Raw genomic sequence first — 288,358 nt, forward strand, 5'->3', positions numbered from 1 at the left:
TGCTTAATGGGGTGTTTTTTTTTTGATTGAAGTAATAAGGTGAGTTGGTATAGTGGAACAGAGTCATGTGATACTAGAAATGGAAGGAACTATGTAGGAAAATCAATTTCATTTTCATGGTAAAACAAAGAACAGTTTGCTGCATGGAGCTGGTAGAAAGCTCTAGAAGTTTTCTGAAAGCTCCAGGCTGTTAACTCAGGCCAACCACATACTGAATGAGAAATTCCTCCTGAATACACTCAACAAATTTCTCTCCATCCAAGCCTCTAATACTATGGCTGTCCCAATCAATGTTGGGAAAGTTAAACTCTCCAACTGTGACCACCCTACTTTTCTTGGAGCTATCTGTAATATTAACATGACCTTCTCGACGTTCTGTGGCATGTTCCGCATCACTCCACTGACGGCATGTGGCACAGCGGTTAGCACTGCTGCCTCACAGCGTCAGGGACCCGGGTTTGATTCCCGGCTTGTGTCACTGTGCAGTGTCTGCACATCCTCCCCGTGTCTGTGTGGATTTCCTCTGGTTGCTCCAGTTTCCTCCCACACTGGAGGAGGAAAGCAAGTGTGTCTGGATTTGCTAACTTGTTTTAAAATGGAGTTCTGGCTGGGAAGTGCTTGAAGTCTTCATTAAGCTGCTGAAACTCATTCTCTCTCTGAAAACTCCAAGACTATTAACAGAGATTAAAGCAAGTATGCCTGTGTGTTTGCTAATGGTGTTCAGAGTCTATAAGAGAAATATTGAATAATTGGAACTGAATAGTAATATGTTAGAAGTTAAGTGTTTCTTTGCATATTTACAGATTGTTCAATGGTTAAGAGTTAAACTGTTTCATTTTGTTAGAGTTACACTTAAACTGTGTTATGAATAAAGCTTATTTTGATAAAAGAACCCTAATTTGTCAGTGGAATCACACATGGAAAGAAGCATTCTATCCTCAAATTTACACCAAAAATGGAAAAATTGTTGGGGTACGGTCTGGCTTCACAATATACTTTGATGTTTCTGATCTGACACCCTTACACCATTGAATGCTTTCAAAATTTCCTTAAATTAGAAAACCATGCTGGCAAAAGTATGGCCAGTGGGGTGCTGGATTATCTAGGCAATGAAATACAGTGGACAGTCATATGAGAATGCAGCTAACATGGCAAGAAGGTATAATGGCATGTAGCAAAAACATCTAGAGAAAATAAATATATTCCATGTGGTGGACATTCACTGAATCTTGTTGGTTCTGCTACAGTTAATTGCTGCCTAGATGCAGTAAATATTTTTGCAATTGTTCGCCAAATATACTCATTTTTCTTTGTCTCTATAAAATACTAGATAGTACTCAGATCATTTTTGGCCCTAATTCTACCATTCCAAAACATCTCTCTGACACTAGGTGTTCAAGCTAATATTCTGACATAGATAGAAGATTGCTAATTAACAAGAAATGGCAATTAACAATAAGGGGATTTTTCTCAGGCTAGAGGACAGTAACCAATGGACTGCCACAGTTGGGACTGCATCTTCATGATATATATCAATGATTTGGAGGACGGAATACTGTGGAAAGAATACTGTGAAAAATATGGGAAGGAAGGCAGGTTGTATGGAGGATATAAATAGTTTTCAGAGAGAAATTGACAAGTTATGTGAGCTTGCAGAGAATTGGCAAATAGAATTCAATGTGGGAAAATGTGAGATTGTTTATTTTGGAAGAAAGAATGAGAAGGCTTCAGAAAGCATAAAGGGACTCAAGGATCTTTATTCATGATTGCTGCATTCTTTATATTCTACCCAATGACTAAAAGGTTAATTTGAGGGAGAAATTAAGTATGCAAGAATATAGGAATATAAAAACAGATATGAGAGTTTTTACAGGTATTAAATAAAGTGAGCAATGGTCCTCCAAAGAGTGAGAATGGGGAATTAATAATGGAAAATCACAAAATGGCAGTTAAATGGAACAGATAATTTGCATCTGGCTTCATTGTAGAGCTTATAAGTAACATTCCAAATAAATTGTGATTAAGGAAGACAATGGGACATTATTGTTTATTGCAAGAGGAACGGAATATAAAGGTAGAGGTGTATTGCAGCAGTTGTACAGAGTGCTGATGAGACCACATTGAGAGCACTTTGTACAGTTTTGATCTCCTTGTTTCAGACTATAAATATGTAAGCAACAGTTTAGAGAAAATTTATTTGATGGATTCCTGGGATAGGGGATTGTGTTGGGTAAGATAAGGTGGACTGTCTCCTTTTTTAAATTAATTCCATGGACCTGGGCATTGCTGGCTGGCCAGCATTTGTAACCCATCCCTAGTTGCCCTTGAGAAGGTGGAGGTGAGCTGCCTTCTTGAATTGCTGTAGTTCATGTATGGTGGGTTGACCCACAGTACCATTAGGGAGGCAGTTCCAGGATTTTGACACAGTGATTGCAAAGGAACTGCAATATATTTCCAAGACGTGGGTATGCCAGCGTTGGACTGGCGTAAACACAGTAAAAAGTCTGACAACACCAGGTTTTAGTCCAACCGATTTATTTGATAATAGACTCACAAGCTTTCGGGGTTAGCCCCTTCGTCAGGTGAATATTCACCTGATGAAGGGGCTAACCCCGAAAGCTTGTGAGTCTATTATCAAATAAATCGGTTGGACTAAAACCTGGTGTTGTCAGACTTTTAATATATTTCCAAGACAGCATAGTGAGTGGCTTGGAGGCGAGCTTGCAGGTGTGGTGTTCTCATGTATCTGCTGCCCTTGTCCTTCTAGATGGAAGTGGTCATGGCTTTGGAAGGTGCTCTCTAAGAATCTTTGGTGAATTGCTGCGGTGAATTTTCTAGATAGTACACATTACTGCTGCTGAGAGTCAGTGGTGGAAGGAATGGATGTTTGTAGATGTGGTGCCAATCAAGCAGGCTGCTTTGCCCTGGATGGTGTTAAGCTTCTTGAGTGTTCAAGCTGCGCCCATCCGGACAAGTGGGGAGTACTCCATCACATTCCTGACTTGTGCCTTGTAGATGGGGAGTCAGGAGTTTGGAAAATTGAGGTGATTTTATTGAAACAAAATCCTGAGCGGGACTTAACACAGTGGGTATTGAAAAGTCGTTTCCTTTTGTGTCAGAGACTAGAATTAAGGGATATAGCTTAAAAATAAAGGGTTGTCTGTTTAAAATGGAGATATGAATTATTTTCTCTCAGAAGATTATGAATCTTTCGAACTCTTCCCTGGGGAGTTGTTATGGCAGTGTTATTGAATGTTTTTAAGGCAGAGGTAAATTGACTCTCCTCTTAATCAAAATGTGTTGAGACCACAATTACGTCAGCTGTGACCTTATTAAATGGCAGAGCAGGCTACAGGGGCCAAATGGCTAAATGCTCCTAATTCTTATGCTCGTAGATCGCAAAATCTGCCCAAAGTGAATAAGCAAAAATATGGCAGATGGAGTATAATGTGTGACAATGGGAAATTATCCACTTTGGTAGGAAGAATGGAAAAACAAAATGGTATTTAAAATGAGAGATTGCAGAATTCTGCAGAACAGAGATCTAGGTGCCCTTGTACATAAAAGAAAGTTAGCACTAAGTAATTAAGAAGGAAAATGGAAGCAGCTTTTATTGCAAGGGGCAGGCGTATAAAAATAGGGAAGTTTGATACATCTGAGACTACACAGTATAGCGTTTGGTTTATTCAAATAGGAATATACTTGCACCCGAAGTGGTTCAGGGAGGGTTTATTTGGTTGATAAAGAAGTTTTCTAATGAGGAAAGGTTTAGCAGGTGGGACTTCTTATTGAAGGTAAGAATGAGAGGTGATCTTATTGAAACATATAAGATTCAAAGAGACTTGACAGGGTAGAAACTGAAGGAAATTTCCCCTCATCATGAAATCCACAACTAGGGCCTGTTTTAGAATAAAGAGTTGCTCATTTAAGACAGAGAGAAGGAAGAATTTCTGCGCTTAGACTTCTTTGGGTTTCTCTACACAACAGAGCTATTGAGGCTGTGTCGCTGACTATATTCAAGGCTGAGATTGATTTTTAACATGAGTCCAGAGTCAAGGGTTATCAGGAACAGCAGGCAGCAAAGAAGAGTTGAGGTCAAGATCAGGTTAGCTGTAATCTAACTGAATGTTGGAGCAGGTTTGAGGGGCACTCTGGTCTACTCCTGCTTCTATTTCTTATGTATGTTATGTGAACATCCGTGAGCTAAGGGAATATTATATGTAATATTATCAGTATTCAGAAAGCTAACTCAACATCATTAATGTGTAAGAGTTCGTGGTTCACCAAATTTAAAGTCAACAAGGGAAACATTTATTTTTATAAAGTACATTGAGCAATTGGAATGGATTGCTGGGTAGGTTGATTAAGTCTGGGAGACTGCTTCTATGATGAAAACATACTCAGGTTGGTATACCAAGAAGATGAGATAAAATGGATGAAAGATGTTCAATTTCCAAACCCATCTGATCATGCCCTTAGATCATATATTTAGATTATGTTGCATAAAACCCTTACGGCATTCAGGCTAGCTGTGAACAAAAATGGATTGAAATGCCGGTCATTGGAACTGCTGACAATCTTGGCATATTTGCTATGAGTCATTGTTAATGAAGTAAGTGAGTATTTGTCCTTGTCTGTAATTTTTGTCTTGGCAGTGCCATGGCACAAATTGTGCCAAGATGGCAATTTAGGTTGCCTTGCATTGAACGTTGGCAGGCTATTGTAAGGTATCGTTACTGGAGCTTCTGAAGTTCTTCAGATGAGAATACAAATTAAACCAAACCTACAATTCCATATTATTTTCCAGATATAAGTAAAAGTACTTACCGGTTGTTGATATTTCCCCATTAAATATAACTGCCAATTCAATCACTGACACATAGGTGGATAATTCAACAAATCTTTGTAATTATCATCACAAAGATTGGTGAAACAGCAAGAAAACAAATCACACTTTGCTCTTATCCAGCTGATTCAAACGTCAGCATTTCAACTTAATTGTAGTACTCATTGACTATAGATCATTGAAATAAGCAACAAAGCAGCATTACTTGGAATCTACTGGAATTGTGTGCAAAAGAATACAAAATACAAATTTGGCCCTTGTTACAACCAGGTGAGAAGGGGTGAACAAATTTATTATCTATTGAACCCAAGTAATAAAAATTCAGCATCAGGCGTTCAACTCTCATGCAGTCATTTGGCCCCCACACAATCCCCCCTTCCCTGCCACAATCCATCCCTACCCCCACACTCATGCACAAGTATAATAAATGAGGGGAGTTAAGAATCCAATAAAAAAGGTAAAGTAATATATGATTAAGTGTCGTTTGATTGTTCTGGAGACATAGGTTGTAAAATGTTGCATCTGACTTAGGCTGGCTTCCTGGATCACTCACCTGACGAAGGAACACCGTTTCCGAAAACTTGTGGGATTACTATCAAATAAACTGGTTGGACTTAAACCTGGTGTTGTGAGACTTCTTCCTGGATGTAGTCAGAACTTTATGATGTTGCAATGATTACAAGGTACTGGTTTGCTGATAAGGGTTTCTGGCTTCTTGAACTGGACGACAAAAGAGAGCGAACTAGTAGCTCGTTTCCTCTGCTGAAGGCTTTCTGGAAACTGCCAGTGTCACTAGCAATCTCTCTTGAGTGGCTGCGCAACCTTAGCTTAAAATCATTCACCCATTGTGCATTTCCAAGAAGTTTTGGGTGGGTCTATCTGTGGCAGCCATTGTTTCAATACCATTTTTAGCAATTTGCATTTTTCAAACTTTGTACTTTAGCATTTCTTCCTTAGACAGTTACCAGTTTTGATGGGTGTTTGAATTATAGGAAATGTTTCACTCTCCAAACTTTAAACTGATTTATTGGTTTCTCATCTTCGCTTGAGAGGTGGCCTTAAATTTTTACGCAGTTTTCTCTGTCTTAGTTCAAATTGCAAAATTTTCAATCCGTTGAAAGTTGAAAAATCATATTTTCAAAAACAAAGGGCATAGCCTCAGAACACCATTTCACTGGGATAATTAAAAAAAAGTCTCAGACATTAACTATATTGGCCCACCAGTCAAAATGCAAAAATATTCTCAGCTCAGACATAGCAGATCTAGTCACTTCAGTACAATCGGATCTCATCCAAAAAGTTAATTGGGATTAGCAAGTCTAAGATTAGCAAATCTTAGCAAGATTTGGTAAACCATAACAGATCGTTCGTGATAATAGTTCACAGTTTACTTCACAAGAGTTTAAGAGTTTGTGGATTATCTCAAAGTAAATGATATTCAGCATATAAAATCTGCACCTTATCATCCATCCAACAAATGGATTAGGTGGAGGATTCATACAGTCCTTGAAACATTACTGAAAAGCTTGAAAAGAGCAAGGTTCATTATCATGTTGTGTGAATAGCTTTTTGGCATCTTATAGAAATATTGCTCTTGTGACTTCCAATGTTTACCTGCATTACTTCTCTAACTTAAGAGAAAGTTGAGAATTACATTTGATTTGCTATTATCTCCAGAAACTTCAGAGATAGTAGAGTATCAACAACAACCTCAAATTTCTAGAGGTCAAAACAATGCTCATTTTAACAAGGGGATAGAATGTAGTTTGGCGATACCATGCTGACCAATTTTTGATATCTTGATATCAGAATCATCTCCAGAAGTACCAACTGCTTTAGTTCCAAGTATTGTGATAATGCTTCTACTTAGTAGGAAGACTTAGTTGGAGCTGAGTTGCCTGATAATTGTGCCTATGCTACTATACCACATGAGAATGATGCAGAATTAGTTCCAAAGGAAGTGTCTTCTGAAATTCTAAATCATACTTCTTGGGTTAAGGACAGCCAAATTCCAGAAGGATGGAGGGATGTCAGAAGTTGCAGCGTGACATAGAAAGGATGCAAGACTGGGAGGAGAAGTGGCAGGTGGACTTCAACATGGATAAATGTGTAGTGGTCCATTTTGGCAGGACCGATGGGATGAAGGAGTACAATATCAAGGGTAGGAGTCTTAGCAATATTGAGGAGCAGAAGGATCTTAGGGTCCGGGTTCATAGGACTCTTAAATCGGCCTCGCAGGTGGAGGATGTGGTCAAGAAGGCGTATGGTGTATTGGCCTTCATTAATCGAGGGATAGAATTTAGCAGTCGGGAGGTAATGCTGCAACTTTATAAGACCCTGGTCAGACCTCACTTGGAGTACTGTGCGCAGTTCTGGTCACCTCACTACAGGAAGGATGTGGAAGCTATTGAGAGGGTGCAGAGGAGATTTACAAGGATGTTGCCTGGATTGGGAAGCATGCCTTATGAAGATAGGTTGAGGGAGCTAGGTCCCTTCTCCTTGGAGAGACAAAGGTTGAGAGGTGACCTGATAGAGGTTTATAAAATGTGAAAGGAATAGATAGGGTGGATTCCCGGAGGCTATTTCCCAGGGCTGAAATAGTCGCTACAAGAGGACACAGGTTTAAGCTGCTGGGAAACAAGTACAGAGGAGATGTTAGGGGTAAGTTTTTCACTCAGAGGGTGGTGAATGAGTGGAATCGGCTGCCGTCGGTGGTGGGAGAGGCGAACTTGCTGGGGTCTTTTAAAAGACTTCTGGATGAGTATATGGGATTTAATGGGATTGGGAGTTACAGATAGTCCTATGGCCTGGCAGGTATGGATGTGATCGGTGCAACTTGTGGGCTGAAGAGCCTGTTTGTGCTGTAGTGTTCTATGTTCTATGTAACATTGTATATAACCAAAAGAATAGACGTCCTCCCGATCGACTTTCTTAATGACTGTGTATGATGATTAATGATGCATAGTACTGTGTCTGGAGTATTATTGATCCCATGTATAACACGATAGTAATATGCTATCTTGACTATAGAAGTAATTGGTGAGGCATGTTATATATTTAAAAGAGTTGCAGGTTGCTTTAAGAGCTGATCACATGATTTGATGGGGGTGTCATTAGGGTCTTTGCGCAGGCTGCTATTTTACTTTCAGTTTGTACTCCACTCAAGCAAGACCTCCAAGAATAAATCTGTTGTTGTTAGTTCAAATCTATGTATGCAAACTACATCTTTTCTTGGTCAAAACACACAACCCCTAACATAGTTAGAATATTACAAAAACCACGACCACTTGCATCACATACAAATTAAAGTGTGCTTTTATGTGCCCAAAATCTACCTTTTTGATAACAATACCAATGGATTGAACGCAGAACTTTCACCAATGTACACTGGCTTTTTGGAACATATCACACAATTGTCTTTTATATCTCAAAGACGCAAGCAATACAACAAAATTAACAATAACAATTACTTCGTGCAAAACAAGGTCATTACCATAATTCAAACATTTCACTATTTCCACATTATATCAAAATAGCAAGGATGCCTCACTGAACTACTGTGGAATCAGAATGAGACAGCTCTGCACTGGCTCTTTCAGCTAGTTCCACCATCATGCTCTTTCCCTGTATCCCTGCAATTCTTTTCTCCTTGAAGTACTTATTCAATTCCTTATTGATGGCAATGACTGAATCTATATCCATCATCTTATCAGGTAATGAAATCCAAATCCCAATCACTTACTGTGTAAAAAACATTCCTCATCTTACTGCTGGTTTGTGCCAATCAACTTCATTCTGTATCGTCAGGCTTTCAAACTGTCACTGGAAACAGTTTCTCTATTTACTCTCATCAAAATCCTTCATAATTTTAAACGCCTCAAACAAATCTTTCAGTTTTCTTTGCTCTAAGGAGAACAACGCCAGCTGCTTCAGAATATCCACATAGTTGTATCTCCTCTTCCCTGGAACCATCCTGATGAATCTCTTCTATACTCCAATTTAGCCCAGTCTCTCTGCTGGCTACAAATGACATACTAACCAAGGAACCAAAGAGGTAGCATTTCAAGATATATGAAAAACAAGACTTGCCTTAAATAACCTCAGAAATTCCAAACAACTTCACAAGCAATGCAGCGTACTCACTACTTAATGTTTTAATGTAGATATCCCAGCAGTCAGTTTGCGAGGTTCCATTAACAACAATGTGATAACGATCAGATTATTTGTTTCGCAACATCGGTTGAATTGATCAGGGCACTAGGAGAATGCACCAACTCTTCTTCAAAATAGTGCCATAGGATATTTTATGTTCACCTGAAGGGGCAGCCAGAACCTCAGCTGAATGGTCTGTAACTTCTGCACAGTGGTAATCTCCTTAGGCATGCCTCTTGACAGGCCAACCCATGCTGGGATTTCAAAGACCAATCACACCCAGCCTTCCTCTCTCAGGCTGGGTAAGACAGGTGCCGTGCAGCATGTCCAGGGCAGCATCAGTGTGGAGTTACTGGAATGCTGAGGGATAAAGTATTGGCTGCCATAAACGGAATGTTTAAAAGAACAATGGAGCAGATAGATTTCAAAGGTAAGTCGTTCATCGGGAAGAGGGGATGGCAGAGTTAGGGGGTGGTTAGGATCAGAGCAAAAGCCGAGGTCAGGTGGCATTGTGTATAGATGTGGGTGCTGTAAGGCTCGGTCTGATTGCTTAAATGGTTACTCTGGAGTTGGAAGAGCTTTTTTAAAAACTCTTTCAGAGTTACTATCAGAGTAAAATTGTCAGAACCATCTGAAGTTAAATTGCTTCTGTAGGTTGTCGAGAGGGCTACAAGTAGAGATTGAATAAACGAGGATTGTTTTCACTGGAAAGGCTGAGGGGAGACCTGATAGAGGTCTACAAAATTATGAGAGGCATAGACAGGGCGGATAGCCAGAAGTTTTTTCCCACCTGGATAAGGGGGCGCAGGTTCAAGGTGAGAAGGGGTAAGTTTAAGGGAGCTGTGTGGGAAGTTTTTCAACCAGAGAGTGGTGGGTGGTTGGAAAGCACTGCCAAAGATGGTGGTGAAAGCAGGCACATTAACAACATTTAAGAGGCATCTGGATGGATACATGAATAGGGGTGGAATAGAGGAATGTGGACCGAGTAAGGCACAGACACAGGCTTCGTGGACTGAAGGGCCTGTTCCTGTGCTGTACTTTTCTTTTTTTCTGGGCAAATGCTGTGTAATCCCTAACATGGGAACTAGAAGGATTGTCCATTAAATGTGAGGCTGGGGAACCCAGACATTACGGGCCAATGTCTCATCTGAAGGATGGCGACTTCAGATAATGCAGCATTTCCTCAATACTGCATTGTAGGGGCTAGATTTTGTTGTCAGATTTTTGGTGTGGGACCTAAGTCCACAATTTTCTGGGCTTGTTGGTGAGGGTGCAATTCACTGATTCACATCTAACAGTAATAAAAAGTTACATTTTCCTTAATTATTCATTTCTGGTCAATTACATATCTCCTTAAAATGTCTGAGTTAGTTGACATTTAATGTTTCATGAATCCAAACAAAGATACTATAATGTCCCATAAACTTCAGGTCACCCAAAACTTTGCTGCCTGTGTCTTAAAGCACATCAAGTCCCATTTAATCATCACTCCATCACTCTCTGACCTACATCAGCTCCTGCTTAAACAATGCCTTGCTTCTTATCGTTGCTTTAATGTCCTGCCAAGGCTTTTCTCCTCCCTATCTCTCATAAATCCTCTAATTGTACAACCCTCTGAAATATCAGCATTCCTCCAATTCTGGCTTCGAGTATCCCCAATTTTAAATTGCGCCACAATTGGTAACCATGCGTTCAACTGCCACTGCCATAAGTTCTGGAACTTCCTTACCACACCTCACTGCTTCACTATCCTTCACTATTTGATAAATCTCAAAAGCCTTTACAAAGGCTCAAGGCATCTCAATACATTGTAACCTTTGTTGTTGTTTACAAAAGGGTTGACAAGCAAACATACGGAGAAAGATTTATAGGCAGGCATGAGTCTGCAGACAAACAGTAACCCAATAACCAATGCCATTTGTTGGCTGTTGAAACAGATGCAATTCTACAAGATTTTACGTAGGGTGGTCTTCAATGCCACTCCACAGCACCATCTTCATGTCTGCAAGGTGGAGCTGTCAATTCTCAGGCCACAATCAGATATACCAACTGTTTTTACAATAGTAGTGGCGGGTACCCTTGTGGCATATGACAGCTTTGTATCTAGCTCTCTGATAACCCAGAAAATGATTACTGTTCATTGCAACACATTTGTTGATTTTTTGCAGGCATGCCATCTTCCATAGAAGGTATGAAATATTGTAACTTGGATGTTTCCAAGTTACATTCAACATGAAGTCAGGCATTCTCATATAATGAAAACAAAAATACCTTGGATGCTGTAAATCAAAATAGAAACAGGAAAAACTGGAAAACCTCAGTGGATTTGGCAGCATCTGTGGAGAGCAAAACCATGTTAACATTTCAAGTCTACATGATGCTGATTTCAGTAACATTTATCAGGTCTAGTGCCCCAGTTTTCTTGGTGAATAGGAGCCCAAACGACTTGTAAATGTGGAAGCTGACCACATCTGTCCAGAAGCTATTATGAAGGTGGATAAACCAATTCTCAGAGCCCAAGCCAGCTGCCATCCTTCAAAAAGGTCCTTCTACAAAAACCAGAATTTTCATTGCTACCACTAATATGACTGGGCCAAAAAAACATATATGCATGACATAAAGGGCTAATAACAACCAAAATGTCAGCACAAGTGAAACAGTGGGCCAGTGGGCTGACGAATGGCAGATGGAGTTTAATTTAGATAAATGCGAAGTGATCCATTTTGGTAGATTGAACCAGGGCAGAGCTTACTCAGTTAAAGGTACAGCATTGAGGAGAGTTACAGAACAAAGATCTAGGGGTACATGTTCATAGCTCCTTGAAAGTGGAGTCACAGGTGGACAGAGTGGTGAAGAAGGCATTCAGTATGCTTGGTTTCATTGGTCAGAACATTAAATACAGAAGTTGGGATGTCTTGTTGAAGTTGTACAAGACATTGGTAAGGCCACACTTGGAATACTGTGTACAGTTCTGGTCACCCTATTATAGAAAGGATATTATTAAATTACAAAGAGTGCAGAAAAGATTTACTAGGATGATAGAGGGACATGAAGGTTTGATTTATAAGGAGAGGCTGGATAGACTGGGACTTTTTTCTCTGGAGCGTAGAAGGCTGAGGGGTGACCTTCAAAGGTCTAAAAAAATGAGGAGGGGTACAGATCAGCTAGATAGTCAATATCTTTTCCCAAAGGTAGGGGAGTCTAAAACTAGAGGGCATAGGTTTAAGGTAGAGGGGAGAGATACAAGAGTGTCCAGAGGGGCAATTTTTTCACACAGAGGATGGTGAGTGTCTAGAACAAGTTGCCAGAGACAATAGTGGAGGCGGGTACAATTTTGCCTTTTAAAAAACATTTAGACAGTTACATGGGAATGATGGGTATAGAGAGATATGAGCCAAATACAGGCAATTGGTATTATCTTAGCAGTTTTAAAAAAGGGCCGAAGGGCTTGTTTCCATGCTGTAAACTTCTCTATGGCTACGACAAAACAATAAGAAATATTTTAAAAATGCAAAAATATTGCAGAAATGTTGAATTTGCTTGCACACTTTAATTCTGCTGCGGGCATTATTCACAGGCTTTGGAAATGGCTTATTGCAAAGGGGGCAGCATTGACAGAGTCATTGTCACTAGACTAGTAATCCAGAAAACCAGGTATGAATCCAATAAATCTCCAAAATTGGAAGTCTAACGATGACCATGATCATAGTCAATTGCTGTAAAATCTATTTCTCTCTTTGAAATATCCTGGCAAGCCAATAAAGAACAAAGAAAATTACAGCACAGGAACAGGCACTTCGCCCCTCCAAGCCTGCATGACCATGCTGCCCAACTGAACTAAAACCCCCTACCCTTTCAAGAACCAGATCTAATACCATCCTATTCATGTATTTGTCCAGATGCCCCTTGAAACTATCTGCTTCCATTTCCTCCCCCAGCAGTGAGTTCCAGGCACCCACTACCCTCTGTGTAAAACATTGCGTCACGCATCTTTAAATCTTGCCGCCCACACCTTAAACCTATGCCCCCTAGTAACTGACTCTTGCACCCTGGGAAAAAGCTTCTGATTATCCACTCTGTCCATGCCCCTCAATCTTGTACACTTTTATCAGGTCGCCCCTCAACCTCCATCGTTCCAGTGAGAACAAACCAAGTTTCTCCAACCTCTGCTCATAGCTAATGCCCTCCATACCCAGCAACATCCTGGTAAATCTTTTCTGTACCCTCTCCAAAGCCTCCTTATCTTTCTGGTGGTCTGGTGACCAGATAATGTCCTATAAAGCTTCAAAGTGACTTGCCAATTTTTAAACTCAATGTCCTGGCCGATGAAGGCAAGTTTGCTTTGACTATCTTCTCCACCTGCATTGCCACTTTCAGTGCCCTGTTTACATGTACACCCAGGTCCCTTTGCCTAGTTCCTATCTGTATTAGACCTTCCAAAATCCATTACCTCATATTTGTTTGGATTAAACTCCATCTGCCATCTCTCTGCCCAAGCCTCCAACCAATTTATATCCTGCTGTATCCTCTGATGGTCCTCATCCCTATCTGCAAATCCACCAACCTGTGCATCATCTGCAAACATACTAATTAATCCTGTTACATCCAAATCATTTATATATATTATAAACAGCAAAAGTCTTTCTTAGATAAGAAATGAAACTGGGTGGATCTGGCATTTACCTTGGCATTGGAAATGACACCAGTAAATTTAATCCTGACAACCCTGCAAGGTCTTCCTTACTAATATCTGTCTCACACACTATTCGAGCTCAACAGTCATACTCATGGGATCAAACCTTACAGCTGTCCACCAGCAGGACAGGCCCGGCATAGCAGACAGGAAGGAATTGCCCTTGCAGCCTGACCCTTAAAATTGACTCCGGACCCCATAAAGTCTCTTAGGGCCAAAGAAATCTTCTGCTGATTACCACAAACCATCCCTCTTTAGCTGATGGTCAGTACTCCTACATGCTGAACACCATTTGGAAGGTGGCAAGGATGCAAAATGCACTCTGGGTTGGATGAGTGTGACTCAGAAGCACCACTGCAGACAGGGCTGGCTGAGCCCTGTAGGGCATTGCGGCTGGACCAGTTCAGTAGCAGGTGGTGAAGGAACTAACAAACGGAGAAAACACACTTGAGCTTATCCGTACTAACCTGCCTGCGGTAGATGCATCTGTCCATGACACTATCTGTAGAAATCTGGTCTTCACATTGAGGATACCCTCCATTGATTTGTGACACTGTCACCATGCTATGTGGGATAGCTTTCAGACAGCTCTAGTAACTGGGAAATCATGAGGCCATCAGCAAAAGCAGAATTGTACTCAGTCATAATCTGTAACCTGGTGGCCTGACATATCTCCCACTTTAGCATTGTCATCAAGCCAGGGGATCAATCCTGGCTCAGTGAAGAGTTCAGGAGGACATGACTGGAGTAGCACCAGACAATTAAAAATTAGATGAAGCTAACAACATAGCACTACATGTCAAAGTAGCAATCAAAAATCAGAATTAAGTGGTTTCACAATCAACTGACCAGATCTAAACTCTGCAATTCTACCACAGTCAGTCATGAAATCATGATGAGGTTCCACAAGTATCCCCAGTAATTTGAGAAGGCTGAAGCACTTGCAACAATCTTCAACCTTAAGGGCATGCGGTTGATCCATCATGCCATCTCCAATGTTCCCAAGCATTATGGATGCCAGTTTTCAGTCAATTTGATTCTCTCCAATGTGGTATAAAGAAATGGCTGAAGGCACTGAATACTGCAAAGTCTATGGGTCCTGACAATATTCCAGCAAAATACTGAAGACTTGTGCTCCAGAACTTGCCATGTTCCTAGCCAATCTGTTTCAGTATAGCTACAGTACTGGCATCTACCCAGCAAATGTGGATGATGAACCAAGTATGTGCTGTACACAAAAAGCAGCGCAAATCCAACCTGGCCAACTATCAGTCCACTCTCAATTATCAATAAAGGTGATGGAAGAGGTCAGCAAGACTGCTCTCAAGTGGCACTTGCTTTGCAAAAAGCTGTTTGGTCCTGGCAGAACCCAAACTGAGCACACTCAGTTCAACAGAAAATCCGTGGATTACCACAAATAGTTGAGACTAAAACATTGTGTGATTTTAAGAAATTAGATATAGTTCTTGGGGCTAAAGAGATCAAGGGATATCCAGGGGAAGGGGGGAGCGCGGATCAAGATATCGAATTTAATGAATGACGGAGCAGGCTTTAAAAGGGCCAAATGGCCCACTCCTGCTTCTATTTTCTATATTTTTAAAAAGAGCTGAACTCAAAAGGGAAGGTGTGAATGCCTGTCCTTTGCATCCAGCATTTGCCTAGGTGTGGCAAAGTGCCATAGCAACATTTAAGTCAATGGGAATAAAGAGAAATGCTCTCTGCTGGTGGTAGTCTTACCTAGCACATACCTAGTTGTGGTCATTGGAGGCCTACCTTCTCAGTTCCAGATGTCACTGCACGAGTTCCTTAAGTCAGTGTCCAGGGCTCAAATCATCTTCAGCTACTACAATCACTTTCCTTCCATAAGGTTAGAAGTAGGACTGTTTGTTGATGACTGCCCAATGTTCAGCAACATTCACAGCTCCTCAAGACATTGAAGCAGTCCATGTCCAAATGCAGCAAAACCAGGACAATATCCAAGCCTGGGCTGACAAGTGGCAATTAATATCTGGGCCACATAAATGCCAGGCAAATGGCTATTGCCAACTAGAAAATATCTAACTATTTCCCCATTGGTACTCCTATTGCTGAATTCCCCTCCCATCAACATCCATTGACCAGAAACTGAACAGGACTAATCATATAAAAGTAGATCAGGAGTTAGGAATCCTGAGTTGAGTCATTCACTTCCTGACTTCCCAAAGTCTGTCCACCAGATGCAATGCACAAAGTATGATGGCGTATTCTCCACTTGCCTGGATGAGTGCAGCTCCAACAGGCAATGAGCTCGACACCATCCAGGATAAAGCATCCCATTGATTGGCACACCATCTACAAACATTTACTCCCTCCACCACTGATGCAGTGGCATCATTGTGTACCATCAACAAAATGCACTGCAAGAATTCACCAAGGCTCCTTAGGCAGCACCTTCCAAACCCACAGCCACTACCATCTAAAATTAGATGGACAGCAGATACTCCAAGCTACTCACCATCCTGACTTGTAAATATATTAAGGATCCATCACTGTTAGTGAGTCAAATTCCTGCAACTCCCTTCCCAACAGCATTGTGGTCGTACCTACACCACACGGACTGTAGCAGTTCAAGAAGGCGGCTCATCACTACCACCCCAAGGGCAATGAGGGATGGGCAATGAATGCTGGTCTAACCAGCAAAGCCCACATTCCATGAATGAATTAAAAAATTGCATCCTTGAATGTTGGGAAATGGTGTACTGAACATCCTTACTTAGAATCATAGAAAAATTTTAGTTTATTTGTTAGTGTTACAAGTAGGCTTATATTACACTGCAATGAAGTTGTGCAAAAATTCCCTATTGCCACACTCCGGTGCTTGCTCGGGTACACTGAGGCAGAACTTAGCATGACTAATCCACCTAACTAGCATGTCTTTCAGATGGTGGGAGGAAACTGGAGCACCCGGAGGAAGTCCACACAGGGAGAACGTACAGACTCCACACAAAGTAGGAATCAAACCTGTGTCCCTGGCGACGTGAGGCAGCAGCACTAACCACTGTTCCATCCGGAATCCTTACAGTGCACAGAGGGGCCATTTGGTCCATCAAGTCTGCACCGATCACAATCCCTCCCAGGCCTTATCCTCATAACCCTATTTATTTACCCTGCAAATTCCCTGATATTAAGGGGCAATTTAGTACAGCCAATCAATCAATCTAACCCACACATCTTTGGACTGTGGGAGAAACCGGAGCACCCAGAGAAAACCCATGCAGACACAAGGAGAATGTGTGGAGATTGCACAGTCACTCAAGCTGGGAATCGAACCTGAGCCTTAATGCTGTGTGGCAGCAGTGCTAACCACTGCCCCACCCCCTTCAAAAAAAAACTCCAAAATAATAGTCAAATTACATTTGCTTTCATTTTCTACCACTGGCTGCTTGGTTGATACAGATACAATAGTGTGCTGTAGTGTTAGGATGATGATGTGGAGATGCCGGCATTGGACTGGGGTAAACACAGTAAGAAGTCTGACAACACCAGGTTTAAGTCCAACCGATTATTTGATAGCTTGCGACTTTACTATCCAATAAATGGGTTGGACTTAAACCTGGTGTTGTCAGACTTCTTACTGTGTTAGGATGATACCAGACTTGATGGGACTTGGATTTCAACTGATTGGAGCTTGTTCGTGTAGGTTACACTACTTGACTATCATCTTGATGGAAAGAAACGTCAGAAAGACTGATGTTTGAAGTTTTGTCTGTGATTAACTTACCTGCTTAACTTAAAGAGTGCAACCATGAGCAACTTTCAAAGCATTTGTATGTTAAAGACAGTATAATGCATTCCAATAAATATATTTATTGTGTCTTATGTTTATGAAATGCATGTGATAAGCCTAATGTTTGAATTTTGATAAGCTAAAGGAATTTAAAAAGCGAGGACTTGGAAGAGTAAAATGATCAGTAGTCAAACACAGTAATGAAATGAGAATCAGATACTTAAATTACATATTTGCATTTTTTGGTCACATAAATCAGGAAAACAATTCTTGAAAATTAGATTTTCCAAGTTTATTTGCCCAATTAAAAAAGTCCAGGTCACATATATATCCTTTTTAACAATGCGATTTTTAGAATGCAAATAAAATTCTTTGAATTATACTCTACCTTCAAATTTTAAGCATTAATAATAAGTACACATTGTATTGATAGGTTTTATTGAACACAGATTTTAATAATATAAAGTGTACCTCAGTTGCTAGATGGTTGGTAGATATTTCCAGAAAAGAAATATGTTTACTGAAGCAGCCTATACATGAAATTCCTAATGAAGATATATTTCAAATGTTTATCTTAATCAACTTCTGATAGTAGTATCTTGGGCCTAAGGTAACATTATTTGGACTTTTGTAACTGATTTAATTTTGACAAAATTCAGATCTGAAATATTGTCCAATAATTAAGATACTTTGTATCCGCAGACAGAATAACTATTTTACAACAGCCACAATATGCTTCTTTTTCTCGGAAATAATTGGTACAGAGCCTGGTTTGCTGTGCTTGCGACGATTCTGTTCTCTGAAAGAAAAAAAGTTTGAGTTACTATTTGGTTAAATACTTATTTAAAACGAATAGATTTTCATAACTACAACTGTGTTCCTTCTCTTCAAAAAGCTAAAAATCATACATACATGTCTCATTAACTGACTTAATTTGTCAGCTCAAACAAAAAAGGCATGGAATTGCCTCTAAATTAATGGAAAAAAACACTACAACAAACATTTAAGAAAAGGCAAATGTGGAGGCGGAGGTAGTGAGGGCTTTTCCACAGACATTTATCCAAAGCTCACAGCAAGGCCTCTTCTTACCTCTCTTTATACAAAGATTTGTCAAGTCTGTTTTCATTCACTTTGATGATTACTGTACTACTGAAATGTCCTTTAATTCAAGTGATTGGGCCTGTGACCACGTATGTTGCATTTTCCTAGCCTTAGCTCTCATGTTCTCTTCCCTCCTTGCACATGCTATTTATACATTCTCTTTTTCTCAAATGATCATCAAATCTGGCTGAACAAATTGGCTGAGATTCCATCACATAACTTACACCCACCAGCTAAACAATTTTCTCTTCTTCCCATCTCTAGTTTTAGTTGTGAAAATGTTAAAGTATTTGCAGAAAATTTAAAAAGCACTTCCTGAGCTCCCTGTTTGATCATCTCACCCCCCAATTCCACCTCTTACACAATTTCTCTTTCGAATAACCTCCTTCTGCGCTGCGGGTTTCAATGTTTCTTTCCCACTCTCCCTTTTTTTCAATGATCAATTTCTGCCATCCAGCGACCACAGAATCTACCCTCATATTGAAAGTTTATTTTAAATTGCATACACATCATCTCCATTTGCTGCCACCTGTAACATTTTTCCTGCCCTTTTAATATCTATTTAATGTTTCATTGAGATGGTCTTTTCATATCACTTCTTTACAGCTTTTTAAAAATCTGTTTGCAAGAGATTAAATCCAGAAAGGAAGAAAGATTATAAAGTACAAATTCTAGCTCCTGATGACACAAGAATCCTTTTTTAATCACAATATTTGACAACTAGTAGACAAAGTGGCAATTTTAAGCTCTCTGGACTATACAGTGTTGTCATCTTTCAGCTGTTGGAACAGAAATTATTACAGGAATAAAGATAAGTTAATGGAAAGGGTCCTGAGAGATAGGATTTATGACCATTTGGAAAGATGCTGTTTAATCTAGGATAGTCAGCACAGTTTCGTTAGGGGTAGGTCCTGCCTCACAAATTTGACTGAATTCTTTGAGGAGGTAATTAAGTACATAGACGAAGGTAGAGCAGCTGATGTTGTATACGTGGATTTTAGTAAGGCGTTTGATAAGGTTCCCCATGGTAGGCTCATGAAGAAAGTAAGGAGATGTGGGATAGAAGGAAATTTAGCCAATTGAATAAGTAACTGACTGTCTCATAGAAGACACAGGGTGGTGGTGGTAGTAGTGGAAGGAAAATTTTCAGACTGGAGGCCAGTTACCTGTGGTGTACCACAGGGGTCAGTGCTGGGTTCTCTGCTATATGTGATTTTTATCAATGACTTGGAAGAAGGGCTGAAGGGTGGGTTAGTAAATTTGCTGATGACACCAAGATTGGTGGAGTAGTGGATGAGTTGGAGGGCTCTTGCAAGCTACAAAAAAGACACTGATAGGATGCAGAGCTGGGCCAAAAAGTGGCAAATGGAGGTGATTCATTTTGGTAGGACAAACTTGAATGCGGATTACAGGGTCAACTGCAGGGTTCTGAGGAATGTGGAGGAACAGAGAGATCTTGGGGTTCATATCCATATATCTCTGAAGGTTGCCACTCAAGTGGATAGAGCCATGAAGGCGGCTTAGTGTGTTACCATTTATTAACAGGGGGTTTGAGTTTAAGAGCTGTGGGGTTATGCTACAACTATACCGGACGATGGTGAGACCACATTTGGAATATTGTGTTCAGTTCTGGTCACCTCACTGTAAGATGTATGTAGAAGCATTGGAGAGAGTGCACAGGAGATTTACCAGGATGCTGCCTGGTTTGGAGGGTAGGTCTTATGAGGAAAGGTTGAGAGAGCTGGGGCTTTTTTCTTTAGAGTGGAGGAGGATGAGAGGCAACTTAGAGGTTTATAAGATGATGAGGATTGATAGAGTGGATGTGCAGAGACTATTTCCTTGGGTGGATGTAGCTGTTAACAGGGGGCATAACTATAATGTTCATGATAGGAGATATAGGAGGGATGTCCGAGGTAGATTCTCACTCAAACGTTGGGGTGTGGAATGGACTGCCTGCTGTGATAGTGGAGTTGGACACTTTAGGAACTTTCAAGTGGTTATTAGATAGGCACATGGAGCACACCAGAACTATAGGGAGTAGGATAGCTTGATCATGGGTTTGGCCATAGCTCAGCACAACATTGAGGCCCGAAGGGCCTGTCCTGTGCTGTATTGTTCTATACACATTCAGGAATTGAGTATTATATTTGCCTTAAAATCTTTAGTTAAAAACTAATAGAGACAATTTTACTGCTCAATGGGAACTTATTCCTAAAAATCAATTCCAGCACGTTGAATATAAGAAGTTTTTTCCCCCCAATGTTGTCTTCTTCCTGCTGTCATACTGAATGGTCTGGAGCTTTAATCTCCAAAGACTTAAGTGACCTGTTAGTGGAGAAATTATGGAAGGATTTGATAGGATGGATATAGTGATGGTACATCTATTTGTGGAGAGTCTAAAACTGGGTGGTAAATATAATCTCTAATAAATTAACAAGGAATAGGGAGCACTACAAGCACAGAACTTGCTATCACAGAGTGGCTGAGGCAATTAGCATACATGCATTTAATCTATATAAACAGAGAGCTGAGAAGTGTGGTGGGGGGGAGGGGGAAGAGGAGAGAGAGAGAGAGAGAGAGAGAGAGAGAGAGAGAGAGAGAGAGAAATTTTGCACACCTTACTTTTCCACTTACTCTTACCAGATTGACCAACTGAGGTGGGAGCTGAAACCGAGGCTAAAGGATATTTTCATTCTAGTTGAAAGTCCATAATATAAAGACTAATATATGATCAGATGAAACATCAAAGAGGCTCTGCTGAATTACTATAGTTGTGGGAGATGAAGGTGGCACAGTTGCAACTGATGTGTTGATTCAAATACATAGGGAACTCAGGGTGAAAAGATACAGGCTAGTTTGTCTATTCAATTTAGTTTACTAACATCTATAATTTTATTTACTGCTGAAATAAATCTCATGATAAATCAGAGGAATCCAACAGCACGCTGTCTTTTGGCTTATGAGATTGCCTAATTAATACTAACATAGATTCTGCAAGCTGGCAAGTAGGGAAGGGAGTTTGACAGCTCCCATTCTTCTACAGCTGGCTTGCTCATCAGTACATTAGAAACTACAACACTCTAGGCTCATATATACGGGTGCGTTTGTGTGCTAGCAGATGGATATAGAAGCCAGTTTGGACTGTGGGGACTATATCAGGTTCCATGTTAAAAATGGTGCATTTTCACAGAAATTAGGCAATTTTAACTGTCATTTTGCAAACTAACTGCAACATAGATGAGGAAGATTGACTAAAACTCAAAATTAATAAGGACCCACAAAACAAAAATTAGTGTAAACTGCAAAGTTTAACAGAAACTAGTCCTGTGATAAATTACATCAAATTATCTAACCAATAGATTTCACATTAAGGAATAAAAATGGCAGACAAATTCTCTTTTTGAATTAGTCTTTTACCTGGTGAAAAACTGCAACTCAATGCCATCATCTCATCCTGATACATAATGCAACCATAGCAGGGCTGGTTATGTGTTTTACATATCAGATCTATTTTGTGATTTGCTGAACCATACATGCCAGACATAATCCATGTACAAAATCCAGTGTGTGCTAAATTATTCAAATTCAGTCAGGGCAACAGCCGAAATGCTACTGTTAGTATCAGAGTTGATTGCTAGCTAATTTCCTCTTCTCTAGTCAATCTCCCCCCGATGTCTGTCCAGAACCGGACCCTAATGAGAACACACAACTTCTGGAAAGAACATGAGGGCAGAAAAATGAGCGAGAAAACAGGCGTTCCAAACTTGTCCCACTCATATGGAAATATAATGGGAAATTCATCAACAACTTGTATTTGTATAGCACCTTTAATAAACACCTCAAGGTGCTTCATAGGAACATTATAAAGCAAAATCAGACACTGAGCCACAAACAAAAAAAACATGAGAACAAATGATCGAACACTTATCCTGACTTGCACAAGTCCTGTTCAAGGCCAGAGTTTTGAATGACATCGAGCTTATGGAGGATAGAATGTGGAGTAGCCAAGATTATGTTAGCATAGTCAGAAGAGATAAGAAAAAAAAACAAGTGAGGGTTTAAGCGGCAGATAAATTGAAGCAGGGCTGAGGTTGGGAGTGGGAATAGATGGTTTTGCAATGGCATGGATGTGGGGTTGGAAGCTCATCACAGGTCAAATTTGACACCAAGGTTGTAAGGTTGACACCAAGATTGGCGGTTGGTGACTAGTGGGGTGCCCCAGGGGTCGGTGCTGGGGCCTCAGCTATTTACCATTTATATAGATGATCTGGAGGAGGGAACCGAGTGTAGGGTGTCGAAATTTGCTGATGACACCAAGATTGGGGGAAAGACAAATTGTGCGGAGGGTGTGGAGAGTCTGCAGGAGGATCTAGATAGGCTGGGCGAATGGGCCAGGAAATGGCAAATGGAATTTAATGTTGGCAAGTGTGAGGTGGTCCACTTTGGTAGGAAGAATGGTAGGAAGGACTATTACTTACGTGGCGAAAAACTGCAGCAGGCGACGGTGCAGAGGGACCTCGGGGTCCTTGTGCATGAGTCGCAAAAACCCAGCCTGCAGGTGCAGCAGGTGGTCAGGAAGGCGAATGGGATGCTGGCCTTCATAGCGAGGGGGATTGAATATAAAAGTAGGGAGTTCTTGCTGCAGCTGTATAGGGCATTGGTGAGGCCGCAGCTGGAGTACTGTGTGCAGTTTTGGGCGCCGCACCTGCGCAAGGATATTTTGGCCTTGGAGGGAGTGCAGAGGAGGTTTACTAGGCTGATACCGGAGTTGAGGGGGTTGAGCTATGAGGAGAGGCTGAATAAACTAGGCTTGTACTCGTTAGAGTTTAGACGAATGAGGGGAGATCTCATTGAGACGTATAAGATGATGAATGGGATGGATAGGATAGAGGTGGAGAGACTCTTCCCGCTCAAAAAAGACAGTAGGACTAGGGGGCACAGCCTCAAGATAAAGGGGGGGCGGTTTAGAACGGAGTTGAGGAGGAACTTCTTCACTCAAAGGGTGGTGAATCTCTGGAATTCTCTGCCCGTTGAAGTGGTGGAGGCTGCCTCGCTAAATATTTTTAAGAAGCGGGTTGATGGGTTTTTGATAAGAGAGGGGATTAAGGGTTATGGGGAGAGGGTGGGAAAGTGGAACTGAGCCACGACAGATCAGCCATGATCTTATTGAATGGCGGGGCAGGCTCGAAGGGCTAGATGGCCTACTCCTGCTCCTATTTCTTATGTTCTTAAACAATCTGGCTTAGTCTCAAACAATTACCAGAGAGGATAAAAATGGAGTTTGAAATGGGGGCCAAAAATAATGACTTCAGTCTTCGCAATATTTAATCCCAATGTCTTATGCTGAATGAAAAGTCTGGTAATTTAGCAGTAATGTAAGAATCAAGAAAGATGGTGGGAAATGTTGTCAGCATACACGTGAAAACTATACTGTGCTTTTGATGGTGTTCGCAAGGGACAGCACATGAACGAGAAATAGGAGAGGGACAAGTTTGGATCCTTGGAGAATATCAGAGGTAACAACAATGTAAGGATAGGAAGAGAAGTCATTACAAGTGACACTCTGGCTATGATTAGGTAGGCAAGAATAAAACCTTTCAAGTGCAATTCCACCCAGTGCAGAGACCTTGGAGGGGGGTGGTGTGATCATCTGCGTCAAAGGCAACAGGCAAGTTGAGAAGGATTGAAGTTTAGTCACAAGTAAGGCTTATATTAACACTGCAATGAAGTTACTCTGAAATTCCTTTAGTCGTCACATTTCAGCGCCTGTTTGGGTCAATGCATCCAACCAGTGTCTCTTTCGGACTGTGGGAGGAAACCCACACAGATATGGGGAGCATGTGCAAACTGCACACAGTGACCCAAGCTGGGAATCGACTGTGGGTCCCTGGCGCAGTGAGGCAGCAGTGCTAACCACTGTGCCACCATGCCGATCATTGTGTGTGTGTGTGTGTGTGTGTGTGTGTGTGTTGGGGGGGGGGGGGGGGGGGGGTGTTCACATTTGTCACAGTCATAAAGGATGTCACTTATAACTTTGGTAAAAGTGGTAAAAGTCATTTTTGGTACTGTGGCTGGGGAGGAAACCTGATTGGCGGGATTATGCATGAAGGATCAAGCATAACCTTTGGTTCAGGTAGAATGTCAAATCACTTCAGTTTGCGTCTTTGATCAGCCGATCCATTCTTGCACAGCCAAAGAGCTGCTTATAGAGTGATGTGAATAGCAATTGAAGCTAGATTCTTTGACTGAGCTATAATTCATTTAAACGTGTGCCACAACAACTCCGACTCCTGGGGGGGTTGTTTGGCCCAGTTGACTGGAGGGCTTGTGTGGTGGAAATTGTGACTGTGGGTCAGACTTACTTCTACGCAGAGAACTTGAGAAATTGAAAAATAACATTTTTTCATATTTAGATCCATATTGCTTCTAATTCATGATCTTAAAGCCTTCAATGCAGAACTCTGAAATATTTGTTTTAGTCACGCCACCAACATTAGCAATGATATTACAAAAACACTTGTTTTATTTTTCTGTTTTTTCTCTCAGTATTACCAATTATTTAAAACTCTTGCTATCCTTCCAAGACCACTATAATTCTCATTCTATTCAGTACATTTCCTTGCTATGACAGTGGGGAAAAGACTGAACAAAATATGGAAGTTTGCCAGTGATACAGAACATTGCAGGAGATGAGCATGAATTCTACATCTCAAACTCAACACAGGGCATGACAAAATTAAAATGTAGATTTGTGCTCAACTGATTATAAAATGCTCAAGTCAATCAATTTATCACTAAGCCAGCCAGTAGGACAGAACTCAGATGTGTCATAAAGCTTGTAGAAAATACAGATTCACTGATGCAAAAATATTCAGTTACATAGATCTAAATAAGTTGTGGTTCATTCCATAATCAGTTCCTCAGTTGTGCTTAGTGTCACTGTTGTGCAGGAATGCCCTGGGGATAACTGTTCTATTCCTGTCAACTTATGGAAGTACTTTACCTCTACTTGCCATCAACCAAGATATTGGAAACACACAGGACTAAATTTTCACGGAATCAGGGGCTCCCAGGACCTGGGACTCAATTCTGGGATTCCTAACCCCATTCCTGGTGCTGCTTACTTTCAGTCTGTGGATAGGGTGCAGGCTTCAAGACAGCACCCTACACTCCTGATCTGGATGAGGAAAGCTTTTGAGAGGCAAGTTCTAAAGGTCTTACCAATGTCATGCCATCCTACGTCCTGCCACTCACCTCCAAAGGCCTGTCATAATCCACGCTCCTCCACCCATATCCCCTCATACCTTCCATGCCAATCTATGGCACCCCACTGCCCATTTATTCAGTACTTACACTGTGCAGAACACATGAACCCTAAAGGAACAACGGTATCCAGTATAAAGCTTCTAAAAAAAAAGTTCATACCTTTCATTTAAACTGATTTTACTTCAATAAAAAAGTGGCAACCAGACCTTCAAAGTATCAGCTACAAGCATTTGACACCTCTATCTTGTGTAAATAAACATCAAGCAATTAATTGAGAAATTAACCCAAAAGAAAAAGCTGTTTGTCACGCAATGTTTCTTTTTGACCACAGCTGCTTTAGTAATGGACGTCTGGGCTCTCAGCAAAGGCTCATTATGCATTCTTGACTGATGCTGCCCCCCTCAAGGATGAAAACCAGCCCACGAATGGGTTATTTTGGATCCAAACTAATTCTCTCTGTACAGCTTGGTGCAGTGAAAATCCACCCAAGATTTTATCTACCAAACAACTTAAATCAACCAAATCAGGCTATATTGTAGCCTAGTTTTGATCTATAGCTTTATGTTTGAAAGCAGTATACTTTCAGTACTTCAATAAAAATCTTGAGTTGAATTTTCATTTAAAATAAGTCTTAATGAAAGAAAATACTATATGTGGCATGCTGTGTTGTGAAATGTGAAACTTACTTTCTGCGCCGTGATTCTTTCATGATGCGGAGCTCCTTTGACTGGTTGTAAATCATTTTAGGCAAATGGCGGTGACGGGCAATACGCTTGACTTGAGGATGGTGCTGGAATTTTTCTCTCAATTTTTCATTGTAGTTCAAGCTAGCCTTTTCTCTTGGTGCGAGCTAAAAGATCAAAATAAATGACATTACAGCCCCTGAATATTTTAAATATACTGTTTAAAAGCACAGAATGCAATTAATTTTCAGTTTTGGATTTTCAAACTTCATGTCTCTTCAGTGTCACCGATAATTCTTGTCCATTTTTTAAATGACTAATATTCATCAGCATCAATATTTCTTGTAACGTCACACAATATTAATTATTTAGAACTTCGGAAACATGGTTCAAATTATAAACATTTCCTTCATGGTAGCAGAGTTTTGGATTAAAAGTAGTAAAAACAAATCTTAACAGAAAAACTGGAATATAAACAAAACCAAAGCAAAGGAACACAATCTGAAGTCTTTTGATTGTAAGAATGTCTAATCAAAGTTAAATATTAATGGCATTTAATTGGGTGAATACAAGGGATCATTTTAAAATAAAATTTATTACATTTGTCTCTTGTCTTTTTGCAGCAACATTTATGTAAAAAAGTTAAATACATGGGTAGGACAATACTTCAAGATTACCCTTTAAGAATGCAAACTACTAAAATGACGTTTAAAAATAAAATCAGTAAACAAGTTAAACAATACTCAATGGACGACAAAAAAAACTTAAGCTCTTATAAATCTTCAGTTTTATAAAGAACAGTTTACAAGAGACTATTTGGAATTTCAGTCAAGTGTGAGAAATCTTAAAAAGTGTATTGACAAAATGAACTACGGCCTAAAAATAGGCAACATAGAAATGGTTGTGTTTACAGTTAAAATTTATCATTTGAACTTAAGACTCTAAAGGAAATATTGAATATGTGAAGTTTAGTAGTTCACTTGTGAAATACTGTTAACATGGGAAGCTTAAGGAAATAGCTGATCATGTAAACATTTTGAATGTTTTCATGAACAAACTCTCTAGACCAGATGAACAACATTTCAGCTCAAAGTGTTCTATTAAGTTTTTTTGAACTAAAATTGCTAAAAGATTTGTAATTCCTAATTCTATAGAAATATTCCAACCATATATTAGTTTATTGAACTTTAGCATGAATTAAATGGCTAAGTAGTATTCAGACTGCTTGAATAACTATAGCCTTCATATCGTGCTCAAGAGGCCCACCCAGTGCCCATCCATCACCACCATCCTCTGCCTAAATGAACATGTTCTTTCTTGTGTAACTTTAAAAAAGTCCTCACTTCCTCCAAATGAAACATGCTGGTATACAAACTCATATCTTCTTGAATGATGTACGGTGCACTCTTTTTCAGTCCTACTCCATGATTCCCATTCCTCTCCATCACCTCTTATCCTTGAGCATCTATCAATGTGTCCTGCTCTTGTCACAAAACAAATTGTTAGCAACTTGACTTCCAATTTATATCTCTCCTTTCGCATGTTTATCTGATTCTTCCCTTATTTCTCTACCTCAGTTTCTGGGATAGGCTGTCTACTGATATCTACAAGCCCACCAACTCCAATACCACTTCCTAGAAGGACTGTATTTCATCACCTCCCTTCTTTGTTGCATCTGTTCTTTCAGCGCCAACCTCTAAACCAGTGTGTCCAATAAATCTTCCTTACTCTTCATCAACAATTCTTCTCTGCTGTGACGGAAATGACTCTTAGCTTGCCCATCCTGATGCCAAATTTCTTCCCTCACCTAGAGTTCCCTCCCAGAGCCTCTATATACATTATCCTCTACCATTTCCAGCACAGTACCACCAAACACATCTGTTTGTTTCTGATTCAGTAATCAGAAGGCAAATCCTCATGACACTTTGCCATTTTCTCAAAGAATGGAGATGCAACACCTACCCTTTCACCTTCTCCCTCCATCCAGAGGCCCAAGCATTACTTACAAATAAAAAGGTGATTTACTTGTACTTCATTCAACTTACATTCCTTGCTGAAAATACTGTCTTGCTATATTGGGGAAATCAAAAGCAGATTAGGTGACTGATCATTTTGCTTATCACCTCCATTCAATCTACAATTGTGACTCTGACATTTCAGTCACTTGAAACTTTGCATTCCATCTGGACCTCCCCAACCTCAACTTCCCACATAGATCAAATGGAGGTCAACCTAGGTTTGAGCAACAGCACCTCATGTGTGATTAGACACCTTGCAGCATTCCAATGAGTTCTACAACTTAATTTCATAAACACTGCCCCATTTTCTTGGGCCACAAATACAGGTGATGATTCTGCAGTAACCATTTGCACCTCCTCTGGACCCATCTTTAGTTCTTTATTGTTCTACTACAATCCCCTTTTGTATATCATCACTTAGCTTACTCCTGTTCTCCACCTTAAATCATCAAACCTATCCTACAAAGGCCCACCTTTACTGTCTCTGTATTTACTCATCAATTGTTAAATCTCAAAAGTTCTGGAAGAGATGGCCAAGCACAGAATGATTTTAAAATGAGTAAAATGAAAACAAAAAAGGCCTGAAAATTTGTGACAAGGAATTATGCAAGTATAGCAGATTTATGATCTGTAATGAAATGCAAATGTTGCTAAGCCACTTCAAATAAGTGGGACTATTAGATTTCAACGCGGCAGAAACATTAGTTTCCCCTTTTATTAACCAATTATCAACAAGAATGTGGACTAATAATATCAAATCACCAAAGTGGCCTTAGCATCTCAGCATTCAATGCATATGACATAAGACAAAGCCCATATATATGGAACATGACCTTGATAATGTACACACGCATGTGTGAAGCAAAGTAAAAGGTTATGGTAGTGCTTCACAATACGATCCCATTTTAATTCACCACTACTGTCTCAAGGACAAATAGGGCAATAAATGCTTTCTTTAACAATGACATCCATGTCCCATGAATGGATATATTAAAAAAAGAAACACTTGAAAATTAACCTGACCCCAGACACCACCATAAACAAAATAGCACTCAAGTAGCATCATAATATTGAGGATATAAAGATTACAGTTGTATCACAATGAAACAATTGCAATTAGAAAATCAGAATAAGGTAGAATTCAATATGGTTTTGTGACAGGAAAATTGTTTATTAGGAGACTTTGAGTAAGTAGTAAGCAAGGTGGATAAAGAGGAACCTGTTGACTTGGTTTACTTAGATTTTGAAAGGGCATTTGATAAGTGCCACATCAAAGGTTACTAACAAAACAGATTTGTTCACTAACAGGAAGCAGAGTACATATACATGGGTCTTTTTTTGATCATTTTTGGCAAGATATATCAAGGGGAGTCCCACAAAGATTAGTGCAGGGACCTCAATTAGTTACTATCCATACCAATAACTTGGAAGAAGAGACAGAACTCAAGGTAGCTAAAGTTGCTCATGACACCAAAATAGACAGAAGAATAAGCCGTAAAGCCAAGGTTTATTTATTAGTGTCACAAATAGGCTTACATTAACACTGCAATGAAGTTACTGTGAAACTCACCAAGTCACCAAACTCTGGCGTCTGTTTGGGAACACTGAGGGAGAATTTAGCATGGCCAATGCACCTAACCAGCATGTCTTTCAGACTGTGGGAAGAAATCAGAGCACCCAGAGGAAACCCACGCAGACACTGCAGACAGTGACCTAAGCCAGGAATTGACCCCCAGATCCCTGGCGCTGAGAGACAGCAGTGCTAACCACTGTACCACCTGTGTCAAGAGGAGGTAAAGGGATATAGATAAGTTAAGTGAGTAGGCAAAAGTTTGACAAGAGTATATAATGTGGGAAATGCGGACTTGCCCACTTTAGCATAAAGAACAGAAAAACAGCATACCTTTAAGTGGAAAGAAATGGCAAAACCTGGTGATAGAGGACTCTGGGTCTCATGGTACAGAAATCGCAAAGTTAGTATGCAGGTACACTAAGTGATTAGGAAAGCAAATGGAATGCAAGTGGAACGGCCTTGTTGAGACCACATATAGAATATTGTGTACAGATATGGGTCCTTATTTGAAAAGCAACAATAGTTCAGAGAAGGTTCATTCAATTCTGCCCTGAGATAAAGTGCTTATCTTAAGAACGTTTTATCAGATTGGACTTATGCCCAAATGAAGTTTAGAGGGTGGGGATCTTATTGAAGCATAAGATCCTGATGGGACTTGATCGGGTGCATACCAGGAGGATGTTTCCTCTCATGGGGGAGACTAAAACTAGGGAACAAAGTTTAAGAATAAGAGGTCTCTATCTTTGAAGGTAGAGACAAGAAATCTTTCTTCTGAGGGCCACTGGTCTGTGGAATTCTCTCTCCCAGAAAGCGGTAGAGGTTGTAATACCAAGTTTATTCAAAGCTGAGTTGGATATATCTTTCACTGACAAGAGTTATTGGGGCATATGGGAAAGTGGAGTCGAGACTATAACCAGATCAGCCATGATCTTATTGAAGGTGGGCAGAGCAGGCTCGAAAGGCCAAACGATCTACTCCTGCATCTGATTCCCATGTTCCTAATTATTAATAAAAACAAAGATTTTCATATTTATATGATCAAAATACTTGTATAAAAAGAGACTCAAAGGTTTCAGACAAGCTCTCCACATTCCAAGATGAAAGACTGAGTGAATCCACTCTCCTACAAACCACGCACACATTGTAATTAGCACTTTACTCCCCAACCTAAAACACAGCTTCCCAACCTACCCATACATCCACTCAGCAGCCCCCTTTCCCAAATCTCTTCCTCTTCACTTAACCCTTCACTCATACTCTCCATCCCCACGGCACCCCATTCATTCCCATTCACTCAATCCTTTCCTCCTTCCATTCCCACCCATCTCACTCATTCAGCCCTTCTGTCCCTCCTCACCCAGACCAACTTACTCATCCCTTCCCTCTAATGCCACTCTCCCCGCACTTGGATTTCTCCACCCAGACCAGACTCAAGTCCTTGTTGCTAACCCAGTCGGTCAGTGGGTGGCCACAGGTCTTCCTGGGCCAGCGCTACTTGGTTCTGCACTGCTGGGCAAGGGCAAGCCACCTCCTCAGGAGAGAGGACTTCGAGCCCTATGGATTCAGAACCCAGCATACTCAGGACTGCAGCCTTTTATAATCACTGACTATTGGCTTGTACCAAACCCCTGGGACTGCTGCAGAAGGTACATTTGGCTAAGATCACATCCAGCTGGAATTTCCCATACTACTACTCCAATCATAGGCTCTCTCTCGCCCTTGTTGCTCTTCTAATGATAGATTGTCTCTGGAGGGTCAAGAGTGGGAGGGAAGAAATTGTGACTGCAAGAGATGGGACAGCGATTATGGGATTGACAATCTGTGATGCGGGGATAGCTCCTTGCTGATTGTAGCAGCAACAAGCATTGGAAAGACAATTATATTTCTGAGTTAGTTCTGGCAGGGTTGTGTTTATTTTTATAAACTCTGTACCTTGCAATATTCCCCAAGGTGGGAACATACTATAAACACTAGAAACAGTTTCTCTTATTAACTTAAACCATTAAGATTTTGAGCACAAGTCCTCTTTAACCTTGTCTGATCTAAGGAGAACTCTAGCTTCTCCAATCTCTCCGCATAACTGACTTCCTTCATTGCCTGGTATGATTTTATTAAATATCTTCTGCACCCTCGCTAAAGCATTTATATCCTTCCTAATGTGTGGTGTATAGAATTGAACACAGTATTGTAACTGAGACCAAACTGGTATGTTATTAGAACAGAATGACAGAATCCCTGCGGTACAGGAGGTGGCCATTCGGCCCATCAAATCTGCACTGACCACAATTCCCCCCATCCCCCCCGCCCCTCATATCCCTACACATTTACCCAGTAATCCCTCTAACTAATGCATCTCAGGACACTAAGGGCAATTTTTAGCACGGCCAATCAACCTAACCCGCACACCTTTGGACTGTGGGAGGAAACCGGAGCACCTGGAGGAAACCCATGCAGACACGAGGAGAATGTCTGTGTGGAGTTTGCACAGTGACCCAAGTTGGGAATCAAACCCAGGTGCCTGGAGCTGTGAAGTAGCAGTGCTAACCACTGTGCTACCGTGGGCAGCATGGTAGCACAGTGATTAGCACTGCTACTTGACAGCTCCAGGGACCTGGGTTTGATTCCCAGCTTGGGTTACTATGTTACTCTGGGCGACACGGTAGCACAGTGGTTAGCACTGATGCTTCACAGCTCCAGGGACCTGGGGTCAATTCCCAGCTTGGGTCACTATGTGGAGTTTGCACATTCTCCTCGTGTCTGCATGGGTTTCCTCAGGATGCTCCGGTTTCCTCCCACAGTCTAAAGATGTGCAGGTTAGGTTGATTGGCCATGCTAAAATTGCCCTTAGTGTCCCGAGATGTGTAGGTTAGAGAGATTAGTGGGCAAATATGTAGGGATGTGGAGGTAGGGCCTGGGCGGGATTGTGGTTGGTGCAGACTCAATGGGCCGAATGGCCTCCTTCTGTGCTGTAGGGTTTCTATGTTATAATAGGTTTTGACTCTCCCTCTGTTAATGTAGCCACATATTTTTCAAACAGTCTTCTCAACTTGTTCTGCCTCCTTCAGGGATTTGTGTACATACACAAGTCTAGGTCACTGAGCTTGCACACAATTTAGTTTATATTGCCTCATTCTTCCAACGGAAATGTCATACCTATTTTGTCATTTCAGCATTAAATTTTGTCTGTTATGGGTCTGCCAATTTCACCAATGTGTGGATGTTCTCCTTTAAGCCTATTACTATCGACCTGTATTTTCATGTTTCACATTAACTGCAAACTGTACGGCCCGTATATCCTAGTGCAGATCATTAATTAATATAGAAGAGCAGTGCTCCCATTACTAACCACTGGGGAACACTACAATATGCTTTCCTCCAGCCATCCATTCACCATTGTTTTATGCCTTTGGTCTCCTGGTTAAGTCTGTATCCATATTATCATGATCCATCTAACTCCGTGGGCTTTAATTTTGCTAACAAATCGATTAAATGGCTTTGCAAAGCACATACAAACACAAACACAGTATTCTCTCTGTTACTTTAAAGATCTCACTGAATTTTAGTCAAACCTGTCTATGATGACTTTCATACTTTCCTAACTGCTAATTAATTTTGTATCAGATTCCAGTCTGATGAAAAGTCACAGTGGGGGCTATATTAAATCCTTCATTAGAGGCAGAGGTTGGAGGTATTAAAAATTGTGAAACATGACTCCAGACTGCAGCATTGGCATGTCTGTATATCATCTTGGAGAGACAGGTCAGTACATTATAATACTTAGATCAGATAGTGATGGCTTAGGAAGTTCCGAACATAGATAGAGGCTGTCAGATCACAAAGTTGTGATTTTTATAACACTACTTGGGAGTCAGGAAGAGCATGATCTTTATTGCAATCGACCACTGCCACCACTACCCCACCACAGTAAACTTGGTATTATGAGCCTAGTGACACATGATATCTCTCTCTCGTCCCTCTTCCAATCTCTAGTCGCCGGACCAACCTACTAATCTTTCTTGATTGCCAGGGAATATCCCAAAGGGCTTCTGCCATTTTGTCTTCCTGCCCATAACAGCCAATCTGTCAACATGGCTGGCTGCCAGATGAGAAAGAATTTAAAAAAAAATGAAGAATTCATTTAATCCCATAGTCCTGGGCTCCCCACCTTGAATCCACACAAATTGGGTTCCATTTCGTTAAAATATCAGGACCATTAACTATTTTTCTCTGTCTACAAATGCTATTTTGATGTGCTGAGTGTCTCCAAAATTTTCTGTTTTTATTTGGAGGTAAAGCAATGTTGGGAAATTTGCAGGCATCAACCAATTGTTCAATTGCAGCATAACAAGATCCAGATAGTGAGGCTGCCTCAATAACAATCTTGGAGTCTGAAACTTAGATATTCCTGACCTACCACTTGGGCTTGCGGGCTTCCAACATTAAACATTTTGTGACTTCTGAACAAAGTATTTAATTTAAAATCAATTTGTGGTGAACTACACAGGCAATCAAACTGAAGGAATCAGCCTGAAACTGCTTAAATATTAGCTGGATTCAAAAAGTCAGCATGAAAAATGACCTTTTCTTACCAGTCTCATATGAAATATTCACCACTCAATTGTACTCAGCTCTTTTGCCCAAGCTCTCTTGCCAATAAAATGTTGATGACTCAAGTACCTATTACAGAATCATTAGAATGGTTACAGCCCACCATGTCTGCACCAACTCTCCATGAGCAATTTGCCTAGTGGCACTTGATCACCTTTTTGCCATTGCCTTTCAGATGCTTTCCCTTCAGATAATGATCTTTTGAAATTAAATTGAATCTGCTTCCACTACACACTCAGGCAGTGTTCTAGGTCCTGACCATTTATAGAATCCATACAGTGCAGGAGGCAGCCATTTGGCCCATTGAGCATGCACTAACAATCTCATCAAGGCCCTATCCCTGTAACCTCACACATTTATCCTGCTAATTCCCTGACACTAATGGCCAATTTAGCATGGTCAATCCACCAAACCTGAACATCTTTGGAGTGTGGGAGGAAACTGGAGCACCCGGAGGAATCCCATGGAGACATGGGGAGAATGTGCAAAGTCCACAGTCACCCGAGGCCGGAATGGAATCTGGGTCCCTGGCACTGTGAGGCAGCAGTGCCAACCACAGTGCGGCCATGTTGCCATTTGCTATGCAAAAATATTTTTTCATGTATCTCTTTTTGACAAGCTAGGATCAGGAATACATTGACCGAGAATGTAGTGGAAGAGGTTTAATTGTGGCTTTCGTTCCCAATCACCCTAAATCCTGATTCTTAATCCTTCCACCAATGGAAAAGATTTCTTCCTACCAACTCTATCCAGAGTCCTCATGATTTAGAGATCTCTATCAGATCCCCTCTCAACCTTCCCTTTTCTAAGAAGAACAATCCCAATTTTTCCAATTTAAGTGAAGTTCCTCAACCCTGGGATGATTCTGGTGATTTTGTTTCTGCATCCTCCAAGGCCTCAATATCCTTCCTGAAGTGTGGTGTCCAAAATTGGATGCAATACACCAGAGAAGACAGAACCAGCATTTTATACAGGTTTAGAATAATTTCCTTGCTTTTGTACTCCAAGCCCCTATTTATAAATCCTGTATGTTTTTTTCCAAAAAAAAACTTCTCTTTCAACCTTCCCTGCCACTTTCAATGACCTGTGCATATACCCACAAGTCTGTCTGCTCCTGCACTCTCGTTACAAATGCACCCTTCATTTTAGCTCTCTCATTCTACCTACCTAAATGAATCACTTCACACTTTAACGATAAATTTCATCTGCCACCTGTCTGCCAATTTATCAGCCTATCCTCTTCATGGTTCATTGTTTCAAGTTTGGTGTCACCTACAAGTTTTGACATTGTCTCCAGTACACTAATGTTGAGGTCATTAATATAAAAAAAAGTAGGTGTCCTAACATGGATTCCGAGAAATCCCACCATAAATCTTCAAGGCTGAAAACCAAATCATTCACCACTACTGTTTCCAGTCACTCATCAATTTCATATCCATGTTGCTGTTGTTCCTTGTATTTCATGACTTCTAACTTTGACGACAAGCCTTTCATGGTTTATCAAATGCCTTTTGGAAATCCATGTACACTAAACCAACTGCATTATCCTCATCTACCCTATGTTACTGCATCACAAACTCCAGCAAGCTAATTAAGATAAATTGCCCATTTCAATTGGACCTGGCTTTCCTTGATTAATCTGCATTTACCCAAGTGACCATTAATTTTTGTCCTGTATTATAGTTCCTAAAAGCTTCCCCGTGACTGAGGTTAAACTAATTGGCCCTATAGTTGCATGGCTTATTCTTGCATCCTATTTTGATGAAGGGTGATTAAGATCCAAGTGCAGAACTTTCCAGCCATGCACACCAAGGCCAGAAATTCCCACCCAAATTCAACACACCTTTAAAATGGTCCATTGAAGTTTCTACCCCAACCAGAAAATCTTACCCTATGACTAGACAGGAAAATGAAAGCAAAATACCACAGATGCTGAAAATCTTAAATTAAAACAAAAAATTCTAATACAGATCTGATAGCATCTGTGGAGAGAGAACAGAATCAACATTGAGTCCAATGACTGCTTCTGAAATTAACTTTGTTCTGAAGAAAAATCATATTGGACTCAAAACGTTAACTGTTTCCTGTCCACAGATCTGCCAAGATTTTTCAGCACTTTTTTTTTATCCTGACAGGCTTGTATTAATTTTCAAATAACATCTTTCAATTATTTCCCCCAATGTGATCCTTAATATACTACTGACTAACAGCAGAAAGATAGCACGGTATTCAGCTTAATGTAATCGAGGTCATTTTTAACCTGCCAAACAAAAAAAACCAAATCATTTTACTCTAATTAAATCACGGCTTTCACTTTTACACCTCAATCAATGAGAAGTTTCAACCTCCATTATCAGTTAAATAATTGTATCAAGCTACATCCAGTCAAGTTCATTTCTCTAAAGACTGCTTAAATAGCTGCTTCAGTCTTAATAAATCCTCTCTCATTCTTTTTACTGAAAACTGTCAGAACAAGCTAAATTGTGAAAGCTTTTATTATAATTAAAAGCAATGATTTTCTTTAATTCAATTTATTTAAGAAGAGGAAATTGCTGCTGATCTAGTACAACTGCAATGCTTCTCTAGACAAAAAAAAAGCATCAATAAAGTAATTTATGAAAGCCTTCAAAATATGGGCAACCAAATGGGAGTTGTTCACTAGATAATAAGATTATCAAGCCAGAAGCTCTGCCAGAAAGTTGAAGAGATGATTATGCAGGTTTTTTTTTACACAACTACTGCATTTAATAATTTGTAAGTCAATCTGCTTTAAGGTTACATTTATTTCATTCAGGAAAATCTGTACTTTGACAGGTGTTTAAAAAAGAAATGCAATAAAAAATCCATTTTATAAATCTGGAACTTAACTATTCAGTTTACCAATTGCTTTATTGGGTATGAGGGGGATTCTAAGCAACTTATAGCCCCTCAGATAATAAAAGATTAGCCTTTTCTCAAATTTATTGAGAGGATTCACATACTGTTAAGGCCAGTATTTATTGTCCAACCATAATGGTCCTCGATGGTGAGCTGCCTTCTTGAATGCACCAGAGTAGCTTGCTACACCATTTTGAAAGGCACTTAACCATTTGGTTGCAAGTTTGCAGTCACATATACTTCAGACCGATTAAGAATGCCAGATTTACTTCCTTAAATGACTATAATGAACCAGTTAAGTTTTATAACAACCTGGTAGTTTCACTGTAATCATTAGTAGCATTATTCAATATTCCAGAAATTACTTCATGAATTGAATTTAAATTTCCCAATTACTGTGGTGGAATTTGATTTCATGTCTCCAGATTATTAGTTGATTATACATCCAATAACAAACACTAACACTGCAGAGTTCCTTAGGGTAGCAGTGAAGGCTTACATGAAAATTACAGAAACTTAACTGGACCAGCCACATCCACTTGCGATAAGAATTCTCCTGTTTGCACTCTGAAGTTTCCCCGCTGGGGTTCGTAGTGCCAGTCAGGTGGGGTTCCCTTTTAGCATTTTAAAATATTCATAACATGAGATATGTTGGCCAGCCTGGCTTTAGTGATGCATCTTGAGTGTTTTGAAAACATTGTAGATAGGCTGCAGAGGTTGTGTAATCAACTAATAATCTGGTCCAACCTGTCAATCATATTTTATATATATATTGCAGTTAGGTTGGATTTTGAGGTTTAACTCTCTTTTTCTAACCACAAATCAAGATGTATTCAAGCGTGAAGGGGAAGAAAAACAAGCAAGGCTCTTTGATACTAGGCAAGTGTGATGACTTCAGCCAGGCTAATGAGGTTGGCTTGCTAGAGTATGAACTACTGAGCTCTCCGCAAAAAGAGGCACCTGATGAGTCCTGCTTGATGGTTAAATTAAGGAGCCTCAAGCTCCCTATTTAAAGCAGGTGTGTCAGTCTCTCAGCCTGCATTCAGCAGGGAGCTGTGTACAGATGTATGGTGTAAATAAAGTAACTTGGTAACAGGGCTTTTGCCTCTGTGGCGTTATTACAGTGGCGATGAGGAAAAAGGAGTGCCCTGATGGAACTTGCTGAATCACTGCACATATTGAGGGTAAGCCATTGTTGAGAAAACATGCCGTTGGTTTTGGGAAGTTGGACGTTTTGGCCCCACAGTGGAAGACTGGGCCCAGTATGTGGAAAGGATGAAGTATTTCTTCAGAGCAAGTGACATAAGCTCAGATGAGAAGCAAAGGGTTATCTTGCTGGCTGTGTGTGGACTAGCAGCTTTTGCAATTATGAGCAGTTTAACTTTCCTGGAGGCAGTGGATACAAAGTCCTTCCAAGAGTTGTCAAACTTAGTTCAAGAATGTTATGATCCTAAGCCACTCCTAATCCTACAGAGATACCATTTTTATTCCACATTTAGAGAAGCAGGGGAGTCAATCACCACTTTCCTAACAAGGCTAAGACATCTGGCAGAGGCTTGCGAATTTGGGGGATACTAAATTAGATGCTCCAAGACTGACTGATGTGCAGAATTAAAGATACGACAAACAAATGCCTGTTGGCGGGGGTCCAGCTGGACTGTAGACAGGCATAACAGCTGGCCTTGTCGTTAGAAAAAAATGGCAAGCAGAGCTCATGAGCTCCAAGGTATCCTGATGGAGGTAAACACCAACACCAGGGAGACTGGATTAGGGACTACCACTATGGGGGCAAGCCATTACATAGTGGCCCTCCGGAAGGATTCAGATACAAGGGAACGCAAGTCTGCCTATAGAACCGCAACTGGACAAGATCAGGTTAAGCCCAGAGTGACAGCAGATCCTGTAGAGCCCTGCCTGACACGACATTATGATGGTTGCCGGTGTCAGGGTGCACAGAGGAAAAGTCTTCTAAACCAACATGGCTGAAAAGAACACAAGCCAAGAGACAGGATAATGCACAACCTGGAAGATCCCCCTACTTCTGAAAAGGAACAGCTACTGTGCATAGCGATGACAAAATCCGAACCCATCAAATCGTCAGTGAGACTGAATGGAAGTTGACACAGGCACAGCCGTATCAGTCATAGGGGAGACAGTAACTAACAAGTTACGCACGGGACTCCAACCCTTAGCCCTGACCAAAACTTTGGCAAGGCTGAGGGGAACCACAAAGTGATAGGTACAATCAAGGAGTCAAGGCAAAATTGCATGTCAACCCAGAGGCTGTCCCAAAGTTTTGCAAAGCCTGACCCATACCTTGTGTGTTAAAAGGAAAAGGTCGATGCAGAAATCAAAAGATTACTGCATGAAGGAATAGTAAACTGGTCCAGTTTGCAGAATGGACAGCATCTGTGGTTCCTACCTTAAAACCGGATGGCTCAGTGCGCCTTTGCAGCAAATTTCAAACAGACTCTCAGCTAGACAAATACCCAATTCCTAGGATTTAGAACTTATACACAAAGTTAGCAGGAGGACTCTATTCACAAAACTGGACATGAGACATGCATACCTGCAACCATGGCTGGATAAGGATTTGCAAAAAATTGTCACAATAAATATGCCGAAAGGCATCTTCCCATATAAAAGACTACCTTTCGCGTTTTGTCAGCTTGTGCCTTATTCCAAAGGACCACGGAGAGCATCCTACAGGGGTAACCACAGGTTGCAATTTATCTAGACAATGTCCTCATTATGCATAAAACAAGGACGAAACATTGCAGAGCCTGAAGGAAGTTCTCAGAAGACTTGCAGCAGAGAGTGCATTTGAAAAAGGGAGAAAATGTCTTTTTAGCACCACAAGTAACCTACCTCGGGTACAAAGTGGATAAGTCAGGCCTACATCCTCTGGAGGATTGGGTGCGAGCAATAAAATACACCCGGGTTCCCACAACCATCCAGGAGCTGTGGTCATTTTTAGTATTGGTAACATACTACGGGAAATTCATACAGAATAGGGCCTCCATTCTGGATCCCCTCCACCTGTTGCTTAAAAAAAAAGAGACAAACTTGGGAATGATTGGCTCACCAGGACAGGGCCTTCAAGAAAATTAGACAGCAACTCTCATCCGAAAATGTATTGGTACATTATGACCCCAAGAAGGAACTGGAGCTCACCTGTGATGTGGCCCCATGGAGTGGGCACAGCCTTGGCACACAGGTGGCAGAACAAACAAGAGCAGCCAATAGCATATACCTCCAGGACCCTGGCAATGGCAGAGCAAAGATATGCCCAGACTGAAAAGGAAGGACCGGCAGTAATCTTTGCATTTCAAAATTTCACCAATATTTGTACGGGCAAAAATTTAAATTGTAACAGATCATAAACCCTTGCTGGGCCTACTGGAGAAAGAAAGCAGTGCCATCGATAGCATCAGCCCAGATCCAGCACTGGGCATTACTGGTGGCATATCAGTATCGAATGGAGCACTGATCAGGGACTAGAGTGGCAAATGCTGATGCCTTAGGCTTGCTACCATTACTGGACATCCCACCATTGGTACTCAGAATGGAGGACAGCATGATGGCATTAAACTTTCTGGATACCCTCCCAGTGGTTGCAATACGCCCAACCGTACATCTGGGCAGTCTCAGGGTGTGTGTAGCACCACGTTTAAAAAAACCACGGCGACCACTCCATCGTCATCGGTAGCAGGGCCTTCTAGAGCCGCCAAGCAGGTGTGGCAGCAGCTAGGGCCCTGCCACCATGGGCCACGTGTAAAAGGAATTAGAAAAAGGGGGAGGAATGGAACCCTGACCCCCACTAACCCAGTCACTCTGGCAGTCGGCTCAGGGAAAATCACCATCTCTGGTCCCCCTCCCAAACCATCAACTAGGCCCGCTGATGCCTCAGCATCCTGTGCTGGGCAAGGTGCTGCAGGTGTTCGGGTTCCCAAGTACGGGTGTGGGGTAGCACACGACCCCGAGCCAGCGAAAACTACTCCTCCTGGGAGGGGAAAGGAAAACCCAAGGGAAGTGACAGGAAGGAGAAGGGCAGAGTGCGAGGGGCATCGCCTGCCAGGAGATTGCCCCTCAAGAAAAGTTGCTACATCTCAGGGGAGGGGGACCCCAACGCTTGTAGGACTCCCCACACCCTCCTCCCTAGCTTAGAGGTAGGGATGCCCACACCTCTCTCCCCGTTCATACCATGCCCTGCCCCACCACCACCACCCGTTTGTGTCTTCTCCCAGAGAAGGGACAAGAAACAAAAACAAATGTGTGCTGCCGCAGTCCTTCAAGCTGGTCTCCCCATGGTTGGGTGAGAGTGGGACCCCCGAGGTCCCATTCCACCCCATGCAGTTTAGCATGGAGGACGGTGGCAACACCCTGCTGTTTAGGTCCTTGGGTGGCGGTGGTAAGGAAGGCCCCTACTCCCTCTCTACTGATCTGGACACCCCCATTCTCGAACCGAAGGGCTCTCTGGACCTGTGGGGTGTCCAGGTGTATGGGCAGAGTGGGGGACTGAGCCACTGCCACTCCTCGGGCCCAGAAGCAAGGGAGGAGCCCGGGGGAAGCCGTCCTCTGTTGATCCTGGGGATGGGATCGGGGGAGGGGTAGTTAGGAGTGGTTGGCAGCTCCATGCCACACACTGTGGCAAGAGACCCTGAGTCAGAAGGCAACTGCCTTGAGGTGAGTTGCTTGGTGGTGGGCACAGGGACGGTTTTTGGGTCCGCCTGCAGCAAGGCAGGGGACTTCCTTGCGTCCCCTGCTGAGTTTTTCCTGACAGACAATTCTAGTTGCCCTGACAACGTCCAACTGGCCCTTGACTGTTGGTTGGATCTGATGTTGCTCATCTGGTTCATGTGAGCCTGCTTACACGTGGAGTTGGACTCGGATGAAAAAGAGCCAATTGCAAAGTTTCTTCTATGGGCTCGTGGAGTGGACTGGCATGTCTTGCACTGCCACTCCTTCAAACATTTAGATAAGTGATGACAGGAGCACTAAGCTTCGGATATGAAGATGGCCACACATTTGATGCTAGTGGGGTGGCTATCTTGTTGGCCCCGCACTTTTAGCTGAAGATCTTCAAGTCAAGGAACCTATGCCAGGCTGATTGCTGCACTTGATGGTCCGTGAGGGAGGCACGGTCATTCACTTCCCAAATGTCTACTCCCCGACTGCTGGACTGCAGAAAGTGACTTTCTAGGAGGAAGATTCCGCTCATCTCAACACCAAAGAGGGCGAATGTATGGTCCTCGGGTGGGGGAGTTCGTTTCAACTGCACTCTCGAGGCTCAGGACCGCACTGGCTCCTGGCTATGCACCCCAGCAGTGCTGAAGTTGCGGGACCTGCCCAGGACCCACGAGTTGGTGGACATCAGGAGATATCCATACTGGTTCCAGAACCTTCACTTGCATGAAACTTGGAGCTGGAGCATCCAGACTCAACCGCGTTTACATTTCAGGAGGTGTACACGTCAGCATCCCATCGGCTTCCGTGTGGCAAGTGCCGTGCTTGGATCACCATCTGGTGTGGGCGGAATTTGTTTTGGGGAGGGGGGGGAAAATGGTGTTTGGAATCCATGTACTAGCACTTTAACAAGTTGCTGCTGGAGGACAAACGCTTCCTGAACACGTTTTGTCGTTTCTGGACTAACTAGAGAAGGCTTCCCCTCCTCGAGGCTATGGTTGGATGTGGACAAGACTCAAATCCATACCTTCTGTCAGGAGTATGCGAAGGGGTCAAAGAGGCAGAAATCCATGGTTCAGGAGTTGGAGCAACATCAAAATTCTAGAGCCAACTTCTGCTGAGCAGAGCATCAAGCAGCATATACAATTACTTAAATTTAATCCTGTATTCTTCAGCTGAAAATTTGAGAGATATAAATGGCTGGAAATGTGAGCCGATAACCATGTGGCGAGGGCAACGGGCAACTTGAGATTGAAGACAGTTGATCCCACTGGTCTATCTGCTCAACCAATAAAGATTAACGACTGAGAAAGAAAGAAAGAACTGACAAAGGCAAAGTGAAGTAGATGAATTGAGAGTTAAGTCAGAGAGAGAAATGAAGTTGGTGGCAGGGTGGGGGAAGTGAGAAGAGATGAAGAAAACAAAAAACTAAAACAGTCCAAGAAGAATTAACCATGTTTAACCCAGGCCAAATAAATCCGTTGGACCTTAACCTGGTGTTGTGAGACTTCTTACTGTGCTAACCTTCTGGGCCAGAGAGGTGGTTGCTAACGATAATCATCGTTAAAATAGTGATTATGCTGTTTATCGTGAGCCCTAACTTTGTGCGGCTAGTTGAATAGGCAATTAATGAAGAAGTTCTTAAGAACTAGCAATGGATGTGTATTATAGATTGTAACCGCAAATCCTTTCCTTCATTTACTGAGAAACAAAAGTCATCATACATAGCATTTCTGAATGCATTAAATCATTTAATGAATAGTACAGTGGTAGGCCATTCAGTCCATCCTGTCCATGCTAGTTAAAAGGATAAAACGTGCAGCATGGGTAATGTTGGATCCTGGTTAGTTACGGGATCAATTTGTTCTGTCTCAGACTTTCACTTAGCTTTAAAATTGGATATGAATTTAAGCAGCCAATTATATTAAATATGCATTAATACTAAATTGGTTAAGTCACATTAAGTTAATTCCCAAAAATACATCCATACATTTTTGGGATTTCTAACAGCTATTTATGAAGGCACAGGCATTGAAATGATTAACTCAAAATACATTCCACTTGCTTCACTTCAAGGCAAAGTATTTAGTCTACAAGTAGCTTGTAAAATATTCAAGTGAGAGGTCTATACAACCAAAAGCCAATAAGCAAACTGATTATAGTAAAAGAACATACAAGCTAGCATGCAGGGCTACATCATTATGGCTTTTAAATCCTTATTAAAATACTTACATGGATGTTAATGTTTTGCAACTCTTGTTATTCACAGGGGTTCTGTCCTTGCAAAATCGCAAAGGGAGAAATCACAGACGGTGAACTTGTAAATGTTCAGACATCATATGCGTAATGTGCACTTTCCACATGGGAAAAGTGAGGGTTTAACCTTCCTTCTGCTAATTCTCTTACACTAAGAGTAAAGTGAGTCATTGGTGCACTTACATTTGTGCATGTAATTGAAGTAAAGTAATTGAACAGGTGATAGTTTGAATAGTCTACTCCCATTCCTCTGTTCATGTGTCTCATTGTCAATCCTTCAGGGTAATTACATCAATGAGACAATTCTCCTCCATAGAATTATACGTTTAAGATGGCTTTAAATGCTTTTGCAATGGAGGGATAATGAAGTTTAAATAATATTAAAACATCAATTTTTTGATTTAAGCATGCTTAAGCCTTCACTACAATAGTGACTATTCTTCAAAAGGTATTTAATTAGCTGCAAAATGTTTTATGTCGACTTATGGTCACGAAACCTGCTATATAAATGCAAATTCTTTTTTTAGGCAGCTTTGAATGAGCAATAAACACCTTCTCACAGAAAGTGTTAGGCCAAATTAATTGTTAGCGAATACAAGTCACTTCACCGGAATTACACCGGTAATGTTATTTTCTCAGACGCTCACAATGTAGTCTCATCATTTAGTATGATGGCAAACATTCCGAAGTTCAACCAGGATAGGCTGGAGGAAATTGCAACCAGTTTGGTGCTCTGGTCATTAATGGTTACAGAGACATATAAATGATATTTAACAGATGCAGTATCTGATCTCCAGTGTCAATTGATTGAGCAAGAAGGAAAGACTGAAAACATTTGGGCTTATAACCATGTACAAAATAGTTGAAGGAATGGAAATAATAAATCTAAAATTGCTCAAAATTAAGATATTCCTATTCTATCCTCAAACTTGAGCCGAGAAGTTCTAAAAAATATACAAAATTAATCATGGCTCTTTAAACATTGAGATGATGCTAACAATCAACTGAACATGCTTTTAAAACAATTACTAAGGCTAATGTGATGTTAAAAAACTGAGTTTTTGACAAAACTAATGCCACATCCTGTTGTCTAGTGTGATCTCATCATGGGCTAGATAGAATGATACTAAAAAGGAAGATTCTAAAATGATCAACTGATTGAATAGTCTATCTGGTTTCCTGACTGATCTGCTGAGTTTTTGTATTAAAGGTGATGGGTTTCTGCTCTCACGAATCTTCAAATCACTGATTACTTTATTGATGTAGGCAAAGGTTTGACAAAGTCATCTGGACTTGAAACGTCAGCTCTTTTCTCTCCTTACAGATGTTGCCAGACCTGCTGAGATTTCCCAGCATTTTCTCTTTTGGTTTCAGATTGCAGCATCCACAGTAATTTGCTTTTATCAGTTTTTTTTTACTCATTGTATAAAATGGGACTGTTGCAATTAAATATGAAATGACATCCTCCGTAAGTACTCATGTACTATTAACTAAAAACTTTGAGCAAATTATTCACGAATTTAAAGAAATGCTCAAATAATGATACAAACAATATGGAAATAAATATAATGTAATAAATAAATATATAAGACTAATACAAAACTAGTGACCAGGTATTAGTAATCATACATGAAAATTATTTTAAATACAACTTACTACACCAAGCTTTTCAGAAGCATTAGCCTTCCACAAACGAATATTCATTTCATCAGAACCACATAGTATGTACTTGTTGTCAGCAGACCACTTTACACACATAACGTGCTGCATACGTTTTGTATGGTACACCTCCCTAGAAAAATAAAACAATTATAGTAACGAAAAGGTAGTTTATAGCCAGCATTACTATTTGAAACATAAATCATGAAAAAATACTTACTTGTGGATCAACCACAAAGAAACAAAACAACAAACATCTCGTACTGCCAGTGCTAAATTCACACCTGTTCTGTTTATTACCATTAATTGTATTTTTCTCAAAGGGTATGTCAATGTTAGAAGTCAAATACCTAAATTAGACAGTCACTTGCTATGCAAATTCCTGCAGTTTCAGACACTTCTATAATACTGCAACAAGTTAACATAGCTATGGAATCTAACGAACATGTAATACAAACGATTTACATTGGTAAGCGTATTCAAGAACAGTTGAGCCGTACAAAGTCTGAATGCGAATATGGATAGAATAAGAGGAAATTGAGTCAGCAACATTTTTCTGGTTGGCAATAAGTGCATACAATGTTTTCACATCAAGTTGCATGCAAAATAGAAGTAAGCCATTCAGCTCCTTGAGCATGCTTCACCATGTAATAAGATAACGGCTTATCAGTTTATATTTCTAATTCCACATTTCAATCCATCTCCAATAACTGCTGATTCCCTTGCCCAACATGAAGCTATCTGCAGAAAATATTTGATAAACTCAGCAGCATCTGTTGAGAGAGAAACACAGGTTAACATTGAGTCCATTGACCTTTCTACAGAACTGAAAAGGATAGAAATGTGATGAATTGTATACTTCGAGGGGGTAGGCACATGGAAAGTCAGTGACAGGTTGGAATTAGAGAGATTGGCTTGTTATGGGTACGAGACAAAGAGGCTATTAATGATGCCGTTAGGGACTGAAGAGTGTTAATTGTGGCAAGGATAGAATAGCAGAATGTTTTGATTAAAAAAAGATCCGTTCTCAGTGGGAGCAAAACTGAACAAGGGATAGTGACCATATGGGGACAGGTGGGTAATGGTGGGATAAGCCAGGGAAACGCAAAGCAGGAAACAAATTGGGGGAGTCAAAATGGAGAGAAAGTTCATAGGCTAAAATTCTTGAGTCCAGAAGGCTGTAGCATGTCTAATTGGAAAATGAGGTGTGTTCTTCCAGTTTGCATTGGCACACCACTGGAGCACTTCAGCAGGCTGAGGTGAGGCATGTGGGCATGAGACCAAGATGCTGAGTTAAAATGGAAAGCAACTGGAAGATTGGGGTCATGCTCGCAGATAGAGTGAAGGTGTTCCATAACTGGTCACCCGGACTGTATTTAGTTTCCCCAATGAGAAGGGGACTGAAAAGTTGCAAAAAGCAGTCTTGTTTCTGAAGATGTCTTGCCTTTCCATAGCAGAGTAGAAGTGAGTTTGATAAGTTATGGGGTATACCTTATTATAACAGCAGCTTAGCCTTGGGTAAAATTACTAGATTTTTATAGCTAAACAGGACTTATTTCTGTGGAGATCAGTTTTTTTTCCTCATTTTCAGAATACAAAAAAAATTCCCCATAAGCCAAGATTTCCTCCAAATTTGATTCCCTCAGCTATTAACATTTGCTGTGGTCATAGCAGTATTTTATGTCATCTGCAAAGTTGGCTACCATGCCTTTGCTCCCCTCATCTAAGTCATTGACATAAATTGTAAAGTGTTGAGGCCCCAGCACAGATCCCTGTGGAATTCATCACATCATGCCTCAGAAAATTTCTGCCAGCCTGCCAACCTTCTATGTTAATGTTATCCCCTACACCTTGAGCTTTTCTTTTCCACAATAACCTTTGACTGGTATGCTGCTGTATCAAATACCTTCCAGAAATCCAACAATATGTTTACATGCCCCCCCTTTACCCACAGCACGTTACTCTTTAAAAGAATGCCAATAAATTGATTAAATATGATTTCCCTTCCATGAAACCATGGTGACTCTTTTGGATGGCGTTGAGTTTCCAGCTGTAACCTCATAGGAACATAGGAATTAGGAGCAGAAGTGGGCAAATTTAGCCCTTCAAGTTTGCTCTGCCATTCATTCAATCAGATGATGGCTGATCTCTCCCTGGTCTCAGATCCACCTCCCCACCTGTTCCCCAAATCCCCTTATCTTTTTCTTAAAATAAATATATCTATCTCCTTCTTGAAACCATTCAACCATTGAAGCCACCTCCTTAATTGATTTGGACAGCCTCCCCAGGACAGATGTCAAGCCCACTGGCCTGCAGTTTCATGTTTTCTGAATCCCTCCCTCCTTGAATAGGAGGATTATATTTCTGGTCTGATTGAACCTTTCCAGAATCTAGCAATTTTTGGAAAATTTACCCCAACACATCTAATACCTGATTGGTCACCATTCTTAATACCCCAAGATGAAGTCCATTAGGATCCAGAGACTTAGTGTACAGCCTCAGTTTGCTTAGTACTGCTTCCCTAGGGACTGTAATCCCACCAAGTTTCTCTCTTCCTTCCAGGTCTTGATTTACAGCTATTACCATAATGTTTTTAGTATCATCTATAGTGAAGATAGATGATTTGTTAATAGGTTATAAAGACATAGATTAAATTAACTCCCATTATTACTCACTAGATAACTAACACTTAGAACCATAGAACATTACAGCACAGAAATAGGCCTTTTGGTCCTTCTTGGCTGTGCTGAACCATTTTTTGGCCTAGTCCCACTGACCTGCACCTGGGCCATATCCCCCCATACCCCTCTCATCCATGTACCTGCCCAAGCTTTTCCTTAAATGTTAAAAGTGAGCCCACTTTCACCACTTCATCTGGCAGCTCATTCCACACTCCCACTGCTCTGTGTGAAGAAGCCTCCCCAAATATTCCCTTTAAACTTCTCCCCGTTCACCCTTAACCCATGTCCTCTAGTTTTTTTTTCTCCCCTAGCCTCAGTGGAAAAAGCCTGCTTGCATTCACTCTATTTATACCCGTCATAATTTTACACGCCTCTATCAAATCTCCCCTCATTCTTCTACGCTCCAGGGAATAAAGTCCTAATCTATTCAACCTTTCTCTAACTCAGTTTCTCAAGTCCCGGCAACATCCTTGTAAACATTCTCTGCACTCTTTCAACCTTATTAATATCCTTCTTGTAATTAGGTGACCAAAACTACACACAACACTCCAAATTCACCCTCACCAATGTCTTATACACCCTCACCATAACATTCCAACTTATACTCAATACTTTAATTTATAAAGGCCAATGTATCAAAAGCACTCTTTATGACCCTATCTACCCATGATGCCACTTTTAGGGAATTATATATCTTTATTCCCAGATCCTTCTATTCTACTGCACTCTTCAGTGTCCTACCATTTACCTTGTATGTTTACCTTGGTTTGTCCTTCCAAAGTGCAATATTTACTTATTTTCCTTTTTAAATACTTGTAGAAACTCTAGCTATCCACTTTTACATTTCTAGCTAGCTTCTACTCATACTCAAAAATTCTCTCTTGATAAACCCTCTCTAATCATTTTTTAAAACTTTCGACTAATCATTGAACATATCACTCATCTTTGCACAATGATTTTCCTGATGTTTTCCTGAACCTTTTTGGGATCACAGCAGCTTTAAACAAGGAAAATAGAATTATCTGATATGAACAAATTAAGGATTTGTTAAAAGGAATCATCAGCAAATAAGATCTTTTAAAAACAAAAATGTAGTGTTTTTTTTGTCAAAAAGTATACTTTTCAAATCCACAGCATCACCTGTGTGAAATCATAAATGCATAACAAATTGGAATTGAAGTAGACCATTTGGCCCTTTGAACCTGCTCCACCATTCAACAAGATCATGCCTGATCTTCTATCAGAACTAGACTTTCTTGCATTATCCCCATATCCCTTAATACTATACTCAAAGTTCTTTCAATCTTTGTACTTAATAACTGAGCACTCGGCTCTCTGGAGTACAGATTTCCAAAGACAGATTTGCAACATTTCACGTGAAGAAATTTCACATCATCTCAGTCCCAATATCTTGACTCCTTACTCTGAGGTGGAGTCCAGATTCCTAACTGTGGGAGACATTCTCAACACTCACCCGTTAAAGTCACTTAAATTTTTTGTTTCAATTAGATCACCTCGCATCCTTCTAAACCCTGGGGAATCTGGGGTAGACTCAGCCCACGTCTCTTGACAAGAGAGCTCCATTACCCTAACAACCAGTCCAGGGAACCAATGTTGCATTCCCTTTTTGTTAATATGTCCTTCCTTAGGCATGGAGACCAAATGGCACATTTCTCCAGTGTGCTCTCACCAATACACGTACAAGGACTTCATTACTTTTACACGCTTAATTCTTTTGTGAAAAAGCTATTTGCTTTCCTAATTGTTTACTGTAGTTTCAAGTTAACATTTGATTCACATACAAGGACATCCAGGTTCTTTTGAATGCAAACATTTCCCAGTTTCAGATTTAAAACATTTTGCTTTTTAAGAAAAATTCCAATCAAGGTGTATAACTGAACACATGGTAATCCACCTGCCATGTCACTGTCCATGCACTCAACTTATACCCTGCTATGGTCTTTTGTCTGCTTCTCAATATTTACAATACAAAATTATGTGGGAAAGTAAGAAAACTAGGGCATATTAGATATAAAAACAGAAGATGCTGGATAAACGCAGCAGATCTGGCAGCATCTGTGGACAGAGTTAATGTGGAGTTTGTATGACTATTCTTCAGAGCTGAAGAGTAGAAATGTGATGGTTTACATAATTGGGGCAGGGGAACACTGGGCCCCAGGATATTGTCACTACCTAATCCTTTTAATTTCTCCAGTTCTATTTATTTACTCTTACTGATTTCTTGGAGTTCCTTATTCCTCTTGGACCTTTGGTTTTTCATTATTTCCAAATGCTTTTTGCATCTTGTGAAGACAGATAGCAAGTATTTGTTCAATGTCTCTGTCATTTCCTTATTCCCCATCATAATTAAATATGTCTCTATGTCTAACGGGCCCACATTTACTTTCATTGATTTTTTTTCTATTTAAGCATCTGTAGAAATATTTACATCCTGTTTTATATCATTTGCTACTCTATTCTCCATGTTCCCTCTTACCAATTTCTTCACTTTTCTTTGCAAATTCTAAAACTTCCAAATCCACAAGCTTGTGATGCTTCTTGGCAACATAATACACAGCCTTTTAACCTTTATTGCTTTTTGTCATTTTTAAGGCTATATTTTCAATGGTTTTTTTGCACCTTAAGTGTGCATAGCTTTTAAAAGTTATACTAAATGATTTAAATGTTAGCCATTGTTTGTCCACTGACATATCTTTCACGTTATTTCACAATCTATTGTAGTAAGCTCACTCCTCGTACCTACAGCTTTCTGTTTGGATTGAAGATCCTTTATTTGGAGTTAACAATCACTTTCAATAAAATTCTATCATATTATGGTCACTCTTCCCTGGAGGCCCAAGATATTAACCCTCATTGCACTAGACTAGATCTAAAATTGCCTTTTCCTTCGTTGGTTCTTCGACATATTGATCTAAAGCGTGTACCATGAACTTGCCCTTCAGACTATTACTGCAAATTTAGTTTATCAAGTCTTTGTGATGACTGAAAGCTGCAATGATTGTTATATTATTATGTGCACCTTTAATTTCCTGCTTTATACTCTGCCCTACATTGCCTTTAGGGGGCCCAGATAAATTTCCCACCAAATTGATTCTACTTTTGAGCAAAATCCTTCTTCTCTATACTGTTTTCGGCCCATCCTATATATTCAGGGCTACCCGTCCTCCTTTCCGTTTTGCCCATCTCTTCTAAAAGTACTATGGAATCTTTAGTTCCCAGCCTCAGGTCAGTTTGCAACAATGGCCAAAATGGCCATCAGACCAAACTTATTCATTTCTATCTACACTATTATTTCATCCTATTTGTTGTGAATTCTTCTTTCACACATTCAGAGTGCCCTTCGCTGCATTTTTTCCTCATATTTTCTAACAGCAACTTGGTCACGAACAGGGTACAGCAGCAGGGACCTTGCTTTGATTCCTGGCTTGGGTCACTGTCTGTGGGGAGAATACACATTCTCCCCATGTCTACATGGATTTCCTCCGGGTGCTCCGGCTTCCCCTCTGTCCGAAAGATGTGGTTAGGCACGTTGACTATGCTAAATTCTCCCTTAACTCAAGCAGGCGCCAGAGAGTGTGGCAATTAGGGGACTTTCACACTAACTTCATTGCAGTGTTAACGTATGCTTACTAATAAATTAGCTTAGACCCTGTTTCCTTTGTTATTCTCAATGTCCTCCCTGGCCCAAGTGACTTACTTTTAGATCTTTGATATTCCCCCATGCTTTCAAATTTAACTTTACACGAATCCTCTCAATTTGCCTCCTTTATTAAAGCTTGTCTTAGTAAAATTGAAGCAAAGTAGCCCATTCAACTTATTTTAAGATTAAACAATTCAAAGATTAAGATTAAAAGCCTCACTTAAGTGATTAAAGTGAATTAAACTATACACAGCAAGATACAGTACTTCGCCTACTGAATCACAAATACCACATTCTGTTGACTGATCCCAGAAAACTGTAATGCCTCATTGTGAGGGAGGTTATTTTTGTCCAGAAAGCACAAATAATTAATAATATTTTACTTTAATGTTGGTGGGAAAATGTGCAGAAGTTTGCTTTTCTTAAACCTTAATCAATAATAGATAAATTAAAATGGCTGAAATCATCACATGCAAACCTCACCGTATTATTTTATGCATTCAGGATTGTGTAAAAAGCTATTATGATCAGGATTTAGAACTACACGATATAATTACACATCATGCTGATAGTGGCCGTTTACCTGGTAATACCAACTCTTTCCCACTCTTTTTTAATCTTTTGTCTCCCACACTGTTCGCATTAAGTTTAACTCAAGCTAGAGGGAAGAGCAGAGTTCTTGTAAAACAAGGTGTCCTGACTCAGCATGGAGTTCAACAATTTGCAATCATGACCTATGTTCCCAATTCTTCAAACAGCTGGTGCTTGTTTGCTACCGGTTTACACAATTTATTGAGCTGAATTTTATGGTCAGAAACAATGGCACTCCCGTTGATCTCAAAGAAAGCTGCCCACAAAGTTCAAGTAATCAATGTCAAGGGGACCCTCAGGCATCCAACAACACTAATGGCAGCAAGCAAGGTAAGCAGTCAATAACTCTGAAGTGTTCCCACTGATAGCAAACTAACAAGTTAAAAGCACCAAATCCACTCTTTTCATTAAAATTTTCAGAAAGTGGAAAAGTTGGTTTAGATGATAAGAATCATTAATAAAAATTTAAACGGATATAGATTTTTAATCATAAATGGAGAAATCTGATATTCCACAATATAAAATAATCCTTTTAGGGCTAGTGAGCATACTTGGCAGCATCTAATGAAATTAGTACATCACATAATTTAACAAGGTGCAACTTTTCCAAGGGCTTTTACAATGAGATTAGGAATAAAAGTGGAAGCTTTTGTCAATCCCTGGATTGTTTAGCAACTTTACTCTGGCCTCAACAGTGCATCCTCCGGAGGAACATGGAATCTCTGACAGCAACTTCTGGGTTTGTGTTATTCTCTGCACATCCAGACTCCTGACGTTTCAGTGAAATAACAACCAGCATTTGGTTCTTTACATGTTGCATTATCCAATCACTACCTTGTTTTATCCTGCACCATCTTTTTTGTCATTTAAGTGTCCTGTTTCAGATCCTATCACAGACCCTACCCTTTTGTTCTCACCATTCTTCCCTCTTCCTTGTACTTACTTAACACTTGTTACACCTGTAATGTTCAGTTCTGACAAAAGGCAACTGACCTGAAACCTTAACGGTTTCCTCTCCATGGTTGCTGCTCAACTTGGAGCATATTTATCTTTTTCTGTTTATATTTCAGTGATGGCAGTGTTAATGCAACTGATGCAAGCGTTCACCTGTATCTTCCAAACAAACTGCTGCCTTGTTTGAAAATTCCCACTCAGTGTTGCTGCGTATTTCTACCGCAATCTTCCAAGCCCAGTTTCCACAGAAATGCACAGCATACCATCAATCAAGGAATTTCATTGGAGAGCCATGTCAGGAAGACACGCCACATTCCTCTTTGCACCACACTAGCTGCTGTACAAGTTTACGCGTTCAGTCTAAAAGTTACTGAACACAGGGTGTGAGAGTTGCTAAACAGGTGAAATGCTAGATGGGTCAGGTCTGGTTGGACAAATGGAGGTCAGCTGTGCAGTTATTCAAGTGTTAGACTAGGTTTTAAGCTGTCTAACATGCCTTGAGTAACTATTCATGCAAGTACCATAGAGCTATCTGAAGTCCCTGACTCAGAGTTAGAGATATTTGCAGAGAGACCCACAGATCAGGGGAATTGCCCATCAGAAATTCCCACAGCCCTGTGCATCAGAACTTCCTTAGAGTCTCCAAGTGCATCATCAGTCATTGGAAACCTAACAATGATCTGGAGATGAGAAGATTTGGTCTGTTACACTTGCATGAACATGCCGGTGAACCTTTGAAATAACAGGTGTCAGGAAGTTGATCTTCGCTAAAATGAATGACCAACTTGTGCAACAGATTTCTGGTACCAGCCACGAATAGGACAGCTGTGGAACCTTTAAGAGACAGTTGGACATTGATATTAAAAAACTGCAGAATCTCTACAGATGGAAAAATTAATATTGGCTAAATGATACTTTGTGAATTACTAATATAATGAACCAAAATGAAAGAAAAAATGCCTGTGGCAGTGTTCTTTGTAATTGTCATTATGCATGAGGTGTACAGATTCACAGTAAACTGGATGTGAACCAAAATCCCAGTTTACTTTTCCTCATCGTAGAAAAAAAATGGCAAAACTTGTTCACTCCAGAGGTTCCATGTAACCTATCTAGCAAGGCAATAATCAACTTTTGCAACATAGCCTCCACTGCCTTAAACTGAAACAGAAACATTTTTATTTAAAAAAAAATGAACACTGGCACTTTTTCCCCTAACAAAAAGTGGTCAGAGTAAGGGAGGTAAGAGGCTGCCACTAGGGTACATCAAATCAATTAGAACGGCTGCGACAAAATAATTGCTGAAAGAGAATCTGACAAATTATTCTTGTGTAATTTCTCAATACAAGACCCTTGTTTACAGCGAACGTTGAAAAGTACATTGTGATCAAACTGAAAATTTTTGCTAAACCATGATCAAAAGCTTTTCAAAACCACAATATGCTCATGAAAAACAGATTTCATCCAAACCCAAGGGTTGCTTGAATCAATATTTGTCCTCAAAAAAAGGGTATCCTTCAAAGTAGTTCCTCACACTTCATAAAATAATAAGCAGCCTGAATCTGCAATTTAAGTTATTTGAACTTATCAAAATGTTAATAGGAATTGTACACTTAAGGAAAGCAATTTGTCCAGACATGGATGTCAAAGAATCATAAATGCAAAGGAGGCAGCCAGCTGGCCTATCATCTATAGACACAATGGGCCAAATGGCCACCTTCTGCACCATAACAATTGAGATTCTGCTCCATGCAAAGCAATCCATCTAGTCCCATTGCCCCACTCTATCCCCATCACCTTGCTTATCTAAGTACCCATCCAGTTTCTTTTTGAATTCAATGGTTCCCTCTGCCTTCATCAACTGAAGCAGCGAATTTCAGGTCATTACCACTTGCTGAGCGAAAAAAAATCTTCCTCACGTCACCCAGTTCCTCTTGCCCAAAACCTTAAATCTGAGTCCCCTCATCCTTGTACAACCATCTACTAAAAAACTTTTCTTTGTCCACCTTATCCAAATCAGTAGAATCACATTTTATACACCTACAACAGATCTCCCCTCTATCTCCTTTGCTCGATGGAAAATAGCCCCTGCGTCTTCAACGTAACGCTGATAACATCCCTCATCCCTGGATCCATTCTGGTAAATCTCCCTTGCATTCTCTCAAGGGCCTTCACATCCTTCCTAAAGGATGGTGACCACAACTGAATGCAATATCCTTAGTTGTAACCTAACCAGAGGTTTATAAAGCTTTAGCATCACTTTCCTTGCTTTATACTCAATTCATGAATCCCAAGTTCCTATAGGTTTGGCCCAACTACTCTCAACATGAGAAAATGCTGGAAAATCTGAGAAGCCTGGCAGCATCTGTAAGGAGAGAAAAGAACTGAGGCTGAGAGCCCAGATGACCCTTTGTCAAAGCTTTGACAAAAGCTTATCTGGACTTGAAGCGTCAGCTCTTTTTTCTCCTTACAGATGCTGCCAGACTTCCTGAAATTTTCCAGCATTTTCTCTTATGATTTCAGATTCCAGCATCCGCAGTAATTTGTTTTTACTCTCTCAACCTGTCTTGCTGCCTTTAAAAATCTATGCATATGAACCCCAGGTCCTTCTGTCACTGTCATAACAACTGTGTATGTTAGGCAAGTTAGATTTTCTTCCCAGCTCCAATTTTTAAAAATCACTTGCATTTAGTGTTAAAACACACACCCCACTGCTGACAAATAATCCTACACACCCATGGAAATACTGCCACCTACTGTATATATGCTGCTCACTTCTGAATATTTTCAGATGCACAAATTTTTCAAACTTGTCACATCCAGTCTATTTCAGTAAAATGTCACTTTCTAAGCTTTTCAATATCCTATGCCAGTTTGAACCCCAACATCTTGTACTATTTCAATAATACTATTTCACATTCCATATGCAGTTGGAGTAGTAGATCATCATATCAGATCAGTTATGATCACACTGATTGGAAGAACAGACTTGATGGGCTGAATTGCTTACATCTGCTCCTACATCTTACAGTTTTCTGTATTTTTCATACAAAGTTCACAGCATCCTTCACCAACTGACAATATAACAAAGAAATTACTGCCTGAGAAAAATTATTATTCTTTTCATGTCAGCATGTTCTGGTTCAAAAATGTTAAGATCTTCAAATCCCATCTCTGCTGAAGCAGTATTCAACAACTGCTCTTCTCCCAAAATAGCTTGCCAGAACCCCTTCCCTTGAGGTAATACTCTTTGTCTGCTCTTACAGAAAGGTTCCTTACCTATCCCTATTTAGGGCTTGTTTCACTTCATTCCCATTCCTTGTACCCTTCTCATCTTTGCCATCATCCCAATTTGACAGAGTCATTGAATCCATCAGTCACTAGGCCATCAAGATCACACCAGCTGTGTCAAGAAAACCAGTCAGTCCTATTCCCCTGCATCCACTGTTGTAGTGCTGAAAAATTATTTTCCTCAAGTGCCCAATTTCCCTTTGAAATCATTGATCATCACTACATCCACCACCCTTGTGAGCAATGAGATCCAAGCCATTACCAGTCACGTAGAGCAGATCTTCCTCAGAGCCCCCTGCATTTCTTGCCCAAACCTGATTAGCCAGAAGGCTAGTTATACCTGATGGATGCTATGGCAAAATAACTCCATTGAATCCCTACAGTGCCCATCAAATTTGCACCGACTCTCTGAAAGAGCATCCTACCCAGGCCCAACTTCCCTACCCTATCCCCATAACCCCATGCATTTACCATGGTTAATCCACCTGACTTACACATCTTTGGACTGTGGGAGGAAACCCACACAGACCTAGGAGAACATGCAAACGCCACACAATCTCCCAAGGCCTGAATCAAGCCTGGTTCCTTGGTGCTGTGAGGCAGCAATGCTAACTAATGTGCCTCTCTGACTCAATATTCCATTAAGTTTTAAGATAAAAACCACATTTATTTTTGGGTTGTGGACAATGCTGGCAAGGTCAGCATTTATTGCTCATCGCTAATTGTTCCAGAGAATTTGTGGTGTTATTTAATGATCAGAACATTTGAGAAATCAGTTTAAAAACTAAAGTTTGATTCCTGGTTCTCAGAACTAAGGTAATGACAAAGCATTCAATTATTTTTAAAATCGACCCCATTGAAAAACTACAGTGAAGTATGCCATTTTAATATTTTCATTATACTGATTCACAATGGAAGTGAACCATCCTAAATTATAATCTAATGCTATATTATAATGTTGTAAACTATTTTTCCTCGAGAGTCACAAATCCAAAGAACGTACTTTGCATTTGTTTTTGGAATGTAGCTCGTACTGACCCACCTACATTTAATGCCCATCTCTACTTGTCCTAAAAATATGGCAAAAGACTTCCTCCTCTAAACACTGTAGTCCATGTGCTGCTGGCACTCCCATTATAGTATCAGGTAGAGAATTCGCAGTTAATGTTCCAGTAATAACAGAAGAATAAGACAGCAAAGACAGGATAGTGTCTGACATGGAGAACAACTTTGAAATTATGGTATCCCCATGACATTGCTATATTTGCCCTTTGTACTGATGAAAGTTGCTGGAAAGAGATCTTATTAAAACAACCATGGTAAGTTTCTACGCTGCACCTTAGTGACTGAAGCTGGATGGATTGGATAAAGAGCCCAGTGGTAACTGATCCATCTGCCTGCCCTGGATGGTATCAAAATTCCAGAATACTGCTGCAGCTACACATCTAAATTAAATGGCATAAATGATTGAGATTTTGATAATCAGTAGCTGAATCATTCGCTGTAGAGTTCCTCCTCTGTCTTGCTCCTTTACCCATTTTGTTAAAATGTTTGGTCAGTTTCTGATCAATGGTAAACCCCCGAAAAGATTAGTGATAGCATACACAGAATGTTGTTGTTGAAAGTTGGGATGGCGTTTCAATTTCATCTTCTTATAGATGGGCAGTGCCTAGCTCGAGTAGAAAATTACTCTTCCACATATCAACCCAAGTGTAGGTGTTTAAGCCTTGCTGTGGGTTGGCTCTCATTTCATTATTAGGAGTCATGAATAGAGCAGAACACTGTAGGATTGTTAATGAAAATTCTAATCCCAACTTGACGGTGGAGGGAAAGTCAATGATGGAGTAGTTGAGAATGCTGTGACGTCTGGCTTAAAACAACAATGGTCAACTTCCTTTGTGTCAGTTATTCTTCAGACATTGGAATATTTTTCATGCTTGGATTAAGAACTGCTATACAGATGCATTGCAGCCTGGCTGCTGCCAAGGCCTATGTGCTTAGTTGTATTCATTAGTCATTTACTGATTCTACATTAATATAGAGAAACATTGGAATCTATAATGGCCAATTCAATTCTGGCTTCTCTTGGAGAAGCCAGAATTGAATTGGCCTAATAGAGCTTGTAGTCAAAGTTATTAGCTTTGTCCACCTTGTCCTTTGTTTGGCTGGTCCAGCATCAATGGCAATCTATCTTCCAATTACAATTCTGTTATAGAGGCACAGGTAAATTAAGTGAATTCCGTTAATAAAAAACACCCACTTTCTGGATCCACTCACCGGTGAGCACAACGCTAAGGCAGGGATCAACACAGGGATGAAAATGGAGCAGAGTGCAATACTAGTGCCTGGGAATGTCTGACTGCAACAGGGGTGACTCATTACCATTTTAGTTCCAGGTTCTGCCTCTCCAACACAGGTAAGAAAAGTCCAGCTCACAGATTCAATAAAGGAGGGCATCTGCAGATTCATGGCAAGGATTTTGAACGAGAAAAATGAGGGAAGTATCTGCAAAGAGCAAAAGCTGCACTCAGGTTCACTATTATTCATGGATGTTCCGCTGGGTGCGAGGAGAATGATCCTCTTATCCATTAATTGGGAGGGGGCAGGGAGTGGAAAGAAGAGAGGTGCTGCCACCACCACTATGAAGGTGATATGGTTGGAGGTAGCCTACAAAATGATCATGCAGGAGAATGGCAATGAGGACTTGAACAAAGTGCAGATAGCATTTGAATGACCCAACCAGATTGTACAAGGTGAGAAAAGTCACAGGCTGGTCAATGTTCTGCAGTACACCAACTCTCACTGTGTAATTAAGGGTACTCCATTCACATTAGCCCTCACATTCCCTTTGCTTTCAGCAGCAGCAATCATTCCCATCCTCACTTGCCTTTTCCACTATCCACCAGTGCTTCTTCACACAATAATACAGTTCGTCATATCCTCACAGCATGTTTCGCAAACACATGACACTCAATGCATCTGCCAGATTGTCACTCACTGAATGCACAGAATTTACTGAATACACGTATGCTTTATAGCCTTTCATGGGTTTTTTGTGATAGCCTTGCAAGGTAGAAAAGCATAATATCTGGGAGAGGACAAGATTCAGAGGTGTTCTCCCACATATTAGGGAGGTTTGGTAGAGAATTGGTAATTAGCAGCAGATCGTCTGATAAAGATCTGTCGATCTCACTCAAATTTCAACTAATTCAGCATCCAATCTTTCAGGAGTAAAAATTTGCAGCTTTAAAGGGACTCCTTATTTTCCAGGACAGCTTCAACTCCATTAAAAGAACAGACCAAATATATCAGTAATACACTGATTAAAAGCAGTTTATTTCTTTCTCAGAATTGTATTCAAGCTACTCCACCACATAGATGGCCATTAGTCATCATCTCCTGGAGATTGAAGATTGTAAGGCTTGAATTTTGCAGCCTCGAGCACCACCACACGTATACACACACACACACACACACCCTCCAACGCACGTGCGCATGCACTCCGTCCCCCAAGCACGTGTGCACAAGCACGCAGCCAGTGGGATCTTCTAGTTTTCATGGAGCCAGAAGATCCTCAAGGGCCCAAAAATCCAGCCTTAAGTCTCCAGATCCAACATTGATCAATTTCCCAAATTCATATCAGAAGGACTATTTTCAACTCAAATTTCTTCTCTCATTGTTTTTTAAAAAATGCTGAGTGTAAAAGAAAATGCATTATATTGAATCTCAAACTATAGAACAGAAACAAGAACTGAATAACATCACATTTCATGTTACCACTATATATGTTACTCTGTTGATTTTCAATCCGTCTGCACAGAAAATCCCAAAATTGGTGACTGACACACAGACAAAACTGATGAATTAACATAAGAAATATGTATATTTCTGAAGACTACCAACCTGCTGTGTCCTTTGTTTGCAGGGAAAATGCGTATACATTTATCAAAGCTGGCAGAGACAAACTCCTTTCCTGTTGGAGAGTAATCAACATCAAGTACTGCTGATACGTGATCCATGTGAACCATTATGGGAATATCAAGGTTGCGCATGTCAAACGTATACAACCTGTACAAAGAAAGTGTGAAGAATTAGACTATCATTACACTACACTCAAGAGATTTTTCCCCCCACACACACTAAAGGACAGATAGCAATTAGGATAGGGTTGGAATACAAAGCAAGGAGAATGAGACATGTCCTTGGTCTAATTTAGGAAGGAGGTATTACTGAATCTGGTGCTGAGGGAACTCCCAGTTATCAATGGGAGATCATTTGGTTAAGAGCGATCATTGTGTTAGATGTTTTAGGTTGGTAGATGTGATAACCTCCATGAAGAAATCACTAATTGATCTCCCTGTGGGGCTTACTGAGTCCAAGTTTCCCTGATAACAGGCAGTGGCCTGCCCAGCTGGGACTCTACCTGATTCTTTTATAAGTCAAACCTAGGACTGAGCCTGCTGAACTGTAGTTCCAGGCAGGGACTGGTGTGCACACCGTATTAGTTTATTAAAGAATGCAAAGTAAAACCATGTTCCTTCATAGCTTGACTTCCTGAGTCATTAAGTATAGAAGCGTCAGGAACAACATGAAGTAGGATTAGCTTCAATGAAGTGAGTGGGGTTTTAAGCAGGGCAAGACAAAGCCAAAAACTAACAGGAAAAACTGTAATGGAGAACTTAAGCATAGGTTTCAGGTACAAAGCCAGGACTCTTTGGAAGACAAAAGGCTCAAGGAAGGGATGTGTCAGAAATGGGCCATGTGAAGGTGATAGTTGCACTGGAGATGTTTTAAATTAAGGAGAGACAGCAAAGATTTGTAAAGGGCAGACTGTCTTTGACCAATTTAAAGTTTCTGATGAAGTAAGAGAAAGTTTTTTTTTTAATCCAGGAAACAATGGATGATATCTACATGTATTTTAAGGACACTTTTGTGGAAATACCACGTAAAAGGCTGGTTATCAAAATTTGGGCTCATTGAAGAGGGGGAGTGAGGGCTTGCATAAAACATTAGTTTCAAAGGCAGAAAACCGCGAGTTGGGGAACATGGTTGTTTTCAGATTGGAGGATGGAGGGCAGTGGTGTTCCCCAAGGATCAGTGGTAGGACCAATCCTTCTTCAGAATATATATGCACAGCTTTGGATAAAGCTAGAGAGTGGAATTTCAACATTTGTCAATGATACCAAATGCGTAGGTGTTGCAAAGTGAATATGCCAATTTACTACAACAGAATTTGGGATTCATTTGCATAGTTCTTGAAAATGTTACAACCCATTCAGATACTAGTTAGCAAAGCATATGGGATCTTGGGCTTAATAGAGGGATATAAAGTACAACAGAAGTTTTGCTGAACCTTTATAAAGCTCTGGTTGGGCAACAACTAGAGTATTGCATCCAATTCTCATTGACATACTTAAGGATACAGGTATCTTTGACAGGGTGCAGAAGAGATTTACCAGAATGGTTGCCGAAATGAGTGAATTTAGCTACATGATTAAGATAATGGTCAACTTAACATTGGTACCAGGATAAATATTTAATTTGTGGCTGTGATTTTATTATACAGCAAAAACTTACAATTCAACTACATTTCTTGAAACAGACAATAAAAAGTGATCAATTTATTCACTTATAAAAACAATAAATTCCCATCAACTACTTTTAAAAAAAATCAATTAACCTTGTCAGATCGTCACTGTGGGCATCTATAAAATTAAATGTAGTGCAGTTTTAGCAAAAATGCACTCAGATTTTGGCTGCAGCTTTGTACAGTAAGCACCATCTCCATGATGAACTACAAACCATAAAATGACACACAAGGGAAGAGGATTGCATTCTTCTGACCTAACGTGGTAAATATTGAAAAAATAGAACTAATTTCACCTTTGAGGGAAATTACAAATAGTAACATTTAGCTGGAGTTAGAAACAAAACTTAGAAATTTAACAATTTAAACTAGTTGCAGGTCCAGAATTCTTTACGCCAGAGTGCAATTTGTGGAAATACTACCTTGTTCTTTTGCAATCACAATGGGCAAAGCATGGTAGAAGTTAATTATTTAATGCAGAAAAGTACTTAATGATATAAGGCTTGATAGATTATAGGTTAGAGGTTTACAGCATATGTAACTGTCTAAATGTTCTTTAAAAAAAGACAAAATTGTACCCACTTCTATTGCTCGTTCCAGACACTCACCACCTCTGAAAAAAAATTGCCTCTGTACTCTTTTGTATCTCTTCCCCTCACTTTAAACCTCAGTCCTCTAGTTTTAGGCTCCCTGACCTTTGAGAACAGATGTTAACTATTTACCTTATCTATGCCCTATTTTGTAAACCTCTAAGCCTCCCATGTGCCAGAGTAAAAAATTCCACTCTATCCAGCCTCTGCCTTATAACTCAAGCCATCAAGTCCTGGTAGCATCCGAGTAAATCTTTTCTGCATACTTTCTAGTTTAATATTTTTTCTAGAACAGGGTGACCAGATTGGTACACTGTTCCAAGTGTGGCCTTACCAATGTCTTTTACAACTTCAAGATGAACCAACTCCTGTATTCAATGTTCTGACTGATGAAACCAAGCATGCTGAATGCCTTCCTCAGCATTCTGTCCATCTGTGACTCCACTTTCAAGGACCTATGAACCTGTACTCCTAGATCTCTTATTCCATAACTCTCCCCAATGCCCTGCCATTAACTGAGTAGGTCCTGCCCTGATTCAATCTACCAAAATGCATCACCTCACACTTACCCAAATTAAACTCCATCTGCCATTCATTAGCCCACTGGCCCAATTCATCCAAGATCTCATTGCATTCCTAGATAAGTCTTCACTGTTCACTATGCCACTATAGTAGTTAATGGAAATAAGGGAACCTGTTGAGATTGTACTTTATCCATTTGTTCCTGTACATGCCTCTAGTTTGAGTCGACTCTGCATTATAATTTCTATACACAAGGGTAAATCTCCACCTTAAATCATTAAGAAGTCTGAAAATATCCCCAGTGGATATTTATTTTAAAAAAAAAATCAGTCTGCAAAGAAAGGAAGAAAAAAAGATGCAAAATACTTATCCTGTTAGTTTTTCTATAGCTTGCATTTGGACAAATATTTAAGATATTTTACTTTCAGGCATTTTCTCAATGTTGTCAATTTATACTTGAAGAGCCATGAATTTGGTGAAGAGGGAATGCCCTACTTGCATTATTGGCATGGATTATCATTAAGCATCACTGCTGTAAGCAATGAATTAGGAAGTTACGATGCTTTTAATTTAAAATGGACCCATCTTCCATATAGTGCACACTACTATGTATCAATCAATAGCAAAACCTGAACCACTGCTGTTATATAAATGGAGTGAATAAATGGCCCAGAGGAAGTATGACCCTAGGATTTTTAGTGCTTCTGGTAAGATTGTGATCTCAGTTCTACCAGTTATGAAATGACATCCAAAGGAATTTGCTGAAATTTATTACCTGCAAATTTTAATCATATTTTCTTTCTAATCCAGAAGAGGGGTAAACTACTCTTCCACAATGTTAGAAGTTGACACATTTCACAGCAAATTTTATCATAGTCTCCAATTTATTTTACAGTAGTTCCATAATCCTTCTGCATGACAGATACCGTGTTCAAGATTCCATACCAGCAATAATCAGGAGTTTTTAGGAAGGAGCACCACAATATCAGATTGTGTGTGTGGAATGCATTCACATGAAAAATCCAATTTGTGTGACATGTATTTTTAGCAATGTGTGCATTTTCAAATAGAGTATCCAAAATGTCGTCAAATTTAGGACAAAACTATGAATTGTCACGAGGTTAGAACAAGTATCTAGCACAAACAGAATAAGCACTCCTTGTACAATTTAGTTGAACGAAATCCAACTAGTTTAGGGTTGTATTCAATTGAGCCTTATTCAGTAACAGTTTGACTTCCTGAAAAATGTTTAACTATTTTTTTCCAGATCAGCAAGCTGGACTGGAGGGACTACTACTTGGAAGTGAGTTAAGATTATAACACATGGGAACAAGATAATTATTGTTGGAAAAAGTCTTGCATTTATATATGGTTTTTCTGCAACCACTGGACACCTCAGCACATAACAGCAATGTACTTTTTGAAATGTAGTGACTATTGTGATGTAGAGCAAATACCCATAAACGGCAACATGATAAAATGTCTAGATGATGTTATTCTGATGTCATTTGCAGAAGAGGTATTGGCCAAAATGTTGACTGTCCGTGTGGTGTTTGCATGTTCTACCATGTCTCAGTTTCCTCTGGAGGCTCAGATTTCCTCCCTCAGTCCAAATATGTGCAAGTTAGGTGGACTGCTCCTTAGTGTCACAAAGGCGTGTATGTCAGGGGGATTAGCCGGGTAAATACATGGGTTTACAGGGATAGGGTTGGGGAGAAGACCATGGTGGAATACTTGTCAGATAAATGATGCAGATTTGATGGGCCAAATGGCCTCCTTCTGCACTGTAGGGATTGTGACTAAAATACTGTGGATAATTTACCCACTCTTCTTCAAAATAGCGCTGAGAAATTTTGTTTTACATCAACCCAAACAGACCGATAGGGTCTTGGCTTAGTGTCTCGTCTGAAGAAAAGGCACCTCAGAGGGCAACATTCCCCTCAGTACATAAGAGCATAAGAACATAAGAAATAGGAGCAGGAGTAGGCCATCTAGCCCCTCAAGCCTGCCCTGCCTTTCAATAAGATCATGGCTGATCTGTCATGGCTCAGCTCCACATTCCCGCCCTCTCCCCATAACCCTTAATCCCCTTGCCTATCAAAAACCTATCAACCCGCGTCTTAAAAATATTGAGCAAGGCAGCCTCCACCACTTCAACAGGCAGAGAATTCCAGAGATTCACCATCCTTTGAGTGAAGAAGTTCCTCCTCAACTCCGTTCTAAACTGCCCACCCTTTATCCTGAGGCTGCGCCCTCTAGTCCTACTGTCCTCTGAGCGGGAAGAGCCTCTCCACCTCTATCCTATCCATCCCATTCAACATCTTATATGTCTCAATGAGATCCCCCCTCATTCTTCTAAACTCTAATGAGTACAAGCCTAGTTTATTCAGCCTCTCCTCATAGCTCAACCCCCTCAACTCCAGAATCAGCCTAGTAAACCTCCTCTGCACTCCCTCCAAGGCCAAAATATCCTTGCGTAAATGCGGCGACCAAAACTGCACAGTACGCCAGCTGCAGCCTCACCAGTGCCCCATACAGCTGCAGCAAGACCTCCCTACTTTTATATTCAATCCCCCTCGCTATGAAGGCCAGCATCCCATTCGCCTTCCTGACCACCTGCTGCACTTGCAGGCTGGGTTTTTGCGACTCATGCACAAGGACCCCGAGGTCCCTTTGCACCGTCGCATGCTGCAGTTTTTTGCCACGTAAGTAATAGTCCTTCCTACCATTATTCCTACCAAAGTGGTACTGTGCTGGGGTGTCAGCTGAGCTGTGACTTTTACCTTCAAGACTTAGAGTGGGGCTTGAACCTGGAATGTTGTGCTTCAGGAGTAAGAGTACTCCGATTGAGTCACAAATGACACTCAAATACAGTCCAAGTTACTTAGATGTATTTTTTTTTAAAGAATGATGTTCTAATAGTGAATTGAGTTTTCAGAAGATGCAATCCTTTAATCTGATCAATGTATGAAGAAATCAACTAAAATAGATTTAAAATTAATTTGCTGAAATTATTGGGACAAAGCCATTTAACACTAGTTCCTCTGATTTGATGAGGCAACATTCAAAATCCAGTATCATGATTCTGGAAGGATTAATTTGGCAACAGAATCTGTAGTCAAGACTATTGCCTGCTACTCCCTTCATCTCATCCTCACTTTTAAGACAACTATATTGAATGTGAGTGTATGAATTCCAGAATTAAAAATTGCAATGAATTTGCTATAATCCCACACAAGAACAGATCCATTCTTGTTCCCTGCTCTGATTTTATACGTAACATTCTAATCTTTTTGCATGATGAATTACCTGTAATCCTCATTTGCTCCAGTAAACATAAAGGCTTCCAAGGGGTTCCAACATATAGCATTAGTCCGTAGATCCATGATAACCTGTTAATATAAAATTATAATGTTAAAAGAAACAAACACAGGTATCTTAGAAATTAATTCTATTCAATTTGATGCAACTAAAAATTTTAAATCTGTACCTTTTTCAAGGGGGTTGCCTGCCTTATATCATACAGGACAATACTTCTATCTGAAGCACAGCTTGCAAGAAGGTTAGTCTAAAATGGAATAAAAATCAATACAACATTGAGCACTGTTACATCATTAAAATCCCCAAATATGTAATTAAACCAAGCTGATTCATGAATCAGGATAGACCTGGAAGCATAGCTAACTTAGACATGCCTACTATTTCACTGTACTTCAATACATACTTTAGGTCTATTTCACCGCCTTAAATACATTAACTATCTTCAATTTACAATGAGTTATATGTGCCATTTTCCCAGGTTAAAGATGAGCATCTACTACAAGACACACCAACTGAAAAACAGCCAGATGAGAGACCCACAACTGGGGTTACTGTTTTATAGTGTTAAATTAATAAGTTTCATTTCCATTATATAAAACTTACGGATTTCCTATTACTGTGTTTCTTTATATTTGTTCCTGGGAAATGAGTATTGCCGAGAAGGCGAGCATTTGTTATTTATCTCCAATTGCCCTTGAGAATGTGGTTGCAAGCCACCATTTGAACTGCTGCACTTCATCTGATGCAAATACACACACAGTGCTTTTAGGGAGGGTTCCGGGATTTTTAACTATGAAGGGACGGCAATATAGTTTCAAGTGAGGATGGTGCGTGACTTAAGAGGGAGGTGGTTTACTGTCCTTGTTTCTTGGTAGAAACCATGGGTTTGGAAGGTGCAAAGAAACCTTGGTAAATTGCTGCAGTGCATCTGGTAGATGGTGTAAACTGCTGCCTTGCACAGGATGGCATCACACTCCTTACTTTTGCCTTGTAAATGGTAGACAGGCTTTGGGGAGTCAGATGGCGAGTTATTCCAAATCCGACTTGTTCTTGTAGCCACTTCAATGTTATTGCATTTTACATAGAAATAGGTGTAGGTTAATCAGCTTTCTAACTCCCCAAAGAAAAAACGCGCAAGAGCCAAGCAAAAATCCAAGAATCTGTCTTGGCAATTTCAACTGACCAATATTCACCACGCTTTGAGACAAAGAGACAGAATAAGCACTCCTTGTACAATTTAGTTGGAAAAAGTCTTGCATTTATATATGGTTTTTCTGCAACCACTGGACATCTCAGCACATAACAGCAATGTACTTTTTGAAATGTAGTGACTATTGTGATGTAGAGCAAATACCCATAAACGGCAACATGATAAAATGTCTAGATGATGTTATTCTGATGTCATTTGCAGAAGAGGTATTGGCCAAAATGTTGACTGTCCATGTGGAGTTTGCATGTTCTACCATGTCTCAGCTCTCACCATCTTAAAAGCACTGGAAATGCAACATCAGTCTGGGTGCCCAAAATTTAAAATAGAATTAAAATATTACGAGTGAGCCAGGGACACAATCGTCCAAGCTCACTTGCCTTAACGGCCTTGCCAGTGAAGATCCTCAGTAGGGTCCCTATCAATGAGGACTCATGATAGCCTTGTCAGTAGGGCTAGAAGCCATTGAGGGCTCCCCGGGAGAGGAAGCGGGGGCGGGGCAGGGTGTCCCTTGGGCAGTGCCAACATACCACACTGGCAGTCTACAGGGTTCGGGGCACACAACCACTGGCAATCAGCTGGTCTGTCCAGTGTGAGGTCGGGGAAGAAAAAAAAATCAGGCAGCCCATGCGGGGAGCAGGTGGTTGCTCCTTGTGAGGATGGGGGAAGGAAAAATCAGGCAGAGTTCAACAATAGCAGAAAGTGGGGAGACAGTGACAGATCTCTCTGTTCTGTGCTGTGAAGAACAGAGAGCTCTGCACATGCACAATGGCGCCCTCTGCTGCAACCTTCAACTTTCAGCAATCATTGTCCCCATTCTCTCCCCCTGCTGGCAAGAAACAGAACTTGCTTCATTTTTTTTCCTCAATATGATAAAACTAAACTTTTAACTCACCCCAAAAAAAAGGTACGATTCTTTCCCCATTTTCATGCTCATTCAGCACTTAGAATATTTTTTATAATGCTGCGCCCCCGACCCTCCCTGCCCCCCCAGAGTGTTTGAAATTTTCATTACTTTGCAAAAAGTTACTTCCTGATTTTATTGCAAACTGGCCTGACTCCAATTTTAATATAATGCTCTAGTCTTCTGCTAAACCCCAGAGAGAACAGTTTCACTGTGTTTACCTTATCAAATCGCTTTATCATTTCAAGACCTTGATTACATTTCCCCTCAGTGTCTTCTTGTAAAAGAATACAAACCAGGTGTACAAATACTGCCCTCACACTTTAACTCTTGGTATCAGTGTGCTGCTTTAACCCCAAAGCCTCTATATCCACCCTGAGGATCTATTGTGTCCAAAGTTTAACATAATACTCCACTTTGGCCAAGGTTCTGTACAACTGAAGCACTGCTTTCTCACCCTTGATTTCCAACCCACTTGAGGTAAGCTTTTAATTGTGTGTATACATGGCCACCTATTTCACTTCGCTCCTCCACAGTTTCTACCCATATAGAAAATATGAAATTTACTTTCCAAAGTGGGTAACCAACACCAATTCTGCTTGTATTAATAGTCAGAGGTTTACAACATGGAAACAGACCCTTTGGCCCAACTTGTCCATGCTACCTTTTTTAAAGCCTCCAAGCTAATCCCAATTGCCTGCATTTGGCCCATATCCCTCCATACCCATCTTACCCATGTAACCATCTAAATGCTTTTAAAAGACAATTGTACCCGCCTCTACTACCACCTCAGACACTCATCACCCTGTGTGAAAAAATTGCCCCTCTGGGCACTTTCGTATCTCTCCCCTCTCACCTTAAACCTATGCCTTCTAGTTTTAGACTCCCCTAGCTTTGGGAAAAGATATTGACTATCTAGTTGATCTGTGCCCCTCATTATTTTATAGACGTCTGTAAGATCACCCCTCAGCATCCTGTGCTCCAGAGAAAAACATCCCAGTCTATCCAGCCTCTTCTTATAACTCATTCCATCAAGTCCTGGTAGCATCCTAGTAAATCTTTTCCGCATTCTTTCTAGTTTAATAATATACTTTCTATAGTAAGATGACCAGAAGTGCAAACAGTATTCCAAGTGTGACCTTATCAAATGTCTTGTACAACTTTAACAAGACATTCAAACTCCTGTTTTCAATGTTCTGACCAATTAAACCAAGCACGCTGAATCCCTTCTTCACCACTCAGTCCACATGCGACTCCACTTTCAAGGAGCTTTGAACATGTACCCTGAATCTCTTTGTTCTGTAACTCGCCCCAACGCATTAACTGAGTAAGACCTGCTCTGGTTCAATCTACCAAAATGCATCAACTCGCATTTGTCTAAATTAAACTCCATCTGCCATTCGTCAGCCCACTGGCTCAATTGATCAAGGTTTCATTGCAATTGGAGATAACTTTCTTCACTGTCCACTATGCCACCAATCTTGGTGTCATCTGAAAACTTACTAACCATGCCTCCTATATTCTCATCCAAATCATTAATATAAATACAAATAACAGTGGCCCAATACTGATTCCTAAGGTACACCACTGGTCACAGGCCTCCAGTTTGAAAAACAACTCTCTACAACCACCCTCTGGCTTCTGTCAAGAAGCCAATTTTGTATCCACTTAGATAGCTCACCCTGGATCCCATGAGATATAACCTTATGCAACAGCCTATCATGTGGTACCTTGTCAAAGTCCATGTAGACAACATCAACTGCACTGCTCTCACCTACCCCTTCTTGCTTACCCCTTCATTTTCTGCTTCTAGCCATGTAATGTACTATTCCTCATGAATTAGTATCTGATGCAAACTTGGATATAGAACTTTCTACTGCTTCCTCTAAATAAGTTGACTACAATTCTCTGGGGAACAGCATCTGTTAATCTAGAACTGAAGTACTCACACTGTTGGTAATATTTTGGGGTGAGAGTTGCCTAGCCTGATAGACAGTGGTAGTGGAATACAAAAATATAAGGAACAGGAACAAGCCACATGGCTCAGTGAGAGTACTTCGTCATCCAGGGCAAGGTCCTTGTCAATCACTGTGTAGGTGAATCCACAGTTGAAGTAAAAAGGTAATGGAAGTATTAGTAACAACATAGGACAATGGAAAGATGAGACAGGGAAACACGGTAAATAAAGTCAAAACATATATATCTATTTCACTACAGCTACACTGCCATGATTAGATTTGAACTCATGTCCCTAATGCATTCACTGGAGTCTCTGGATTACTAATTCAGTGACATTACTACTGTGCCACTGCCTCACCACTCAAAAAGTCATATGGATTTGAAACATTAACTGTTTCTCTCTCCACAGATGCTTTCAGACCTGAGACTTTCCAGCATCTGCCATATTTTGCTTTTATTTGTCATATTCCCATCTGTTTTGCAGTCACAAATTTGCCCATAACAATTCCTACCAATAACCAACATTTGTTGAATCCAATCAATGGCACAAGCAGCAGCATTACGCTCTAATTTGATAGGTCCATCTAAAATTACAGGCTTGTTTGGAAATGTTAAAGATTTCTAGTGGTATATACATTTTATATTAAAATCATGAGAAAGCTTCATGAATTTCTCCTCATCTTATGAGCAAGTCAGTGAGTCCTTGTCAGCTTCAAGCAAAAATAATGCATCAAGTAGTAAAAATGCTAACAGTGCCATAACACTACCCATTTGCCTTAATTGAAGATCAAGTGAATTAAGAAATCAGCTATTTAATTCTGCTACTATCAAACTATTTAAAACCTAACCCTGCAGTCACTAATTGTAAAAAAAACTTACACAGGCAGAAACAACTCGATATGAGCATCTAAGTAATCAACTTTTCCTTGATTCTGTTGTGACTTGCATATCAAGTGCTAATAGTCACTACTATAAAATTACAGTTGATCTTTTTAAAATTCTCTTATTAGTGGTTGCTTAATATATAGGACAAAAACAAATTCAACTAAAATGGTTCCTCACTTATATGCCACACATCAATTCAACCTTGAGTAGACATTACCTAATCGCTGCTGGTTACACAGAGCTTTTCCAAATGCAATATGGGGTAACTCTGTGGTAGAGTTAGCCTGAACTGCATATTGATTACTTGTCAACAAATGCTAACTGCGCACATCAAATATACAAAGACAGCTGGGTTCATATATCCACATTACAAATGTGTTTTTGAAAAGACTTGAGAACAAATATCCCAGAACAAGCCATCAATTATTTTCACTGTCTTTAATTGCACACCCTTGTTGTGCAAGCTTACATCCTATCCTAGCTAAATAAGGCAAAATTCAATTATGTACAGTATTCATAAATATTGCAGTGAAGGTTTTTGACTGTGTTGTCCCAAAGCTGAGAGTCTCCAAAGCACACTGCTCAACTATTAACGTGACTTCCAAAAGAAACCGTTCAGTTATGGACCACAGATGAAAACATATATGGCTATGGTAATGTTCTTGCCCAAGTCAGAAGGCCATGCATTCAAGTTCTAGAAAATAACCTTGGTCCACATTCCAGCACAGTACTGAAGGAATGCAGTCTTTTAGACAACTGAAGCCACTCTGGCCAATGTCTTCAAGCACTCAATCTCGCAACATTGCCCATGACCTAACCAGAGGAAATAGAGTAGAGGAAACTTATCAAAATGCTACAGTTTTGAAGCCTCTGCTAAATGACCTTTTTGGCATTTTCTGCTCAAATGCAAATAGTCCCACTTTTTCACCCAACTAGTCCCACGCATTTTGTTGCTGGACCTACAAGGAACACAAGCCCTAGCTTAAATATGTCTGTAAGGCATGCCTAGAACAATATACATTTCTGTGTCTTGCCCATTAATTTAATGAGAGCAAAAGTAGACTCAGCATTAACCCTAACATTAATTTAACATCGTATTTTAATTGCCGCGTGCAGGCAGTGAGCTAGGCAAAGATCAATCAAAAAGATCATTCTTTTTCAAAAAAATCATTCATTTCTCAAATTATAATTTGAAAATATATGTTACAAACTGAAATAACACAGCCTAAGAATAGCCTAAGTTAGGGGAATTCTCTAAACCTCTTACACTGTTATTCTTACCTTCTACCGAAGTGTGTGGAAAATGTGTTCCAGTTTATAGGCAAGAGATTAGCCAGTTCTAGCCTGATAAATAGGATAACTCAAGACCAATTTTCATTTAAGAATAATTAATTTTTAAACATCATCAAGGCTGTACAATAATGTTTAAAATTATGTTTATCTTACTAATTAAATGCAATATTTGTTTACTTTATGTAAATGACAAGATCTTTCTCAGAAGTAACAGCAATACCTCTACTGGGTTGAATTTAACACTGTTGATACTGTCCACACCCCAGGTAAACGAGCGGATTGGACTGGTCCTCTGCTCATTCCAGATGTCCACCTGCTGTCCACATGTTGCAAACACATCATCCTTCCAATGGTGATCAATTCCTGTGTAAACAGTCTAAGCACAAACACAGCATTTGTTCACTTGGAATACTAGGCAAGCACACTACTAAAACAATGCCAGAATGAAAAGAGTGAAATGCATTGTACTTTTCTTGCCACATGTTAAAATACGAAAATACAAATTTACATTTCCTAACTTTGCTCTTTTACTTGATTCATAAAGATAGGGAAACTATGTTATAGACAGGCAGTGGCGGCAAAGAGAAATGACTGAAGGACATGACTCATACTATTTTCAGTAGAGGTGTTACTGCAGTTACTTTTACTTCTGCAAGAACATTGAGAGAATAAACTCAAATCACATCGGTTTCTTCATCTGACTTTTTTAAAAACTATTTCATTGTGCGTTTGCATCACTGGCAACGCCAACACTTGTCACTCATCCCTAGCTGGTCTTCAGATGGTATCCGATTTCAAGGTACACAAAATCAGCTGGATGAATTAGATCATTTAGCAGCTTTCAAATGCTCAACAAATCCCTATTCCATTAAGTCTCTTCATTCTGCTCCAACATGACAGCTGGAAAAGCAGGATATGACATAAAAAGTAACAGGTTTCTTTGGAAGCACTTTGCTCCATGAAAAGAAACAAAATTTTCCTTAGGTCTCTCACCAGTCTCATGATGTTAACTGTATACCAACTGGGTGTTAATTGTATTTTGGTGGTGGCTATTAATTCACTTGTACTTGTCTATAAAAAAAACTGAAAAAAAGGGGGTTTTGGCTGGAGGTGCACAATATGCCCTGTATGTGTTGGTTTAAAAAAAAGCTTGGAAGTGAATAAAGATTAGGTTCAAGTGTTCCATCCTTCCTCAATTGGCTGATTTTGGAAACAGGGTGCTCTTATCAGAGTAACTTGGCACCACTACAACTTGCACCCTCTCAACCAAGTGAACATTATGATGTACCCATTGAAGTGCAGAACATAGGCACTAACCATGAAACTTTCTTAACTCCATGACCTGTTATGGGGTTTAAGTCAACTGCCTTTCTAACAGCAGAGCAAGATCCCGAGAATGTTTTCCACTTAGCGTGATGTGACCTTGCATTGTTCACAACACATGTTGGTAAGGATGCCCAAAAATGATTCAGTTCCTGAAACTCCCAATTCCTGCCACGCATTTTTCATTCATCAATTAATACACAAAACATGACGTACCTTGCCTAGTATTGTGTGTATTGGTTCTTCTTGCTCCTCAAATGAAGGACTTTCCATTTTCCATTGTTTTATGGTCTTATCATCACCAATCTTAAAAAAGTCACTAATTCAAGTTAATGCAATTAAACAAGTTAATTTTTTTTACCATCACCTTTACCAGTATGGGGCTAGTTTACAGAGTTACAAATTCTTGGAGCAGCTATGGCTCAGATATTACAATGAAAACTACATCAATAGGATTGAAATGTTTTTTAAACAATCGTTTATTAATAAATATAAAAAATTTCCTTCCAAGACCTAAGTCTTTTTACTTATTAGGTCTGATAAATCTTCAACACTGATAAACTTTTGAACATTCTTGGAGAGAAATCTAAGTTTTCACTTCAAAACTCAATTAACAAAACATCATAGAATTTCATTTTTATTTAAAAATAACATACTAAATAATAGATAAAATAGTATAGTGGAACACAACATAATCTTTTGGATTTCTTAAAACATAAATTTTAGATCTTAACCTTTTCTTGCCCCACGAGAATATAAACAAATATCTAAAAACATAACAGAATCTTGCAGACTACAGCTTATAAATTATTTTGTTTGACCAATGGATACTAACCGTTTTAACATAGATCAAAGTAGACCATTTAGCCCTTCAACCCTATTCAATTATACCATGGATGGCTGAAGTGTATGTCAACTGCACTTATTTCCAGAAGACTCTCTCCCAACAAAACTCCATAAATCTCAAAAATTTTCAAGAGACCCAGCATCTTAGCCTTTTTAAGGGAGAGTTCCTGATTTTCACAATAGAGTGCGAACATGTGCTTTCCAATTTCACTCCTAAATGACTGAGATCTAATATTAAGATTATGCTCCTCTAGTTCAGGGTGCATTCCCCACAGGAAACAATTTTTCCGTACCGAGGCTTTCTTGATTTTTAAACATCTTCGTTAAATTACTCTTTAATCTTCTAAAGTTAGGAAATGAATCAAGTTTACATATATCTCCTTATTAATTAATTCTTCAAATCCTTGTATCCTAAATAAACAAGTTGACATTTACTAAAATTTTGCAGAGAATATAGAGGAAATATACTAAATGCATCACAATATTGTTAGTGCAGAAAAAGAAAAGTTAACGTATGGAAATACGCTCAAGATTATTATACTTACTGAGAAGAACGACGTACCACAGAATCTGGAACAAAGCCCTCTGACAAAACCAGTATGTGCTTGTAACGTGCGAACACACCGACGGTTCATCAAGTTCCAAACTTTTAACTGTGCAACAACAACAAAAGCATTTCATGCCTTAGGTATGCAAACACAAACTACCTCTTTCTGAAGAAAGTGTAAATCCTCTATGCGAATGTAATATCAAGAATTTCAAAAGACGGAAATTTCAAAGCGATGCTGAAATTGCAACTCAATTCACATAAAACGCATGAGAGTAAGAACCAGATAATTTTATAGAAGACAAAACCTCCATCTGGATTTGTCATTATATACACTAGTGCTCAAGTTTTATTTTAAGGGTGAAGGAACTGTCTGGAGCAATATCTGCATTGCGCTCATACATGGGTAAATATATAAACTGGTTTGCCTTGGCCCTGGATAATATCATCATGTCTTCAGCATTCATTGAGCTAATGGGGTTGCTTATGGCATTGGCATCTTTTAAACCTACATTCAAAAACGGGGAAAGGAATTTAACTATAGAATTGCAACAAAATCCTACAGACTGGTTGCATGACAGCTGAATAGTTCTGATGAAAGGTCACAACCTGGAATGTTGACTATTTCTCTCTCTACAGATGCTGCCAGATTGGCTGAATATTTTCAGTATCTTCAGTTTTATTTCAGATTTACGACATCTGCAATATTTTGCTTTTGGGTTTCATGGCATATTACTACAACTATATGCAGTATCACAATCGCTGTAGGGGAATTGTAAATCAACAAAAATCAAATTTACTAAATGATTTCAAGTGAAAGAATTAACAAAATTTCACTTTTTGTAACTATTTTAAAGTAAACCAATGCAAATTACAGGTGAAAGAATAGGCAGATGGTACTTTCAATAAAAGATAAATTTCACTTTAAATAATCAATACAATAAAGATACGTCTTATAGCACCACAAGCACTGACATCACTCCCCACAGACATGTCGCACCATATGTTTTTCCAAAGTTCTCTAGGTATATAATCTGAAATTGCAGGAATAGGCCATTCAGCCCTTTGAGCCAATTCTGACTGCAGCCTTAATTACTTAAACCTTAAAATAATCTGTATAATTCAGCTTTGAATACATTCAAAGGCTCACTCTCCACTACTTGGTGGAAGAAAATTTCAAAGATTAACAACCTTCTGAGAAGGCATTCCTCCTTCCTCCTCATCTCCATCCTAAATGGGAGGCACCTTATTTCATACAGTGCAGGAGGTCATTCAGCCCATCAAGCCTCACTGACAACAATCCCACCCAGACCCCATCCGCATAGCCCCACATTTACCCTGCTAGCACTCTCTCTCACACACCGCCCCCCCCCCCCCCGCCCCCCCCCCCCCACCCCGGCACTAAGCGGTAACTTAACATGTCTAATCAACCTAACCCACACATCTTGAGTGTGGAAGGTAACCAGAGCACGCAGGCACGAGGAGAATGTGCAAACTCCAAACAGACAGACACCCAAGATCAGAAGTGAACCTGGGTCCCTGGCATTGAGAGGCAGCAGTGTTAACATTTATCTTTCAATGTTTTAATTGAAGATTTTTCATTTAATCACATGACATGGCAAACCCCCTCTTCCTCCCCCAACACCCCCCCCCCCCAAAATCCAGTACAATACAGAATAATAATCACAGTACATATAAATACAGAAAAGACCAGCAAATATCTTTACAATCGATTCAGATCAATTACAATTTGTTGTAATCAGTGCCTCACTTCGCATGGATAACGAAAGGATATTTTGATATCAGGATAACAGGATAAAGCCATAAGCACATGGCACAGGCTAGCAAGGACTGAGCTACACAAGGGAGCCCTTGTCTGGTCAAAAACAATCAGGGCCTAAAACAGCATCCCAAGACATCCAAACAAAAAAAAAGGCTAACCGGGAGAGAAGAGAACATCAGGATATTACCACAAACCCAAGACATGGTATGACAGTGTACGATTTCACATACTCATCTTCCAGACCGCACAGATAACAGGATAGTTTTCCTTGGTCAGTGAAAACTAAACTTCAGCGAGAGCTGCTTTCCTACGTATCCCACAAAGGGGAACATCTCAGAAGAGGATAGACTACTCCTCTTTCAATATAATCTCCACACCTTCCAAATAATTTCCGAAACAATTCTACTCTTGCCTACACAAGGAATAACAATACAAATTAACGAACCAATAAGCCAAGAAACCTCACTCCACACTTGGATTCATAGGAAACAAGCCACACCAGACGTGTCGCTCAAGCCTCATCAGCCAGAAAATCCAACCCATTTTTCCAGCAAGGAGACCCCATCAACCAAAAAGAATCAAGACACTCACAGACGTAGCATCTTAGGCAGGGCACTATCCTCCTCCTCCCGACAAAGTAAGGGAAACACAAATTAAATACAACACGGAGCCAATATCAGCTCACCATTTACCCAAATAACGAAAGGAATCTCGGGGAGAAAGACAGCACCAGGATACCACACCGACAAGGAATGGTTTGACAGTGTACACTCTTGCTTGCAGGATACCAGGAACAGAGCTGCATAACCAAACAAAACTGAGATAATGCGGAGAATAGGTATCTGGGACACCACCACCGCCACTCAGGAATCTAAACCTCGAGGAGGAGAGTCGTACAGAAGTACCCAAAAGGGAACATCTTGGGAGAGAATAATCTATTCCCTTATCTGTGATATTCTCCACAGAATCCAAGAATAGAACAGATCGTCTAAGTGGTTACTACCCTAACCTAACCTACTTAGTCAAGACAAGCATAGAGTAGGGGTGGTGGATTGGCCAGGAGTACTCTCATTACTGAGTAGCCACTGTCACAACCTGTGCAACCAAGGAAAATATAGAAAACCAACCCAAGAAAGGCTAGATAACAAAGGCTTCCTCAACCACGTACTACTATTTCCTCCAACTCCAGCCATGCCAGAAGCACCGATGACAATAAGACCGAGGGGATGATCTTATCAAAAAAAATTCTAAGTGCTAACAAATTTCAGGCGCTTTTTTTCTAGCAAATTGAAAAAAATCCAATTTTATGACACTTAGTGCGATTCTTGCCAGCAAGAGGAGGGGGCAGAGCCTAATCGTGTCAGCGAAGCCAGCTACTGAGCTCTTGGGGAGCCACTGCACAGACACTGGGAGATCTCCTGTCATGCCCCACCAACAGACCTCTGGCCCTACCACTGATCTCTCGCTGTGCCAGGCTTGCACTCTGCCCCATCCCCTGCCCATCTGGACCATACTGCTATAAATTTCTAGGGTTATAATTAAAAAATTGGATAAGTATCGCACAATCCAGCATGCTCCCCAGTAGGAGGAAGGAGACCCATTATCAGGCCATAAGCCAAGGAACTCCCTGTACCACATGGAAAGACCAAGATCGAATGTTAACGGTAATATATTTTAAACTGAGATCTCCCTCATTCTACTGCCAGAACATACCAGTGGATGAATCCTATTAAAAATAAACGGATAACCCTGAATTTCAAAGAACAACAGGCAATATACACCTCAGTGCTCATATATCAAATATCTTAAATCAGGATCAAAAGGCAACACCACAAATTCAGGATTATAATCAGAAGGGGAGTAGTTCAGGATTAATGATGAACTGCAAGATAATATAGCCATCCATAGAGCTTGAAAAGGCCAAAGCTTTGACAGGATTGTTGAGTGACATCAAGGATCAATTCGTAACTTTACTGAGGCCTCTGCATCTCTGTTTTGTCATTGCCCAGAAGCCCTGGAAGAAACACATCTAGGCCCTGACAGGTGGTCGGGTCTCATTGCATCTAGCCCCCTCCAGCTTTTCTCAAAGATCAACACAACACAAGACCAGCAATAAGGGTATATATACAACCCAGGTCTCAAAGATTTGATACAGTATGCCTCTGAATTCAAGATATCCAACCTTCAAATCCAATTATGAAAGCATGGCACATATTCAGCCAGGAATTTATCAGCAGCCTTTGGGAGATGGAGTGCACAGACATTTCTCCTCCTGCCTCATCTTCCTGAATTAACCAGGATGTCCGACACACCACGCAGCAGGATTTCCAAGGACTAAGGTGAGCTCCCAAGGAAACTGCCCTCTAGACTGACAGGATTCTTTCCTCGACTTCATCCATTATCTTTCGGATGTTTTGCAGTACATCAACGTGAGCAGCATGGTTTGTGCCAGGGAGCCAAGACAGTCATCCACAATGGCAGCCATCATTTTAATACCTACAACACAGCTCACTCACCAGTTAAACCATCATTGTGAACAAGGCCCTATCCCAGCCACCTCCTACTGTCTTGATCAAACGAGAATTTTCTTGGTGAGAGGTCACCCGACACCAGGCTACAGTCCAAAAGGTTTATTTGAAATCACAAGCTTTTGGTGGAGAGAAGCATGTAGGCACAGGGTATATAAGCAGAGAGATGATAGCCCAAAACTCTGAGTGATCAAGAATGTCAAAGTACAAAGAATTTTCTTGACATTGACCTATTTCCCATCAAATCTTAACCAGGATCTTCCAGGAACATACTACAGCATTTACACTCCAGGATTAGATAATTATGGGTACTGCATCAGGATAAAAAGGATTAAATGATGAGCAGCGCCAAAGCTCATGGAAACACAGTCATTCCTGTGCTTACATTACTGGAACCTTATTTTTAACTTTTGCCCTCTGGTTCTAGATACCAGGGGAGCGGAAATATTTTCTCAGCATCTACCCTGTCAAGATCCCTCAGAATCTTATGTTTGAATAAGATTACCTGTCAGTATTCTAAACTTCAATGATCATAGGCCCAACCTTTCCTCAAGACAATCTCTTCACTTCTGTATCCCTGCATTTTCTCCATTTTAACGCTGCATTTCCTCCATTTTAATATGCTGCTTTTCTATTCATCGTGCCAAAGTGGACAACATCGTATTTTCCCACATTACACGCCATCTGCCAAATTTACGTCTGCTCAATCAATCTATATTTGAAAACACTGTCCTCCTTATAACTTATTTTCCTAACTAACTTTCTATCAGCAAATTTGACTACAATACAGCCTATCCCTGTAACCATATCATTAGTAGATTGTAAATAGTTAGGGTCGCAGTACTGACCCCACTCCACTAGTTACAAACTGCCAACCTGGAAATTACCTATTTATCCCAACTTTGAGCTATATGCAAGAAAATTACATTGTTCTTTAAAAAAACATTCCGAGAAGCAATCACAGCTTCCATACAATGTTTAAAGAAATGGCACATTTTCCTTATTGTAATGCTTCAGGGTCAAAGATTGTTACAGTAGCAGTACAGTAAGTAGTCTCACAACACCAGGTTAAAGTCAAACAGGTTTATTTGGTAGCACAAGCTTTTGGAGCGCTACTCCTTAAACACTCATCTGATGAAGAAGCAGTGCTCCAAAAGATCATTCTATCAAATAAACCCATTGGACTTTAACCTGGTGTTGAATCTTCTTACTGTGCCCACCCAGGTCCTATGCCAGCATCACCAAGGCGGTGTGGTAGCAAGTGGTTAGCACTGCTGCTTCACAGCTCCAGGGACCTGGGTTCGATTCCTGGCTTGGGTCACTGTCTGTGTGGAGTTTGCACATTCTCCTCGTGTCTGCGTGGGTTTCCACCGGATGCTCCAGTTTCCTCCCTCAGACCAAAGATGTGAGAGTTAGGTTGATTGATCATGCTAAAATTGCCCTTAGTGTCCTGAGGTACGTAGGTTAGAGGGGTTAGTGGGTAAGTGTGTAGGGACGTGGGGGTGGGGCCTGGGTAGGATTATGATCAGTGCAGACTCGATGGACCGAATGGCCTCTTTCTGTACTGTGGGGTTTCTATGAACTCCGCATCACAGTGAAGGAGTATATTAATAGTATGGAAGGTATGCAGTGAATACTTGAGGAAGTGCATAACTGCGACCAGTGTAATAGAAAGGTGGGTAATATTGGATATGAAGGCAGGAGGTACTGGTGTGTCAGGAGATAACTTTTTTTTGCTCAGATACAAAATCAGCACACCTGAGCTGAAATTAAAATGTTGATAGCTTATAGATCTCAACAAAATGCCTGATTAGTTGATAAGCTTTCAAAATTGAATGTGTGTTTGATTGGAAAAATAATGATGAACTGAATTTTTGAGGTCTAGCAACAATAAGAAGTGACTTAGCAATAGATCTCCAAGATATAATGTTAGAGAAAAGTAGGGAGATAGTCTGCAGAAGGATGAGGAAGAAATGGAAAATACTGTTGATATTTAGCAGTACTGAGAGGGGTAGAGATCATGCATGCATAATTGAATGCCACAAAAAAAAGGGAGTAAGGGCAACTGCATGAAGTGGGGGTAAAGCACCATCAATATGGTAATAAGAAAAGGTTTCATGATGTAAACCATTAGATAAATCAAGTCTTGGAATACGATATCTCTAGTTCTGTTTCGGTGAGGAGTCACATTGGGCTTGAAATGTAAATTCTTTCACCATTTGCAGATGCTGTCTTCCACACTTGAGTTTTTCCAGCACTTTACTTTTATTTCCATTTTATACAATTTTTTTGGGCTCCAGCTTCCTGCAGCAGATACATATACTGCATTGACTCTTACAACACTCTAGATCATTTGACAAATTGTGCCTGTGAAAGAGTTATCCAATTAGCCTCACTTTACTGCTCCTTCTCCATAGCTGTGTCATTTTTAATAAATATTTTCACTTGCTAGGCTGTCCATAAATTCCAGTCAATCTCACTCGAGATATTTATCTCATCACATTACTGGCCATGACAAATCCAGTTATCCATACTCTCAATCTATGCTCTATACTGGCACCAACCCAAGCTGGACTTTATTTATTTTACAAAAAAAATTACAAAATACTATACATGCATCACTCACCTCGCCATTGCAAGCCCCAGAGATTATTGTGGATAAACTCTTAAAATGTTTGGCCAAACAGTGTACACCATCCCTGTGACCATCAAGCGATGCTACAAATGGTTTAGCAAAAATCCGATCCAGTTTGGTTGCATTCAGTGCTCTAATGTATTCCCGAGGTACTTCAAATGGGTGCAGTGCAGGATCATAATTCCTTGGAACTGAATACAGAAATTGGAGATAACAAATTAGGACAAAGCCAATTATTTTGCAAACAAGTTGTCTAATTAATGGAAGTATATATAGCCTGCAATAGTGATAAGCCCATACTGCATACCTGTTGTCCACCAATGTCATGTCATCGCATCTCCTCCCCTTACAAGCAGTATGGTTTGACAAGCAACATGGCTTGAAATTAATCTACAGTCTCAACGTGGATGATATTTCTTCAGTACTATGTATTTAAAAACAAAATCTAGTAAATTCCTCCCTTTTATTTTCAGTTTTCTTTGCACCTCTGGTACTGGTAGGGGATTTTCATAATAACATCACTGTAGTGTTAATGTGAGCCCACTTCTAACACTAATAAATAAGCTTTAAGCTTAATCTTTGCTCTCTACTGTGAAGACTGATACAAAGCAGCTGGAGTATTTAGTTTATCTGCCATTTCCAATTCCTGATGGTCATTAAGGGCTGAACAATATTCTCACCTATCATATTTGTTGTACAAAAATAAAGTCAGAAAATCCTGGAAAAACTGCGGTCTGGCAGCATTTATAGGGAAAAAAGAGACCTAACATTTTTAGTCTGTTTGACTCTTTATCAGAACTAAACGAGGGAAAAAAGTGTTGGACATCAGCAGTTGGGAGAGATTGCAACAAAGATGTAACAAATTTAAGAATAACAAACAGATGGCCCAGTGCAGGAGGGTTTTTGGGAGAGAGATTTTGCATCGAGACGTGTGGGGTTCTGGTCATTACATTATAGGAAACAAGTGATTTGCATTAGAGGGGGTGCAGAGAAGAATTACCAGGATGCTACCTGGCCTAAACAGTCTGAGCAGGAGCAGAGACTGGATAGGGTGAGGCTGTTTTACTCGGAGCCACGAAGGTTGAGAGCGGACCTTGTACAAGGTTATGACAGGCATCAATAGGGTGGAAGAAAGGCATTTTTAATCAGGGTGCATTGATTTAAGGTGATTTAAAGGTAAGAGGTGGAAGAATAAGACAGGAGTGAGGAGAAATCATGGTGCAGCTATATAAAACCTTGGTTAGACTGCATTTGGAGTACTGCGTGCAGTTCTGGTTACCATACTACCAGAAGGACGTGGGAGCTTGAGATTGCAAAGACGGTTTACCAGGATGTCACCTGGTCTTGAGGGCATTGACTCCGAGGAGAGGTTGAATGAACTAGGATTGTTTTCACTGGCAAGATGGAGGCAGAGGAGACCTGATAGAGGTCTTCACTTGACAAAGGAGCAGCACTCCAAAAACTTGCAATTTCAAATAAACTTGGACTATAACTTGTCTCAAGATTATGAAAGGCATGGACAGGACGGAGAGTCAGATGCTTTTTCCTAGGGTGGAAGTGTCAATTACAAGGGAGCACAAGTTCAAGACGAGGGGGGGAGTTTAACAGACGTGTGGGAGAAGATTTTCATGCAGCAGTGGGTGTGTGGAATGTGCTACTAGAGGTGATGGTGGAGGCAGGCACATTAGCAACATAAGAGGCATCTGGATAGGTACATAGAACATTACAGTGCAGTACAGACCCTTCGGCCCTCGATGGTTCCACTGGTCGGCACAACAATCTAATGGCCCTCTAACCTAAACTATTCTCATGTTATCCATATGCCTATCCACTGACCATTTGAACGCCCTTAAAGTTGGCGAGTCCACAACTGCTGCAGGCAGGGCATTCCACACCCTTACTACCCTCTGAGTAAAGAGCCTACCTCTGACATCTGTCCCATAACTACCACCCCCTAATTTAAAGCTATGTCCCCTCATGTTAGCCATCACCATCCAAGGAAAAAGGCTCTCACTGTCCACCCTATCCAATCCTCTGATCATCTTATATGCCTCAATTAGGTCACCTCGTAACCTTCTTGTCTCTAATGAAAATAACCTCAAGTCGCTCAGCCTTTCACCACAAGACCTTCCCACCATACCAGGCAACATCCTGGTAAACCTCCTCTGCACCTTTCCCAATGCCTCCACATCTTTCTTATAATGCAGCAACCAGAACTGTACGCCATACTCCAAGTGCAACCGCACCAGAGTTTTGTACAGTTGTAACATGACCTCATGGTTCCGAAATTCAATCCCTCTACCAATAAAAGCTAACACACCATACACCTTCTTAACAACCTTATCAACCTGGGTGCCAACTTTCAGGGAGCTATGCACATGTACCCCGAGATCTCTCTGCTTGTCAACACTACTAACAGTCCTTTCATTATTCTGTACTCCTGTTACTCTTACCAAAGTGAATCACCTCACACTTTTCCGTATTAAACTCCATTTGCCTCCTCTCGGCCCAGCTCTGCAGCTTATCTATGTCCCTCTGCAAACTGTAACATCCATCCTCACTGTCTACAACAATGAATAGGGAGGGAACAGAGGGATATGGTTTAAGGGCAGAAGTTTTTTTTAGTTTAGTTAGTGCTTTATGATCGGCACAGGTTTGGACGGCTGAAGGCCTGTTCCTGTGTTGAACTTTTTGTTCTTCGTACTCAAACTAGGAAGAAAGTGCAAGACATTGGTGAGAGTTTCCATAGATCTCCAGGTAGCAGCAATAAAGTAGCATAATACTTTTAGATTGATGGGGAAGATTGCATACCCCAAAAACTGTAAATTTCAAGTGTGCTTTCAGAATAATCTTCTGGGACAATACTTCTCAATGAAGGAAGTGACCAAGCCATCTTAGATTCAATAATGGGTAAAAAGCCAGAATTAATCAATAATCTAACAGAAGGGAACATCAAGTTAACAGTGACTATGATATGGTAAACTGTTGGCCTTTATCTCAAAGGGACTGGAATATAAAAGGGTCGGAAAGTATGTTACGGCTGTACAGGCCTCTAGTTGGACTCCACCTCAGGAAGGATACACTGCCTTTGGAGGGTGCAGCACCGGCACCAGAATAATACCAGAGCTTTGGGTGGGTGGGGGGGGTGTTAAATATAGAAGACGATTAAGGGATCATCTAAATGGACTACTTAAAATGATTAAAGGATTTGTCAGGGTATAGCAAGAGCAAGGAGAAGTTGCTTCTTCTGGTGGGACAATCCAGAACATAATTTTATAGTTACAAGTTGACCATTCATGACAAGGTCAGAAAGCACAAAAGGCAATGGGAATCAGGCATTCCCTCCCTAAAATCTGCTGATCCTATAGATCAATTGAAATTTTCAAAATCAAGACCAATAGATTTTCATTAGGCAACAGTATTAAGGACTTCAGGCCTAAAGCCAATAAATGAAGCTAAGATACGGATCAGCCCGTGGATAAACTAAATGACCGAACAGACCCAAGGGACTGAATAGCCTATTCCTATGTTGCTCAGAGGAAGAAAATGCAATGCACTGGAAAAAAACAACAGTCCAAGTTTCATTGAGATCATAATAAAATTATAAATCTATTCTTAATTCAAAATTTGATGTTTGCTGGATTAAAAATCAAATTATGCATATGCACAATGAAGCAAATTTTATAAAAACGCATACCAAAATATTATACGAATTTAGTTCTGCCTTGTATGTATTTCACATAATTATTCATAGGCTCTTACCCTTGCAATTCCCCTAGTGCAACCCCATCTTTGTAACAAAATCACGGAATCTAACACCACAGGAGGATGACATTCAGTCTTTTATGCCTTCATCACATCATTAGCAGAGTTCTCCAATTAGTCCCGCACTTCACCCGTTTCCCCAAAGCCCTGCAATTTCCTTCCCTTTGGGTATTTACTCCATTGCCTTTTGGAAGTTACAACTGATTCTTCTTCGACTACTCTTTCAGGTTGTGCATTGTAACAATGCTGAAAAAATTCTCAGCTCTGGCTCTTTTGCCAATTGCCCTAAATTGGTGGTCTCTGTTTGCCAACTCTTCTGCCACTGGAAAGAGTAGTCATTATATGTTCTATTAATGATTCTGTATGCCTCTATTAAATCACTTCATATCCTTCACTGCTCTAGAGGAGAATAACCCGAACTTCTTGCTTCCAGGTTACAGAAGTCCCTCATTCCTGTTATTCTAGTAACTCAAAAGTATTTGTTGCACATCCCAATTACCTTGGGAGAATGATGATGAGCCATTTTGAACCACTGCAGTCCCTATGGTGTGCAGTAGGGATTCCATGATTCTATGAACATGTTAAGTAGCAGGATGCCTTTGTTGGGACAGTCACTTCCATCACTAGATACATCCCGAATTGGAAATATAATCGCCGTTCCTTCACAGTCGCTGTCAGAATCCTGGAATTCCCTCCCTAACAGCACTGTGGGACAACCCACAGAACACTGACTGCAGCAATTCAAGAAAGCAGCTCACCACTACCTTCTTAAAGGCAAATAGGGATGGTCAATAAATGCTAGCCAGCCAGCGACAACTATGTCCCATGAATGAATAAAAAGAAAATATGGTGGAGAGGTTTGGGAAGTCAGGAGCAAAGTTACTTGTTGCAGAATTCACAGCTTCTGTAGTACTCTTGCAGTCAGTGATTATGCAGCTAGTCAAATTCAGTTTCTGGTCAATGGTAACCCCCCTCCCTCCCCCCAGCATGTTAAAGTGGGGGATTCAGCAATGCTAACACCACTGAATGTCATAAGGGGATGGTTGGATTCTTTGAGATGGTCATTGCGTGGCACTTGTAAAGCGAATATTACTTGCCAATCGTCAGCCCAAATGTTGTGCAGGTCTTGCTGCACATGGATATGGACTGCTTCAGTATCCCAGGAGTCACGAATGGTATTGAACAATCAAACTTCTAACATAACAGGTGAGTTGCCTGAAGATTGGAGGGTGACAAATGTTACACTTTTGTTTCAAAAGGGCTGCAGGGAAAAGCCTAGGGAATTACAGGCCAGTAAGCTTCAGATCTGTTGTGGGTAAACTGTTGGAGAGACAGGATCTACAGGCATTTAGAGATGCAAGGAGTTATTAGGGACAGTCAGCATCACTGAGTGGAAAATCATGTCTCACAAGTTTAATTGAGTTTTCTGAAGAGGTAATCAAGGCAGCAGATAAGAGCAGTGCAGTTGATGTCTTCTACATGGACTTTAGCAAGGCTTTTGACAAGGTACCGCATGGTAGATTGTTGCATGAAGTTAAATCACACAGGATCTAAGCTGAGATAGCTAAATGGATACAAAATTGGCTTGATGACAAAAGCCAGAGGGTGGTTGTAGAGGGTTGTTTTTTCCAACTGAAGACCTATGACCAGCGTGTGCCTCAGGGATTGGTGCTGGGTTCAAAGATGTGCGGGTTAGGTTGATTGGCCATGCTTAAAAAATTGCCCCTTAGTGTCCTGGAATGCATAGGTTAAAGGAATTAGTGGGTATAATATGGAAGCATATGGAGTAGAGCCTGGGTGGGATTGTGTTCGGTGAAGACTCGATGGGCCAAAGGGCCTCTTTCTGCACTGTAGGTTTCTATGATTGTTATTTGTCATTATATTAATGACGTGGATGAGAATAAAGGAAGCATGGTTAGCAAGTTGCAGATGTCACTAAGATTGGTGGCACAGTGGACAGTGAAGAAAGTTATCTCGGATTGCAACAGGGTCTTGATCAACTGGGCCAGTGGGCTGACGGATAGCAGATGGAATTTAATTTGGATAAATGCGAGGTGATGCATTTTGGTAGATTGAACCTGGGCAGGACTTACTCAGTTAATGGTAGGGCATTGGGGAAGAGTTACAGAACAAAGATTTAGGGGTACATTTTCTTAGCTTCTTGAAAGTGGAGTCACAGGTGGATAGAGTGGCGAAGGCAGCATTCAGCATGCTTGGTTTCATCAGTCAGAACACTGAGTACAGGAGTTGGGACGCCTTGTTGAAGTCGTACAAGACATTGCTAAAGCCACACTTGGAATTCTGTCTACAGTTCTGGTGACCCTATTACAGAAAGGACATTATTAAACTACAAAGTGCATAAGAGATTTACTAGGATGATACCGGGACTTGATGGTTTGAGTTACAAGGAGAGGCTAGACAGACTGAGACTTTTATCCTCTGGAGTGTAGAAGGCTGAAGGATGATGTTATAGAGATCTATAAAATAATGAGGGTTATAGATCAGCTTGATAGTCAATATCTTTTCCTGCATGGACCAGCTGTTGGGGATATTCACTGACATCTTCAATCTCTCCTTACACTGATCGGAGGTCCCTACCTGCTTCAAGATGATGACCATCATCCCTGTACCAAAGAAAACCCAAGCTGCATGTTTTAATGACTACTGCCTGGTGGCTCTGACATCCATCATCTCCCCTATGGACTTTACGAATGGTATGTATTGTCTGTATAGCATACAACAAACAATACTTTTCATTGTATACCAATACATGTGACAATAATAATTCAAATCCTGTGAATAGGTTGCCATTTTTGGGATATCTTCTTTCCACTGGCCCCAGAGTAAGGCTGATTTTATTTATTGTCACATGTATTCAGATAGTGAAAAGTAACATTTCTTGCACACTATACAGATAAGGCATTCCATTCATAAAGAAAAGAAGAGGGGGCTGAATGTAGTGTTACAGACATAGCTAAGGTGTAGAGAAAGATTAACTTAATACAAGGTATATTCATTCAAAGGTTTGATGGCAGCAGCTGTTCTTGAGCCTGTTGGTTTGTAACCTTGGACTTTTGTATCTTTTTCCCAATGGAATAAGATAGAAGAGAATATCGAAATCATAGAAATCCTACAGTGCAGAAAGAGGCTATTCAGCCCATCAAGTCTGCACTAACCACAATCCCACCCAGGCCCTATCCCCACATTCCTACATATTTTAACTGCTAATTCCTCTAACCTACACATTTCAGGACACTAAGGGGCAATTTATCATCGGCAATCAACCTACCCACACATTTTTTGGACTGTGGGAGGAAACCAGACCACCTGGAGGAAACCCAAGCAGACACAAGGTGAACGTACAAACTCCACACAGACAATGACCCAAGCCAGGAATCGAACCCAGGTCCCTGGAGCTGTGAAGCAGCAGTGCTAGCCACTGCACTACCATGCCACCATGCCATTTGGGTTTGAGTGGTCCCTGATTACACTAGTAGCTTTTCTAAGGCAGCAGGACATGTACACAGAGTTAGTGGGTGGGAAGCTGGTTTGCGTGATGGACTTGGCTTCCTTCATAAACCTTTGTAGTTTCTTGCAGTCTTGGACAGAACAGGAGACATACCAAACTGTGACACAACCAGAAATAATGTCTTCTATGGCGCATCTGTAAAAGTTAGAGAAAGTCATAGAAGCGAATTGGCTGAATTGCCTTAGCCTCCAGAGAAAGTAAAGACGTTGGTGGGCTTTCTTAACTATTGGATTGATGTGGAAAGACAAGGATAGGTTGATGATGATCTGGACAGTTAGAAACTTGAAGGTTGAATGCTGACCATGCAGCTATTCACTCGTCCAGTTGTGTATTGTAATAACGAATCTTCCCAGGGCCCTCGCCGAGGCCTCCCAGACACAGGGCACATGTGCAGCTAGGCCCAGAGTTACAAACGCTGCAAACTTTCACCACCAGGCCGCAGCTGCCGTGAGGCAGGGAGCGCGGTCTATCCGCCGTCAGCCACTCACCTCTCTGAATGTCATTTTTCGTTTCCCTCACGTAATCGTCCGGGTTGCGGCACAGGACTCTAACCTTCATCGTAAAAACAGGTCTGTTTCTACCGCCGGCGTTTAAATCCCGCTGGCCCGCTCCGTGCCAAACTGGGCTGGGGCAAGAAGCTGCCTCAGGGTCACCTGACCGCCCCGTGCGCGCTGACGTTCACACGTACTGGAGTGCCAACGGGACCGTGCCTTACATCATCACGCACGGGATTGACGTCAGCGCGCTCGCGCTTCGACACGCTCGCGGTAGTCGCTGTCTCCGTGCACCGAGCTGTTCGTCTCTCCGTACCCGGCTCCTTTGAACTGACAAACGGTGCCGCCCTGAGGATGTCCTCAGGAGCCGGGCAGGCCCCCGACCCCGATCTAAGTTGGACGGCGGCGGCGCTGAGACTTTTCCGCCTGGTGAAGTACGAAAATTTGGTGGCCGGCATCAGCGGCGGCGTGGTGTCCACGCTGGTGCTGCACCCGCTCGATCTGGTCAAGATCAGGTTCGCAGGTAAAAAACCCGGCGCCGAGCTTCCGAATCTGTCTCCTCCCTCAGCCAGAGCAACAGTCAGCAGCGGCCATACCGACTCTGTGAAGGCACGGGGTTAGCCAGGAGGTGTACTGGAGGACACCTGTGAGCAGAACGAAAAGATTTGCTTAGGGCAGGCGGCTCAGACATGGGGATGAGAGTGTGGAGGAGGGGATGATGTGTGTGATGGTGCAGCATCAGTCAGCTGCTCCTCCACCCCAGAGTGACATCCAAAGACGTGCAGGGTAGGTATATTGGTCATGCTAAGTTGTCCCTTAGTGTTCCCAGATGTACGGGGTAAAATGTGAGGATAGGGCCTGGGTAAAATGCACTGTCAGAGAATTGGGGCAAACCCAATGGGCCAATTCTATGACCTACCCAGGGTCGTTAGTTTGTGCCATGTGATAATACAGACCGATACTTGATCCACAGATCTTTGGGAATAGGGGACAAAATGCCCCACGACATTGTGGGATCCGGTTGCAGGACTTGCTTCTTTCTCTTCCCTGTTGCCATTCTGCCTTATCATTCAGGTGTAGGGATTCAAAGTGACTTGATGCACAAGTTGTTGCCATTTTGAATGATTGGAAAAAAATTCTTCTCAGTTATTAATCTCAGTGCTGCTGTGCTTCAGAGAGCTCTCAGATTGATTTTGAAATGCTTTCATTGTCCCCACTAGTATGTGGTGGGAGAGATGGCTTTGCCATTCAGACTCTGTGTCGGGCCTATCAAAGTTGATTTTCCAAGTATTTTGCCTGAATGCTTGTGGAGTTGGCTTCAAGAAGGACATTAAAACTTTTAATTCCCTTTGAATCCAGAAGATATGGTAGAGGCATTGCTCATGGGATTTCTCTCGCACTCTTGCAAGTCGCTAATGCACTGTCTAAGTTTCACTGCAGTACAGGACCTGGTGACAACAACTGTTCAGTTCACAGGGATTTTTGTTGATTGGGGTGGACTTTTTTCTCAAATACACATTGCCACATTTTGTAGAAGGGGTTAGATCTCCTCATTGACAATGGACTTTTGATAGAGGTGACTGTCAAGGTGCGGGACATGCTCAACTTTTTCCAAGGTCAATCCTTCTACATATACGGGAGGTGGACTATTTGACTAACCAGGTATGAGTTGATACATGAGTTTTGTTTAGGCATCATTCCAGGAAAAGCCAAGTTTGAAGTGGTTTGAAAGTCTGGTACAGAGTGGGACAAAGACACTGCAGATTGTAGATCATATATATTCATGGTGGTCAGTTTAATTTTAGAGGTTAAAGATTTTTCTATCTGAAGTTTTCACTACTGACACCAAAGACCAGTTGAACTTTGAGGTAAATAGTCCTTGTAATTCTGACGGGAGTGAAAATCAGTTTTATTTTCCTGAGGCTTGTTCTTGAGATTTTCTCAAGGGCTTTCCTTTTGTTCTCGTTACTTTATTAAGTGATGCAGTCACATTGTAGCACTAGCTTCTCTATTTTTTTTAAGATTTACTTCTTTAGGTAGATAAGAGAGCACACATACCAAAGACTAGATATATTAAATACCTGGCATTTAGGGTGGCACGGTAGCACAGTGGTTAGCACTGCTGCTTCACAGCTCCAGGGACCTGGGCTCGATTTCCGGCTTGGATCACTGTGTAGAGTTTGCACATTCTCCTTGTGTCTGCGTGGGTTTCCTTTAGGTGCTCTGGTTTCCTCCCACAGTTCAAAGATGTGGGGTTAGGTTGATTGGCCGTGCTAAAAATTGCCCCTTAGTGTCCTGAGATGTGTACTTTAGAGGGATTAGCGGGCAAATATATAGGGATATGGGGTAGGGCCTGGATGGGATTGTGGTCAGTGCAAACTCAGTGGGCCAAATGGCCTCTTTCTGCACCTTAGAGTTTTTATGATTCTATGAAATCTTTACCTTGGAATCCATATTAAGTAATACAAAAAAAACCTGATACTTAATTTCCAGAATGAAATTTTTTGACCATTTGCAATTGCACAAACTTGTCGATACCTTAAAAAAAGGACAGAGTCCAGTGTTGTCCAACTCTTTGTTTTGGCATTGACCTGGAGGAGATGAACCCATGATTGCTTGATTTTATAACTACAGTAGGAAATGATAAGCAAGATCTTTTTAATAAATATTTTGTTTTACAAATGTGAGCCTTAAATTTGAAAGAGTAATTAAGAAAAGCTAAGCCAAGGTGGATGGGGGAGGGGCATCAAAGGAAGTTCAACTTACCAGGACTTTGCCCCCAGAGATAAAGTCTCCAGTTGACATTTATTAATTTTTTGGAGAATAACTCCCCATCCTGGAAGCCTGAGGGGGGCTTGGTGGATAATGATCAACTTTAAACTAAGATGCAGATAATGTTGCCAATATTTGTTGAAGTATGTATATAAAGTGAAAGAGCATGGTTGAGGGAGGGCCAAAGAAAAAGATACAAGGTGTTTGAACAGTAAACTTGAGCATGGTGGCAGAGTGAGACACAAGACTGCAGTGGAGCTGCTTTCACCTTCCGAGTCACTGACAGCTTGGCAGACCAACCTGCAGCCAGGAGGGATAGCCAGATATGACCCAAAAACCTGACATAACTTGCATGTGTTCCCACATTGTCTAACACTAACCACCGCAATGGGATAATCTGGATCTATCTGATTAGCACTCATGTTTCAGTAGGTTGTTAGTGGCTTTACCTTTGATGCTGATGTGGTTCTTCAGGACCAATTTGAAAAACTGTTGGGCAGCCCAGATAATGCAGAGTGCCACTGCCGCCGCGCTGGTGTTCTGGCTTATGTGTTGCCCACACACTTTCCTGCTACTACTCAAATCACAGGCTGTTTCTCTCTAGGTAGGCTCACTAGTGAGATGAAATACAGCCAACAACAGCAAACATGGAAGAAAGAAACAGTCTGTGATTGCAGCAGCAAAACAGCCTATGTTGGCAGGAGCAGTTCCTCACAGATTCTGTCAGTTCCATGTGTGGGGGCAATGTTTCTCTCATTTATGCTGCGATTAAATGTCCGTGAGTTTTGTGGGATTTTTCAGGGCACATTTGCCTATTTCCCCTGTGTGTTTTGAACCCCGTTGAGATCTGGGATCTTGGGTTCATGTCACACTATTTGTAACCCCCAAGACTTGCCTGGGCTTTCAAAATCTCACTAACTGTCCTGGCTTGAGGCACTCTTCTTTAACATGTACTTAACCTTCTCTCCATTCGCATTGTCTGTACCTGTAAAGATTTGATTACCTGTTAAGACTCACATTCCAACCATTATCTTGTAATTGAGTTTGTGTCTATATATGCCCTTTTTGTGAACCAAATCCTGTGCTCATCTGATGTGCTGCAAAAGCTCATGCTACCAAGTAAGCCTGTTGGATTTTAACCTGGTGTTGTGAGACTTCTTACTGTGCCTACGTCAGTCCAACCCGGGCGTCTCCACATCGTGTTTTGAACACTGGTGAGGTCAATTGTGAATAGTATGAGAGCTATCAAATAGCTTTGTTTAATCCTTATCCAGATATGGAAGATGTCCATTTCAGACCTCCCACTTAAGATAGTTGCAGGCATATCATCATGAAGCAATTGTAGCATTAGGATGAAGTTTCTTGGACAGCCAGATTTTCAAATCCACAGAGCTTCATGATTTACTGGGTTGAATGCTTTGGTCAAGTTTGTGAATGTAACTTGATGTTGTCCTCAACATTTTTCTTAGATTTGTCTCGAAGATCTGCAAAATCTGGGTGGGTGGTAGTTTATCTTCTCTCCTGTGGCAAGTTTGGTGGCAGTGAGCGTTTAATCAGGTGGAATAGTAGTGAATGGATGTTTTTCCACCCTGTTTTTTTTTTATTTGATTTGATTTATTATTGTCACATGTATTAACATACAGTGAAAAGTATTGTTTCTTGTAGTAAATTTGCTGATGACACGAAGTTGGTGGAGTAGTGGATGAAGTAGACAGCTCTTATAGGCTGCAAAGAGACATTGATAGGATACAGAGCTGGGCAGAAAAGTGACAGATGGAGTTGAACCCTGATAAGTGCGAGGTGATTCATTTTGGCAGGACAAACTTGAATGCGGATTACAGGGCCAATGGCAGGGTTCTGAAGAGTGTGGAGGAACAGAGAGATCTTGGGGTTCATATCCACAGATCTCTGAAGGTTGCCATTCAAGTGGATAGGGCCGTGAAAAAGGCTCATAGTGTGTTAGCATTTATTTACAGGGCGTTTTGAGTTTAAGAGCCATGGGGTTATGCTGCAACTATACAGGACCTTGGTGAGACCACATTTGGAATATTGTGTGCAGTTCTGCTCACCTCACTATAAGAAAGATGTTGAAGCATTGGAGAGAGTGCAGAGGAGATTTACCAGGATGTTGCCTGGTTTAGAGGGTAGGTCTTATGAGGAAAAGTTGTGGGAGCTGGGGCTTTTCTCTTTAGAGCGGAGGAACACGAGAGGCAACTTAATAGAGATTTATGAGATGATGAGGGGGATAGATAGAGTGGATGTGCGGAGACTATTTCCTCGGATGGATGTAGCTGTTACTAGGGGGCATAACTTTAAGGTTCATGGTGGGAGATATAGGAGGGATGTCTGAAGTAGATTCTTTACTCAGAAAGCGGTTGGGATGTAGAGTGCAGTGCCCTCTGTGATAGTGGAGTCGGACACTTTTGGAGCTTTCAAGCGATTATTGGATAGGCACATGGAGCACACCAGAATGATAGGGAGTGGGATAGCTTGATCTTGGGTTTGGACGTAGCTCGGCACAACATCTATGTTCTATGTTATGTGCTATATAGACAAAACATAGAATCATAGAAAAGGAAATGAGAGAGTGCAAAATATGGTGATACAGTCATAGCTAGGGTGTAGAGAAAGATCAGCTCAATGCAAAGTAAATCCATTCAAAAGTCTGACAGCAGCAGGAAGCTGTTCTTGAGTCAATTGGTAAGTGACTCAGACTTTTGTATTGTTTTCCCGAAGGAAGAAGGTGGAAGAGAGAATGTCCGGGGTGCCTGGGGTCCTTAATTATGCTGGCTGCTTTGCTGAGGCAGCGGGAAGTGTAGACAGAGTCAATGGATGGGAGGCTGGTTTGCGTGATGGATTGAGCTCATTCACGACCTTTTCTAGTTCCTTGCAGTCTTGGGCAGAGCAGAAACCATACCCAGCTATGATACAACTAGAAAAAATGTTTTCTATGGTGCATCTGTAAAAGTTGGTGAGAGTCATAGCTGACATGCCAACTTTCCTTCTGAGAAAGTAGAGGCATTAGTGGTCTTCTGAGAAAGTTGAAGGAATTAGTGGTCTTTCTTAACTATAATGTCGGCATGGGGGGGGGAAATCAGGAAGGTTGTTGGTGATCTGGACACCTAAAAACTTGAAGCTCTTGCCCCTTTCTACTTCGTCCCCATTGATGTAGACGGGCATATTCTCCTTGATGCTTCCTGAAGTTGATGACAATATCCTTCATTTTGTTGACATTGAGGGAGGGATTATTGTTGCCGCACCAGTTCACCAGATTCTGTATCTCATTCCTGTATTCTGTCTCATCATTGTTTGAGATCTGACCCACTACATGGTGTCATCAGCAAACTTGAAAATCGAATTGGAGCAGAATTTGGCCACACAGTCATAGGTGTATAAGGAGAATGAGAACCCAGCCTTGTGGGGCACCGGGGTTGAGGATGATCATGGAGCAAGTGTTGTTGCCTATCCTTACTGATTGTGGTCTGGGTTAGGAAGTTCAAGATCCAGTTGCAGAGGGAGGTGCCAAGGCCCAGGCCATAGAGTTTGGACATAAGTTTCCTGGAACCAATAGTGTTGAAGGCTGAGTTGTAGTCAATAAATAGGAGCCTGACATAGGTGTCCTTGTTATCGAGGTGTTCCAGGGTTGAGTGGAGGGCCAGGGAAATGGCGTCTGCTGTGGACTTGTTGCGAACTGTAGTGGATCCAGGTAGTCTGGAAGGCCGGAATTGATTCGTGCTATGACCAACTTTTCGAAGCACTTCATGATGATGGATGTCAGAGCCACCAGTCGATAGTCATTAAGGCATGCTACTTGGTTTTTCTTAGGTACCTGGATGATGGTCATCTTCTTGAAGCAGGTAGGGACCTCAGATTGTTGTAAAGAGAGGTTGAAGATGTCTATGAATACCAGTCTGTTGCTAGTCAATTAAGGTGGCTCATTTTGTTCTAGCAGTCACATATTTTAGCCTTGTTTTTGTCAAGCATTCTGCTAGTTGGAATCATACCTGGCATGAAGGAAGATGGTTGTGCTCATTGGAGGTCAATCATCTCATCTCCAGTATATCATTGCAGAGGTTCCTCGGGGCATTCCTAGGGTCAACCACCTTTGGCTGCTTCATCGATGTTCTTTTCATCATAAGGTCAAAAGTAGGATGTTTGCTGATGACTACACAATGCTCAGTATCATTTATGAGTCCTCAGATACTGAAGCAGTCCATGTCCAAATGCAACCACACCTGGACAATATCCAGGCTTGGGCTGACAAGTGGCAAGTAATACTGACACCTCAGAAGTGTCAGGTAATGACCATCTCCAACGAGATTAACCATCACCTCTTGACATTCAGTGGTATTACCATTGCTAAATCCTCCACTATCAACATCCTAAGGGTTACCATTGACCAAAAACTAAACTTGACTAGCCGTATAAATACTGTGGTTACCAGAGCACGTCAAAGGCTATGAATCCTGTGGTGAGTAACTCACCACCTGACTCCCCAAAGCCTGCCCACAAGGCATGAGTCAGGAGTGTAATAGAATACTATCCACTTGCCTGGATAAGTGCAGCTTCCACAACACTCACACTAAGCTTGATGCCATTCAGGCCAAAGACCGCTTGATTGCTACCTCTTCCACAAACATTTAACCTCTCCACAACTGATGAACAGTGGCAGCCTTGTGTACTATCTATGTAAGATGCAATGCAGGAACTCATCAAGGTTCATTAGGTAGCACCTTCTAAACCTGCAACTACCATTATCTGGGAGGACAAGAGCAGCAGATACCTGGAAACACCACCACTTGGAGGTTCTCCTCCAAGTCACTCACCACCCTGATTTGGAAATATATTGTTGTTCTTTCACTGTCACTGGGTCAAAATCCTGGAACCCCCTTCCTGATAGCAGTGTGGATGTATCCACATCTTGGGGACCGCAGCAATTCAAGAAAGCAGCTCGCCACCACCTTCTCAAGGGACACAATGGAAAGGGAATAAATTCTAGTCTAGCCATCATAAATTAATATTTTTAAAGTTCTGATGATGCTAATGCTCAAACCCAATATTTGGGCACAATAGTATAGGCAAAGTAAAGTTGGCTTTATTGGATCCCACCCACTAGTCTGGAATCAAGTTGGATGTTATTTTCCAGAATGGTTGTAAGTGGTACTTGAAATTCTTCTTTTCAGTTGATGCTGTTTTAGGGCTGAGACATTTATCTTCTTCCTCTTGGACTTTGGGCCTTGTGATATCTTCGTGTTAGGTGGATGTCCTTCGCCGATTGAAAAAATCAATGATTTGTCCAACAGCCGTCAGTCCCCCACTCCCGCACATGGATATGTGCGTCATTTAGAACGATGACATAATCCAGGAGGTGCCAGCGCTTTGGTCTCGGATGCCTCGACGTGATTTTGTATTTGTTCTTCTGATGGAAGAGAGCGTTTGTTGTAATGAAACAGTGCTGAGCACACTTTGTCAGCAAGAGGATGTCATTTGCACTGGCTTTTCCCACCCTGCTTTTCCCAATAGCTTTCTCCAGTCATCAGAGTCATGGTCAACCTTGGCATCAGAACCCCCAGAAAGATGATCTTTTCTTCCTTTGGGATGGCAATGAGGACTTCAACAAAGTCGGCATGGAACTTTTACTTGACATCTTTATTGGAGTCAAAGGGCAAGGCATAAACACTGATCATGGTGGCACCTTGGTTACGGCTGACCTGTAGGTGGGATATAATTATTTGTGAGTTCAGGCAGTGTATCTAGTATCCTGTCTGAGATGGCAAAACCAACTCCATTGACATAGGGGCCACTGTCAGCCTCTCCTTTACAGTAGAGGGTGCCTTCTCCTGCTTGGTGCTTCAAGTTGGTGGGTGGGGAAGGGTAGAATGTTGGAGCAGGTGATCAGCAATTTGATAAAAGGCTAACTCAAAATATATAAACCAGAAATCTTAGTTACTTTAACATGAAATTTGTTTTCTTTTGCAGTGAGTGATGGATTGCAGATGAGGCCAAAATACAATGGGATTGTCCATTGTGTCAGAAGCATCTGGAAACAGGATGGAATTCGGGGTCTTTACCAAGGAGTAACCCCAAATGTCTGGGGTGCGGGTTTATCCTGGGGATTATACTTTTTCTTGTGAGTACTGGAACTATTACTATAGGATCTGTTAGCTACAACTCCCTGCTTTGCGTGTAATGATTTGGTGTGTGGGTGACAATTGAGAAAATGCTTTAAAAGTCATTAGTTTTGATAAGTAGGTGTCATCACTTCAAGAGAGAGAGTTTGGAACTCTTAATTTTTCTACCAGACACCAAAAAATGGACAAAATGTTAGATAATTTGGTTGTATGTTCTCCATGTCACTCATGTCGACTTAGGAAGCACGAAGCTGCTCTAAGATGATCATTCCTGCAGTTTCCGTACTCCTTAAAGAAATGCCTAGCTAAGATTCTGCAACTTGCCATTGTGATGCAGCTGGGATCTAAAAACTGTACCATACGGATTTGAGTCATATTTATCACAATTGTGTCTTTAGATTTTGAAATATAGGCAGATGTCCAGCATATTTACTTACACTGAAGCTCAGTGGGTAGCAATTTTGACTGAATCAGAAGGTTCTGAGTTTGCACCTGTTTCACTCCAGGAGTTAAACACAAAAGAATTAAGGCTGACGATCCAGTGCCATCCCTCAATGTGGGTTTACAACAGCTTTCCACTAGCGAGGAGCTGGCAGCCTGACCCCATTGGAATGAAGGGGATCCGTGGAGGCCTCACAAGAGGTGGTGGGGGGGCGGCGGCGGCAAGGGGTTGCCTGCTGGGCATTGCCAAATTGGCAGTGCCTGCCTAGCCCCCAGCACTGCCCAAAGGGCAAACTGGTAATACCCAGAGGGTTCCTTGGCACTACCCACCAGGCAGTGCCAAAGAGGCGGGGCATTGCGGGGCTACTGCACATAAGGTTGATCTCGGCCTCTCCAGTTGGAATAGGCTCCGCCCCCAGATTTTTAACAACATTCATGCTAGGGCATTCTATGATGCATGGTATGTGGAAGATTCATTTTGAAAATCTCGCTGAAAAAACCACCGGGAATTACTCTTGTTTTTACGCAGATTCAGCAATTAGAATTTTTTGGGGAGAATGCCACCAGTCATCTTTCAGATGAAACTTTGAACAGTGGCCTCTTTTGTCCCCTTGAGTATAAAAAAATCTGGCTGGCACTACTTAGAAGACAAACTGTAGTGTGAGTGAGCCCTAGTTTCTTGGACTGTATTGTTCCCTTAATCAACATCACAAAAACAGATTCTCTGGTTATAATCACATTGCTATTGTGGGAGGTTTTGTACACAAATTGTCGGCCTTATTTCCTACATTACAACAATGACTCTGTTTCAGAAGTACTTTATTGACTGTAAAGCTCTTTGTGTTGTCTGGTGGCAGTGAAAAGTACTCTATAAATCTGAGTCTTTTTCTTTTATAAAAAGCAAACAAAATAAATGACCAGTGAATTTGTTTGGTGTTGGTTAGTCACTTAAAAATCTGAATTTTTGTAATTGTCTCCTGTCCATTGTGTATGTCAAACCAATCACCTACATTGTCAAAGTGTCAATCATTTTCTTATTTTTCACTAGTTAAGAGTTTAAGTAGCTTTCCACTGAAAGAAATATTCTGCAATCAGAAAGCAATGTTATTTCCCTATTAATTATCTTGCTTAGTCCATAAAATAAAATAATCACATTTTAATGGAATTTAACCATTCAGGAAAAATAATACTAACTTTATCTGACTTTCACATCATTCCAAAACCGCTCTGTCCTGGATGGCCTGAGTGTGTCAGGATCCTTCCCTGGATACAGCCTTCTCAAATACTTATTTGTTCAGCTCACAATGTTATCATAGAACCTACAGTGCAGGAGGAGGCCATTCGGCCCATCAAATTTGCATCAATCACAATCCCACCCAACCCTATCTCCATAACCCCATGCATTTTACCCTGACATTAAGGGGCAGTTTAGCATGGCCAGTCCACCTAACCCGCACATCTTTGGACTGTGGGAGGAAACTGGAGGAAACCCATGTGGACACATGGAGAATATGCAAACTCCAAACAGACAGTGACTCAGGCTGGAAATCAAACCTGGATTCCTGGTGCTGTGAGGCAGCAGTGGTAATCACTGTGCCGCCCATTAAGTTTGATGTTCTGAGTCAAACAATTTCAGTACAGCTTCAGTTTTCTTTTACTGTATCTTCACACCTGCATTTTTTTCCTTTGAGGATTAGTGGGGAAGTGGTGGAAGGATTTCTGAGCTGATTATTAACCATTGAACTGGGTTATGAATGCACCTTCCATGGCCAACAAATCATGGCAGTGGACTAAACCTAGTCCAAAGGTAGGATCAGTACCACTGTGCCATAAGACCTCCATAACTGCAGTGAACCAGCGCATAGTCTGACCTGCATTTCAGTGTTTGTACAAGAAGTGCAGTTGTGCTATGAAACTCAGTGCTATGGCCAGAGCCATTGTGACTTGATTGTTGTGTGAACGTATCAAACAAATTAGGCAGAAAGGCATCACAGGACTTTCACTTTTGCAATTAAGTTCTTAAGATTTTAATGCTTTAAATTCAGTGCATGTGCATAATTAGTAACAATAGTTAATGTTGAAGAACTTCTTCAATAATATTCTTGATGCAGCAAAGATTTAGTTAAAGAAAAAACAATGATTTTCACAACAATAAAGTTCTTCCAGTAATTCTTTTTATTCTTAAATGGAGTAGGTTAGTAATATGGCACAGAATCATTTTTAAAATCACTAATAATTGTAATATTCTCTGCGTTGGTGATTGACTAAACCTAGATGTATTATTTTCAGTTATAATGCTATCAAGGCCTATAAACAGGATGGCCAACCAGCACAACTTAGCGCGACTCAGCACCTTATCTCAGCGGCTGAAGCTGGTAAGTAGTTGGAAGAATTAAGTTTATTTGGCTAGGTGATAGAAGAATGTCTATGATATTAATAGTTCAACATTACATTAGTGCATGAAAATATAACTGCATTTTTAAAGCTATAAATTAAAATTTTGTCCATTTCCTCTCAGCTCTTAACGCTTCCATGCAATATGTAAGGATTAGTGGACATTCCCATGTAAATTCTTTTTCATTGACTTGGGTAGTTTACTATCATTTTCAACTAATTGTTTTTTGTGGGAAAAGGAGACATGCTTTTTGTCTTACACTCATCAGGAGCATTTCACAAGCATACCAGTGGGCGGCACAGTGGTTAGCACTGCTGCCTCACAGTGCCAAGGACCCGGGTTCGATTCCCAGCTTGGGTCACCGTCTTTGTGAAGTTTGCTTGTTCCCCTCATGTCTGTGTGGGTTTCCTCTCGATGCCCTGGTTTCCTCCCACAGTCCAAAGATGTGCGGGTAGGTGGATTGGCCATGCTAAATTGTCCCTTAGTGTAAGGGGGACCAGCTGGGGTAAATGCATGGGGTTATGGGGATAGGGCGTCGGTGAGATTGTGATCAATGCAGACTCAAAGGGCTGAATGGCTTCCTTCTGCGTTGTAAGATTCTATGATGGGGGAAAACAGCAATTATGCTGACTGGTTGGGAGGTAGATTCTGATTGATAGAGGCATTGGCACAAAGAATGTATACATAGCTTCACAGTTAACTGCTTGGCATTGTTTGAGGCAATACCCCTTCTTCCCTCACAACCACCAAATTCTACCCCATTACCTTGTAAACATACCTTTTTTCTGGCCTATCAAAAACCTTTGAACTTTGCTGGATCTGTAACTTAGTTGGGTTATGGCAGTTAGTGTTGTAGAAAATGGATTTGGTCTCCTTTGGGCTGAGCTGCTCTGGTTACCATACCCGGAATAATGCACTGCCTGAATCTCACCTGGCCTGAGTTGGAAGGTCAGACGAGATAGGATTGGAAAAACTTTCAAGAAAGTAAGAGTGAAGTGGCATTCCGATTCTCATTGCCACTCCCCAGTAGTTTAGGCCCAATGGTATAATATTGAATCAGGTTGTGCTCAGCCGATGCTTTTGCCTTCATCATTTTATTCAACTGTCAGAAGTAGAGCTCATGCTAAAATATTCTATCAATATCTTGCAGTTGTGCAATTTTTCACTGTATTTTGATATGCAATGCTCTAAAAATTGTTTCTACAGATCTGATGAGGAATATAATTCAGCTCCTTTCTGCCCATAATGATTATTTGTGTTTTTATTGACGAAAAGCACTCTTGCTTTATCCCGCTTTTTATTTGCCTGTACTTGCCACTGCAAAAATACATTTCAGAATTGTTTGTGAGAGAGGAAAATACCAGCAGAACAATAAAGGGATTTAACTGAGACTGCCAGGAGTTATATATAATAAACATTATGACTCCTCAGAGAAGGCAGTTAGTCAGAAATATTGGCAGGTTTTGCAATTTTAACTATAGTAAATCTAGAATATTTGGATAACGTTTAAGTGGAGCTAGGAAAATAGCTCCACAATTATTAATAGTTGTTTTCTGTATATTGGTAGTGTTTCAAGTAATGTTTTATGGTATGAGATCTTCGTATTAAATGTGAAATAAATTTTGAGAACTGCAATAAGGATAACAAAAATGAAAAGATTATCTTAATTGTTTTGTAAAGATCAAAGTATTTTTGGTAGATAGCCCAACCCCTGTGTGACTATTTGTGCTGGACTTCAGATGTTTTCATAAAGTGTGGAATAACAACATTCATGTTGTTAGCTGGAGAAATTATCTTCTGAAATACTAATCAAATTCATTCAAAGTAGTACATGTTTGCTTCTTTCAACAAGTGTATCTGTATTTTTTAGGGACAGTAACACTTTGTATTACAAATCCAATTTGGGTGACAAAGACGCGGTTAGTGCTGCAGTATGATGCAGGAGTTGATTCATCAAAGAGACAGTACAAAGGCATGTTGCATGCCCTTTTGAAAATATATCAGAATGAAGGTATTCGTGGACTCTACAAGGTGAGGTAATAGCATCAATAACTGGACCTTGAAGTTGTAAAGTCTTTGGCCCAGATTTTGCAGTGAAAATAATTAGCATTCACCGTTATCAGGGAGTAAATTGGACAGCAACTTCCAGCATCTACACGTGCTCAGCAAAATATGGAGAACAGGAAGTTGTTATCTAAGTTAGCCTGCTGTTCCTGAAGTTGCACTATACCAGTATCTCACAAAAAACTTTGCATTCAAATATACAAAAGGGCTTTAACTTATAGCACTTAAGAAATGTAGTGAAAAGGGTTCAAGCTTGTCCATTTAAGCACAAGTAGATTTTTAAAGGCATAAATCTTCATTATTGCAAATAACCCCTGCTGACACATAAAATTAACTTTTATGAACATGGAATCTCTTTGCTTTAGATTCTAATGCTGGAAATTTTTAAGTTAATTTCATTAAAATATTTTTTAAAACTTTCTGCTTTTATCTTTCTCACTTAATCCCGTTCTTCTTTCTTTCCCTTTATTTTGCTTTCTGTATGTGATTTCATCTTGAATTAAATATTCTGACACCTCTGGTTTAGACTCTGCATGTCTCAGTAAGAATAGAATGATTACAGCACAGAAGTCCATAACAGCTTTCTGCCAGAGCAGATTAGCTAGTCCCACACCCTTGCCCTTTCCCTTTTTGCCCTGCAAATTCTTCTTCTGTTGCTTATCTTATTGAGAGTCACAATGGTATCTGCTTCCACCACGGTCCCAGGCATTGTTTTCCAGATCCTACACGCTTGCTGCATTTAAAGTCTTCCCTCTTTTTGCCTTTCATTCTTTTGCCATTCATTTTAAATGTGTCCCCTGGTTTGTGATCCTTCCACCTGTGGGAACAGTTTTCTCTGTTTACTCTGTCTTGACCCTTCAAGATTTTGAACATTTCCAGCAAATTTCCTTTTTCCTTAGGAGTACAATCCCTGCATTTCCTCGTTGCTGGAAACATTCTTGTAAGTTATTTCTGCCAATCTTCAAAGTTGTCATTCTCATCCTTCCTAAAGTGCAGTGCCCAGAACTGGACATGGTATACCAGTTGAGCCCAAGCCTGTATTGCATTAAGGTTTGTCATAACTTCCTTGCTTTTGGACTCTGCTTCCTTCTATAAAACAAGCACCCCACATATCTGTTTAACCACTTTCTTGACCTTCCCTGCCACCTTCAACTGATTGGGTACATATACACACCCACACACCCACACACCCCCCCCCCCCCCCCCCCCCCCAGGTCTTTTCGAATGTTTGCTTTCACTTAGTATGTAGTTATTTATTAGTGTCATAAGGAAGCTTACATTAACACTGCAATGAAGTTACTGTGAAAATCCTCTAGTCATCACATGCTGGCGCTTATTTGGGTACGCTGAAGGAGAATTTAGCATGGCCAATACACCTAATCAGCACGTCTTTCAGACTGTGGGAGGAAACCGGAGCACCTGGAGGAAATCCATGCAGACATGAGAGAATGTGCAGACTATATACAGACAGTGACCTGAGCGGGGAATTGGAGCTGGGAATTGAACCCAGGTCCCTGGCACTGTGAGGCAGTAGTGCGAACCACTGTGTCACTGTGCTCTTCCTTTGACAGTAGAGAGAAACTTTGCAAAATTTTGAGGCGATTCAAAAGATTAATTTTGATTATTTAATTCAAACATCACTCCGAGCTTTCGTCCCATGTATTACTTACTACTCAATTAAGGGGCCTCTCTGTTTCCTGAACTGCCCACAAGAAGTGCTCAGAAAGTAGCCAGGAGGACCCCAGAATTCAGTTAGCCATTTTTATTGTATTAAAGTGCCTAGATTCAACCCTGGAACCAGGTCACATGAAAAGCGAAAATGAGTTTGAGGCAAGCCTGTAATCCAAACTCTACAAAATTCACCGTAAGTATTCTTAGATTTGATTAGTTAAGGAATTATGCAATGCCTTGCCTTTTATTCATCAATCCCAATTCCGCTGTAGAGAAACTGCTATTTTGCTCTGTAATAGCCTCAATTTTCATTGCAAAAGCCTACTGAAAGTCCAGAGACAATTATGTGTGTAATAATTGGCTGATGTAGTCTATCACTGCTGAATGCAAAATCTGGGCCTTTTACATTTTATATGTGTTAAACATGAGTTCAATTAAACTAGCATAGGTGAGTTCTCATTTTGTGAGTTCTTGTAATAATTTCATGCTGCATTTTACATTGTCTCCTTTTCTCCATGTGGATGCCATGTCCACCTCAAGTATCTTGCCCAGAGGGGCATGTTTTATGTAAAAAAAAACTAGCCAGCCAGTGTCAGAAGGCAGTTGAATTGGATGGGAACTCCATCTTGTCCTTGCCTGATGTCCACAGCTGCTTACTTTCAGCTGTGGTTTTGGCTGGCAAATCAAGGGTAGAGGTAGGTTAATTTTTTCCAAGTTAACTACTTCAGTAATAGTAAACTGAATATGAAAGACTGATTGATTGGATTGCATTCTGATACTGCCTATTACATAAATAATTTTACAAAAGTGAGAAACTTGGTCAAAGCTTGAAGCTCTTTATGACTGAAGTTAAAACTAGCTTTTAAGTTGCGTCTGCCATCCCCCTACTTTTCCTTGCCTACCAGATCAGCTTCCCAAAGACTTCCCTCTTTCCTAAGTCAGATTTGCGTTATTCTCTAGGTGCTCCTAGAATTCCCTTTTCCAAGCTTACCTGATTTATGAAATCTACTCACTGCTCTTAACCCTATTTTCAATACAAATGCTGAACAACCAAGTTATTACAAAAATAATTGCAAAATACATGAGGTACCAAAGAATTACTCATACCCAGTGACATTGAGGTCAATTTTAGCACCTCAATGTCATCAGAGCTGAAACCAACTAATTTTCTGCAGTCTGATAATAGCTGTTGCATTTTACCATAGATCAAGTCCTTTACAAACTCACCTGGTTCATTTGGACAATCTACAGGTCTTGACCCCATTTTCAATAAATTACTAAACATCTAACTTCTCTTCCTGGCCACCATGTTTTTAATGATTCCATCTCCTCTCTTTTCAAATTTGCTAACAACATCCTTCTTATCCAAAACCCACTCTTGACCACTCTGCCCTTGCAAATTATTGCCCATCTACAACCTCCTGTACCTCTCCCAAGTCCTTGGACGTGTTACTACCTCCAAACTCTGTGTCATCATTCCTGCAATTTCATGTTTGAATCTCTTGAATCAGTATTGAAGCAACTTTTATTACAGTCAGAATCAACATTATACGCCCTGTTGTTCCTCCTCTTTCTCAGCCTACCCAAAGCCTTTAACATGGTTGACCACATAATCCTTCTCCAATATCTCACCTCTGTTGTCTAGCAGAACAGGTCTGCATTCAGTTTTAATTCATATCTATCCCGTCAAAGCCAGAAAACTTCCTGCAAGATCTTCACTTGCCATTCCTGCACAGTTACATTTAGGGTCCTCCAAGGACCTCTCCATGGCCCCTTCCTGTTTCTTATTTGCATTTTGCATCTACCCACAAGCATGTTCTATGTAACCTGATGATACCTGACTCTTACTTCACCACCACCTTTCTTGATCCTTCTGCAGTCTCTCCATCAGTGTTTCACTGTGTTGAAATCTCCTCCTTTTCAAAGTTGAGAAGCTATAGTCAATCTCCACTGCAAATATCATGCTTAGCTACCGATTCCAATCCCTTCCAGGATGGAAGTTTGGTTAGCACTGCTGTTTCATAGCGCCGGGGACCCAAGTTCGATTCCCGCTTGGGCCACTGTCTGTGGAGTTTTGACATTCTCCATGTCTATGTGGGTTTCCTCTGGGAGCTCCAGTTTCCTACCACAGTCTAAAGATGTGCAGATTGGATGCATTGGCCATGCTAAATTTTCCCTCAGTGTATCCAAACGGGCAGTGAAATATGGTGATTAGGGGATTTTCACAGTAACTTCATCGCAGTGTGAATGTAAGCTTACTTATGACTAAATAAACTTTACTATTTCCTTGTCCACTAATTCAGTCTTAAATAGATCATTTACAATTTTGGTGTTTTCTTTGCTTCAGATCTGAGCTTCCAAACCCATATCCTCTCCATCGCAATGACCATTTTCTTGTACCTCCCTGATATCATCCATATTTGATCTGCCTCAGCCCATCTGCTGAAATTTTCAACTATTCTAGTGCTCTCGTGGTTGACCTCCTACCTGAAATCATTCCATTATGCTCACCCAAAACTCTTCTGCCCTCACATTAGTCCCATTCACCCATCACCCCTTTGTTCGCTCATCAGTGTAGCTTCTAGTCCTAAACAGCTCAATTTTTAAAATTCTAGTCTTCATGTTACAGTCTCCAGCCCTGCAACTCTCTGAAAACTCTGCTTCTCCAACTCCAACCATTAGTGCATCCCTTACCTCTTTCGCACCACCATTGGCAGCCGTGCCTTCTGCCATCTAGATCCTAACTAAGCATTGGAATTCCCTTCCTAAAGGTTTCCAACTCTTGCTACTCCTCAAAACCATCATTTTTTACCAATCTGATTGACAGCTTTTGGTCAACTGGCCTACTGTTTCCTCCTTTGGTTCTATGTGAAGTTTAACTGATTACAGTATTGTAAAGCTCCTTGGGCCCCTCTGCTATGTTAAAGGTGCTTGGATAGGGGGAGGGGTCATGGGGGATATGGAGAACTCAAGTTATTTATAAAATCCTAATAGGAATACAGATCCATCCATCATTATTAGTTCACTCTTTAAAAATCTCTTTGAGGTTGAAATATAACAAAGTATAAATCATTCATTTTCAATACCATTATTGATAATGCTTACCTTATATAAGTTTCATATTTTTGACTTTTGTTTCTGTACAACTCTCGATCAATTTTCTTTGTTTAAAAAAAAACTGAATATTTTTGGGAAAGGTTATTTTGTCCAATTAATCTTTAAAACCGGTGCTTTTTCACTTTTAAATGTTTACCCAGATCTTGGTTATTTATATATGAATAATTATATATGAATAATGCTAAAAATATTGTAAACTATTGAATGTGTATCTGTTTCTCTACAGGGCTTTGTGCCAGGACTTTTTGGTACATCACATGGTGCTCTCCAATTCATGGCTTATGAGGAACTGAAGAAAGAATACAGTCTATATTACAACATGGCTCCAGATGCAAAATTGGTGAGCTTATTGTCCCCTTCCCCACCACTGATCTTAGGTAGAGTTGCAGCAGACCACCCTGAATCCCCCCCCGCCCCAATCACAGAGTGGCAGTGGACCCCCCCGCCGATCTCAAGCAGAGAACTGTCGGATACTTGGCACTTACCTCCTCACTGTATCGCCTGAATTGGACTTGTGTGGAGTATGTCTGTTTCCTGCCAATTCTGGATGGGCAAATGCAGTGGTAAAGGGGAAAGTGAGGGTAAGGTTGGGCGTGCAGCGTACTAAGTCAGTTTAAATGCATGTAAATGCATTTAAATGGCTGTTGCACCTGTTTTGCGTTCCATCCCGATTACAGCCATTTTCGGGCCTTGGTAAAGGAGGAACGGGTGTGGATTGTGCTACTCACCTTACGCCCGACTTTACCAAGTTTTCAAGCCTGAAAATGGGTGCTGCTTAAATGTAAAATCAGGCGCTCTGTGTATGTTAGAGACTAGAATAGAAAAGGAATCTATACCTGGTGGGACAGGGAGTACGAATGTGCAGGAGCCAGCATGTAGGGAAAGAATAGGACAGTTCTCCTAGAGGTGAGGATGCACAATAGTTCTGCTTCAGAGATTTTGGATCAGAATTTTGATGGGCTAGCCTACAAAAGGTGGCTGATGGGTGTAGATGACTAAATGCATGGTGCACTGGAAAGCATGCCAGAAAACATCAATTTCAAGCTGCATGAAGCAATCCAACACCAACTTGGCACAAGCTTCAAGCCCACCTTTCTAACATTGAGCACGTTGTCACATTTACCCGCACACCTATAGAGCGTGCGGTATATTATGGCCAAATTTACAGCTTCATGGAAGAAGGGGCAGCTATCATTGAAAGCCTGAGTACTACAGTAAAAAATTCAGCATCATGACTTTGGATACCAATGTTCGGAGGACTTTGCTGGACCATACTGCTGTCCATCAATTTGTTCTCCAACAAATCTGTAGAATTGCAGCGGTTCAGCCCTGGGAGAATAATGGTGACACCATAGAACACAAACCTCCTTTCCTCTCAGGATTCATGGTCCAAGCTCTGCTACTCTCCCAGAGCTCTTGCTGTTGCCTGTCAGCCACTGGCTCAGGGAGAGATGGTGCAGCCAGAGTTAGGCCTTTAGAATCAAAGCAGCGTGAAGTCACCTTTCAACGCTATTTGTCATTCCTGTAAAAAGGAGGGCAGTAGCCTTCTATCATTGGTGCTACAAAATATTAGGCAAAGGCAAACGGAACTAAAGGCGTTTACATGGGTGATAATATACTTCTGTATGTATTATAATGATTTAATTTAGAATTTGGATTGGAATTAGAATGGTAACTATTTGTCACTTTTTATTACTGCGTTGGAAAGAAAATAGATGGTCACTGATGGAGGAAAGACGAGGAGCATAGCCTGTTGGTGAATAGGAAGTATGATTGAGATTACTGATTGTTCATTGATTAATTCATCACATTGAGCTCAGTTAGGGAGCGGGGGCTACCTATGTGCTAGATTGCTTCCCACTTCATGTTCCTCCACTTCTAATGCGCATTCTCTTTATTCTGTTCCTCTGTTTCTTGTCTGATATATGGAGGCAAGGGCTGTTCCTTGGCAATGTCCGAGTTCTGCCTAATGAAGCATGTTACCACAAACTTGTACTGCAGGTCTCCTCCAAAGTCGTCCAGGCAGAGAATTGTTCCTTGAAGAACATTGATTCTATAATGATCTCATTTCCCATGTGTGAGTGGGCTCCAGAGTAGAGTCATGAGAGGAGAGCCCATGTTGCCAATAGCCAGCTTTTGGTGTGCCATGATGCTTCAAGGTAGCACAGAGGGATACCACAGAATGAGGTTATTTCCAGAATAATAAGCAGTCATCTTTATCATGGGTTGCCAATGGTTGTGTATTAAATATACTGTACATGGTGGGAATCCCTTTTAGCGTATGTAAATGGAAGACTGCACTGCATATGGCTCATTTGAAATGTGTATGCATTCAATAACACCCTGCACCATGATGAAGCCAACAATCTATGCAAACCTGTTTCAGGCCTCTTGCCAATTCACTGCGCCAATGAGATTTGCACCTGGGGCTAATAGGACGAGAGAATCACCCCTGCAGAGTCTTGTTTGGATTATCTGACTAACTGTAAAGATGTAACGGTAACTATCTGCCTGTTGAGTCAAGTTTTCTTGTGTTGTAGTTAAGTTTTTGTCCGCTTGGCATCAATTCTGGTACAGAGATCAGGATCCATGATATTTTCTCACCAATATTCCTGACACACTTATGATATGCAAAATACAAAAATTAGTAACTTTTTACAGGTGGATCTGAAGAGAGCCTAAAAATCTGAAATACTGTCTATGAAGGAATTATGAGTGCTTGCAAAATATAAAGTTAATTGAAAACATGTAAACATATTACAGCTCAATTGTAGGCCTGTCTGAGTTTTCATAATACTTACAAAATTTTCATTTTATTTTTCGGCTGTGTCTGTCTCAGAATCCTTTACAATATGTAACAATGGCAGCACTGTCCAAAGTTTTTGCTGTAACAGCAACGTACCCCTATCAAGTGGTGCGTGCCCGGCTGCAGGATCAGCATACCCAGTACTCTGGAGTAATGAATGCTATATGGAGAACATGGAGGTAAGGTCATAAAAACTAAATAACACTTGGGTTTACTTATCGTGTTGTGTTTAAGGTTGTGTTGTACTACTTGTCTTGATGGTGATAAATGCATTGGTCTGGAATTTAAAGTTGTTAAGTTGCAAATATTCAGCATTTTTCAGTGGAAAACGTGTTTACTGATGTAATTGGAAGCAAATTGACCACCTAGGTTTAGTTTTTCCTCCTCTCTTTTCATCTGTGTCCTAAAAACTCTGGAACCCTCTACCTAAATAAATTTGGAAGGAAGTTGTAGAATAACGCAAAAATTATAGGGCAATGATAATGGGGTCGTTAATTATCGGAACATATATTAGGGTAGCAATTCTGTGAAGGCTGGTGAGGGGAATTTCTAAAGTATGCTCAGGAGAATTTTCTTGATCATTATGTTTCCAGCTCAATTGAAAAGGAGACATTGCTGCCTCCGATTCTAGGGAATGAGATCAGTCAAGGGAATCAAGGTAAACATTCAGGGAACAGTAATCATAGTATCGTAAAGTTTAGGTTAGCCATGTAGAAGAACAAGGAAAAGTTTAGAGTAAAAGTACTAAATTGGAGGAGGGCGTATTTCATTGGAGTGAGAATGGATTTTTCCCAAGTCAATTGGAATCAAAGTTTAGCAGACAAAACTATAACAGATGAGCTGCTTTTTAAAATAAGAGATGGTTTGTGTATGGGATTTTCATATATTGGGATACAGTGAAAAGTATTCTTTCTTGTGTGCTATACAGACTAAACATACTGTTCACAGAGTGCATAGGCTGCAGAATGTAATGTAACAGTTACAGATAGGGTGAAGAGAAAAATCAGCTTAATATATGATAGATCCATTCAGAAGTCTGATGGTAGCAGGGAAGAAGCTGTTCCTGGGTCTGTAAAACTATGCCAAAAATCAGGTACCTTGCAAGAATCTTTATGTATGTCCAAGATGGTGGGATAGATGAGAACAGCATGATGTGGACCATTGCGGTGTGGAATAGGTGGCCAGTGCAAAGCTTATTAGTGTGAGACATGTTCAAATCCCCTTGTAACCTATGAGATTAATGGCATCTGCAAAGAAGTAAGACCCAAATTGTAGCTATACCAGGGAGTCTAACATCCATTGTTCAATCTTTAGATTTGTGCCTCAGTAAAATAGAGAAAATACCTTCACAAAGAATGGAAACATGTTTGCTGCCCTGCTTGGTGTATTATTTACTTTCATCGTCAATTCGTGGGATTTTATTAATGTATAAACTGCCATCAGTGTGTTCAAAAATGTGTAATATCTATTTAAGTGCATGGAAATGAAGATGATTAGTGATGGAGAGATGGTTCTGAAACTTAGCGCTTAAACTGATGCAAGTGGGATACTCATGATGATACCGAAGTCAAATTGACTTGGAATCCATTTGATGAACTCTGTGGCTGCTAAAAGCAATGGGTAGAATTATCCTGTTTTGATACTCAATGTGGTGGCAGGTGGCTCCAAGAGTACCTGTCCTGCTCACTAGAATAGCAAGACCCTAGGCCAAATTTTGTACTTGGAAGCTCATTAATTATACACAATTATTCCCCTCTTACTCTCCTGGTGAGCCGGCAGATGATAAGTCCACCTACCCTGAGCTGACGGATTTGAAGGTGTCATATTTAAATGTCAGTCCAGCACACAGTATCCAGCCTACTTGTTTTCACCAAACCGTGAAGGATGTCAGCAACCCAGAGGGAAAAGACTAGCAGCCTCAAGAATGTCTGTCCTCAATTAGACAACATCAGCCAAAATAATAGTGAAAGAGGAGGTAGTTGATATACCGGATGGGCTAAAAATTGATGGCGGGCTGGTTGCATTTAAATTTGTTAAACTACCAGGACTAGATAGGATGCCAAGGAAAGGAAGGGTGGAAATTATGGAGGTGCTAGCTTCCAAACCTCCTCAGATACAGAGCTTGTGCCAAAGACATGGGGAATTGCAATTATTGCAGCCTTGTTCACAAAAGCCTGTAAGGATGAATGCAGCAACCACAGACCGGTCAGTTTATTCTTAGTGGAAAAGCTTTTAGAAACAATAACCTGGGACAAAATTAACAGTCACTTGGACAAGCTTAATTAACAAAAGCCAGGATTTATTTGTTAAAGGCAGATGATGTTTAACTATCTTGTTTGAGTTTTTTGAGGTATTGATTGAGATGATTTCAGGAGTTGCAGTTGATGTGGACTTCCAAAAGACTTTGGATCACCCAGTACATATTAGGTTTGCCAGCAAAGTTGAAGCCCTTGGAATAAAAAGAAACAGTTGCAGCGTGGATTTGAAGTTAGCTTAGTGACAGGGAATATTACTGGTGAATGGCTGTTTTTCTGGAGGAAAGTATATAATGGGGCTCCTAGAGGTTGGTATGAGGACCACTATTTTTCTTAATATGTATTAATACCTAGACTTGGGTATATAGGACACTTTCAAAAGTTATATGTGGCACAAAAGTGTTATGCACTGTGAGGATTGTGATAAAAGGGGACATATGCTGGTTGAATTTGTAAAGATATGGCAGATGTAATTATATGCAAAGTAGTGTGAAGTTTAATTTGGTTGCAAAAGCAAGGAGAGACAATATCAAGTAGAATATGGGTAGGATTTTGCAGCCGTTCCGCAGGTGGAATGTTCTGGTCATGATGAAGGTGAACTCCTGCCCACCGTTCTATGGGTTCCCTGGTGGTGGGATGGGCAAGCCGTGCAAACTGTTGTAGATATCAGTGAGACTAAATGATCCTGCCAGCAGCTAATGTAGAGTCAGCTCCGCCATCAGAAAACACGTTGCTTAGTCCTACATATATGTATATATGCACAAATTGTTGAAGGTGGCAAGATTGGTTGAGAAAGCAGTTAAATGGCACACACGATCTTGGGCTTTATGAATCGTGTCATAGAATACAAATGCAAATAATTTACAATGAACCTTTTAAAGAATTTATAATTTAAAACACTTATTGAACTCAAGTTATATGGGTAGATTAGAGAAGCTGGAGTTATTTTCCCTCAAGAAGACAAGGATGAGAGGAGATCTGACAGAATTCAAAATGATGAAGTATCTAAACAGTCAAAAGAGATAAACATCCCTTTGCCAGAGGATGAAGAACTAGAGGGCACAGACTTAAGCTGGTTGCCAAAAGAACCAAGATATAAGAAAAATATTTTTTATGCAGCATGTTGTAAGGATGTGAAATGCACTATGTTGAGAGGGTGGTGGGGGCAGATTCAATTGTGATTTTCAAAAGGAATTGGATTGGCTTCTGAGAAGAGAAAAAATTGTCAGGTGATGGTGAAAGACTAGGAAGGTGGGACCAACTGAGTAACTCTTGCAGAGAACCAGCATGGATACAATGATGTCGATTTTACCATTGCATTGTACCTGTTTTTGGGCGCAATGCCATGGTAAAGTGGGCCGTAGAGCGCGATCAGCATCGATTTTTGCGGCTGGCGACGTTTTATGAGTGGCAGATATCCGGCATGGTCAGCCTCTCAGCAGAAATGGTCGAAAAGCAGGCTAATATATTTAAGTTTATTAAAATGGGCATTTGTATCTGTTTACCGAGCCCGGCACAAAATTGTCTGGGCTCAGCTCCCCTTTATGACCTTGCCGGGAAAGGCTCTTGCCGGGAAGGAATAAACATGCTCCCCATGAACAGGGAGCAGTTAACGTGCCCTCGCCTGTGGAACGGGAAGCTATTGAGGCCCCCCTGGGAGGCAGAGGGCAAGGAAGGGGGTGCCCCTTGGGCAGTGCTAACCCATCACCTGAGGGTGAGGACCCATTGCCACTTTGCATTGATTGCTGAAGGGGAAGGCGAGGGGGCCCGCTGCCACTCTGCAAAGATCAGTGGGAGAGGAAGAAGGAGGGAAGGCCCGCTGCCACTCTGCAGGAATCAGTGGGAGAGAGGGAAGGAGAAGGCCCGCTGCCACTCTGCAGTAATTGGTGGGAAAGATGGGAAGGAAAAGTGGCCCACTGCCACTTTGCAGTGGGAGGAGGGGGGATCTGTGATTGGTCTGGGCGGTGGAGGGGCGGTGATGGGGGTGGTGCCAGCGGGGACTGAATCTTGGCTCATGGTTCCCGCAATTGCAGGGAAGGGAGCCGCTTCAAGCAGCCTACAGGTGCGGGGGCCTGAAAGCTCTCTTGTATGTCAGATCCCTGCTATTGCTAATGCGCATATGCAGCATCAGAGGGCTGCACATGTGCACAACTTCCCTCTGCAGGCTTACTGCAGCCCCGCCCACCAGCTTTTTCAGCGCAAATCTGACACACTCAAAATTTTTCAGAGTGCTAATTGGGGGGCAGTGGTGGGGGGACTAAAAACGGGCCTAAAAGTCGAATCTGAAGCTCTCTCAGTTTCAATTCCACCCAGCGCTTAAGAACAAAAATGGTAAAATCACCCCCAATATGGCGAATTGACTCCTACTATGCTGTAACCATTCAGTAGCTATTGGATAGCTCCACCATTCAAATCCATTTCCTCATCCACGGTCTTCCTCAAAGCCAGCCAATTTAACCAATTTTTTGATCGTCTCTCCTAATATTTCCTTTCTTTGACTTGGTACTTCATTTTTTGATACTTCTGTGAAATGCTTTGAAATGTTCATTTCATAAAACCCCTACAGTGCAGAAGGAGGCCATTTGCCCATTTGTGCACCAACCACAATCCCACCCTATCAGGGGATAGGCCCTATCCCCCGAGCCCCGCATATTTGTCTCTAATCCCTCTGGCCTACGCATCCTGGGACACTAAGGGTCAGTTTAGCATGGCTAATCCATCTAACCCGCACATCTTTGGAGTGTGAGAAGAAACCCGAGCACCCGGAGGAAGCCCATGCAAAGATGCGGTCAATGTGCACACACACACTGACTCAAGCCAGGAATGGAACCTGGGTCCCTGGAGCTGTGAGGTAGCCGTGCTAATCACCTTGTCACTCTTATGTTAATGATACTATATAACTGTTGATGTTGTTTGCTTTGGGCTAACCAAAAGGATCTTTTGGTGCTTATATTGACCTAGATGAGCATATTTGTTTTTCATCATGGTGATGATACAGTGCTATTTTGATATATTTTACGCTCAAGGGGGAACTGCTTTATAATACAATGTTTTTTCTACAGAGAGTCAGTTTGTTTGGAAGGAATGCAGCAGATACTGAGTAAGCAGGATAATTACTTATTTTAGCCATATAAGTGCTTATTTAGCAGAAGGTTAATGGGGATTTTTTTGATTAAAGTAATAAGGTGAGTTAGGTGTACAGGGATTTCTAGTATCACATGATTTCTAGTATCATGTGATACTAGAAATGGGAGGGGCTAAGATTATAGCAGAAAAGCAGTTTCATTTTTATTCTAAGAAAGGTAGTCGCTGCTTGACATGAAATAAAGAGTCTTTGTGTCTCTCTCTGGAAGCTTTCTGCCAGCTCCAGAACTCTTATCCAAATCAGAGTAAGGACATCTGTATTGCCTAACTATTTTGAAAGTGGGGTTTAAGTCTATCTGAGAAATATTGCTCAATTGAAATTGAATAGTAATAAGTTGGGAGTTAAGAGTTTGTTTCTTTTCATGTTTAAAGATTATTCAATGGTAAGAGCTAAATTGTTTCATTTTGTTAGAGGTATATAAGAACATAAGAAATAGGAGCAGAAGTAGGCCATCTAGCCCTTCGAGCCTGCCCCGCCATTCAATAAGATCATGGCTGATCTGTCGCTGCTCCGTTCCACTTTCCCACTTTCTCCCCATAACCCTCAATCCCCTCTCTTATCAAAAACCCATCAACCCGCGTCTTAAAAATATTCAGCGAGGCAGCCTCCACCACTTCAACGGGCAGAGAATTCCAGAGATTCACCACCCTTTGAGTGAAGAAGTTCCTCCTCAACTCCGTTCTAAACCGCCCCCTTTTTATCTTGAGGCTGTGCCCCCTAGTCCTACTGTCTTTTTTGAGCGGGAAGAGTCTCTCCACCTCTATCCTATCCATCCCATTCATCATCTTATACGTCTCAATGAGATCTCCCCTCATTCTTCTAAACTCTAACGAGTACAAGCCCAGTTTATTCAGCCTCTCCTCATAGCTCAACCCCCTCAACTCCGGTATCAGCCTAGTAAACCTCCTCTGCACTCCCTCCAAGGCCAAAATATCTTTGCGCAGGTGCGGCGCCCAAAACCGCACACACTACTCCAGCTGCGGCCTCACCAATGCCCTATACAGCTGCAGCAAGACCTCCCTACTTTTATATTCAATCCCCCTCGCTATGAAGGCCAGCATCCCATTCGCCTTCCTGACCACCTGCTGCACCTGCAAGCTGGGTTTTTGCGACTCATGCACAAGGACCCCGAGGTCCCTCTGCACCGTCACCTGCTGCAGTTTTTCGCCCTGTAAGTAATAGTCCTTCCTACCATTCTTCCTATGAATAAAGTTTATTTTGATAAAACAATCCTGAATTTGTCAGTGAAATCACTCCTGAGGCAAAGCATCCTTTCCTTAAATTCATGTCAAAATAGAAAATTGTTGGAGGCTAATCTGGTTTCATAATACCTTTGGGGTTTCTGATCTGACACCCTAACAATTGTCATATGGCGTCTTAACTCACATGATTTCAATTTGGCTGGATGTATTATGCTTTGTGGCTATGAGCACCATTCCAAGATTGGACTATACAGGTATAATTTCTGCAAGGTTTTCCCAATCTCTCTGCCTAAAAATGGCAGATGAGGCTGACGATAGGTGAAATAAAAAGCTGTTTTCACCAATTAAGGAGAGCTGATGGTACAGTGGCACTGTCACTGGACTAGTGATCCAGCAACCCTAGTTTGCATCCCACGATGGCAGATGGCGAAATTTGAATTCAGTAAAAAAAAATGTGGAATTAAACATTTAGCAATGACCATGAAATCATTGGTGATTGTTATAGAAACCCATCTGTTCATTAATGTCCTTTAGGGAAGGAAATCTGCCATCCTGGCTATATGTAACTCCAGATCTACTGTGATTGACTCCGCTGAAGGGCAATTAGGGATGGTCAATAAATGCTGCCAGCAAAACCCACATCCCATGAAAGAATCAAACAAAAGTTCCAAGCAATGTTACAGCATGAGATTGGTAAAGTTAAGCATTTTGGGGGAATGTCGTATAATCATCTTTGGAATGAGATGTTCAAGTTTTGTTCCAGATGTTTTGATATCTGAATATTTCTTCTTCAACTAACATATACTATTTGCTTTATGTGGGACATAGCTAATTAAATTCCAAACTATTTTTGTCTCCACAGCAGTGATAACAATTCAAAAAGTTTCAAATTGCATGTGAATCTTGAGTATACAGCACCAGGGACCTGGGTTCAATTCCGGCCTGAGGTAGTTGTTTGGAATTTGCACATTCTCCCCTTGTCTGCATGAGTTACCAGTTTCCTCCCATAGTCCAAAGATATGTGGATTAGGTTGATTGACTATGCTAAATTGACCCTAGTGTCAGGAGGATTAGCAGGGTAAATATGTGGGGTTACAGGAATAGGGACTGGGTGGGATTGTGGTTGGTGCAGACCTGATGGGCTGAATGGCCTCCTGCACTGTAGGGATTCTGTGATTCTTATATGTTCATTAATGGCAATAGTTTGGAATACCTGATAGAATCATAGAATTCTACAATGCAGAAGGAGGCCATTTGGCTCATCGGGTCTGCGCTGACTACAATCCCACCTAAGTCCAATCCCTATAACCGCATGCATTTACCCTAGCTAGTCTCCCTGACCCTAATAGGCAATTTAACATGGCCAGTCCACCTAATCTGCACATCTTTGGACTGTGGGAGGAATCCCATGCAGACACGAGAAGAATGTGCAGACTCCACACAGACAGCGACCCAAGCTGGGAATGGAACCCAGGTCCCAGTGCTAACTTGATGTTAGCTTTCAACATTAAAAATATAAAGAGAAGAACTCCCTGGATGTTAAGTTGGGTTTTCTAGTGTTTTTGCGTTGTGACTAAAATAATGACTTGTATATAAATGGGAGGTTATTTTTACTACAGTAATGTGTAATTCCAAAATGGAAAATTGCCATTTGTTTTTCAGAAATGAAGGGGTTCATGGATTTTACAAAGGAGTTGTTCCGAACGTGCTTAAAGTGACTCCTGCATGTTGCATTACATTTCTAGTATATGAAAATGTATCTCAATTTTTACTTGGTTTCCATCAGTCCTGAACTTTAGACTGTTGTCAGAATTTGAATCACAGAGAAGTATTATTTTACCTAAAAACAAAAGTCTACAAGAATGAGAAGAACATCAAGAGCTTACTGACAACTTTTAGCACCCGCAACTGTTAAAATATAACTGACTGTATTTTATGAAACTTTATAAAGTGGATATAGTTTTTTTTTCCATTCATGGGATGTGGGTGTCATCCCTCAAGCTCAAAAGTTAAACTTCTGAAGATCAATTGTTGTCTCTAGGTAAGTTGTTTATTAATATTTAACTCTTTAAAAGTTCAAATTTCCTGACATCATCAGTAAATAATAGAATACAAGAAGCAACTAATGTCAGACTGAGTTGATAAAAACGGTACTCGTTTTATATTCTTGCAACGGTCTTTTGTAATAAACTACATTTGGTACAATAATGCACACTTAATTAATAGTGGTTTATATGTTTTAAAATGTAATTTATTAAGTTAATTATGATTCAGCAAGAAAGGTTTACATATTGTCCTCTGGGAAAATTTACAAGCCAATGTATGAATGTCATAATAATGTTGCTAAAACTAAATATTGCAATGAGCTTTGTTCCAAATTGCAGAATTAAATAAAAATGTTACTTTAAAAGCCTGTCTAAGTGCATCTATGGTACAAAAGAATGAAGTTATAGAGTTTGGGTAAGGTTGATCTTGATGGTCTTTATCAATCATTATTGGTGATGTCAACTCGCAAATTTTAATATTGTCAGTTCATTATATTGAGACTTTTTCTTATGTGGCTACTTTAAAATATCTGTTTAGTTGCTGATTTCAGCTGAGTGGAATCAAAGGCATTAAATGGCTTTGATGGACATTTTTCTACTTCAGCACATTATTTTGAATCATATACAAATATTTCAGATTTAGAACAGGTTCAGGTAGAATAAATCTGATGTTTAACTGTGTTAATTCACCAACACTAATATATCCAGGCTGAATGTGATCACTTCTGTTCTCTTACACTAAATTTGTGCTATTCAAATCTTCCAGATTGCTTTTTTTTAAAGACTATGAATACCCAGTATTCTTGAGTCTTCTACAATAAACAAGCCATGTCAATTTTGCAATTTTCTAACATTAAGGAGTACAGTACTAAAAAGTATTTCAAAAGATACATTGCTTTGGGTGATATCCATTAAGTTGTTTATCACATTTTTATGCAAATGAAAATACATGTTTAATACATAGCTGAATCAATATCAACTGTTTTACAGTCAAGTCAAAATTATTCCTGTATTTAAAGTTTACATTTTTCTTGCATTTCCACACTTGAAAGTTCAGGTACAGAAGTACAACTGCATCCAATTTACTAAAATGAATGTTACATTTATTTTAAATTTCACTTTTTAAAAAATTATCAAAATGTTTAATTAGAAATCTATGTCTGAGACATTTTTATGTCGTTAACTATTTTCCTTCAGTTTGTTCCAATAATTTTCAGCTAAGAAAAACAAAGTTATTTTGGCATCTCCTCGATTATTATCCGTGATACTGAGTTCCAGCCAGTAGAGGCATCACCTTGTGCATAGCCATCTGCGCACAGGCCAACCCAGACTGAAACATCCACTAGTCCCGCATTGATTCCTTCACACAGTCCTTCCACTGAAAAATTCAATAGAAAACTGTTAGGAAATTAGAAAGAACAGAACTAAGATAAAGATTTTTTTTAACAAACAAAGCTGCAGTATAAGCATAGTTTCCTTGTGAAGAGAACATAAGAAATAGGAGCAGGAGTAGGCCATCCAGCCCTCAAGCCTGCCCCGCCATTCAGTAAGATCATGGCTGATCTGTCGTGTCTCAGTTCCACATTCCCGCCCTCTCCCCATAACCCTTAATCACCTCGCTTATCAAAAACCCATCAACCCGCGTCTTAAAAATATTTAGCGAGGCAGCCTCCACCACCTCAACGGGCAGAGAATTCCAGAGATTCACCACCCTTTTGAGTGAAGAAGTTCCTCCTCAACTCCGTTCTAAACCGCCCCCCCTTTATCTTGAGGCTGTGTCCCCTAGTCCTACTGTCCTTTCTGAGCGGGAAGAGCCTCTCCACCTCTACCCTATCCATCCTATTCATCATCTTATACGTCTCAATGAGATCTCCCCTCATTCTTCTAAACTCTAACGAGTACAAGCCTAGTTTATTCAGCCTCTCCTCATAGCTCAACCCCCTCAACTCCGGTATCAGCCTAGTAAACCGCCTCTGCACACCCTCCAAGGCCAAAATATCCTTGCGTAAGTGCGGCGACCAGAACTGCACACAGTACTCCAGCTGCGGCCTCACCAATGCCCTATATAGCTGCAGCAAGACCTCCCTACTTTTATATTCAATCCCCCTCGCTATGAAGGCCAGCATCCCATTCGCCTTCCTGACCACCTGCTGCACCTGCAGGCTGGGTTTTTGCAACTCATGCACAAGGACCCCGAGGTCCCTCTGCACCGTCGCCTGCTGCAGTTTTTCGCCCTGTAAGTAATAGTCCTTCCTACCATTATTCCTACCAAAGTGGACCACCTCGCACTTGCCAACATTAAATTCCATTTGCCATTTCCTGGCCCATTCGCCCAGCCTATGTAGATCCTTCTGCAGACTCTCCACACCCTCCGCGCAATTTGCCGTTCCACCAATCTTGGTGTCATCAGCAAGTTTCGACACCATACACTCGGTTCCCTCCTCCAGATCATCTATATAAATGGTAAATAGCTGAGGCCCCAGCACCGACCCCTGGGGTACTCCACTAGTCACCAACCGCCAATCCGAATAGCACCCATTGACCCCCACTCTCTGTCTCCTATTTGACAACCAATCCTCTATCCACGCTAACACCCTACCCCCAACTCCATGTCCCCTGACCTTCTGCAATAACCTCTTGTGAGGTACCTTGTCAAACGCCTTCTGAAAATCAAGAAAGACCACATCCACCGGCTCTCCTCTATCCACCGCCCTAGACACATCCTCATAGAACTCCAATAAATTTGTCAGACACGACTTCCCCTTAATGAAACCGTGCTGCGTCTGCTCTGTCAAGCAATTCCCCTCAAGATGCCTCGCTATTTCCTCCTTGATGACGGATTCTAACATTTTACCTACAACAGACGTTAAACTAACCGGCCTATAATTCCCTGCCTTTTGCCTGGCACCCTTAAACAACGGCGTAACATTAGCCGCTTTCCAATCTTCCGGCACTTCCCCGGAATCCAGCGACGTCTGGAAAATAACCACCAAGGCATCCACTATCACCTCCGCCGTTTCTTTCAGAACCCTCGGATGCATTCCATCCGGTCCTGGTGACTTGTCCACAATCAGTCCCTCCAGTCTGTCGAGCAGACTAAAGAGAAGCTTTAGATAAGATGCACTAATGTTCACCATTAAATATTGCATGGGTTCTTTAACTCTACCAACTCATGCATGAGACAAATTACTTTTTGATGTTTTTGTATTTGTTTCAATGCTTTTCTCTGATTGATTTTTAACTTAATGTTGAAAAAAATCAAGCTTACAAGAAGACTACCAAAGCTTCATCCCAGTTGCCATTCTTCATGTATCAGTTAAGCCATTTGATATTTATTGTCAAGCCTAATTCTGACTTCCCCATTCTGTCAAGCTGCCATTGGATATTGATGAGGAATGAAGAGGCTGGGCTTAAAAATTCAGGAGTGAATTCAGGAGCTGGAGTCTAGAAAGCTGGCCTTAAAATTGGGAGATAAGAAATTTGAGACTAGAAATTAGCGAATAAGAAATCTTGGCAGCGAGTTGGGGAAATGAACATGGGCTAGAAATTGGAATGATGGGATGGGGCCTAGAATTTGATGAGTAGGAGGACTGTGCAAAATGAACCTCCTTGCGTTATCAGCATAAGCTATATGTGCTGGTCATGAAAAAGATGGAAATCTGACAAAACACTGGAGCAACTGAGGGGTAAGATCAGGAGGGTAGCAAATGGTTATTATGCAGCAGCATATCCTGACTTGAAACATTGGCTCTATTCTGCCTCCATAGATGTTGCTAGACCTGAAATTTTCCAGCATTTTGATTCTGATTTAAATTCAATATTTGGTAACTGAGTTTTACACAAGTTTTTTAATGAAAATATAATTAGTTGCTAAAGCAAAAGTGTATTTTATGACATACCTGAAGATGTGCGATGTATATTAATAGTAGAGTTGAATTCTGGGCTTCCTTGATCTAAATAGACAATGGCTTCAATTGGCAGTGGACCATTGCACTCTGCCCCATTAAATGTAAAGTACCAGCGCTGACAGCAAGCACTTTTGCATTTCAGGCGAAGGGAACCAATGAATAACACCCTGAGAGCACTGTCTGTGCGCATCTTCGTGAATGTACATTCCTGAGGCAAGACACAAATAAGCATAAAGTCAATACTTAAAATATCTTAACATATTCTATGACTGTACATCATATTCTCCTCTATAGAACTGGATGAATTTCTTTCTATCAAAGCACGAAGCTAAAGAGCTGGTGCTTTGGGGAAGAGGGGTTCCTTTGTGTGGGACTAAAAAAGGAAAGAAATATGTTAGTGAGATGGACTCTACCTGAACAGGGTGGGTTCAATGATCTTGTAGCATAAGTAAATAAGTGACAAAGGTTTTAAATTAGTAAAATTGGAGGATTGGGTGTACAGAAAATGAAATCAGCCTGAATATAAATGAAATGAGCGGGCGTAGAAAAGACTGAACTAAGTGATAACTAAAAGGTCAGGGGATAGATGGTATCGAACAGGAGAGTAAAATGATGGTTAAAAATGAATCAATAAATGTACAGTGATACAACGCCTATAATAAAACAGTAAAACTGGAATATTTTGCAAGAAACCAGACACAGACTTAGGACTGATAATATTACAGGATATATAATGTATTTAGGAAAGATACAGAAGGAAAAGGTTAGTGTGGTTGGGTGAAGTATCTGTTCTCATTAGGGAAAACATAATGGCAGTGGAAAAAAATGATGTCTGCTTCCATTTCCCCGTGATGATTACTCAATCAGGCAAATGATTAAAGTGTTCCTTGAGGCTTTGGAAACGTATCCCATCATAAGTCAAATCTAAGGAGAACAAGGAGGAAGAGAAACGTGCCTAAAAACCTATAAAGGGGTTATTTATTCCATGTGTAAAGAAGACTGTCATAAGCTATGGGTTGCGGAATTAATTGGGTATTCTGCAGTTCACTTATGTATCTTTAGCATCTACCATCCTAATATTAATTGCAATGATTTGTTTTAAACCATAAGACATAGGAGCAGAATTAAACCACTCGGCCCATTGAGTCTGCTCTGCCATTCAATGATGGCTGACATTTTTCTCATCCCCATTCTCCTACCTTTTCCCCATAACCCTGATCTCCTTATTAATCAAGAACCTAACTATCTCTGTCTAAAAAGAACTCAATGACCTGGCCTCCACAGCCATAGAATCCCTACAGTGCAGAAAGAGGCCAGCTGGCCCATCGAGTCTGCACTTATCACAATCCCACCCAGGCCCTACCCTCGTATCCCTACACATTTTACCCACTAATCCCTCTAACCTATACATCTCAGGACACTAAGGGGCAATTTTAGCATAGCCAATCAACCTAACCCACACATCTTTGGACTGTGGGAGGAAACCAGAGTACCCGGAGGAAACCCACGCAGACATGAGAAGAATGTGCAAACTCCACACAGACAGTGACCCAAGCTAGGATTTGAACCCATGTTCCTGCAACTGTGAAGCAGCAGTGCTGACCACTGTGCTACCATGCCACCCTTCTGTGGCAGAGTTCCACAGATTCTCCATCCTCTGGCTGAAGAAATTCCTCCTCATCTCTGTTTTGCTATTAGATTAAAAGCAAGCAATGAAATTAAATTAATTCTCTCTCCCTTAGATTTTAGAACTTTTCCAAATTTGGATTACACAGTGATGAGTCAAATGCTTAGCTACAGATGTATCTTAGGTCCAACATATCTTACAAGTTGTAGACATAAATTTGGGGTCAATTTTATTCTAATCTGCCAATTGGGAAAATGATGAGATCAGGTGCGAAGGTGATTTTACATCTTTATGAAGAGTTGTTTTGGGAAGGGTATAAATTGGCATTCCATCCAATATCATGGATTTCCTGCCCAACAAAATAAGTTAAAACTTTTCCAAAGTTATCATTTTAAACTTTAAACCTATAAGTTGTTTTCCCTATACACCATGAGAACAATTTTTTGGTAATAGACATCATGAAGATCATTCCAACTGAAAGAGTCACATAACATCAATGTGGAACTGTTAAGTGTAATATCTGATGAAGAGAAATAGATAATGAAAACATGTGTATGATGAAACCTAGCGTCTTTATTTCAGTATGTATGAGAGGAATATGTGTAGAAAGACCACAGAGAACATTATTGCAGTACAAGTATGAGAGTGAAATGATACTGCTCCTGAATCAATTTAGATGCAATACTGTAATCCAATGCAAAGAAAATTACTTCAACATAAGATATTATAAGTCATTAAAATGAATCAATATACTTTCCTCATGCTTCGTCTGAACCTCAGAGCACATTGTACATAGAGCTGTTGATCAGTATAATTTCAGTATCAAAAGTATGGTCATATAAATTAGCTAAGCTTGACCTCTCCCAGTTTCAACAGGGGTCACTAGTTGAAATTATTTTTTCCTTCCTGGGAACTGAGAAAACGTAGCATCCTCAATGCTTCTCTATCTGAAATCAGCCAACACTGCAGGAAACCAGATACTGAACCAAGGATCTTCTGAGTCAATATAACTTAATCATATTATGCTAAACTATAACTTACTACACAACTTCTCATTCAAACTGACCCTCAAAGTGAAGTGTCCCCTACCAAATGAAGAATTGTAATCAAGTGAGTGTCCAAGAATTTATTAATCTCATTGTGTAGGGAAATAATTTTATGCTTATGTAACTGTAAGCAGTACCCTGTGTTATGGGTTTATTAAGAGACCAATGGGTTAATTTTCACATTCACCGTTTGGGCCAGCAATCCATTCTCAGATTATCGTCCATTGTAGAACCTCTCTGATTTCTTCCTATTGACGATATGGCATTGTAATGGTCAGGTTCTACAACTGCTGTAATTGATCAGGATAGAAATAGGAGCAGAACATTTAGAACAGAAGGTGGCTATTCAGCCCAATGTATTCATGCCAACCAAAAAGAAGCCACACAGCCTAATCCCACTTTCCAGTTCTTGGCCTGTAGTCTTGCAGCTGACGATATTTCAAGTGCATATTCATATATATATATACATAATATATATATTTTATATATGATGAGGATTTCTATCTCTAACACCCTTTCAAGCAGAGTTCTAGACTACCATCACTATCTCTGAAAAGTTTCTCCTCAAGTCACCTCTAATTCTTCTGCCAATTTAAAACTTATGCTCCCTTATTATTGATCTCTCTGCTAAGGGCAAATGGTCCTTTCTATCTAGTCCCACCATAATTTTGTGCGCCTCAGTTCAATCTCCCCTTACCTGTAATTGGTTGTGTCAGATACAGTGACCCTGGGTGAGCTTGTCCCAGGCTTTAAAGTTGATATCAGAACTCCTAACAGAAGTCTTCAGAAAGTCTGTGTCAGGCTTCCTCTGACTGACAAGAGAGTGCACCCAAGCTTAATCTCTCCACGGAAGATTTGCTTTGGCAAGTGTCCTAGATTCTGGCTACATGATTGTAGTGTTAGGATTTGAAACATATGGGGCTGCGTAAATAGCACCTCCTATAATGATGAGTCAGAGGGACAATGTTCATGGCTCTTGCAGTTTAACATCTAGTCATGGTTTTTGGTACATAGTTTGGTTATATATATTAAACTAATTATTATTTGGACAAGCATTCCTCAGCTAGACTAATAGACATACAACAACCAACCCAACTCGGTTGCAGGAAAGTAGTGGCGTAGTGATAAAGTTACTGGACCAGTAATTCAGAGGCCCAGGCTGATGTTCCCAGTATACAGATTCAAATCCCACTACTGCAGCAGGTGGAATTTAAATTCAATTAATAAATCCAGAGCTAAAACCAAGTCTAATGGTGACCATGAAACCACTGTTGATTCTCGTAAAAACCCATCTGATTACTAGGAAAGAAAATTACTGTCATTACATCCGGTCTGGCTTACATGTGATTTCAGACCCACACCGATATTGTTGACACTTAAACGTCCTTGCAAGCCACACAGTTTAAAATGAATGAATCTGGTTGGACTTCATCCTAGGTGCTAGAAAACCAGCAAAACCAGCCCAATGAACACTGTCTAACATCTGGGGGCTTACACCAAATTTGGAGAACTGTCCCACAGACTTAGCAAGCAAAGTCTGACATAATCACACCTAACAGACAACATCTTTGCCACCACCATCACTGGGTATGGTCCTGGAAGGCTCCACAAATATTCCCATCCTCAATGACAGAGGTGCCCAACACATCAATAGAAAGGACAAAGCTGAAACATTTGCAGCCATATTCAGCCAAACGCTCATAGTTGGTGATCCATCTTGGCATCTCCTGGTGTCACCAACATCACAGAGACCAATCTTGAATCAATTTGGTTCACTCCCCATGATATAAAGAAACAGCTGAAGGCAATTGTAATAACTCCACGGAGGCAAAAGTTCCATCACCAAGTTACTTTATTTACACCATACATCTGTACACAGCCGGTTGTTCAGTTGCTCCGTGCTGAATACAGACTGGGAGTCTGACACACCTGCTTTAAATAAGGAGCATAAGGCTCCTAATTTAACCATCAATTAGAACTTATCAGGTACCACATTTTTGTGTACCAACCAAATAAACAAAATCAAATTAACTCAGGGGCAACTCAAAAAGGGCAGCTCCCTAAAAGGAGGGCAACTACCCAAACAAAACAAACTGGAAAGAAAACTTTAAACATCAAATTAAAATGTGATCATCGAGCTCAATAATATACCACAGTCCCTATGGTGCCAGCGGGGCACAGAAGGCATCAACTGTCCCTCCGGACACCACATGCTGCCTTTCCAGGGACACCTGGCCATGAATAGAGCCATGGTAGATGGGCAGACAGTCAGGTTGGACGACTCCCTCGATCACCCACAGCCTGTCCTGTTGATGGAACACCTTGCTAGGCCCAGGAACAAGTTCACGAGGAGGTCCTCCACCTTCCCCGCTCCCACCCCCTCCGCACCAGGCGTCCGTACATCAGGAGTGTGGGACTGAAGTGCAAACAAAACATCAATAAGAGATTTTTAAGAAAACTGTGCAGCCTTTTACATTGAACATAGACTTGGTCCACAGACACCACAAGGTTGCAAAAAGGGCACGCTTGGGAGCCCGTGAAGCGGAAGAACCTATACATGCAGCACTCTCCACCCCACGTCCCCGAGATAGTGGGGGCAGATCCCTCCATAAAGGGACTTCCGCTGCCCAGCGGCAACAAGACGCACCCAGGTGTGTCCAGGCAACGGGCGAGGACACGGTAGTGGAAGGTGTGCAGCAGCAACTTGTATAGGAAACGCCTCCATGTGGTGGCAAAGGGCACAGAGGGCATTTGCATGAGATGACTCAAGCTGTGAGGCACCTGATCTGGGAAGGGGGGGCGAGGGGGTGGGGTCGAGGTTTTGGGCCAATGTGAAACTCTGTCTGAGCAGAGGAACTCTCGGGCAGGATCCCACCACACAATTGTGCCTCCTCGAGACCACGTATGCCCTCGGGTCCGAGTATGACCGTCTTAAGTTCTTGGATGGCTTTGGCTTTGTGTTGGACTGCCATCCTGTGCGCTCAGCCAGCACGTGGGGGTTCATGCAGCCCCCACTCCTCCCCCACCCAGCGTACTCCTGATCCTGGTCACCCTGGCATCCACAACCCTCCTGTCTGCCACCTGAAGTTATACAGTTGGAGGAGCAGATTCCTGAGCAGCGGCTCTCACAAGATAGCCGCCACTCCTGATGGGAGAGCCAGGCGACCATGTTCCAGACTTTCAGAAGATCCTGGTGAAAAACGGACAATGCCTGCAAGGAGACCCGAAGGCTCCACAGATTTATATGCAGGAGCTGCGTGTCATAATTCAGGCCTTGCAACTGGCGGGAGAAATATGTCGCCAGGGCACACCATCATGGAGGAGACTCGATGTAAAGGTATCTCTGCAGGGTCTGGAAACGGAAGTCGCCACCTGAGTGTGAAGGCGCACCAGCCCCTGACCGCCCTCCCTAAGCAGGAGATGCAGAACCTCAGCAGGGACCCAGTGCAGTCTGTTGTCCCCGAAGAACCAGACGTGGGTTTTCTGGATATTGGTGACAAAGCCGGGGGAGGGGTCAAAGTGACCAGCCGGTACCACAGCACGGAGGCGATCAGCTGGTTTATGATGAAAACTCGTGCCCTGTGAGACAGCACTTGGAACAGTCCTGTCCAGCAATTCAGCCAAGTGGGTGACTTTGGTCTCCAACGCCTGCCAGTTCACCGGCCAGGATTCCTTGGCTGGGCAAAGATGGATTCTCAGGAAGTGGAGGCCGGTCCTGTTTCAGGTGAAAGGCCTGAGCTTCTCCGGAAGTGGGTCCATCTGCCGCGGACCAACCAGGAGTCCGGAGCACTTGTCCCAGTTGATCCTGTAAAAAGTCTGACAAGTTGATCCTGGCAGAGGATGTGGTGGAGTACACCGCCTGGCAGTCTCCCATCATCCGCAGGTCAGCCCAGGTCCGTGAACGTGAGGAGCACATCATAAGCTGACAGAACTACCCCAATGCCCGGCCTGCGCAGAATCAAACCCAACAACCTCCTCCGTAAGAGGCGCAGGAATGGCTCCATGCAATTCGAATACAGTTGGCCGGGCAAGGAGCAGCTCTGCCGCCCTCCCCTCCCAAAGCAAAGCAGCGCCGTTAACCTTAATTAGACACTCTCCAGCAGAGTACAGTAATCGGATCCGGGCGACAAAGTGCAGCCCAAACCGGAATGCCTGCAGAGTTCGAGCAGATACTCGTGATCCACCCTGTCAAATGCCTTCTCCTGGTCAAGGGACAAGAAGGTGCTCAACAGACCAGCCCTCTGGGAATGATGGATCAGGTCCTGGACGAGGTGGAGATTGTCGTGAATTGAACGGCCCAGGACTGTGTAGGACTGGTCAGGGTGGGTCATTTGGTCCAGCATGGAGCCAAGGTGTGATGCCATAGCCCTGGTGAAGATTTTGTAGTCCGTGCTGAGGAGGGAGACCCAACAACAACACAACACAACAACACTTCTTTGGCAGCAGAACAGTGAAGGCCCTGTGCCACAAAAGGGGTATCTCCCCAGTTGCAAGACTCTTCACCAGGACTCCGCATAGTCGTTCCCCAGGACATTGCAGAGCTCCCTGAAGAACTCCACTGTCAGCCCATCCAGCCCTGGGGCTTTGCCCCGCTGGAGGCTGTCGAGGTGCCGGTCAGCTCGGCCAGGCTTATAGGAGCCTCAAGCCCCTCTGGGCTAATCCTCCCTCAAAACTCTGCTGGTATTCTCCCTGGACGGATCTGGAGAGAAAAGAGCAGTGTAGTAATCTTGGGCAATGGCCGGATGCCCTCCGGATCCGAGACAGGGGAACCATCGTTGGCCAGCAGCATAAGGAACTGCTGATGGTTAGCCTGCCCTTTTCCCCGTGAATAGAAGAAAGGGGAGCTACAGTCCAGGTCCACTCAGAACTGGAGCGGCAACCTCACATCTGTGCTGCGAGATCCGATGAGTTGCTGGTCCCACAGCACTCCCTTCTTCTCCCTGTACTCTAACTGCAGGGCCGGGTCCACATTGGGCTGACTGAGGCATGACTCCGGGTCAAAAGCTTCCTGCTTCAACTCCTTGACCTCGGATTTCCACCTGTGTCGACCCCTCGCATACTCCTGACGGAAGGTACAGATGTGAGTCTTGACCACATCCCACCATAGCTTCAAGGAGAGGAAGCCTCCCTTCTCCAGACAGCCCAGAAATGATGAAACGAGTCCAGAAACCACCCGTCCACCAACAACAGGTTGTTAAAGTGATGTTCAGGAGATGAATGACCATGCGCCCTCGTCAAGTGCAGCAATTGGCTTGGTTCCTTGACCCCCAGGATCTCCGGCTGAAAATGTGGGGCCAACAAGATAGCCACCCCACTAGAAGCGAGTGTGAGATGGCTCATTAGATACACCCTCCACCCCCCCCGGCCACTCCCCCCCCCCCCCCCCCCCCCCCCACCACCACCCCCCCCCCCCCCCCCCACCCCGCCTCCTCCAAGAGTCATCGCGCTTCATCTCCTGGAATGGTACAGGTTTCTTGCAGGAAACACACTGCATACTTCCAGTCCTGGAGGACCGAGAGCCTGCAGAGTGGCTCACTGCTCCTGTTAAGAACATAGGAAATAGGAGCAGGAGTAGGCCATCTAGCCTTTTGAGCCTGCCCCGCCATTCAATAAGATCATGGCTGATCTGAAGTGAATCAGTTCCACTTTCCCGCTTTCTCCCCATAACCCTTAATCCCCTTGCCTACCAAAAACCTATCTACCCGCGTCTTAAATATATTTAGCGAGGCAGCCTCCACCACTTCAACAGGCAGAGAATTCCAGAGATTCACCACCCTTTGAGTGAAGAAGTTCCTCCTCAACTCCGTTCTAAACTGCTCCCCCCTTATCTTGAGGCTGTCCCCTCTAGTCCTGCTGTCCTTTCTGAGCGGGAAGAACCTCTCCACCTCTACCCTATCCATCCCTTTCATCATCTTGTACGTCTCAATGAGATCTCCCCTCATCCTTCTAAACTCTAACGAGTACAAGCCCAGTCTATTCAGCCTCTCCTCATAGCTCAACCCCCTCAACTCCGGTATCAGCCTAGTGAAATGTTAATGTTGAGGTTGGCTGTGGTCGCCTTCATTTAGTGCTCCCGTTACCATCCACGTATCTAGTTGTCTGAGTGGCGGTGCAAGACGCGCCAGTCCACTCCCCCATGAGCCCGATGAGGAACCCTTGTGCTTGGCACTGCTCTCTTCATCCGAGTCCAGCGCCGCTTGTGAGCAGGCCCACACAGACCGGATGAGCAGCACCAGGTCTGACCAACAATCAAGGGCCAGTTGGACACTTCCAGGGTGACCAGAATGTGTTCTTATAAAGGCCTCGAATTCTCTGGGGGCGGCTCAGTGGGAGACATTAGGGTGTCCCTGCCTCACCCTAGGTGGACTCAGAAACATTCCTGAGCCCACCACCGAGCAGCTCTCCTCCTCAGGCCAGTTGCCCTCTGACTCCGGGTCTCCCACCGGAGTGCGTATGGCAGGTGACACAGAGCCACCAACCTAGCTCCCCCCCACCCCGAGCCCACCCCCCCAGGACTGATGGAGGGGGGGGGTTCCCCATGGGCACCTCCCTTGCTTCTGGGCCCGAGGGTGGCAGAGGTTCAGTCCCCCACCCTGCTCCAGACACCTAGAAAACCCACAAGTCCAGAGAAACCTCCCGTTGGAGAGTGGAGGTGCCCATCATCAAAGGTTGGGCTTTCTTCACCACTGCCACCCAAGGAACTACACAGTGGGGTGCTGCCGCAGTCCTCCCGCGTCCAGAAAATGAACTCCTCCAGGGTGCAAAATTGCACCAGACGGAATGGAAACACGGGGGTACTGCTCGCACCTGGCCCCGGGGTGTCCCGCTCGGGGGACTGCAGCAACGAGTATTTAATTCCTTTTTCTGGCCCCCGCTCTTGGGGCAAAGCACAAAAATGGGTGGGGGCGGGGCAGGGGATAGTGTAAATAGGGAGAGGGGCATGGGCACCACCACCTCTATGCTAGGGGAAGGGGTGCGGGGTGTCCCACTGGTGATGGGGTCCCCCTTCCCTGAAGTGTAGCGCCTTCTCTTAAGGGGCATCCCTCGCACATTGTCTTTCTCCATCATGCCCCGCCCCTTGGGCTTTCCTTTCCCTTTCCCAGGAGATGTCACAGTTTCCGGTTCGGGGTCATGTGTCCCCCCCCCCCCCCCGCCATGCCTGGAGTCAGGAGCCCGCACATCTGTGACTCCAGGCCCAGCACAGGATGCTGAGGCATCAATGGGCCTGGTTGAAGGAGTCAGGTTTTTTCCCCAAGCCAGCTGCTGGCATGACTGGGGTAGTGGGGGGTTCTTCTTGTTCTTCTTCGTGGTCTTCTGGCCATGTGGATGCTCCGCTCCACCCCTCCCCCCCCACCAGCAGCCAAGGTGGCAACAGCTGTCGGCGTGGCCTCCCCTTGCAGGGGACCAGGTGGTACTTCCTAGGGGGGAGGGGGGCTGTGGTGCCAGCTGTAGCTGCTTTGAGGTGGGGGTCAGCTGCCTTGGAGGCAGGGCAATTCTTCCTAACATGCCCCACCTCCTTACATGCAAGGTACCAGAAGACACATATGTTGTCCCTTCGAACGGTATGTTGAAGCCCCCCTCAAATAACTCCAACCGGGCCAGGCGAATGAAGACCTGGTGCCGGAAGGAATACACATGCCAAAGGGCAGAGTCCTGAAGGCCGAGCGGGATCAGCACCACCCCAGATCTGACCTCTCCCAGTAGATGGAGGTGGGGGAGGAGGAGCTCCACGAGGATAAAGGGAAGGACATTCGAAAGGACAACCCTCTGGGAGGTGGCCTCAAGGGGGTCCACCATCAGAAAAGTCCCGCCCCACCATGAGCCCCATTTCCAGGGCAAGGTGGATTGCCCACTCGGTCTTCAGGAAGAATACAGCCTTCCCGTACATCTTAGAGGCTGCTACAATAGCTGAGGGGCCGACAACCAGAACTGTTGCCCCGACGCAGGGCTCTTTGGTCATGTCAGGAAGGGCGTTGCACTTGACGTCGAGTTGCCTTGTTATAAGGCGGAATGGTGGCAGGGCCTTGGCTAATGCCACACCCGCATAGGTGGGCCTGAAAGGCCTGCCACCAACAACGATGGGTGGTCACCATGTTCTCAGTGGATGCTACGCCCACCCTGAGACTGCCCAGATGTTACGGTTTGGTGTATTATTTCTTTTTTTACCCTGTCGGGTTGCAGAGAGGATTGGGTGGGGACCTGTCCGGCCCTTTCAACAGGAACAGCAAGGGGGTAGAGAGGGAACATAGAACATAGAACATTACAGCGCAGAACAGGCCCTTCGGCCCACGATGTTGTGCCGACCAGTTACAAAACAATGACCCACTAACCTAAACCAATCCCTTTTCGTCCATAAACGGAAGGAAGGGTGAGTATGGTTGGGGGGGGGGGGGTTCTCTGCCCATCTGTTGGGGAGAGGGTTTCAGAGAGAGAATGAGGGAGGATGGGTGGGATGTGGGTCTAGGTGCTCTCTCCCTGGTTTCAGAGAGGGAGTGAGGGGGACAGAGAAGCAGGAGGGAGGACAAGAGACAGGGCACTGAGGTAGGCTAGTGTCCTTGGTCAGGAGGAGAGAAGAGGAGGTGCCAGTGTTGGGGGCAGCAGCAGTGGGTGGAGGGACTTTTAGTCTTCAGCACTTCAGGCCTAATAAAGAGTCCAGGGTGTCTTCACCCTCCCTCCCCTCCCTTTCAGGCACAGACCTTTGGTGAATGGGAGCACCAGCCCAACAATTCAGTCCTTTGATGTTACTTTTTCCCCTTTGTTGGCTGTTGTCCTCCCTCCTGCAGATGAAATCTGGGCCCTGAGCCTCCAGGCCCAAGGCCTCTGGTCTTTTTGGGCCTCTCTCTCTCTCTCTTTCCCAACAACAGAGCATTTGGCAGTGGCTGGATGTTCAGGGACTGATGGCTCTTCCTTCCTCTTTCCTTCCAAACAAACAGTCCCTCTACAGAGGCAAAAGTCCTGTCACCAAATTACTTTATTTACACCATACATTTGTACACAGCCAGCTCTCCAATTGCTCCCTGCTAAATGCAGACTGGGAATCTGACGCACCTGCTTTAAATAGGGAGCATGAGGCTCTCTGATTTAACTATCAATTAGGACTCATCAGGTACTTCTTTTTGGTGGATGTGTCTGAAGTCTTGGAGCTTGACTTCCCTATGTCAACCTATAAATGGTCTTGGAGGTTTAGTCTAGCAAGAGACTGTAGCTACATCAAATACCCTAGACCAGCGGAGCAGTCCTCTTCTAGGGAGTCATCTTCTGTGACCGAACGCTGTGCTTCGGGAGGGATGCACATGGAACTGTGAGGGAAGGGGGGCACATGCCTGGCCAGCTAAATCAGCCGATCAACCCTAGCGATGAATTGGGTGACAGATGCTGCAGCCAGATCACCCTCACATCCAGGGGGACTCACCAGGTAGTTCATACTCTAACAAACCAACCTCATTAGCCTGGCTGAAGTCATCACACAATGGAAACTGCAAAGGCTTTCATCCCTGACAACATTCAGATGGCAGCACTGAAGACTTCAACTCCAGAACCTACTGTGCCCCGAGCCAAGCTGTTACAGTACAGCTACAACGCTGACATCTACCTGGCATTAAAGAAAATTGCCCAGGTATGCCCTTTACACAAAAAGCAGGACAAATCCAATCTATCCAAATACAACCCCATCAGTCTACTCTGAATTGTCAACAAAGTGATAGAAGATGTCATCAACAGTGCTATCAAACAGCACTTACTCAGCAATAACCTGCTTGCTGACATGCAGTTTGGGTTCTGTCAGGCCACTCAGCTCCTGACCTCATTACAGCCTTGTGCCCAACATGGACAATACAGCTGAATTCTAAAGGGAGGTGAGAGTCCCTGCCCTTGACATTAAGGCAACATTGGACTGAGTTTGGCATCAGAAACCCTGGCCAAACTGACGTCAATGGGAATTGGGAAAACTTTCCACTGGTTGGAGTCATACTTAGTACAAAGGAAGATAGTTGTGGGTGTTGGACGTCAATTATCTCAGCGGCCGAAATCCTTGCAGGAGTTACTTAGATTTGTGACCGAGACCTGACCATCTCCAGTTGCTTCATCAACGATCTTCATTTTAAAAAAAAGTCAGAACTGCTGATGATTGTGGATGATTATACAATGCTCAGCACCATTTGTGATTCCTCAGATATCGAAGCAGTTGTTTACTCAACTCATTCCTGGGAAGGCAGGCCTATACCCATTGGAGTTTAGAATAATGGGAGGTAATCTTCTTCAAACATGTAAGATCCTGAGGGGACTTGACAGTGTAGCTATTGGGAGGATGTTTCCACTTGTGGGGAAGACAAGAACTAGGGGAACAATTTTAGAATAGGAGCTGTCAACTTTAAGATTGAGATAAGGATTTTTTTTTCTCTCAGATGTTGTTAGTCTGTAGAATTCTCTTCCTTAGAAAGCAGTGGAGGCTGGATCACTGAATTTATTCAAGGCAGAGTTAGACAGATTTTTGACAGACAAGGGAGTCCTGCTCATAAGCCCTATATTCCTACGTTCCTAGTTTGTGTCCATGTGCAGCAAGATCTGGCCATCACCCAAGTTTGGGCTGATAACTGGTAAGTAACATGCACACCACACAAGTGCCAGACAATGTCCATCTCTAAAAAGAGAGAATCTAACCATTGCTTCGTGATAATCAACAGAAATACCAGTAATTGATTGTCCCGCTATCAACATCCTGGGGGTCACCATTGGCGACAAACTGAACTGCACCAGCCATATAAATAATGTGACTACAAGGGCAGGACAGAGGCTGGGGATTCCATACTTTGTAACTGACCTCCTGATGCCTCAAAACTTATCCAGCATCTACAAGGCACAAATAAGAATTGTGATGGAATACTTGCCCCTTTTCTTGATTTGTGCAACTCCCACAACATTTAAGAAGCTTGATGCCATCCAGGACAAATTAGCCCACTTGATTGGCACCCTACACACCACCTTAAAAATTCACTCCCTCCACCACTGATTATAGTAACTCACCAAGGCTCCTTCTACAGCACTTTCTCAATTCACAACCTCTACCGTCTAGAAGGACAAGGGCAACTTGGAAAAAACTGGTAATAAACTGAAACCTTGGGCTCGAGATAAAGCTTTCTGGAGCAGGCTGGTACATTATTTCAGTTTTCTTTGTGCTGATTGTAAGGATGAAGTTGTTGCAAGCATTGGAGAATAAGTCTATGTTAGATGCATGTTCAACTCTGATGCACAGTCATTAACAGGAAACTGCAAATTATGTTCTTGGAGATCTTGATCTTTGCCTGGACTCATCTCAGATTGAGCAGTTACCCAGCCACACTATGTCAGGGATGTAAAGGAGGGGTCGCACATCTCACAGCAGGCTCACTACACTTTTTAGAGTGGCTTATTCTATATTGGTTTGCACCTTCACCCAGCTCTCAGTTTGTTGATAGTATGTGATAGCAACTACAGCCAGTACGCCATTCCAACAGGTGGGCCAAACCAGATGAGAGTAACCATCGGGTCACCTAGCATCAGCAATTTTCTGCCACAGCATGTAAAGACTGACTTTGGTGGACCAGACAGATGAAATCAATCTAAGGTCCAACAGGTCAGCATGATGTTATCAAATTCATCGAGATTGGCAAGAAACTGGTCACTTATTGCATCTGGTTCAACACCAGCACCTATTCACTGGACCACGCTAGGTCTTGACAAAACAGTGAGGCTGACGATGTGTAAGGCGAATGGGATGCTGGCCTTCATAGCGAGGGGGATTGAATATAAAAGTAGGGAGGTCTTGCTGCAGCTGTATAGGGCATTGGTGAGGCCGCAGCTGGAGTACTGTGTGCAGTTTTGGGCGCCGCACCTGCGCAAGGATATTTTGGCCCTGGAGGGAGTGCAGAGGAGGTTTACTAGGCTGATACCGGAGTTGAGGGGATTGAGCTATGAGGAGAGGCTGAATAAACTAGGCTTGTACTCGTTAGAGTTTAGAAGAATGAGGGGAGATCTCATTGAGACGTATAAGATGATGAATGGGATGGATAGGATAGAGGTGGAGAGACTCTTCCCGCTCAAAAAAGACAGTAGGACTAGGGGGCACAGCCTCAAGATAAAGGGGAGGCGGTTTAGAACGGAGTTGAGGAGGAACTTCTTCACTCAAAGGGTGGTGAATCTCTGGAATTCTCTGCCCGTTGAAGTGGTGGAGGCTGCCTCGCTAAATATTTTTAAGAAGCGGGTTGATGGGTTCTTGATAAGAGAGGGGATTAAGGGTTATGGGGAGAGGGCGGGAAAGTGGAACTGAGCCACAACAGATCAGCCATGATCTTATTGAATGGCGGGGCAGGCTCGAAGGGCTAGATGGCCTACTCCTGCTCCTATTTCTTATGTTCTTATGTTCTTAACTCTCCTTCACTATAGTCCAACTCACATGCAAATCACGTTTATCGTCTTTCTATCACCAATTCGCTGATTTATACCAGGAAAGGATGGGACTTAGTAGAAAGTTCCATGGGAACCCCACTGGAAATAGTTTTCTAGATTGGAAAATGATTTTCAGAGACTTCTATAATTTCCCTCTTGCTTTCACTTAGCTGTCTGAGATATATTTCAGGTCTGACACTGTATCCACTTTCAAACATGCTAAACCCCTTAATATTTATTCTCTGACCATTTAATTCTCTTCCTTAACTACAATTTCTGCATTGTCCCCATTTTTGTGCAGATGGATTGCGAAGACTTAACCCTAGGCTGCAGTCAAACTTGCCCTGCTTTTCCCTTAAAATTCTTCCTGATGTTTCCTTGTTCAATTTATGCCATATCTAGTTTTAGTCACAAGGTGGCATTGTGATAGCAACAAAAAGCATTACTCTGCCAATCTGTACATCAATAAATATTCACCTTATTTGTTTTCACCTAATTTTTCTGTGAAAGCCTAGATATAATTTTGAGTGTCTGTATTTTAAAGAATGGCCCTATTGACCCACCAAAGTAATTGAGACATATGGAGAAATAAAACCTTGCCGAAATTCTTCCCTTCATCAGTATCACCAAATAGGTGAGACTGCCATCCCGAGGTAAGATTCCAGCCTTCATCTAGATCTGGCAGATGGGAACATTGCCAATTCTCAGGAAGAGAATGGGACAGCACGGTGGCACAGTGGTTAGCACTGCTGCCTCACAGCTTCAGGGACCTGGGTTCAATTCCTGGTCTCAGGTTACTGTCTGTGTGGAGTCTGCATGTTTATCCCGTATATGTGTGGGTTTCCTCTGGGTGCTCCAGTTTCCTCCCACAGTCCAAAGACGAGCAGACGACAGTGACCCTGGCACTGTGAGGCAGCAGTGCTAACACTGTGCGTTCTCCGGTCTTATATGCCCCACTACCGCAGAGAGATCAGAGAACCCAGGAATCCTAGTCATGGGTGAGGTCGGAGAATTCTGGTCCATTACATTCTCTCAACCTCATTTTATTGAGCGCGGGGAAGCAGCAAAATTGGGCCGAATGGCCTCTTCCTGCACAGTCGAGATTCTATGGGTCGAACTATCAAAGATGTGTGGCTGAGATAGCTTAGCTAAATTGCCCCTTAATGTCAGGGGGACTAGCATTCCGTCATCGCTTCAATCAGTTCCTGTAAGTAAAGACCAATATATTCCTGAAATTTCAAACATGTCCAAGTATTGACACATTCAAATGGATTGATCAGTGTTAGTGTTGAAGAATTAGCTAAAGGAAAATCTAACTGCTTTCTTTGTGGGGGTTAACAATTCAACGGTAAAAGATAGTTTGTTTTTGTTTGTCCAATGGCATGTTGATTAAAGTTTTCTTTTAAAGTTTATTTATGACTGACAAGTAGGCTTACATTAACACTGCGATGAAGTTACTGTGAAAATCCTCCCCCTCCCCCCCCCCACCCCCGTCCTCCCATCGCCACACTCAGGTGTCTGTTAGGGTACACTGAGGGAGAATTTAGCACGGCCAAATCACCTAACCTGCACATCTTTGGACTATGGGAGGAAACTGGAGCACCCGGAAGAAACCCACACAAAGTGCAAACTCCACACAGAACAAATAGGTTTTCATATTCCAACTGTACAAAACTACACAATTTCTTTGATCCCCCTTTAACAAGTCTAAAGACCTTTTCAACGACTAAATGTAACAACCATGGTTTTACAAGAAACAATATTTTGATTAATGGTTATAACAGATGAAAACTTATCAGTTTTACTCATAGAATCCCACCCTGTCCACCAGTTCTGGGCTGGCTGATGGTGACACCCCCTTCCCTCAATGCAGAATTCCCTGTCAGTGGAGGGTCCAAGCTACATAAAATCCTGTAGACGGAGTTTTATCAAAGCCCATCATAATCTATTAAGTCTCCCCTTAGTCTTCTGTGGTTCAAAGGAGAATGATCCCAGCTTCTCCAGATAACAGAAGTCCCTCACCCCGGTATCATTCTAATAAAGCTCCTCTGCATCTTCTCCAAAGTTTTGTCATCCTATTTAACGTGTGGTTTTCAGAATTAGTCACAATACTCCAGTTGAGGCTGAGCCAATGAATCATAATGGTTCATTACAATCTTTTATTGCACTTTTATTCAACGTCTCTTTTCATAAAGCCCATAATCCAACATGTTTTCTCAACTGCCGTTTGAACACGTCTTATTCAAAGATTTGTGTATGTGTTTTAAAATTAATGATAGAAGGAAACATAGCTTTATAAGAAGTTACAAAAAAATCAGGCATACCATCCTATTAAAATGCAAAACAAAGGAGAAAGTTCAAATTAAAAGAATAACACCAGAAAATTAAATGCGAATTAGGCAGACAAATATTTGAATGACATCAGAAAAAAAGCATACAGAAAGAAAAAGTAAAATACATATTAAAGCAGCAATAATAAAGTTTAGACATACAAAATAGAGAACATAAAAGATAACTGAAATAGAAATGTAATGTCAGATAGATATTATAATGAGAGAAGTGAAAAAACCAGAATGAAGGCAAAATAAAAGAGAGGAAGTTAGTCAAATGTTTCTTTTGCTCCTCTTCCTGCTGCTGTACTTGGATTCTTGCCTGCTCTTCGAGGTGCTTATTTCCATATAATGGTAAGGTTATCCATCATGCACCTACCATCACAAATCCTGAGCTGCTTGGTTGAGTACAGGAAGTCTCCTGCAGAGCAGTGCAGGCAGCAGATCAAAGAACAATGAAAATTACAGCACAGGAAAAGGCCCTTCAGTCCTGCAAGCCGGCACCGACTATGCTGTCCAACTGAACTAAAACCCCCTACCTTTGGGGACCATATCCCTCTATTCCCATTGTGGCCAAACGGGCTATCTAAAATTGCATTTTGTAAAGCACTCTGGGACAATTGGGCAAGAAACTAAACCGACAGGCTGCAGTTTAAAGACAGAGACAAACAGGCTGCAACCCTGACGAGTGAATAAACAGGATATGGGTCATCTCCAGGATGAAAGAGACTTTACAGTTACACTGGCTTGTTTCATCTCCAGGGTGAAAGAGATTTTCAGGTCACACAGGGTTGTGTACCAGACATAAAGGCACCGTGAACCCTTATTTAGGGGGGAGGTATGTGACCTATGTGCCTCCAGCACCTAGAGACATGGCCGCTGGGGACACACCCAGAGATCGGTGTGGTAGCACCTCATTGGATTCTTATCGATCGGGGGATCAACTCCTGAACAATTGATTGGCAATGGCCAAAAAGGGGTGTGAAACCAAACAGGGTATAAAGGGTGCTGCACAACCAGGAATCTCTCTCTCTCTCTGACCCCATGAACAAGCTACAACAACGGAGAGCCACCACACCCGAGAAGGAAGGAAGAAAGACCAGAGCCAGGGTGCCACACCAGGCCAAAGGACCAGACTACTCAGACAACTACCAAGACCAGCGCACAGATAAAGGCCAATATCTGCTTGGGTACTTGCCAGTCACGCAAAGTTAAATCAAGGTCTCGTATTGGACTTGAACTATAGTATTTTCCTGTAAGATAACTTATTGTTGGTTGGGTGGGTGATTATTGATTGTGTGGGTTTAAATAAATATTGGTTGTACTTATAAGACGTCTACTCGTAGTTATTTGTCCACCGTATAAGAGTTAAAACAGGCTGTGCAGCAGGCAACACCATTCTATTCATGTGTTTGTCAAAACGCCCCTTAAAAGTCACTATCGTATCCGCTTCCACTACCATCCCTGGCAATAAGTTCCAGGCACCCATCACCATCTGTTTAAAGGATCTGCCTTGTACATCTCCTTTAAACCTTGCCCCTTCGCACCTTAAATATGTGCCCCCTAGTAATTGACTCTTCCATCCTGTGAGAAAGCTTCTGATTATCCACTCTGTCCATGCCCCTCATAATCTTGTAGACTTCTATCAGGCCACCCTTCAACCTCCGTCGTTCCAGTGAGAACAAGCCAAGTTTCTCAAAACTCTCCTCATAGCTAATGCCTCCCATACCTGGCAACATTCTGGTAAATCCTTTCTGTAACCTCTCCAAAGTCTCCACATCCTTCTGGTAGTGTGGTGACTAGAATTGAACACTATATTCCAAGTGCAGCCTAATTAAGGTTCTACAAAGCTGCAACATGACTTGCCAACTTTTAAACTCAATGCCCCGGCCAATGAAGGCAAGCATTCCCTATGCTGTCTTGACCACCTCCTCCACCTGCATTGCCACTTTCAGTGACCTGTGTACCTGTACATCCAGATCCCTCTGCCTATCAATAGTCTTAAGGGTTCTGCCATTTATCATATATTTCCTATCGGTATTAGACCTTCCAAAATGCATTACCTCACATTTGTCTGGATTAAACTCCATCTGCCATCTCTCTGCCTAAGTTTTCAACCGATCTATATCCGGCTGAATCCTTTGATGGTCCTCATCGCTATCCACAAATCTACCACCTTTGGGTCACCAGCAAACTTACTAATCAAACCAGTTACATTTTCCTCCAAATCATTTATATATGTTACAAACAGCACTAACCTCTGAGGAATGCCACCTGCCATAGCCCTCCATTCAGAAACGTACCCTTCCACTGCTACCCTCTGTCTTCTATGACCGAGCCAGTTCTGTATCCACCTTGCCAGCTCGCCTCTGATCCTAAGCGGCTTCACCTTCTGCACCAGTCTGCCATGAGGGACCTTGTCAAAGGCCTTACTGAAGTCCATGTAGACAACATCCACTGCCCTACCCTCATCAATCATTTTTGTTACTTCCTTGAAAAACTCGATCAAGTCAGTGAGGAACGACCACCCCTTCACAAAACCATGTTGCCTCTCGCTAATACGTCCACTTATTTCCAAGTGTAAATCCTGTCTTGAAGAACTCTCCGCAATAATTTCCCTACCACTAACATCAGGCTCACCGGTATGTAATTACCTGGATTATCCTTGCTACCCTTCTTAAACAAAGCAACAACAATATTCTGGGACCTCCCTTGTAGCCAATGAGGATACAAAGATTTCTCTCAATGTCCCAGCAATTTCCTCCCTTGCCTCTCTCAGTATTTTGGGGTATATCCCACCAGGCCCTGGGGACTTGTCTACCTTAATGTTTCTCAAGAACCCCAATATCTCCTCCTTTTTAATCTCAACATGACTCAAATTATCTGCACACCCTTTCCCAGACTCATCATCCACCAAGCCCTCTTTGGTGAATACTGATGCAAAGTATTCATTTAATACCTCATCCATTTCCTCTGGCTTGAACCATAGTTTCCTTCCCCTGTCCTTGAGTGGGCCAACCCTCTCTCTGGTTACCATCTTGCTCTTTTTATATATATATAAACCCTTTGATTTTCCCTAATCCTGCTGACCAATGACTTTTCATGACCCCTTTTAGCCCTCTTCTTGCTTAAGTTTCTTTCTACTTTCCTTGTATTCCATACTTGCTTTGTGTTCCCAGCCTCCTAGCTTTAACAAATGCTTCCTTTTTCTCTTTGACTAGGCTCATAATATCTCTCTTTATCCAAGGCTCCCAAAACTTGCCATATTTATCCTTCATCCTTACAGGAATGTGCCGGTCCTGGATCCCTATCAAGTTACACTTGAAAGCCTCCCACTTGCCAGGTGTGGATTTGCCCTCAAACATTTGCCCCCAATCTACATTCTTCAGTTCCTGCCTAGTATTGTTGTAATTAGCCTTCCCCCAATTTAGCAACTTCACTTGAGGACTACACTTATCTTTATCCATCAGTACCTTAAAGCTTACTGAGTTGTGGTCACTGTTCCTGAACTGCTCCCCTACTAAAATGCAACCACCTGGTCAGACTCATTCCCCAATACCAAGTCCAGTATGGCCCCTTCCCTAGTTGGACTAACTGCACACTGCTTGAAGCAGCCCTCCTGGATTTACCTTACAAACTCTGCCCCGTCCATGCCCCTAGCATTAAGTGAGTGTCAGTCAATACAGGGGAAGTTAAAATTTCTCACCACAACAACCCTGTTATTTTTACATCTTGTATTGCTTTGTGAGCATGGATGGTGTTAGCTATAATATTCCCTGTGGCAGCATGCCTCTCAGTTTATGTCTGCTGTGTAAGTGCACGAGTTCATGAGCCATGAGCGATCTGCTCAGTATCCATGCTATGATTTGCTGTGGTGATTTAAATAGAGGGATGCTGCAGAATGAATGAATGATGACTATTTCCAGGACACTGGGGATTGACCTGAATGATGCCTGTGTCTGTGGTCACACAACAGTTGCAGACTGATAGACTAAAACCTCTTTTGGTTCAGAAAATGGAAACGCATGCAAGGCAATGAGTGCAGTTAGTGGCGCTCTATACCAACAATAAGCTTAAAATCCATGTCAATCCCCTGAGCTCACTCTGCCTACCTGTCTCCGGCAAGAAGGAATAAGATGAAGCTATTTCTCTTTTGCTGGAGTTCAGAGGAATGTGGAGGAATTGTATAAAAACTTAGAAAAATTGAACAGGAGTAGACAGGGTAGATGCAAGAACATTGTTCCCAATGGTCAGGGTGTACAGAACGAGGGGTCATTGTCTAAGGATAAGCGGTTAAAAAAACCTTTAAGGACTGAGATGAGGAGAAATTTCTTCACCCAGAGAGTGATAAGCCAATGGAATTCACTACCACAAAAAGCAATTGAGGCCAAAATGTTGTATGCTTTCAAGAAGGAGTTAGATATAGTCCTTGGGGTGAAAGGGATCAAAGAATATGGGGAAGGCAGGATCAGAGTATTGAGTTAGATGATCGGCCATGCTCATACTGAATGGCAGGCTTAAAGGGTCTAATGGCCCCCTCCTCCTGTTTTCTATATTTCTCTTTGTACAGAAAGCCTCAGTGACCTCCTGAATCAACAGTGTACTATAAACTGACTGATATTGTTTGTATCTGCAGCGGGGAAGAGCAAGATGTATCAAGGTTCACAGCCGCAGTCACCTTGATAGCCACAAGTAATGTAGTCCATAGGCTCCTCTGAAGTTGGAGTTGTGACTTCATGAATAGTCAACTTTCAGTCACAACTTCTTTAGAAGGCAGATGGCTCAAGCATTGGTTATCACTGAACTTCAGGCAAGAGAGTTGCTCCCTTAACACCCACCACCCTCTATGGATATGATCTGCTGCTGACAGCCCTTCCCCTTGCTTTCCATGGCCTTTCTTCAATCTCTCAGTCGTGCTGAATTCCAAGAGGGAGTCCTATCAGACAGCCCATATCTACGTGTAACTACTTTCAGTACAAGCCATTAAGTCATCAAAAACACACTTCAGCATCAGTCAATCTGCAGTCTATTGATATAAGCATCAAAAAGCTCCCAAAGTACATAGTACTGTACCAGCAGCCAGGAACGTAACCCAGTAGTACTAGTTTATGATTCCTGAATAGTGCTTGTGGGACAGGTGGAATCTTTCATGCCGTTTAACCCGACCTTGTTCAACTGGCATGATTAAGAGAAGGTATGGGCTGAATCGTGGAGCTCAAAGAATGCCAGGATCTAAATGAAATCAACATTGCACACTAATGTTTGTTATAACCCATCTGCTCTTTGTGCTGTCATCATTTGCGTCCCACAAATCCTTTTCCCCAGATGGCGTTTTGCAACTTCACACTGGAATTGCGCATGTGTGTCAGGATGAGATTTTCCAACTTGAAGAAGCCTTGTAGTGTAACGGACATTACAGAATCTGATTTCTCCTCCCCATGGGTGGCACGGTAGCACAGTGGTTAGCACTGCTGCTTCACAGTTCCAGGGTCCTGGGTTCGATTCCCAACTCGGGTCACTGTCTGTGTGGAGTTTGCACATTCTCCCTGTGCCTGCGTGCGTTTCCTCCAGGTACTCCAGTTTCCTCCCACAGTCCAAAGATGTGTGGGTTAGGTTGATTAGCCATGCTAAAATTGCCCTTAGTGTCCAGGGATGCTTAGGTTAGAGGGATATTGGGGTAGGGCCTGGGTGGGATAGTGGTTGGTGCAGACTCGATGGGTCAAAGGGCCTCTTTTTGCACTGTAGGGTTCTATGATTACCCCAACAATTTTCAGCATGGTATTCTCAATTGTCAAAGGAGTCCAGATATTTTCTAAAATTAAATTCCATTCATACGGTGCTCCTCTTACTGAGTACATCAGAGCACTTCGAACTTCTGAACCACAGATTTAGAAAAAATTGTAGCAAGTGACAACTGATAATAATAGAACAAGACTGATTATAGAAGCAAGTAGTGTGGTAAGTTAAACTGTGTTAAAAACATCATGCTATAAGGACATGACAGGGTCTATTGACCAAAGAAAAGTTCTCTACATTAATACATGCAGCATAAGAAATATTGCAAGTGAATTAAAACAGAAAATTCAACTTAAAGGGCATGATGTAATAGCCATTACTGACACCTGGCTTGTAGCTTGATATGAATAGGAGATATTTATTTGAGGTTGTGAAGTTTTTGAAAGGACATGAAAATTGGAAAAGCAAGAAGAATTGCAATATGGAACAAGGACGCACTAACACAAGAGCACAAGAAATAGGAGCAGAAGTAGACCGTATGGCCCGCTGAATCCACACTGTCATTCAGTGTGATTACAACTGACTTTGGGCCTCAACTCCATTTTTATGCCACTCTCCATATCCCTTAATTCCCAGAGAAACCAAAATCTGTCCACCCCATCCAGCCATACATGTATTCAATGATGGAATATCCATAGCCCTCTGGTAAGAGAATTCCAAAGATTCCCAACTCGTATAATTAAAGCATCAGGAAGAAGGGAATGGGTAAGAGTGGGCAGACAGTAAAAAGACAATGAATAGAATTGAAGAATAGAAAAAGATGTAAAAATATCAAATTAAAAGAAATTACAAATAAAATTATAAAACTGAAATATGCAGGCAAAAGATATTCTGGATTTTGAAGGAAATACAAAGAACAAGAAAGGGGAACATCGGACAGTGGGAATATGAGAGAAGTCCTACAAGGGATACTAAGAACATAAGAACATAAGAAATAGGAGCAGGAGTAGGCCATCTAGCCCTTCGAGCCTGCCCCGCCATTCAATAAGATCATGGCTGATCTGTCGTGGCTCAGTTCCACATTCCCGCCCTCTCCCCATAACCCTTAATCCCCTCTCTTATCAAAAACCCATCAACCCGCGTCTGGGCAAGACTGTGGTCCCTTAATTACAGACGCAGATAATTGGAAATCAGGAAGTTAAAGATTTACTAAGGAGCTACTTTTTAACTGTATTCACATGTATTCACACAATACAGGTAAAGTATTAGATATGCAAGGAAATAAATTAATGCAGTAGATCTGCCTTAACGTACTTGGGTATATCACGACTTCACAGCATTACTAGAGACCATCAATATATGATAATCAACAAGAAATCCAGTAGGTAACTCAGAAAAAAACTTCTTTACTCAAAGGGTGATATGAAGGTGGAACAGGAAGAGGTTGGACTGAATAGTATAGATGCAATTAAGGGGAAACTAGACAAGCATAGGAGTTAAAAAAGAACAGATAGTTATGATGGTAGATTTAAATGAGAAAAGATGAGAGAGGCTTGAGTGGGATATAAACACCAGCATGGACTGCTTGGGCCAAATGGCCTGCTTCAGTGATGACTTGTTACGATGTTGAATATTCTGTGTAATCTTAAATAATCCTATTTCACATCTCAAATTACTTCTATATGGTATCACAAGACGTCAATTTTTGAAATTATCCAATTTTATTCCTGAATATTTTTAACTTCTGACACGAATAGAACTGTAGCTGACAAGAGTTATATAAATATAATACCAAGTCAGATAAGAAGTAAAAAAAAACACAAGGAACTATTTACTACCTGTTGGAGTGATACTCTTGAAGGTTTATTTTCCCTTCTCGGCTTCAAAGTTGGGCATCATGTCAACACAATAAATCACGTCATTAACAAGGTCCTTAAGACATCAATTCTCGTCCCTAAATGGCTACAGCAAGATTAACTTGCAGAAGTGGTGTAAATCTGACAATGGGAGCTTCATGACAAGGAGATAATTTATTCTGGATTTGAGGAACTTGCAAAGTGACCGAACTCATGGTTCATCTCTTCTTCACCCTCAAAGTGCTGATTTTTTCCAATGAAATTTAATAATACATGTGCTGTTAATGTGTCGTTCTTTTCCTGCAATTTCTGGTCCATGAAACTAATATTCTAGTGCTTCATCTGCTTTATTTCATCTCACTTACTGCGATTTTGCCGAGGTCAATGCCATAGTTGAGTGCTTTCCAAGCACACTGCTTGTAGTTGATTCTCCAGGGTTCCTCAAGGCGCTCTTGCATACACTCGCCTTTCTCTCCCTTGATTCCATCCCTTCCTGGAACCCCTGGTGTTCCTGGGATACCATTCGTACCGGGATTACCCTCCCGGCCAGGAACCCCTGGTGAACCTCGTACACAGATATCATTATACTGCATTAAAAAGAGAGAACAAAGACCATCAGTTTCAATCAAATTTTACTGTTCAAATGGAACTGAAGTGACCCATTCCAATAGATGGAGCACGGAACCATAACCATTTCATTCCTGTTCTAATTCACCACAAGTACTGCTATGAGTTCTTGTTGTGTTTAGGTTCCCTGATGTTGGTAATCATTACACTGGAAAGTTCGGATCTCTTTATCTTTAACCTGCCATGCTGCTTTGTATAGAAGAAGGACTTAAAAATAAAAACAGAAAATGCTGGAAAATCTCAGCAGGTCTGAAAGCATCTGTGGGGACAGAATAGAGCCAACATTTTGAGTCTGGATGACCCCGTGTCAGAGTTAAGAGTGAAGAAAATTTATACTATGAGGAAGGGGGGGAAGTGATGGGACTGTAATTGGACCAAGGAAATGTAAATGATGTGGAAGAAGGCTAAGAAAGCTGCCAAAGTTGTCCACTTAGTGATTAGAATGTGTGAATAGCAAAACAGAGGTACAGATTGTAAAGGGACTGCCTGAAGAATGTGGCAGCTGTCCTGAAAGGGGGTGGGGGGGTGGGGGTGGTGGAGAATGAAGAAGTGCAAAATGGAAGAAAGAAAAATGATAAAATTGGATGAATGAGATGAAGAAATGAAATAAAGTAAATGGGAATGGGGTGAAGGTGGAGGGAGGAGTTCATGCTCTTCCAGTTTGCAATGTCCTAGTGAACCCCAACACAAACTGGAAGAACAGCACCTCATCTTCCAATTGGGCAGTTTTCAGCCTTCTGGACTGAACTTACAGTTTAACAACCTCAGAGCATTAACTCTCCCCTCCATCTCATTCATCCATTCTTATCATCATATCTTACTTCAATTTTTCCACTTTTTCATTATCGTTCTCCATCTTGCTTCCTCACCCCATCCATGTTTCTGGGCAACTGCCACATTCCTCAGGTAGTCCTTTACAATCTGTACCTCCCCTCCCCTGCTCTCAGTGTAAACCTCTTCTGATTGTCTTCGCTCTTAGCTGTGACAAAGGGTCACCTAGACTCGAAATGTCAGATCTATTCTCTCTCCACAGATGCTGTCAGACCTGCTGAGATTTTCCAGCACTTTCTGTTTTTGTTTCAGATTCCAGCATCCGCAGTATTTTACTTTTATCTTAATGACTAGTTTGAATTGGTTCTGTTACTCATCACGTCAGCCTCCACTGTGAAAAGTTGCCCAATGAAATATTTGCACATATAATTAGTTCTTAGCTAATTAGTTGCCAGCTCTTTACAGATATTTACAGAGAATACAACAATGACTTTATTGAATACAAAGGGTGCTGCAAAAAGAAGTGAGATTGGAAGGGTAGGGAGAGATGTGAGTAGTGAGGGAAACACGGAGGTGCAGATCGTCTTGTTTGTGCTCCAGATTCAGGAGTAGAGAGTCCACATAAAATGGCAACTTGAGGAGTGGTCATGAAGAAGTTAAAGGAGGACAAGGTCAGTAAATTCAGAGGAGAAAGGGCAAGATGAAGTGATGACTATGATGAGTAAACCATTCAGTGCAGAACCCAAGGGGGGAAAAGGAGGAAGATATCTGTTAGAAATTTATAAGCAGGCAATAGTTTAGAAGGATTGAAAAGGATAGGCAAGGGGTGGGGTGAAACAAAATGAGGTGCACAAAGGAGAAATTGCCAGTATGAGAGAATTTAAAATAACATGGAAAGAGAGGGCCAATAAGGAGGAGAGAGTGAGAAAATGCTGGGAAATCTCAGCAGGTCTGGCAGCATCTGTAAGGAGAGAAAAGAGCTGCCGTTTCGAGTCCAGGTGACCTTTTGCAAAGGGTCTTTTTTGGTTTCAGATTCCAGCGTCTGCAGTAACTTGCTTTTATTAAGGAGGAGAGAGAATGTACAGGAGCCAACACTGGTTGCTCCAGATGTCAACAGAGGTGAGTAGTGGCCTAATATTTATCCTTATTAAATAAACACTTGAGCACAGAGGGATTACAAATATTGTTTTAAGTTACCTGAATGACCACATGCTCAGACTCTGGCTGGAATTCCCTGGCCATCATGGCTACCAGTAAGAAAGGAGAATTTGGTACTCACACAAATCTTCACTCACTGCAGCAGGACCAGATAATCCCAGCTAGCGGATGAGGTAGGAGAATTCGGCCCATTGTTTCGATACTCATACTTGAGCTACTGATCATGTGAACATGAAAGTGGTTAGTCCTGCTGCCTCACAGCACTATGGACACGGGTTCAATTCTGGCCCTTAGGTGACTGTCTGTGTGGAGTTTGCATGTTCTCCCTGTGTCTGCATGAGTTTTCTCTGCATGCTCCAGTCGAAAGATGTGCTAGTTAGGTTGATTGGCCATGCTAAATTGCACCTTAGTGTCACGGAGATTAGCAGGGTAAATACCTGGAGTTACAGGATTAGGGCCTGGGTGGGATTGTTGTCGTCAGTACAGGCTTGATGGACTGAACAGTCTCCTTCTGCACTGTAGGGATTCTATGATGTGATTTTATGAAACCGGAAAACTGTGCCAACACCAAGACAGGAATAGTATTTTTTATTCTTGCTTCGCAGCACAATTTCCATAGCAATGTTTCAAATAAATAAGGTCCTAAAGTTTTCTCAAAGTGAGCTGCAGTGATCTTGCACCCTCAGAAAAATAATAGCATCTAAAGCAGGGACTCTCAACAGTTTGGCATCTGAGGCCTTCCTCCCATGTTATAAAAATTACACTGACCCCTTGTACACAGTACCTTTTTGTATCAAAACTAATTGTACAACTGAAAATATATTTATTGTTATCATTGCTGTACTCATGTAATGTGGAACTGGTTGCTGGTGCTAAACAATAATCCTGTCATGTCAATAGTAACTGCGGCCAAGAGATTGGGTTCCTTAACATTGCCAGTGCCTCGGAAGCCTTGAAATGAAATAATGGCAGCCAGGGCATTCCAGCCATCACTGGTATACCCCATCCTGACTGATGGGGTGCTAGTGTGGGCATTCCAAGCACTTCCCCAAAACACACTCATAGGGCAGACTGTGATATGAACCTATCTCTACTTGCTGCTTTGGTACAGTATGTAACATCTTGCACTGTGCAGATCCATTCATTCTCATAATCACCCCCTGCTGCATTCAGCTGAATGAGGGACTGTATCCACTGCTCCCTGCCCCTGCCAATCCCCACCCTGCCATCTATGCCAACCCAAATTAGAGCTATTGAAAGGGATTGCCATTCAATTGCAGACGAGATGCTTTTGGTGTAGTGTTTGTATAAATGTATTCCTGGAGGAGCACTGCTCACATTTTGGATCTTCAAGAGAATGTTGTTGGACCCTGACAAGGAGGTCAGAGGAGTTTTCTGCCCTCTCAGAGAAAGCCCACTTCAGTAACGGGGGTGATATCCCACTTGGGCTGCGTCATGATAAAGAAATGGAACATCAGTACCAGAGAGGGGAAGAAATGCTCAGCGGAAGAAGGAGAGCATTCAAGAATAGGCCCTATTTGCAGCACTTCTCCTATCTCCACCTCAGCCAGGAAAAGTGTGTGAGGCACCTGAATTTCACCAAGGGGGCAGCGATTGAACTGTGTCCCCTCTCAACTACAGTTGCACAGCGATGTGAGAATGGTATGGCTAGTGGTTGTGAAGCTCATCAACACCCTCAATTTTTACACCAGAGGATCCTTCTAGATGGGAGTAGATGAGATTTAAAGTTTAAACTTTATTTATTAGTGTCACAAGTAGGCTTACATTTACACTGCAGTGAAATTACTGTGAAGATCCCCTAGTTGACACACTCCGGCGGCTGTTCAGGGACACTGAGGGAGAATTTAGCATGACAAATCCACCTAACCAGCATGTCTTTCAGATTGTGAGAGGAAATCGGAGCATCCAGAAGAAATTCACACAAACAAGGGGAGAATGTGTAGACTCCACACAGACAGTGACCCGAGCTGGGAATTGAACCCGGGTTCCTGGGTTCAGCAACAACTCACGGTTCACTGACCGTCGCTGCATCAGGGAGGTCACAAAGGCCCTGTACAGGAGAGGGGATTTCATCATCTTCTCACTGAGCAGAGAAGCAGGACGAACAAAGGATTTACCATGCTGACTTTCCAATGGTGCAGAGAGCATTGACTTTGAACATATAGTGCTAAATCTTACCAACTTAAAACATTTTCCAATGTCAGGACCAATAGTGGGTTCCACGCCTGCTCACCTCTGCAGTTATCCTCTGGTACAATCTTATGGCAGGTAGCCACTTAAGAGGCTACCTTCATGCTCACCACCCAAATGAGAATGATAAGCAGGTCCCAAGACAAGGCCCTGCAACACTGCAGCTCCATTGGATGGGCACTACAGAGACAGAAAGTTTATGGTTGTGTGGTCTCTTTATTAGGCCAGTGTGAAGGGGCTCCAGATGGTGTCCCAGCTTGCTGCAGGAGGTTGGGGTGGAAAGCAAGAGGTTCATGTTCACACCATCTCCAACATCTTACACTTCATGCCTGAGGCCAGGCTGAGAGATGGGCGTGATTTGAGAAGAGCCATAACGCAGGAACATATCATCACCCTGGATCTGGATGCAATGATCTGAGCTACAACCAGCTCCATGATGGGCAGCAGTAACTCCTCCATTAGCCCAAGTGATCCAGGTATGCCAATCACATTGCTGCTGTTCTTTTCCGAGTGGTTGTTGGCTATTTTATCTTTCAAAAGATAGGTAGGAATTTCAGAATGTGTTGCCATGTGTTTGGGTGATGTGCCTGCCATGGCTGTATTGTTGAAACTATGTGAAGGCACAAGAGGTAGGCATGAGGCTGGCATTATTGGAAGTTATGTAAGGGTGAGGAAGGCTATCTCAATTACTTTAGTACACTCTAAAATAACTGGTTAATCTATTTTGCTGGGGCACTTCCAAGAGGCTCTCCCAGTTCATTTGTTGATAAATACATGACATTACTTCTCCATAATTTTGTACAAAAGTATTAAAAATAATCATTTGTGTTCAGTAGGCAATGTCACATGGCAAAAAGTCAAAGAAGAAGAACATGCAATCTCACTCAGATCTCCAAACTCTTCTGTAAGCATTGAAAACAAAATAATGAGAATCCTGGAAATGTGTGACACCATTTCACACAGAATTATCACTCCTCCAGCAACTTGGGGAAGGTGATACTAACTGCCAATGCTGTCACCTCAAGTGCCATAAAAATGTACCATCGTCAGCCAGGGAGGCAAGGGAACACACTATACATCTCCCCTTTTGTTCCTTGTTCAATTTGGGTACCAGCTTCTCACCTTCATAAAGTGACACTTGTTCAGCTAACCCATCACAGTGTTCTCTCCAACTCAGCATTTTACATGATGGCTACCAGCTCCTTTTACAGTAATCAGTTACATTCACCACTCTAAAATCTCTTCATCCGCTTTGAGCTCTCAAGTTATTTACTTCACCTCTCCCATGTCGCTTGGCATTCACTCCTCAACTACCCTCATTTACTCTACCCTCTTGCAGGAAGATAACTGCCAAAGGCAGCTGGAGACACATCCCCAAGACAACTAGGAATCACAGCTGCAAAGATATTACTGTGCCTCACAACAGCAGCACGTACCAGACCTCCAGTCAAACCTCCATCCCCTTCCCACATTGCGTTATATCAGTGGGAGGCAACATAAGCTACCATAATGCAAAGTGATGTGAAACAAGGACCTTCTCTGTTCCATGAATATGTTTAGAGTATGAGCATTCAGTGCCTTGTGGAATTTGGCCATCATGTGTGAGCTGGCTTTTTGAAACAGTTATCCAATTAATTATGCTCCTTTTTTCAGCAGTCTGCAAATTCTCCTTTTCAAATACACACTCAATTCTCTTTTGGAAGTTACTGTTGAAGCTGCTTCCATCCCCTTTCAAACAATGCACTGCAGACTGTAACAACATGCTGCATTCTCATTTCTCCTCTAGTTCTTTTTACAATAATTTTAAATCTGTGCCCTCTGGTTACTGACTCACCTACTCTTTACTGTGTTTACGCCAGTCCAACGCCGGCATACCCACATCATACTGACTCACCTGCCAGAGGGAACAGATCTTCTGTATTTACTCAATGAAAACCTTTCATACATTGAACACCTCTACAAAAGCTTCCCTAAACCTTCTCTGCTCTAAGCCAAACAATCCAAGAGTCTTTAGTCTCTACATACTTAACGTTCCTCAACCTTGGAAATTGGAACTGTATTCAGTATCGTACATATGGTTTAACCAATGTCCAACAACAGAAGTTATTAAGCACAACTGCTCTGTTTTCCAATTCTATTTTTCTAGCAACAGACCCAAGTGGTTTGTTTGCACTTTACAAATGTTTAACATTTTTAACTTTGATGTTGACTGCTGTTACCCAATGTAGCAATGGTACAATGGTAACAATGCCATTGATCGTCACTTAGACACATTAAAATAAGGCCAGTCACGACTTGGGAGCTTTTCATTGGAAAATTGCTGAAACTAAATCAGGTAACTTTTATGAAACACAGGCTTAGCCTAAACATAAATATTAGACTGAATTCTTCAGTCTCATGCTTAGTGGGATCCATTTCAAATGAGAACGGAGAATTTGGCATTCCAGTCTAAACTCCATTCATTTCCAGCAGCACTGGAAAATGCCAGCTGCAAATGAGCATGGAAGATTTTGGCCATTATGCCCAATTCTGGACATTGTGCTTTAGGAAGCATGCAAAGTTTAGAGAGGTTGCAGCAAAGATTTATGAGAGTTGTATCAGGGATGAGGGATTTTATTTATATGGATAGATTGGAGAATCTGTGGTTATTCTTTTTAAAAAAGGTTCAGAGGAGATTTGATAGAGGTATTCAAAATCATGGAGTGTCTAGACAGAGCAGATAGAGACAAATTGTTCCCATTGGCAGATAGGACGAGAACCAGAGAGCCCCGATTTAATTGGGTGACAAAAGAACCAACAGCAATGTGGGGTGAAAAATTTTAAGCAGCAAATGGCTAAGACTGGAAATTCGCTATCGAGAATATGATGGAGATAGGTTGATCATAGTTTTGAGAAAGGAACCTGAAGAGAAAAGATTTTCAGGATTACAAGAAAACGGCAAAATAATGGAACTAGCTGATGTGTTTTTGCAGACAGCCAGCATTAATCCAACTGGTTGAATGGCCTCCTCCTTCTGTGGTATAACCTTTTTAAGATTCTATAATTTCTTTTCGCCATCTCAAAATATTTGAATTATGTTTATAAGACATAACTTTCCCCTATCAAATCCATGCTGACTGTTCTTGATTAATTTATGCCATAGAAACTTAGAAGATAGGAGCAGGAGGAGGCCATTTGGTTACTCGAGCCTGCTCTGCCATTCATTACGATCATAGCTGATCATCCAATTCAATAGCCTAATCCTGCTTTTTCCCCAAAACCTTTGATCCCATTTGCCCCAAGTGCTTCTTGAATACATTCAATGTTTTGGCATTCTAAATGATGATTTATACAATCCTTTAGAATTGCTCCCAATAATTTCCCCACCATTTAGATTTAATGGCCCTTCTTCCTTTTTAATCAATGGCACACATTAGCAGTCCTCCTACCCCATGCCTGTAGCCAAAGAAGATTGAGAAATGATTGTAATAGTCTCTACAATTCCCTCCCTTGTTCCTCTTAACAGCTTGGGGTACATTTTGTCTGGTCTAGCAAGATATAGCAAGAGGCTATATCTATTGGGGTGCCCCAGGGGTCGGTGCTGGGGCCTCAGCTATTTACCATTTATATAGATGATCTGGAGGAGGGAACCAAGTGCAGGGTGTCGAAATTTGCTGATGACACCAAGATTGGGGGAAAGGCAAATTGTGCGGAGGGTGTGGAGAGTCTGCAGAAGGATCTAGATAGGCTGGGTGAATGGGCCAGGAAATGGCAAATGGAATTTAATGTTGGCAAGTGTGAGGTGGTCCACTTTGGTAGGAAGAATGGTAGGAAGGACTATTACTTACGTGGCGAAAAACTGCAGCAGGCGACGGTGCAGAGGGACCTCGGGGTCCTTGTGCATGAGTCGCAAAAACCCAGCTTGCAGGTGCAGCAGGTGGTCAGGAAGGCGAATGGGATGCTGGCCTTCATAGCGAGGGGGATTGAATATAAAAGTAGGGAGGTCTTGCTGCAGCTGTATAGGGCATTGGTGAGGCCGCAGCTGGAGTACTGTGTGCAGTTTTGGGCGCCGCACCTGCGCAAGGATATTTTGGCCCTGGAGGGAGTGCAGAGGAGGTTTACTAGGCTGATACCGGAGTTGAGGGGATTGAGCTATGAGGAGAGGCTGAATAAACTAGGCTTGTACTCATTAGAGTTTAGAAGAATGAGGGGAGATCTCATTGAGACGTATAAGATGATGAATGGGATGGATAGGATAGAGGTGGAGAGACTCTTCCCGCTCAAAAAAGACAGTAGGACTAGGGGGCACAGCCTCAAGATAAAGGGGAGGCGGTTTAGAACGGAGTTGAGGAGGAACTTCTTCACTCAAAGGGTGGTGAATCTCTGGAATTCTCTGCCCGTTGAAGTGGTGGAGGCTGCCTCGCTAAATATTTTTAAGAAGCGGGTTGATGGGTTCTTGATAAGAGAGGGGATTAAGGGTTATGGGGAGAGGGCGGGAAAGTGGAACTGAGCCACAACAGATCAGCCATGATCTTATTGAATGGCGGGGCAGGCTCGAAGGGCTAGATGGCCTACTCCTGCTCCTATTTCTTATGTTCTTATGTTCTATTAACATTTCCAGCCTCACCATGTTTATATCTCCAGTACTTTAAACTCCTGCTTAAATACATTGTTTGCATTGTTCCCTTCTTTTATGAAAGCTAATTCACAGGATTCAGCGAGAACCATGCTCACATCTTTCATCTGTCTGTAATCAGTACTATGCTTTCCTCTTATTTTTTATGTACCTATTAAACACGTTTGGATTTTCACTGAAATTATTTGCTTATACATGCCAGTATTTTTTTCAACATCTTTTGTTTTCCGAGTTTCCTTTTTAGTTTCATCCTTGCATTTCCTATACTTGTCCGGGCTCTCTGCTGTGTTAAGCTCTTAGTTTCTCATGTAAGTTTCTGCTGTTTTGTCTTCTCCTACTCTGTACACTCTTTGACATCCAAGTGAGGTCTAGAAATGGGGCCCTTTTTCTTTGTGGGAACATTTTTGTTCTGAGCTCTTTCCATCGCCTCCTTGAATAGATCCCACTGCTCTGACTTACTTAACTTCAAGGAACTTTTTCCACCCTACCTTTGCCAAGATAAACTTGAGCTTAGTAAAGTGAGCCTTCCCACACTTTAAAACCATTACTCTTGGCCTTTGTCCTTTTCCATAAATGCATTAATTTTTTTTGATATGCTTATTGAAAATGTTCTTATATTTTACACAGCAAACAAACACAGATACAGATCCATGCCGTGCTCGTGTGTACATTCCAGCGTGACTGGGCACAGACTGTGGCCAGGGGACAAACCCCTAGTACCCCAGCACCCACCCTGATGGTACTGATGGTAATAATTTAAAAACAAAAAGGCAGAGGAATGCTACTGGAGAACCAACTGAACTCCCAAACAGCCCAGGCTATAAATTAGTGAGCAGAGAAAGGAAAGAGAGACAGCGAAGGAGAGCGAAGAAAGAGATCGAGAGGAGAAAGAGAAAAGTTCTCAGCAGGGTGGGTGGATGTACTCAGGTAAAGGGACAGAGCGTGTCCACCAATTGTGGGAGGGTGGTTCTGTAGGAGAACCCTGGAGTCCTGGGGCCATCAGGTATCTACTCACCCAGCTCCAACTGGTGTCCCAACATGCACTGTAAATAGTTACCAGATCTTATAGAACCTAGCAGTGGACCCATGTAGTGTGCACCTCATCTTCTCCAGCTTAATGGTATCTACCACCTCCTTTATCTACTGTGAGTGCGTTGGGGGTACACCTGATTTCCACCTAAACAGGATTAGTCGTCTTGCCAGGAGTGTAGTGAAACTTACAAAATCCGCTTGGAATTTTTGGCAGAGGTGGAATTAAAGGCACGACCCAAAACAGGGCAGTCTGGGGGATGCACTTATGTCCCAATCTTGCATCTCAAATATCGATGTCCAGTAGTTATACAGTGATAGGCAAGCCCAGAACATAAGTAAAAGGGTGACGGGAGCTTGCTGGCACCATTCACAAATGGGGCTTATGCCTGGGTACATTCTAGAGAGTCTAACCCTACTTAGATACGCTGTGTGAAAGAGTTTACATTGTATCACACCCAGCTTGGCATATATTGAGGAGAAATGCATTAAGTCTAACTGAATTATAATCAGAACCTTCAAAATGTTCTGCCACTGATCATCTTTCCACCTGTACAGCTTTCTTTCCTAAAGCTATATCAAAAGCTGCCACTTCTAACCTTCCTTAAGGGATGTTTCAGTCATAGCTGTGATATCATACTTCCAAGTGTCTGTGTCCCTGCTCACCTGCTTTATTAATTTGGCTTCTTTAATTTTAAATATATACCAGTAATCACTGAACAACTGCCGTCCTGTCCATTTTCTAGTCTTTGTTTTGTCAGTTTTCAGCGCTCATAATAATTTTCTTTCATTTCAAGCTTTTCTTCTCTCCCTTCTAAATCTATGCTCAGATTTCCATCCGCCTACCAAACAAATCTAAATGGCACAGTCATGCATTTCTTCTTCATCTGCACATTTGTCAGTAATGGGGTGACCAGCTCCTGGATTTCAGCTTTAATTCATCTCTGTACAAGTGCTGGACCATACATTTATGCAGTTTAAGTTCAGGATGTATGCCTGTGTACCCCTCCCTACCTTTCTGTTTTTACAGTTCCAATCCCCCCCCCACCCCCCTCATATCATCAACATCTCCCTATTTTTTGCTAGGAGTTCCCACATACCACAGGATGTGCATTCCGCAGGACTGAGGTTCCCTTCCATGTCTCTTAATATCATTATACAACTAGCCAAACTTACCAGAAATTATTTGTCCTGGACAAAAAAAGAATACTCACCAACCACTCACCACACGCTCCCTTACTTTCTGGCTCTCAGGTTGAAGACAACTTTGATTAAAGAAAGAAAGTTGCATAGTGTTTGCTCGCCCAATATGCTCATCCTCAAAGCGCCACCTCTAAACAAGATGTGATGGCACAGTGAGCATCCCTTTGGCACAATTCCAAGGCTACCTGGCTCTCCCTGGTGCTTTGCCCTGCCAGCTGATCACCTCTCCTTCCTGCTCCTTTTAAAATTTGGCCTGGGCTCTTTGCGCTGTCTACTTGCCTGTTTGCTTGGCCATTGAGAAAAATGTTCCTCGAAGAAAACCGCTCAGGGCATTTTTTTAATATTCCAAACAGCAGTGGGAGGAATTTCAATGCCATCCCAGCTGAGTTAAATCCAAGTGCTCTGGATGGAGTAACTTGGTCAATCCCTTTTAATCAGAAATTCAGTTTAGTGGTTTTGTAAAGATGTATAAAGATTTTCTTTTTTTTGGAATGATTAATATATTGTATTCGTTACACGTGGCGTGCGTTCCATTTCTCATCCACTCAATGATAAATGTAAGGCTCAGTTTTATAGGAAAGCTATTGCTTATCATTAATATTACTCTGAACGCTAATCATAACACTTGGGTCCTTCAAATCAACAATCCAAAATAAGCATCTTTCTCAATCCTGGCGAGAAACTCCCAGTCACTCCAAAGGAGCATTTCTATCAGAGCTAGCAAGTTCTCCATGAACTTTATCCCACTTTAATAAACTTCTGTAAGGAAGTATATTTGCAGAAACTAGGTAAGCCTAATGAGCGTTAACTTAAAGATTAATAAAAAGAGCCTTATCTGGCTCATTGGAAGACTTCGCCACATGCTAACTTCATTTAACTAAAGACTCAACACACTAACTTCATTTTAACTTAAAACTCAACGTACTAACTTCATATTAACTAAAGATTGAAGTATTTTATAAAATTTTTCACTGCTGACTAAAAGCCTCTCCTTCCCAACTACCTCCCCGCTTGACCCCACACTGTCCAGTCATTGGAATGGAACAGAAACCAAACTTTATGTTGTGGTTTGATGTCTATAAACAGTTACATTGCTAATCATCCCTGATAGACTGCCAGGAATTAAGAAGCAGGATCTAAGATGGGTCGCACAATCGGTAGCATTGCTAACAGGAGGTAAATTTCCTCCCCAGATTTAACCATACCAAACGGAGAGACTCTGAATCATGTCTTTACAGAATGGTCCGCACAAAGAAAAAGAACAAGTTTTACCCTTTCCATAAACTCCTCTTCCCGCAGGCGAGCAGCTCTTTTCTTGCCTAATTCGGCGCTGACTAAAGGTAGAATGAGCCAGGTGAAGAGCAGTATGCGAGCCAGGGAGCCCATGTTGGGGGGATTAAAAAATGAGAGCTATTGAAAAGGAGCTGGGCAGGGAGTTCACTCCGATCTCGCTCAGCCTCTCTCGCTACTTTGCCGCGTCTGCTTCAGATCCTGCACAGCAGCATCTGCAGGGATTTCAGGAATGTCTCAGCCCCCAAATCACTGACTCACTTGCAGACCAAAGGCAAGAGTGGGAATGTTAAAACTTTCAAAACTACAGTTTACATCTTTGTTAGCGAGTTTAGATTTCTTGACGGAATAAAAATAAAGACATGGATAGAAAAGCAAGCCTGTGGCCGGCAGCGGAAATACACTGCATGTTATAACCGCCGCTACTTTGGAAAACAAAGATGGGTTTGTGAGTCCCTTTTGCAGCTGCAGACTGGATGAATGCAGTTTTCAAGCTCACTATTCTAAACGTGGCATGTCAACTGATTTGGACAGATTGGCAAGGCGCAAATGATAGGATGTGCAAATAATAAGCTTCAGGAATATATTTATCAGAGCTTCGAATTACAGTGCATCTTAACACAAGTTTTCATTTGTGCTGCCATAGCATTTTAATCGGTGGATATTCGCCGCCCCTTTCTCTCAATTAGCCAATACAGAAGGTACTTCAATACCCCCCCTAGTTGCGTTTACATAAATACCAGGAGCCAGCACTGATTCGAAATGTACCAGTAAAAAGGGGCGCAGAGATTTGAACTGATTCTGGATTAGATCTTCCCTCCCTCCTCCGGGGGGAGGGAAGCAATTCAGCCCACTCAGCTCCAGCACCCGGCCATACACGGATCCTGAATTCAGGTTGAATTTGCGACGGATCCATTCCGCATCTACTCTATAGTTGTGGTATAATTGTAATTTAAATGCAGTAGCACACACTAAACTTTTATTAGTCAATCAGAACTCTGGAACTAAAAGTGAAAAACAAAAATACAGCGTTAGGGTTCATTCCCTGTGGCTGGGTCCAAATCCCACACCAATGGACTGCAGCGCTTCATCTTCTCAAGGTCCCTATGTGCTGGGTTTGCCAGCAACTCTCTCACCCCATGAGAAAAATAAAATGAAAATCTTGTCCCTGACATTTATGCTTTGCTCTTTCCTTTTCAGCCAAGGTACTGATCAACCAAATTCCCTCCCTGGCAAAGGTGGATCTACAGTTTGTGGGGCCCTGTGCTCATCTTCATTTATTCCCCCCCCCCATCCCCACCGAAGCAAAGGCTGCAGACACAAAGATACACAAGTTGATCACTGCTTGTGGTTTTTTTATTCACACCTGTGTGAATAATTGCTCCATCACAAACACTCCCTCCCTCCAAAACACAACCCAGCCCTCACACTCTCCCTCCCTGTAAATCTGCCACCCTGGTTAACCCTCTCACATTCGCCCCCCCTCCCCCCCCCCAACCCCCTAACAGCCTCCCCTCAAACTCTTCCATTCTCACAATCCCATTCACCTTGTCTGCTGACCTCACCTCATGGTAGCTTTTGGCACCTCACACTTTATTGTTGCTGGCCTGCCTCGGATAGAGTCGTATCTTTGATACTCGCCTTTCACAAAAACAATGAAGCCTCAGCAGCCTCTGCCTCAGCTAATCCCCACCTCTCTTCATTCCTCGTGCACATACCTCAAGTTAATCATTCCTACAGTTCAAACCAGTGTTTTCCCGCTCTTTGAGATACATTCATCAGAATGTGATTTTGCTCTACATTAATGCAGAGTAATCAGGCTCCGATTGGATGCCCAGTGCACCGGCTGGTATGATTCCCACAGTGGTTGAGTCCCTATGCCTCAGCATGGTGTGCTTCATTGTAAATCTGTCTCTCTTTCTTGGCCTTCATGAGTCATTGTTAATGGTTTCTTCTGTTCCGGTATTGTCCCCCTCTGTTTTAAATCTACTGTCATCACCTTCTTCCCCAAAATACTCCACATTTGCAAACTACCTCCCTATCTCCAAATTCACCTTCCTCCGCACAATCTTTGAATTTGATGTCCTCCCCCCCCCCCAACCATGGCACGCATTTCTTTCATATTAAAAACACAATCTCTGCATCTTACTTGGTTTATTTCCTTTAAATCTGTGCCCTCTGGTTATTCAGTTCTGAAGAACAATCATACAGACTCAAAACGTTAATTCTGCTCCTGTGTCCACAGACTAAGCAAATTTGGCATGTCCACCATAATTCTCACCAACTTTTACAGATGCACCATAGAAAGCATTCTTTCTGATTATATCACGGTTTGGTGTGGCTCCTGCTCTAACCAAGACCACAAAAAGTTACAAAGGGTCCTAAACAAAACCCAGTCCATCAGTCAATCCAGCCTCCCATCCATTGACTCTGTCTACATTTCCTGCGCCTTGGAAAAGCAGCCAGCATAATTAAGGAACCCACGCACCCTGGACATTCTCTCTTCCACCTTCTTTCATTGGGAAAAAGATACAAAAGTCTGAGGTCATGTACCAACTGACTAAAGAACAACTTCTTCCCCGCTGCCATCAGATTTTTGAATGCAACTACCTTGCATTAAGTTGATCTTTCCCTACATCCTAGCTATGAGTGTAACACTACATTCTGTTCTCTCTCATTTCCTTCTTTATGATTGATATGTTTTGTCTGTATAGTACACAAGAAACAATACTTTTCACTGTATACCAATACATGTGACAATAATAAATCAAATCAAAATCGGATGTTGCCAGACCTACTGAACTTCTCCGGCATTTTCTGTTTTTATTCCTCTGACCTTCTGCCACTGGAAACTGTTTGTCCTTAGTTATGCTAAGAAAACTCGTCATGATTTTAATTACCTCTATAATTAAGTCTCCCTTTAACCTTCACTGTTCTTAGGACAACAATCCCAATTTCTCAATTTCTCCATATAACTGAAATACTTAATCATTAGTGAATTTCTTTTGCCTCCGCTCTGAGGCATTAACATTTTCCCTAAGGTATGGTTTCCCAGCTGAGGCTTTACCAGTGATTGAGTACCATCAACAAAACTGAAGGTCTACAATGCCGTGGTACTCACTACCCTCCTGTATGCCTGTGAAACGTGGACTGTGTATCGAAGGCATGCAAGACAGCTCAATCATTTCCACATGACTTGTCTTCACAGAATATTACACATCCGATGGCAAGACAAAGTACCAGACACTGAAGTTCTCTCTAGAGCAAGTCTACCATCAGTCCACACACTGCTGATGAGAGCACAGACCCGGTGGGCAGGTCATGTCATCCGTATGTCAGATGAGTGCATACCCAAGCAGCTCCATTTTGGGGAACTCTCTGCTGGAAGATGCTCTCATGGAGGGCAGAAGAAACATTTCAAAGATGCACTAAAGGCCTCCCTGAAGTCACTTGACATTGACACGACCACCTAGGAAATGCTGGCACAAAACCGCCCTACCTGGCGCTGTCTCATCCACAAAGGCTGTCAAGCTCACGAAGCAAGGTGTATTGCTGAAGCACAACTTAAGCACAAGCTGCGCAAGTCCAGAGCCACCAGCGCAACAACTACAGCGTCTACACGAGTCTGTCCAATATGTGTCAGGACATTCCGTGCCCGAATTGGCCTGATCAGTCATCTTCAGACACATTGCAACCAGCCTCAAAAATGACTAATAGTGTCGAGGTCCTCATTGATGACGATGGATGAACAACTACCAGTGATTATAAAGTTTAAACAAAGCTGTATTTTTCTATTAATAATAAAGGATCCCACCAGCATTTTTAAACAGCCTTCTCAATTTGACCGTCCACTTTGAATGGTTGCTCTGTTCCAGCACCTTGCTTAGAATTGTAACATTTAGCTTCCGTTGTCACTCCTCATTCCTGCCCCTAAAATTAAACTTATCATTCTTTCACTGTGAACAGTTTTTGTCCCTTAATATAAAGAAAATTATACTAGCATTGGAGACAGTCCAGAGAAGGTTCACTAGGTTGATCCTGGGTATGGAGGGATTTTTCTTAGAAGGAGAGGTTAAGTAGGTTGGGCCTCTATTCGCTGGAGTTTAGAAGAATGATAGACAACTTATTGAGACAGGTATGATTCTCAGGGGGCTTTGCAGGGCAGCTGCTGAGAGATTGTTTCCCCTTGTGGAAGAGTTTAGGACGATAGGGCACAGAGTAAGGGGTCACCCATTTAAGACAAAGATAAGGAATTTCTTTTCTCAGAAGGGAGTGAATCTGAGGGTTGTAGAGGCTGGGTCATAGATTTGGAGAATCCCTATAGTGCAGAAGGATGCCATTTTGTCCATCAAGTCTGCACTGACTCTTAACATCTTACCCAGGTCCATTCCCCACCCCATTCTCTTAACCCCAAGCATTTACTTTACTAAATTCCCTAACTTATCTTGGGACACTAAGGGGCAATTTAGCATCGCCAATCCACCTACCCTGGACTGTTGGTGCCAGAGTATCTAGAGGAAATCCATGCAGACGGGGAGAATGCACAAATTCCACAGATTGTTAACTATGATCAAGGCTGATAGACTTTTAATCAGTAAGGGAATCAAGGGTTATGGAAATAAGGTGGGAAAGTGGATTTGAGAATTATATCAAATCAGTCATGATTGCATTGAAATTTATCATACAGAAGTATGACTACTCATCTGTCTTGTTTCTGCCCATTTCACCAATCTGCTCATGTCCTCCTCCATGTTTACTATATTAGAGTTTCGTAATTTCAGGAGGAGCTGGGTCATCCACACAGTGGAATTTTGTCTTTTAACAGGTTTCCTGCCCAGAAACTCACCTGACTGAAATATCTTGTTGGCTTGTTGAGTGAGGAAAACTCCTGAGAAGGCTGTATTCCAGTAATGAGTGGGAATAGCATAGATAGTCCTAATTTTGAGGTGTTTGCAGTCCCGATGAAGGTCATCTATCCTTGGGAGCTGAGGAGGAGTGGAAAGATCTATGGAGAGGAGTACAGAAGGCCGCAATGCCAAGAGGCACAGTCAACGTCCTAGGGTGGGCTTACTAATCTGGAGCTGGGAAGATCAGTTATCTTGGGGTGCGAGGTCAACACTTATGGGTTGGGAGGTTTTCAATAGTGGGGGGATTGTTGTTAATGCTGAGAAAGATTGGTGATCCTGGTTATTGGGAAGCGGTGGTCTGGGGGTGCTGGTGGTGGTCTGAGATGATTTAAGTAGGGAACCAGGTTGTATGTTGGGCTATGGGAAACACTTCTGCTCTTCCTGACCCAAAAACATTGCTGGAAAAGCATTTGTTTCTTCCATTCAGCAGTTTTCACCTCCCTTTAGCAACTGGTTGTTCTGCGGCTTCCTGGTTGGTCAGGATTAAACTCATTATAACAGTTAAATGAACAATCCATTTCCTGGAAACTGGTAGGTTGACCTTGCCCTGCACCCACTTTGTTAAAGCTGGGGGTGGACAGAAATAGATAAAGTTTGGACTTGAGATTTTTAAAAATATTTTCACAATCCATAAGACCCAAAAGTCACCTATTAAGGGGTTTACATTTCCCATCATTGCCTTTACAAGTTTCCCATACACTGACTGGGCCTGGCATAGTTTTCAGATTTAGTTCTCTCCCAGTTTTTGGACACCATATAACATTTTCAATCGTGACTGTGATTTCTTCCCCCTTAACCCTCATCTCTAATTTCCCATTATGCTTTGACACTAACAGATAGACACTATATTTTCAGAGTCTGTTTCAGAATTATGACTTATTGACAAATGATTACTTTCCATCAACCCTCTTATTATATATATTCTTTCTAGTCCTACCATACCTACCTCAAATAGTCTATCCAATCCATAAATTATTTTTGTAACATTTGATCTTGAACTCACTAGGCCTATATTTCTCCATCCTTGTAAGAGAGAACACTATAGCTGTAGGTTGCATGCTTTTGCCACATACAGGGACTAAAATTGGACTCAATACTTCAAGTATGGAGGCATCAAAACTTTCCATATCCAAAGCATAGTTTTGTTTAAATTAATTCATGGAATGTGGATATTGCATGCAAGGCCATTATGTGTTGCTCATTGTTAATTGCCAAAAAGATAGTGGTGAGCTGTCTTCTTGAACTGCTGCAGTCCGTGTGGTGTAGGTATACCCACAATAGTGTTGTTAGATAAAGAGTGTCAGCATTTTCACCCAGTGAAGGAACAGAACACATTTCTAAATCAGAATGGTGTATGACTCCTTACAGCAAGGATGTAGTTGGTGTGTGATGGGATGGGACAGAAAACATGGCAGGCTTAGTATTTTGTTGTGTGCTTTGGTGAAACCATGTGCTGCTACAACAGTTTGTGTCCTTGACGTGAAGCCCATTTTTCAATGTCTCAGGCTTTCACATCCCCTTGTTCTCAGTTTCAGACCAATTTATATCTCAGCTAGTCAGGGTCCTTAGTTCTGCTCATTTATTTTATGCTTCTTTCAATCATCTGATGTAAAAATCATCTGTTATCCAGCCAATTCCTGTTTTTCTTTGATGATCAGAAATATTTTTTGTATGTGCTTCCTCCTCTTGCATTTTATTGCAATTCTACTTCAAGATTTGCTTAATTCTCCTTTTCTAGTTTCTAATGAAGGGTTACACCAGAAATGTTGGCCTGCTTGAGCACAGCACAGATGCTGATTGATCTGCTGTTTTTTACTCTAAAAAAAAATTAGCAAAGTTTAGAGGTCAGTAATGCCCACTATGGTTTGAAGATTTCCACATGTTTGCATAATAGTCACACGTTACACAAAACAATTAACTGGTGCACAGACATGTTACTACAACTACATTTATTAGATAACTGAAGAGTTTTCTGTTTTTTTCAACTGACTTGTATAAAATAATTTGACACATTATTACATTATAATCCAAATGCACAACACTAGTAGTCAGATTACAATGGTGAATAGAAATGCAAACTTGTGCAAAAGCAGATGAATCACAGGCCACCACCATCAAGAAAACATAAATGATACATATAATAGCAGCAAAACTCAAATGCACTTGAAGCAAACTATAAGAAATTAGGAACATTCCTCCATCCAGTCACTTTGTATTATTTAGCTACACCTTTCAGAGCCAAATCTGAAAGGAAGAATCTTGTGGTGTTTATTGATCTCCAGTTTATCCATTTAATTAAGCACATTCAGTAATTGTACGCATCACTGTCAATTCCAGTAACTTTCCACTATTTAAGCAGACTTGCATTTATACTCTGCAAATAATTGAACAATTTCACACTGCAATTGTCCCCAAAGATTTTGATAATCTTATACTAATAAATATTAGAGTGAAACACCTTCAGGACATGCATAATGGGCTTATTTACAAATGTAAAGACAAAATTTCATACAAATTACTAAATATGAAATTACAAACACATTCTTTTGAAATAGCTTAACTTGAATAATTGGTTGTTTAGGTCAATCGGCATTTGGGGTGATCTGTGCTTAAAATTGTAGTCAATATTGCTGACCCGCAAACATTCTCCTAAAATTGTAGCCAATGTCTAGTGAATCAATATCCACTCTAGATGACAGATACTGTTGTCTTTCTGTCTTGTTCCCATTCTGTATAAGGAATGCAATCTGATTACAGCCTTACTGTACATTTTGCTTATCTCACACTCCGAACACGTAACACCTTATTGCCTCGGAAGCAATAACTAATAGGAATTGACATTGGTTTAATTTGGTTCAAAGCAGCACAAAACTCTTAAGAAACCTATATTTTTGGTGACTTTAAAATATTTCATTGATACATATGACATGTGGTTTTAAAAAAAATGCAACATGTTCCTGCTTTGGCCACCCCGTGGCAGCAATGAGGACTTGCAGCTCTGGGAATATCACAGGTAGATCTCCAGTAACAAAAGCAGCATACTGTGGATGCTGGAAATCTGAAATAAAAACCGAAAATTCTGGAAATACTCAGCAGATTTAGCAGCATCTACAGAAACACAGTTAACATTTCAAGTCAAGGGAATTTCTTCAGAACAGAAGATAGAAATATAATTGGTTTTGAGCAAATGGAAGGGTCAGGAAGAACAAAAGGAAAGGTCTGAGACAGGTGGAGGGTGGAAGAAATTAAGTGACAAAAAATTCTGCAATACAAAAGGAAAATACAATGGTAATCATTGTAGTGAAGGAACAAAAGATTTGTTCAGAGTGACTGTGTACCAATGTCCAGTAAAACTCACTGGTTCCAATCCCAGAACATCTGGTAATACGGCAGTAGCTTTTGTTACCAACCTGATCTTTTCCTTGGATAAGCATATGGATGATATTGGAATAGTGCAGGTTAGATGGGCTTTAGATTGGTTCATAGGTCGGCACAACATCGAGGGCCAAATGCATATAATGTTCTATGTTCTCATATCTCCACTGCACATGCGTGCACGCACGCACACACACACCTCACCACCATATTTTAGAAATCCAGTGTTTCAAAGGTTCGCAATTGTCAGATATAGTATCAGATTTTGATTTTCTACCACTATAAACTGCAAAAGGGAAAAATAAAATCAGGGCGAACCAAAAAAGCATGGCGACTACCTTTCTGCATCAGTTCTCCTTGCATTTATTGATAAAGTGCTTCTGCAAAACTACTTTCGATCGCATGAAATTAAAAGTAAAAAAAAATAAGGAAACATTCTAAAATCCAAAGAGCGGAAAAAGTTTAAAACAGGAACACACATATAAACAAACCAGATCAAGAAAGCATGAAAATACATTGCGAGGGCCTTCAAGGAGGTCAGAACCCAGAGAAGCCCTCAAAAAGCAGCAAAATGCCGCACTTAAAAACATGCATGGGAAGGGGAAGAGAATTCCACATAGAGCACAAACATCTAATAATGTAAGGGATACATGGGACAAAGGAGCAGAGAAGAAAATGAATCACTCATTCACAGAAGGCAGCAGGTTCATAAAGCCATTCAAAAATACAAAATCACGAGGCTCAGTGGGTACAATTAAAGATCAGAGAAATTCTGTTAAACCTGTGTTGTCTATATCTGATATCCAAATTTTAAAATAGATTTAAAGATAACAGAAAAGGTACAAAAAGGATTTATAAGATCACATGCCAGTCCTCAGCCAATTTGATTCATTCCATGTAGTATCAAGACATGGCACTTGGCACTGGATAGTCCGAAGGCCATGGGCCCGGACAACATTCCAGCACTGGTCCTGAAGACTTGTGCTCCAGAACTAGCTGTGCCCGAGTACTGCTACTCCAGTATTGCTACAACACTGGCATCTACCTGATAATGTGGAAAACTGTTCAAGTATGTCCTGTAAACAAAACACAGGACAAATTCAACCCAGCCAATTACTGCTTAGTTAACTGTCCATCAAGTGCTATCAAGTGACCCTTATTCAGCAATAACCTGTTCACTGAAACTCAGTTTGGGTTTCACCAGGGCCACTCAGCTTGAGACCCCATTACAGCCTTGGTTCAAAAATGGACAAAAGAGCTGAACTCCAAAGGTGAGGTAAACATGACTGCTCTTGCCATCAAGGCAGCATTTGACCGAGTGAGAGATCAAGGAGCCCTAGAAAAATTTGAATTAATGGGAGTCAGAGGGAAAGCTCTTCACTGGCTGGAGAAATACCTTGCACAAATAATGACAATTGTGATTATTGGAGGTCAAACATCTCATTTCCAGGACATACCTGCAGGGGTTCCTCACGGTAATAACATCCTATATCCAACTATCTCCAGCTGCTTCATCAATAACCTTCCTTCCATTGTAATTGGGGATGTTTGCTGTTGTTCAGCAACACTCGCAAATCCTCAGTTACTGAAGCAAGTTCTGCTCAAAGATGTGTATATTAGGTGGATCAGCCATAGTAAATGTGCAGGGTACAGGGATAGTGTGGAGGAGTGGCCAGGAGTTGGTGCAGACCAAATGGGCCAAATCGCCTCCTTGTAGGGCTTCTATGGATTCATTTCAACAAGACCTGGACAATGTTTGGATTTGGGCTAATAAGTGACAAGTGACATATATGCCATTCAACTGTCAGGCAAGTAACCATGTTCAACAAGGGAGAATCTAATGACTCCTCTTGACATTCAACGGCATTACCATCACTGAATCCCTCACTATCAGGATTCTGGGGTTATCACCGCCAGAAACTGAACTGAACCAGCCATATAAATAATGTGGCTACAACAGCAGTGATCAGATGCTGGGAACTCTGTGGCAAGTATCTCATTCTATCTTTTCAAAGCTTATTTGCTGTCCTCAAGGCACAAGTCAGGACATGGACTGCAGTGATTCAAGACGACAGTTCACAACCTTCTTCAGGGCAATTGGAGGTAGGGAGCAAATGCTGGCCTTGCCAGCAATGCTGATAAGAATAAAAAAAAAACAGGCTGGGTGCCCTTTAACAAAGAGATTGAGGGGTTATTCCATAGACATCTTTAAACAATGAAAGGGCTTGATAGGGTAGACTTAGGAGATGATGTTTTCATTTGCCTGTAATTTTGGTTTCACCTACCAGAAATACAAGTTAACCAGTAATAATCCAGAAAGGAATTCATGAGGAATTTCTCATCAGGAAGTGGTGAGAATGTGAAAATTGCAACCACAAGGTACAACTCAGGTAACCAGCACTGGAGGGAAAATCAAATAAACACAAGTGAGAAATACATAGAAAGAAATGCTGATGGGGTTAAGAAGAAGCATGGGAGAAGGCTTGTATTAAATGGTCCAAGCCAGATAGTGAAGCATGAAACAAGACACAGCTACATCCCTTGATAGTAGATTTATTCAAAGGAAGCAGCACTAGAAATCCTTGTCTCCTAGATACTAACCCAGGTGTCCCTGCTATTCCTCTTTACGTGTTTAAGTAGCTAGAGTGGGAACCCACAACCTTGTGACTCAGAAGGCAAGTGTGCTACTGAATGAACCATAGCTTATACATCACTCAGTCCTTAATCAAAGAATGCCCATCACCTGTGTACTGACACAAGTATCGGCTTGTTGGTTTATCTGCAAAATTTATGTAAAAATGGAAGAACTCTGGATAGAAATAGCAACCAAGAATTCTTGGGGGATCTAGGAAGCCATTTGCAAGGAATCAAGGGTGCCATTACACATCAGAAAAACTAACGTTGGCAAAATAGAAAACAATAGAATCTGCTAGTGAGCCGGGATATTTACCCTAAACTGAATTTAAGAAATACAAAAGTGAGCAAAACCAAAATGTTTTTAGAATAACAGGCCATCATGAATTCCAAACACTACCTTGCACTAGTCCAAAAACCTCAGATAGGTGCAATAAATATCTTGGATCTTAAATACAAAAGAACTCAAATGATTAAATGTTTTGCTGAATAACAAAGAGAGAGGAGACAGAAAAGGAGAAGGAAACTCTAAGCTCCAAAATCTTTTTAATTGCCCTGAGAACAGAAAAGGCAGTGGAGCAGTAAGTCAATCAATGCCTAGGCAAATAGAGTGAAGCAGATTTTAAAGTTTTTTTCAGGATGAACATGCTTATTGGAGTCAAATACTTACTGTGATTCAGCAGATCAGGCGTTAAAACTCTGCAAGCTGTACAGATATTCTGCCAGTGCAATGAACACAAATGAATTTCTGATAACATCTTCCTCAATGCAATAGTTTACAAAATAAATCCTAATCCCCCTACTCTTACCCCATAGTTTTATATTTTTTCCTGCGCCAATTCCCTTTAGAAAGTTATTACTGAATCTACTTCCATCGCCGTTTCAGGCAGCGTATTCTACAGCTACAATTTTTCTTTCTCATGTTGCCCCTGGTTCTTCTGTCAATTACCTTAAACCTGTATCTGCTGGTTACCAACTCTTCTGCCATTGGAAACAGATGACATTATTTACTTTATCTTTATGACACCATCAAAATCTTTAGGATTTTGAACAACTTTATCAAATCTTCCCTTAACCGTTCCTGCTTGAAGATATTAACCTAGTTTCTCTAGTGTTGACATGCAATTGAAATTCCTCACTCCAGGTACTATTCTAGTTAATCCATCCCCTCCACATCTGCTCTAGGGCAGATTCTGACACCAAACTTCTTGAAGTTTGGTGTCAGAATTGAACACAGTACCCCAGCTGTGGCCTAACTTGATTTAATGCAGCATAATTTCCTAGCTTTTCTATTCTGCCTCTATTTATAAATCTAAAGAGCCAGTATGTTTTTGTAACAGTCTTCGAAACTTGTCACATTCCACATTCAAAGATTAATGGTTGTATACTCCTGGTCTCTGCTCCTGTCCCATACAAATTATACATAATCCTTATTGAATCAGTTACTGTAATTATGGTATATGGAAGAATTATTGGAGCAGAGTACATGACGGCTGCAAAAGTAGCTGTATATGGAGTGTTACACCTCATTCATCATAATTTCAAGGCACACTAGAGATATTATAATTACAACCATTACTCAAAGTAAAATGATATTATTTATCATTTGACTGAACAGAAAAATATACTACACGGGAACACTTCTGTCATTGCCTATTTTACAAAGCACAAAAATAAGAAAATATTGACTAAACTCAATTTCTCCTCTCCCCCTTAAACACCTACACAAAACTATCTACAAAACAGAGGACCACTGCATAAGACTGTACATTATCAAAAACAACTTTGTCTGGAAATGTAACAAAATAGCTCCAAACATTTGTTACTTCATAGTGACTGTCCAATGATATTAAAACTTTAGTTTACTTTAAGTTCAAACTATTATCTCTAGTGTGCATTTAAACTTTAAAAATAAAAAAAGTAACAAACTCACAAAATTAAGTGTTATGAATGCCAAGTTCACAAAGCATGTGCTATGGTCAAAATAAAATGACGCATGAAGCCACCAAATGTACAATCCAACATTGTCAAGCATTTGAATCATCGTTCTCTGGATCTTCAATTTTGCTGAAGTCTGGCAACGCATGGACAAGAAGAGAAGCAGAACTCTTGCTACTACTAGGCCGTGGATAGTGGGGCACAAGGACACAGCTAGTTTGTTGTGCATGTTCCTCAGTGTAGTCATCTTTTGGTGTTAACCTGCATTTAAGGGTAAATAGCAATTAAAAACACAGTAGTCAATCTCTCATGGAATTACACTTACACATGCACACACAATCAATATCAAATGTAGGCTACAGATGAAGCAAAATACAAGGGCAGAGCATAATTGTAGGGCCATTTTCAAATCATACACGTCATTTTCAAATACTTAGAAAAACATACTGTCAACTATAAAGCAGAGAAGTAGGGTTGTTTGGGACCAATGATTTCCTCCAAACTGTGACAATCTAGACTATACTGCAAAATGCAATGACAGGCTACGCACAAAAAATAATAATTAGAGGAAATAAGAACAGAAAATGCTGGAAATATTCAGCAGGTCAGGCAGCATCTGTGGAGACAGACAGGCTGGAATTCTCCAGCTGTTCGCTAGTGGCTGATTCTCTGGTCCCCACCGGCAATGCATCCCTGCCATGGGTTTCGCGGTAGTGTGGGTTGGCCACAATGGAAATCCCATTGACAGTGGTGAGACCAGAAGAACAGTGCCTCACCTCTAGCTGCTGAGGATTCTGGCCAGTAATTTTTATCATCAGAAAGTTAGAAATAAAGAGATTTTAAGCAAGTTAAAGGGAGTTGGGTGGAAGAACAAAAGTGAAGATCTCTGACAAGTGTGGAATGACGTGGAGATGCCAGCATTGGAGTGTGGAAGACAGGAAAGATTATACGTCAAAATAATTGATGGTGAAGGGCCAAAGGAAATGCTTGTTGGGACAATTAAAGGCACAGAAGAATTTAGAGGTATAAATGATAAACTGATGAACAGCTGCTGTTTGAAAGCAAAACAAGAATAAAACCAAGATCTGCTCGGAAAAAGGAAACAGAGTGGAAGGGGTGGGGGGGTTGCAGAGATTATGGCCTGAAATTGCTGAAGTCAATATTATGTCAAGAAAATTGTACAATGTTTTATTGAAAGATGACATGCTGTTTCTTCATCTCTGTTGTGCCGCCACAGTGCAACCAGTGACTTGGTGTGTATAGTTTTCATAGGCAGTTTCCATTACAAAAGGAATGTACACACAGTCCAAGGTTAACAAAAAAAGTCTGAAAAAAATAAAAGTAACGCTATCAGATAGGAAACGTGTGTAGTGCAAGATTTTCATTGCATTCCAGATGTAACTTATACACACCAGACAGTAGTAGTAATTGTACTACCCAAAGGGTATATACAATTCCTGGGAAGTTTGATCCTTGCTGTCTCTACTCCAATCATAATGTTCTTAGTATGTTGCTGGATTTAGACTTAAAATTATTCTCTCTCCTTTTCATGCTCTCCAGTAAGAGAAAGCTAGGGAACCCTAGTCTAATTATGAATTCTAGCAGTGTGGGCAATTAAACAAGAGAAGGAGGAACCACAAGTAACCACATCCTCAAAGATGGGTGAGCTCAGTAAATCAGTGCGAAAGACAAAGCTGAAGTAAGCGGTGCCAAGTGGATGATGCACCTTGACCTCCTCTGAAGGTCCCCCAGCTTCACAGATGGCAATCTTCAATCAATCAAACAACTGGATATTGCCAAGGACACGGGCCTGACAACATTCTAGCAATAACACTGAAGACCTGTGCTCCAGAACTGGGTGTGCCCCTTGCTAAGCTGTTCTAGTACAGCTACAACACTAGCATCTACCCAAAAGTGTGGAAAATTGCCAGGCATGTCCAGTGTACAAAAGCCATTCCAAATTAGCCAGTTACCATCCCATTAGTCAACTTCTGATCATCAGCAAAGCAATAGATTGTGTCATTGACAATGCTATCAATTGACATTAACACAGCAGCAACATGCTCACAGGTGCTCAGTTTGAGTCCACTCAGGCCACTTGGGTTCTGCCCTCATTACAACCCCAGTTCAAACATGAAAAAGAACATGAATTAAAGAGGGAGGTGACCAACAGTAGAATTAAGGAATTCCAGCAAAACTGAAGTTAAAGGGATTCAGAGGGAAATCTCATCATTGTTTGACGTATACCTGGTACGTGAGAAGATGGCCATTATTACTGGAGACGAATCACCTCAGTCCAAGACTTCATTGCAGGAATTCTTAGCTGGTGTCCTAACAATTGCACAAATGTTCACTGGAAACTCAGTTACTGAGGCAGTCTGTGTTCATATGACCTGGACAACATTCAGGCTTAGCTTGACAAGTGGCAAATAACATTTGCACCACAGAAGTGCCAGGAAATGATAATCTCTGTAATATTCAATGGCATTATCATTACAGAATCTGCCATTAACAATATTTGGGGTGTGTGTGCATACAAACTGAACTGGACTAGCCATACAAATACTGCGGCTACAAGAGTAGGCCTGAGGCAAGTAACTCCTCCTGATTTCCTAAAGCCTATCCACCACCTACAAAGCACAAGTCAGGAGTGTGATGAAATACTCTTCACTTGGCTGGATGCGCGCGGCTCCAACTCAAGAAACCCATCTAGGACAAAGAACAAACATAAGAACGTAAGAACTAGGAGCAGGAGTAGGCCATCTAGCCCTTCGAGCCTGCCCCGCCATTCAATAAGATCATGGCTGATCTGAAGTGGATCAGTTTGACTTTCCCGCTTTCTCCACATAACCCTTAATTCCCTTGTCTGTCAAAAACCTATCTACCCGTGACTTAAATATATTTAGCGAGGTAGCCTCCACCACTTCAACGGGCGGAGAACTCCAGAGATTCACCACCCTTTGAGTGAAGAAGTTCCTCCTCAACTAAACTGCGCCACCCCCCCCCCCCCCTGCCATCTTGAGGCTGTGCCCTCTAGTCCTGCTGTCCTTTCTGAGCGGGAAGAATCTCTCTACCTCTACCCTATCCATTCCTTTTGTTATCTCATACGTCTCTATGAGATCCCCCCTCATCCTTCTAAACTCCAAAGTAACTTGCTTGATCAGCATCAAGTTAATCATTCACTTTCCCCATCACTGATGTACAGTGGTAGCACTGTGCAGAGGATACTAGATGCACTGCAAGAATTGATCAAGGCTCTTTGTCACCTGGAAAGACAAGGGCAGCAGAGGCTGCACCACCATTTACCAGCTCCCTTCCAAGCCACACACCTTGGAATTTTATTGCCATTGCTTCATTGTCACGGGATTAAAATCCCATAACCTCATCCCAGCAGCATAGTGGGTGCATCAGACGGACTGCAGTGATTCAAGAAGGCAGCTCACTACCACCTTCTGAACAGCAATTAGGGATAGACAACAAATGCTGGCCTCACCACCAATAACCAAATCCCTCGAAAGAATAAAAATGCTATTAAAATTGTGGTCTTTAAAAAAAATTGTGCCTCAACAAAAACTCTGTGGGCAACATGATCAAGAACCCGAGGATTTCTTGAAACAATACAGTGGCATAGTTCATGACAAAATAATTGTCTCTGGCAGGAGACCATCTAGCCCACTTATCCACAGTACCTCCTCTGTTAAGCTTTACCTCGTTGACCCATAAATTTAAATCGATAAAGCAAAGTTATCAAATTGTACCATACATCAGTTTACTGATGAAAAGTACAAATATGAATGTGTCATGAATTTTGGGAAATGTTGTTAAGTATTAAAGTTGGCAGTGCCAAATACTGTGATGTAGCTTTAATAAAAATGCTGAAATTATGATCAGGAAGGTGGTCTAGGTGTTGAAGGATCTTCTGTTAAAAAGATACAAGCTATTAGCAGTTAGACGTGATCACAGGATTCCATGGCAGTGATGCTAACTGACTCAATTTGTTGTGGAAACTTCCTATTGACCACAGTTTGGTTAGAAATTGTTAAATTGCGTCAACACGGGTGCATATAGTTAGATTAAATGTTACAAAATTAACTGCGAAAAGGGTATAAAATAGGAGTGCATCATAGAAAACCTGGCACTTATGGGGTAGCATTCGTCACAGGATACTAGCTGGGGGCATCTGTCAGCACAAAGTTAGAAGTTAACAGTGGAACAGTTGCTAGGAAGTTAACACTGGTGTAGAACATTGCCGGCTGACAGGCAGTTGTCACGTGTTAGGTGGTTGCCATAGGAAGGGAGTAATGACTCAAAAAATTGGTTCAGGTTGGGAATTGCCTGAACAGAAAGCAAATGGTCTTTGTTAGGAAGCTCTTTCAGCTGGAGAGCAAGAGAGAAAGAAAAAGAAAAATATTCCCAGCAGCTGTAAATTTGTAGCTTGATAGAGCAAGTGGCTGCAAGATGGGCTGCTTCAGCAGTTAAGGTAGACTGGGAAACTTACAAGTTGCAAAGGGGTTCGTATGTAATTAGAATTAAGTCAATTAAGTTAAAATCTCGAAGAAAGTCATGAGTCAAGAGACTAGGTTCAAGGAAGCAAAAAAAAAAGGATATCACAGAAGTCCCAGGATCCACAGGGAAGACAGACCAACACATGGAACTGGTGTATCATGCTATGTCTGAACTAGTGGAATGTTAGGTATTAATTCTGGTTGCCCAATAAACCACGTTAGGTTCCATTCTAAGCTAGTGATTGTCATTCCTTGACCAGAACTTTCACTTTGGGTTTTATATAGAGTCAAATTCCAATCCTTAGTGCTTTTCAAATAATCCAGATTCCCATTTGATGACCAAATTATTTCTAGATTCCATACAATCCCTACAGAGCAGGAAGAGGTCATTCAGCCCATTGAGCACCAACAATACAATACCGAAAGAGCATCTTACCCAGGCCAACTCTCCTGCCCTATCCCTGCAGCCGAACGCATTTACATGGCTAATACATCTCATTTACATATCTGGCTTGTGGGAGGAAACCCAGTCAGATTATGGAGAGAACGAGCAAACTCTACATATAGCCACCCAAGGCTGAAATTGAACCCAGGTCCCTGCATTCCTCCTTGAAAACTGGCTTGCTCCAGCAGCTGTGCCAAGGTTAATTTGTATGCACTGACATAAAAAGGGTACTTCAAGGCAAATTTCACTTTACCCATTGAAATAAATAGTATGCATTTTGAAATTTAGAGTTGAATTCAGCTACAATTTACTTTAATTTACTATATTAATCTTATTTTGTTTTCTTTAGCACTATTGCACTTTGCTCAAATTATTGGCCAATTTAAATCTACTGGAAGCAAAAAACATTACTTCAAACTGTCAACAGACAATATAATGATTGATGTGGACAATATTGCCAACTGGCTAGTACATTCAAATTCCTGTGCTTCTGTGCACTGCTTTTAACATATCTGAGGAGTGAACCTGATTTTATTTTAAGTTTTATTTGCTCAGAAACAGCAGATGGCATAAGATGATGAGGCAAATCAAACCAGTTTGACGTGTCTTTAATAGATAATCCAACAAACTGCAAGCATCTTTCTTGCATAAAATGGTAAAGCAAATCATTTCAAAATTGATTCTTACCACTGAATACCTATTGATAATTGAAATTGAACATAAAACATGAGTATAAATGAGATGTGACTTTGGAATGCAAGATTTTATCCACAAGGTCAAATGTCCACCATGGTGATAGTTAAAAGCGAGTTCTGCTGCACTTTATATACCGTTATTGTAATTACTGAACTATACAGCAAACCCTTTGTTTCTTACCGTCCATCTGGGACACGCTGCAAGCCTTCAGACTGGTTGCTTATTCTGCCGGATATGCTTCCACCTTTGCTCCTTTTCTCTGGCAGGTCGGCAGACACTGCTTGTCCAGATAAACTGAGAGAAGCTTGTTCCCCGACAGATGTAGAAGGGATAGCAGGGAGAAAGGCATCATGTTCATTGATTTCAAGAAAAGGTTTAGCTTCCGAAAATGTCCCTTGACTGAAGGATTCATGATTGGTTGCAGGCAAGGTTGATGTTCCATGATTTGCCATGCCTGTAGTGGATGTCCCCATGGATTTAGAGATTACCCTGAGTTTATGGGAACTTGACTTGTGTTTCTTTTTGTGCTGAACTTTAGAATTATGCTTTAGGAAAAATTCACAGGACTCCTGCAGCACTCTCCGACTTTCAGTAATGGGGCTAAGGCGAGAAGAAAATATTCAGAAAGAATACCTGTCAATCATTGAAATTGCTTAAATTTTTATTTTCAATGTTTGAGATGGACACGACAGTTACGCCGCTGAGATCAAGATCCAAATGCCAACAGATGTACAACCAAATTCAGTAAATTTGGGTATCTGTGGACTAGCCACAGAAATAATGATCATGAAAAGTTCTCTAAATCCTTTAACAGGTGCCATATCATCTCCAAGTTCAACTGCTGTACTTAAACTATTGTGCTCAAAAACTTTGTGCTCAAATTTCCCAGTAAATTCTCACATGGAGAAACCCTTGGCTTCTCCTAGTGTATCCCATTGGGAGAACTCAGCCTGTGTCTAATTCAACCTTAAATATCTAGCATCACAATGTAAAACAGCAGCTAAAATCCCACAGCAGGGATCAAGAATACCATGGTGGTACAGTGGTTAGCACTGCTGCCTCACAGCACCAGGGACCCGGATTCGATTCCCAGCTTGGGTCACTGTCTGTGGAGTTTGCACATTCTGCGTCTGCGTGGCTTTCTTTCGGATGCTCCAGTTTCCTCCCACAGTCCAAAAAATGTGTAGATTAGGTGAATTGGCCATTGTCCCTCAGTGTACCTAATTGGTGCTGGAGTGTGGCGACTTGGGGATTTTTACAGTAACTTCATTGCATTGTTAATGTATGCTTACTTGTGACTAATAAATAAACTTTATGTCCTTCTGTTGCCCACCACACATCCTTGCTCAATGTGAACACTGCTTTTGAAGAGAAGAAGAAAGCTGGTCTTACTCTCTCTTGCGAGCACTGTGAAAGAAATTGGCCCATTCTGAGCACGTCTTTCTACTGCCGACCCAGAAAACTGCTGGAATCCCAACAACAAGTGTCATCAGGTATTTCATCATAAAGAGAGACAAGTCAGGCCTGGTCAGAATTTTTATCTGAAAGGAGATATAAACAAAACCAATTAGTGCATCAAATACTCCAAATGAAGGCAAGCATAACTGCAACATCAACAGTTGGCCAAATCAGATGAGCTTTAATAAAGATTACAAACTACAATTTATACCATTTATCAGTAGAAAGAATCCTTTGAGCAATACTATTAATGACACAGTGAAACTGCATAACATGCAGTGGAAATATCAAAAACTGGATTTTCTGAGTGTTCTTCCAATATCCTGCCATAAAGTTTGGAAGAAGCTTCAGAGAAATCAGAAAAAAATAACTGTTTATACGCTTTCTCCAAGATTTTGTTGGGATGGCTTACTATGTTATAAGTGCTATGTAAATGAAAGTTGTTGTGCTTTCCAAAGTAATAGCAGGTAAAGGGAAAACACCCCTGCCATTCTGGAAGATTCTAACCCTGGGACTTTATGGTAGCACGAAATGAAACTGTTGATAAATTATCGCAGATTTAGATCTGTTAAAAAAGCTAAAATCTGGCCCACAGTAATTAAATTACCACTCCAATAGAGTGGACCTAATAGTGCCTCATTTTTTCTTTCTCCCTTGCTCATTTTACTGACAGTTATGGCAAATGATGTGGCAAGTTTTTATACTTGGCACTATTTGCTGCCCAAACATCACTATTTTAAAAAGCAAGAACTGGAGACACTGTCCAAGTGCAGTCACATGGGGGCAGCAGCAGCATTCAGGCACCTGGGCTACATGGTCATTTTTCATGCGTGACATAGTTGGGCAGCAAGTTGACAACAGATTCTTTGATTGTGGATAACAATGTCACCTAAGCCCTTTTCATGAAATTGTGACCAGATGCTGATTCATTTCTCCTCCTAGCCACAGGGATGGTGAGACCAATTGTAATGTCACAACTTGTGCTACAGTCCATTAGTTAACTTGGGCAGACGATGGATCAAACCCAAGACCTTCTGGTCATAACCTAATCAAGCAGAGAGTCAGCATGGCTTCATGAAAGGGAAATCACGTCTGAGGAAGTCTCAACCAGAGTGGCTGGGGTGGGGGCGGGGGGAGCCAGTAATTTGTAGTATTCGGACTTCCAGTAGGAGTTTGACAAGGTGCCTCACAAACAGTTAAGTCATAAGATAGCATTGGAAGTACTATATTGGCATGGGTTAAGAATTGACGAATGGGCAGAAAACAGCACGTGGGGATATGGGGTTATTTTTCAGATTGGCGACCTGTAACCAGTGTGGCTCCACAGGGATCAGTGCTGGTACCACAACTGCTTACAACATATATTAATGTCTTGGAGGAACAAAACAACTGTAGCAAAATTTGTAAACTTAACAAAAATAGGTGGCAAGGCAAGTCATGAGGGGGATGCAAATAGATAACAGAGATATTGTTAGGTTAACTAAGTGGGCAAAAAGTTGACAAATGGGAGCACATAAGAAAATGTACAGTTACTCATTTTGAAAGGGAGAACAAGGAGTATTATTTAAAAGAAGAAAAACTTCAGAAAGCTGCAACACAAAGGGACTTACTTGGCAGTACTTGTACATGAAACACAAAGCTACACATAAGTGCAGCAGGTAATCAGGAAGGCTAATAAAATGTTGCCCCTTATTTCAAGGGGGTTGGAATACAAGAATAGGGGAGTCTTGCTGCAACTGTATAAGGCACTGGTGAGACCACACCTGGAGTACTGAGAACAGTTTTGGGTCCCTTATTTAAGGAAAGATATTATTTCATTGGAGGCAGTTCAGAGAAGGATCACTAGGATGATCTATTTTGGAGGGTTTGTCTTAGGAGAAAAGGTTAAACAGGTTGGGACTCATTAGAATTTAGAAGAATGAGGGGTGATCTCATTGAAACTATAGGATTTTTAAGTTGTTTGACAGGGTAAATGTTGAGATGTTTCTCCTCGTGGGAGAGTCTAAGACCAGAGGGCATAGTCTCAGAATAAAAGGGAAACAATTTAAGACTGATGAGGAAGAATTTCTTCTGTCACAGGGTTGAGTGTCTTTGGAATTCCTTGCCACAGAGATCTGTGGGGGCAGAATCATTGTGTACATTTCAGACCAAAATAGATTTTTAATCAGTAAAGGATTCATGAGTTATGGGGAAAGGACAGGAAAGTGGATGTGAGGAACGTTGGATCAGCCGTGATCATATTGAATGGCAAAGCAGGCTCAAGGGGCTGAACAACCTACTCCTGTTCTCTTTCTTACGGTCACTAGATTAGTGCCACATTGATCACTGCCTCTGCCTACAAAAACTGTCTGAATGTTTCAAATAAACATGTTCCTCATTTCAAATAAACAAAGCTTAATGGAGACCAAAGACTTTAAATATTAACACTAAATAATGCAAAAGTGAAATGAATGTTAAATAGATGCTCAATTTGTGAAAATACTGCAAGTAATACTTAAATGCAGCACAGCATTTATCAAAAAATCTGCATATACAAATACTTTTTTAAAAAACTGCTACCATTTTACAAATTTGATCAAGTGCAAATCATATTTCATAATTATGATTTGGCATATGTATGCAGAACATATGATAATGCCATAAAATGGTGCTGAATGTAAATTTGTGCTGCCCCTGAAAAATTGTCTAAAAAGCTGAAGAAACATTAAAAAAGAAAATACTTTCATATCTGGAATGCTATGCACAGAGATGGCAAATTAATCAAGGTAAGTCAAATAATCCAAGAAAGTCACAAACTTCATCTGCCAACAAATTATAAATAGGAATATTGCAACACAATGGTGCCGAAACTGATCTAGTCTGCATTCCTTAATGTCTCCCCATATTCACTGAAAAAGAAACCTGCATGTACACAGCGACTTTCACAGCCGCCAGATGGCCCAAAGTGTTTTACAGTCAATTAAATACTTACGAAATATGGTCACTGCTGTAATGTAGGAAATGGAGCAGCCAATTTGCATACAGTAAACTCTGACAGCAAGTGATTACGGCCAGTTGATCCATTTTTGGGATGTTGACTGAGGGACAAATATTGGGCCGGACATGGAGGAACCTCTGATCTTACAGCACTGGGATCTTTTACATCTCTGAAAGGGCACAGGCAGCTTCAGTTTAACGTTTTACCAAATTATGGCAATATTGTCACTTATTCAGTGTTGCACTGGAGTGTCAGCCTAGATTGATGTACTTAAGTCCTGGAGAAGGTTTTAATCCACAATCTTTGCAGTCAGAGTGAGGATGCTGCCAACTGAGCCATGGCTGACATATAATAAGTCTTGAGGAAAATTGACCATGAGTATGCTTAAGGATTCATTTGAATGATTGCCCAAAAGGATCTGTGACTACATCATCAATTACTGGCCACATAATTACTGAAAGCATAACGTATGCTGAATTACAATGAGCATTTAAAATATAGCAAACATTCCAAAACACGCACTTTCTGCACATACCTGATTGGGGCATGGGATAGGATAATCTTGACAATAATCATGAACCCATGTAGTTTCCCAAGTTGTCCGAAAGGCTTGCTCATAAACATAGCATCCCAAAAGCCCAACCAGAGGTACCAAGTATAGGCCACTAAAAACTCCGATTCGGATCATAAATTTCTTCAGTTTCTCCTGGTTCCTTCCATCATGTTGGATTACCTGTCGAACGTGATTCAGGGAAATGATTCCTGCCAACAGAAGGGACAATCCCACCACCACACAGAGGCATAAGGGTGTCAAGATAAAGTAACGCAAAGCATTCAAGTCATACAGCCCAACAAAGCAAACACCACTGATATTGTCACCTTCGACTTTGTTCAAGGTAAGCAGCATTATTGTAAATATCCCAGGTATTCCCCAGGCAACAGTATGGTACCACAATGCTTTCTGTTCAATAGCTTCACAACTCCACTTAAGTCCTGCTGCCAGGAACCAGGTTATGGTCAGGATTACCCACCAAACAGTCCCTGCCATGGTAAAGAAATACAATAACATGAAAAGGATGGTGCACCCCTTGTTCTGTGCTCCAATGACAACCGTTTCCATGGTTCCCAGTTTCTCATCAGCCTTATTGCACACTATGTTATTACCGGCAATAAAACCCACAAAGTACATTAGAGATACTATGCTATAGCATACCGCATAAAAAATTATTGGCCGTTCAGGGTATCGAAACCTTCTAACATCGATGAGGAAAGTCAGGAATGTAAAGAGAGTTGCACACAAACAAAAGATGGAAACAACTCCAATGAAACATTTAGCAAAGTTTAGTTCATCTTCTTTGAAGAACATGTTGGGACAAGGTGGCAAACAGTCATCTACACCAAGAAACGTACTGCCATGCCCTGCAGGGGTCTTCAAGGGCCGTGGACACCAAAATCCATAATCCTTCACTACTGCTTGTGAAGTCTTTTCTGTAACCGATCTTGAAGTTGGAGCTACTGAAGACTGCTGGCCATCAACACAATCTTCTAGCCTTAAAATAAAAATCAGGTTAAGATTGAAATAATGTCAATTTCATCACATTTCAGAAGGAATTTTATACATTCCTCCATTTTATAGTCATTCCTCAAATTCATTATTCCTGCTGAGATGTGAAGCCACTTTGCTATCTGACATTTTTGCTGTTTTATACTCACTGAATGCCCCAAACTAGCAAATCTTAACTTCTGTTCTACAATTAATCCTTCTTTACTTGAAGTTCTCTCTTTTCAGAGAGGCTAACATTGAAAACTGATCAGAACGAAGCCAGGTCTGAATGTTCCTTAAAACAGCAAGCTGCAACTCTTGGCCACCACGTTAAACACAGCTGTTTCAAGTCTATAATGAGTACAAACTCTACTGCAATATAATTCAAATTACACGTGTGGAACCTTTAATGTGGTGAAGCATCCCAAGACACTTTCCCAAAAATAGGGTAGACAAATAAGACAGTACTTTATTTGAAAAAAAAACTTTTGAAGGCAATGAAAAACATAGCAAATAAGAGGTGTGCTCAGAATGAGGAAGGAGTAGCCATATTCTAAGAGCGCAGGACCACGAGTTTTTAAAAATTGAATTATAAAGAGAGGCTGCATAGACTGGAACTTTTTTCCCCTGCAGCATAGGAGGCTTATGTGTGATCTTATAGAGGTCTATAAAATAATGAGGGGCTTACCTAAGGTAGATAGTCAACATCTTTTCCCAAAGGTAGGGGAGTCAAAAGCTAGAGGGTGTAGCTTTAAGGTGAGAGGGGAGAGATACAAAAGGGTTCAGAGGGGCAATTTCTTCACGCACAGTTTAGTGTCTGGAACAAGCTGCCAGTAGTAGTAGCAGGGGCAGATACAATTTTGTCTTTTAAGAAGTATTTAGACAGTTACATGGGTAAGATTGGTAGAGGGGGATATGGGCCAAATATGGGTAATTGGGACTAGCTTCATGGTTAGAAACTGGACAAGTTGGGCTGAAGGGCCTGTTTCCATGCTGTAAACCTCTATGACTCTATGGATGTCATGGGGAGATGATTAGGTTCTCTCGTGCTGGAAACGGTTATTGCCGGCCATTTAAGCAGTCACTAACATTTGTGCTGCACATCATTCCAAGACTGAATATATTTCAGGTCTTACTGCAAATGGGTACAAACAACTTCAATTTTGGAGTCATTAGAAAAGCCATTGGACATTAAACAGTCATGAGTAAACATGCATCGATCTTCTGATGGAAGGAATGTTATTGATGAAGCAATTGAAGTTGTTTGTGCTGAGAACAGTACCCAAGGAACTCTCACACACTTGTTCTGATGATTGACTGCCAACAACTGCAAACATCTTTCTTTGTGCTAGGTATGACTCCAACCAGTAGAGCCTCCTCCTCCCCCCCACCACCAACCGACTCCCATTGACTTCAGTTTTGCTAGGGCTCCTTGATGCCACACTTAGTCAAATTATGCCTTAATATTAAGAGCAGCGACTCTCACTTCACCTCAAATTCAGCACTATTGCATCAAAGTGCCAGGGAACTGGGTTTAATTCTGGTCTTGAGTGGTTATGGGGGAGGTGGATTTGCATATTCTCCCCATGTCTGTGCGAGTTTCCTCTAGGTTCTCTGGTTTCTTCCCACACCCAAAAGGTATGCAGGTTAGGTGGATTGGCCCTGCTGAATTGTCCCTAGTGTTCCAAGGTTAGGGGAATTAGCGAGGTAAACATGTGGGGTTATGGGGTAGGGCCTGGGTAAGATGCTCTGTTGGACAGTTGATGCAGACCTGATGTGCTCAGTGGCTTCCTTCTGCACTGTATGGATTCTCTGAAGCTCTTTTGTCCATGTTAGAACCAAGGCTGTAATGAGGTCATGAACTGAATGGCACTGGAAAGAGCCAAACTGAGCACAGAGCAGATTATTGTTGAGTCAGTGCCACTTGATAGCACTGTTGTCAGCCTCTTCCATCCCATTGCTGATGATTGAGAGTTGACTGATGGGGTGAAAGTTCCTCATCCAGGTTTAATATTAGCTGGTAAATAAGTAATATCAGAGGCTAGCAGGAAAAAGGCTGAAATGAAAGTGGAACTGAGCATTATATGATGTGTGGGGTGGTTTCTTCATCAGTGTTTTCATACTTCGTTTTGCATTTCCAGCATTCATCTCAAATTTTACATTATTTGTTCATACTCCACTATGAAACAGTTTCCATTGTAAAGGTTTAGTTGATTCCCTCTGCAAAGATGAAACATGTCGACCATGCAATCTAGCTTAGGCACCAGTGTTAATCCGCTTACCGATCGCACTGCAACTCCTCTGGCCATGCAATCCCAAATGTCTCAATTAGTTTTTCACAGTCCTGGAGAACTTGCTCACAAAGCTTTCTGCAAGGTGGAACAATCTGATGTTTTTCTGTACAAGCTGGCACAAATGCACTACACAGGAACATTTCCACTTTTGGTGAACAATGCAGGTTCATAAGTGGAAGAAATGGCTGCAAGAGAAGAAAACAAAAATTACTACATTGTGACAATTTCAGCTTGTTCCTTAAGGCAATATCATGCTCATCACAACAATGAAGGAATACATGGGAATGAACATAGCACACGACAGTTTCTGCTCCACGGTACTGGATTTAGATACAGGTCAATTGCTAACTTTAGTTTCAGAAGCCTGCACATGATACACTAATGGGGAGAAAACATTGAATCATAGAAACCCTACAGTGCAGAAGGAGGACGTTCTTCCATTGAGTCTGCACAACAATCCCACCCAGGTCCTTTCCCCACTTAACTACCCTGCTAATCCCTCTAACCTATCACATTCCAGCACACTAAGGGTTAATTTAGCATGTCCAATCAATCTAACCCGCACATCTTTGGACTGTGGGAGGAAACTGGAGCATACAGAGGAAAGCCACGCAAACATGGGACAATGTGCAAACTCCACACAGTGACCTAAGGTTGAGAATTGAATCCAGGTCCCTGGAGTGATGAGGCAGTAGTGCTAACCATGTGTGGAGTGGAGTATACGGGAGTAAAGTCTTATACTCTTTATAAATATGTATTTTAGTGCTGAATATATTCAAGGTCTTAACACAAAATCATGAGACAACAGCTCACAAAGGGAAAAAAAAACTTTTCATAAGTACAATAGGAAACATTCCTACACTTAGCACCATAACATCTTTTGAAAGCAAGCACAGAGGCAGAGAGAAAATGCCAGAAGAGTAAATTCCGAGCCAGCAATTCATCCAAAACTTAACTGTCTGTAGAACCTTCTGTGTTCAGATCAGTCTTAGCAGTCACCTATGTGCCCACCCAAAACGTAAGAAACTCTCCAGATAACGAACATGGTCACCTTTGCTTCCAAGTGTGAATAACACTGCCTCCCAGTTCCACAGGATAAATGAGGAAATTAACAAGTTATACCAAACAGACGGTGGCACACAATTATATATAATTGCTGCTCTATCAGCTGGCGGGAATAGAGCAAATTGGATTCTACTGTTTGACAATATGTCACTATTATCGGGGAGGCACATCCAGCTTCCCTGAATTTGCATCCTGCCGGTCCATGGCAACGTACATCAGTACTTCAAGTGTAACGTGGAGTTACGTGAAACTGTCTGCTCTTCCAAGAGTGAATTCAGAGGGGCAGTAGAATATGCAATGCAGCAAGTGATAAATTATGCAAGACGCGTAATTCTGATGCGACGAAATGAATCATTCTGCAAAGTAGTTAAAATAAACTGTTTACGTCTAGAACGCCCACAATTTCATGGATGGAATTTTGTCTTCTAGCATCACGTGCTGTAAAACTGTCTAAAGCAAGCTGTGCTTGGCAAGATTTTCGCCCCAACTACAGTTTTAAGCCCTGGAATTAACCCTTTTTAATGATTTTACGCCTTCAAATTGCTTGTCCCAATTTACTTCTGATATTGATTGCCCCCTAACCCCAACTATACTTCACTCCAGTTGATTCAAAGAGATTTGCACCAATCACATTTCTGTGAGACAAAGGCTGAAGGCAGTTACTAAATCCTATGATGTTGCTTTTTAAATTTTAAGAACATAAGAAATAGGAGGAGTAGGCTATCTAGTCCCTTCAGCCTGCCCCGCCATTCAATAAGATCATGGCTGATCTAATAGTGGTTCAGTTCCACTTACCCTCCTGCTCCCCAAAACCCTTAAATCCCTTATTGGTCAGAAATCTATCTACTTGTGACTTAAACACATTTAACGAGGTAGCCTCCACTGCTTCAATGGGCAGAGAATTCCAAAGATTCACTACCCTCTGGGAGAAGTTGTTCCTCCTCAACTGTGTTTTAAATTGACTCCCCTTTACTTTGAGGCTGTGCCCGCTAGTTCTTGTTTCCTTTTTAAGCGGAAATAATCTCTCTGCTTCTACCCTGTCTAGCCCCTTCCTTATCTTATAAGTCTCTATAAGATCTCCCCTCAGCCTTCTAAACTCCAACAAGTACAGACCCAATCTACACAATCTCTCCTCATAAGCTGACCCCTCATCTCCAGAATCAACCTGGTGAACCTTCTCTGCACTCCCTCCAAAGCCAATATATCCTTTCGCAAATAAGGGGACCAAAATTGCACACAGTACTCTAGTTGCAGCCTCACCAGCACCTTGTACAATTGCAGCAAGACCTCCCTGCTTTTATACTCCAACCCCCTCACGATAAAGGCCAACATTCCATTTGCCTTGTTGATCACCTGTTGCACCTGCAAACTGAGTTTTTGCGATAAGAACATAAGAAATAGGAGCAGTAGGCCATCTAGCACTTCAAGCCTGCCCCGCCATTCAATAAGATCATGGCTGATCTGAAGTGGATCAGTTCCACTTTCCCACTTTCTCCCATAACCCTTAATTCCCTTGTCTGTCAAAAACCTATCTACTCGTGACTTAAATATATTTAGCGAGGTAACCTCCACCACTTCAACGGGCAGAGAATTCCAGAGGTTCACCACCCTTTGAGTGAAGAAGTTCCTCCTTGACTCCGTTCCAAACTGCCCCCCCCACCTTATCTTGAAGCTGTGCCCTCTAGTCCTGCTGTCCTTTCTGAGCGGGAAGAATCTCTCTACCTCTACCCTATCCATCCCTTTCATTATCTTATACGTCTCAATAAGATCCCCCCTCATCCTTCTAAACTCTGATTCATGCACAAGGACCCCCAGGTCCCTCTGCACAGTAGCATGTTGTAATTTTTCACCATTTAAATAATAGTCCATTTTACTATTATTCCTTCCAAAGTGAACAACCTCATACTTGCCAACGTTATACTCCATTTGCCAGATCCTCGCCCACTCACTGAGCTATCCAAATCTCTCTGCAGACTTTCCATGTCCTCCACGCAATTTACTTTCCTACTCATCTTTGTGTCATCCACATTTTTTTTACTCCAACTTAGCTCATTGCTACCTCTGCTGATATCTGATCACTTTATCCATAAAGTAACTCCACTGGCATTCCACAGGATAGTCAGTCACTTTGGACCGTCACCACTGAGGGAGTTAAACTGCTCTTGATGCATTTACTGAAAAAGCTGAGTTCTGAGCAGACAAAAAACACACAAGTTTCCCATGCCAAATGATATCAATCAGTGCAGTCTTCAGGTGAAGTCGGTTTGAAGGGTGGGACAATTAAGAACATAACATAAGAACATAAGAAATAGGAGCAGGAGTAGGCCATCTAGCCCTTCGAGCCTGCCCCGCCATTCAATAAGATCATGGCTGATCTGTTGTGGCTCAGTTCCACTTTCCCGCCCTCTCCCCATAACCCTTAATCCCCTCTCTTATCAAGAACCCATCAACCCGCTTCTTAAAAATATTTAGCGAGGCAGCCTCCACCACTTCAACGGGCAGAGAATTCCAGAGATTCACCACCCTTTGAGTGAAGAAGTTCCTCCTCAACTCCGTTCTAAACCGCCTCCCCTTTATCTTGAGGCTGTGCCCCCTAGTCCTAGTGTCTTTTTTGAGCGGGAAGAGTCTTTCCACCTCTATCCTATCCATCCCATTCATCATCTTATACGTCTCAATGAGATCTCCCCTCATTCTTCTAAACTCTAACGAGTACAAGCCTAGTTTATTCAGCCTCTCCTCATAGCTCAATCCCCTCAACTCCGGTATCAGCCTAGTAAACCTCCTCTGCACTCCCTCCAGGGCCAAAATATCCTTGCGCAGGTGCGGCGCCCAAAACTGCACACAGTACTCCAGCTGCGGCCTCACCAATGCCCTATACAGCTGCAGCAAGACCTCCCTACTTTTATATTCAATCCCCCTCGCTATGAAGGCCAGCATCCCATTCGCCTTCCTGACCACCTGCTGCACCTGCAAGCTGGGTTTTTGCGACTCATGCACAAGGACCCCGAGGTCCCTCTGCACCGTCGCCTGCTGCAGTTTTTCGCCCTGTAAGTAATAGTCCTTCCTACCATTCTTCCTACCAAAGTGGACCACCTCACACTTGCCAACATTAAATTCCATTTGCCATTTCCTGGCCCATTCGCCCAGCCTATCTAGATCCTTCTGCAGACTCTCCACACCCTCCGCACAATTTGCCTTTCCCCCAATCTTGGTGTCATCAGCAAATTTCGACACCCTGCACTCGGTTCCCTCCTCCAGATCATCTATATAAATGGTAAATAGCTGAGGCCCCAGCACCGACCCCTGGGGCACCCCACTAGTCACCAACCGCCAATCCGAATAGCACCCATTGACCCCCACTCTCTGCCTCCTATTTGACAACCAATCCTCTATCCACGCTAACACCCTACCCCCAACTCCATGTCCCCTGACCTTCTGCAATAACCTCTTGTGAGGTACCTTGTCAAACGCCTTCTGAAAATCCAGAAAGACCACATCCACCGGCTCTCCTCTATCCACTGCCCTAGACACATCCTCATAGAACTCCAGTAAATTTGTCAGACACGACTTCCCTTTAATGAAACCGTGTTGCGTCCGCCCTATCAAGCAATTCCCTTCAAGATGCCTCGCAATTTCCTCCTTAATGACGGATTCTAACATTTTACCTACCACAGACGTTAAACTAACCGGCCTATAATTCCCCGCCTTTTGCCTGGCACCCTTCTTAAACAACGGCGTAACATTAGCCGTTTTCCAATCTTCCGGCACTTCCCCGGAATCCAGCGACGCCTGGAAAATAACCACCAAGGCATCCACTATAACCTCTGCCATTTCTTTCAGAACCCTCGGATGCATTCCATCCGGTCCTGGGGACTTGTCCACAATCAGCCCCTCCAGTCTGTCGAGCACCACCTCTCTAGTAACAGTAATGTCATTAAGACCCTCCATTCCTACCACCTTTCCATCGCTAACACCCGGCAAATTATTCACGTCCTCCTCCGTGAAGACAGAAACAAAAAAGTTATTCAAGACCTTAGCCATATCCCCATCCCCTACCACTAGCTCCCCTTTCTCATCCTCTAAAGGACCAACGTTCACCCTAGCCAGCCTCTTCCTTTTTATATATTTATAAAAACTCTTGCTATCCTTTTTTATATTAAGTGCTAGCCCAGCCTCATAGCTTCTCCTACCCTCCTTTATCAACTTCTTTGTCAATCTTTGTTGACATTTAAACCTTTCCCAATCCTCTTCTCGCCCACTGCTCTTAGCTACTCTAAATTCCTCCGCTTTTAATTTAACACTTTCCTTCACCTCCTTCGTTATCCACGGCTTATTACCTCTCTTCCTACTGTCCTTTTTAACCATCGGAATAAATTTCTGCTGAGCACCAAGAAAGATCTCCTTAAAGATCCTCCACTGCTCCTCAGAAGACCTACCTTCCAACGCACTCCCCCAGTCCACATTTGCCAATTCTTCTCTCATCCTACCATACTCCCCTCTATTCAAACAAAGGACGCGTGTCCGGGAACCCACTTTCTCCTCCTCCATCTGCACCAGAAACTCCACCATACAATGATCACTCTCTCCAAGAGGATCCTTCACCGCAAGGTCCCTAATTCTACCCGCCTCATTACATAAACCAGGCTGCACTGGCGCAATTAAGTTCCAATTTAAAAGGAATAAATTTTGTCCTTAAATTAAAACATTAAAAGTAAGAGGAAATCCTATGGCAATTTAGGAAGCAATTACATATAGGCCTAATTTAACTGGCCTAAAACACATTTACTTACGCAGAGTTATCCAGCCTCTGGAGATCGCCAGGGCATAGAAATTTCATAGAAAATTCTGAATGTCATTGGAGAGATTAGCCAAAGTGGCCCTTAGACAGACACCACCAGTGAAAAGAAAGCCAAGCAGGTCAAGTCAACCTGATGTAGAACTGTGATGGCCAAGTTGAATGAGATGGGGCTCAAATAGGGCGAATCACAAAATGTGGCTAAAAATAGAGAAAGGTGGCATAAGCCCATAGCAGCCTTATATCCTCTTCATCCTTTCAGGGATAAGTAAGTAATAGGCTGAAGAGTCAGAAGGCACAACCAATAGCAGGATGGTGCAATACAGCATGACAAGTTTATATTTAAATGCTCCATTACAAAGGCAGACATAGGAATTTCTAATGTATGAAGTTACTATAAAATTGTGACAGAGACATAACAGGAAGTAAGGTTTTTGTTTAACAGGAATAACTTGCATTTCTGAAGTCTCAGGGTGCTAAAGATTGGCACACAAATGCAAGGTATACAGGTGAGCAAATTCAAGGAACAGTATTCCATAATGAGAGGCACTGGCTCATGAGGACAAGTCAAGGCAAATTCTGGTGTAAACAATACAGAAATATTACTTGTGTTTAAGAGTCTAACCATTTCTGTGGGAAAATTAAAAAAAGGTAGCCTTACAAATTAACTATTTCCTTTATAAGCTGTAGATGAACCACCTTTTTAATGGCTGTATTACAATCATACATTGAAAAATCTGCAGAAATCAGTGTCATGCTCCGAACTGCATGCTTTTTGCTGAAAAAAAGGTTTACGATGTATTCAAGAATCTCAGCAATAAACATTAGGTGGGTTACACTTCCTATTGTTAGTAGAAATGTTACTTTAAAGAATGCCAATGGATATCAGTTACAGCTTAAGTTGTCATGCAGACATTAAAAGGAAACTCAAAGTTTGAATTGCCGTTATTCACCCGAATGAACCTTTGCACTGAATCCACTATTCTGTGAAATAATGGGACCGCATTATGACTTACATTCTTTGTGAAAAGTGAAACATTAACTACAGCATTATGCATTGAGAGATTTGGATAACCATTACTTTGCCACCAGGGGCAGAGCTGGCATTCCATACATCCTTCCTGCACAGTTGGGAGGAAAAGTCGTATTGTTCACAAACAGCAGCCTGCCACACCCAGTACAGCACATTTTTAAAAATAAAATGCATTCAATTCTGAATGTCAAAGATTTTACTTGTACCTCCTGTAAAAACTCTGCAGGGCTTAAAGACTGCGCATGCAAAAGAAAATGTTTCTTTATATTATGTACAACAACCAATATCTTGTAACTTGTGATACAGTGTCTTATTACAAAATACATGCCCTTACAAAATTCAGTATGCCTACGGTGGCCTGTGAATGTGTTTGAAATGATACTTTCACCCCAGTGGGAAAGAACATTTGAATACATGAAGACTTTTGAAACTGCCTGCACATTTTCTTTTCCAAAATTGGAACATTTCTGGAAATTAAGTGGATTTATATTTCTGCATTAAGAAAAACCAATGAATTCTTCAAAAAAAAGCATAACTGTATCCAATGATAACTGCCAGGAGCCCACAACTATGGCTTAAAAAGGGATAATAGTTCAAAAATATATGATTAAACTTGATTTTCACTTGTATTATTCAACAGACTGTAATTCTACATAGTTCAAAAGCTATTTCTTCCCAACTCATTCCACACTATGAAGGTTCATATACTTCATCAAGTGCTGATTGAAAATAAATGAGTATCTGAAAGATAAATGTGCTTTTTCAGGAAAATGTTTAAAAAAACTGAAATGTACTGTTATGATCAAGAAAACTAAAAACTATATATTGGCAGCATTACACAGTGCAAATACCTTTGAAGAGGCTTAGCTTAAAAAAGTACACCTACAAGTTGTAACAACTACTTCTCCCAAGAAGGTTTTTGCTACATTACCACATCCTTCATAAAGCAATAATTCTTCTTAATTTCACACATGACATGAAAGGATTGGCCTCAACATGCAAAAATAGTTTCATGCCTGAAGTAGTTCAGTTTAACCAGGTACATCTAAAATATATTCAAAGTTGGAACAAGGCAGATACTGTTGTAAAGTAAAAATAATTTTTAAAAATGTTTTCTGGGTACTTATTCTATGACTTGTAAAATCAAATACATTGGGGAAGCAACTAGCTAACAGATTATATTAGTTCTAATATTGCACAATGAGATAAGGTCAATGTGTAATGTTATAGTAAAGGAGCCATTGGGGAAGTGTGACCATAATGTCAAGAATTTCTTATTTAGCTTGAAAGCAATATAGTTAGAATCTAATCTCAATTTGAATCTTCCTTTCAGAGGGAAGATTGACTGACAGTACAGTGATCAGTCTTTCCAGAGAGAGACTTACACAATGGGAGAATGGCCTTGCTGAATGATTGGGACAAATGTACATTGGTATCCTCCTGAGGTGACAGAGCAGGCCCTTTTAGGTATGGTGCTGCTCTCTCCAATCTGCCGAAGATGAATGACAGGAACCTCAAACACACTTACCCTCCCTGCATCTACCAGGTCACTGCTCTGGACCGGTCACCAATGTGGCTGAAACAAAGAAAACCAAAACTTAAAAGAAAACTAACTCCAGGGTAACACTCTGCTGATGGGATGTTGTTATACATCTGAACAATATAAAACCACAGTATGAATATAAAACCACAGTATGCAAAAACCTCCACAAACAGAACCCTGTCAGGTACAGTGTTGACACAGCTATTCTCAATGAAACAAGGTTTGCAGAGGTGTCTCTGGAGGAAGCTGGTGCAAAGCTGTACAGTCTACTGATTGGCGCATCCAAAGACAGCCTCGCTAGTCAGCTGCAGGTTTCATCATTCAATCTGATTTGACACGCAAACTCAACTCACTTCTCAAGCTATCAGTGGTCAACCTATGGTATTTTAAATAAGTCTTGCTGAAAACCAATATGCAACACTCAGAAGCCAATGGTGCGCACACAGTCAAAATATACTCATTCTATAATTACTTCAGCAAGATTTGGGTATCAGCAGACCAGGACAAACTCTTCATGATTTTAATGCCCCTGTTCGGATAGATTGAAATACATGGAGGTAAGTACTGGGATAACACCATGAGACTGATACGAGTAAACTCCAAACAATCTACTTCTTAAAGTACATGAATGATGACTTCACCACCAGAACACACAATCTTCCAATAAGTTGATAAACTGAAAATAACATGAATGCTCCACAGATCTTAATATTAACATCACTTCAATCGTGTGATAGAGAAATGTCATGGATGTGCATTCTGCCTGCTGCTTTCGAGATGCTGAATGCTGCGCAGACGATTAGCCTGTCAGGGGGCATAACTTCCTTGAAGGTAACACCTAAAATACTAGGACAGAATCAAACCACAAAGGAAGTTTGCCATAACTATCTTAAAAGACATAGCCAAGCAATATGAACAGGAACAAAATTCAGCCAGAGCTTGATGGTATCTAAGGTAATAAAACGGAAGAAGTCAAAGATTTTTGGAATTGGTTAAGCAGTGCCATTCATAACACAGTATCTGAGATCCTTGGATTTGTTAAAAGACAGCACCAAGATTGGCTCCACAATACTATGTGACATGCACAATACTCATAGATCCTATATGTCAAACAAAAAAGTCACCAAGAAGAAAAGCCAGATAACATCAGGAAAAACTGAAGGATGAACAAAGAGATGAAAAACAAATGGTGGCAGAACAAGACAGCAGAGCTTCAGGAAGCCACTCATAAGCATGAGCAGAAGATTGTCCACGAAGGTCTCCAATCTATGGTTCCAAAGCCAATGATATGACACCAGTCCTCTCAGGAGACAGCAATCAGCTCCTGACGTACAGGCATGAGATTCTCTCATTGTTAAAATGCTTTCCCAATGTCCTGAGCCAAGAATCCACAACATACTTCTACAGTGTTGCATTTGACAAACTTGCTCTTGATCATAAGAACATAAGAACATAAGAAATAGGAGCAGGAGTAGGCCATCTGGCCCTTCGAGCCTGCCCCGCCATTCAATAAGATCATGGCTGATCTGTCGTGGCTCAGTTCCACTTTCCCGCCCTCTCCCCATAACCCTTAATCCCCTCTCTTATCAAAAACCCATCAACCCGCTTCTTAAAAATATTTAGCGAGGCAGCCTCCACCACTTCAACGGGCAGAGAATTCCAGAGATTCACCACCCTCTGAGTGAAGAAGTTCCTCCTCAACTCCGTTCTGAACCGCCCCCCCTTTATCTTGAGGCTGTGCCCCCTAGTCCTACTGTCTTTTTTGAGCGGGAAGAGTCTTTCCACCTCTATCCTATCCATCCCATTCATCATCTTATACGTCTCAATGAGATCTCCCCTCATTCTTCTAAACTCTAACGAGTACAAGCCTAGTTTATTCAGCCTCTCCTCATAGCTCAACCCCCTCAACTCCGGTATCAGCCTAGTAAACCTCCTCTGCACTCCCTCCAAGGCCAAAATATCCTTGCGCAGGTGCGGCGCCCAAAACTGCACACAGTACTCCAGCTGCGGCCTCACCAATGCCCTATACAGCTGCAGCAAGACCTCCCTACTTTTATATTCAATCCCCCTCGCTATGAAGGCCAGCATCCCATTCGCCTTCCTGACCACCTGCTGCACCTGCAGGCTGGGTTTTTGCGACTCATGCACAAGGACCCCGAGGTCCCTCTGCACCGTCGCCTGCTGCAGTTTTTCGCCCCGTAAGTAATAGTCCTTCCTACCATTCTTCCTACCAAAGTGGACCACCTCACACTTGCCAACATTAAATTCCATCTGCCATTTCCTGGCCCATTCGCCCAGCCTATCTAGATCCTTCTGCAGACTCTCCACACCCTCCGCACAATTTGCCTTTCCCCCAATCTTGGTGTCATCAGCAAATTTCGACACCCTACACTCGGTTCCCTCCTCCAGATCATCTATATAAATGGTAAATAGCTGAGGCCCCAGCACCGACCCCTGGGGCACCCCACTAGTCACCAACCGCCAATCCGAATAGCACCCATTGACCCCCACTCTCTGCCTCCTATTTGACAACCAATCCTCTATCCACGCTAACACCCTACCCCCAACTCCATGTCCTCTGACCTTCTGCAGTAACCTCTTGTGAGGTACCTTATCAAACGCCTTCTGAAAATCCAGAAAGACCACATCCACCGGCTCTCCTCTATCCACCGCCCTAGACACATCCTCATAGAACTCCAGTAAATTTGTCAGACACGACTTCCCTTTAATGAAACCGTGTTGTGTCTGCCCTATCAAGCAACATCTCAAGCTGAAGTCACCAAGGTCCCAAAGCAATCACCTGTGGTTAAGTCTCTGCAAGCTAATGGCATTCTACCAGACGCGTTTAAGAATATAGGAACGCAAATGATTAAGAAACTCGCAAACTACTTCTGCTTAATCTTTGCCCCATGATTACAAAGTTATCACAAACAAAAGCAAGTCAATCTGTGACAAACATCGTGCAAGTTCACTTCAAATGAATTACTTACAGCAGGATTGCCAGTTATCTTCTGGATACCCAGAATAGCTTTTGTGCTGATAAGGAATGGTCAACATGATTTTTGTGACATGTAAAATTCAGGAAAAGTCCCATGAACCAAACAAGGACCTCTACATGGTGTTCACTGACCCAAGACCTTCAAAACAGTAAATTGTGGAGGCCTGTGGAAGGTACTGTACAAAATGGCTAACGTGAAAAGATGATCAGAGCCATCCTGATTTCAAGATGGTATGATGGCCTGTCACCAATGGGACCAAGCAAGAGTCAACTTGCTATGATGTTGGTTCCAGTTCCATTTGCCATCTACTTTTCACCCACACTCTCGTTTGCACTGAAAGAAACTCAAAATAGCAAATGCACATTCAGTTCAGGACAGATAGTAGGCTCTTCAACCTGCAGAAGCTCAAGTCTCACATAAAGACCACAGAACAGTTACTAACTAAATCCTACTTTAAAGGTGACTGTGCTCTCATAGCACACATGCCAGACGTCATCTAGCTGCTTGTTGACCACTTGCCCAAACCAGAGAATGCTGTGGCCTACAATAAGCATGAAAGAATCAGATATTGCACCAACTCACTCCTGGCCACAAACTCCAATACCCCATAGTGACAATCAACTATTCAGATTTCCAACTATCTTGGAACTATCCTCTCCACTAGGAAATTGTCCACTGTCTGGTAAAGCATTTGGCAAGCTTTGGAAAGAGCCTGGCCTTTGTCTCAAACCAGGCTACCGAACAGCAATGAAGTAGATTATTCCTTTTAAAGTAAAAATTACCAAAAAAGTCAACATAGTAGGAAGTTGATTGCAATTGTCTGTCAATTTTTTTTCTAACAACAGTGTAGTGATTAGTATTCTTTAGTTTGGCCATCATCACTTGGGAGGAGAAATGGTTTGAACACCCACGCATCATTCTCACAGCAATGATTTTTTGTGACAGAATGACACTTCAAAATGAACTGCATAATTGCATTGATCAGCTTTCCCACTTATTAAGGAAGGCACTGTCTTTTTAAACATTAAATATAATTGACCAGATGACTCACGCTGAAGAGTATAATCACGGTCATCATGAATATTAAAAAGAGCAGGGTGTGCAACCTGCATAATTTCCAGAATCTCCCTCTCTTATTCCTGCCCAGAAGTGATTTTCCTTATCCGTGAGGAGGGGAAGTAACCTGTTCTTGCTAATTGCCATTAACTTGTGTTTCAGAGATATGAATAAACAGTCCTAGATGACTTAACAGATGGTTTCTATTCCCTCTTAGTGGGGAAGCAACTGGACTCCCTTCACTCTAACATGTTTACAAACAAATATTTAAGCTTTAAAAACAGTTCAACTTGACTACGTTCTTCCCTTCAAAATCATAAAGCAGATGCTGCCGAACAGTCTCAAACAGCTTAAGGTTTAGCCAATTTAACTGCCTGTTTAATTTTAATAAGATTGATGAACAGGCCAGACAATTGCATTGGTAGCAGGTGCTCATCCACATATCTCAAATGCAATTTTCAGCTGGACATTTGAGCCAGTGAATGTATTGCTTATGAAGGGGTCACATGGATTCAATGTTATAATTGCGGTCAGCTGGTTTTATGATTCAATGGAAGGATGATCCCAGGTTTTCAGATGCCTCCCTGCAGCTGTTACTGGCAGCGATGAGGGGCAGAAGGGAAGCAGCAAGATGTCGACGGCTTGACCAGCAAAGCTTGGCTGGAGGTGGCAGGGAAAACTGTTGACCAATGTATCTATACCAAGGCAGCACTGGACTTGCCTGTCTGCCTTTGCTTCTCCCTCACCTTGGCACACCTGCTCAGAGGGAGAATCTATACAGCCTGCCTTTTGAATGACAATGTTGTGCAGCGTAAGAACTATGGGAAAACACAACATTACTAATTCATAAAGGCTACTTTAAAGAGTGATTGACAATAATCTTCTTCAATTTCATCATTGGACTGCAGGATTAATAAATAATAGCAGCACCCAGAGCTCTGGGGACAGTCTGGCATGTAATTTTTAAAGGTTTATGACTTCCTTGCTTTTGCCCTCTATGCCATTTTATATAAAGTGAGGGTACCCAATGCTTTTGACTACATTATTAACTTGCCATGCCAATCTTCAAAGATTTGTATATTCACCTCCACAGGCCTCTTACGCAACCCCATTAAAATTTGGCCTTTTTAATTTATACACATGTAATTTTTTTTTAAACATTACTGAACTCTCAACATGAAGGTTATATAATATCTGATCAAAAGCTATGCTTCATTGGACTATTGTAGGAGGCAGAGGACCAAGAGTCAAAGAAAGAGTATATCTATTTTATTGAATTATGCAGCAGAAGACACTTTAATGATTCACAACTGTTTTGTGATACTGTCATTCAGTTCAAACACCAGTTTCCACTCATCCTTTCTGGATCCTCTTCCCGTCAAGCCAAACCCCAACTGGGAAAAACAGGCAATGAGCATCACCTACTTTCAGTTTACTCTGAAGCACAATGTGGCTTACTCTGGGATCTGAATTTCTAACACTGTCAGGTGTAGGATAGAAAATAAAAGTGGCAAGCACCCCCCATGGTGATGAAACTGATGCTGCTTCATTGATGTAATATTAAAAAGGCTATAAGTAAAAAAAAAATGTAGAATGAGACCAAGATAATCTTGATTTGAAAAAAAGTGCTGGAAAGTCTCAGCAGATCTGACAGCATCTGCAGAGAGAGAATAGAGCCAACGTTTTGAGTCAGGTCAGAGCCCTAGGCAGCTCTGATGAAGATCAAAAGTTTGGCTCAATTCTCTCTCCACAGACACTGTCAGACATACCAAGATTTTCCAGCATTTCCTGTTTTTGTTTCAGATTCCAGCGTCTGCAGTATTTGGCTTTAATCTTGATTCAAGTTGGGAACCAAAGTTAAACAAAATTTACTCAGATTTAAACGATGTCAGTTTTCACTACCTCACCCTTTCAAATATCAGTTCAAGGGAAATTAATGAAGTGCCAATATTTTAATTTACGATTTAGGAATCATTTGAAATGACAGATGTGTCTTCAGAATTTAAGGGAAAAGACATTTTACACACTGAAATGAAAAACATCTGAAAGATTGCTTTACATAGGATTATAGCTGTTTCATTGTATTTTTAGTTTCGAAAGATTCTCTTCATTCCACTAGCAGCATATAAAACCAATAGTAATTTGCGTTGTCAGGTCACTTTGTGGGAAGGCATCACCTTTCACTACCATTTAAAATGTACCTCTGACAATATAATTAAAACCGAGATTCAATTCACTGTTAAAAATTCAGGAAATGGTTTTACGTGCAAGCAGAGTCCTTCAACAGAAAACATCTTTCAACAGCGTGACCTGCAATGTAGTCCTATCTTTCCACTTACGGGTTTTTAGTGACCTTACAAATGTGAGAATTAATCTTCATATTGCATACTTCCTCATCTGTATCCTTCACGTCAGCCTCCACCCCAGAGTTATTCCATCAATGATTTCAAAGCACTAATTCATACATGACTGGTACCTCAGGGATGCAGTGATTGTAGGGAAAGGTTCTCAAGGGGAAAGATTTGAAAGCGCTAAAGCTGTCACTTGGAACAGTTGAGATTTTGCCTATACTCAGTAGATTTGCTATCAGATTAAACCAGACAAAAAGGATACTGGTTCTCTGTCAAGTCATGGCAGATAATGCTGTGAAATGCATACAGGAAGCACATCCATCAAGCAGGGCATCAATATCTTACTCATGCCTCCTAGAGAAGACGTTATTTCATCTTGTTGCAAAGCTGATGATTTGTATCCTTTGCACAAGGGAATCACAACGAATAATTCCAAAACATCAAACTAAATTTAAAAAGCCAAAGTGGAGTTTCATTTCACACATTAGTCTTTATGGAAAAGATGTACCACACATGGCCCCTTCCCACCGATCCACTCCCCTCTTTCCTTCCCCAACATTAACTTCTGTAAAAATTAAGTTTGGCATTAATTCAGATAGGTGAGGCTCCTGCAAAGCAATAAGAAAACAAAGTTACTTCCTGATTTTTTTAGCATTTTTATTTTGAGAAAGGCACACCTAGCAAAGTACATGAAATATTAATATGCTGATCTAACAAAAGATCCTACTTAGAAGCTGTTCCAAGTGCTCACTTACAATAAATAGACCATTTCTTTTAATGCAGATGTTCATAACATTAAAATTGAGTTTCACTAAAACTCAAGTAGATGGTCTTTGCAGGGCAAAACCAGTAATCAGTGGACACAAAGAGGGGGGTAAAATAGAGACTGCATCAAATAATAATTCTCAATAAATCTGCTGCCCTACAACCACATGGATCTCAACTGCATTACATACTGAGGGTGCTAAGTTGACAAGAACAACCACCTACCAACTCCGATGGCCCATAAACCCAATATTGTCAGGTTCTTAGGTTCTTCTTCATCATCAGGATTATGTCTAGTATAATCCAAATGCCCACTGCACCAGACCAGGAGTCAAGAGTGAAAACAAAAACAGTTAAATCAAAGACAGTACGAACAGTGAACTAGTAACCATCAGCTCCAAGTTCGCTGCACCAATTCTACACCTTACTAATACATTTCAACATCCCATGGGTGAACATATGTTCTTTTTTGTGTAATAGGATAAGTCAACAAGCTGTAAGGTACAATCAAGATGAATGCATAGTGATAGATATGGGAACAGACTCCCAGAAAAGCAGAGTCTGGCTAACAGATGGAATTAAGTTTTCAAAACACAAGATACCTACCCAGCAAAAATTAGATTACTAAAGGTTTTTGGGATGCCAAATAACTATCAGGATAGCAATTTTGGAAATAGGTGAAGTATTCTATGAAAGCGCAATGCCGCAATGACCAAAGGGTTGCACAAGTCTGACTGTATTAGCAAATTATCAATTGATGATAAAGTTGCAGTGACCAGACAAGGCAAGATTGCAGTTACAACATTATCTTACTTCTCCCATTTCTACACATTGGATGTTAAAATCACTGCAAGTTTGCACTATAGCAGACAACAGGCTCAACAATCTTGCTGAAATCTGTCACATTAGACAGTGTTTTGGCAACCATATTTTCTTTGCTATGGTGATGCTTGCACCTCGTTTTCACAAACCAGTTTTCTATTCATTAAATGGATAATAAGGATCCTCAATTTTGTGCGATTCGATAGTTGGATACAAATGAAAGGATTGTGATTAATGTTGAGAACAGTCCAAGTCCTATTTGTTTCAACATGTTTTGTTCACTTTTTATTCAATACTCATTGAAGAAGCCAAGATAAGAGTTTGTTCTACCCAATGCAGTTTTTATCATTCCAAATTGCACATGTATGTGTGGGTGCATGGCACAAATATCTGTAAATCTATCCTACTGAGCGTAATAGAAGGCAGTCAATGATCTACCACAATATTGATATGCATTTTTTTTTATAAAACACATACATGAAGGAACAGTCCATAATATTGTTCACAGGTGGTTGCCTAGACCAGAGTCAGAGCATTTGGGCTAAGCTACAGGAAACAACTTGAGTGTTTTTAATAACATGGGCTGAAACAGCCAGCTGGAAGTCTGGCACTTGCTGGTTACAGAGGTCAGACAAGTCCAGAGAGTTGAAACTTTTTTTGCTACCGGGAAGACAGGGCAGTTCTGATTCCCCTAACAAAAGCTGAGCCTTCCACAACTGTGTTGCATTATCTTCAGCTTCAGTGTCCAAAGACATCTCTCATCCGGACAAGTAAAATTATAGTTTTCTTCTGAAAGTTTTGATGATTAGTGCATAAAATAAACATTTGAAGGTAAAATCATTTGTAATATTGAAAAAGTTTTCTAAGGAAGATTAATCTCAGCAGAGATTAATAAAGACACAAGACAGTGGCTCTTTAAAGAAAAATCAGGTGGACAAGTACACAACTGAAAAAAAAGAAACAATTTTGCACAAGTCTTGACCCAATATCCCTGCAGCAGGCATAGGCTTAATAATGTTTTACACAAACAACAGTTTTAAACTCGGAATGTTATTTGAAACTGAATAACGAACCTTTCTTCTCTATTGTTTGCATTCTCTGGCAAGCGCGAAAGGAATTCAGCTGCTCTATTTACAATTATAGGTATGTAAATACTTTCAACAAAAAAAAACAAACTGTGAACTCTTCTATAAAATGCACATTTAATATTCTTTGTCTCATTGGAGAACAACCTCAACTTCTCTAATCTCTCTACATAACTGAAGCCCAGCATCCAGATATCATTCCAATTAATCCCCTCTGCACCCTCTCACATCTGGACATCCCTCCTAAAATGTGTTGCTCCAACTGGAGCTAACCAGTGATTGATCAAAATTCAGCTTTACTGTCTTGGTTTTGTACTCTTTGCCAAAGATTCTGTATGCTTTTTCTAACAGCTGTCTCAACTTGTTTGGCTACTTTCAATGATCTGTGTACACACACCATTAAGTCTCTCTGTTACTGCAGCACATTTAAAATGTAAAGTCTAGAGGGCCTTGCCATATTTTTCTCATCAAAATGCATTTCTGCACTAAGTTGCACCTACCATGTTTATGTCTGCTTCATCAGTCCATGATATCCTGAAGTCTGCAACTGTCTTCCTCATTGTTTATTACCTTTCCTGAGTTTCTGTCATCTGCAAACCTTTTAAGTTATGCCTTGTATACCAAGCCCAGCTCAATATATCAAAAAGAGGAATGGTCCGAATGTCGACTCATAGCAACATCCATGTATATATATTGCTCCAAAGTGCCAAATTGTTCACAACTATTTTAAGTTTCTTAACTAATTTACACCCATGCTGTCACTGCTCATTTAATCTCATGAAACTTTGCAAGTCTATGTTGCGGGTACTTCATCAAAAATACTCCCATTCCTTATTTCCTTAACGATAAATAACATTATTTTAGAAACTCTTACTTAACTGATAACAGACGATAACAATACAAGCGTCATCCAGAGACCTCGAGCAGGTATCTTGATGGCGAGTATCTGGAGCCAGCAGCAAGGTGCCGATATTTTGAGTGAAATGGAATAGAAAGCTATAAATCCGTTAAAAGAGGGGATCATCATACCCAGAAATTTGAATAGTGAACACACCATGCATGACAGAACTTCAAATGTAAGTTTCTGTTCCACATTTAATACCAAGCCATAATGCTTGTAACTGAACTGCAATGAAAGCTGGTGTTCCAATCCATAACTATCATTTTAAAACCATCAGCTATTGTACTTTGTAGCCTTAAAAGGGCACTAGTTGGTTAAACGTCAGAATAACACCAAGTATTTTTCAAGAATAATTATTAAACATAAAACACACTGTTACAGTATTGCTATTATTAGAGTTTACTACACAAAAAAATTCATTTGGTCCAACTAGTCTGTGCTGATGTTTATGGTCCCAGGAGGATCACAAGTACATTTATGTTATCCAAATATGTGAAGATCAAGTTGATTGGTCATGTTAGATTACCTCTTAGTATCCCAAAGTGTGTAGGTTAGGGGAATTAGTGAGGTAAATATATGGGGTTACAGGCTTAGCGTCCAGCTAAGATGCTCCATCAATGCATACTCAACGGGCCAAATGACCTGCTTTTACACTGCAGGAATTCTATGATTCTATCCACAAAGAATCCTTCAAGAGTCTGGCATTCCCGTCAATTCACGGGAGACCCTGGCTTGTGACAGACCAAAATGGAAAAGGCTCATTCAGCAAGGCACTGAATGTGTCAAAAGACTTTGTCCGAATGGGTACAGATGAGGTCAAGGTATTGGAAAGAGTACATAAACATCTAAGCAACCCATCTACCCAACCCTTCAAGCATCATCTTCCCCACATGTGGCAGAGTCTAATTAACATCAACCAACTCAGAACCCATTGAACTGGAGTAGAAGCAAAGAACAAAGAACAGTACAGCACAGGAACGGCCCTTCGGCCCACCAAGTTTATGCTGACACAGATGCCTCTCTAACCTAATATTTTCTTGCCTCTACATGATCCATATCCCTCTATTCCCTGCCAATTCACTATCTATCCAGATGCCTCTTGAATGTTGTTATTCAATCTGTTTCCACCACCTCCCATGGCAGCACGTTCCAGGCATTCACCACCATCTGCATGATAAACTTGCCCCTTACTCTGTTTTAAACTTTCTCCCTCTCACTTTCAAATTATGGCCGAGAAATCGACCCTGGGAAAAAGAGCGACTATCCACTCCATCCAAGCCTGACATAATCTTGTAAACCTCTATCAGGTTCCCCCTCATCTTCCAAATGAAAAGATCCAAGTTTGTTCAACCTTTCTTCATAGTCCATATCCTCCAAACCAGGCAACATCGGAATAAATCTTTTCTACACACTTTCCAATGCATCAACCTCCCTCTGGTACTGTGACAACCAGAATTGCACACAATACTCCAAATGCAGCCTAACCTACCTTCAACAGCTCCAACATGATTTTCTAATCCCTTTACTCAATGCCCCGACCGATGAAGGCCAGCAAGCCTTCCTGACCACTTTGTCCCCCTGAATTGCCACCTTCAGGGAACTGTGGATTTGCACGCCTAGATCCCTCTGCATGCTAATATTTCTAAAGACGCTACCATTTACTATATACTTTCCTTCTGCAGCAAATCTTGCAAATCACAGCACCTCACATTTGTCCGGTTTAAATTCCATCTGCCATCATCTGGCCCAGGTCTCCAGATGATTTATTTCCTGCTAAATCCTCCGATAATCCTCCTCACTATCCATTATTCCCTCAAATTTTGTATCATTTGCAAATGTACTAATCAGACTACCTACATTTTCCTTCAAATCATTTATATATTACAAACAGCAGAGGCCCCAGCACCGATCCTTGTGGAACACCGCTTGTCACAGGTCTCCAGTTCAGAAAGTACCCTTCCACTGCTACTCTCTACGTTTTATGCCTAAGATAGTTTTGTATCCATTTTGCCAGCTCACCTTGGATTCCATATGATTTCACCTTCTGTATCTGCCTGCCACAAGGAACCATATTGAAGGCTTTACTAAAGTCCATGTATACAATATCCACTGACCTGCCCTGGTCAATTTTCTTGTCACTTCCTCAAAGAACTCAAGTTTGAGAGACACAACCTCCCCTTCACAAAACCATGCTGCCTATCGCTAATAAGCCTATTCTCTTCCAGATGCCAGTATATCGTGTCCCTAAGAATCTTCTCCAATAATTTCCCCACCACTAATCTAAGGCTCACAGGCCTGCAATTTCCTGGATTGTCTTTTCAGTCCTTCTTAAACAGAGGAACAACTTTAGTTACTCTCCAATTCTCTGGCACCTTGCCCATGGCTAAAGATGATACAAATATTTTGGCCAAGTCCTCAGTAATTTATTCCCTCACCACTTTCTTTCTTCTGAGATAGACCCTATCCGGCCCTGGAGACTTGTCCAACTTAATGTTTTTTCAAGACCTCCAACACCTCCTCCCTTTTTATCTCAACAAGCTCGAGACTCTGTCAACATCCTCCTTTCTACACTCACCAGTCACCACATCCTTCTGCTTTGTGAATACTTACGCAAAGTACCTCACCCAGTTCCACACAAATTCCTGCCACTGTTCTTGAGTGGATCTATCCTTTCCTTAGCTGCCCTCTTTCTCCTTTACAGGCATAAAAGGCCTTGGGTATCTTCTTAATCCTGCCAAGGACATTTCATGGCCCCTTTTTGCCCTCCTATGTTTAAGCTCTTTCCTGCTATCTTTGTATTCCTCAAGAGTCTTATCTATTTTCAATTTCCTGAAATTTATGTATACCTCTTTCTTGTTTTTCACTAAGCTCAATCTCTCGTCACCCAGGGTTCCAAAATCTTGCCGTCTTTATTCTTCATTTTCACAGGGGCATACTTGTCCTGAATTGTTAACAACTCACTTTTTCAGTCACCCTCAATCAGCAAAACTACCCAAGAGAGGAGGGTCCACAAAAGTCTCCTTCCACATCACCTCATCTAAACCTGCTAGCATATTCTGATATTGCTTTCTTCTTAACGTATTTACTTTGCTTCCCCTTAAATTTGCCCTTGCTATCTACCACCATTACTTACATTACATTGCCACCATTTGACAATCTATTCTCTGGGTAAAGAAATTTCACGTAGATTGCTTAATAGATTTATTAGCGACTATATTTGATAAGTGTCACACATTCCTTGTGTGGTATAGAACACTCTTGTGGCACATTAAAGGTCAATTTATTCCACTTCTCACATTTAAAAGCAAAATTCTTCTGCCCAATTACCAGACATCAGCTGCAGCACAAATGCAAAACAAGTTACATTTACAAAGCATCTTTAATGCAATGAAACGTCCTAAGATGTTTCACAGGAGCATAATATAACATTGATCCACATCAGCAGCTATTTGGCTAGATGACCAAAGGGTGGCCAAAGAGGTAGGCTTTAAGGAGTGTCTTAAAGAGGAAAGTGGAATAAAGACGTGGAGAAGTGTAGGGAAGGAATTCCAGTGCTTGGGTGTCTAAAGGTATGGCCAAAGATAGAGATTAAAAATCAAGGATGCTCAAGAGGCCAGAATTAGAGAAGCACAGATATCTGAGGTTTGTGGGGCTGAAGAAGGGGGACATTAGGTGGGGCAAGAGTATGGAGTGATTTGAAAACAAGGACGAGAATATTAAAACTAAGACACTCTTTGACTGGGAGCCAATATAAATCACTGGGCATAGCGAATGGGATTAGGTGTGAGTGATGACATGAGTGGCAAACATTTCAAAAAAATTGGGGGCCCAAAAGGCTTGATGTTTCTAATCTAGTGCATGGACCTCAGATTTACAGTAAAAGATACAACCTACTAGCTGCAAGTATATACATGGATTGTATGTAAAGGTGAAACAATAATCTGCGTCAATACAAATAAGAACAGGACCTTTAATAATGAGCTCCATGCATCCCTATGTTTTTTCCCTACTGCTGCATCTTTTGTTCCAATTTGTACTTGTAAACTACAAATAAACATTAATAAAACATACCTCCAGTGCAGCTGCAGCAATGTCCTGGTCATAGTGTGCCATTTTATTGGGGAAAAATGTCATGTTGTATGGCAGACCTTCACACCGATGGACAGTTATAGGTTCACAGGTGAAAAGACTGTGACCCTGGGTCAAATGTACCACCAGCAAAACTAACCAACAAACAAAGATATGCATTGAATCTTTCATTGTGGGACTGTAATCGAAAAACTGATGTTACAGAACTATTGAGAATCTGATCCAACTCCAAGTATCAAGAACAGCAGCAGTCATTATCCACTCTTGGTGGTGGATTGCATTTTTTATTCTGCTGGTCGGTTGCATTCAGAGGACTTATTAATGCAATGTTTCGCATCAGAGCAGTGCTTTTGATGTAATGAAGTTCCAAAAGTTCAAATTTAAACGGAATCCTGGAAACAAAACATTTGAAGTTAGGGTACTGAAAAACATTTCAATTCTGTGTTTCAATAGTACAGTTGATCATTTACTAATTAACACATATCACTTCTAAATAAAGTGTGAAGAAAATGAACTACAACGATGTGGAATGTATACAGAATAGGATTTCAAACTAAACCAGGAAAGTAATTTCAGAATTAATAACTTGAAGTTAATTAAATATATATTTAAACACTGCAAATAATTTTATTTACTCAAAGGCTCTAAATACATGAAAGGAGGCACTGGCGTCAGCTTCAAGTAGAGCCAAACTTTTCATTTATTTTCTGTCCTCCATTTACGACAAAGAGGAAGCGGCAGGGTACTGTAACGCCGAAGGATTCCTGAACTTTTTAGATAGAATAAACAGAGGGAAGGGGAAGACTGTATCACCCCCGCCCTCCTTTCCCTCCACAACATTGTTAAGAAAGTTGTGAGAAGGGGCGAGCCTAACCACCATGTCCTCCGTTGTGAACACCATGAGGCTCCACTTTTACAGCCGAGCCCTGTGATCCCCAGAAGCAGCTCTGCTGTGGCCGCCGAGCGACTCGAAGGCTTTCCAGCGCCCGCGCTCTCCTCAACTTCGAGCCGCCACGGTCTTCCCGAGGCAAAGGCCCACTTGTTTATCCAAACACCCAGGGCTCTTTCTCTCTCTCTCTCCCACATTAACCTCACCTTCGCTCAGCAACGCCACCAACAGCTCCTAAACCACCCCCGGCCGGAAGAAGTAGTGAAGCTCCGGCCGCAACCAGCGCCCAGGACGAGGTGAGGTGCTCACCTGGGGCCGCTCACCTGTGGCTGTTGTCGCTCGCGGACCTGTTGCTTCCTGCCCTGCCCTGGGCGGCAGCCGCCCGCTCCTCACCCTCTGATTGGGAATGGAACACGGCCCGGATCACTAGCTCCGTCCCCCTCTCCGGCTCCTGCAGGAAGAATCAGAACAAACCTGCAGGGCTGCACTCCATCCAGCACTGGCACAGTGTGAACCATCAGGAGTGTTACTCTATACTGCATTGTAGACTCTGCAAAAGCCGTAGGGTGGGGGTGAGGGGGGCGGATCCTCACCTAAACCCATGAGCTGCTTTCTTCGTCCCCCGGGACAGGACAAAGCAAAAACTTTGTGGATATTCACCATAATGCAGTCACAGAATCCATATAGAGGACATTCGGTCCCTCAACCCTGCACCTACAACAATCCCATTCAGGCCCTATTCCCCACAATCCTACACACGTATTTACCTTTCTAGTCCCCCTGAGGCTTAAGGGGCAATTTAGCAAGGCCAATTCACCTGACCTGCACGTCTTTGGGGTGTGAGAGGAAACCAGAGCACCTGGAGGAAATTCACGCAGACACGGGGAGAATGTGCAGACTCCGCGCAGACAGTCACCCAAGATGGGAATTGAAGCTGGGTCCCTGGCGCTGTGAAACAGCAGTGCTAACCACTGTGCTGCACCCGTAATCATGGTTAGATGCAGTGTACCAGATCATAGATCACTTCGCAATCTTAGCTAACAACGCTGCATTGTTTTCCACCCTCAGGAACGTATTCAAGTCTTTCCTTAAAAGGACTAAGCTGTACAAATGCCAGCATGGTATCAGCACTCTGCAGTATGCCTTGCAGAGTGTAGCCACAGCAGGATGTTGCATGCAGTCAGGTCCTCCTCACAAAATATGTCAATGCCTTATAGGCTGTGCAGCTAAGGGAAGTTTAAATGCTGCCTTGCAAACTCTCAGTTCAAACTGGCATGGTGGCACAGTGGGTAGCATTATTGCCTCACAGTGCCAGGAGCTGTGTTGACTGAGTGGAGTTTGCACATTCTCCTCATGTATGCAACGGTTTCCTCTGAGTGGTCCAGTTTCTTCCCACAATCCAAAGATGTACAGGTGGGTTAGCCATGCTAAATGCACAAGGTTATGGGAATAGAGCACAATGGAGGGCCTGGGTGGGATGTTCCTTTGGAGAGTCAGTGCAGACTCAGTGGGCTGAATGGCCTCTTTCTGCATAGTAGGGATTCTATGATGATGCTACGGAACTTGTGCCCTCACTTGCAGAGATAGATGTCTGTCCCAGAAAGATTAGTGAAACAATTTGATGGAGGCTGGATGAATGGAAGCAACGAGTGCCATCCCTATGTGAAAGGAGCAATGGTATGAATAGGAGGGTACATATTTCACTCTTGCAGCTTGTTGAGAATATCTGCTCCTTTTCCTCAACCAAAACCTACCATAGTACCCTGTGCTTAACCAGGCCAGACTGGTCAGCAGCTGATATGGAGCAGTGTACAGCCACACCTTCACAAACCTGAGCATCCAGATTAAAAATTATAAAGGTAGATGAGTGATGACAAACACTTCAAGAAATATTTCTAAATGAATATAAATTCCACCAACAAATATAAACTCAATGGGAAAAGTGATCCACGTGTGGCTAACTATTCAAGTTAAGATTAAAAGGGTCTTAAGATGTTGCTAGGAAAAGTTGAAGCTTTGGGTGAGTTTTAGAAATGAGCAAAGGATGACTAAAATTAATAAAGAGAGAGAAAGTAGAACTGTTGCATTCATGGGATATGAACTTTTTGGCAATGCTAATATTTGTTGCTTACCCCCAATTTGCAACTGAGAGTGTCATGCTGAGCTGCCTTCCTGAACAGCTGCTGTATGTTCTCCCACTTTGCTGTTAGGGAAGGAGTTCCAGGATTTTGGCCCAACAGCAGTAAGATAAGGGCAATAAAGCTCCAAGTTAGTATATGTGATTAAACTAACCAGTAATACAGAAACAGATTCTACAAATATGTAAGAAGGAAGAGGGTAATGAAAGTGAACATGAGTCATTAAAAAAATCTTGTGTCTGCCCTCACAGTAAGAGACACAAAAAACATAGCAGAAAATGTGGAGAACCAAGAGTCCGATGATATTGAGGAACTTAAAGTAATCAATATTAGTAAAGAAAAAGTAATGGCTAAATTAACGAGGCTAAAAGCTGATGAATGCATTGATTATGATTTTCCAAAGTTCTCTAGATTCTGGAATGGTCCCAATGGATTGCAAGATATCAGTTGTAACACTATTATTCAAGAACGGAGGGAAAGAGAAAAGGAACCACAGGCCAATTAACCTGACATCAGTCATCGAGGAAAATGCTGAAACTCATTATTAAGGAAGTGGTTTACAGGGCACTTAGAAAATTGTTGTATGATTTGGCAGAGTCAACATCATTTAATAAAACGGAAATCATATTTGACAAATCTATTAAAAGTTTTTTGAGGATGTAATTAGCAGGACCCACAAACTTGAACCAGTGGCTGCAGTACATTTGAACTTTGTTAAAGAATTTGATGACATGACTTGTGAAAGGCTATTACACAAGATAAAGGCTCATGGAGTTGGTTGTCATTTATTAGGATGGATAAAGGATTGGTTAAAGAACAGAAAACAGAGAGTATTTTTAGATGGTGAGAAACTATTAAATGTCAATGCTCAGTGAGATTTAGATATCCTTTAACATGGAAGCCAAGAAGTGTTTTGCCGGGGTAGATGTGGAGCGGTTGTTTCCCCTGGCTGGAGAGTCTGGAACAGGCAATGTAGTTTCAGGATAAAAGATCAGCCATTCAGGACCAAGGAGCAATTCTTCATTGAGAAGTTTGTAAGTCTTTGGAATTCTTTACCTTTGATCACTGTAATTGGTAGATTTTTGGACATTTCAGGTTATAGGATTGAGGCAAAAAAGTGGACTCCAGGTTGAAGATGAACCATGATCTTACTGAATTGCAGAGAAAGCTCAAGGAGCTAAATGGCCTATTCCTGCCTCTATTTCATATCTCCTTATTTTCAGCAGCCATAAAATATGCAGAATAATCATCTTGGTAATCCCCATCTTTGATTTTACATATGTTAATTGGAATGGTGGGATTATGGAGGGTGCTTTGATCCACATGAAGAAGGTACACCTCTTCCCAGCAGCCAGATGCCTTATTCCTATACGAGTCACATATTGTAGGAGCTGTAGATTGTTGCAGGATAACTGCATTGTCATAATTGTCTTGCAGAAACTTGTACAATCTTATTTCCATGATTGGACACCAGCAGATATTAATGGAACAGCAGCCTATTCTATTGCTGAATGCTGGTGGTTTAATGCACTGATGGCAAAATATGTCATAGGATGAGAGGTGATGCAGTCACAACCGTCAATCCTTTTTGAATTTGCTTATCTTGATTGTTGAGTTCAAAGGGAAAGTGAGGTACTGAGGAGGCCTAGTGAACAGGATATCACTGATGTATAGCAAACTAAAATACGCATGAGATACTGAGTGAAGTATATTGCCAAGAGCTAGTGGCAAAAATGCTATGGCTTTGTTGACTTTGTGGAGATGCTGGCATTGGACTGGGGTAAACACAGTAAGAAGTTTCATAACACCAGGTTAAAGTCCAACAGGTTTATTTGATGGTAAACCCACAAGCTTTCGGAATACTGTTCCTTCGTCAGGTGAGTGGAGAGTTCTGTTCACAAATTAACCTGATGTTGTGAGACTTCTTCCTGTGTTCACCCCAGTCCAATGCCGACATCACCACGAAGTTAACAAAGCCCTGTTTGTGAACAGAACTCTCCACTCACCTGATGAAGGAAAAGCGTTCTGAAAGCTTGTGGGTTTACTATCAAATAAACTTGTTGGACTTTAACCTGGTGCTGTGAGATTTCTTGCTTTCTTGACTTTCACAGTCCACTGGCAAATAATAACTTCCTACTCCAGCAGACAGTAGGTGAGGTTGCAGGTGGCTGCAGAGATTTGTATTAACCTTCCTGGAGAAGCACAGTCATCTGATGCACTGCTTTTCAGATGGATTGAAAGGAGTTACTTCTGGCCTGTGCATCCTGTATACTGCCATATGATCTCTTATAAGCACCTCCCGCATGTGCTAACTTCTAATGGGCACAGAAGCTACTGATGTTGATTGACTGAGTTGCTAATGTGGCTCCTCTTCTATCTTTCTCCATCCAAATGAAGCTGCTAATAATAGCACTCAGGTACATAGTTAGTGGGCCAGATAGAAGAAATGATATGGAAACTTGAACTCTCTTTGCTGTCCAAACACTACTGTAAACTCAGATCCTAGGGTACATTTCCTGAGGCTCACCACATTATTATAGCTCTCTGAGAGACCAATCCCAATAGGTTTTACTGGCATGTTGGGCATTGGGCATAATTATGGAACAAAATGTCTAATTTTGTAATAAGCCCTGTGGTTTACATGTATTCATGAAGCTCCTGACTACTCATGGCAATGCCTCAGTTGACTGAGACATCTAATGTGGTTTTAATGGGAATAGGCTGGAGCGTGTTGGGAATGGAGAAACAATTGATAATTTAGCAACCTGACTAGTCTGCTGCAATCAACAGACAGAGCTTAAATCAGTCTTTTAGTCTTGACTCACCCAGTGTAATGCTTAAAGTGATCAACTGATAAACATTACATATCTTCTTTCACCTACTTCCAGTTTGTGAAACTTTACATCTTGATGTTATGTTCTTTACATATTGTGGTACCAAATTGTGTATTATAAATTTCTATGTTCACAGATAAAATGGAAGCAGCCTATATAAACTTGACACCTTATGCCCTCTTGAGAGAATCACGCCCGAAATGGGTGCAATGGCGATTTAAATGCATTTGCATGTATTTAAATTGAATTAATGGATTGCCAGCCCAACTTTACCAGCATTTCCCCCTTTACCATCACGTTCGCGCATCCAGGTTAGGCGTGAAACAGACGTGCTCAGCAAAGGTCAGTTTTGGTCACTCTAGCTTTTGAAGAGATAAGTTCAGAGCTTCCAATGGCTCTCTGACTCAGATCGGTGGTGGGGGGAGAGGGAAGCGGGCCAGATCGTTCTCTGGTGAGCGGGGGTGAGGAGGAGGCCAGATCATTCTCTGGTGGAGGGTGTGGGGGGGCTGGGGAGGAGGGAGGCCCGATCATTCTCTGGGGGGTGGAGGGAGGCCCGATCATTCTCTGGGGGGTGGAGGGAGGCCCGATCATTCTCTGGGGGGTGGAGGGAGGCAGGTAAGATACATCTCTGGTGGGGTTGTGGGGGGTAGTAGGGGGAGGCCCGATCACTCACTGGCGGAGGGGAAGGGAGGCCAGATGGATCTCTGGTGGGAGGGGGAGGAGTGAGGGAGCAGTGGGGGACCGCTATGTTGTGGGGGTGGGGCAATGTCGGTTGGGAGCCATCGCTCCCGCTTTTTGGTCCTGGGCCGCTTTATCCACTCTTTGCAGTCCAGGAGCGATGTGACAGAGACACGTTTTTCAAATTTTTTTCTCACTGCCCATGCGCAGTTCAAAGCTCTGATCATTTCAGTCACGATAAGTCCACAGCTCAATTCAGACCTGCGATTTTTTTTTCAGGCTGAGTACATACAGGACACACCTGAGAGCAGTTTACAAGTTGGATCTGAATTGGGCCCAGATTCAGCATTAGAATCAAAATGGTAAATTCGGGCCCTCAGTCTCAGTCTTTTCTTCTGGAAATATATAGGGTTTCTTTTTCCTTCAACAATCGTTTTTCTCAGTTAAATAATCATTATCCAATCCACCATCCCCAAGCCTTTCGTTATGTGCTGAATTTTGCTCCACTAAATCAGGCACTAATGTTAATTTAAAGCCAAATATCACAATGATCACTATCCAGATCAGCATGCACAACAAAATTATATCATTTCACTGGTGAAAACTAAGTCCAGTAACTTGTCCTCTCTAATAGCATCCCTAATATGAATGATCAATATTCTCAAAATAATCTTCAAATAATCCATTTTACTGTCTTTTTGAAAGTGTGAGGAGCTGAGCTTTGAATCAATATCCTCTGTGAATGGTCAATCTTAATGGTAGTCATAAATCTTCCTGGAAATTCCTTTAGAAAGCATTATTTGCTTGAAGTGAGAGATCTGAATTTCTTTAATTGAAAATGTTCATAAAAACATTTTATAAGGTTAATAAACGATAAAAGTTTCTAAAATTTTGCATTCAATAGCAATTAATTTTTTTCCCAGCCTCTTTCCGATTTCCAAATACAGGCATAAAGGCAATTTTTATGTAATTGTAAATATAGATGATAGGACAAGTGTATCTATTTTTCCCTTGCCTTGACATTTTTAGTTGTTTAGTGAATATAGTATGCATCTCTTTCTCTTTTGCTGCCTCTGTATCTCTCCCTTGTACTCAAATCATTTTTAGAAGCACATGTTTAAAAGGCTGATGTCATGGAGACTGAGTTTTAGATTATAAGCCTCTGGTGACAGGCTATAAGCCTGTTATAAGCCTCTGGTGACAGGCTAACAAACTGTTCCAGGTAAATTTTGCTATGGGAACAGATGAAATTCTGTGTTGTGCATCCAGTTTGTGCAGGAAGAGAAACAACAGAACAACTTCTTAGGGACAGCCTACTTGGTGGAATAGTTCACAAAGTTTTGAGGGAAGGAAGAAGGCTACAAATGGAACAGTAGGCTAAAGAGAAGCCTCTCATGTTTTCCAGTGCAGCGCTGGAGGCCTTAGTTTAGGAGATGAAAAGGAAGAAGGAAACCATGTTTCCACAGCTGGTAAAGAGAGTGGAAGCCAATGAGGTTGAATTTCGGAAGTTTGTTCCTGGTCAAATTTCCCTAAAAAGTTCAGTGACCTCACACTAGTGGTCACGATTCGTAAATGCATCTTTAAATGACATTTCCTGTCAGACCATTAACTTCTCAAGCTATTTAATGCACCACATGAGGGAGGCGGAGGTGCAGTGATATTTTCTCTGCAGTAGCAATCCTGTATCCAGAGTATTGTTGATGGTAAAATTTGAAATCAATATAAATCTGGAATTAAAAGTCTAATAATGACATTGTCGAGTGCAGTATAAACCTATCTGGTTCACTAATTTCCTTCAAGAAAGAAAATCTGCTGTCCTTAAATGGTCTGGTCTACATGTAACTCCAGTTGAATCTTAAATGCCCTCTGAAATGCCTTGACAAGGGCAATTAGGGCTGGATAAGAAATGCTGACCCAGTCAGCAATGCCCACATCCCATGAATGAGTAAAAAATAAACATTCTCACCATTCACCAAAATTAGGACTATGCCTAACATTCAGGTGCTTCACCTCACCCTCACACACATACCAATGCTGCCAGCCTCACACCGACTTCTTGTTGCTTTCAAGTATCTTCAGCTATTCAGCTATGGAAGTCACACGCACTGACATTCTTCCCTTTCTTTTGCAGGACAAGGTCGAACATAATTGCAGGGCACCAGGGAACTAGCATGGAACTTTTGTATAGGGAAATCAGCATGACATCACTAGAAGGGAAATGTATCATGTGATTCAATCTTAGTTTCACTTTTGCTTTGAGCATAACGCAAACACACAGCTCTGATGTCTTCAACCTATGTATAACTGTTCTCATGTGCCTAGACTTAATATATGAACTTACAATGTGTTTATGCAATCCCTTATGAGCAATTGATACCTTGTGTCTTGTAAATAAGCCCATGATATTCTATATGAATAATAACATGACAGGAACAAACACGCCTGTGTCTCCTGAGCCCTTTAAAGGAGATAAGTGGTGTTCCTCATTATGGGGCCAGCAGTGACTGAGACTGTTGTATCTGACATCGCCAAGAATATCATGGATGACAATATGTTCCTGCCTTTTGGCCTTCTTAAATTCCGTTTCATTGTCATCCTGATATCTGGCATGAAGTGTAAGCTGCAGATGAAGTGACCATTGACCTCTTGCTTTATACACCACCCACCCCTACCCCTTCCCTCACCCCAGCTGTCTCTGTATTTTTGCTTTCAGATATTCAAAGATATTTCATTTGGCAAGCTATTGCGGCCTCACAAATGAAGGGTAAGATGAACTGAAGCCATCTGATGAAGAAGGTCTTCACTAGATCTTGCACCAACTCAAACTGACAAAATACATACTTTAGAGGCTAGTATGGAGTCTGAATCTGCATACAGTGAGTTACTAGGCATGAGTGGAGCAAAGCCAGGACAGGAGGAAAGGTTAATGCATATTCCAGCTTACCACAGTGCAAGGTTGCAGATGACTCAGATAACGACTTTGACAGGATTGTGTACAAGAGAACAGTAATGAATACAGCAGGTGTTGGCACGCTTTCAGAAGTGTCATGCTAAGTCTTCATTTATTCACTCTAATTTAAGGTTTCGCACGCCAGTTGATGCATTTTAATGTTTATGAGGTCTCTATATATCATTAAACTATTGTTGTATGTGGGGCGGCACGGTGGTACAGCGGTTAGCACTGCTGCCTCACAATGCCAGGGACCCAGGTTCAATTCCTGCTTGGGTGACTGTCTAGTGTCTGTGTGGGTTTTCTCTGGGTACTGCAGTTTGCTTTCACCGTCCAAAAGATGTGCTACTTAGGTGCATTGGCCATGGTAAATTCTCCCTCAGTGTACCTGAACAGGCACCGGAGTGTGTCAACTAGGGAATTTTCACAGTAACTTTATTACAGTGTTAATGTAAGCGTACTTGTGATACTAATAAATAAATATTGAGTGCTGGAGCTGGCGGAACCAAGCTGTATGTCCATGAGCCAATTGTTAGCATGGTAATACATCTTTTTTTGGACAAATGTGAGAAATGTGAATAAAGATAGAAATATACAGTAAATGGCAGAACCCTTAAGAGTATTGATAGGCAGAGGGATCTGGGTGTACAGGTACACAGATCACTGAAAGTGGCAACGCAGGTGGAGATGGTAGTTAAGAAGGCATATGGCATGCTTGCCTTCATCGACCAGGGCAATGAGTTTAAAAATTGGCAAGTCATGTTGCAGCTTTATAGAACCTTAATTAGGCCGCACATGGAATATAGTGTTCAATTCTGGTCACCACACTACCAGAAGAATGCGGAGGCTTTAGAGAGAGTACAGGAAAGATTGACTAGGATGTTGCCTAGTATGAAGGGCATTAGCTATGAGGAGAGATTGGAGAAACTTGGTTGTTCTGACTGGAACGACGGAGGTTGAGGGGCAGCCTGATCGAAGTCTACAAGATTATGAGGGGCATGGACAGAGTGGATAGTCAGAAGCTTTTTCCCAGGGTGGAAGAGTCAATTGCTAAGGGGCATAGGTTTAAGGTGTGAGGGGCAAGGTTTAAAGGAGATGTACGAGGCAAGTTTTTTTTACACAGACAGTAGTGGGTGCCTGGAACTCGCAGCCGGGGGAGATAGCAGAAGCAGATATGATTGTGAATTTTAAGGGGCGTCTGGACAAATACATGAATAGGATGGGAATAGAGGGATATGATCCCCAGAAGGGTAGGGGGCTTTAGTTCAGTCAGGCAGCATGGTCGGTGCAGGCTTTGAGGGCCAAAGGGCCTGTTCTTGTGCTGTAATTTTCTTTGTTCTTTGTAAAGTAAATAATGCTTTTAAAGTGCTTAGAAGTTTCATTTAAAAATTCTCATAATGCCGATCTTATCAATTTAACGTGATCCTGGCTTTTGTTTTTCCTTGTTGAGTTTTCCAAAGTTCAATTTTGCAATGTATTTGGATACTTCAGACAAGCACTCAGGCTTTTGACTGGTCAGCTCTGAGAGGGACAAAGGACAGACTTCATGTGTGAAAATATCTGATCACCTGAGCATGTGGATTCAAATGCCTTAGACGGGAGAGACTGAGGTTTTGCCAGAATGTAAGTGTCATGCACGCTCCCAGGATAATGTACACAGTTGTGTATGATATTCAGCTGGTGGTCACCCCTGGGATCTGGGGCATCCCAGTGATGGGAGTCTGGGCATCCTAATAGGCCTGGTCTAGGTTGAAACAGATGTAACCTACTGCCCGGTATTCAGGGCATCATGACCTGACGAATGTACTGTGCATAGGTGATTGTGAGATCCCACACAGGTTCCCACTTACGCTATAGAAAAATCCAGTGGCAAAGAAGATGAGGTCAATGGTGACCTTCACAGCCATAGGGAGGCCATGCCCTCCCCATCCCCTCAATATCAGATGATTGACAACCTGATACAGTGCTGCAATGTCCCCCTCTGCAGGCGCAGTCCTCTGCAGCAGATGTGGTCCAGCAGCTCCTCAAAATGCCAATGCCTCCTGTAGACCCAGGTCTCATTGTCTTCTTGCCCCCTCATTGGCCTGATGGGTAGCTGGCACCTGAGCCTCTGCAGCACCCCCCCCAATCTTTGGTTCCGCCTGCCTCCTGTGATGCAACATTATGCCTGGCACTCTCAGGAGCAGGCAATGGCCAAGTGGTACTATCGCTAGACTATTAATCCAGAGACCCGTCTAACATTCTGGGGACCTTGGTTCGAATCCCGCCTCGGCAGATGGTGGAATTTGAATTCAATATAGGAAAATCTGGAATTAAGAATCTGCTGATGACCAGGAAACCATTATTGATGGAAAAACTAGTCTGGTTCAGTAATGTGCTTTAGCGAAGGAAATCTGCATTCCTTACCTGATCTGGCCTACATGTTATTCCAGACACACAGCAATGTGGTTGACACTTAAATGTTCTCAGTTAAAGAGAGATGGGCAATAAATGCCAGCCAACCAGCAACACCCATGATCAGAAAAAGAAATCTCCCAACCTCCTGCTTGTCTTAGTGCTAATGATCAGCACCATTGCTATTTGGAATGGTTCAAATTCAAGATCCATCTTCAGTCTGTGAGGATATGGAAAAGAGAGCACACGTGAGAGAGAGAGAACATTTTATTCACAATGTTTATGTTGTACTGCTGAATGTTAGAGTACATCTTTGTGCTCTAATGTCCTCCCTCGTCCCTGTGTACTGCTGAAACTAGAAAATGGCCAACCCTCATTATCCCTCCCATGCAGCATTATAGCAGCTGCTGTCCACACCATTCAGCTTGCACAGTGAGGCCTTTGCCTCTTGTCCCCTTTTGTTGCACCATGGCCTCTGTCCCCATTATCCCTCCCTTCACAGCACCAATGGAATACCTTTGGATGTGCTGAAAGTGGTGAAGGCTGAAGATTCCCTTTAGTTGGAGATGTGAACCTCTGAGTGGAGCTGTGCTACACTGAGTAACACAGGCACTGGTTCAAATTTAAGTCTCCATCACGCTCTTTGGTGAGACCCAGCAAGTTTCCAGGAGTGTTACTGTCATCCTGTTGGATGAGGTTGCAACATAGGGAAGCAGTTGTCATGCAGGGGTAGTGAGCATCATTCTTTATAGAGCTTCCCCTATCTGCCTCAGCAATGAGGCTGTTTCTGTAATGTGGGTTATTTAGCAGCAGTTCTCTCAACTGCTTCTGGGGCGTCTGACCCCATTGAGTCAGACATGCCCCCCAATCATGACAAAAAGTTTAAAAATGAACACATACCTTCTAACTCCCTGTTGGATGCCTTGTGGCCAGGTCCCTGCTTTTCAATAGGAACACCAAAATACGCCCTCAGTAGTGAGGGTATTATGTGGCTGCTACATCTGGGGTCAGTCTCGCTAATGACATGGAGGTGAAGGTATTTACATAATTATCAGATTGCTGCTTGCTCTGGGTGAGAAGCTGATCTGGGCTGTTGGCACAGGTCGAATGAATCCCGATTGTCATGATGTCCATTGGAAATCCCAATTTTTGACCAATGCCCCCATTCACTGAGGCATTGGGATTCCTGCTGGCTGTCAGAGGAGGTCAGTGAATCGCACCCCCCCCCACCCACCTCCTCCCAGATACAGCCCGTACATAGGTACTGTAAATGTGTTTCATTGTCTCAGGCCTTGTTTGGGTAAAAAATACAGAGCACTAAAAACTCCCTTCAGGAGGAAGACCCTTGTTGAAGTTTGCAGCAGGTGCGACAGAGGAGCTTTTTTAAAATCCCATGTTTCAGCATTTTGATTGAGTGCTGCAATATATTTTGGAATCGCCTTTAAACGTGAGCCAGAAATGCTAGCCTGCAATTAAGTGAGAGTCTTAAGACTGCAGCTGCAAAGGGAGCAAAAAAAGCTGTGAACTAGCAATGAAATTGGATACTTTAAAAAAGCTTGAGGCTGAAGAATGTGCAGTCAGTATTATGGGAGTGCTCTACCTCCTACATCAGTGAGAATAATCTATAATGCTGACAGGATTTAAACCTATCAGAGATCGCTTGAAGTTCTGTTTGGGGAAAACTGCAGATTTTAAATTTAAGCCCTAAATGGTGTTCTAGTCTGAGACTCATGCGCATTAAGGGGTTATTTCAAGGCATATTTACATGCCATCTGGCATTCAACTAAGAAAGCCTGGATGACAAGAGTACTCTTTCAAGAATGGATGCCATCACTGCCTGGATAAAATATTGTACCAGAGGAAATCCCGCCTTTGACATATTGCTCCTTTTGGATTGCCCAGGTCACTCCATCAGCCTTAATCAATTGTCTGAAAATGTGGAGACAATTTCCTGCCACCCATGAATTCACAGATACAGCCAATAGGTCACAGAGCAATAGACACATTCAAACCCTCCTACTTACCCTGTACCTTCTCCCAACTCATCAAGGCAACAGATGTCGGGAACACACCATCAGTAAGGACATCTTGGTGAGCCTACAACATATCAAGAGCATATTGCTGATTCCTAGGATTGGGTTACACCACAAAATTGTGACCCAAGTTTGTCAGTGGCCGGGCAGAATCTCACAATGCTGCCCCTGAGCTTCAGCATGAAAGCATCTGCTTATCTGGTGTTGATGAAATTGATGAGGCTAATGTGGTGGAGTTGCTTGCATCCCACAGAAAGGAATTATCCAATGAAGACATCAAGTAGCTATACTGCCAACAAGCTGAAGAGGAAGACAACACTGAAGTGCCACCTCTCATGTTTTGTGAACTAAACAACCATTACAAGCTTCCCAACTCGGGGAAACCATCCAATGTTCCCTGGACACATTTTTCAAGGTTGTTGGTGATCCTGACCCTTCATCCCACGATCAGCCTGTTGCATGCCACTGGCAATTCAAAATCAAAATGACTCCAATTTCAGTCATCAAGCTTCTCCGAAGAAGAGGGCCAGGATTTCAAATGCTCAGGTCACAGCGCCATGTAGGCAGCTCAAGGCACCACCAGCAGCATCTTCAAAAGATCCACCAATTCCTGTGGCAAGAAAGGTGGTGTAGCAGCAAAGTCTTCCTCCAAGCCAACATGTCTAGCATTGAGGTGCTCATCGCTCAAAGGGATGTTCTCAAAGCATCCCCAAAGAGATCAAACATCTCTCTGACTCATGTGATTGTCCAAAATGGGTAAAGTTTCATTCGGAAAGCACTAAACAAGAGAGACTTCATGCAGAGGCAAAGTTAAGGTGGCAGAGAAAGTGCAAAAATCCCCAAACTACTCATCTAACTGACCTTCCACACAACACCTGCCCCACTTATGGCAGAGGCTGAAGATTGCAGATAAAATTTATCAGCTATTTCAGAATCCATCAAACTGAAATGGAAACAAGTCATCTTTGAATCTGAGGGACTGCCTAAGAGAGATTGATTAGGAGTATTTCATTTGAATTTAGAGAATATTTCCATAGACGCATAGAATTCCTTCAGGGCAGAAAGAGGCCATTTGGCCCATCAAGTATGCACCCACTTGCCAAAACAGCATCTTACCCAGGACCTCCCCTCTGCTCTTTCCCCTAACCCCACGCATTTACCGTGACTGATCCACCTAACCTGCACATCTTTGGTGTGTGGGAAGAAACTGAACATCAAGAGGAAGCCCACGCAAACATGGGGAGCATATGCAAACTGCACAGACAGTCAGCAAAGACAGGTCCCAGGCGCTGTGAGGCAGCAGTGCCACTATGCTGCTCTCTACTTTTATATTCAGTGATTTCCTTTTTTTCATTCTTCTATTCTTTTATTTTACAAGTTATTCCAGCTAGGAATACACAATGCTGCACATATACAGCACAGTATTCTAACTTAAATGTATTTTCCAGACAAGAAATGTCTGAAGAAACCTAACTCTGGTCTTAACTTTGATTCCTATGGGAACCAATGATTCACGTACAGTTGTTTCACTTAAAGTTGTGATTTTCAGGATCACAACCACAACTTTAAATGAGGACTTACTGTGTGTATGTGGTGATATTTTGTGCATTGCAGCCTGTTGTCATGGTCAAGGGCATGGAGGAGTCCAGATCTAACATGGGCACAGGTCTTGCAGGTCATCCTTTTCAGCATGGCAGTGGTGGCCAACTCCATGACAGCACTTGTGAACCTAGACACAATGCAGTGAATGGTGGACGGCGTCTCAGTTTCTATTGCAGCACTACCAGAAGCCAATCAATGTCTCAGTACTCTAGTGGAAATTCAGATGGAAGTCATGAGATCCATACTCCCCGATGTAGTGCAGTGCAGGCACAGAATTCTGCTATTCTGGCTACAAATACCAGTGTTCAAATGCAGCTTTGACAGTAGACGAGTAATCTGTGCTCCAGCAGTAGCAAAATAGTTCCTGTGCTGCCTTTATTATACAATACACAAACTCCAAATCAGCAACAATGTGCCTCCACATCCATTCCAAAATACTGTCCTGCTTAGTTGTTGCCTTTGCAGTCACTAATCTCCAACAGCTCCCTATTTAGTAGATTGATTTAAAAATCCTCCTGATTTGCTAATATCTCTACATCCTTGCTCTCCCTATTTTAGCCAACTCCTCCAGCCCAGTTTCTTAAGCTATTTACATCTGTGCTTTTTTTCTGAGCTTTTGTGGCCCCCTTCCCCTTTTGCACCATTAGCAACTTCCCCCATTTAATGTTTGATCTACCCCTTTCGTTGCCAAATGTCTTGGGATATTCCACTATTTTGAAGATATCACGTTGAAATATTGCTTAAAATATATAAAGTCCTGAGGGGTCTTTGGTGGATTTGGATGGGATGTTTCCACTTGGGGGGGCATCTGGAACCAGGGATTAGTCTTTAAATAAGGGGTCACTGATTTAAAATGGAGATGAAGTGAATTTTTTTCACTCATAGGGTTGTGAGTCTTTGGAACTCTTTTCCTGAAAAAGTGATGGAAATAGAATATTTGAACATTTTTATGGCAGAGGTCGATAGATTCTTGGTATGTGAGATGCTGATGGGTTATCCGGAGTAGGCAGGACGCAAAATTGAGGCTACTTTCATGATCTTATTAAATAGTGGGACACGCCAAAATTCCAATGAAAGCATATACAGAAGTAATAATTTTTTTGGTCAAATCTTATTCTTGTCAATTGAGACATTTCAGGGAAAGAAAGACAATTAATAAAATTGCGGATTTTCTGACAAAGTTAAGCACCATTTAAATTGTGTTGATTTCAAAATTTCCCAATAGTGTTCACAGTGGAATCTTTCTTTGGAACAATGCCAAAACTTGTGACATTTGTGTTGTGTTCACAGAGTCAAATGCAATAAAAGATTTACCTCGGAACTAGGAACACATTTCTTTGCAGTGTAATTGGGGTGTGTGCATTGTCACAACATTGCATGGTAAGGCACAGCTGGTGCAAGGAGCAATCTCTTTCATGTTGTGGCCTCTGAAAGCAAAGAGTGCATCTTTAATGTTTTGCTATCACCAATCAGTGTGCTCTTTCAGTTCAGTGAATTGCAAAAATAAAAATCCAAGTCAATCTGAAACTGCAATTGGGCATGAAGATATTCTGTTTACACTTGCTGTGGCACTTACTGACTGATTCTCAGTTTGGATTCCACAGGGACCACGCACACACACACACTGCAGACCTATTTACAACCTTGGCCTGAACATGAGCGAAAAAGCTTAATTCCAAGTGGGAGTGACTGCCCTCAACATCAAAGCAGCTTTTGACCCAGGGTGATACCAAGTAACCTCAGTGAAGCTGAAATCAATGAAGTTCAGGGGGAACGCAATGTCCATTAGCTGGAATCATATCAGGCATTGTGTATTTTGTGATTTTTTGCTCAATTAAAACTACTTTGCAAATGTGCGACAGATTCATCTCAAAAGTCTGTCACACATTTAAAATGTGTCTGCACTCATGCTTACAGCTCAGCTTCTAGTGCAGACTTGTCCAAGGTATAATCCACAGACTGCATCTGGCCTGCAAAGCCCTTCTGTGTACCTCCTGCACCGAGTTTTCAGAATTCTTATCAGAGGTTAGTTTCAATGGCAGATTCTGCATGGAGCTGCTCCTCCAGTCACAGGCCAGTTCTCTCCCAAGTTTGCTGTTGATAGGCTCTCCATTCAGCCAAACAGCAGCAAATGAGTGAGAGAAACAGTTTCTGAATTGGAGGAGCAGTGAACTCTGGAATTGCCGAGAGCGTTGAGGCCTGCTAGGCTGAGAGAAATGAAGTATGGTTAGTTGGGCTGGAGCCTGGGGAGCCAAGCAAGAGCAGGACTGGGGTCTGGAAGCCAGGTACATTGGGCACCAGGAGCATGCAGTTTTGGTGTAGGGAGGGCAGAGTTACATCTGTCTCAAGGAGAGCAAAGTTGCGTCTGGCACAGGGATGGTGAAGTTACAAAAACAGAAAATATTGAAAGATCCCAGCAGGTTTGACAGCATCTGTGGAGAGAGAATACAGCCAATATTTTGAGTCAGAATGACCCTTCATCAGAGTGGGTGAATAGCGAAAGCTATTTGAATCAGGCTTCAAGCCCACTAATTATATTTAAAGTAGTGAATTTGAATATGCGTTGGATTCCTGCCCATGATTGGGTCTGTGGATTGGGTCGGGAGCATTGTGATGGGTTTGGCACTTGGTGCAAAACCCATTTTTGTGCCAATGTCTGGTTCTCCGGGCCATTACGATTTGTGATAGGAGCTAGCAGACCTGCAAAATCACCCCCTTAATTTCACCCTGGCATAACCAATCGAGGTATGGAGATGCTGGCATTGGATTGGGGTAGCACAAGTGTCACCGGAAGAAGGAGTGACACTTCAAAAGCTTGTGCTACTAAATAAACCTGTTGGACTTTAACCTGGTGTTGTGAGACTTCTTACAGTGATAACCAACCAAGCACAGTGAACATAGGTCAGTTAGCGGACTTACATCATTAAACACTGAACAATTCAACACTACTCCTAGCTCTCGGCATCGAGACATTGCTATAGGAGCCCAAAAGGGGAAGCATTGTCGGTGTAACTCTCTTCAATTGATTCATCAATAACCTTCCCTCCATTGAAGGCCAGATGTGGTTCTGTTCACTGATGATTGCATTGTGTTCAACACCATTTGCAATTTGTCAGATATTAAAACAGTTCATGTTTGTATGCAGGGGTATCTCGACAACTGTAAGACTTGGGTTGATAGGTAGAAAGTTACATTTGCACTACTTGAGTGCTGGGCAATGACCATCTCCAATAAGAGAGTGCCTAACAACTTTACTTGACATTCACATGCATTAATTACCACTGCTTAATCCTAGTCTATCAGCTTCTGGGGTTCACAATTGAACAGAATTTCAACTAGACGAGCCACATAAATGCTTATGGCTATCACAGCAAGTCACAGGGTAGGTATTCTGTGACAAGTGGCTCACCTGCCTCTGAAAAACCATTCCAAAATATGGAAGGTCCAAGTCAGTCTTGTGATCAAGTACTCTCCTCTTGCCTGGGTTGTTGCAGATGCAACAACATTCAAGAACTTTGACACCATCGAGGAGAAAACAACTCCCTTTCTACCAGCTCAAATATGCATTTCCACTGCTGTCTACAGAATACATTGTAGCAAAATGTCATGGCTTCTCTGAAAATATGTTCCAAATCTCAAATACCCACGACCTAAAAAGGACATGGGCAGCAGGTGTGTGGGAACATTATCATCTTCAGATTTCCCTCCAAGTTACACAGCATTGAGACATGTTAGTATATTACTGTTCCTTTATTGTAACTGGGTTGAAATCAAAAAGCTCCCCACCTTACACTCTTGTGGAAGCGTCTTCACCACAAGGACTGCAGCAATTCAAGAAGAAGACCCACCGCTACCTTAATTCCAGTAGTAAGTGTCACCTTTGTCAGTGAAGCACATATCCTGATTGTGATTAGAAAAAGGTTGGCAATTTGTTCCCCGCCTTCTGGATTACCCTGGCAGGGCTAAGCCAATTGCAGTCAGCATGTGAACTCCATCACAATGTACACTGGATTTGACATTAAAAGGCTCAATGGAATCAGTCATGAGCTATGAGCTCCTGCTTGGAGCTTGATGCCATACACCAGTTCCATGACAACAAACCTCCCTTATCCTTCTTCTCTGCCCTTTCTCCTCTCCTGCCTTCTCTTCCTTTCTCAAAGAGCAATATTTTGGAATCCTGTTTCTTCTGGCACCACTGAAAGGATATATACATAAAAGGGATTAAAAGGCTTGCCTTCTGCTGATAATGAAACCAAAACACAGAATTGTTATAGTGCAGAAAGAGGTCATTCAGCCCATTGTGTCTACACCCACTGTCCCAATGAGTCAATTCTCCCACATTCTTTTTGTAACCCTGCACATTCTCTCTTTCTGAAAATGCTTTCTGAAAAGCATTCCTTTTGAATGCTTCAATTGAACCACACCAGGTCTTAACCACTCACTGCAGGGAAAGTTCTTGCTTAGACACATAGCATCATACAGTGCACAAGAAGCCCTTCGGCCCATCAAGACTGCACCAACACATTAGAAAGACCTGGATTCCCACCTAATCCTATTTGCCAGCACTTGACCCATAGCCCTGAATGTTATGATGTGTCAAGTGCTCATCCAGATACTTTTTAAAAGATGTGAGGCAACCCGAACCCACCTCCATCACCCTCCCAGGCAACGTATCCCAAACCATCACCACCCTCTAGATAAAGAAGTTTTTCCTCACATCCTCCCGCAAACCTCCTTCTGCTCACCTTGAACCTATGTCCCATTCTGACTGACTCTTCGACTAAAGGGGACAAACTGCTCCTTATCCATTCTGTCCCTATCTCTCATAATCTCGTACACCTCGATCAGGTCTCCCCTCAGTCTTTTCTCCTCCAACAAAAACAACCCAAGTTGATCAACTTCTCTGCATAACTTAGATGTTCCATCCCAGGCAGCACCCTGGTGAATCTCCTCTGCGCCCCTTCGAGTGCAATCCTATAATGTGGTGACAATAACTGCACACAGTACTCTAGCTGTGGCCTCACCAAAGTTCCATATAACTCCAACATGACTTCCCTGCTTTCGTAATCTATGCCCTGACTGATAAAGGCAAATATCCCAAGTGCCTTTTTCACCACCCTACCTACATGACCTTTGCCTTCAGGGATCTGTGGACAAACAAGCCTTTGTTCTACAGAACTTGCAGGTGCCCTACCATTCACTGAGTACTTCCTTGTCAAATTAGTCTTTCCAAAGTCTATCATCACACACTTTTCGAGGTTAAATTCCATCTGCCACTTATCTGCCCATTTGACCACTCCATTATTTTCTTGTAGCCCAAGACATTCCGCCTCACTTAACCACCCAGCCACTCTTTCCACATCCACAAATTTATTAATTCTACCCACATAGTCATCTATGTCATTTATTTAAATGACAAATAGTAAGGATCCCATCACAGATCCCTGCAGTACACCACTGGATACTGGTTTCCAGTCACTAAAGCAGCCTTCTGTCATCACTCTTTGTCTCCTACAACTGAGCCAATTTTGAATCCACTTTATCAGTTTACCCTGTATCCCATGTGAATTTACCTTCTTTACAAGTCTTCCATGTGGGACCTTGTCAAAGGCTTTGTTGAAATCCATATAAACTACATCATCTACACACTTGGTCACCTCCTCAAAAAATTCAATCAAATTTGTTTGGCTTGATCTCGCTCTGACAAAGCCATACTGACTATCCCTGATCAACCTTTGCCTCTCCAAATGGAGATAGATGCTCTCCTTCAGATGTTACTCCAATAGTTTTCCTACACTCAGACTGAGACTCACTGGTGGTAGCTCCCTGGTTTATCTCCACAACCCTTCTTAAATATCAGAACCATATTAGCTGTTCTCCAGTTGTCTGACACCTTCCCCGAGACCAGGCAGGAATTGAAAATTTAGGTTAGAGCCCCGGCAATCTCCTCCCTTGCCTCCACAGTAGCCTAGGGTACAATTGTTTCTTTTACTAATTGTTTAAAATCTGTTCCCTCTTATTCTTGATTACTAAAGAATCCTAAGTGTGGCCTGCCCATGAACTTTGTAGCAGGGTCCTTTGACAGGCATTAGGCCATTCATTAACATATTTGAAAGTTTTAATATTCATTAAATGGTTCCCAGGAACATAACACATTTTTTTACTCAGTTGAAAGAGAATGAAAGACCTTGCAATAAAAAGCAGCGAAGATAGAAGCATTGCATCTTCTTGAGGACAAATACTGTGCTGGTGCAGACTTAATTTGCTTGAAGGGCCCCTTCTGCACTGTATAATTCTATGAGACATTGCTGGAGCTGATTCTGGAGAGTGAAGCAAATCAAATGGATCAAGTCTCAGTCGGCTATATCAGTTAGAGCACAATGAGATAATATCAGAAGGTTCAGCTTGGCAATGGAAAAGAAATAAGGAGTAATCCAAAGGAAAAGTAATTTGGATAAGAATGAATTTGGCTTAGGTAAATTGGAATCAAAAATTGGCAGATAAATTTGCAACGGAAAAATGTACAATCTTTAAAGATGAGGTGATTTGGGGAAAAATTAGGGAAAACAAATCCAGAATTCCCTTTGTGTTGGGTCAAGAATAAGTTGATTCCTTCAAAGTCTATACCACAATAATTGCATAGATCTTTTTCAGTGGCTCACCTTTATAGCAAATGATACCTCAATGGACATAGAAAACAGAAAACAGCAACAAGAAGTTTTAACAGTTTTGTACATTCTTTCTACAAAACAAAATGTGTCTCAACTTTTCTTTCTAATCCTTTCTTTCTTGATACAAAAACCGTTTTCACCCCTCCCTCCCTCAGAAGGCCCTTACTGAATCAAGAAGCGGGTACCATAGGGCAGAAAAAAAATCAGTATAATGGTGAATAAACAATACTCAATTGTGTGACAGCATCGCATCTGTTTAATCTTTTTCACAGAATATGGACCAAGAAGGTGCTGGTGGGCTTTTTCTTTAAGGATATTGAATAGGTGACTGTGAAAGAACAATGGTATACTGTGTCAGGATGATCTGAGAGTTGGAGGGGAGCTGGCAGTTGATGGCTTCCTCTTTTGCAATCATTTAATTGCCCCCCAGCACTGCAGCAAGAAACAGATGAAAACGTCAGACAGATCTTGATAACCAGCACTTACCAACCTGCAGCACAAGGGAAACTCTGCAAGAGAATACCGGAGAAGTAATTAGGGAGGGATGTGCAGAGATAGGAGGAATGGATGGCATGGTGACACAATGGTTAGCACTGCTGCCTCATAGCGCCAGGGACCTGGGTTTGATTCCCAGCTTGGGCCACTATCTGTGCCGAGTCTGCATGTTCTCCCTGTGTCTGTGGGGGGGCTCCCCTGGGTGCTCTGCTTTCCTCCCACAGTCTGAAAGACGTGCTGGTTAGGTATATTGACCATGCTAAATTTGCCCTGACTGTACCTGATAAGGTGCCGGAGTGTGGTGATTAATGGTTTTTCACAGTAACTTTATTGCAGTGTTAATGTAAGTCTACTTGTGACACTAATAAATAAACTTTATAGGATTTAGAAAATATTGAAAAATGAGACTGTTTAGAAGTGGCTGTTTTTCCTATTATAGAGAGAAATCCCACAACACCAGCTTAAAGTCCAAACAGGTTTATTTGTAGCAAAAGCCGCAAGCTTTCGGGACAGGCTGTCCCTTCTTCAGGGAACTCCCAGCCACCTGACGAAGGGACAGCCTGTCCCGAAAGCTTGTGGCTTTTGCTACAAATAAACTTGTTTGGACTTTAAGCTGGTGTTGTGGGATTTCTTTCTGTTTTACCCCAGTCTAACACCGACATCTCCACATTATTTTCTATTATATCCATTTAGGACAGCAAGTATAGTAACTGTAAGGTCTCTGATATTTCATCCCAGTAATGAAAATGCAGTGTTTTCAAGAATATCCATGGAAACTTGGATTGGAATACTCCTGGCCCGCTAGCTACTTGTGGGAATTGCATTGACGCTGAGAATCTAGCATCAGCTGAAAAATGGATTGTGATGCTCCCACTCTGCTGTGCCAGACCCAATCGGGTGCCCAGCCATAGCCGGCAGGAACCCGATGACTATTTAAATTCCCTAATCTCCATGTAATTAATGGACTGTCAACCCAATGCAATGGTGTCCCGTGATACTCCCTCCCCTTCAGGTGGTAGTCACACAAGTGGGGATTGGTACATGTCCTCAAAAGTGCGACCTAAGCCTTTGGAAACGCTCTTAAAAAAAAGAGGAAGCAAAACCCAGTATAGCCTTAGAGGAACCCTCAGCTCTGAATCAGGTTTGGAGTTTTTACCGATATTGCAGTTCCAAACAATGGGCAGTTCTTCAGATGCATTCAACCATGAAAAGAAAGGTAAATAATCGCAGCTGGTCAGAGAATCAGTTAAAAGTGTTCAGCTGTCAATCAAAGGCGATTTCAAAGGACTGCAAGGTGAAATTCACAGAGATCAAAGGTTTCCAAAAGAATGGAGAGAGTTTTAAAAGGTTTAAGCTTTTAGGAAGCCTCAGAGACTTCAAATAAAAGCTGTGTGAATTGAATGGGGCTGAGTGAACAGCTATGGAGAGAGAACTCCCCCCGTCCCCCCCAACATCCCAAGTGATATTGGCATCTTTTTCTGTCAGAGGACTTGTGACAGAGAGAAATGGAAATCCCTGCTGTAGGGTGGAGCGCTGCTATGATTTAAAAGCATGTCAGCTGTCCAGTGGGCATGGAGATTAAAGTGACCAGGCCACTTCAAAGCTTTCACAGCTGACAGCCAGGAATGAAAATCTTCATTACTTAGATTTAGGGGTGTCAGGGGTGATATTCAGCTCTGCCAGGTCGCGAAGGGGCTGTCCAGCCATGAGACCACCCCCGTCCAGGAGTCTGTGCCAAGATCAATCAATATCCTCCAGCCGAAACCCATGTAACCATCAGGACTCTTGGGAGACTTTCCCTCTGCAGCAGAGGCAAATGTTCACTGTACCTACCTTCTTGGCCTTTGGATCCAAAGCACCGGGCCAGGGTGTCAGTGCCAGGATGTCAGGGGCAGTGCATCATTGCACTACTGTGGCATGGAGCCTGATGGGGGTTCTGATTGGGGAAGGGAGGCTGTGTATGGAACTGAGTGAGGAAAGGGGGCTGACTGTCGGCCTGAGTGGGTACAGGTGTCTAAGTGGTGAAGGGGTTGAGTGGGGAAGTGTCTGAGTGGGGTCTGAGTCGGGAAGGGGGTCTGAGTGGTGAGAGGTCTGAGTGGGGGTATGAGTGGGGAAAGATCTGAGTGGGATCTGAATGGGGAAGGGGGTCTAGAAGAGGTCTGAGTGGTGAAGGGGGATGAGTGAAGGTCTGAGTGGGGAATGGGGGTTGAGTGGAAGGGTTGAATGAGGGTGTTGGGTCACCCTCATGTCTACATGTTGTAGGGAGAAGTGATTCATTATTTGTGGGTGAGAGAAAGGATGCCCTTCCTTTGTGAGGGATTGGTAGTGCTTCCCTGGTCAGTGGAGGAAGGGGAGGGGTCCTGTCTCTGAGTGCAGAGATCGGGGCATCTTTGAAAAGGGTGCCCTGATCTTGGAAAAGCTGGTCTGACCAGTAGGTTGCTTGGGATGCAGAAATTTGCATCCATGAAGTGGGAGAATCCCGCCTGGCAGGTGGTCCCAGTGCTAAGGAGAAACGCTCTGGTTATCCTGCTGCTGTGGTCACTTAGAGCTGATTTGGAAGAATTGTGCCCCCGATAAATAAAACCAAAAATTCAATTTTTAATCTGTGTTCCACTGAATGAATTTATAATGTTCAAGCCTGTAAAGTAAAATACAGACGTCTTTCACGAGAAAAAAACTTTGAGTACCATTCCCTGGAATAGACAAAAATATTAACGGACTGTTTCTTCTTTTAGTTGCTTTTATCCTGGGACTGTCCTTGTCAGTTTTGAACAGTGATGGAACTTCTGTTGAAAGATAAATCAGCATCTGCCATTGTCTTGTTCTCTCCGGAGCTGGCACAAAATCAGAAATGCTGAGATGTGTGGCAAAGTCCCCATGCAAGAAGGTTCTGACCAAAGACACAAAGAGTAGTTTCCTAGTGGGAAAGGATCATCCAAACATATTCTTTCACATCTCTTACAATGCTCTAAAGAAGGTCATGAAATAACCCTGGCAGTATGTGATCTGGAAAGAGGTCACCTAACTCACCCATTTGGTTAACTGATGTCCTTTAAGGAAGGAAAGCTGCAATCTGTACCAAGTTGGACCTACATGTTGCTACAAACAGCACAGCAATGTGGTTGACTCTTAACTGACCTGAATTGGCCTAGCAAGCCACTCAGCAATTAGGGATGAGCTGATTTTGCCAGTGATGCCCATACCCCATACAGTAAAAACCTGGTTGAAGTATATTGTAAACGTGGCAGCTTAAACGATTTGGAGGATGAGAGGGTGGGTTGATTGGGGATGGGCCAAGGTTTAAAAATGAAACAAAAATAATCACTCAACATATCCTATTAAGAACAAATGACAGATCATAAAGGTAATCATCCATCACCATGGCTTGCAGTTCATTGTGCATAGTACCCAATGAATAACTAATTATGTATTCAGTCTTATCGAAATTTGTTACAAAAAGTGGTTACATGTCAGAGGTAATTTTCCAAGTTTGCATGTCTGGCAGAGAGCCTAACCAACTAACAAAGCATGCTGGAAATTCTGGCACATCCTGCTCATGATTTCTTTCCCATTAACCTAAATTATTGGAAATTTGTGCAAAGCACACTCACGTCTCTCATGTGCATTCTTGCCAGGTCATTGATCCCATTTTACAATCGTGGAAAATTAACCCTACAATGCTACCTGTCAATGACCCAGGCAAGAAAAGGATCAGCTTAGGACTCTCCCTGGACAGAATTTTACTCTCCAATTGTGACATTGTTGTGCTGTTGCACTGTATTCCAGTCAATGAAGATTGTATACTCAGCTGGAATGACCTCCTTTGATGATAAGGAGAGGGCTAAGTGGGAGAGGAAGTCTGGTGTTTGTAGACAGCGTCCCAGAGAGCAACCTGGAGGAAATGAGGCTGGAAGGGGTGCAGCGCCAGCAGGGAGTGCAAGGTGAAGGGTCTGCAGAAGATGCCATTATCCTGCAGCCAGAATCCACAGGCAGCGCTCCAGCTACCTGGAAATTTCTGAGGTCTAATGTTGAAGGAGGCTCTGTCCAATTTTAGCCCAATCTTTATTATAGTTACTGATCTTCTGAACTTATCTTCCTTATTGCTGAAAAAAGGGACATATTGCTGCTTTTTTTTGCTTGCACTCATCAGGACAAACACAAGAATGTCAAATTTCAAATGATCACAACAATTTATGCCACATGAGAAGTAGATGCTGATTGGTTAGCTAGTCATTCTGACCAAGGCATTGCCATGAAGGGAAGTATAGAGTCCACAAGTTCCTGGGTAATGGCACAAGGCTTGAACATCTTCCTGTTGTTTGCAGAGGAAGAGTTCCTATGTATGAAAGTATGTTGCTTTCAGGTACAAATGAGGTACATTTCGAGCTTGACTGGTTAACAGAAATTGGTCGTTACTGTTGCTATTAATGCACTCAAGATTATTCAACAAGTGCTGCCCAATCATGGAATCACATCTAAAAGGCTATGCTTTGTTTTGATTTTGCGAGCTTAGGTGCAGACTGTAACATTTTTGTTTCTCCTATGCCTCAAATGCACCGACTTACAAACTTGTCCTCCTCCCTGCATCCATAATATGTTGAAACAAGAACATAAGAATTAGGAGCAGGAATAGGTGGTTTGGCCCCTCGAGTCTGCTCTGCCATTCAATAAGATCATGGCTGATCTCTTCGTGGACTCAGCTCGACTTATCTGCCCACTCACCATAACCCTTAATTTCTTTACTTTTCATAAATCTTTCTTAAAAACATTCAATGAGGTAGTCTCAACTATGTCATTGAACAGGGAATTCCACAGATTCACAACCCTTTGGGTGAAGGAGTGAATTGAAGGCTCATCACATGGTCTTCACCTACAACTCACCTCAAAACTATAAGATCCAGACTTTTCCAAAGTTGTTGGCAAAACGGTTGAACAGGATTCTGTCTCCCAATGTGAATCTACTTTTTTATTCTTGAAGGCATCATTTGATATGCAGGGTAGGAAAATGCTGGAAGAAGTAAATTCCATCATAGATTATCCAAGACAACATGGCATAAAAAGTATCTTATTGATAGGGGAGAAAGCCAGACTGAAACCCTTTTTTTCCTTCACTCTGTAATCAGTGTAGTTTAATATTGATATGGCTGATGTGTGTTTCCAAACACACATGTGCATGGTCATTTTAAAAGTTACCAACAGCAGTCATCATGGATTTAAGCAAGGAATATTATTTATTGACCCACTTACCCGGGAAAGGTCCATTGCTATGTCAATCACACAAAATATGCCCACAAACGTTACGATTAAAGACTGTAGTGCACTTCTACAAATATAGGAATCAAACCAAACAGTTGGTGGACCATGAGCAGGATTTTCTGACCTTGCTTGTTCCAAAAGTGTAAAATCCTGCCCGAGGCCAGTGGAGCTTCCCATTGTCCACCCTTGTCCGCTTTGATTCCCGTGGCAGGCGGGCGGTAGAATTCTGATGCATTTGTCTTTGAGAGTCCAGTGAAGGAGGAAGCTTTTCTCACTCTGAAATTGAAGTTCAGATAAATTCAAATGGCTGGAGTCAAACCCAGATTAACTAAAGGTTTTCTCTGCAGTAAAGACTATTCAATAGGTGATGCTGACACATCCTGGTGATTAGTGTAACAGGCGAAATTGGAGCTGTTTGAAATAGGTTAGAGGAGATTTTTAAAAAACATTAAGCCTCACAGATCTTAGAAAGGCAAGACAACACAACCTTTCTTTGCACCTCTGATGTTGTGGCTGGTGTTCTGCAGAATGTTTAGCCTCTCAATTTTAGGAGCAGTTTTGATCTCATGCTGAATGGCCATTGATACACAATGGAAGACAAATATTTATCATTCATATTGAAAGAGTTTTTGTTACATGAACAAAAACCTTTGATGTACAATAGAAGGTAGATAGTGATCTTCGCACTTCATTGTGGATGGTCAGTCTCAATACTTTGCTAAATGGCAGACCTTGGCATAAGAGAGATTGTCACTTTATTATCCCTGGATTTTGGAGTATGCTTTTAGCAGTTGTGAAATTCCACAGAAGAATGCTGCTTAGGCATATCTATCTAGAGGAAATCTCTGCCCATTATAATCCAATTTGGAACTTTCCATAAAACTTGCTTGGCTGGTGAAGTTGCAAAAGTCATGTGACCACTCAGCAGTCGCCTTGCAGTTCACTAGTGTCCATTTTAAAAGGAATGTAGCGTTTTTTAAATTATAATGTCTTCAAACCTGTGCAGGCATGGGAAGTAAACGAGTGAGATCAAAGAACCTGACATCCCATCCATGAGTCAACATCCTGTTGTACCACTCCAATGTGCTATATCACATTTCCTGTGATGTTTGTATGAAAAATCAAGAGGCTGTTGCATTACCCACACCTGATATAGCATGTTCACGAAGGAATGTCTCCGGATGCCTGATTGAAAAAACATTGTGAATTAGTCTGCAGCATATTTAAATCTTCATGACCTTTGCCAGAGAGAAACATACATCCAGAAAGCCTTAGATTATCACAGGTAAATAAAGGACAAGCATTAGACCCTCAGTAGGCACAAAGAGGAAGTTCAATGATTCTTAGGAAGAAATACCGATCACTCTGTGGGAGGTGGAGAGGTTTAACGGGGGAAAGCTGTCAGATTCAGGTTGGAAATGGGATGAAGTTTACAAAACTGTCAGCTCTGACTGCCTGCTTACAAATCAGAAATACATTTTTCTGATGCATGTCTTTTTGTGTCCTTCAAAAGTGCTGTACTTTTTTTTGATTTATTCATTGGATGTGGGCATCACTGACAAGACATACATTTATTATCCATCCCTATTTGCCCTTGAGAAATTGGTGATGAACCACCATTTGGAACTGCTGCAATCCGACTGGATTATAATTTAACCATGGCATGTTTTGAAATAGTTTCGTGGCCGGCTGGGACAATTCACGGGTAAATAAGAATCAATCACACTGCAACAGATTTGGAGTCACCTATAGATGAAAACATGTGAGGCCAGCAGGTCTAATTCTATAAAAGATAATTGTGAACCAGCCGATTTGATTTGATTGATTAATGTCACATGTATTGGGATACAGTGAAAAGTATTGTTTCTTGTGTGCTACACAGGCAAAACTTACCTTTCATAGAGTACATGGGGAAAAAGAAAGGATAGAGTGCAGAATATAGTGTTGCAGTCACAAATAGGGTGAAGAGAGAGATCACCTTAATATACAGTAGATCCATTCAAAAGTCTGAATGCAGCAGGGAAGAAACTATTCTTGAGCCAGTTGGTACATGTTTTGAGACTTTTGTATCTTTTTCTTGATGGAAGAAGATGGAAGAGAATATATCCGGGATGTGTAGTATCCTTGATTATAGTAAGAAGTGTCCCAACACCAGGTTAAAGTCCAAAGGTTTATTTGGTAACACAAGTCACTAGGTTTCAGAGTGCTGCTCCTTCATCAGGTAAGCAGCAGTTTTGTTCACAAACAGGGCATATAAAGACACAAAATCAGTTTACAAAATAATGGTTGGAATGTGAGTCTTTACAGGTAATCAAGTTTTAAAGGTACAGACAATGTGAATGGAGAGAGGGTTAAGCATATTGCCTCCAGACAGGACAGTAAGTGAGATTTTGCAAGCTCAAGTAAGTCGTGGGGGTTACAGGTAGTGTGATATGAACCCAAGATCCCAATTGAGGCCGTCCTATATGTGCGGAACTTGGCTATCAGTCTCTGCTCAGTGACTTTGCATCGTCATGTGTCGCCAAGGCTGCCTTAGAGAACACTTACCCGAAGATCAGAGACCGAATGCCCATGACCACTGAAGTGGTCCCCGACAAGAAGAGAACACTCCTGCCTGGTGATTGTCGAGCGGTGTTCATTCATCTGTTGTCATAGCATCTGCATGGTCTCCCCAGTGTACCATGTCTTGGGACATGCTTTCCTACAGCGTATTGGTAGACAGCATTGGCTGTGTTGCAAGTGTATCTGGTGGATGGTGTTCTCATGTGAGATGATGGCATCCATATTGGTGATCTGGTACATCTTGCAGAGGATGCTGTGTCAGGGTTGTGTGGTGTTGTGGTCCCTTCTCCTTTAGATCTGCATCAAATCACCATTCAATGTATAAATAAGAACATAAGAAATAGGAGCAGGAGTAGGCCATCTAGCCCTTCGAGCCTGCCCCGCCATTCAATAAGATCATGGCTGATCTGTCGTGGCTCAGTTCCACATTCCCGCCGTCTCCCCATAACCCTTAATCCCCTCGCTTATCAAAAACCCATCAACCCCCGTCTTAAAAATATTTAGCGAGGCAGCCTCCACCACTTCAACGGGCAGAGAATTCCAGAGATTCAAAACCCTTTGATTGAAGAAGTTCCTCCTCAACTCCGTTCTAAACCGCCCCCCCTTTATCTTGAGGATGTGCCCTCTAGTCCTACTGTCCTTTCTGAGCGGAAAGAGTCTCTCCACCTCTATCCTACCCATCCCATTCATCATCTTATACGTCTCAATGAGATCTCCCCTCATTCTTCTAAACTCTAACGAGTACAAGCCTAGTTTATTCAGCCTCTCCTCATAGCTCAACCCCCTCAACTCTGGTATCAGCCTAGTAAACCTCCTCTGCACTCCCTCCAAGGCCAAAATATCCTTGCGTAAGTACGGCGACCAAAACTGCACACAATACTCCAGCTGCAGCCTCACCAATGCCCTATACAACCGCAGCAAGACCTCCCTACTTTTATATTCAATCCCCCTCGCTATGAAGGCCAGCATCCCATTTGCCTTCCTGACCACCTGCTGCACCTGCAGGCTGGGTTTTTGCGACTCATGCACAAGGACCCCGAGGTCCCTCTGCACTGTCGCCTGCTGCAGTTTTTCGCCACGTAAGTAATAGTCCTTCCGACCATTATTCCTACCAAAGTGGACCACCTCGCACTTGCCAACATTAAATTCCATTTGCCAGTTCCTGGCCCATTCGCCCAGCCTATCTAGATCCTTCTGCAGACTCTCCACACCCCCCGTGCAATTTGCCGTTCCACCAATCTTGGTGTCATCAGCAAATTTCAACACCATACACTCGGTTCCCTCCTCCAGATCAAATGCCTTCCCCTTCAACCATGTGGCAGTGTTCCTCATTTTTATTTTATATATTCATGAGATATGGGCTTCACTGGCTAGGCCAACATTTGTTGACCACCCCTAATTGTCTTGGAGAGGTGGTAATGAGCTGCCTTCTTGAATTGCTGCTGTCCACGCAGTGTAGGTATATCCACAATGCTGTTTGGGAGGGAATTTCGGGATTTTGACCCAATGACAGTGAAGGAATGGTGATCTATTTCCAGGTCAGGATGGTGAATGACTTACAGGTGGTGGTGTTCCCATGTGTCTGCTGTCCTTATCTTTCTACAGGGTAGTTGTCATGTGCTTGGAAGGTGCAGTTGAAGGTGAGCTCCTGCAATATATTTTATAAATGGTGCACATTGTACATTGGGGTGACGGGAAATGATATTTCTGGATGGGGTGCCAATTAAGTGGCCTTCCTTGTCCTGAATGGCATAGAGCTTCTTGAGTGTGCTGGAGCTGCACTGATCTAAGCAAATGGCGAATATTCCATCACACTCTTGACTTGTGCTTTGTTGTTGGTGAACAGGTCTCGGGGAGCCAGAAGGTGAGTTATTTGCTGCAGGATTCCTAGCTTGCCCTTGAAGCCATAAAATTTATATGGATCGTCCAGTTCTTTTCCTGGTCAATGGCTATACCCAAGATTGTGGGGGATTCAGTGAGGGTGAATGTCAAAGGATAATGGTTAGATTCTCTCTTGGAGATGATGACCATTACTGCACTTGCGTGGCTCGAATGTTACCTCTGCTTGTCAGTCCAAGCCTGGCTACTGTCCAGGTCTTGCTGCATTTGGACATGGACAATTCAGCATCTGAGGAGTTGTGAATGGTGCCGAACAATATGCAATCATTAGCGAACATCCCCATTTCTGACCTTATAATAGAAGGAAGATCATTGATAAAGAGGCTGAAGATGGTTAGGCAGAGGTCACTACCCTGTGGAATGCCTGCAGTGATATCCTGGAGCTGAGATGATTGATCACCAACAACCACAGCCATCTACCTTTGTGTTAGATGTGATTCCAAACAGCAGAGAGTTTCTCCCCCTCCCGATTCCCATTAATTCCAGCTTTGCTAGAGCTCCTTGACGCCACACTCGGTCAAGTACTACCTTGAGGTCAAGGGCAGTCACTTCACCTTACCTCTGGCATTCAGTTCTTTGGTCCATGTTTGAACCGAGACTGTAATGAGGTCAGGAGCTCAGTGACCCTGGCGTCCCAAACTGAGTATCCTTGAGCAGATTACTGCTCAGCAATTGTATCATTATTGCCGATACCTCCAATCACTTTACTGATGGGGCAGCAATTGACTGGGTTGCATTTGTCCTGTTTCTTGTGTACAGGACATATTGAGGTAATTAAACCTGGGGAGATGCAGATTTTTGCACCCTAGGGTGCAGCTTGTTCTGGAGCACAAGTCTTCAATACTATTGCTGGAATTTTGTCAGATCCACAACCTTTGCAATATCCAATGACTTAAGCCATTTCTTGATATCACATAGAGTGAATCAAATCATTGGAGATGGTATCTGTGATGCTGGGGACCTCCAGAGGAGGCCAAGATGACCTGGGTGTCCTTGTGCAGAAATCACAAGGAGTTGGTTTGCAGGTACAGCAGGTAATTAAGAAGGCAAACGGAATTTTGTCCTTCATTGCTAGAGGGATGGAATTTAAAAACAGCGAGGTTATGTTGCAGCTATATAAGGTGCTGGTGAGGCCACACCTGGAGTACTGTTTTGGTCTCCTTACTTGAGAAAGGATATACTGGCACTGGAGGGAGTGCAGAAGAGATTCACTAGGTTGATTCCAGAGTTGAGATTCCGGCTTATGAGGAGAGACTGAGTAGACTGGGGCTATACTCATTGGAATTCAGAAAAATGAGAGGAGATCACATAGAAACTTATAAGATTATGAAGGGAATAGATAAGATAGAAGCAGGGAAGTTGTTTCCACTGGCGGGTGAAACTAGAACTAGGGGACATGGCCTCAAAATAAGGGGAAGCAGATTTAGGATTGAGTTGAGGAGGAACTTCTTCACACAAAGGGTTATGAATCTGTGGAATTCCCTGCCCAGTGAAGTAGTTGAGGCTACCTCATTGAATGTTTTTAAGGCAAGGATAAATAAATTTTTGAACAGTAAAGGAATTAATGGTGAATGAGAGGGTAAGTGGAGCTGAGTCCACAAAAAGATCAGCCATGATCTTTTTGAATGGCGGAGCAGGCTCGAGGGGCCAGATGGCCTTCTCCTGCTTCTAATTCTTACGTTCCACATTTTCATCTACCCCCTGTAACATTTCACCTCTCTTTGCTTATCAAGAACCTATCCACCTCTACCTTAAAAATATTCAAAGATTCTGCTTCCACTGCCTTTTGAGGAAGGAATTGCCAAAGACTCAGAATCCTCTCCTCATCTCTGTCCTAAATGGGTGACCGCTTACTTTTAAACAGTGGTCCTAGCACTAGATTGTCCCACAAGGGGAAATATCCTCTCCACATCCACCCTTCCAGACTCCTCAGGATGTTATAAGATAGAAAGTCAAAGAGATAAAAACATAAGTAAACAACCCAAAAGCAAAAAAGAAAAACAGTGTCCACCCGCTCCTCCCCCGCCCCACCCCTGTTCAATACCTAGCGGCAGACAGCTGGGTTGGTCAAGGGGGTGGGATGGAGGGGAGGGGGAGAGGGAATGGCAGGGGGGCAGGGAGGAGGGGGTGAAATTGTATGCCATTTTTTGTGTGCTATGAGGCCGATTAATTTTCTAAAATGGCATTTGTGGCATGGCGTGCATACACCTGCTCTGATAGGCACTCTACGGCATCTTTGGTAAACTAGTATGTTGTGCAGCAAATTGGTAAATTAGTACATTGTACTGCATATTGGTAAATTAGTGTTTGCACCTAGCATCTGCCAGTGGGATGTAGGTCAGGGAGATCCTGATGCCAAACAGTGAACAATGCTGATTTAACACCAGTGGTACCATTTTGGATGTCTACAGTTTATTCCGAGTCCTCTCTTATGTTCCGATACCTGAACACTGCATGAAGAGTGCACCCCAACAGAACTATGCAAAGAGATAAGCAGCCTCTACAGGCCTAGTTTTTTTTTAAGTTTTACATCTATAGGAATCAGTTGCTTTACTGGCCTTCGTTTGGCATTGAGCATAATTGGAAAAATAAGAAGAGCCAAGATAGAGCAGAACAAGCTGCTAGAAGAGGGAAGAGGAGCAACTGCATTCTGCAGAAGACTATATACATAGATGGTGTTTAGGGTGCAATTCCCATATCTGAATTTCAGCAAAGATCAATGTTTGAGATATCTGCATTTCACTGAGGAGGTCGTCAGTGCAGAGTAAGTGCCAAGGTGCCAATGGCTGGGAAGCTGATTATGGCCATAACGTTGTGTTTATCTGGCCCCTTCCAGGCTGCTGCTAGAAATATTAACAACATTGTGCAGCTTGCAGTACACCAGTGCAAAGGTGAACCTCTCTCTGCAAAATGAGACAGCTCAATCTCATTCCCTCTTGCCAGAAAGAAGCAAGCAGAATGTGCTTTGAAGGCTTTTGCATGGTACAGGTTGCCACTGACTGCACAGACATTGCTTTGCATGTGCTTCAACTCTGTCATGTACCTGAACCAAAAGTGATTCCATTCTCTCAATGCGCAGCTGGTTTGGACCATCGGCAACATATCAAGTAGGTCATTGCTCAATATCCTGGCAGCAATTGTGATACCTTCATTCTGAAGCAACCAATGGTGTCATTTGTATTTCAGCCACAATGGCAAACCTGAGAGTGGCTGCTGGATGACAAGGGCTAACCACAGTTAACATTGTTACATTACTGGGCTTCTCAAGTATACGAATCACACATTGATGAATGGTGATAAATACTTTAAATTATTTTTATTGCAGACTCACGATACTATATACAAGTTATAGGAGAACTCTGCAGGCACATCTTACAAGGGAATTAACACAGCTTCTACTGCTCTGTCATTTGCTCTGAGACATCAATTTTGGCAATGTTGATGCATACTCATTATTTATATATTCCATCAAAGCAATATCACAACAAGCAAAGCTCACAACTCAGATTTGTAACCCAAGCACAAGTGTGCAACAAACAACAATGAGAGCAACGCTGCCACTAAAAATCTGATAGCAATTATTGAACATCGCTGGAGAAATGTGGATTATGACCTGAAAATCACATAACAATGTCATTGTTAATATCATGCATCTTTGTAAATACATTTGCTGTTCATGAGAATGGTTTCGTCATTTGAAAGCATCATGCATTTGTATCTATGTGACCTTGTGAGGTTGAGCTGTGCATCCACTCGCTTTGTGTGTGTCTCAGTCATTTGATGGGTAGCTGAGTCATAACTCAAACCTTGCGTTATGTCAGGAAGATGTGTCAAACTCTTTACTGGAAGTATCGGCAGAATACATTCATAACCTTTATGTACTACAAGAGTTAGGCATCCTCAGTAGCCTTGGAGGGATAGCTATAATTATTTTTCAAATTGAGATGGTCGTTTCCATTGCTAGCGCCGAAGCACAGACCTGCAGCCATGATGGTCTCTCCAACCATCTCAACATCCGCTTCGAGTTTCTCATTAAGGGTGATGATCAGGTGCATCAAGTCCTTTGATGCAGTGTTTGCGTTGTTATGCCGATTTTCACTTCCCAGAGTGCACAGATACAGCATTCACCATTCGCCTGTCCAAAAATTAATGTCTGGTGAATCATGAGGGTTCAAGGTACAAGTCTGAATACTGAACTTGCTCTCGATGCACTGCTTTCATTGCACTGGCATGGCACTAATGGACAGAAGAAATGTGGTGGTGTCCCATAGCCTGCAGTTTATTCCTCTGGAATCTGTGGCTGTCAGTGTGGTGTGGGCACACCTTCCAACTCATGCTTCTTTGATGGCAACTTCATGTGGAAGCTGACTCTCATCTCCCTCTTCAGGTTCCTGCCCTTTCTGCTCTTCATCACCTGAAGAGCTCTTAGCCTCCTCTGAGCTTTTGGCAAGGGATCATCCTTAGAAGCACCAGGTTGTGAAGGGTGCAACTAACCACAGTGGTGCAGGATATCCTCTGGGAACAGCACTACAGAACCCCACCTGAGCTGACCAAGTATTGGAAGTGCATCTTCAGAATGCCAGAGGTCTGTTTGATGATGAATTGTGTTGACCTATGGGCTGCGTTTTATCTCTATTCTTAGGCACTCTGAGGGTGATGCATGGCGTCATGGGCCATCATCTGACTATGTGCCCCTTATCCCCCAACAGCCTGCCCTGTAACTACTGAGGCTTTTGGAATATGTGAGGCACCCGGGAGCGCCACCTTAGCTAAGGCACTCCTGCAATCTCTGATCTGGTTTGTTGATCAAGTGCAACCTGCACTTCAGCAATGACTGGATGCCCTTTGACCCATGACCCATACCAATTGGAGAAAGCAGGTTAGAGGTTTTCTTTGATGACTTGGCAGATTTGCAGCAGCTGTGCTGCCTCAACAGTGACCTGCATTTTTCATTCTCACATATCTCTCTATTAAAGTTCAAATAGAGTGATTGTATTGTCAAGCCAATGGTTCATACAATTTCTTGTTGAAATGTTCCATAAGGCAATGGCTCCAATTGCACATTCAAGGAAGTCTCCCCCTTCTCTCTCAACTCTGACTCTATTTAAATACAGTGATTCTAAGCAGTTTGAGAGTGACCCCTTAACAGGCCCCTGAGTGCACTACTGGGCTCCTGCCCCATTGACTCAGACCCCTACAAGTGGTCAGCAAGGGGATGTGTTTAATAATTATCCAGGAGCAATATGATTTTACAGTCTTCTTCAAATCCAATAGTCCGCAATGCACATGTGTCCATGTACAAAGTGGTTATGAAAACAGTCAGAAAACACCTCCGTGGTCACCCAGGTTCTTGCGTTGGCACAATAATGAACAGGTTATGTCTGAATATCCTTGAAGCTCTGGGGCATGTGCTCCTCCCATTTACAGCCAATTTACATTTGTGCATGCCAGCCTCATTGGCACAACCAAGGACAGTCAATCTATCTTTAACATCCTTAGCACCCATTGGTGCACTCTCCTCAACTGTTGCGAATGCTTTCCTAGGGGTTTACTGCCAGAATAGACTCACTTTGATATCATAGTAAATATGCCCAGTGAAAGTTTTCATCTGAAACTAACATATTGCAAACCCATCAATACATTTTCAGTGGTGTCATGGCCTGCAGACACTTTACCATCACAAACTTTCAAAAACGATTTGAATTCCTGCAACCAATGCTTGACAATAATTTCCACAATGGGTCCGGTTCCACATTTGTGTTGTAGGGATAGATTGGCACTATCCTTGAGTCCTCAACTGATCAGTGACCTTTCAGCAGGCTTGGTGTTATAGTTAAGGTCATTTAATTGAATCCTCACTCACATGCCGCAGTGATATTTGAAATTTCTCGTGTGCAATTTAGTAATGGTTGTAAATCCTGGGGCATGCAATATCCAGCTTCCTCCATGTAATCTCTGAAGCATTGACTAAAGAAGTAGATGACTGTTTAAGCCCTTTGCAGAGAGAAGATATTGCTGATTCTCGGTAACCTGGTGGTATTTCAGCTGGTCAGTAGTTCTTTGTTAAGAGTGGGCAATTGGTTGATAAGAGATACATAATTGGATTGGGCTGCAGAAGCTGAATGAGGGCCTTTCAAAGACATGCTTGTGAACATTTGATTTTCTAAATTATGAATGAAATTGGCAGGAAGCACAGTGACACAGTGATTAGCACTGCTGCCACAGAGCACTAGGGACCTGGGTTCCATTCTGGCCTCGGGGTCACTGTCTGTGTGGAGTTTGCACATTCCCCCCATGCCTGCGTGGGTTTGCCCCAGATGCTCCGGTTTCCTCCCACACTCCAAAGATGTGTGGGTAGGTTGATTGACCAAGCTAAAGTTGACCCTAATGACAAGTGGATTAGCAGGGTAATTATGAGGGAATTACAGGAATAGGACCTGGTTGGGGTTGTGGTTAGTGTAAACTCAGTGGACCAAATGGCCTCCTTCTGTACTGTAGGGATTCTATGAAACTGCTGATAATCTTATTGCTCCTGAATGAGACCATTCCATTGTGCGATTACACCTTTAGCTTCAAGGGTTTATATGCAAGGTCACTCTTTCAGTCCACATTGTGAAGGGTCAGTTTGTCTGCACACAATCAAGTTCAAGTTATGTGTCCCACATCAGAGCATAGTCTAAGAGAAACTGTTTTAAGGAAGCTCTCTTTAACAGGTCTTCATAGGTTTTCCTGACAGAGGCAGACTTTGGGGAGAATTTTTTTATACCCCCCTTTTGAGGGATGTGAAGATCAGAGGGGGTGGAGGGAATATCGAGTGTGAGGCCCAAAACAATTTTTACACTGGTGGGGTTTCCACACTTGATTGACCCCACTTTAAAAGTTATTACAGAAATTGAATAACACCAAAACCAAGGGGTTGGGAAAGATCCTTCTATACAATGATAAAGAGGGAAGCAAATCAAAACATCTTTCTGTTTACAGACCAGTGGTGAGAGGAGAAATCAGGACTGTTTAAATTACTCCCTCTGACAAATCAAACAAAATAAGAGAAATTTACATATTGTTTTCAAATTGAAGGAAATCTGCAGTCACAGCACTGGTAACTCCTACCAATGATGTGGAGATGCTGGCATTGGACTGTTGGCTCCATGGGGAGAGGATCTCCAAGAAGATCATGCATATCAAGTCCAATGCTGGCGTCTCCACATCATGGCTAACATTGACATCACAAACTGCTGGCTCCAAGTGGAGAAGCTCTCCAAGAAGATGGCGCATATTGTTCTTACTACAGTTCTTACCAACACAGGGGAAATTACACAACTCAGCAAGATTCAACTTTGCAGACAAAGGAATTGATTTTCACTACTTTTGTCTGGTGTTAATGGAATGGTAACAGCTTCACAATGAGTTTGGTAATCTTACAGCCTTGTTAACACCAAAGATGAATTTGACCTCATTCTGAAAAGGGCCGACTGCTGGCAGTCCAAAGCAACTGCCTGTTTCAGAAGAATAAGCCCCTTTAAATAGGCGAACTGCTCCCTGACACCAATCCCCCTATCTCTGATGCCACAATTTGACTTGTTCAAGACAGGCCTGATCTTATCTTGAAGGCTCAATGCTAGTTTGATGGCCCATTTCTCACCTACCGAACTTAAGGGAGACCGTTTCCTCAAAATCAGTAGGGTTCCTTCACTGCTGGGTGGTAGGGGGGCACGGTGGTCAGCACTGCTGCCTCACAACATGAGGAACCCCGGTTCAACTCCGGCCTCGGGTGATTGTGTGGAATTTGCATGTTCTCTTTGTGTCTGTGTGGGTTTCCCCTGGGTTCTCCAGTTTCCTCCCACAATTCAAAGATATGCTGGTTAGGTTGATTGGTCATAGCAATTTGCCCCTTAGGGTCAAGGGGATTAGCAGGCTTACGGGTTAGGCATTGGGAGGGATTGCTGTTGGGTGCAGGCTTGATAGGTCAAATGGCTTCCTTCTGTACTGTAGGGATTCCATGATTCTGTGAATGGATAGCAGAACTACTAGTCACCCAAAGGTCAAAGTTAATCTCAATATACCCATCAAACTTCCAGAGGATGGAGTCAGCAATGTGAACCTCCTGCACATGCAAACTTTTTACCTCAATGGTATCCATCAATGGTATTGCTTTTTGGGAACCATGGAGAGTCTCTCAGGCCATCATATTTTTATTATGGCTTGTTTAACTTGCACTGAGACAAACAGTTTTCCAGAAAGAATTAAGACTCTATTCAAGGCGTTAGATTAGCAAATTCAGTCATAACTTTTTCCAAAGAATCTGTTTTTTCTTTGGAAAACAAGCATCTGCTTGAATAGGCTAACATGCTGAGTGAACTTGACTCATAATGATCTTACAATCAATGAATCAGCTAACACATCCTACACTCTGTTGCAGAAATAAACTGTTTTTCTCTCCTCCTTTTTCTGTGAAGACTTAATGTCTCCCAAAGTAACACTGTGTGATCAACACTCTTGTTTTTATGTACAATGATGAACCAAAGAGGACAAAATCACATTCTAATCAAATAGCCTGTTCATTTTTCACGTCACTCTTACAGAATTTTATGTGATCTGTTCATCACAATGGAAACGAAAAGGCCAGTTGCTTTGAATGGAGCGTGATGCGTTTTGCAAAAGGTTATATATGGGTGCTTGATGAGTCAGTGATCTAATTACTTCCTCCAACGTTTGTTAGTGTTTCAGCAATAAAAGGGTGGACGTAACACTGAACGCAAAATACTGTGGATGCTGGCTGGAATCAGAAACTAAAACCGAAAATGCTGGAAAAACTCAGACAGCTTTACAGCATCTGTGGAGAAAGAAAATAGAGTTAAGCTTTCAAGTCCATATGACTTTTTCAGAACTGGAAGTAAAAATGAATTCTTTCTTCTGTTGTGAAAATTAATTTGTTACCAATGCATTTATGATAGCTTTTTCCTTACTTTGGGTCTCATGGAGGGACTCGTGATTCAAATTATTTGAACATATTTCTGATTAGGCCCCTGGAAGACCTCTGACAGAGTAAAAAGTCTGACAACACCAGGTTTAAGTCCAACCGATTTATTTGATAGTAAACTCACAAGCTTTTGAGGGTTCCCTCTTCGTCAGGTGGTCTTCTACTATCAAATAAATCGGTTGGACTTTAACCTGGTGTTGTCAGACTTCTTACTGTGTTTACCCCAGTCCAACGCCAGCATCTCCACATCATGATCTCTGACAGAGTTAGGTTCTGACCCTTACAGTATAATCAAATGGGTTCTTGTTACTTAAATGTATACATTTAAGTTGAAGTGATCCTTACCGTTAAAAGAAAAAGAGCTGTCTTCTGATAGTTCTGAGGGGTGATAAAACACACATTGTAGTGATTGTGCTATGAAGGATTCATCTGCAGAGGAAGGGTGGCACGTGGGTACAATGGTTAGCCCTGCTGCCTCATAGTGCCAGTGACCGGGATTCAATTCCAGCCTTGGGTAACTGTCTGTGTGGAGTTTGCACATTTTCCCTGTGTCTGCGTGGGTTTCCTCCAGGTGCTCTGGCTTCCTCCCACACTCCAAAGATATGCAAATGGTTTGGCCATGCTAAATTTCTCCTTAGTGTCCAAAGATATGTAGGTTAGGTAGATTAGCAGTGGTAAATGTGTGGGGTTACAAAGGTAGGGTGAGGGAGGGGATGTGGGCCTGGTTAAGATGCTCTTTCAGTGCAAACTTGATGGGCTGAATGTTCTCCTTCTGCCTTGTAGGGATTCTATGGGCCTGAGGAAATAATGGGGGAGCAGGGTAGTGAATCACCCTGAAAGCATGGGCTACTGTACCCAGAACCATCTGGCTACAAGCCTCTGTATAATTTTAACCCGTACAAAAATGATTTCCCCAAGCTAATGAACGAGTACCTTTATATATGGGGATGAAAATTTTTTAAAAAATCCTCCATCTGTGAGTATCCAGTTTACATTGAAGTTGAATGAAATTGAGAAAAGAAAAGAATACGTACCAAGATGACCCTCTTTGGATTGATAGATCCATCTCACTCCTCCTCAGGGGACTGGACACAATATGTAGAGCAACTTGGGTATTATTTCAATGTGAACAAAACAGAGGAGGAGGCAAAGCGCAAGGCAACTCTCCTAAGTGTATGTAGGATCCAAACTTATAATCTGATTCGCGGTCTCACAGCCCCAAGTGCACTCCAAATCATTCAGTGAGCTCATGGAATTGGTAATGTCTCATTTCCAGCCGGAATCATCAGTCACACTCCAGCGGTTCAAGTTTAATTCGAGGATGATAGTCCCAGATGAAACAATTATGCCTTATATTACTAAACTGAAACAGATATCTAAGTGTTGTGATTTTTGAGCCACCTTGAATGATATGTTAAGGGACAGATTAATCTGCAGGGTGAATAATGAGGTGATTCAGTGGAGATTACTTGCAGAGGTCCATGTAGATTTTAAACAAGCAATGGAGATAGTGCTGGCAAAGTAAAGCACTGATGAAGGTGCGCAAGAGTTACAGAAGAAGCAAAACGGTACCATTCTAGTTAGGGTGGGAACCTGGAGTCAACAGTGCTGCCAAAACCAGAGTAGTAACCACATGGCTGGAAATGAATTCAATCACAAATAAGATGAGAAAATTTAGAAAAAGCATTCAATCAGCAAAGTTTGAAGTGGAATGTTACCAATGTGGAGGTAACCACACTCCCCTGAATTTTGGAGATATAAAGAGGCTAAGTTTTTTTTTGTCATAGGAGGGGCATAGGCACTGAGCAGCCAATCAAATAATGTGTCACCAATGTACAATGTGAAAGAGTCTTGCACCAACAAGTTAAATATTCACTCACGGTTTAATATAAAAGAGGGTAAGATAGCTCCTATTACTATATTGACCTGGTTAATGGAAAACCTCTGATGGTAGTTGACACAAGGCATCAGCTGCTGTGATAGTTGAGCATAGATATTGGTTCTTGAGAGGAGAAATTCAATCAATTAATGCGGCCAAGTTATCAACTTATACTGGAGAAGCGATAAAAATAACTGTTAAAGTGGGAACTGAAATGGTACCTGTAAACTGTGGGCAACAGTCTGTCTAACCCCTAGTGATCATTGTGACAGGCGAGAGACCAAGCCTTTTCTGCTGTAATTGGTTTAAGGAAATCAAGTTAAATTGGATTGAAATTTTCCAAGTGCAGGAAGGACTACTTGGAGGGGTGCTTCCACAGGATTGCTATCTGTCAAAACCACAAGGACAGGTGCTTCTTCAAGCACAGGCAGTTTGGAAACAGCTGTTTCCATCGGGGACAATCGGTTGTGCCTGTCAGAGGATGACCAGGTTCTTCAGGTCTAAAACAGTCAGCAACATTTCCTGATGGCAAAACCTTTGGATGGCCCTTCCTTCTACGTCCACTTGATAAGACAGGGGCCCAGTTTTAGAGACAATGATACAAGGAACCCAACTTGACCGATGCCCAAAATTCCTCAATACAGCATCATTCATCATAAATGACTGTGTTGACTGACATGAACCATGACTTGACATCTGACTGCTCTAGCTGGCTTTTATCCTCCTCAGCAAATTTGGAAACATGAGGCTTGGTCTCTGAGACGACAGTTCAGTGACAACTCTGCTGGCCGGATTCCCATTGTTGCATGTGGAATGGTCCACTAGCCAAGGAAGAAGCATGAGATCCTAGTCTCCAGGGTCACTCTTGACTGCTTCCTACGGCTAGACTTAAAAGTTTGGACAGCTTGCTCAACTAGTCCATTGGATCCTAGGTGGTAAGGCACAGTTCTAATGTTTTGACACCATAGAGTGTGATGAAGTTAAAACTCAGCACTTGTGAATACTATTCCATTGTCAGATATTACTACTTCTGGTATTCTGTTAGTGGAAAAACATTGGCATAATCTTTAATTGGTAGCGTGCCAAAATCTCAAAATCATCCATTCACTTATCGTGCGCATTAACAATGAACAGAAACATTGTGCCCTTGATTGGACTCACACAATTAATGTGGACTTACTCCCATGGCCGCCAGGCCATTCCCAAGGATGTAGTGGGCTGCAGCAGGCAATTCACACCATTCACAATGTTTGACTGAGCTCGCAGTTGTAAATGCGTCTAGTTTGGGGGCGTTTAAGAGATCTCTGGATAGGTTTATGGACGAAAAGGGATTGGTATAGGCTAGTGGGTCATTGTTTTTGTAACTGGTCGGCGCAACATCGTGGGCCGAAGGGCCTGTTCTGCGCTGTAATGTTCTATGTTCTATGTTCTATGATGTCACCACCAATGCCACCGTTCTGGTGAGCATCTTTATTTTTGATATGCCTGGATGAGCACTGTGTAATTCCATTAGAGTCATGATGTAGAGATGCCGGCGTTGGACTGGGGTAAACACAGTAAGAAGTCTCACAACACCAGGTTAGAGTCCAACCAGTTTATTTGATAGTAATCTCACAAGCTTTCGGAAATGGTGTTCCTTCATCAGGTGTGTGGAACCTTCCACACACCTTACTATCAAATAAACTGGTTGGACTCTAATTTGGTGTTGTGAGACTTCTTACTGTAATTCCATTAGATTCAGTTCTCTGCCTAGAACAGGGGCAACCACTCTTGCTCCCAGAGTATAATTCAAGCCTGGCAATTCCATTCATCCTTCTGAGTAACAAATGGTTTAATTTCTTCAGAAGCTGGCTCATTTGGTCCAATCTAATGTTTTGTGTCTCCCTTTGGGCAGAAGTGGATCCCGACTGGTTCAATATCTCATTTATTTCACTGAGACTGACAACATGTCCAAAAAATCAATACCATGACAACTTCACGTGGTACTGGAGCAGCTGTAACATTTTCTTGCAAAGGTAGGTGGCTAAGTACATCTACCTTTGCTGTGTGTTTTCCAGGTTGGTGCTTGAAAGTATACTATCGGCAGACAGAATTAACATCCAATTCTTGCCAATTTGATTGGCGGAGTAGCCTTGTCTTCTTTAAAAAGACCCAAGAGTGGCTTGTGGTCAGAAATGATGGTAAAGTGCTGATCATACAAGTGCTGGAGGAATTTCTTGACATCAAAATCTATTTGCTAATCCTCTCTCACTTTGTGAATAGCCTTTTTTGATCTGAGTGAGACGTAGGGTGGGATTTGTCTCCCTCTGTTTCCTACCAGCAGGAGCAGTGCATCACTTGCTGGTGGTGGGACCTTATGGTCTCACCATCGTTAATGGGGTTTTCCATTAAGTGCACCTATTGCTACCAGGAAACCCAAGGTCAGCGTGCACTGTCAGCAGGAACGTAGGAATCCACCGGCACGGACAATGGCAAGATTTCGGCGATAATCTATTGGTCTTCAAGTGCTGTCTTCCACCTCATGCAACATCGCAGCAAAAGCCATATGGAGAGGCATCACAGGTCAACACCAGTTCAGTGGGTGGATCAAAATGTACAAACAAGTTCAATGAATGCAGCAATTGTTTTATTTTGTTGAAAGCTTCTATCTGGAGAGGTGTCCAGGACCAATGCTGGTTTTCTTCAGCAGAACATGCAGGAGAACCAATAAAGTCAACCAGTTTGATAAAGAAGCATATAGTAATTTACCATTCTCAAAAATGACTTACATTCAGGTGTGTTTTTGGAACCCGGTGCCTCCTTTATGGCCTTGACCTTGGGTGCGATCTTATCGGCTGTTCATGTCACACTCCCGCTGCTGCAAGGTTGGAAAATTTGATGGCCAGCCAAATTTCTGTCCACTGCAGCAGAATAGGAAAATCCCACCAGTGTGAATGATGATAAGATTCTGGCCCTTTTCTTCCATGGGGTGAAATCCTTGTGCACCTATATGGCACCTCAAGTTGGTTACCTCAGGGGCTTGAAAAGTACATTTCTCCCACTTGATGTGAACTCCAGCCTCTTGAAATGTCGTCAGCACCTCCTCTAAGTTTGCTGGATTCTCGGCTTCTGTCAATCTAGTTATGAAAACAGTATTAAGGTGTACTATAACTCATGGAAGCTTCTACAGTAGACTTTCCATTGTCGTCTGGAAAATAGCACCTACTGAAGACACGCCAAAATGCACAATTCCGTGTGTGCTTTTCATGACGTAAACCCTGAAAACATCATCTAATTTGAGTTGCTGATAAGCATGACTCATATCCAGCTTTGTAAAATGTTGACCTCAGCCAGGTCTTCAATTTTCGGGATTGGATATTTTTCCATTTTGGCAGCCCATTTCACTATTAACTTGTAATCACCACAAATGGGAGCAGTCTAGTCCTGTTCAAATCTGGGAACAATAGCTGCTGCCCTTTCCGAGAAAGGAACTAACTGGATAATGCCCAGTTCTTCCGATTGCTTTAATTCATTGTGTACTTTCTCTCGTAAAGCCTATGGTACTGGTCTCTCGGTAGAGAATCAACGCTCCTTGGATCCTACAGATCTTAATTTGCAAACCTTTTATTTTGCCTAATCCTTGAAGATATACTCATTCTTTCAAAAATCTCCCGAAAGACTTAATTTATAATTAACTAAGTTCATGGATAAATGTTTAATTATCTGGGACTATATAAATTAAGTATTGACATTTGCATAAAAGAACTTAGGGGGAAGGGATGTGGTGACTGTCCCTTTAAGAATCAGAGTAAGGGTCACATGATCAAGAGAAACAATCAGAAAGCAGGATGAGGGAATCACTCTGGTAAGCACAGGCTTCCGTACCCAGAGTCAGCTCAACAGCTGATTGTAGCCTGGAATTGTGGGCATGCTTTTGCAGGATTTTCCCGTCTTGCTGCATTGAATGGAGGTTTGTCTGGGCACTAAATTCTCCAACCTCACTGCAGTGGGAGCATGGCATGAACTGCCAGTACGATCATGCCCTCTGTAGAGTTTTAACTTGTAAGCAAACAAGTTTTCTCCCAGCTGGTGAACGAGCATCTTTATACAAACCCAAGTTCAGCATTCCAAGCACAGCCTCAAACTGGTTTATCTGCAAAAAGCATGAGGCAATTTACCTTACAGTGAGCAGAAATGATGTCTGTAACTCAAGGCAGATGCATCTTCTTCTTTAACACCACCACCAGGGTGCTAATAGAATTAATTTGGCACCCACTGCTGCAGAATGCATGAACAATGATGCTAATATTGAATGTTTCTTCAGAAGGAACTCTTCAAAATGCAGTTAATGAAAATCCAACAAAACTTACTCCAACTTATAAATCAAAGAAAGGGCTTAATAAAGAAACATCATTACTCCAAACCTCGGGCCTCAGCCTGGGCCATCCCAAACTCTCCACAATGCTACATAGTTCTGTATTTATAGTGACTCAGCTGGTCAGCTGACTATTATATCACTCTGTAATTGTCACTTTCCATGTGTTAGGTGTCACATGTGGTTTCAAAGACACGATTTCTTCTTTTTGGACAGTTTACAATGTGGTATAGGAAATTGCATTGGAAACAGCTACTCACAATCCCTCCAGCATTCCTTCAATTTAAACGTCTTTTATCAGTATCCCATGTGTCTCTTCTTTCCCCATTTTCAAATTGGTTATAACTGTTTTTGACACGAGGTTTGTTATTAACGTAAGTGTCTCTGTTTAAAGGCTTTTGTATACCATTTGGTCTGGCACGTGATTGAGAACACCCTCTGTTCTAGATGCTATGGCATTCTGGTCTGCATTGAACAAGATGGTGGGGAAGGATTGTTTTCCGAAAAACTTCTTTAATGATGGTGACGTTTGATCAAACGTTCCCCTTAATTGTATTCCAGTCATTCCTATAGGAGTATCCATACATGACAGGCATGCACAGTCCAACAACTTAAAGGCCAATACTGCATCTGGAATTTCCAAATTAAATTTCATAGCCTGTTATGGCCCCTATCAAAATCCATGATGTACTTTTCCATGGACTGGGTGTCTTGTCTCCTAATTCTGTCAAACAACACCCATCCTTCATAATTCTCCAAGAACTCATCTTTCTGCTAAAGTATATCTAAGTATTGTAGCAGGAGCTGTAGCCCTTCTTCTTTATTCAGAGCATCTGCTGTCCAATCGAAAAATATTTGCTTCTTATCTTGCTCCTAATTGGAAGTGACAAAGCTGATGCCATCCCTTGCTTTGTTTCAGTATTGTGGTGACAAGGGTCCACATTTCCACCTCTGCCTTCCATTGCCGATATGGTTCAGCATCTGAAAAGACAGGGGGACAATCAGATCGAACTGGTTTACTTCTACCTTCTGCCATAGTTGTAGCACTTCTTCAAAAACAAACACCAAATTACGATGGGTGTTCCTCTGCTACCAATGTTTCTTCAGAAGGAACTCTTCAAAATGCAGTTAATGAAAATACAATAAAACTTACTCCAACTTATAAATCAAAGAAAGAAATATCATTACTTCAAACTTCGGGCCTCATCCTGGGCCACTCCAAGCTCTCCACAATTCTACATAGTTCCTTATTTATAGTGGATCAGCTGACTATTACATTACTCTGTAATTGGTTCCATGGTTTATTGGGTCAGCTGACCCTTCTTGTTCCCATTGGTCACATTACATACAATGCAAAGTTGTCATCGGTTACATTCTAACATTGAATACTTCAATCTCTTTTGATTTAATTGTTCCTTGAACGCAGTGTGTAGTAAAACACATAATGTGTTTTGATTTTACTTGTCATCAAAGCCTGGGATAAGCCTGCCTGCATATTAATAATAGGTTTGCACTAGTTACCAAACATCACAAGGCTGGCCTCTTATAAAAATATTAATATGTTTCTGGTGCTTGAAAAAAGGCACAGGTCATTAGGTCAGCAGAGTGGTTGGTTGCAGGGCAGGATATCTGATGGGGCTGCACCTCCCAAAGGACTAATGGGGGCGGCATGATGGCACAGTGGTTAGCACTGTTGCCTCACATCACCAGGGAGCTGGGTTCAACTCTGGCCTCGGATTACTGTCTGTGTGGAATTTGCATGTTCTCCCCGTGTCTGTATGGGTTTCCTCCAGGCACTCCAGTTTCCCCCCACAGTCCAAAGATGCTCGGGTTGGATTGATTGGCCATGCTAAATTGATTCTAGTGTCAAGAGGTTAGCAGGACAAATAAGTGGATTTACTGCAATAGGGCCTAGGCGGAATTGTTGTCAGTGCAGACTCGATGGGCCGAATGGCCTTCTTCTGTATTGTGACTGCTGGAATTTTAAAATACTCCCACAGGTTCTGATTCAACTTTTCCAACAAAGAGTTTGCTTTCAAATTCAAAGGCAAGAGATCACAGGCTGGTGGATGAGTCACACAAGCGTGTTATGCAGGCAAGGTTAGCACTAGGGATGCGGTTCAACAGAAGAATGTTAAATGTCATGTAGGATCTGAGTTGAATTATCTTTATTTTAAAATGCAGGGTGCCTCCTCAGTCAGCTTCTAACTAACACTGGCAAGGCTGATCAGTGAACACTCAAATCCAGGACCCAGCACTAGCAACATGTCTAGAATCTATTTCCATGATAATGAGCTGGATTCTCTGATCTCACCTGCAGTCGGGATGAACAGCCAAATTCTCTATTCTGTTGGGAACAGTGACAGGGTGTGAATGGCCAGAGAATTCTGGACAATGTATTTTCTTATGAAAACAGATTATGTGACACTTAGAGCCAGCGTCCTAATGATCGGAAACATGGCGGCTGAACCCACTTAATCAGGGGCGAGGCCACCTGTTTGTCTGCAGACAGCGGGAAAACCCCCCACGATTAAGTCAGAAAAGAGGGAAGGGACAATGCGAGAAACTTGGCTGCTCATGGCGGGATGTCAATTAGACTCATTAATGAGCTACTTGACACCAATTATTCCCAAGTTCAATCAAGTGTAATGGTGTTGAGGGGTTAAATGGGAGCTGCACAGCTCTCTTGTTCCTCACAAAGACACCTGTGTGGTGATGCTCCCTTTAAGGATCGCTCTGCAGAGTAAGGGTCACGTGATCTTTGGAACCAATTGGGGTGCAGCGTGGGGGATCACCCAGGTAAGCTAGGTGAAGGAATCACCCCAACCAGGAGCCTCTGTATAACCTTTACCTGTAAATAAATGTGTTGTTGTTGTTTTTTCCCTTAACTGTTGAGCAAGAGTTACTACATTGGTGACGAGGGCAAAAGCAAGCTTCGAACTGTGAGTATACAGTTTCCATTAAAGATGAGACAAAGAAGAGTTAATGCAAAAAATGCTCCTATCCAATCGATAGGTCATTTTGATGCTTCAGTGGAGGGCTGGGCATAATACTTAGAGCTTTTGGGCTATACTTTCAGGCCAATGAAATAGAGCAGGCGGGAAAGAGAAAGGCAATCCTCCTGAGTATGTTTGGGCTCCAGACTTACAATTTGATTTGCAGTCTCATAACCACAAGCACTCCTTAATTGCAGAGAGATTGTTGAATTAGTAAAATTACATTTCCATCCAAAATCATTGGTTATATTGCAGGGATTTAAGTTTAATTCAAGGGGAGAGCACCAGGGGATATTATTACAACTCACATCGCCAAGTTGGAGCAAATCTTGGAGCACTATGACTTTGGTGCCACTTTGAATGATATACTGTGGGACAGATTAGTCCACGGCATGATTAATCAGGTTTGTTAACAGAAGTTACCAGCAAAGGCAGATATAATTTTTAAGTGAGCATTGGAGACAGCGCTGGACACAGAGTGCTGAAAAGGGTACACAAGAGTTACAAAGCATGCAAAATAGCACCATTCACCTATTGGGTGGGAACCTGCAGTCAGCAAAGGTGCCAAAAACAAAGACGAAGTCAACTAATGGGAAGCAAATTCAACCACGAATAAAACAAGAAGATTTAGAAGAGGGAATCAATTGGCAAAGATTGAAGCAGAATGTTACCATTGTGGGGCAACCTCTCCCTTGAATCTCACAGATAAAAAGAGACTGAGGGCCCAGTTTTACCATTAAGGTGCATCTGTTTTCGGGGAAGAAAACTTGGTAAAGTTGGGTGTGAGGCAAGTAGCGTGATCCTTGCCCGCCTCTGCGCCAGTTCCCCCTTTACCAAGGCCTGAAAATATCCGCAATCGAGACTGTGCCTGAAACAGGCATGATGCTATTTACATGCATTTGAATTCATTTAAATTGAATTATTGGACTACACGCCCAATTTTATCAGCACTTCCCCCTTTACCACCACATTTGCAACCCAGAATCAGTGCGAAATAGACATGCTCCATAAAAATCTGATTTGGGCACTCCATCACTGAGGGTTAGTGAGGAGATAAGTATATAGCTAGCTACTCACGGGTGTCCTGTTGTTGCTGCCATTTTCTGTCTTGGGTCAGTGAATGCTCTGCACGTATTTGTTGGGATGGGGGGCTGTTGCTCTGCAGGCTTTCCAATGTCTGACTTGGAGCATGGACACGGGTCTCAGCATTTACCTTGGGTCTTGTGGTGCTGCGGGGTGACTACCCAAAATGTACATCAGAGGTAGAGGGGGCCAGCTGTCTACCATGCCCCGTCGTCTGTGATGCACATGGCAGACATCCTTTGGAAGTCCTGGACCTTGAGGACCCTGGCCTTCTTCCAGGTGTCTGGAATGTTTCCATGACAACCTCTTCATCCCACTGCTCCTGAGATGCCATGCTATCAGGAAGGGAGGGAGTCAGAAGATGTAGCCACAGCCACAGTCTCCGGGCTGGGAGGCCCCAGCACGAGCTCGAGCCCATCCTCCTCCCTTTGGGTTCCTGTAGGCCCCTGGGTCACTGCATGGGAATGGCATGCTTCTGCAGTGAACTCCAGAAGCTTTGGCATCACCTGGCATTGCCAATCCTGGAGGACCACCTGCGTCCATCCATGGTGGTCGAGACTTCTGGGAAGGGCCTGGGATCTGGGTATCAGGTGGGTGGGAGAATAAGGGAGTCAGTAATGTTGTGGGAGTGGGACAATGATTGTGGGGGCCCGGGAGAGGCATTATCCAGCCCGGGAGTGAGGTGGTAGGGGCGCGTTATTCTATCTACTTTTTTTGCACATTCGCAGTTGGAGGCACCAATTGGAAATGCAGTGTTTAAGGTGTATTAAGCCCCGCTCACAGGCTTGCCTAGCACGATTCAGAATCGCTGATATTTTTTCAGGCAGAGTGCTTATGTGGGTGCTGGAGCTTGAGTCTAAAAGTCGGATCTGAACACTCCCAGACTGAAGTCCACCCAACACTTAGAATCAAAATGGTAAAATAGTTCCTTGAATGTTCATTCTGTCACAGGAAAGGCCATTTGAAGCAGCGTGCAAATACAAGTCAAGTCAGCACAGTAGCCCATTAAGTAGAACATCACAAATATAAAATGTGGAAGTAGTTAGCATCAGTGATTTAGATGTTCATTGCCTGTTTAATGTGAAAGTGGGCAAGATAGTCCCCATTACTGTAATGCTCCAAGTAAACGGAAAACCTGTTAAAGATGGAAGTAGACACTGGGCTACTCTGATAGGCCAACAAACACCTTGGTTTGTTTGACTCGAGGGGAGTCCTGCCATTGAATTTAAAGAGCACTGCAGCAAAGTTAATGGCCAGGTTTCTCTGGCCCTTCATGCCCCGCTGGTAACGCAACCCAACCCACTTGTTTCCTGCCAGCGTGGGCTGATGTCAGTAGGAATTCCCACTGGGAAACACGTGGCTGGGAGGCCGGAGAATCTTGCCCAGTGACTTACGCAGGAGAAGCTCCCTATGATGATAGTGTCAGGTGAAGGACAAAATCTTCTGGGCCGAGGTTGACTCGGAATTAAGATGAATTGGACCGAGATTCTCCAAGTGTGGGAGGGAGGACTGCGTGAGTTGATGAGGAAATATGTGAGCATATTCAGTAATAAGTTAGCAAGATAAAGGGGTCAGCAAGTGAAAATTTATGTAAATTGAAAGGCAACACCTCAGTTCTTTCGGGCAAGTCCTGTACCATATGTGTTACCAGAAAAGGGGATGCTCAATTAAAGAGGCCAGAAGAATTGGGCATTATCCGGCCAGTTCAGTTTGCGGGATGGGCATCATTCATAATGCCCATGTTGAAGTTAGACAAGACTATTCACATTTGTGGGGACTACAAGTTAATAGTTAACCAGGCTGCCAGATGGATAAATATTCCATCCCAAAGACCTGTATGCAAAGGTCGCTGAAGGTCAATCTTACACAAAGCTGGATATGAGTCACACATACCAGCAACTTGAATTAGACAATGCTCCCTGAGGTAATGTCACGATAAATATACATAAAGGGTTGTTCCCGTATACGCACCTACTCTTTGGTGTGTCTTCAGCATGTGCTATTTTCCAGAAGACAATGGAAAGTCTGTTGCAGGAGCTACCGCAAGTTATAACATACCTTGGTGATATTCCTAAGAATGCATCGACAGAAACTGAGCACCTGGATAACTTAGAGGAGGTGCTGAAGAGATTGCAAGAGATTGGAGTTCAGCTCAAGAAGGAGAAATGTACTTTTCACTGAGGTAGCCTATTGGGGTCCCGTATAGGTGCAGAAGAATTACATCGCATGGAAAACAAGGTCAATACCATAAAGGAGGCACTGACCCCTAAAAACACATCTGAGCTTGAGTCAATTATAGGAATGGTGAATTACTATGGCATTTTTTTTACTGAATTTATCAATGTTATTGACCCCCTTGCATTTTCTCCTAAAGAAACAACAGTGTTTGTTTTTGAAGATGCCCCAGAAAGAAGCTATTAACAGAGTAAAGCAATTGTTTCCTTTTGTCTAACTTTGTTAGTATATTTCAACCTATCTAAAGATAGTCTCCAAATGGCATTGGTGCAGTGTTGTCCCATGAGATGGATGATGGATCTGAAAGGCCAGTAGGGTCTGCCTCGAGAACACTTTCTGGAACTGAAAAGGCTGCTCACAAATTGAGAAAGAAGGTTTGTCAATAGTTTTGGTGTCAAGAAATTCAGCCAGTATTTATACGGGAGGCACTTCACCATTGTTTCTGATCACAAACTCTTGTGGGTCCTTTTAAAGAAGAAATGGCTGTTCTGCCAATCACATCAGCAATACTCTCCACCTATAAATATACCTTAGAGCGCTGGCATGGAACGCACATAGCAAATGCAGATGTACTTAGTCATCTAACTTTGCAAGGGAGTGTTGCACCTCCCCCACTACCACAGGAAATTGTCATGATATTGAATATCTTGGGCACTGTGCCAGTCTTGGTGAAACAGATCAAGTACTGGATCAGTCGAGAGCCATTGCTGTTCCAACTGAGGCACAGATATTAATGGGTTGGGCTAATAAGCCAGTTTCTGAAGAGGTGAAACCATATTTTATCCAGAAAGATGAGTTGAGTTGCGAAGATGGCATCATACTTTGGGGAGCAGGAGTAGTCATCCCTGTACCAGGAAGGGAGTTGCTCCTAATTGAATTGCAGAGAGCCCATCAGGTATGTCTAAGATGAAGATGTTCACCAGGGATATGTCTGGTAGCCTGACATTAATGCCAACAGTGAGAGTCTAGTCAAACACTGTGAACAATGCTAATCGTAACAAAGATTGTTTGCTGCCATCCCACTGCACCCTTGGGAGTGACCTGACTGGCCATGGGTGCAAGTCCATATTGATTATGTTGGTCCATTCATGGGTGCAATATTTGTGCTACTTCTCTGTGCACTTTCAAAGTGGATGGAAATGTTTGAGGTGAAGTCTTCAACATCACACGCTACAGTTGAGAAATTACATTAATGTTTTTCCACCCACGGAATACCTGAAGTCACAGTGCCTGATAATGGAACAGCCTTTTCAAGTGCTGAGTTTCAGAACTTCACGGCCCACATTAAGACCATGCCTTACACCCAACATCCAATGGATTAGTTGACCGAGCCATCCAAACCTTAAGGCTAGTCTGGGGAACTCTGGATGCCAGAATTTCATGAAGGGTGGAGGATGTTTCTGAGCTATAGGGACCACTCCACTTGCAACAATGGAATTCCCGCCAGCAGAGTAATTAATGAACGATTGTCTCAGAATGAGATTGAACCTCATGTTTCCAAATTTGCTGAGGAGACTAGTGACCAGTTAAGGCAGTCAGAAGACAAACCACGATTCATGTAAGACAACACGGTCGTTTTCAGTGCTTGAAGCCATATGTATGAGGAATTTTTGAAGTTGGGTCCCTGGAGTCATTGTTTCCAAAACTGTACCCCTGTTTTTTTTATTGATTAGTGGGACATGGGCATTAATGGCTGGCCAGCATTTTTGCCCATCACTAGTTACCCAAGGGCAGCTAAGAGTCAATCACATTTCTGTGGCTCTGGAGTCACATGTAAGCCAGACCAGGTAAGGACAGAAGATTTCCTTCCCTAAAGGACATTAGTGAATCAGTTGGGTTTTCTGACAATCGACAATGGTTTCATGGCCATCAGTAGATTTTTAATTCCAGATTTTTAAAAATTAGATTCAAATTACACCATCTGCCGTGGTGGGATTTGAACGCAGATCCCCAGAACATTAATTAAGTTTCTGGAATAATAGTCTAGTGATAATGTATGAAAGTAAGCCAGCAGGGAACATAAAAACTGACTGTAAAAGTCTCTATAGATATGTAAAGAGAAAAAGATTGACAAAAAATGAATGCAAGCCCTTATAATCAGAAACAGGAGAATTCATAATGGGAAATAAATAAATCGCTGAGGAATTCAATTTGTAATTTGCTTCAGTCTTTACTAAGGAAGATATGAATAATGTATCAGAAGTACTGAGAAAAATGTTTTAGTGAGGAGCAGAAGGAAATCAGCATTAATAGAGAAATGGTTTTGGGGAAATTGATGGGATTGAAGGCGGATAAATCTCTACATCCTGATAATCTCCATCCCAGAGTACTTAAGGAAGTGGCCCTGGAAGTAGTAGATTGATTGATTGGTGGTTATTTTCCAAAGTTCTTTTGGACTCTGGAATAGTTCCTACAGATTGGAGGCTCGCTAATGTAAGCCCGTTATTCAAAAAGGGAGGTAGAGAGAAAACAGGGAATTATAGAACAGTGAGCCGAACGTAGGTACTTGGGAAGTTGGTAGAATCCATTATCAAGGATTTCATAACTTGGCATTTGGAAGGTGATGGTATAATCAGACAATGTCAGCACAAATTTACAGAAGGGAAATCATGCTTGACAAATCTATTGGAATTTTTTGAGGATGTAACTAGTAGAGTTGACCGAGGAGAACCAATGGATGTGGTTTATTTAGACGTTCAGGAGGTCTTTGACAAAGTCTCACATAACAGACTACTCTGCAAAGTTAATGCACCTGGGATCGCAGGTAATGTCTTGATATGGATAGAAAGCTGCTTCACAGATAGGAAGCATAGAGTTGGCATAAATGGATCTTTTACTGATTGGCAGTGAGTGACTACTGGGCTCTACTGAGATCTGTGCTAGAACTCTAACTGTTCACGTTATATATTAATGATTTGGAAGAGGGAACTGAATGTATTATTTTCAAATTTGCAGATGATACAGTGTTGGGTGGGAGAGAGTTGTGAGGAGATGCAGAGGTGCTTCAACGTGATTTGGACAGGCTGAGTGAGTGGACAGATGCAATATAATGTGGATAAATGTGTGGTTATCTACTTTGGTAGCAGTAATAGGAAGTTATGTTATTACTTGAATGGGTGTAAATTGAGAGATGTGGATACTCAACGAGATCTTGGAGTCCTTGTGCACCACTCGCTGAAAGTAAGCGCGCAGGTACAGCAGGCAGTAAAGAAGACAAATGGTATGTTGGCCTTCATAGCGAGAGGATTTGAGTATGGGGATAAGAATGTTTGGCTGCAATTGTGTAGAGCATTGGTCAGGCCACACCTGGAGTATTGCGTGCAGTTTTATTGTCCTTATCTGAGATGATATCCTTGCTATAGGGGGAATACAGCACAGGTTTACCAGGCTGATTCCTAGGATGGCAGGTCTGTCATATGAGTTAGGATTATATTCACTGGAGTTTAGAAGAGTGAGAGCGGATTTCATAGAGGACCTCATAGCAACTTATAAAATTCTAACAGGGTTAGACAAGGTAGATTCAGAAAGAATGTTTCCAATGGTGAGGGAGTCCAGGACTAGGGGTCATAATTTGAGGATAAGGAATAAACCTTTCAGAATTGAGGTGGGGAGAAGTTTCTTCCCCCAGAGGTGGATGAACGTATGGAATTCATTACCAGAGAACGTAGTTGAAACCAAAACATTGTCTAATTTCAAAAAGAAATTAGATATGGCTCTTGGGGCTAAAGGAATCAAGGGATATTGGAGGAAGAGGGATCAGGATATTGAAATCAATGGTCAGCCATGATCATGGTGAATGGCAGAGCAGGCTTGAAGGGCTGGACTCCTTCTTCTGGTCTCTATGTTTTTATGTTTCTATAATGCAAGTAGGACATTGCCTCCCCTTACAAGGTGGATGTAGAATGAAGGATTGCTTGGAAACATGTAGACAATTTGACTGAGTGATAGTTGCCAGAGCAGCTGGTTCTGCCATCAGGAGCTACATTGCCATCTGGAAATGTTGTCGACCATCCAAGCATTGAATACCAGGTCATCCTGTTATAGGTGCAACTGACATCACCATGGGAACCAGATGGAACTGAGATGCCTGTGCCTGAAGAAACAGCTGTGATTGTGGTTTCTGCTGACCACACTCCAGTGGAAGCACTCCAGACAGAGGAGTTATGTCACCCTGCTAGGAAACAGCAACCACCTGAAAGGCTTAATTCGTATGGACTGGATGCATATACTAAATGTTTAATTTTCTGGCAGTTTGTAAATTGAATATTGGCATTTGTATAAAGGGTCTTAAAGGGATAGGTGACTGTCTCTTTGTCACATGGCCCAGGAACCAATTAGGGACCAGGTTTGGGGTTTAACCTGATAAGCAGGCTTTCTGTTCCAGAACTTTCTCAGGAGCTGGTGGCAGTTACAAGGTTCCAAGCTTCTGTATAGCCTTTACCTGTAAATAAATGTGTTCTTTCTCTTAATTGGTGAACAAGAATTATTACACCCTGCTAGATTTGCCAATGGCTTACTAGCGGTAGTGTGGGGTGGGGGTGGGGTCACTCATTGACAGGCATTCAATGTCTGATTTGAGAGTCTGAGCATCATGAGGGGTGGGGGCTGGTAAAGAAGGCAAATGGCATGTTGGTCTTCGGAACGAGAGGATTTGAGTATAGGAATAAGAATGTTTTGTTGCAATTGTATAGAGTATTGGTGAGGCCACACCTGGAGTATTGTGTGCAGTTTTAGTGTCCTTATTTGAGAAAGGATGTCCTTCAATAGAGGGAATCTAGCGAATGTTTACCAGGCTGATTCCTGGGATTGCAGGTCTGTCAAATCTGACCACCCTGCCCCTTCCCTCAACCCCTCTCCATGACCCCCACCTACTCACGATTGTTCAGGGAAAGCTGGCAGTCTCTGTTTGGCCTCTTGTTATGCCATGGGACTTTCAGTCCCAGAGAATTACATTTCTGGCCAGTTAAGTGCCTGGCAGGCACTTAATCTGGTCGCGCCTCCATCAAGAATACGACATAGGCATAGAAATAGAATCCCTAAAGTGCACTCGGCCCATTAAGTCAGCAGTGACCATAATCCCACCCAGACTGTATCCCCATAACCCAACATAGTCCCCCTGACACTAACAGGCAGTTTAGCATGGCACGTTAACCTAACCCGCACATCTTTGGACTGAGTGAAATGCATGCAGACACGGGAGGAATGTGCAAACTCCAACAGACAGTCACCCAGGGCCAGAATTGAACCTGGGTCCCTGGTGCTGTGTGGCAGCAGTGCTAACCACTGTGTCACTGTGCTGGCCCAGGAGTTCCCACCAGGTTTCCACTTGGTGAGCGAGGAGCCGGTCACCCACTTTAAATCCCTGCCACTGAGTTGTACTTCATGCTGAATTCGGTAAACAATATGTCAGTATACATGGTGGGCATCTATGAGTCGGAGACATGACACTGAATCTTTATGCTCCAGGCTCTTCTCAAGAAAAGTTTTAGAAATATTAATATAGAAACGAGATTGTCCTTTTGTATGTGGCAGCCTTGCAGCAAAATTACTTTCAGGCATAGAAAACAGAATGTGTCCTGTTTCTCAAAGAACAGTGAACTGAGTTAGTTTGTGACATGCTAATTAATAATGCTGTGCTAGAGAATTGCATTATTGTGAGATCTGGTGCAAAGATGCTGCTCTTTATACATGGAGAACAAAGAAAAACAAGCTGGCATGAGTTTTGTGTAGCATTTATACTAAGGAAAATGAAAAAACAGCTGAAACGTAAAAATAATATTTCATCATTATTAGAAAAACAAAATCAGCCACAATAGATCTACTTGCCATTGACAGGTAAGAAAAAACTGTTACCAGATAATTAATAACTTTAAGTAAGCATTCAACTTGTTTTAATAAGTCTGCAGACAATGTCATTACTCAAGAGGAATGCAGCAGGTTGGGTTCAGAGTTGAAGGAATGTGGATGTCAGTAGATAATTGATGTTTGAATGGGGTAATGTTACAAACTCATTTGTTCTTTCAGAATGGAAGCTGAGCTGCATAATATACCTGTCACTACACTGATGCATCTGAACCATTTCTCAAGCTTTGCGCCTCAATTAACCCTTAGTTGTATAAGAAAAAAAATGTAGCCAAGTAACCAAACTCTCACAGGTTCTCTGTTACACATTTCTTGTTAATAAATACCTCCTTAGTTGAGGTACAGCGCAGCAAAAAAGTGAAGAGATTTAATAGATTTTTTTTAAGCTATAATAAGATGTGACAAGATGAATTAGGTACAAAAGGACTAGCATGAGTTGAAGGGGAAGGAAATGGGTAGGGAAAATCAATTTAAGATTGTCACTAAGACACTGAGAGGTTAGGATGGGGGTTCCAACCTTTCTCAGTGTGTACACTGAGGTTCCCTGATCTGTACCCAACAGTCCAGGAGAATTTCACTTTTTAGATTTTACATCACAGGTTCACTCACCCACCCCTGCTCTTTAACGTTTTGTCGATAATGTCCCTTTAATACTGAAGTCTGGCCCCACTTAGGGCATGGCTGGAATTGCATTTGGACATTGAGGGTTTGGACTTGCGGTTAAAGGGGTTGGAAGATTCGGGTTTAAGTGAGCTAGTAACAGGGGCTGGGTACGCCGAGGGAAAAAGTGACAACAGAGCAGCTGAGGAGCCACTGTCCATACTTGGAGTGCTCTAAAAGGAAATGTCCTACATGCGGAAAACGACCACTCCTCCTTCCTTGTAAAGGACACTGGTACTTGCCTGATAACCTGAAACTGGCGAGAAGCTAGTGGAGACTCCACTTGCCATACTGACGCTCCTTTGACTACAGACCAAGGCAATGGTGTGGATACCATTGAAGGGCCTTGGTGGGTTACTGCAGTGCACCTTGTACATAGTACACACTGCTGTTACTATGGCTCGATGGTGGATGAAGTGAATGGTTAAGGTGTTGGATGGGATGCCAATCAAGGGAACTGCTTTATTTTAGATAGCGTCAAGCTTGTTGAATGTTGTTGGAGCTGCATTCATCTAGGTAAATGGACAGTACATCCTTGACTTGTACCTTGCAGATGTTTGACAAGCTTTGGGGAGTCATATGACATATGCTGAACTTCCAGCATCGACTGCCTTACTGACGACTCCAAAGGTAATTCCAGGGATGAGGGACTTCAGTTATGTAGATAGATTGGAGAAGTTGGGACTGTTTTTCATGGCAAAGAGAAGGTTCAGAGGAGAGTTGCTAGAGGTACCCAATATCATAAAGGGTATGGACGGACTAGATAAGGAAGCATGGTTCATATCCATGGAAGGATTGAGAATGAAAGCGCACAGATTTGTGTTGTGCCTGTCGCACAGCCTGTTTTAACCCTCATACAGTGGACAAAGAATTGCGAGTGGACTACTTTTTAGTACAACAATATTTATTTAAATACACAATCAATAATCACCCATTCAACCAACAATAAGTTATCTTGCAGAAATACTAAATTCAAGTGCAGTGCTAGACCTCGACTTAACTTTGTGTGACTAGCAGGTACACAGGCAGATATTGGCCTTTATCTGTGTGCTGGTCTAAGTGGTCCTCTGCATAGTCTAGTCCTTTGGTCTGGCCTGATACTCTGGCTCTGGTCTTCCTTCCTTCTCGGGTGTGGTGGCTCTTCTTGTGCTGGTCATTGCTGTGATGGTCGTCATTATTGTAGCTCGTTCATGCGGTCAGAGAGAGAGAGATTCTTGGTTGTGCAGTGCCCCTTTTGGTCATTGCCAATCAAATGATCAGGACTTGATTATCCTGATTGATAAAGTCCAATCGGGTGCTGCCACACTAATCTCTGGGTGTGTCCCCAACCGCCATGTCTGTAGGTGCTGGGGGCACGTAGGACACACATTTCCCTCCCAAGTAAGGGGTTACGGCACCCCTATGTCTGGTATACAACCTAATTTGACCAGAAAGTCCCCTTTGTCCTGGAGTTGGCCCATATCCTGTGTATTTAGTCATCTGAGCTGCAGCCTGTTTATCTCTGTCTTTTAGGCTGCAGCCTGCTGTTTTAATTCTTGCCCAAATGTCCCAGAGTGCTTTATAAATTGCCATTTTAGGTGGCTCGTTTGGCCCCAGTCCCTGTTTGATCCTGAATGCGAAGTGAGATGGATCACAAACTCAAGACCAATATTTGTCAAGAATTCCTCAGTCACTCAACTGTCAGACAAGGCCCAGGCATTGGCATGCACAATAATGATACATCCCTACAACATATTTACATTGCAGAAGCTATAGACAACAACACTCCACAAATACAAACAACCACATATTCTAAACACCATTATTACAATAAGCTAATTACAAACCAAAACATTCAAACAAATGGTACAATAAAGTATTCGCAAATCTGGGGCACATTTCGATCGTAGGATTTTCAACTGTTCATTAGTACAAATCGCAGCATAACAGGTTCCCTGTAAACATTTCTCTACTGAATTAGAGGGGACTGTGGTTCAAGGGCGAGCCCTACGTCCTGATCCTCATTTTCCATCGGCTGAATTGGACTGTGAGGATGATTAGATATATCGGGGTGAACAAAATCAGTAATGGATGTTTGAGCCCCAGTTCCAAAGGTCATTCCACCAGGAGGTGATTTTAATTTCTTTAATTTCCCTGTTCACTTCTTGGTTTGCTGTATTACTTTGTTGAAGGTTCTGTGGGCGGTAGCCAATTTTATCCGAATCTGGTTCAATTCCTCTGGCAGAAGATTGAGGCTTGTGTCATGTTTCTCATGGTGCTCTCCTAGAGTCTGTCGGATCTTGTCAGTGGCATTCAAATCTACCCTCTTTCTCTTATGAATGTTTATTAGTTGAATAAAGTTGAATTAGCGAGCGGGATTGAATATAAAAGTAGGGAGGTCTTGCTGCGGCTGTATAGGGCAATGGTGAGGCCGCAGCTGGAGTACTGTGTGCAGTTTTGGGCGCCGTACTTACGCAAGGATATTTTGGCCTTGGAGGGAGTGCAGAGGAGGTTTACTAGGCTGATACCGGAGTTGAGGGGGTTGAGCTATGAGGAGAGGCTGAATAAACTAGGCTTGTACTCGTTAGAGTTTAGAAGAATGAGGGGAGATCTCATTGAGACATATAAGATGATGAATGGGATGGATAGGATAGAGGTGGAGAGACTCTTCCCGCTCAGAAAGGATAGTAGGACTAGGGGGTACAGCCTCAAGATAAAGGGGGGGCGGTTTAGAACGGAGTTGAGGAGGAACTTCTTCACTCAAAGGGTGGTGAATCTCTGGAATTCTCTGCCCGTTGAAGTGGTGGAGGCTACCTCGCTAAATATTTTTAAGACGCGGGTTGATGGGTTTTTGATAAGAGAGGGGATTAAGGGTTATAGGGAGAGGGCGGGAATGTGGAACTGAGCCACGACAGATCAGCCATGATCTTATTGAATGGCGGGGCAGGCTCGAAGGGCTAGATGGCCTACTCCTGCTCCTATTTCTTATGTTATGTTCTTATGTTCTTATGAATGAGGCCCACCCTGGCTGGTAAGTCTGGTTTGATGCAGAATGTAGTGTTAGTAATTCACAATGTGTTGCACCATACTGATATTGTTTCAGGGAGGTGGTGAGACATATCTCCCTGCTCTCTATATCCGTGTTATGTCTGTGTCCAGGCTATGAGCTTCTGCGAGCAATTTGTTCTGAAGCCACATAGTGCATGCTCATTTAAGTAAACTGGGTATGGGCATGCGATTATTTCATCAGTTTGCTGACATCTGCCCACAGTAGTGCCTATGAGTCTCCCTTCTTTCTCCACTGCGTACGGTAAAGTGTCGTCGTATCCTATCCGGATATCCTCATGGATAATGCCTATGTTCTCCACTTCAAAGACCCTCAGTCAGGCCAGGTCGTCAGTGACTATGGGCAGCCCTAATATCATTCTCAGGGCTTTCCCTGGAGCCCTTTGCAGTCTTTGATGAACCAGACTTTGGTCAATTGTCGCATCTGGCAGCCAGATAACTTGGGTGTTTCTTACCAGTAAATAGGTGTTCCATCTGTTCCTCACTAATCCAAGACAGAACTTGTTCACTGTGTACCTGCTCTATGTTTTCCCTTAGCTGTTCTATCATTCATTGTCTGTATGCAGTTCTGTTATTTTTCCCTGATAATTTGATTGATTGTCTTGGCATGTCCTTCTAATACAGCGACCATGTGGCTGCTGGCTGCATTCCCAGTCAGTTCCCCTTCAGCATCTTGCTGATTGTCCTCATTGATGGAACTTAGTGTCTGTTTAACCTGTTGGGTCAGAATCCTAAGTTTATTGTCCAGCTCAGCTAAATCAAGGGGGTTGATGGTTGCTACCCCTGCCCCATACGCTGTGGCCATGTCATTGACTAACTCCCTCTTGGATCTTTCCTGTCCTTTGTCCATTCCTATCTTCCGTCCTAACAGTCTGAGAATCGAGTGGAGGTATAATCTGTTAAGTTGGGGAGAGCACTACTCTGGCAGTGGGGTCCCAGCTATAGCCACCACCACAGGTACCAATTCCTGGTGGATGTTGTCGTACAAGGTTTTCCCTGTGTGCTTTAATATCAATCCATTCTGTGGTCCAGGGGTGGCTTCAGGACAAATCAAGTGGGATGGGTTTGGGATTGGCTTCGACCCCTTTCTTATTTCGTACAATGCAAAGTTCCCTTCTGAGTGTCCTGGTGCACAGCTGTCTGAGCTCGAATCCTTTTTCTGGGCTGTAGGCCAGATATCCAATTTCGGGGCACCCATTATTTGAAAATCCCCATCAATCCCCTGCTACGGTGACACTTATAACATTCAGTTGAACTGCCATTTGTTTCTTTATTGTATATCAGCTGCTGGTTGTTACACCCAAATATTATACTCTTATTGGGATGCACCCATAACACACCCTCCTCACATTCCCCCGCTTAAGGTGGGGCAAACCATAAATAATCGGAATACCAAAAGTTAATCTTGCTTGGGGTGTCCTGCGTGCTTATCCCGATTAAGGTAGATCCTAGGTTGCATCTTTGTCGTTGTCCATCATTGTCCTGAGGAGATCAATGTAATTTCTGCTGTTATCACACCTAATATTTTGACGTATATACATGTATTTAAACTGTCCGTGGTACCCCCCCCCACCACACTTTTTTTCTGAATACTATTGACAGTGGTGTGGTCTGGGATATGTCGATTGTCACTTGCGTGTCGTAGATTTTTAAAATTCTAATTGTGAACCACTGCCGAGCAAATTTTTGTTCAGATCAATAAATGGATGAGTCATGGAGTGGTCAGAAAATAGCTTGTTTAACTAACCTGCAGAATCAAGGCGGCCTGTTTTATTTTAGCAGAAGTCACCATTAGCCCTGGGGATTCGAATAGCACTGGAGTCAGTCTGCATTGACGTGAAGAGGTGTCCGTTCCATGAGTGTCTTGCAGTTTGAAGGCAGAACGCGTTTAAAATTTAGCACAAGTGGCTGTAAGAATTTAAAATGTAGCCCAGTCGCCTTGGCAATTTTAAAATTTAGCACAATTGCCTTGGCAATTTTAAAATTTAGCACAATTGCCTCAATGATCTAAAAGTTTGGCACAGTTGTTTAAATGATCGGTCTTAACTGAAGAAAGGTGGCTAAAGAGCACAGCTTTGTTCTGTGTAAATAACCCGGTTAATTGTACTAGCAGGTATACAAATGGTATGGGATTGAATTGGTTATACTTAACCGTAGACGTTTTACTGTCAGTCAGTCACGCTGAACCTGCAGATTGAGGGGCTTTAAGTGGGTGTTTCCATTAGAGATTCTTGTATCTTGCATTGATCTGCATTGTAGGCTGAATTTTATCATTTGGAGCACCTTAGATTCCTTCATTCAGCATTTCCATTAACAAATTGCCCAACAGAGACTCATCCTCTGAATCATTTGTCTCATGGGGCTCCATCATTACCTCTTCACCTGGCCTCCATACCCGTGCCTGTTCGTTGGACTGCACTGTGGGGTCTGCGTTTGGATCTGGGTTCGGGGGTCCTTTATCCTCGCCTCCCATTCTAATTAATCTGTGTGCCTGGTTCCTTACCCAGGTGGGGGAATGCAGCATTGAGTGTCCCCATCAAAATAACCCAGTGTCGTTTAGTCAGGGCCTCACTGTTGGATCTGGGGCTAGTAAGGCTTAGGTTTATGGGGAAATCCATAATGCTGCGAGGGCTGATATCTAGCGAGTCGCGCCAGTCCTCTAGGGTGCGCAAGTCTCCTGTTATGTCTGGGTCCATCAGTCCCCCGAGGGGCACTTCAGGTGTGGATAAGGCTCTGGGCTGTTGCGTGGTAGGGGTAAGGGTCTGGTCTGAACCTGAAAGTGGATGAGCAGGTGTCTGGGGAAATACATTTCCTGGTTGAGGCCACTCCGATTGCCTGGTGTCATCCTCCCCTATCTCTAATGTCAGATGGTGGAAGTGACTATTCTGAGTCCCGTAAGCTTTCAGTTGGTTGATGTGGAACCAACCAGTTTTCCTGATGGCGAGCAGGACTTTATACACTGAGGGGCCTGCATATCTCAGGGACAAGAAAGAACTGGGGTTATAGAGGGAAATCATTACCTGCTGGCCAGCTGCATATTCTACCACGTATACCCTTTTATGGAAATATGCCTTGCTCTGTTGCTTTTTTACTCCTAATCAGACAGCCGCGGCTAACTGAGTTGCTTTAATATTTTCGGTTATGGATGGCTTTCTCGTGGGTGAGCACTGTAATAGCAGGCTCGGCTAAGTCAAACCCCAATATAGCTCCCCTCATAGGTCGGCCGGTCATTAATGTGTGAGGGGTGAATCCAGTAGAACTGGAACTGGTGTTGCGTACCATCATAAGGGCAAAGGGAAGTACTGTAACCCACCTTGTGTAGTTTTGCTGCACCGTGTTTCTAATGCTCCCTTTCAGCATTCAGTTCATGCCCCCTATGATTCCACTGGATTGTGGATGGTAGGTGATATAGAATTTCTGTTTGATGCTGAGCATAGCCATAACATTCTGCACCGCCCTCCTGGTGAAATGTGTCCCTTGGTTGGACCCTATGTTGCAGGGAAGACCCCAGCGTGTAAACACCCGTTGGGCTATTTTTGCAGTGGCCTTAGCTGTGTTGGATCGAGTGCGGAATGCCTCAACCCATTTAGTCTATTATTAACAGGACGTATTTAAATCCGTTCCTGCGTGGCAGTAGTGGACCAATTATAATCAATTTGGAGGTTTGTTTGGAGGCCTTTTACTGGGCGTGTGTGTCTTAGCTCTGCTTTTCTGGCATACCTATCGGGGTTGTTCTGGGCACAAGTTAAACAATTGTCGATATAATGTACGATGTAATTGTGCAGTTCGGGCCACCGACATAATTCTTTTAATCGCTCGATTGTTGTCTCTATGCCCTGATGGCCATGTCTGTCATGGTACTGGTGGATGAGTAATTTCTGTCCTGGGTAGGGACAATGTACGTGCCTGCCTTCAATATCAAACCATCCTGAATCTGTATTTTGTCCTTCCATTTCTCATATGGGGCTGGGTAGACTCCTTCTAAAATTTGTTTCAGGGAATTGTCAGTGGGCGGTGCCTGGACCAGGTTGGCTATATTAATTTGGCAGATGGTCCACAGCATTTACTTGCCCTCCCAGTGGCTGCCAAGACTGTCCTATACGGGCATTGGCCTTAATTCATGCATCAGCCTTACAATTGCCAGGTGGGGAGGTCCTGTGGTGGCTTCTAACTTCAGTAATTCTGTATGTACACCCTTCGGTGGCCTGCAGAACATATTTTAATAAGGGGGCTAACAGTAGGGGCTTTCCATCCGCAGAGACGAAACCTTTGGCTTCCCATAATGGTAGGAACTCAGGCTGTCGCACACGTACATACTATGGGGTGTATGTTGGTGGGGGTTGGAAATAAATCTGGGTGACTGACTACATATGCAACTGCAGCGAGCTCGGCAGCTTGATCACTCAGATGGCTGGGTACTCTTAAAGCGAGTTCTATTAGTTGCTGTCCCTGTTGATTTTCCACATAAATGTCACACCCTGTGATTCTGGTCCTATTCTCTATGGTGGATGAACCGTCTATGTAAATTCTCATGGCTGAGTCTGTCCATTGGGTGGCTGTTTGTATTTTCCCTGACCGTATCTCCTGTTGTATTGGCATAAATGGACCTGTGGGGTCCTTTGTGGCTATAACCTGACATTCATGTGGATCTCCCCCATAATTTAAGTTACCTGCCAGGAACGTGGGCACTTTGGCTCACTTTATGGTGATGTCCCTACCCTGCAGTAGTAGTGTCCAACGGGCAGCGCAGACCTGGCTTACTGAGCTGTCTTTTAAGGCAGTGATCCAGCAGAAGCTGGGTTGAGGTGTGTACCGTGAGAATGGTTATTGGGTTCAGTCCGGTGATACAGGCAAAATTCTGCACAGCCCAAAATACCATGAGCAGGTGTTATTCACACCTGGAGAAGCCCTGTTTGACTGGGTCCAATACTTGTGAGGCATAGACTACTGGGCCTGGTCTACCATGTCTTTTTTGTAATAATATAGTTGAAAATGTGTGGTTGGTGGCTGCAACCTCTGAGGCATATGGTAGATCTGGGTCAGGGACTAGTAAGGTTGGCGCTGTGGCAAGGGAATGTTTCTGTTTAGCAATTTGGACAATGGGGCTGTTTTGGTGACAAAGCTGCCTATATGGTTCCAACAGTACCCTACTAGACCTAGGAAAGATCGGAGGGCACTTGCATCTTGGGGCAGTGGAAGGTGCACTATAGAGTCTATCCTTTCTTGTTCGATCTCCCACTTCCCATGGGTAATCACTGTGCCTAGATATATAACATTGAGTTGCAAAATTTGGGTCTCTTTCGGGTTGATTTTGCAGCCTAATGGGTGGAGCAGTGCGAGTAATTCATCCAGCAATGTTACATGCTCCTCTCTGGTGTTAGTCTGTAACAACAAATCATCAACATATTGGTCCAAGCACTCAGGTCGGGAAAGCTTTTCTAGTCCTGTAGCTAGTCGCCTGTGGAAGATGGACGGGGAATTATCTGAGGTGGGAAAGTCCAAGTGTATTGCTGTCCCTAGAAGAAGAAGTCAGGACTGATTTAGAGGGATGGCCCAGAAACCATTACTGAAATCCAGTACCAGGAAAAACTTTGCCTGGGCTCCCTGTCTCATCATGGTGACAGGGTTTGTGGCCACTGTGGGGGTCATGAGTAGGGTAATCTTATTTAGTTCCCGATAATCGGTTGTTAACCTCCATGATCTGTCTGTATTTTCATCGGAAGCATTCTCACTTCCCTATCTGACTGTGACACTGGGGGTCCCTGAACTTCCAGTTCCCAGATTTGAGCTAAGCGCTGGAGAACCCATGCTTCGTTGTGTATGGTCTCTGTGGGGTGAAAATTAGCGCAGGCTGTCTTGCCTTCCTCTGTGGTGTGCGACACTAATGTTCTAGCCCATTTGGATAAATCGGCTTCATTTAATCTAGCCCGATCTAATTCCCCATTTACTCCCATGAAGTGGATCCATAAATGACCGGTCCTTTTAAATAAGCGTCATTAGCATTGGGGCGTCCCTGGTAATGTAAATGGGTATAGTATGATAATAATGTTTTTTCTCTTTTCATTCACAGGTTTTAAGTCAGTCCACCTCGTGTCCAACGAGGGACATACACGTGATGGGTCGTACTGGGGCTGCTCTTGGTTGTTCGAGATTGGCCTAGTGCTTCATGTCGTTAGTGTGTGCCTAAACTGGACAAGATACTGGGCAAGACAACAGCTCAGTGACTATCACTGATTGCTGTGCAGACACATGGATTTGGGCCGGTGTCTGTGGGAGTTTGCGCATTCTCCCCGTGCTTGCGTGGGTTTTCTCCGGGTGCTCCAGTTTCCTCCCACACCCCAAAGATGTGCTGTTAGGCTGATTGGCAGGAATAAATTGTCCCTAAATCAGTTTCCCTCAATCTGGATGGCCATAAAACATTAGACAGGGGTCGTGGGTGGAGAGGGGTCTGGTGGTGTTGAGATAGCGGCGCAGGCTCGTTGGGCCGAAGGGCCTTTTTCCCAGGCTGATTTTGTTCTTTGTTCTTTGTTCTTTGATGTTTCCCTTTCCTCTGTCTACATTTATTTAACTCATCTACAGGATCTCCTTTATTAAACCCTACCAAAGTTAATATCACTTCCTTAATTTTGTTTAAGGCTCCTTCCCCGACATTTTGAGGGGCTGGCAGGGCAGACTGTACAGATTTGCTTAAGCACACGATTATCGGCTTCACTCCTTCCCTTTCATCTAGCCCATGCATTATCTCCTGCTGCCTAACATCCTCAAAAAAACTGTGTGGATCAGCTGAAGGCTCAAAGGTTGTGATTTTAATTGCAATTTCAGTCAATTGTTCCACTGTAACCGGAGTTGTGTATGTAATAGCTGGGCCCTGATACTCTCCTACCTGGTGTGGATATGCTGGGGTAAACACAGCAAAAAGTCTGACAACACCAGGTTTAAGTCCAACTATCAAATAAATCGGTTGGACTTAAACCTGGTGTTGTCAGACTTTTTACTGTACTCTCCTACCTGACGTGCAGTCATCACTGGGTGCATCAGTACTGGAGGTGAATCTGGGGGCACAGTGGGTACGACTTTCCCTGGGAAAGATGGTGGTGGACCCCAATCCTCGGTTCACATAACATAAAGTTTAACATTCTCCTTTAACTCTCCCCAATCTGCATTCTCTGTCTTCTCTTCCTCTACTGTTGCTAAGGTACATATAAATCCATTTTGAACCATTAATAGGGATTCCAACTGTGAAGTTTCTCGCTGGCATTTGAAGTGGTCAGCAATTGCCTGTCTCTGTTCTTAACTGGTTTGATCTGCCTACAGATCAGTACACTTAGCTTCCAATCGTGCGACTGCCCGCTTGGCTTCAGCTTTCGCCAAGACAGCACGCTGGGCGTCTTGGTAAGTTCTCTCATACTGGGTTTGAAAATTGACCAGATATAACAAGTTTGACTGATTGGTTCTCTTTAATTCCTTTACCTCTCTGTCCTGTTTGGCTCTTATTTGTTCTATCCTCTCCGGCTGCTGTTCCTTTAGTTTCTTAATCTCCTCCTCCTTTTTGGCCTGCTGCTGTTCCTTCAGTTTCTTAATCTCCTCCTCCTGTGCCCACTTTGATCCCTCCAGTTCCTTATGAACTATGTTTAATTCCTTTCCGTTCCAAGCAGCTGTCCTGAGCAGCTCACAATGGCAGTCGCTTTCTCACATTTGTCTGCCCGTTTTTCCTGAACTTTCCTCAGATCATCCCAATACTTCTGCCCTAGGGATCCCAATCCTGTCTCAGTATTGGCACAAGATTCTGCCCATGGCAAATATATTCCCTGATTTTTTTGTTTCCCATAGGGAACACTTCTCTGTCTCTGTGCTGTTTCCTGCCATTGTATATTCAACAACAAGGGGTAGGGAGTTGATCTGACTGCGGGTATGGCTTTGGGCTATGTTCTGGTCTTAGTCCCTCCAGATTCTAATGTAAACCTATGGATTTTACCCTATCCTCCTTGTTAGTAACAATGCATGCACAATGAACAATTTCCTAAAAGCAGTTATTTGTCCAATAAGGATTTACACCTGTTGGCTCTGAGTTTTAAATAATCATTCAATATAGACCCTCCACTCCCTTCGATTTACTTGAAATCCTGTCTGTCATGTGGGGCATTTGCCTTCTTAATTCGGGCTCAGGCTAAATCTCCACAAGTATTAGGTTCTGTGGGATGTGGTATTGGAGTAACAAAGTTAATGCTTGTTGATGTCCCACCAGAATTTGCCAATTTGTTGTGCCTGCTGCACAGTCTATTTTAACCCTTATATGGTAGATGAAGAATTACAAGTTGACTTCTTGTTAGTACAACAATATTTATTTAAACACACAATCAATAATCACCCACCCAAACAACAATAACTTACAGAAATACTCAAGTTCAAGTCCAATACTACAGGGTGGTGGTCCTTAAATTAATTTTGTGTGACTTGCAAGTACCCAGGCAGAGATTGGCCTTTATCTGTGTGGACTTAAGTCCTCACTCACCTGCAATATTCTGAAAGTTTGCGCTGCCAAATAAACCTGTTGGACTATAACCTGGTGTTTGAGACTTCTTACTGTGTCCCCAGTGGCCATGTTTCTAGGTGCTGGGGGCACCTAGGACACACACTTCCCTCCCAAATAAGGGGTTACGGTGCCCCTATGTCTGGCCCCCAACCCAGTGTGACGAGGAAATGGGATCCTTTGTCCAGGAAATGGCCCATATCCTGTGTATTTCATTGTCTGAGCTGCAGCCTGTTTATCTTTGCCTTTTAGGTTGCAGCTTTATTAGTTCTTGCCCAATTGTCCCTGAGTGCTTTATAGATCGCCATTTTAGGTGGCCCATTTGGCCACATGAGGTAATTGGAAAAAGAAACAATGGCAACAAGAGGAAAACCTTTTTATGCTGTGTGTTGTTAGGATGTGAATGCACTGCCTGAGAGACTGATTCAATCGAAGCATTCAAAAGAGAATTAAACAATTATCTGAAGAGGAATAATGTGCAGGTTATGAGGAGAAGGCAGGGGAGTGCCATCAGATAAATTGCTAATTCAGAAGGCCCCTGCAGACATAATGGATCGAATGCCTCTTTCCACACTCGAATACTTCCGTGATTCTATGAAAGACGCACCGTCAACATGGGCCTGACCCTCCCCCGTCAGCTTGGGCCTGACATCCCTCCCCATCCCCAACCCCGACCCCGCCATTCCCTCCACCCCTCCACACACAATGCTCCTCAGTGGACTTACCTGTCATGGCCCCTGTCAGCTGGTCAGCTGTGTGTGCTGTACTTGTGCCAGTTTGTCATCTCGAATCTAAGCACAAATGCATACCCAATAAGGTGAAAGTGACCACACTGATGAAGAATACAGGGAAATGAGGAGACACTGCACCTGCTGCACCATACTGTTCCAGTGGATGTTTGTTCCCCTGGAGATGGCAGCTCTCTGTTCGTATTGTTGACTTGTGATAATTAAAAATAGAAAGAGCGAAAGGTTTTGCCCTTGCAAACATGTGCATCCAGAATTAGCCAGTATTCACATCAATGCATGTGCAGTGCAGAACACAGGATCATCATCTCTCGTGATTGCCTAAGGTTCTCTATTCCCTGTCATCCTTTTGTGCCTGCACTCCTGCCCCACGATCCGTGAGGGAGTGGCACCATATTACTTTGCCAGTTTAAGCTTGAGTTGGGGTGCAGATAGTGTGAAAGGAGATCTCACTGCTGGTCTTGTCTTTCTTCGTCTGCAGGAATACAGAACAGGAATGGTACTTGCCCCATAAAAATAGGTACAACACTGATAAGGGTGGTACCCCAGTTGACTGCTTTGAGGATGCTCAAATACCTCCATCATTGGGCTACTCTGAAGAGACTGTGCTAGGCTTTCTACGGCCAAATTCGAGTCTTTAAACCTGTTGCATCCGTGTGTTTATAGGAGGTGCTGTAACCTCACCCCGTTAGCAGTGACTGGTTGGGCTGTCCCTCCCCAACACTATCCCCTCATTAGCTACTTGTAAAATGCTGAGGGGATGAAGCTGTGAGGTATTCCACGTGGTCAATGGAGAAGATTTTTGACATATTTTCTTGTGGCCCTGTAGTCAGATGATCTCATGGCTGCTGACTTCCATACTCTCCATTCAGATTGGCTTGGTTAGGTGGGGAGGGCTGGTCCTTCTGTCCTTGAGGAAGAGGATCTCCCACACTTAGAACATAGAACACTACAGCACAAACAGGCCCTTCGGCCCACAAGTTGCGCCGATCACATCATCACCTACCAACCTACAGACCTATCTATAACCCTCAATCTCATTAAACCCCATATACTCATCCAGGAGTCTTTTAAAAGACCCCAGCGAGTTCGCCTCCACCACCACTGACGGCAGCCGATTCCATTCACTCACCACCCTCTGAGTGAAAAACTTACCCCTAACATCACTTCTGAACCTCCCTCCCCGCACCTTAAGTCTGTGTCCTCTCGTAGCGACCATTTCAACCCGGGGAAATAGCCTCTGAGAATCCACCCTATCTATTCCTCTCAACATTTTGTAAACTTCTATCAGGTCGCCTCTCAACCTTCGTCTCTCCAGGGAAAAGAGTCCCAGCTCCCTCAACCTAACTTCATAAGGCATGCCTCCCAGTCCAGGCAACACCCTTGTAAATCTCCTCTGTACCCTTTCAATAGCTTCTACATCTTTCCTATAGTGAGGCGACCAGAACTGCACACAATACTCTAAATGAGGCCTGACAAGGGTCTTATAAAGTTCCAGCATTACCTCCCGACTCCTAAACTTCCTGAGAACTTCCAGAGAGTTCTGGCATGCCAATAGTGCTTGCTTCTTACACCTTCACAATGCCTGCTTTTAGGCAGGCCTGCACTGCTGGTTCCACCTTCAGGGAGAGTTTGCTTCAGAGAAATTGTCAGCCAGGGAAACTCAGTAGTTTCAGTCAGTGTTTCAGTCAAGGAAAGTTTATGTCAGGAAAAGTTTAAGTTTCAGTCAGGGAAAGTTTCGTGGAAAGGCTTCCAAGGGAAAATTTTAGTTCAGGGGAACATAAGAACATAAGAAATAGGAGCAGGAGTAGGCCATCCAGCCCCTCGAGCCTGCCCCGCCATTCAATAAGGTCATGGCTGATCTGAAGTGGATCAGTTCCACTTTCCCGCTTTCTCCCCATAACCCTTAATTCCCTTGTCTGTCAAAAACCTATCTACCCGTGACTTAAATATATTTAGCGAGGTAGCCTCCACCACTTCAACGGGCAGAGAATTCCAGAGACTCACCACCCTTTGAGTGAACAGTCTAAGTACACAGTCATCAGGTCACCAATATCCTTAACTGGAAAATAGGCAAATTCATGACTTTTGGCAGTAAACAAAGAACAAAGAACAAAGAACAACACAGCACGGGAAACAGGCCCTTCGGCCCAACGAGCCCGCACCGCCGTCCTACTATCTCAGTGACCTATTCATGATTTTAGTCTACGCCTAACGTGCGAGGATCAGGGAGGTCCAATTTAGGGACAATTTTAGTACCCAATCAATCAGCCTAAAAGCACATCTTTGGGGGATGTGGGAGGAAACCGGAGCACCCGGAGGAAACCCACGCAACCACGGGGAGAACGTGCAAACTCCCACAGACACAGGCCCAAATCCATGTGTCCGCACAGCAACAGAGATAGTCTCTGAGCTGTCATGTTGCCCTCGAGATGGTCCAGTTTAAGCACACTAACGACATGAAGCAATAGGCAACTCCCGAAGCAACATCCAAGAGCAGCCCACTACAACCTGCCGCCTGCATGCCCCTTGCTGGACTTAAATGCCTGTGGAGACAAAAGCCTGTAAAGACAGCAATGAGATAAGATCATTCATATTGAAGGGGTCTTTGGCTTCATATCACAGTGATTCAAATTTTCTGCAGCACCATTTCAGAGCAGTTAAGAGTCACCCACATTGCTGTGAGTCTGAAGTCACATGTAGGCCAGACGCAATAAGGACAGCAGATTTCCCTAAAGGACATGAATGAACCAGATGTGTTTTTATGACAATCCAGTTGGCGAATGGTTACTAATAGATTTTATTCCAGATTTATTAATTGAATTTAAATTTCATGGTCTGTTGTAGTGACGTTTATTGGAACTCGTGTCTCCGGTGAATTTGTCCAGGTTTCTTGATAACCAGCCTAATCACAACCACAACACCACGTCCAAAACCAAAAGATCCGATCTAACCCTTGCAGTCCTGTCACATCCAGCCATGAATGGTGGTGGACAATTAAACAACAAACTAATCTAGGAAGAGCAGGTTCTGCAAACATCCCCAACCTCAGTGATGGGGAGAACCCCACACGTCAGTGCAAATGACATGGTTAAAGCATTTGGAACAATCTTCTGTCAGAAGTGTTAAACGGAGAAGAGAATCTCCTGACTTTTTCAGATGTCAACCAATTTAATTTGCTTTGATTTATTATTGTCACATCTATTAACATACAGTGAAAAGTATTGTTTCTTGTGTGCTATACAGACAAAATGTACCGTTCATAGAGAAGGAAATGGGAGACTGCAGAATGTAGTGTTACAGGCATAGCTAAGCTATAGAGAAAGATCAACTTAATGCAAGGTAAGTCCATTCAAAAGT

General features: G+C 42.2%; 3 protein-coding genes across 8 annotated transcripts; 1 reads left to right on the plus strand and 2 right to left on the minus strand.

Moving 5' to 3' along the window:
- Positions 1-17,669: 17,669 nt before the first annotated feature.
- On the minus strand, positions 17,670-91,241 carry dcaf13 (ddb1 and cul4 associated factor 13). Its single transcript, XM_080194834.1, has 11 exons — positions 91,072-91,241; positions 83,281-83,480; positions 76,342-76,449; positions 75,167-75,256; positions 73,848-74,003; positions 67,549-67,626; positions 67,368-67,450; positions 61,263-61,427; positions 46,182-46,317; positions 26,511-26,674; positions 17,670-18,256 (listed from the first exon to the last, which is right to left on the minus strand). The coding sequence occupies exons 1-11, from the start codon at positions 91,139-91,141 to the stop codon at positions 18,169-18,171; spliced, it is 1,338 nt and encodes a 445-aa protein (XP_080050960.1). The 5' UTR covers positions 91,142-91,241; the 3' UTR covers positions 17,670-18,168.
- Positions 91,242-91,329: 88 nt separating this feature from the next.
- Positions 91,330-121,441, plus strand: LOC145346461 (solute carrier family 25 member 32-like). The gene is made up of 7 exons (XM_080193763.1): positions 91,330-91,600; positions 99,829-99,979; positions 102,711-102,796; positions 104,687-104,847; positions 109,895-110,008; positions 112,508-112,653; positions 120,739-121,441. Exons 1-7 carry the CDS (start codon positions 91,432-91,434, stop codon positions 120,866-120,868), a joined length of 957 nt encoding a protein of 318 aa, XP_080049889.1. The 5' UTR covers positions 91,330-91,431; the 3' UTR covers positions 120,869-121,441.
- Positions 121,442-122,096: 655 nt separating this feature from the next.
- Positions 122,097-213,995, minus strand: LOC145346460 (frizzled-6-like). Of its 6 annotated transcripts, XM_080193762.1 has the most exons (10): positions 213,323-213,427; positions 212,210-212,619; positions 189,712-189,908; positions 186,422-187,436; positions 182,844-182,992; positions 181,632-182,051; positions 162,934-163,048; positions 150,413-150,634; positions 125,021-125,237; positions 122,097-122,499 (listed from the first exon to the last, which is right to left on the minus strand). In XM_080193762.1, exons 2-10 carry the CDS (start codon positions 212,396-212,398, stop codon positions 122,354-122,356), a joined length of 2,670 nt encoding a protein of 889 aa, XP_080049888.1. In that variant the 5' UTR covers positions 212,399-212,619; positions 213,323-213,427; the 3' UTR covers positions 122,097-122,353. The 6 variants fall into 6 exon arrangements, with proteins under 6 accessions (XP_080049888.1, XP_080049887.1, XP_080049884.1 ...); XM_080193761.1 differs by lacking the exons at positions 122,097-122,499; positions 125,021-125,237; positions 150,413-150,634; positions 162,934-163,048; positions 213,323-213,427 and adding exons at positions 175,453-176,066; positions 213,976-213,995; XM_080193758.1 differs by lacking the exons at positions 122,097-122,499; positions 125,021-125,237; positions 150,413-150,634; positions 162,934-163,048; positions 213,323-213,427 and adding exons at positions 175,453-176,066; positions 213,591-213,614.
- Positions 213,996-288,358: the final 74,363 nt, after the last annotated feature.

The sequence above is a fragment of the Carcharhinus amblyrhynchos genome, chromosome 8 (assembly GCF_965287045.1).
Source record: "Carcharhinus amblyrhynchos chromosome 8, sCarAmb.v2.hapA, whole genome shotgun sequence".
Classification (NCBI taxonomy): Eukaryota; Metazoa; Chordata; class Chondrichthyes; order Carcharhiniformes; family Carcharhinidae; genus Carcharhinus; species Carcharhinus amblyrhynchos.

What these genes read in the sequence shown, in the direction of transcription:
- dcaf13 (XM_080194834.1), bottom strand. Translation starts at nt 91,141, where the DNA reads ATGAAGGTTAGAGTCCTGTGCCGCAACCCGGACGATTACGTGAGGGAA. An exon ending in CTGGGGCTTGCAATGGCGAG is followed by an intron (nt 76,450 to 83,280) that starts GTGAGTGATGCA and finishes GTTGTTGCACAG; the next exon opens with TTAAAAGTTTGGAACTTGAT. An exon ending in AAAGAATCACGGCGCAGAAA is followed by an intron (nt 18,257 to 26,510) that starts GTAAGTTTCACA and finishes TTTTTCTTTCAG; the next exon opens with AGAACAGAATCGTCGCAAGC.
- LOC145346461 (XM_080193763.1), top strand. Translation starts at nt 91,432, where the DNA reads ATGTCCTCAGGAGCCGGGCAGGCCCCCGACCCCGATCTAAGTTGGACG. An exon ending in GGTCAAGATCAGGTTCGCAG is followed by an intron (nt 91,601 to 99,828) that starts GTAAAAAACCCG and finishes TTTCTTTTGCAG; the next exon opens with TGAGTGATGGATTGCAGATG. An exon ending in GTATTCGTGGACTCTACAAG is followed by an intron (nt 104,848 to 109,894) that starts GTGAGGTAATAG and finishes GTTTCTCTACAG; the next exon opens with GGCTTTGTGCCAGGACTTTT.
- LOC145346460 (XM_080193762.1), bottom strand. Translation starts at nt 212,398, where the DNA reads ATGAAAGATTCAATGCATATCTTTGTTTGTTGGTTAGTTTTGCTGGTG. An exon ending in CTATCCCATGCCCCAATCAG is followed by an intron (nt 182,993 to 186,421) that starts GTATGTGCAGAA and finishes ATCTCCTTTCAG; the next exon opens with ATAAAAATTCTGACCAGGCC. An exon ending in TATACATCGCACATCTTCAG is followed by an intron (nt 122,500 to 125,020) that starts GTATGTCATAAA and finishes TGAATTTTTCAG; the next exon opens with TGGAAGGACTGTGTGAAGGA.